Raw genomic sequence first — 288358 nt, 5'->3', positions numbered from 1 at the left:
TATAATATCTCTACTTCCTTCTTGTATGGAGCCTCATATCTTCCATCCTACAAAGGAACATCTAGGTCGCACTTTGGACCTGTCCATTCTTCCCCGTGCATACTTTGATGGGGCTGCCTCGAATGGTTTTTGTGCCTGTGGAGTTTACATTATTCCATGTGTGGATCAGTGTATCAAAATCTTTTGGAATGGTGGCAAGGGATCGAACAATAAAGCGGAAGTTATGGCATTAGTTGGTCTCCTTTGTTTTTGTGACTTCCTTGGTATTCCTAGACTGCATATATTTGGTGACTCCAAGCTGATCATTGATCACGTGAAATATGGCATGCACACCATGATTACTCCATTCAACACATTGGAAAGTCCCACAACATGGAAGCAGATGCTCTATCAAAAGTAGGTCTTTCCACTTCAAATCAATCCTGGAAAGTATTTATCACTGTTGGAGAAATTCAGCATAACATCATAGAGTTTCGTCTCCCTGGTACATAGCATACACATTTGTTTTCACAATTCTGGTACATTTCAAATGCACCTTTTTTCTCTATTAATATGAATCTCTATAGTACGTATGTAGTTGATCCTGTAAATATAATATCCTCATGCTTTCATCTTTCTACTATCATCTTCTCTGAATCTGAGGTTTATATGCAGTCATCCTTAAATATTTGTAATGTCAAGAGACGGTACGTGGTCATATACTGTCCAATGGGAGCTTTTCATCACATTGTCATACTTCAAGGATATTATAAGTCTTATCAGTAGTTTTCTTCACGATATATGGATTTCCATACTATTTGCCACATGACGTATATTCACAACTTATATGAATATAATGCAGCTTTTTTCTTACTGAAATATATATATATATATATATATATTAAAATAATTCATTAATTGACCCAATGAGGTGAAAATAGACTAACAACAATGAGTCACATCTGAATTTTTTCTATGATTGTATTTTTTGAATTAGAATCTAGAATATGAAATTTTAGAAATTTCTTAGGACATGACTACATAGATGTTCCTAACATATTGTATGTGTGTACGAATACTTCCATTACTTCTAGAAAATTCCAAATCTCAAATTTTACATTTGGATTACTTGCAACAAATGACTTCACTACCTGGACTCACGTGAGGGAGAAGAGGGTTTGTCTTTACTTTTCGATTGAAAGGTCTGAGAGTCACATATCTGTGTGTGAAGGGAGGATAGCAGTTCACATTTAAAAATGCTTTGTGGAGTTGCACTGAATTGCGTGATGGAGATAAGGATTTCTTATTTGCTTTCCGTGGTACAGAGATAAATCATGTCAAGGGAATATGTAATTTAAATTTTACTTGTCCTTATGTCTGGGATGAGCACCACCCATTTTGCTATCAAAGGTTGATACAAAAATGATGTTGACGATGACCATTCGATAGTGGCAGAGGAAATTCAACAAAAATATAGCAGATCAAAAAAAATATTCAAAACAGTAATATGATGTTGGAGGCAACTGTTTTGAATATGATATGTGGTGGAGTTAGTAGAGAAAACTTTATTTAATTATTAGCTGAATTTGAAAGATTGGATATTGATGTTGATGGGTTAGTCCATGAACAAATAATGGAGCCATTCACATGGTAAGCCAGAATTGTAAATAGACATAAGGGTATCAGCCTTCATCTGCTGTGTCGTGTTGTACTTGCATTCTAAGGAGCGACCGAGTGACTGTGTATTTAAAATGTTGGGGCCAATGGTGAGGTGAGCATTTTGGCTTCGGATGCTACAGAGTTCTATGATCAGTTCTCGGTAGAGTGGGGTGAGGATCTTGGGGAGCACTTGCACATTGGCTTCTACGACATCCTTTCTCCGCCCGACAATCTTCTCGATCACAAAGCCGCCACTATCAGATTGATCAAAGAGACTGTCAAATTTGCCGCTATTTCTGGTTATCGTTTGAGTGTGAGACCAAATAAATAAAATAAAGGCATAGCATAATATTTTGATTTCTCAAAAGTGTTAAGTGTGAAGCCAAATTCATGCAGGATTCTAGATCCATCTACATTGTCAGTAGTTTCTAGATCATTCCAGATCTCCATCTGAATCACATACAGGATTCTAGATCCTTCTTCTGCCTCTATAAATTTGTAATTTCTCTGGACAAGGAAAGCAAGCGAAGGCCCAAGCCTGTTATGTAATGCAAAGTGATTTTTGTTCTCTAGTGATTGTTTTTAACTATTCCACTGTTTCTTATTAAGTAATCTTGTTGTTTCTCCATTTGTCTGTCTCTGTGAATTATTCTCTACTATTTTCATCTAAGTCTTAGAGTATGAATCCACTGTGTGTTATGTATGCTCTGAACTAACAACTGGTATCGGAGCTAGGTTCAAATATCCACCGTGCAAGCCGCTTAGTGCCATCACCTTGCTTTGGTAGCATTCCTTAAAACTTTGGTTGCTACCCCTAGAGCTGTTGAAGGATCTGTTCAGGAAATAATTGAGGAACACTGGAACTAAAAGACAGTTGCTGCAACAAAAACAAGGTTGTGGACCTATGTTGAAATTGTGTTGCTGTAGTTTGAAACGTGGAGATATGTGGATATTGGAGTTGAAACGTGGTGTTCGTAAGTTTTTTTTCACATCAAGCTTGCACGTATATGTCAAGTTTTTCTCAAACCAACATATGTATGTGTGAAATGTGAAAAGGTTAAAACATTATATATGTTTTTATATTTATTATGAAACATATATAATTATATGTCGGAATTTTGAAAAGTATTTTAAAAAGGAGCAGGAATTTTGAAAAAGGGTATTTTAAAAGGAGGAAGGTCATTATTACTAATTTTAAAGAGTAATAATTAAAGTTTTATTTTTAAGTGGTTTTTTTGTGTTTTGGGGCATGAATTCGATTGAAAATGGAGACAACAGTTACAGATATGGAGAAGTTGAGCAAGGCTAATTTTGCCCTATGGAAATCACAGATGGAGGATATACTGATTATAAAGGATCAGTATTTGCCAATTGAGGGCACAACAAAGAAACCCTCATCGATGGCAAATGAAGACTGGAATAAGCTAGATAGAAAGGCGATTGCAACAATCCACTAATATTTAGCAAAGAATGCTTATTTCAATGTGTTCAGAGAAAAGATGGCTGAACGATTATGGAAGAAGCTCCATGATTTATATGAGAATAACACAGCATCAAACAAAGTGTTCTTGATGAAGAAGCTTTATAATCTCAAAATCAAGGAGGGTTCTTCAGTTGCTGAGCACTTGAATGCATTTAATACTAGTCAACTTGCCTATGTTAAAATCATTTTAGATGATGAAATTAGAGCTATTTTTCTAATGTGTTCTATGCCAGACAGCTGGGAAAATTTAACTGTAGCTATGAGCACTTCAACAACTACAAGGACCCTGAAGTTTGATGATGTCAGCAGTAGTTTAATGAATGAGGAGCTGCGACACAACAATTGCGGAAAACCAGGGAGGAGAGGCTCTAGCTCTAGCTAATCGTGGTAGGAGAATGGATCAAGGCCAGCAAGGATGATCAAGATCGAGAGGCCGATCAAAATCAATGGGAGGAAGGATCATCTGATTTCATTGTGGCAAACCTAGGCACATAAACAAAGAATGTCAATTCTGGCAGAAAGGACAAAAGGATCAGAGACCGTCTAGTACAAATCACAAGTCATCCAGCACAAATGAAGGTGAGACTACTGTTGTAGCCAAAGATGGTGATGTGTTGTTTACTGCTTCAATAGAGGATGCATGTGTGTATACATCTAGCAGTAGCTTTGATTGGATCCTTGAATCTGGGGCACCTCACCATGTAACCCCATGCAAAGATAGTTTTGTTTTATATAATCCCGGTGATTATGGTAGAGTGCATTTGGGGAATAATCATTTTTGCAGTATTGTTGGAGTGGGAGATGTCCAGATCAAGATGAAAGATGGAAAAGATATATTGTTTAAACAGGTCAGGCATGTACCAGAAATGCTCATGAGTTTAATCTCTATGGGATGGCTAGATGATGAAGGCTATTCGACAAGCTTTGGAAAAGGAGGCTGGAAAATTAGCAAAGGTGCATTGGTCGTGGCGAAAGGATCCAAGACAGGAACATTATACACATTGAAGACACTGATAGGAAAATCAAGTTTGGTTGCTGTCACAAAAGAAGGAAATTCAGCAGATCTATGGCATAAGCGTTTGGGTCACATGAGCGAGAAGGGCTTAAAAATCCTTGTTGGTAAAAATTTATTGCCAGCTTTGAAATCCTACAATCTTGATCTTTATGAGTATTGTATATATGGTAGAAAAAGAAGGGTTTCATTCCATAGAGGTGGCCATGACAAAAAGAAAAATGTGTTAGAATTGGTACACTCGGATGTGTTTGGGCCTGTTAACATCAAATCATTAGGAGGAACATCATATTTTGTAACATTTATAGATGATGCATCCAGGAAATTTTGGTCATATCCTATGAAAAATAAAAGTGAAGTGTTTGGAATATTTTAAAAATTCCATGTTGTTGTTGAAAGAGAGACTAACAAATTGCTGAAGTTTTTAAGAACAGATAATGGTGGAGAATATTGCTCAAATGCATTTAAGGAATATTGTAACAGGTTTGGCATAAAGCATGAGAAGACTGTGCCTAGTACTCCTCAACAAAATGGTGTCGCAAAAATGATGAATCACACCATTATGGAAAAGGTGCGAGATATGTTGTCCAATTCCTGTTTGGAGAAGAATTTTTGGGCTGAAGTAGTCAAGACCGCTTGCTACCTCATAAATAGATCTCCAACTACAGCCTTGGATTGTGGTATCCCTGAATAAGTTTGGACTGGTAAGAATTTGAATTACTCTCACTTGAAAATCTTTGGATGTGAGGCATTCGTACATATTCCCAAAGAAAATAGAACTAAGCTAGATGATAAATCTATGAAATGCAGTTTTTTTGGGATATGCGAATGAAGATCTTGGTTATCGTCTATGGGAGCCAGTCAAACATAAAATTATTAAAAGCGGGGATGTTATATTTAATGAGTTAGAAATTTTCAAGAGGACTGTAGGTGAGTTGGAGGTCAAGAAGGTTATTGACAGGTTTGAAGAGTAGCAGGAAAACATACCACCAATACAAGAAAATGAATAGAAAATTCAGGAGCATGAAGAAGAACAAGTGGAAAATAATGAACAACAAGAAGAAGGAATCTTGCAGGAACCTTTACAGGAGATTCAACCTGATAATGCACCACCACAGTTGGTTCGTAGATCTTCTAGTCCTCATAAGCCTTCACAAAGGTATCCTCCTTCAAACTATATTTTGTTGACTGATGAAGGTGAACCTAATTGTTTTCAAGAAGCTTGTAAAGTCAAGCACAGTGAAGAATGGAAGAACGAAATGGAAGAAGAAATGAACTCTTTGCAGGAAAATAAAACTTGGGAGTTGGTAAACCTCACAAAAGGTAGAAAGGCTCGACAAAACAAATGGGTGTACAAGATTAAGCATGAAGGTGACGAAAAGAAGGAGAGGTATAAAGCAAGACTGGTGGTAAAAGGTTTTGCCCAAAAAGAAGGTATTGACTTCACTGCAATTTTCTCACCTATTGTCAAAATGTTATCCATTAGAGTCATTCTTGGTCTAGTTGCTACTTTAGACCTAGAATGTGAACAGTTAGATGTAAAAACTACTTTCCTTCATGGTGAATTAGAGGAAGAAATTTATATGGTGCAGCCAGAAGGCTTCATAGAAAAAGGCAAAGAAGGCCTTGTTTGTAGGATGAAGAAGAGTCTCTATGGGTTGAAAGAGGCATCTCGACAATGGTACAATAAATTTCATTCATTCATGTTGGAACATGGTTTTCAGAGGTTGGAAGCTGACCATTGTGTCTATATCAAGAGGTATGATCAAGGAAAGTATATCATATTATTGTTATATGTGGATGACATGTTGATTTTTGGGCATGATAAGAATAAGATCAATAGGTTGAATAAAGATTTGTGTAGAAAATTTGCAATGAAGGATTTGGGACTAGCACAATAGATATTGGACATGAAGATTATGTGTGATAGGAAAAACGAAAGGCTGTGGCTGTCACAAGAAAAATATATCAAGAAGGTGCTTGACAGGTTTAATATGAAGGATTTGAAGCCAGTTGGTACACCCCTTGCAGCCCACTTCAAGCTGAGTACTGAATTATGTCCTAGTGATGACAAGGAGAAAGAAGAGATGAGTAAGATTCCTTATGCTTCCGCAGTTGGCAGCTTAATGTATGCCATGGTATGCACATGACCAGACATTGCATATTCAGTGGGAGTAGTGAGCATGTTCCTTACCAATCCAGGCAAACAACATTGGCAAGTAGTAAAATGGATTTTAAGGTATCTAAAGGGTATTAGTCATTATTGTTTATGTTTTGGTCATGATGAGACTATGCTTGAAGGATTTACAGATGTGGATATGGCTGGAGATATGGATACCAGAAAGTCCACTATAGGTTATTTGTATACATTTGCAGGTGCAGCAGTATCTTGGGTGTCAAGGCTACAAAGAATAGTAGCCCTCTCTACAACAGAAGAAGAGTACATAGCTGCAACAGAAGCTTGTAAAGAGATGTTGTGGATGTAGTGATTCCTAGGAGAGATAGGAATAAAGCAGGACAAGTATGTGTTATATTGTGATAGTCAAAGTTCCATTCACTTGGTGGAAAACCGATCATTTCATTCAAAAACCAAGCACATTGACTTAAGGTACCATTGGATCCGGCATGTGTTGGAGGAAGAATAGTTATCCTTGGAAAAGATCCATACTGATAGGAACCCTGCTGATATGCTCACTAAGATTCTACCATGAAATAAACATGAGTTATGTAGAGGCATGGTAGGACTCGGTGTGACTTGATCACTCTTATTTGGCTTTAGGTGGGAGAATGTTAAGTGTGAAGCCAAATTCATGCAAGATTCTAGATCCTTCTACACTACCAGTAGTTTCTAGAATCACATGTAGGATTCTAGATCCTCCTACACCGCCAGTTGTTTCTAGATCATTCTAGATCTCCATCTGAATCACATACAGGATTCTAAATCCTTCTTCTGCCTCTATAAATTTGTAATTTCTCTAGCCAAGGAAAGCAAGCCAAGGCCCAAGCCTGTTATAGTAATGGTATTTATGTAATGCATGTAGGAGAGAGAACATAATTGAAATGCTTACATTCAACAAAACATATAGTAAATTTTACAGACAAGTAATGCATGGTCTACTTATGTTACTATAACAAGGGGATACACAAACCCTTGAAATTGCTAAGAACAAACTTTTATGACAGCAGGTACAAAGTCTCAAATAGATAATAATCAGAAGAATATATGATTTATAGAAGGCAATCATTTCCGAAGAACTAGAAATCACTATCTATTCATTCAACTATTACCTTTAAAAGAAAAAGGGAAAAGAACCTTTACCAATCACTACCGAAGAAAAGGAGAAAACAATAAGGAATATACCATTATAGGTAAAATGCTTTCTTTATAAAAAAATGAAGGAATGAGCATAAATAGAGTTCTTCAAACTCAAAAGAGAGGACAGTAATTTTTATAAATTTAAACTAAGCCTATAGTGGCAGAATTGGCTCATCGGCCTGAAAATGTCGGAATCATTAAATAACCCAAACTCTTGGATCTAGAACTTCACGGAATCATTTATAAATGGATATCCACTGTTCAACATTTTCTTTCAGAGGAAAATACCCAGGTAAACCCTCAGCCGAAACTTATAACAAACAGTTCAAAACCCATTTTAACGTTGTGCGCAAAACATAACCAATGAGCATAGACATCCAAATAAAGGTCTGGCTCAACAAGATTCGGCGTAAAGCCTCTGTGTGGAAAACAATTCTTCCATAGTACAAATTATCATATGACTATTAAACATCTAATGAACCATAGAGGATTTTCTGACCTGTAAACATAAACGGAAGTCCATAAGATATTTAGAGAAATATAGATAATGTTGTCTTAACCACACAAATAGAAAAAAAACTGCAGTGTGATGCATATGATACTTGCAAACAAATGACAACAACCTCAGAACCTAGTTCAAGTCCAAACCTGCTATTAAACGAAGTTTCAAGGGATGCCGAGAAGGCAAGGTTCATACCTAAGACTGGAGAACTCTAGTAGATGATGAATCACCTTCAATTCCTATAAGATGGATTAGTTAGCCAAGCCGTGAAAAGGAATCCACAAGAAACCAATGGAGGTAAGTTAAGGAAGACACAAAAAAAAGCATGCTCACCTTCCAAAAATCAACTTTGGTTCCAACTACCTTCCACGGAATCCGAAATCCATTGAGCCATCCCTGGGAGTGAGAGCAGCTAGTTAGATACAGAACTAGATGAAACATTGAAGCAAGAATACAACCGCAACGGCTTAGAAAACTAGAGATGAATAGGGTCGAGGGGTTTAGGATACCTGCTAGTAAGAGTATGCTGGAACTCTCCATTGTACGCCGTAGAAATGGGCATGAATCGACCTGAAGGCACCAAGGGCTAACGTCGTTGCAAAGCTGCGACAACGAGAAGACCAACAAAAAATGAAACCACAGTCAGCTGGACGTGGGAGAATTGGGTAGATGGTAAAACCCTAACCCCTCCCCACTGTCAGATTGCCCTCCAAAAATCAACGAAAGCATATTGGGCCAATTGTCGTAGGTGAACCCAACCCTCTAATAGACACATGTAGTAGGATCTATCACTCATGCTGCATGTAACAGAGTATAGGTAACAATTAAGTGAGGTTCGGTCATGGACATCAATACCATTCGGAAGCCATGTGAGGAGTAATTTTTACTCAGCGTGAACCTTGTTTACCATATTGTATTCAATATAATCAATCACAACAAATAAGTCATCTGGGCGCCATTAACGATGACTCAACCATTGCTATGTTTAAATATTTTTTTTATTTATATAATTATTTCCACAAAATGTTTTTGTATTATTACATATGGTATCAGAACTCAGGTTTGTACACTGAGACTCTTTGGGGAATTACGTATATATGAAAATGTGACATTAATCAAAATAATTAAGTAAGTGTGCATGTGAACACAGAGATCCACATAAACACAAAAGAGGCTAGAATGTAGAGGAGCCCAAGACCACCAAACCCACCAGAAACAACTCATGTGAATGCCAACCCTAACATTTTGATACATCTAGGAGAGGAATCTCGTCAAGCTAATGTTGTTCTACTCCAAACCATTCAAAAATTGCATGCTAAGATGAAAAATTTAAGAACAGAAAATGAACGGCTACGACTAGAACATGAGAGAATTCTTAGAAGTCTATCAAATTGATAGAACCAACGAGATCCAGACCCAGTACTGAAGATAGAGAGAAAACCCCAATGGCTCAACATGGAGAAGAGAATGATGAGTCAACTAAAAAACATGGGGAAGGCAAAGAAGGGTGTTCAGGCAACGCCTCCGACCAGTGCAAGACAAAAAGATAGAAATCTGAGTTACAAGGAGAATTCAAAAATATTAAACCATCACTCTTTGAAGGGGAATATGAAGAGGCAGTGGAAGCTTGGTTAATTGACATGAGCAAAAAATTTCAGATTTATGATTACATCGATAAACTAACAGAACGTTTGGCAGTTTCTCAGTTAAGAGGTAAGGCTACCCTTTGGTGGGAAGAAATCAAAATGTTGAGGAAAATTGATGAAGAACAGGTTACGTGGAAAGAATTTCAAATTCATTTCAAGGATAAGTTTCTAACTGAACGTTATTATGATGAAAAAGCAAAGCAATTTCATGAGTTAAGATTGGGAACCTTAACCATGGATGAATATGTGAAACGATTCACCTCCTTACTGCGCTATGTGCCTTATATGCAAGAAGAAAAGGCCAAAATTCAGTGTTTCATTAGTAGCCTACCCAATTTTATGAAGGAGAATCTTGAGTTTGATTACCCAAGAACCACGAATGATGCGGTGTGAAAAACCCACATCTTCTACCAAAAAATGAAACAAAAGAATGAGGGACCTAAAGGAGGATTAAAGAGAAAGGGAAGGAACCTAATCCAAAATAGAGAAACAAAATTTACTAATGGCAGAAATATACAGTAAAAACCTCTCAGTAAATTTCCAGAAAGGAACTAGCCCAAAGCTACATATTTTGAAAATAGACAATCAGAAGGAGTTAATAAAGTTGTTAATGACCAGCAATCAAAACCACCTCTGCAATGTTGGGTATGTGGAGCACACCACTATTACAAAAGTTGTCTGGATAAAGCAAGGACAAAACACCTATCAAATATGCAAGAAGCTTCCACGATTGGAGAAGTGGTGAGGACCATGCCCAACATTAATGTTGCTCTAGACGACCATCAAGCAGAATACCAACCCACCATGATTCAATGTCAAGGTATGATTGCTAAGCAACCTGTCTTTGTTTTGTTTGATCCCGGTGCTAGCCTAAGCTATGTTAGTTTGAAGGTTGTAGAAAGTTGTCAACCACAGAGCAGTAAGTTTCCAAAACCATGGTTAGTCCAATTAGCCACCAGGGCAAAAAGAAGGGTAATTGCAAAAACAGAACGTTGTCCTATAACAATTTTAGGGCAACCCATTTACCTTGAGCTTAATATACTCCCTTTGGGTTTATGCAACATTTTAATAGGGATGGACTGGTTGGAAAAATGTTGGTCCCTAGTTGATTGCAAGCAGAAAACTATTAGTTTTATCACTGAGTCAGCCCGAAGGAAGGAACTTCAAGGAATCAAGACAAATACCAAGTTTCATACTATTACTACACGTTACCTAGGAAAATGTATTAGGAAAGGTTGTTAGATATATGCTATCGAAATGGGATTTACAAACTCCAAAAATAAAATGACCTCCTTGGAAAGTATTCTTGTTATTTAGGAATTTGCGGATGTATTCCCTAAATCCATCCGTGGATTACCACCCAAGCGTGATATTGATTTCACCATCGAACTAATTTTGGGTGCAGCCCCTATATCCAGGGCCCCTTATCACATGAGCATATCTGAGTTAATAGAACTAAAAATGCGGCTTCAATAACTTTTGGACAAAAAGTATATCTTCCCCAGTGTGTCCACTTGGGGAGTCCCCATACTGTTCGTATGTAAAAAAGATAGAACTTTGAGATTATGCATCGGTTATCATCAGTTAAATAAACTGACCATCAAAAATAAATATCCCTTGCCATGTATTGATGATCTATTTGATTAGGTGCAAGGAGACAAAGTATTCTTGACAATCGATTTAAGGTCCAGCTACCACCAAATAAGGATAAGGGAGGAAGACATTTGCAAAACTGCATTCTGAACTCATTATGGTCATTATGAGTTTGTGGTGTTGCCGTTTGGTCTCATCAATGCCCCAACAACTTTTATGAGTTTGATGCACAGTATTTTCCAACCTTATCTTGATAAATTTGTACTAATTTTTATTAACAACATTTAAATATACTCCAAGAATCAGGAGGAGCATGAACAACATACGAGGATAGTGTTACAAACTCTGTGGGAAAATTAGTTATATGGTAAATATAGCAAGTGTGAATTTTTCAAAAGTCAGATTCAGTACTTGGGTCATGTTATATCAGTAGAGAGAATAGCAGTGGAATCGGAGAAGATCAAAACCATTATGGAATGGACTGTCCCAAAGAATGTTGTTGATATTAGGTCATTCCTAGGTTTGGCCAGGTACTACCATCGGTTCATTGAAGGATTTTCAAAAATCACTTTCCCAATGACCTCATTACAGAAAAGGGACGCACTTTCTGATGGACATCGGAATGTTAGCAAAGCTTTGAAAGAATAAAACACCTACTTACCACTACACCCATGTTAAAGGAAGCAGATCCAGAAAAGTATTTCGTGGTTTGCACAGATGCTAGTAAAGAAGGTGTTGGCTGAGTGCTAAAACAGGAGGGAAAAGTTATTGCTTACGAATCACGGAAATTGAAGGAGTATGAGCAACGATATTATGCTTATGACCTTGAATTAATAGTAGTAGTGCATGCACTTAAAATGTGGTGACACTACCTGTTGGGGAAGAAATTTATGCTATTAACAGATCATAGCAGCCTTACAAATTTCTTTAACCAGTCTAGCTTAAATGCTCGGCAGGCCAGATGGACAATATTTTTAAGTGAGTTCGATTTCAAAATGAAACATCTTAAAGGGAAGGAAAATCGAGTGGCCAACGCATTGAGCAAGAAATTACATTGTATTTATGAGCTCCAAATGAGTCAGATACGTGTGTGGATTCTTCGGGTTGTACATGCATAAAATGTGTACGATCATATTGTTGACAACCTCTGTTTGGCGATCATTTTAAGGATGGAAAGTCATGGACTTAGTAATTTTTATATCCAACATTGACCAAAGACTTGACCAAAATGCACTCAGGAATCTGTTGTCCCGATTTGAGACAATGGACTCTGGGATCCCAAAGTGTACCCACACTCATTCAAGGAAGAGCTTAGCAGTGGCCTCTACTATGATACTCTTCTTGTAGTCCACCATAATGACCATATTAGAGAATCTATCGACGACCATGAAAATGAAATCGTTGCCATGTTTAGTAGAAGGAAGGCCCGACATGTAATGCATGGAGATAGATTCCCAAGGCTGGCTAGGAGTAGGCAGAGGAGTATACATGCCTTTCTTCTTGATGGTTGGTTTGGAAATGACGTAGGCGGTGCAAGATCTAATGTACTTCCCAACATCCTGACAAAGTTTCGGCCAATAAAAATACTTTTCCAATACCCCCACTATTTTCTCTACTCTCAAACGTTGAGCAACCCTACTGTGGTGCACCTCCAAAATAATCTTAGCACGCTTATTTGAAGGAAAAAAGTTGTGTCCTAGGTGGCATAACAGTGCATCCTAATGGTGAAAATTTGAAACTTGCATCCATTCCAGTAGTGCCTGGTATATGCTGTCAAATTCTAGATCGCTCTTATAAAGGTGCGGCCACTCTGATGTCTCGTGCCCAGAAGAGTCAAGCACAGTGATCAGAGCCATGACCGATAGTCGACTAAGGCAATCAAAGATGTTATTCGTGTTACCCTTCTTATACTTAATGTTCAAATGGAACTATTGTAGACAGGTGGACCATTTCTGATGGCGATCATTCTGCAACTTCCCTTGTGTTTGTATGAACTATACAGGTCAATGGTCTATGTGGATGACCGTTTCCATCCCCAAAATGTAATTCTTCCATTGACGGTGGACCTGCACAATGGAATACATTTCTTTTTCATAAGTGGGGTACTTCTGGACTGTGTCTGAAAGTGTCTCTCTATGGTAAGCCACTGGATGCCCATGCTGGGTAAGAACTACACAAATAGCATAGTCAGGGGCATCTGTCTCAATCCCAAATGGTTGTTGCAGGACTGGTAATGTGAGAATTATTGCAGAACATATGTGATTCTTCAACATAGAGAATGTTTTTTGTTGGGTTTCTTACCAAAAAAAAAACTATCTCCCTCCTCCCTTGCTGACTTGCCTTAAAAGCCAAGTGATATGAGAGAACCCCGACATGAACCTACAGTAGAAATTACCAAGACCTGGAAAGATGCAGAGCTCTATTAGAATGGTTGGAGCTGGCCAATCTCGAATGACTTATATATTGGATGGGTCTACATGTGCACCCTACTCATCAATGATGTATCCCAGATATTGAACCTGGGTCAGACCATAGGTGCATTTCTCCAAGTTAGCACACAAGTTGTGCTGTCCCAGGGTTTGAAGGACATGTCCAATATGCTGGAGATTCTCTTCCCAACTCTGGCTGAAGATCGATATGTCATATAAATACACCACAATGAATGAATTGGTGAAGGGTCACAAGATGTCATCCATCAGTTTCATGAATGTTGCGGGGGCATTCATTAATCCAAACGACATGACCAACCATTCAAAAATTCCCTCCTTCGATTTGAAGGCAGTCGTCCACACATCAAAGGGCTAGATAGGCACCTAGTGATAACCTGACATCAACTCAATCTTGCTGAAATATTTGGCCCCTTTCAGCTGGTCCAAAAGGTCATCAATCCGTAATATTAAGTACCTATTTCGGAAAGTGATCTTGTTCAGTGCCCGATAGTCAATACAAAGCCTCCAGGTTCCATCCTTCTTCTATACCAATACAATCCAGCTCCTACAAGGTGATGAGATTGGGCTGATGTTCCCTTTCTACAATAGTTCCTAAATCTGCCTCTTGATCTCATCGTTCTGTATAACAGAGTGTCGATAGATTGGTCCATTAGGTAGCGACACACCCGGGGTCAAATCGATGGAGTGCTTGACCTAAAAGTGCAGAGTTACCCTTGTGGGTGAGGTAAAAATATCCTTGTACTCCTCCATGACCTTGTCCATTTGTTTTTGCTATGAAGAGGAGTCGTGCCTAAAAATCGTGGCCACAACCTTCTTGTTTCCCTCGGGGTAAATCATAAGGAAAAAAATTCTTGGTCTGGGAAATGATCTTACTACATTACTTTGCACTGTTCAAATAGATGGTGGTAGGTAGGGCTACCTCCAGTATCTTGTACAACTTATTATCTAAAGTAATAATCATAGAGCGAGGTCTAGACTCATAAAAAACATGTTGCTTCCACAAGTATGCTTGTCCTGGGAATACATCATAAGCATCAAGAGGAGTAACATCACACAATACCTAATCCATGGAGGGCTTGATGCTGCATGAAAGGAGACACTGCTGTCAAACATGAAGATCGCATCCTTGGTGAAGCCACCTGATGGTGTACGGCTGTGGATGTGTTGTAGTCTTTAGGCCCAACCGCTTCATGACCTCTTCTGAAATCAGATTCTTTTGGCTCCTGCCATCGACAATGAACTACAATGGAGAACCCTTCACCCACATTTGTGAATGGAAGAGGCATTCCCCCTCCTCTGGATCTTCAATCTCAATCTTCTTGATCATGGTGGTGGCCGCAATGGCACTGGAATCCGCATCTATGATCTTCTTCCCATTGTCAATTCCCTTATCGGGTTCTGATTTAGAATCATAACCTGCGTCTAATTTGGAAGCCTTCAGCTCGGCCACCAGTGACTACTTGGCTCGACACTCATATTGTGAGTGGAGCTCTTATGGAACTCACACCATTTTCCCATGTCCTTATTTTCTTTGTGGTGTTGTTTTTTTCTTGCAGCTTCGAAAGGCTATCCTGGGTAGCCCCGCCTTAGCTTGTCCTTTGTTTTGCAGTTTGGGGGCGCCTTTTCCTTGCTTTGGATGTGTAGATCCAAAATACTTCTTTTTTTGTTTAAAATTCTACTTAATGTTGACAGTGTACCGTTATGTTGTGTTGAGTGAGGAAATGTCCCGGAACTCCATCTCATCCTGGATGCACTTGTGTAGATAGCAATGATACTTGAGTTCCAAATTCCACTCAGTATCCTTGATACCCAGTTTCGTGTGAAGGGTATGGAAAACATTTATGAACTATGGCACATCTTGGTCCCTTCTTTGCCGTAGCATGGTCCACTTCATGTATATTTATTCATAGATCCTAACAAGGTAATATTGTTTCTTGATGGCATCTCCAAAAGCATTCCAAGTGGGTGTAGCTGAAAACAGTGATTGTTCACTCTAGTCCTTTTGTTGATAGTAGGTTCTCCACCAGTCCTTGATGTGTGGGGTGACTTTCAGAAGTGAAAAAGTAATATTTTCCCGATTGGAAAAGTCATGAACTGAAAAATATCCTACCAACAGATTTAACCATCTACGACATCTGCATCTATCAGGCCTTTGAGTATGGGAACATCGAAGTTAACTTCTACATTAAAACAAGTGGTGCCTCCAGAGTGGCTACTGGATGAAGGCACATTTCTTGTGGGTAGACATCGAAGGATCTGGGCAAAGTTATCCATCATCGTGTCCCACTATCTCTAGAGGGCTTCCTCGAGCAACATTTTGAAAGGATCTCCTATCCCCTCATCTTTATTTTCTTTCGCCATGGGACGTCATTTGGTTTTGTAAGGCTGATCTTGCAATGGTTCAACCAGATCAAGCCCTAGCTCCTTATACCCTAACATCATTGGGGACATGCAAAGAAAATGAAAGAAAGAGAAGACGTCTTTGATACCACTAATTCGAACTTAAACATCAATGCAATAAATTACAGATATAATCATAAACACAGAGATGCAACAGAAAAACACTTCATTTCATTAATGGAAAAATAATGAAATATGCTTACAAATGGAATGGAAATAAGATAGCTTGGGTGATGGTAGCTTATCTCTCAGAAGAGATTTGGTAGCTACATGCCTCAATTACATTACAATGAGGCTCAAAGGCCTATTTATTATTGGAAAATATGAGAAAACCCTAAACAACCAAAACCCTAACCCTAGGAGGTGTAACACCAAGATTTTAGGGGCCCCATTGTGGTTAGTTGGGCAGTGAACTTCCCGGGGTCGTAACTTGGTCATATTATATCCATTTGGCATGTACGATACCTTTTTTGAAAGGTCTCGCGGAGTACTACAGGTTTCACTGCAGGTCCCTACCTATGGAAATGGGTCTACTACGAACCCAAAAGAAATGCCATTTAGGGGGGTCAAAACTTCTCTAGAAGTTAAGGACACGAAAAACTACTAGAAATTGTAAATGTTGAAATGAACAAGGAAATAGATGAAACTGACTGGAGGGTGTAGGTGGAATAGGTGGGTGGCCACACATATCCACCTGGATCGGATTTAATGTTTAAAAAGAAGTGTAAATAGGTGAATAACTTAGATTCACACAATGGTACACATAGCACCTAGAAAACTTCGAGTGTGTGGAATTGAGAATATTGTATTATAACTCATGTGTAGGAGATGTAGGTATTTGCATACGGATAGCTCAATTGAGTTTTAACATACAATGAGTTATTCATGCCCAACAAGGGGTTGGAAGATGTATAAAAAGAGCAACAGTAAATCTTATGACATGATTAGTTAAGCAAAGAGTAATTTGAAGTACCAAACAATCATTTTCTTAGTTAAAGATAAATTTATGGTTGTTATTAAACTTCAAATATAACATACTAACTATCATAGTCAATAGTATACTTTAGGATTAAGAGGAAGTCATATGCCACTATTGATAAAACATTACCTAAAGTTATTGGTATAACAAAGTCATACATCTATGCTACCATTTTGTTGAAATTATCCTGCAACCCCACAATACACGAAAAGGAGTAGGTAAATAAAAGAACTTGAATACTTGGACATAAGAAATATTTACATATGATCTGATTGCAGATATTGTACAGGTATTTGAAATATCTTATTCCCCCGTCAACTACCCAAGCACGGTTTAATTGGTTTTCCCTAAAGCTAGTATGAATAATTGAAGGATTTTTTGGCATAATACTAACATGGTTAGAAACATATGGAGGAAGTATAGGTCATGCAGGTAATGCTATGGACATTGGTATGGTGACAAAGTTGTACATGCGGTACTAGGTACAAGCAGTACATATGGTAGTGGTATGAAGGCATAACATGTATAGTTGTGCATGTGTAATGACTTGTGGAGGAGTGCATGAATACACTAGGGGATTGTCTATAAGTAAATTAAGGATAAGTATCCATATTTTGTTTTAGTCTTAATATACATAAGAAATATGGATCTTCTTTACGATGGTATGATTTTGATGGTTACATTGAGCTAACCTGATATGATATTTTATACATGTGATTAGTCCAATGTGCTTGTTGACTTGTTGTGACTAATGCAGGGAAACGGAAGGAAGCAAGTGTTTGGAAAGAACACAAAGGCTTTGGAATAATCCAGGGGAAGAACATAAATTTCCTCAATTACAAATAACATTTAGAAACAAATTTAAAATATAGACAGCATAACCCATAGTTACTCAAATATTAGTAATATATATCAAGTTATGATATTAATTGCGGTAAACAAAGTTGAGTTCTGCATCTAAAATCTCTCACAAAATTGTTTGAAACAAATGTTATAGGTAGCGATGGAAGGAGATGTGCTCGGATAACTCCTTTGTAACAAATATATATCGGAAGATCTACATCAAATGGCAAGGCCATGGGCGCCTGTAAATTTAGAAACAACTACGTGTGAACGAGGAAATAATATTGTAGGATGCAATAATACATCGAGGACAATGTAAATTTAAGGGGGGAAGTATGTAATGCCTGTCCATTGCATATAAAACTATGCTAACCTGAGCAAAGAAAAGCTAGGTCTGATGTGTAACAAAAAATATCAATACTTTATTATTACATAAATAAATAATTTAATCACTTGGAAAAGAGAGACACCAAGAGATGAGATTCTTGCCATGGGATAATTCTTTCATGATAAGGCTTAAAGATCTAATTCTAGATCAACTTGATTGATTTTAGATAATTATCCATTAATTTACTTAGCTGAAGAAAGGTGCTAAGTGTAATAAAAACATAAAATCCTTACAGGAGAGAAAGGCAAGGTTTTATGAGGAAAACCCTTGCAAGGGAGAAAGGAGAGCTTTTCTAAGAAAACCCTATGCCGAATGGATAAAAATTTCCATAAAAGTGGGACGCCGCTAATGGAAATAGTATCATGAAATAGGGTATTAAATACCCATGGAAGAGATCAACAGGAGGTAGTTGATCCATGGCAAGAACTGTTAGCATGGGGGTGAACTGAAGGAGTCACTTGTAGGTTGGGTGGTGGTGCTCAATTTTCCAAGTGGCGTTCTCCCTTCTAATCTAGTTGGATTTAATTGTTTGGGATGTTTTGAATGTGGTTCCTTACTGTTTATGTGTCGAATCTTTAAACTTAGAAGTATAATTGCATATTGTCATCTTATGGTTCATTACTTTTGATGTTGTTGAATGTTTAAGAGTATGAATAGAGTTGCATGAATAATATTTGTTCATGTAATGATGGAATAACTATACTTGTGACAATTATTGAATCTAACTTTAATTGAAGTTACATTGAGGAATGGGAGCATAGTATGTCACTGTAAAATTAGGCCATGGGGTATGTGACATTCATTATCCATCATACTAACAATAGCCAATATAAATCACAAATGTTTTAAGAACAACGAAGGGGTATTACATTGGCTTTGGCTCCCATCCATTTGAAAACTCTCAGCGTCCCCTCTCCTTTCACAATGGTTCTAATTAACAAGTGCCAAATTGAGTTCACATTCATGGGCATTTGTTTCAACATAGACAAATGTAATGGACAAGCACTCTAGCCACTACCAATGTTGGATTCTTCACTATTCATTGAATCTTTCCAATTTGTGCTTGTAGGTATCAAGGACTGTGTGTTGAAAAATGGTTTTGACCTTTACCCATTCTCTCAACTTGGGTTCTTTTTGTTCTTGGTTCCCTTGGAATTTTATTACAACTCCCTTGCCCTTTATTGCAATCAAAATCAAAAACACTTGTAGAATTGAATTTCCTATGCATTTGAGAGAGAATAGGAACATGGTCATTGTTAATACTCACCTGACTACTATTCCCACTATCCAGTTGATTTCTCTCAGTGAAACCATGTTTTATGGCTTCCGTTTGGGGATTTTTATCAACACCCATTTCAGCACCTTGGGCAGAGCTTCAAAGATCTGGGACTTGTATAGAGTTTTGCTGATATTTTCCTTTTAGATTGCCATCCTCCTCATTCTTCCCCACCTCAACTGTATCGAATACAAAATATATATAAGGAGTATATGCTGGTGGGTGTTGATGATTCAGGGGAACGAATGTTGGATGCAAATGAGAAGTGACCAAAACTAGAGAAACCACCTAAATAGGCTGCACATCCATGATAGATCCCTCGTATGGATATTGTGAAGGGTCCTCCTCGCTCACATCTCACAGTGTATCATGAGGCCGCAGTATCTGCAGAAGAACCAATGCCCAGGAGGACCCCTCCAATAAGTGCACCAGGGAAAAACCCAGACAACGCATTAGGGAAAGTTCCTCTAATCTGAAATCATGCAGAGTTGGAGAAGAAACAATGAAGAAGTCTGCCTAGAAAGAAGAATAAACCAGTCGCCTGTCAAATTTGAATAGGTCGGAGGAGGACAAAATTTAAGTTCATTGATTCGTTGTAGTGAACATTGTCTACATCGCGAAATCCCACAGAGGGAACACCTTTGGCGTAATTTATAGGTGAAAAATAATATATTGTTATATAATATTCTTACCATTAGTATCTGAAATTCCCTTCTGCGTGTATTGAATGAATGTGTCTTTCTTAATCCTAATGTGATGAAAATGTTCTTTTTTATGTAACGAGTTGTTTGTTCAATCTCTCTCTCTGCTAGAATGTTTCACTCGATAGTAGCCACAAGATAATTCCTTCTAGTTAAGGAACCTTATATTTATCATGGTCCCAAATTTCATAAGTAAATAGAATTTCACTCAAGATCCATCTTAAGATATTTTTTTACATCCGTAATGCTTTTTCATTTTGAACTTTCCTATTTCTTTTACGTTTTAAACTTCCTCCCTTAATTTAATTTAGTCCTCCTTTATTGGACTTTTATACATATGCCCAATATTTTAGTGGGCATACCATATTTATAGATTTTAGAACTTACCTTAACACAATATTTGCCCTAACTTATTCTCATTTTCTTTCTCAAACCAAAAATTATAAAATTCAAAACATTTTTGTTGTACATTTCATCTTAAATGAATTATCTCCAAAGAATTTAAAATAAAAATGTTATTTAACTTTATTCTAATTCTTTAATTATATTTCCCATTTTAAAATTTGTAAGTTATTAATCTCTTTTTCTTTTTCAAATTAGTTAAGAGTAGCACATCCATATAAATAAAATAGGTGGTGAACACCTATAGGTGTTAACTAACATCATAACACTTACTACATGATACATTTCACATCGTTAAAATTAAAAAAAAGTCATGAAAACTAACTAAAATACAATTTTACTCTATATTGTTATTATTATTATTAAAAGAATCAATATACAAGTTAAATATATAAACTTTTTGGAAAAAAACATTGAATGAGATTCTATTCTTAATCACGAGATTTACCCAACTTTGTCATGGGTATTCTTAATTTGTAAATAATATTTGTTACAATATCATGGGTTATCAATACGACATAAAGAGTGAAAAATTATGTTAGAGATAAATTTCAAGTCTTAATTTGTATATATTACTATGGATATGATATGGAGGTTAAGTCTCCACTATCCACCTAGTAATTATTGATAATTAAATTAAAATTTTGAAAACCTCATTTCAGACAATCTAGACTTAATTAAATTGTTATATAATTTTTATCTTAATTTGTTACCTTTATTTTTCTAAATTATTAATTTCTCTTAATAAATAAATTTTCTTTTTTCCAATCTTATTATATTATTATTTATTTTATTTTATTTTTCAATATAAACAAAATATCATTTTATATTTTATTAAAAATATTATAATTTAATACCCATTTTTAAACATTAACACATAATATAAAAGTAAAAGATTTTAAAATTTATTAAAATAGAAGTCCAGTGAAGATATAAGACCCTGTTAAGACAGTAGTCCAATCCACATATAAGACACCGTTAAATTAATTCATAACATAAAATTAAAGGAAAGATGAAACCAGCATCGTTTACTTTCATTATTAAATAATTAAAATTCAAGTCTGCTGATATACAACACCCTTATGTTAATAGCACAGTCTATTGTAGCGCTTAAGCAGTCCGCCAACACTTGCACGACATGCAACTTCTGATCTTGAGTTGTAATCGGTGAGTTTAAGTCAAGTCGATTGCAGATTTTTGAAACTTTTTAGGATTCGATGGATATGGGTGCGGTTAAAAAATTGACCACACTCATGTTTATCAAATCTCAGACTATTCTAAGAATCTGCAATCGATTTAAGGATTGCCGATTATAACTACTCTGTATACTTGGGATGCAAGGATTGGGATGCTCGTTGCTGATCAATTCTCAGGGAGCAACCATTTATGCTTTTTCCGAAAATAATAAAAAGAATGAACGACTCGGTGCTTTGAGCTGCGGAATTTGCCATTCACATTTACATTACATTAACTATAGTTTGAATATTCCCCTACAACCCTGATCTATATTTAAATCAATATTGGTTTGAATATTTCGCTAGAACCCAATTCTAATAGCCTGGGAAACAAAAAAATTGTAACAACAAATGATCTTGGTATCAACCCACTCTCTTTCCTTTGTTCGAATCTGGAGCCACCCAGAGCACCCTGATAGAGAATGGCAAGGCAACCCAGATCTGTATGAGCTTTGTAGAGAATCTATTCAGCAGATCCTGCTTCAACGTTTCAGTTACAATACGAATTCATCTCTAGAAACTTATGAAAGGGCGATGAGCCATTGTGCTTACCCACGTCCACACCCAAATTGTTCATACTGGTTTTCAACATTCTATGTGACAATGCACCATCTTGAATATCTCCTTTTGGATAGTCTCTCTGCAACACATGATAATGTCTTTTTTGAATAATCTCTCTGCAAGACATGATAAAAAAATATCAAGACATGGTAAAAAAATATCAAATACTTATTCTGGATGCGCATGAGTTCATAAGTATAGATTTTAATTTTTCATAACCATTTTGAGAAAAACATAAAGATACTGAGGTTTCTAGCCACAACTCGGAAGAAATGGCTTTTTCTGATGTTAGTGGGCACTTCAAACATGTCTCGTGAAATGGACTCAAGTATTCGAATAAGATTTGGGTTGACTCCATGGTTGACGGTACATGGTACGGAAAAAGCCCAGTTAGCTGCAAGCCTCTCTTAGCGTCTCGAGCTCCAGTTGTTCGAGTTGTTCATCGTTGCATCCTCCATATTTACTTAAAAGGAGGCGATTAAGAATGATCACTGGAAGATGTAGATAAAAGGATGCCATCACTGGATAGGGTTGCACGCCTCAGCTTTGAACGAAGCATACCTTCAGGAATTGAAAACTTGCCATGTAAAATGGATGTCTTGAATTCATTTCATGGAGAGTTGAGAGCAGGAAAGGGACAGGAAACATTAACTTGACCATTAATTCCACGTCCATCCACACCTACCCATCTGGCCATGATTTCAAAAAATATTTAGCCATATCTTTGGAATGAATTATAAATGGAGACCATGACGGAGATGGAGGGGCCAGTTAGCCACGTAGACGGGCTCCGGCAACCTGCAATCAGGATAACTTCGACGAATTTGGAGGAGCAACTGACTGGCTGTATTTAGAATGTCGGGGGCCAATGGTGAGCTGAGCATTTTGCGTTCCTCCTCCAGATGCTACGGAGTTCTACGATTAGTTCTCAGCGGAGTGGGAGGAGGATCGTGGGGAGCACTTGAAAGTCGTCTTCTATGTTGTCCCCTCTCCGCCCAAAAATCTTCACGATTACAAAGCTGACATTGTCAGATTTATCGAAGAGACTGTCAAATTTTTGGTTAGAAATAGCTATCCCAATTTTCATATCATCGTCCTTTACTTCAGTGCACAATTATTGGTTTGATTTCAAGTCGTTTGATTGAAAAATTTATATTGAGTGACAGAGAGATTGCTTGTTATTTTAACCATAATTACCAAGTTTGAATTGGTGATTGTTTACATACGGGAAAAACATCCAGTCTCTAAAATTTAATACTCGTAAAATTTTGGACCATACATCTTATATTTATTTAAATATATTATTTTTCAAACTTTTAAAAAATTAAATTAGAAAAAGAGAAAGGAAACAAAATATTCTTATTTATTCAGCGTTGACCCTCACTTTTAATTTTACAGACAGCTAATGTATAAGATGTTATAAGAATAATGAAAAGAAAAATGAATCAAAATTAAGCTAATGTATAAGATGTTATAAGAATAATGAAAAGAAAAATAATCAAAATTTTGGATATCACATAATAGTTAAAATGGTTAAAATGTAAAAGTAAAATCTTATAAGATTAATAACAAAATTTGAAAACTAGAGTGCGATTTTCCATATCAAAAATAAATTTCAGATAATCTTCACATAAGAAGAAATCTATCTCTCAATACTAAAAAAATATATAAAAGCTTATGTAATACTATAACTACTTATAAACATTGAAACCATCGACCGATCATGTTTTATTTTATTCAATAATAACCGGGATAGGAATCAGCAAACTGATAGTCACCTAAAGTGAATCTCACTAATCAAATCCCACACCAATGCTCTTCACTCAACCTTCGATAATGCATAAGCCATAAATGATTTAGGTTTTGCAAAATTTTTAAATCAAATATTGTCGTATCTTAGTGAAACCAACTAATTTGTTAACTATTAATTAGTTAACTATGTAATAAGATACCAGCTAATTTGTTAAATATGTTTATTTGGTTGAGTGGGGTAATTAATTAGTTAATTATGTTGAATTTAATTTAATTATAAATTTTAGGAATATTTCAGATTTTAAAATAATATAGAGGAGTAAAGTGGTTCAATTCTAAAATATTTTAGAATTTGCAATCATCATATTAGACAAAAGCAAAGTCATCTGTTTGACCTTACTCTTAGCTCGAGTGCAACTCAATTGATGATCGATTGATATAAAATATTATGTAAATAATGAGATTCAAGATTCAAAACAAAAAAATAAAATTGTTTAATGTCACTCCTCTCTCCATGTTATTTAAACCTATTTTTAAATCTACAATTCAAATACTAAGTGTCTATGTGATTTCAAAATATTATAAAATTTGCGAGTAGTAGATGGATTTTCATGACTTCCGTTCTTAAGTTAGATTGTGTTAAAGATTGAAAAATGTGGAGCACAACGCTCTTCTCAATATTCTAAAATAGCTAAATAGATTACATAGAAGACAACAATATTTAATAACCCAACTATAATTCATAATAGTAGTCTATGGATTTTCATGAGATGACTTTTCTTGAGTTAGATTGTGTCAAAGATTGAAAAATGTGGAGCACAATGCTCTTCTCAATATTCTCAAATAACTAAATAGATTACATAGAAGACACTCATATTTAATAACTCAACTATAACTCAGCCAAATAAAACTAAATTCAAAATGAGTATATTACCTAGTTTTATGATACTTAACAAGAAAATATAAATAATTAGAATTAATTTCTCCAACACTCTCTTTATTGTAAATATTAATATTAATATTAATATCCCTATCAATTATTATATCATATTAATATTAATTATTAAAAACATTCTAGAATTTAAAAAAAAATTGGTATGTATTGGAATTTTATTAGTTGGTATTTGTTATTTTTTTTGAATTAGAATTTTTGAAACTATCAATTGTTAATCTCAAAGACCACTTTATTAAATAATATTGGTTTTATCACTATTTTTTAATAAAATTATTTTTTGTAATTAAAAACTTTATTTGTATAATTAGTGTTGGATTGTAAATTTACATTAATTAATCATGTGTTTTAAAACTAATTTTAAAATTTAATAATAAAATTAAAATTTATATGAAGTTTAACTTTAATATATATTAGGTTTTACAGGTTTAATGTTTATATTGAACTGATCATTAATAATATCGTTATGGTAATATTTTAATATTAAATTTTGTTATTGTTAATATTAATTATTATAATATCACTATTAATATAAATATATAATATCACTATCAATTATTATATCATATTAATATTAATTATTAAAAATAATATAGAATTAAAAAAAAAAAAATTGGTATGTATTGGAATTTTATTAGTCGCTATTTGTCATTTTTTGTGAATTTGTCAATTGTTAGTGTTAAAGGCCGCTCTATTAAATAATATTGGTTTTATCACATTTTTTAATAAAAATATTTTTTTAATTAAAAAACTTTATTTGTATAATTAGTGTTGGATTATAAATGTACAACAAGTAATCATGTGGTTAACATGGTTTTAAAACCAATTTTAAAATGGTCATAATAGTTTTACTATATTCATTTAACCAATATTAACATAGTTTTGATTTCTACAAATGAACAAAAAGTTATGATACTAGTTTTACCTTTGAAGATATAATATTGTTTAACTTTTAATAGTGGTTTTAAGTATAATATATAACTTCCTAGGTTTCATTTGAAAATTCATTATAGGTTATAATATATAATATAAATTTACCTTTTAAGCTATTTGAATTTGAATTTTAATATTAATATGAATAAATAAAAGAAATTAAGCTTGATAGGGCTACATCTTCATCATGTCTCATATGTCACCTCAATCCGTGCATGAAATTGAACCAATGACTTCACATCTAGGAGTGCCTTCATAAAGCATCTTATTACCAACTATCTAAGAACTGTGGACAAAATTAATATTAATATTTCTTCCACTGTGACAGTCCAACAACACCCCTGCCAGCATATGCTTGACAATCCACCTCATCTTTACTGCTACCTTATAAACACTCTTAAATCTTGTGTCTCCAATATAAAAGAGGAAGAACCAGAAAGGGCCTTCTTGGCCCTCTTCACAACCCACAATATGTTTAGCTTCTCTCTTGTGCTTACACTCTACTCTTCTCGCAGCTTCAGAATGGTGAATCTTAAACACAATCTCATGATGTCCATTCAGGGAAGCATAATTCACCCTTTGTTTGAATCAACTTACCCCGCTAGCATTCCCTTTACCTTTAAATGCATGCATATATTTTCCTTCTAGATGACTGTTGAGGTTTCCCATCTCTATTTCGCCTCCCTCTCCTACCCTCATGAACCCGATAAGCTGAATTTAACCAATCTCAATGTATCTGAGATAAACAATCCATCCAACTGGGTAGATTGAGTTGAGACCCTTTTAGAAACTAAATCCATCCCTCCACAATGATATATCCCTCCCCAACGACATCGTCATTCTCTATTCGATATCTATCATTCCCACGATCACTATAAATTTCTGAGTACTTCACTTACATATTTGGTAACATCATCGTTCAGATCACTTATACTTTGTTGTTCTGTTTCTTGTGTTATGATTTCCTTTAATGGAAATATCTCCCTAGTAGGCACGGGTAACTAAATTCAAGTTCTTATTGAACTCTTGCATTAACATACTTAATTTTATTTTGACCTATTCGGTTTCAAATTCTTCTGTGGTTGGTTTACTGGTTGACTACTAGCATTCACCAAGTGGTTATTGATGATCATAGTTAGTCTAGAGTGAACGTTGGACTTTGCATTGAAAACCAAGACCCAAGAATAAGCACTTATCATGGAACATTTCAGAGCCCATACTAGTGGAAGGCCAATTTTGCAATGGGACTTTAGTCAAACTCAGTGATCATCTAGGTAATTAATCAATCAACCCAAAATATCTAGTGCACGGAGAATTCGAGTTACCCAAATATGGTGGAGATTCCAAGGCAATGTAACATCAATTGTAGACTAGCCTTGAGTGTATAGGTGTTAGATACCTTCCCCCTTTTCTTGCTTATTCATTCATTGCCAAACACTATACCACTAGTTCTAAGAATCTTGTGGATACTATCACCACAATAAATGTATATTTTATTTTATACGAGAGAAGAAATGTTTATTCACCTTTGGGACACTCCAAAAATATTTTGATGCACCTTTGTGACCTTTATGACTTTATGACCTTAATTCCCATTCCATGTTCATCCATGTGGATGCACTTTATGATGTTCTACGACAACCTAATGTCCTTGTCAACTTCCTCTCATCTTCCTTGTCATGTTTTCAAGACTTGTGTATCCAACAAGAAATTTCGGAGATGAATGGCATCAAGGTAGAAAATCAAGGGGGTTTCAAGTCATTTATTTAGGGTTCCCACTAGCATAGTCTCATGATATGATCCACCCAATCCTTAAATTGGGTTCTACTACTATTTCAATTAATTATTAGATTATCATGGTGGGCCATAATTCCAAGTTAAATATTATGACTCTTCATATGATATTGTTGGAGATACTTGAGGAGACATATTTTTGGCTAAAGGGTTAAGGGAGGATTTTGACTTCAATATTGACCCATATTCTAATTCTAGAGAGCCATATTGTAATAAGGTGAAAAGCTCCAATAATAACCGGAGATTTGTGGAGTTTTAAATGACAACTCGTTAAAATTCCATCAACTGACAAAGTCTATAGATAACTTTTAAGGAAACCCTTTGGAAGACCTTTATAATAAATGATCATTAGACCCACCTCTAATTAGGCCTCAATCCAACCTCAGAAAGAACTTTGAACAACCCTTTCAAGTGACATCACTCCAATATTCAATCCAACATAAGAGAACACATGGATGCCCCACTTTAGTGAGAAGAGGAATATTTAGTGAAGTACAAGACCCTCCCAAAAATATTTGAAACATAGGCTCAAGCTGCCTTAGAAGGTTTCAAATGAAACCACATTCCTACACTGATTAAGATGCCACTGAACAAATTTATAAGGAATGAAGTAGTTTTATATTAAATTCCACATAGGGTTGAATGAGACTCAAAACATAGCCACCTAATTTCTTGTGAAAGATCCTTAGCAAAGGCTTCTCTAGGCCTTAGAATAGTGTCTGACATAGGGCTTTGACTTGTGAGAATTAGGGCTTAGATTTCACCTACCAAAGAGGGTTTAAAAATATCTCTATTAATTCAATCAAAATGTATCTCTATCCTAGGGCCAAAAGATAAAAGCCAGGAAAACGAGCTTTATCCATCGAGATAGATTTGGATACAAGAATCAATGTTTTTGGGTCCAAGACCATCTTCAGTTGATTCTCCCCATTGTGTTGAGTCCAATGGTAGGTGGAATGCCACATAACTCCTCATGCTTGATGAGATATGATTGATCAAATTTAGTGCCTCAAAAGTATGGTAAATATCCCCAAAATGAGTTGATGAAGGCAACTTGATGTTGTGGTGAATTAATGGAACTTATTCTCAAATGGTTGATTACCATTAAAGGTATCTAATGGGTTTCCTTAAGAATTATATATAGGCACATTTAAGAATAAATTTGGTTATACACAAAATCAACAAATTAATAATATCTATCAACATTAAGTTATAGAAACGTTTTTCTCACTTATCTTTGGATTGATGGTTCATGGGTCCACTGTTAAGGCACCCCTTGAGTTAGGCCAAGAGTTAAAATCCCCCATCACTTCTAGCCTACAAAAAAAGGTTATATAAATGTTTTAGAAAATAGAGATCACAACTATATTATTGTCTTATCTCAGTGTAAACATAAATGGATGGATATAGTTGAACTATAGCATATGTAGATGGCTTAATCAAATAATTGATGCAATCAATTGTTGAATGTTGTTGTCATTTATCCCAACCTCAGTCTTTGAAACACTCTTAATATCCATCTATGGATTGCATTGATAGGAATACCCAATGGTCACGAAACCCTAAAAGGAAGAGAAGAAAGAAAGCAGTTGTAGTGTAGCCATGATACTCTGCATTTAGGAATTTGGATGCAAGAATAAATTTTTTTGGGTCCAAGACCATCTGCATTTGATTCTCCTCATTGTGTCGATTCCAACGGTAGGTGGAATGCCACATAACTCCACATGTTTGATGAGATATGCTTGATCAAATTTAGTGCCTCAAAAGTATGGTAAATATCCCCAAAATGAGTTGATGAAGGCAACTTGATGTTGTGGTGAATTAATGGAACTTATTCTCAAATGGTTGATTAACATTAATATTGGGATTATTAAGGATCATCCTAGTTAATTTTAACTTACAAAGAAAGACTTTGTAAAGGGATTATTGATTAAATACTTTGAATCCTGTGTTAGCCTTTAAGGATGATTTTTTTGGCTCCAAAATTTAAAAATTCAAGTTTCATTTTGTCTATGTCGGCGCCATCTGTTAGGATGATGTTCACCCCTCTAGAAGCTTTCTCCACTTTATATTTGAGCTTTAAATCTCCTTGGAGTGCATTGAAATTTTATCCAATCCTAGAATTATCTCTATTCTAGTAGGTGAGGAATAGTCACATTCACCTATGGATGAGGATGAATTTCATTGTGAGCTATTAAGATTGATCTAAGGCTATTGTGGATTTTCTAAGGAGTATGCTTGAGGTTTTTTGTGGATTTCTTTTTACCTATTTTGAGGCCTAATTTGAATCACCTCTATGGAATAATTTCAGATTCTATTGTGGTTGAACTCACTACCATAATCAAGGAATCTTCACTATTTTTCAAGGTAATTTCATTGGTAGTCCAAGGATATTTTTATATTAATATTGAGCCCTCTTCCAAGATTTCTCTAAGGAAACCTAGTTTTGTATTTCTGAGCACTAATTTGTGACTATTTAAAGAAATTTTTACAAAGCTCCAATTCTAACCGAACGAGTTTTGGAAGTGGTAGATATTGTAATAAAGATTCGCATTGTCTAATTCTATGGCTTCAATTGTAGGATTTCAGTGGCTTGCAACGATGGATATAGTTGTTTGAGTCAAAATGGAAGTTGAAGCACAACATGAGAACTCTGCTGCTCTATGCGAGGCCTTATGCCTTGAACCATCTCTCGGCGTCTGGCTTTGAATGCGGAATATCTCTTTGCATTTGTTTTATGGCTACGACCCATGTCTCTGCGCGTGGCATTCCATATATCCAGCTACCCTACGCATGTCTTTTGTTTTTCGGGTAAGATGTCTTCATGATTCATAACATCATTTTGGTCTAGTTAGTCTACCGTTAATGCTTCCTGTCTAGACGAGTGGATCTCAGTTTTTATCCTTGTAGCTGCGCGTGGCCATCTTTAGTCCGGTGTATGGCCTTTCCCTTTCTATTTTTCCTGGCACCTGGTATGATTCTAAATTGGTTAGATCTTTTTTGGTGCCTCACATACTAGTTATGGCCTGATAATTGCAGTACTTTCTCGCATTTTCATTTATTCATTGAACTTTCACCTTTTTCCTTACTCGCATCCATGACCATAGATTTGAGTCTCCATGATTATAGATGCCTACCTATTTTAATCCTATTCTCATAATCCTAAGTAAGTTTCTTTTCTCGTCCATGTTTAGCATGACTGAACCTTTTCTTTCTGTCTTACTCTTTGGAGTATATCAGGAGAAAGTATGGTTCTGGTCATCTTAATTCTACTTCAGATGGGTATTTGATAACCTTATTTCCCCATTTAAGTGAGTATCAGTCTTATTTCAGCTCTGAGATTTCCTGTTGAAGAGGAGCATTCTTCGTTGGGTCTGGATTTGCGGGCTATATTGATGGTTCAAGCTTCTCATTTTTGCAATGAAGGCCTCGTGCGGAGCACAGAGGTATGGTATCAGTTCTCCTTCCTGTATCTGATGAGTTATGCTACTATATTCCAGTTTTTTCCATATCCTCTCTGTGGTTTTTATTCAGTTTGAGTGGTTCCTTACTCCTTGCAACTGATATGGTAAAGCTGAAATGATTTTTGCTCGGTTAGAATTACTATTGCAGAGTTCTTACCTGATATTTCAGGAAGTCTTTGTTTTGAAATTCCCATGTATAATATTTACAAAACATTTCATTATTTCCTAGCCATGCACTGATGCTCGCTGTAGAATAGGGAATTCCTGGTGTATATGCTATAGTTGTATATGATGTTGTCCTGATTGTTCCTGATTTCCATGATACTATGGTATTTTTCTCCAGCATATTTCCTGCTACAGTCTAAGGCTTTTCCATTTTTGTTTCACTTGGACAACTCTTAGGTTCAGGGTTTTAGATGGGTCCTTAGGTTTGCATGTCTCCTGGTTTTTCTGGGGTTAATTTCCAGTAAGGTTTCAGTTTTCCGACTCCTTGCAAAGGAATTCTCTGGAATGGTATGGACTTGAGTTTTCATGTTTTGGTACTCATGGCACATGGGTTGGCACATTCTAGATGACTTTCTTAACCGTCATTTTGGCTATGACATGATCTCTTTCATCAACTAATTTTAAATTTTTAATTAGCTCTATCGGTTTTTATACCCTCGCACATATATATATCTCATCAGTGTGTAAGGTTGTACGTACTTCCCTAAAAATATTCAACTTTCAAAAATATCCACTTAACCGAATCTGATAGGATTTTCTCACTACCATTTCCATATCTATCCGTATATCTGATCCCTCTATATTTCTTGTAGCTTTTATTATCCTCCTAACTTTCTGAGCTACGTGTTTCATTCTTTTTTAGGATGAGCTATCTCCAGTACTTTCTTTGTCCCTCTTTGTAGTGCATATGGAAATCCCATTTGATGTGTCTTCTTTGTCAGCCTTGGTGCGAGCTGTTATAGAGGCCGAGAAAGCCTTTGGTAGAGGATCATTACGTAAAGATTGGCAATCTAAGGTGGCAAACACAATTATACCTCCTGTCCATATGACACGGAATAAGGAAGGTGGCGGGAATGATTTCCCACGATGTATAAAATATTAGCAGTTCACTAAGACTACTTTGCCACCCTCTGCATGCAAGTCTGTGCTTATGTGGAAGATTTTCTGAGTAGCACACCTTAACAATTATTCATTCTAATACTTCCTCCTCCACTTTTCATCTATTTCTTGTCATATTCATACTTGACTCTATGTATCGGACAACAATACTAAGATCACCACCTTTTATTATAAATACCAGAGGATCACGACATGTAATCCGAACACGACAACAATTGCAACAAAGGATTTTGAGTATATGAGGGGAGTAACAGAGAGGCTTGTGATTGAGGTAGTGAGTACATGTTTCATGGCAATCATGATGGTGGTGGCGTTAAATGTTGTCATAGGTGAAGCAGAAAGAGAGATAAAGCCTTTATCCTTTATATTCGGGGACTCTTTGTCAGATGCTGGAAACAACAATCACCTGCCACAGAGTCTAGCCAAGTCCAATTATCCATGGTATGGCATTGATTATGGTAACGGAATGCCTACCGGAAGATACACTAATGGCCGAACCATTTGCGATATAGTTGGTATTTCATACATCCCCCATCTTCCACAATTCAACTTGTTTCACCTTTTGAATATTTATTTGTATATTGGGCATTTTGGAGGTATTGATTTGATTTGGTGTTGCTAATATTGCAGCTGAGAAAATAGGTTTGCCAATCCTAACGCTGATCCTGGATACGTCCACTGATGACAGCACCATATTGACACAAGGTGTCAACTGTACTTCGGGTGGCGGAGGCATTCTAAACGATACAAGATATATTTTTGTAATAATTACTGAACATTACTCGCTCCTGTGGTTTTTTTTTGTTAATTTCATTTTCTCACCTATTGACTATATGCTCACGTAGATTCAGCGACACTGTTTGTGGAGCCAAATAGAGTTGTTTTAAGGGACCAAGATGTCCATTTCCAATAAAATCGGGCATGCCAAAGTGGAGAAATTATTTAGTGAATCCATTTATTTAATGTCCATCGGAAGAAATGACTACATCAACAATTATTTGCCCCCTGTGAAGGCTGATTCCTCGCAATACACTCTCGATGATTTCATGGACTATCTCATTTCAACATTGTGCCAACAACTCACGGTGAGTTTTCCTGAAGCTTAAATTTGAGACTATTTTTGGATATATGTTGTGCCCAAGTTTACTAATGTTCTTGATGTTCTAGGTTTCGAGTAGTGGTCTCATCACTCATCATGCACTCAAGTAAAGGGGCTCATGCTTTACTTGAGTTTATGATGAAGGGGCTCATATTTTACTTGAATCTCTCATAAAGGGTGGTGACACCATTAGTGTCATGTCTCTACTATATTAATTTACTATTTTCACCATCACATAATTTTTTTTTACTGTACAAGGCATAACTTGATTATCGGCACCTATTTCGACGTATGACGCTACTACAACTTTAATGGTTTTTGTTTCTACCATCTCGTCACACTTATTAAACAAATTAATGTTTGATGACTTGGCTATTTAGCTGGCTGGATTAATTGCAATGGTTTATGTTTTTTTTTAATGTTGGAATTCCACGCAGCTTGATGCACAACACCCGAGGGTGTTTCACGCTGTTTCCATCACATGGCCTTCCATGCTCGTAGCGATTGCCATTAACTCCTCTACTCCCGCCCTGTACGTGGCTTGAGCAGATTGTCTAGTCCCGTTCGCTTCTATTAGAATCTCTGCCTCATCAATGGTGTAGCACAGTCCTCGCGATCCTACGGTGGCACTACCCCGAGGTTCTACTCTTATCCGGAAAGTAATGGTATTTACGTCATTCTTCTGGTAGCTTCCCTGTGAAGCCTGCTTTGCTGTGGCCCTTACCTTAGCCCCCTATGCAACTAGACACACTCGGCACGGTGGAATTGGTGTCTTTTCAGTTTGAGCTCATTGTCCAGAGGTGGTCAAGACTGTTTTCAGGTAACCCTGTTATTTGCATTGTTGTTTTCCAGTTTCCTTACTCCTTTTATGTGGGATTATAACCTTGCAGGGTGTCTAATTACTATTCTGAGGCTCACACCTATACTAGTGGAGAAGGTGCTCCTCTAGTGTCAGGTTTCGACAGCGACTGGGTAAGAATAATTATGGTTGGGAAATTATGGCCCCTACCTGCCATCTAGTCTCAGCTCATCACAGTTTTTTTGGATTTTCTGTTAAAAGCATGCTAGCGTCGAAGGGTTAGGGTCTCTTAAGGAAGTTTTTCCTTTTTTAGTTGAAGAGTTCTGTCATGTCTCGAACAGTCTACCATAGTAATTTTTTTGTTTTTTTGTTAAGTCATCAACCCTCCTACCATCCTTACTACTACGGTCATTGGTGAAGTTTTCTGGCAACCGGATTGTTGGTTCATGGTGATGTTATCGACTTGGTACTATAGGACTAAGGTTCATTAACTCTATACATACCTTGGAAATCTCCCGCCTCCTTGCTGTCGATAAACTTGGCAGATATATGTTACACTTGGCAATTTCATTGAATATGCTCTGGTTATATTGTATTGTTTGGTTTAATGCTCTGGCTATTGGCGTTAATTCTCCTTGCTCTGCCCTCTACGTGGCACGAGCAGGCCCTTCTATCCATAATCATTTACCTCGACCATTTCACCAATTCAATGGAGGATGGGTTGGGTTATTATCCGATGGTTCAGCTCTTTCATGGTTTGGTTCATTCATCTCTCGGTTATCCGGTTGCATTATCGCTTCCACCACTTGGCTCCGGCTCTGTTTCTCCCCTTAGTTTTCCATGGGTCTGCTCTGTCTATCACCAGGCCTTGAAACAAGTTGGAAGGCCACCAGATGTGGGAATATGGTGACCCTATCACATGGAAGAATCTGTGTATGTTTTATTTTCTTTTATTTGACATTTTCATCTCTGGAATTTTATTTTCTGCTGAAAACTCCCACAACTCTCTGCTAACAAGGTTGTAATGGTACATTCTAGTTGTAGAGCTCGCCTCAAGAATCCGAGACTCTCAGGCGAGGCTGCGGGGTCGGCATCTCACCTGTCTTCCTTGCTCAAGAAGCCCAGGTAAGGAATTGCTTCCAGATAGTTGTTCTTTGATTGAGTTTGGCTCTTCAGATGATTTGAATCTGAGATGGTCAACTATGCTGGTTCTGTTGCATAGCCTTTCCAAGTTCCGAAAGTTTTGAAGGCTTATTGATTTAGTAGGGTAATTTTCTTGTACAGCCGAGAGCTGTAGGGGTTGAGACTTGTAACTTTTTGCTCGGGTAGAGGGTTTTGTTTTAGTTCTCTAGCTTCGAGTTGAATAGTGGTTATTCTGATGTAGCTATGTATATTTTTTTTTACCTGCCATGGTTTATCCCATGGCTTATTTGGTTGTAATATGTGAGCTTGCAATGTGCTATGAAGAAACTCTCACGAAAATCCTGGGTGAAGCTGCTTGAAGCGCCTTTGTTAAACTTATTCTCTTCTCCGAATGTGCATATGTATTCACATAACCTTTGTTACTGTTTTATAACCAACTGCTAAATAGAGGTTGTTCTCAAGCTATATACAGTTGTATGGTATAATGGTATTGTTTCCACACCTTATTTTTTGTTCAGTTGTTTAAATTTGTGAATGATAACGATCTCCATCTAGATTACCATTCGTCCTAATAATTGAACCGAAATTTAGATGAGTGTTTAGCACTGCCTGACGCTATTTCATTGCTCTATACTATAAGATTAGGTTCTTTACTAGTTCTCACTACTTCCATGTTTACTTTTGGTAGTTAAGTCTTATACGCAAGATTTCTTAGTTAATGATTTATTGTGAAACCCCACGCGTAAGGTTCTGGAAGTCCATGTGCAAGGTAACCCTTGACAGGCTCGTTTGCATGATACAAAGTTTTCTCTCTCCATAATTTTCTATGGTCCATCTTCGGTTACAACGTGAGGCAAAAAAGTTTCTACGTTTTGTATGCCATATATGTTTACAACTTATCTATGTTTCCAACATGTTAATTGTAAATGAGATGTATACATTTATATATAACCGACATTATTTCTCTAGACTATACCTCCATATAATACCCAATAAAATTTATGGACCTGCATCACTTTGGATTTTACCCTCATTATTCTGGTTACTATTAACAGGTAAAATTCAATTCCATATTTATTATTTGTTTTCCAAGCGTGAAATCTTTGATTACAGTCTTGATTTATATTTACCTTGCGAGGGTTTGGTTAGAAAATTGGTATTGTTTTGCTATGTTATATATCTACCATCCCTAGTGATGTGACCTAGCCCACGCTTCCACTTAGCCTCGCCTTTACACCCGTTATGGGTTTTATGACGTGGAATATCTGGTTATTTTTTTCGGCGGTTGCATGCAATATGGGTAGTAGATATTTTGGTTAGCGAATTGTGAGTGAGTTAATGCTTCATTCAATGGTCACCTACGATCCTCAGGCATGGTTCCCTCTGTTTGATCTTTGCCCAAAACATCTTGGCTTCCCGGTCATTCGCGATTGTTCGGTTCTGCTGTGCGGCTCTGCGAGGGTTTGTTGGTTACACTGTATGGTTCTTGTTCTGGCGAATATGGTAATCTCTGGTTTTCCTTTGGGTGTGGTTGTGAATGAATGTCAGCCTTCCAAACTTGATTATGCGGTTGCCTGTGGGTTTCTCCTGTGGCACGAGTCTGCCTTGGCTCTGGAGGTGCGCTTGCTCGAACTCTTTTCAAACAGTAAGTTCCCTGGTCTCGTTCTGTCGTTCTTTTGTGGTTTGGTTTTGGAATCTGGTCTCTCATCTGATAATTGCCCCTTTTTGTTGTTCTTATTGCCTTTGGTCTCTGCTCGATATGTAAAATGGTTTAACTACTAGTGCCCTTGAACTCAGGTAACAAGGTGATGGACTTCCACGGCTACAAACAGGTAAATGGTCCTCTCCTTGATTTAATTCGACCTTCTTCTGGCATAGACTCTGACCAGGCCTACTCCTTCTGTCTCAGGCTCTTTCGATTCATCAGTGGCTTTGTTTCACGAACTCCTTGGTCTGGTCACACTCAAGTAATTTATATAACCCTTCTGTTTCTATTTTGCTTCGATTTTTAGGTCTCACTATACTAACTAGTTTTCATGTGATAAATGTAATATGGCCTATTCATTAGCATAGGCACCAATAGTGGTTAAAATTTAGGTTTTATAAATGAATAATATTTGAGTCCTCCTTATTAAATTTATTAAGTATAGTGATTGTATTTGAGCATTAGTTCATTGGGAGTTTTCCCTTGAAGAGGAAAAGGAACAAGATTTTATCTTTCCATAAAATGATTACCATATCCTATTAACTTAACTTCATGGTTTTGGATTCAATGAAGTAAAATGAATTTTTATCATATTATTATAGACATTACCCTGCAGTGAATTCATGCAATGGAAACTTATGGAGACCTTTTCTAATCCTTACACCTGTCTCTATCTTGGGAGTTGGATCTCATCAATGGTCTAGGACGTGGATGCCCATCCGATGGTGAAGGTTTTCTTGAGATTGGTCATGGTAACTACCCACCCAATCCATGCTGTCTGAGGTTCATTCACGTTGTTTTTTGTAGGGTTTCCATACAACTTCTACCTTGCAGGTTCTAGATGTTTGGCAAGGTAATGGGATGAAGACTCTTTGCAAGACATTGGGAATGGTTTAGGCGAATTCATAAAAGTGACAGAGGAGACAAAGTTGGAGTGATACACCTCCTATGCACGGATCTGTGTATACATGCACCTCAGCAAATATCTCTCGGATGCGGTAAGCGTCTACCATGATGATTATGAATGGTTACAAATAATAGATTACAAGCATGTACCATTCCATTGTCGAAAATTCCATGCCCTGGGCCATTTATTCCGAGACTGTCCCTCCAATATGAAATCCACGACCACCCCTTCAATGGACAAATCTGACCCGGATGGGTTCACAAAAGTTCACAATCACAAAAAGACCCATAAAAAGCCCTCTACCTCAGTCAAAAAACCTGTCACCAGCACCTCCTTGCCTTTAACAAGCAACAACTTTGAAATTCTGCTCCAGCCGAAGGTTCATATTCTAGATAATCAGAACAACTTGAAGCCATTCCTAAGACTTCCGCCCATTCAGCTCCATCAAGCTCAAAGAAAGCCCTCACTTCTAAGAAACCCGCGGACACCAAAACGCCCTCTCCTAGTAACATGCAGAAAAGGACTGCTCAAGGTATGGAGGTAGATAGCACTCAGATGCAGCTCACGATTGTAGATGATATAGAGGTAGAGTAGGAAATAGTACAACACATGGAAGAGCAACCGAAGAGCTTCGACATTGGAGATCTAGATATACTGGGACTTGAACAGTCTTGTAAGAAACAGGAATATGACAAAATTCTTGAGCGACAGCTAGAGAACTTAGAAGTAATTATCTGAAGAGCACAACAGCAAAGATCATTAGGTGTCCAAACTGGTAGTCAGTGGGATGGAAGAAATATCTTCAAAGACAACAAGAAACGAGGATGGAAAACCGATATTCAGAGAACCATCCACATAGAGGAGATGCTAGTGGAATCTGGAAGATACTCTAAGCTCACCAAATACTATAATCCCCTACCCAATCATGAATCATGAAGCTCATCTCATGGAACATCAGAGGACTCAATAGCCCGTGAAGGGACAATTAATAAAGAACATGCTATAATAGGAAAAGCCTCAAATTCTCTTCTTGCAGGAGACCAAGTGTAATTCCACAACGTTGGATCAGATCCTTGCCAAATCGTGGCTAGGAAGCAAAGAAGTGGCGGTGGAAGCCATGGGAGCCTCAGGAGGGCTAGCCATCATTTGGGATGATAGAGCTATAACACTCACCAACATACATGCTAGTAAGCACTTTATTCAGGCCAAGTTTCATTTAATAGGGACAAATGTTCATGGACACTTAACTAATGTCTACTTCCCCCAGGAGGCAATAAACAAAGTAGACACACTAAACACCCTAACTCAGATCAACTCGGAAAGATCCCACCAACTTTTGATCACGGGAGGGTGAAAGCACGGACTTCAAAAACTACATTCATAACAACAGGCTTATAGATATGGAATTCAACAATGGAATTTATACCTGGAACAACAAGCATGCAGATGCCCACCAAATTACATCTCGGTTAGACAGATTCCTGATCTCTGATAATGCAATAGATTTTGGTGGGGATCTATTGGCCTCTATATTGCCACTCTCTGGCTCGGACTATTGGCCTATTAGGCTTCACTGGCAAACACTGGGAGACAATGTTCAGAGGCCCTTTTGCTTTGAATCCTTTTGGCAGAATCACCCCGCTTTTCATAACTTGATAACAAAGACATGGAGAAATTTCACACCACCAGAAGGCGCAAAAATGTACAAGCTACAATGTCGACCTTTTGATCATGCGCGAGATTTTGAACTGGAGCACCCGCGCCCCTGCAACCTTGCCTCCTGTAACCCTCTGTAGGCCTCCCACATGGCGGCCGCTGCTGCTGGACCTCCAGTCTTCCCCTCGGCACCCCCGCAGTTGGGCTCTACCCTCCTCCTCCAGCCAATGCTGCGACTGGCTCCCATCTGGCCTTTCCATGGCTGGGATTGACACCTCCCAGATGCAAGACAATGGAGACCAGGCTGCGATCTTCACCTCTCTCATTTCTGAAAATGCTACCATCCGAAACAAACCCAGAGCTTCAAAGTTCGTCAAGAAACTGGCTGACATCCCAGAAATCTCCCTTCCCCCTAGTCTCCCAAGGAAGGCAACAATCTCTCTAGCAGAGAGAGGTCTGGTTAGACAATTTACTAGCCTATGGCCCTCTCCCAGAGCTGTACAGAAATGGGTGGAGCACAACTGGAACGCGAACATCCAAGGACAAATCACAATAAGATTCTGTGGAAGGGGTTACTACATATTCCTCTTTGAAACAAAGAAGACCAGAATCTCATCTTCAAAAATGGTCCCTACTTCATGGATTCGAGAGGTCTCTATCTATATAGATGGTCCCCTGACTTCGACCCAGAAATAGATATACCTAATGCAGTCCTGGTTTGGGTTCGCTTGCACCATCTCCCACTTCATTGCCGAGGAGATGAATCGGTCAAAGCCATTGGGAACACTGTCACAAAATACATCGATAGATGTGAACCAAAGGACAACATGCACGCATGTGCAAGGATGTGTGTTGAAGTTGACGGAAACGGCCTTTCAGAAGCAATCAAGATCAAAGTGGACCAATGGACCCATATTCAGTAGCTGAAATACGAGCAATCTCGTTCAAATGTAAGGTATGCCATGAATATGGCCACTTTGCTAATAGGTGTAGTAAACTAAAAGAAAATGAAATGAATGAAAATTATGAAGCCAGTGAAGACAAATGGGAACAAGTCAAAAAAAAGAAAGCAAACCCCAAACAGTCTGGCCCAAAACCAAAGCTTCCCCCAAAAATCCAAGCTGCATCCTTCTCCTCCCCTCCCATCTTGACTCAACCATTACCCTCTACATCAAACCCCTTCGAATCTTTCGAGGAAGAAGACCCCTCATCCCCCCACTCTCCTCCTGATCCCCAGGAGCCCCCTCTCCCTGAAAGCCAATGCCAAGACACTATCAAATTGTCATTGCCTATTACTAATTCCTCTGAGCCTCTTCTTGATCCTCACCTCAACATAATCACCAAAAGATCATCTAAAGATCACGGGGGTTCTAGTGAACCCTCCAAGAAACCTAGCCCAGGTAGGAAATCTGCTAAGTAGCACAGGGATGAGAATGTGCAAAAGAAAATAGAAATGGGAACGCAAACACCCATAGAAACTTATATCCTAGGCCAGCATGACAAAAAAGCAATCAACAAGGAGCAAGGGGGGCGAGCACCTCCCCGCATACCGCATATCCAATGATGAAAATATTATCTTCGAACATCAAGGGACTTGGGCACCCCTCTAAGGTAGCAACCCTAAGGGATCTTATCATTTATGAGAAGACAAGAATTATTATATTACAAGAAACAAAACAAAACCACAAGGAAATGAATAAAGTCATTGAGCAGCAGAGACAGTATAGAGGAAGCATTAGTGAGGTAAGAAGAGCCTCAGGAGGAATAACAACAATTTGGAATCAAGTTATATGGAACTATATTTCGGAAACAATAAATCAACACTAGATCAAAACAAATCTGGAAAATAAAGCAGATCAGCAAGTGATTATCATCTACAACATTTATGTGCCGAATCACTGCAGAGATAAGGATAGTTGTTGGCATGACCTAAAAGACAGTTTGGACACAGAAGAGAACACTAACATTATTCTAGGAGGTGACTTTAATTTAATCCTCCATGCCAATGAGAAAAGGGGAGGTAGTTTTACGCATGATCCATATAGAATATCGTTGGAAAATATCATGCAGGAGCATGATCTTATGGATGTCCCTCCAAAAAACCATAGATACACTTGGAACAACCATAGGATGGGTGTTGGTAACATCATGGAGCGGTTGGACAAAATTCTCATCAATATTACACTTCTCTCCGCTTTCTCCATCGGATATGCTAACATTCTAACGTGCTCTACCTCCGACCACTTCCCAATAACTCTAACGCTGGAAAATCATAGGCCACTTGGGCCCATTCCATTCAGATACAATTTTCTCTAGAATCATATACTAGCAGTTGTAGGAATTGTTTACAGCTCTTGGATCCAACACGTGGAAGGCTCTCCCGGTTTCATTTGGGAAACAAAACTACGGAAAACAAAATAAGCCATCGAAGAATGGGCTAAAATAAAGTATCAACAACCAGAGAAGGTAAAAAAAGAAATTAAGAACAATCTGGAGAGTATCGAAAGAGCAATAGAGGATAATGGCCTTTCCCAAGAGAACAAACAACAGGAAAATGAACTCTACTTATAGCTATACCGAGTTAACAGAGAAGAGGAAACAAAATGGAGGCTCAAGTCGAGATAATTATGGTTACAAGGGGGTGACAAGAACTCAGTTTTTCACGAGAAAACGAAAGCTAGAAATATAAGGAATAATGTTAGCTCCATCCTAGATGCAAAAGGTTATAGAAAAAGCACTCAGGAAGCCATTCGAAGAGCTGCTACAGATCACTATCGGGCCCTGCTAACTGAAACAAAGGAAGCAGAGGATTATATAGATTTATTGCAGCATCTCCCAATAGGGATAAGCATTGAAATGAATGAAATTTTAAGTAAGGAGTTAGATGAGGAGGAAATTAGGAGACCAATCTCGACTCTTCAACCTGATAGAGCCCCGGGACTGGATGGCTTTCCCATATGCTTTTATCGAGCGTTCTGGGGAATTATTAAAAAGGAGTTGACAAAAATGCTCAATTGGATCCAACGAAAAGGCAAAATAGGAGGATATATCAATGCTACTCATCTACCACTCATCCCCAAAGAAAACAAGCGATCTTCCTTTGCTCATTTCAGTCCCATATCACTCTGTAACTCCTCCTATAAAATCTTGACAAAAATCATTGCTACCCGCCTAAAGCCTTTGCTCCCTTCTCTCATTTTTGACAATCAAGGGGGATTCTTAGCCAATAGACAAATAAATGATTCCATTCTACTTGTGCAAGAAGCCATCCATTCTAGTCAAACCAAAAATGAGAAAGGGTTTATCCTCAAGCTTGATCTGGCCAATGCATTTGACAGAGTGAGACACTCCTTCCTCTTGGCAGCTTTGAAGAAGATGGGATTTGATGACCTCTTTCTCAACCTCATTCGAGCCTGCATTTTGGGGCCATGGATCTCCCCTCTTGTAAATGGCAGACCTGGAGAATTTTCCAATCCTCCAGATGCCTCTGACAAGGTTACCACCTCTCACCTTATCTCTTCATTCTAATGGCTGAATCCTTTAGCAGAGCGTTGGACTTTAGCCAGAGGGTTGGCTTAATCACAGGAATAAAATTTGGGGACGGGGTCAAGAACATAAATCATTCACAATTTTCCAATGACACCCTGCTGATTAGAGGGGCCTCCACCACAATAGTCAAGCGCTTCAAATCTCTCCTTGACAAATACATGAGCTACTCTAGTGGAATGGTAAATAATTTGAAAATCTGCATATATGGCTAGAACACAATAGTATAGGTGCTTCACAGTATCGCCATCATCTTTGGAGTCACATGCAAGGATGATTGGACTCAGTTCTCTTACTTGGGCATGTTTGTAAGTGCTGGACCTTTGAGAGCAGAAGTCTGGGACACAGTAGTCGACAAAATGAAAAGAAAAGTGCAGCAGTGGGGATCTATTTGGCTCAATCCAGCTAGTCGCCTCACTCTTCTTAAGTCAGGTATATCTTCTCTCCCCCTATATCATTTTTCTCTTCTTCAAGCTCTGACCTCCTTCCACAACAAAATAGAAATTGTCCTTCGCCAATTCCTATGGCAGGGGGAGAAATGATAAAAAGAAATTCAACTTGATTAATTGGAAGAAGGTGATCCAGCCCCAAGACTGAGGAGGTATTGGAATTAGATCTCCTAAATTTCTCAATTTAGCCTTTGGAGGAAAAATTGTCTGGAGACTCATTATTGGACTCCCAGCATGGTGGAAAAAACTTCTGGAAATTCAATACCTCAATTTTCCTAGACAGCAGCTTCTTGATCGAGATATTCCCAACAAAGAATCCTCCAAAATTTGGAAATTATGCAAGAGAGAAATTCCACTAATTGCTCAAAATACTTCAAAAATCCCCAAGGGAGGTGCAAGCATCAATATTGGAGCAGACAGAATCATGGGTCAACAGCCAATAAAAATACATGGGGGATTCCACCCTATCCTTTCCTTTTTTGAAAGAACAAGCATTCATTACCTTGACCAAATCTCCCAATGGGATCCCCACACATTTCTTTGGTCAGGTTGGGCCTTCCCAGCCATACCTAATAGTCTTAATGCAAGTCTTTTTGTCCTTCAATCCCTTTTTCATAGTATAGCCCCTATCAAAAAGAACGACCTTGAAGTGTTTCGCTGGGACCCATCCGGATCCTCTTACACCATCCAAGCTGCTCAACATTATATTTGCAACATCAGCTAGCCCATGCCAAGTTGGCACCACTGGAAGGTGGTTTGGAAATCCGAGGCAATTCCAAAAATCAAGTTTTTTCTCTGGACCCTCCTCAAAGGGAAAACCCTCACAGCCGAAAATTTGCAAAAGAGGGGAATTAAAGGCCCCTCTCATTGTCCTAACTACTTAGCTGCTAAGGAATCAATGCATCATCTCTTTATTGAATCCCCTTTTGCCATCAACTGCTGGAGGAACTTGTGCCATAACAATCAAATCCCATGGAACACCCAAAACACCATAGGAGACATTCTTTACAAATGGAAAAAAAACTACCCCTGGCAGCACAGGAAAAATAACACAGTGAAGAGAGTCTGGGACATTCTTCCCCATAATATGCTATGGAATATTTGGCTGGCATGAAATCAGAAGGTTTCTAAGGATAAGGACTCGACTATTAGAAGCCTTTGCACCAAGGCAAGGAGTCTTTCCCTTGAGATCATCTCAGTTAAGAATCCAAGAAGTATAAATTTCAGTGAACTCGGCATAGAAGAACGCATTTTCTTATTGAAAGTATATAATTAGTCATAGGTAAAATACTTGATGGTTATCCATTGCATATCTTTAAATCATCATTTAAAACCAAAAAATTATATTATGTCACCTAAATATTTAGATTCATAATAATACAAAGTTCCATGAAAATTCAAAGATAATTTTTGACATTATCTACTATAATATTTGATACAAAATATAAATATATGACACCCTAAGAAGGAAAAATAGCATGCCACCAACATTTAGCTTTCAAATCCATACAATAAGAGAAAGGAATTAGGAAATAAATTATTCATTGATACATATACATACTATTCTAAATGATGGTTTACTAAAAAATCCAGTTACACTAAAATAATGTCACAACTTACAAGTTTCTAAATTCTATTGCTCCAATGATAATGAAAGCAATGAAATGCCTCTAGTTGCATGAAAGGTATGCATTAAAGCCAAAGAAAGTGGGGAATCAAATATTTGTGCAAAAGAATATCCTCATATTTAAATGCATCTTAAGAAGCATAAAGGGAGAAAAGCTATGCCATAGTACCAAAATGATTCAATCCAAATGCATCACATCTTTTACTACGTTTTCTAAAAGGTTGGTAAGATGTGGACATTTTTCAAACTTGATGTCATTTTTCATGTGTCATCAACCAATAATAATAGCACATGAAAAAACTTTCAAATGATATCTTCATTTTCTTCTTATAGTAGCCATCATCCATGTAATTATTCATGAATGTATTCCACCTTCCATCAATACAAAAAGAATATTAAAATTTCATATAAAAAATATACATATAGTAACGGACAAAAAAAGCCATATATATATATATATATATATATACATAAACTTTGTGCAAAGTAAAAAAAACATATAACTTAATAATCCTCACATGTCAAAAAGCCTTCTTTCCTTTGCGTCTTGCCAAATCTCATAAATTCCTTCCCATTTCACCTCTATTGTGTTAAAACCTATTAATGATATATGTATCAATGCATCAAGTTTGTTAATTGATAGTCTTATTATCCTTATATCTTTGATCATATTTTTCTTAGAGAACCCTCATTCACATGCGACGGTGCTCATTGGTATGACAAGCATTGCTTGCCATAATTTTAGCATATTTGGATAGCTAAAGTGCCAATCTTTGTTTGATAAAATACTTTCCATGCATCTTCCATTAAGAATCTTTCTTTATTCAAATAAACCACGTCAATAAATTGATATAATTATCTTTTACAAGTTGTAATATCAAACATTATTAGATTTTCACCTTCATTACATGTTTTATGTTGCAAATGTGAAAAAAGTATTTCAAGCCAATGCTTTACACTATTTTCTCTGACATAAATATCTGATGGGTAATGACAAGGAATAAACAAACTTGTTGGATTAAAAATATGAAGATTTGGAAATCTTGAATCGAAACTCTCAATCAATGCTTGGACATAATTTCTTGTAAGTTGTATGCAACTCTCAAGGGAGCCCTCAATGCAAGCTACCATTGGTTGTGACAATTGTTCATCATGGATTGAAATATACAAAAAATCATGTCTTAGGGTATTCCCCTCTTTGTGAACATTTTCAAGGAAACCATCTTTGGAGTCTTTCAAAAATTTAGTAAGATGTAAGGCACCATCTACAAAAGAATTTAGTATACAAAAATATATTTTAAGAGTATTTAGTGCATGGTTAATAGCTATTCCAAGAAATATGACATCCACATTATCTTCTTGAAATTTTTCGTTTAGATTATTCAACTCCTTCAAAACATCAGCAAGCATTTTTAAACAAAATTGAATTAAAAAATCCTTCCCTTATGATACAAATCCTTGCCTTATGATACAATGAATTCCTTCTTTCTCTCTTCTACACGCTCAAAATAGGGAGGCATAGAACCCATGGATTTGAGGAACATGCAAGGATTCTAATTCCATTATCTATAATAAGGAAATGAGCTTATTATTTCTCTTTGCTAAATTTCCAACCCATGAGTATACCTTGTTTGTTATTTTCTCAACATACAAATATTCAGTTATCTTTTTCAAAGCATATGATGCTACAAGTGCTTCAATATGTGAAATGCAATAACTGCCAATCAAATTTGCTAAATCATTCTTTAGCAGTGTGACAAATCCATTTTCACATCCAACCATAGATGAAGCACCATCAGTCGAAACCGCTATTAGTTTCTCATTTTCCAACTACCTTGTTTCCTTTAAATTAACGATGGTATCATATATAGTCTTTCCTTTTCCACTAGGAACAATAATCATTTTCATAAATTGTGTGACTGGAGGGCCCAAACCTTTTAAATCTAGATATGTAGAATACACAACAAGGTGTTGTTCCAAACCATTGTCTATACTTTCATTTAACATTATAGAGAAAAAGGGAATTTCTAACATTTTTGTAGTTTGCACCTCTTCAAGATAATTTGATATAGAGTGAATAAATTTAGTAGCTTCTTTTATATTTATGTAGGAAGAATACTCCACTCGAGAAGGCATATTAGGCATCTGTAGATGCATTTGAGTATGAAAAAGATCTTCATAAGTTAAAATTGAAATATATTTTTTTGCAATAAAATATGCTAACTAAATGGTAGTTCTGACCATTTCCTTATTAGCCTCACTTATAGCCACTATGTGTTCTTTAATGGGATTTTCAAACCTTTCACTGTCATACAAATTTCTTTCAGTTGATGTTTGATGAATAATGGATTTTTCATGAGTTCTCACAACATCATATTGAATCGTATCAAATCCATCTCCAATACCCCATGGACCTTGAGCCTTGTATTTCTCACAAATTTTACACTTCATATGAGTCTTGTGATATTCAACATTGATACTATACACCCAAGGATGTTTTATCATCCACTCTTCTCGGAATTCACGTTTTGAGAAGGCCTTCATCCTCGAACTACTAGATCCATCATCGTGTCCTTCCTTTTTATTGGCAAGAATTTCTATATCAACAAAATACTCTTCATTCATATCTTCATTAGCATCATCATTCAAATGAGCTATATATGGAATATCTTTAACATTATAAGTCTTTGATGTTTTAAAATATACATAAAAAAGATTTAGTTGATTGACCCTTCCTTTTTGGAGGAATTTCTATTTAAATAATTTACCTTCATGTAAAACAATTACAATACATCACAATAATCAAATAAAGAGTGAAGGATTGATAGTCATTACATAAGAAAAGATGTCAAGATAATAAGGTGTAATTACTAAAAAATAGCACATTCCACCTTGAAGTGTATATGAATGTGGAATGAATTTTTTTATCTATTTGTAATAGCAGAATTTTATTAGTCACTCAAATTACATTTTGGTAATTTATGATGATAAAATCCCTTCAATAAATATGATATTTATTATGGTTCATTAGATTTCTTTGTTTTGATGAATGTTCCTTAAAAAATTACTAGACACTACCTATAGTACAATGATTACTTACTAAAAAATAGATACACTACCTATAGTACAACAAGTAGATGAATAATAAGTCAATTCAAGAGAGCAACTTCAAACCTTATTTTTATGGAACCTTAACCTATGTAAAATAACATAACATTTTAAAATTCTTATGGAATTTAATATTCTTAAGCCTATAAGAAATCAAATTAAGTTAAATATATGTTTGTTATTAATAAATTTAACATAAAAGATTTAAATTAGAATATATTAAGTATTAAGATAAGTGAAAATAAACTAAATATATAAAGTTAAATATGTGCTAATTATGAATTATTATTATTAAATTGAGTGTAAATAGTAAAATAGATAGAGAATATATAAATATATAAAATTAGTGTAATTTCAATCATAGTTTTATTATTTTTAATGGTACAATAAAAACAATAAAAGTATTAATGTCACACATCTAACTAATAAGGTAACTTATAGTAAAATAAAATTTTTCTATATTAATAATAATCCATGAATTACCAATAGCATTATGGTTATTCACTTTCAAAAGAACATGGCGTAATTCGTTAATTTAAATTGCAATGAAATGTTGGACTATGGTTTTTCAGCACATATATAATTTACCATTATACATGATTGTAAGTTCCATCATCCGGCTGGCAACTTCACATTTATTGGTGTGATTTAACCTATAACTTGATATTTTATTAACCTTACTTAAATGTTTAAGTGTTATGGTAATTATGGCCATACCGCCTCCTTTCAACCTTACATCAGTACCATGGTTGTTGTATGCCTAGGGTTATGCATGGTTTGACTCCTAAGGAACCTCCAGTTGGTACCCTGGTTGTCATATGCCTAGGGTTATGCATGGTTCGACTGCCAAGGAGCCTCAAGTTGGAATCCTTCTATGGGAATATGCATCGGTTCTATGGTGTAGATGCCTCTTCCAAATCCAACGGTCGTGGTGTTAGATCCTGGTACATTGTGTGTTTTAAGGTGATCTCCCAAGGTTGTCGAGCCGCAAGTGTTAGTCTGTCGAGTCCTCAAATGGTTCACTTCTGTCTTTCTCTGTTATGGTTCTCTATCTGCTGCTTTACCTCGCCACAGTTTGCCTTTGATCAAGCTGCCCCCTTCTGGTTGCCTTCGAAATTGGTTCTTTTCGGTGGCATAACACGATGTGTGCTGAGACATAGTCTCTATTTTCAGAAAGGGTTTCCAGCTTGGATAGTCTCTTCAGGTAAGCGCATATTCATTTTAGGTGTTAAACTTAAATAGTTTCTGAGTTTTATAACTTTTCTCATGTTTTGTCATCACATACTCATCTTGTTTTCTACTTGAATGTGTAGCCTTGGTTGGCTATGGTGTAGGTCCTCGGAGTCATGCCGAATTGCAGTTGGGTGTACTAGTTTCTTGGCGCCCACTACTGGGTATGTGTTTGTTTGTCGAACTAGGCTAGGGATATTAGTTAACATCCTTCATCCGTGAACTGGACGGAATACTATCCCTGTAATGTATTTTTAAAAGGTTTCTCTGGCCTAAAGCTGAGGGTTTTCATATAATAACTCAGAGGGACTCGGCCGAACTCAGAGGAATAATTCCTCGTTTTTAGACTTTTGGTTTTGTTTGTGAAATTGCAGTCTTGTTGCCAAGAATGCGCTTGTGTTAAGTTATTGATCTATTAAAGCCATGAGACTAGGGTTTCTGTGATGGGCATTAAGGGCATGAGGCTCAAAAATAGCAGAGTACATACTCATTTATTTGTGGGTGGCGGGAGATAGATATTAAGACCCTCATTCTTATGAAAAGTGGGAGACATAGGCGGGAAATAGCAGGAAACAATGGGCTAGGCCATCTTAAAATGGAACCAAGACCGCAGAAACCACCAAAATTTTTTTGGTGTAGAGGCCGAAAATCTTTTTGGCGCTAAATTGTTTTAGTTTTTATATACTGGGGCTTTCACTGTTATTTTGCAAACGAACTCGAAGCTGAGCTAGAAGTTTCAAGGAAGACAGCAAAGGGTTTATTTTACACAGGTATTTTCCTTTCAATTTGATGTATTCCCCTTGCAAAGATGTTGGAATTGGTATTATTTTCCTTGCGTAGCTATATTCATTGGTATAGCTGTAGGAATTGGGATTATTTTGAACAGTCTCCTTACCTGTGACTGTTTTTTCAAGAACAGATTCATACATACTTGAACAAGGAACACATCATTACTGTTGGTAAGGTTGGGCTTATTTAATGGAGTATTGAAATCATTATAGCAAAGGGAACACATCATTAATATTAATACTAGGGGAGCTAGAACAGAGTCAAGGCACTCCCGAACTAGAGAACACATCAATACTCCCTTCAAAACTGTTTGAAGAATCAACAATTTCCTGAGTCGCATATAGTTTTGTTTCTTTATAATTACACGAAGAACTTAATTTCTGCTTTGAACTTTTGTGTGTAGACATGAATCCAATCAACCTTGTAATGAGATGACTCACCTGCATGTTGGGAAACACTAGGCATTGGCTCATACATACTAGAGACACTGTCCAGTTTCGAACCATGCAATTCATCAAGGCCATAAAACTGTTTGTCATTGTCTGGACTCAGAATAATGAAATTTGTCTTCATGAACTTCATCCTCAATAGCTGAGTTATGAGGTTGCAGACAAACATCTGAGACTCAAATATTCTCATAAGCTTCTTGAGGTTAATAGTATGATGAATGAATCAGTTGATGATCTCCAAATTTCAAAGAAACTGCATTAGACAACATGGGACAACCATCATTTTGGCTACTGTTATAATTCTTATGTGATTTTCGTTCTTCATCATCGTGAGTTTCACTTTTGTAAACCTGTTCAATTTGCTCTTATTTTTCAACTACATGATCTTGATATCTTTCAATTGCATCTGAATTCTTAAACCCATACTCGTGATTTTCATTATTAACAAGTGATATGGGATTTTTGGGATACCAAATTGATGAGTCTGGGAGAGAAAAATATTGTTGTTTTAATTATAGCAAGATTAACACTTAGTTTGAAATCGGGCAGTGAGCCTATTTTGGAAATACCTATATGTACTGAGAACATAATAGGAAAGCCAAACAGCTAACCTAGATTGTGAAGACTTCCAAAATAGGGCATACTAACAACACGATTAGGTATTGCCAATTTAATGGCTTTAATAGAAGCCAGTTTCCAAAACCAACATTATCAGAATGCCCATAACAGGGCAGAACTCTTACTATTTGCAGTTCATTTTAAGTAACTTAAACATAGTGGGGATTAATACGATTGTTTGGAAATCTATATATTCCTAAAAGATATTGGGCATTGATGGTGAACATGATTTCATACTAATTGAAACACGCAATCAAAATTCTGCTACGAAAATGAAAATATTGAGCAATGGAAGACATAGTATTCCACACTATTATTAATACAAACCAAATTGATAACTGGAGAAAATCCTCCACTGGGTAAAAAGACTCGATGGATGAGTTAATGGGGAGATTTGCACTCAGCTTACATGGCCAATTCCTTTATTTTATTTTTATTTACCTTTATTTAATTTACATAAAAAATTATCAGTTCACACACACATGCATATACATAAACTAAGAGTAGATATATCTGGTAGAATTTAGCAGTCAAATTGTTGTGTGCATGAGATCCCTTGTCTCACAAACAAGGGGGGCTCAAAATCCAATTTATTTTCCAGCTTGGCTGCTAATATATGGTTGAGCTGAGGTTGCTGCAAATATGCTCCATGGTCTAAGGTATGTGAGGTACTTAAAGGGCACACTAGCATAGTGCTTTGAGCTGCTGCATGCTTTAGTGGATTTTGACATTTCCAGAGATGTAGGTGGCAGGAAGAGTGATTTATGGTTTTGTTTCAGCTTGGGTTCAAATATAATATCTTGGTTAGGATGGGATACCATGTGTGCAAGTTGAAGAAGTCCCTTTCTGGGCTAAAGTAGCCTCTTGTGCTTGGTACTCATGGATTTATGAGTACTTACAGATTATGGGCATCACTAAGACCGTTGCAGGTCCTAAATTTTACTATTTGTTTGATTATGATAAATTTGATATTCTTATATTTGTGTTGTATGTAGATTACCTGGTCCTAACAGTTACTTTAAAAAACTCTATCCCATGGTGCAATAAAAAACTGGCAAGTGAAGTTGACATGTATTATTTCTTGGTCTTAGAGGTTTGGCTAAGTTGAGGTGAGCTGGTCCTCGAACACGGGTAAGTAAGCAACTAAGATTGTAAAGAAGTTTCAGATAATGGACAATAAACCCTAGGCTACTTTTATGATACATATTTTGAAGTTTTCAGTAGATTCAGATTCATATTTGGTTGATTCGTCAATGTACAAAAAGTAGATAGGTTCCCTAACATATATGGTAGACTTTAGCAGTCAAATTGCTATGTGGATGAGATCCAAATACACTGTCCTAGTCATCCCAGTTGTATAATGCACAGTTGTACCGTTGTAACACTAACATAGGCACCATAAGCTATGCTACTAAAAAGGATTAAAAGTAAAGTAGGATGCTAAGACCTTAATGTCTTTGCATGTCAAACACTATGCTGATACTTTAATTTCATTATTTAATTTTTAACCATCATATGCTGACCATTTTCGATGATGCTAAATTGAATGCTCTTTTTCCTGTTTCCTAGGGCATATTACCAGAGATCCTAGAAGAGTTACTGGCTACCAGGAAAAGAGCCAAGGCAGACCTGAAGGTGGTGAACTAAGTGCTTCCTATGTTCATGTTACATGCTTGTATTTTTTCCACTTAGCATCTCAGTTTTTAACTTCCTGTAATCTTGTTTAGGAGGCTAAAGATCCTTTTGAAAAGGCTGTCTTAGATGGCCGACAATTAGATTTGAAGGTAATTACAACTTTTTCAAGTCTGTATTAATTATGGCTTGGACATGGAATAAAATTAAAACTAGGTATGCTGGTGAAACGCATAAATTAGTTTTGACTGTGTGCACTTGCAGATCAAAGCGAATTTAGTTTATGGGTTTACTGGTGCCACTGTTGGGCAATTAGCCTGTTTGGAGATTTCATTGAGTGTGACGAGCTATGGTAATTTCACAGTTCTTCCATGGAAAAAAAAAACATTAAATTTATGAACACCTTGATTCTCACCTTGTTTTTTGTAGTTGTAATGTTATTGGTGCTTATTTTACTTACAAGATAGAGATGCTTGCAGTCCTCCCTTGTTCTATATATGCATTTATCAGCCATTCACATTGATTATTTTTGGGCATCAATTATATCCATGTAATTCTTTTCTTCCTCCTGGCATAATGTTTTGGGTATGAACTGTAATTGACAGTCTTGTACAAATAAGATCGAGTTCTTGAATTGCATTAATTAGTCATGTGTACTTGTACACCTAAGATGATATGGTTAGGCCCTCTTATTATATTTTGATTACAAGTCCAGTTTGATCTTTTCACACATTCTCTGTTCCATCAGACAATATCAATTTTATGTATTGTTTTAAAATTTCATATCATTAATCATCTCATTTTTCCCACTTGTCAGGCCGTCAAATGATAGAGCATACAAAGAAGCTAGTTGAAGAAAGGTTCACAATAGTTGGTGGTTACCAATACAATGCTGAGGTAGGCTATTATTTAGCAACTAAAGGCATTTGTAAGCTTTGAACTGGATCAGTAATGACAGGAAGTAAACTTGTTGTATTGGTGATAGTCCAAGTTCTTGAAATCATAATGGGTGATCTGATCCTAACCAAGATTTCTACTGTGAAGCTTGATATTATATTTTTATATTTGAATCTAGGTTGTATATGGAGATACAGATTCAGTTATGATACAATTTGGTGTACCAAATATAGAAGAGGCCATGACGCTAGGGAGGGAAGGCTCAGATTATATTAGTGGTACATTTACAAACGTACAGTGTCAAGAATTTTAAATATCCATGAAGCCTCTAGAGTTGTTAATGATGTTTTTGTAGGGATGAATGTTTTAATATCACCTTTCTTTTTAAAACCAATCTTCTTTTGACATTCCACTTCCATGAGATCTTTGTAAATATGCACAGGAAAAGATGATTAGTAATGCTTTTCTGTGGATTATCTGCATCTGTTTGGTGCATCTTTTCCATCTAATTATTGTGTTATTTAACATATGATTTTATGCAGCCTATTAAACTAGAATTTGAAAAAATATACTACCCATACTTGTTGATCAGCAAGAAAAGATATGCTGGGTTGTTGCAGACAAAGCCAGATGCTTATGACAAAATGGATACTAAAGGTGACAAACCTAATCTTTTTGTTTCAATGACAGGCCTTAGTGTTTGTGAAGGCTCAAAATGCTCTTAGAAAAATAATTTATCTGATGCCTTCTTAATTATTAAATATTCCCGATCTTTTAAATATTCCATATCAACAGGGATTGAAATGGTGTGAAGGGACAATTTCCTGTTGGTGAAGAACTTGGTTAAAGAGCGCCTTCACAAAATACTCATTGATCGTGACATACCTGGTGCAGTGCAGTATGTCAAGAACATTATTTCTAACTTGTTAATGAACATAATGGATTTGTCACTTTTGGTGATAACTAAGGTGAGAACAATCAATCATTCTGCATGTTGATGACAAAATTTGTTTGACCATTTGTTACTTTTGAAATGGAGAAAATATGATAGGGGGAAGAGGAGATTTACATTGCGAGCAAGTCACTTATTACATATTCCTAGTTTCAAGTGTTAGAAGTATATACTATATACCTAGTTGGGGCAGGCCATGGAAGTTTCCTTTTTAAGTCTGTCATGTTTCTTCTTCCTACATTCTGTACTTGGAAGGGATTCAGTCAATATTTACTGCTAGCAATGGGAGGAAGAAGTGTCAAGGGAGGCTCTTATACAATTGAAGAGAATCAAAACATGAAAATATATAATATATCTGCGTTTTTAATCTCATCTTGAGAAAAATTGATTACTATTTAGCTGCGGCAGAAACAAATGTTTGCAGGTCATATCCTTTATCAAGACTATTAACATATTCTTAAGGGCATTGTTGTTTGCCTGTGCTAGCAATCTCTTTATTGAGTCAGGTTTTGACAAAGACTGGAGATGACTATGCAGTCAAGGCGGCAAACGTGGAACTAGATGAGCGCATGCGGAAGGTAAATACTGGAAATAACTTCTCAGAACAAGTATAATGAATGGTGCAATACCTTATGGTTCCATTTCAATCCTATCTCTCTATTTTTATTACTGCAGTGCATCTAAATACTCTTGTAATATTTTTCTTTTTATTTACAATGAGTCCATTGTTGGATTTTTTAAATTGATGTCGTGTTTTAAAGCCAAGTTGCCCTTGGTTGATGAAGGGATGTTGCAACTGCTCCAACTGTAGGTGATCGTGTTCCATATGTCATCATAAAGGATGCAGAAGGTTCCAAGGTAATAGTTAACTCCTTCTGTGCTTAGCATAAGTCTTGATATTGCACTAGAAAATGGTTATTTTAATTATTTTGTTATGTTTTATTTGGAGGCATAATTTACAGAGGGATTATGGATATAATGACTAATGTGTTTACTTGGGCTCACGCATATGAGAAATCTGGGATCCAATTTACGTACTGGAGAATAACATCCCTATTGATCCACAATATTATCTGGAGAATCAACTGAGCAAGGTGAAAGACCAAAGGTGAAAGACCAAAGCATCATCACTTGCAGTTTATGCTCTTTTTGAAAATCACCAGTGTTTCAAATATATCTTGATAGGTAGTAATTATTTCCATTTAAGTGTTTTTTATTAGTTCATTTTTTTGCTCTATAGCCATTGTTGAGAATATTTGAGCCCATATTGAAGAATGCAAGCAAGGAGCTTCTTCATGGTAGTCACACACGAGTAGTTTCCATATCAACTCCTTCAAATAGTGGAATTATGAAATTTGCCAAGAAACAACTCAGTTGTATTGGTTGTAAAACACCTATCAGGGATTTAGCTAATATAAGTAGAGGGTGTCTTGCATGTAGTTTCCTTGCTTATAGTAGTGCACAATTGAGAGTAACTATTATTTCAGTTTGGCTCTTTAGAAAGCTACTAGGGTTCATCTTTTTTATGTGGAAAAATATATGAGGTTGCATGATTCCATGCCTGCTCTCCTTGTAAGAAACTGTCTAGCTTTCTTATAATAAGAATGTTTGGTTAGGTTGCTTCATACTGAAATTCATGATGTTACCTCATTACGTGTTGCCATTACCACAAAGAAGATCAGACACTTTGTTCACATTGCAAAGGAAGAGAAGCAGAATTGTATCAGAAAATAGTTGCAAATGGTAAGCCGGTATTCTAATACCATTACTCTTTATTTGGAGAATTTAAAGTAGGCCTTGTGTCTATTGTTCTCACCTAGATTTTCTATCATATGACACTAATATTTGATCAATGTCAGTGAGGGAATTAGAAATGGTCTTTGGTAAACAATGGACATAATGTCAGCGGTGCCAAGGCTCTCTGCACCAAGATGTTCTTTGCAAAAGGTTTTTGAATGCTATATTTCAAGTATTACATTTTCATAACATGATTTCAATTTACATTATGGATGTATTTTGTAACATTTGTGTGATCATGTATTTGTTTTTAATTAATATCATGTTTTTTTTTTTTTACAATTACTATCTCTTTTATACTTACAGTGATGTCCTATCCTTATTGCAGTCATGAATGCCCAATATTTTGTCATAGGAAGAAAGCTCAGAAAGACCTAACTGAAGTAAAGGTGCAACTATAGCGATGGTAGTTTTGAGGATGCTGCCTGTGTAGCTTGTAATTTTTTGTATTATTGAATATTTTTGTTTTCCTGAATTTTCTCTGGTGTATGTTTCTCTGATTTAATGGACCAGGGAATTTATTCAGTCCCTGAATCAGGATGAGCATGGTTTATTTATTGTACAGTAATTGTCAAGTCCTTGTTATTTAATGTTAACCAGTTCGATATATCTTTTCTCCTTGCAACTGAAATGGAGAAAAAGTCAAAATGGATACATACTTCCCAAGGAACACCGTATAAATGCAATGTGCACGCATATCCAAAATTTTAGGAGAGCACACACTATAAAACATAGATATGCAAGCTTACATATGTATAGCCAGACATGCATATAGTTGAATGGATGGATGGATGGATAGGTAGATAGAGATGTATACACAAATAGATTGGCAAGAGCAAATCGAAGCTAGAGAAGGACACAAAAGGATAGGCACTACGCATAAATAAGCCATCATATTTCTCCCTCTTTCAACAATTTATGCTAATTTGAAAACTTTACTGGTCATTGCATGATTGCACTCGTCAAATGAATAATCCGATGATGATTTGACAATTATACCACAAAATTAAAGGGTATATATTAGAAAGGCCCTTGGAACATTTATCCCCATCCTCAAAGAAAATTCAGAGTCCCGTATGTCATCTTCATGATACTAATTAGAACGCTTAGATGACCAGCCTTAGCAATCATGATTCACAATGATCATGAATATAACTGAACCAACCATCTACTGATTTGCATATCAATACTTTTCTGGCTGGTATATTGGATATAAAGTTCCTTGTGATGCTCTGCTCAACAAAAGTCATGCTACCACTCATATCTTTGGGCATTTTCTACTGAAGTGTGCTACTTGAAGCATACATTTTCTAACTTTCAACTTCTTGTGCACAAGAACATGGTCTTACCTATAGTGCCATTCTAACTTTTACAAAGCTGTCTATTCACATTTATTAGCGGGATTTTGGTTAATACCTTTAGGAGAAATCAAACTTGTTGAAATTTTTTACATAATGGCGTGCATAAATCAACAAGGGTTGTGTGAAATTATAAATATATTAACCTTAAGGTGAAAGAATTTTGTGGACCAAGAAAGGTTAGACTAATTGTTTTCAGTACAGATGATAAATTTTGCGTGATGGTGATATAGCCTTTAGGGTGTACTTTAGTCACACACATTTATAAAGTACGTGGTATCACAATGGTACTTTGCTACTATGTCCCAGTACCCTTTTGGAAGGAAAGACAGTAAGGAAGAAAGTAGGGTCATTGACAAGCAGCAACAGGAACCACCAGAAAGCTCTCGAATACGTAAACTTCATTCCAGAACTGTTCCGTCAGAAGAGTGAAGATAGAAAGACTAGCCAAGAAAACCAACCCTCAAGTCATTGCGTTGAAGAATGAGGAGATCTTCTCCTACAATTGGGCCAAAACAAGAGGCCTCGTGGTTATAGAGCAGAATACAAAACCGTGGTTGAAGAATTTTCTATTGAGGCTAAGAAAATTATTCTGATTGATAGACATAATGGAAGGCATGACCAGTAGACATTCAAAATGATTTTATTTATTTTGTTTAAAATAATTTTTTATATTGTCTCTAGAGAGACAATAGTTTGAATTATGGATTTTTTTTTTTTAATAATCTTTTATATTTTCTCTAGAGAGAAAATAGTTCGAATTATGGACATTTATTTTTTTTTAAATAATTTTTTTTATTGTCTCTAGAGAGAAAATAGTTTGAATGATGGACATTTATTTTTTCTTAAATTATTTTTTATATTGTCTCTAGAGAGAAAATATTTTGAATTATGGACATTTATTTTTTTTCAAATAATTTTTTATATTGTCTCTAGAGAGACAATAGTTTGAATTATAAACATTTATTTTTTTTTAAATAATTTTTTTTATTGTCTCTAGAGAGACAATAGTTTGGATTATGGACATTTATTTTTTTTTAAATAATTTGTTATATTGTCTCTAGAGAGACAATAGTTTGAATTATGGAATTGTCTCTAAAAAGACAAAAATGTAATTGTCTCTAAAGAGACACAAATGAAATTGTTTCTAGAGAGACAAATCAAATTGTCTTTATAGAGACAATAATAATATGTGTTCGATATTGTCTTTATAGAGACAAATTTTCGAGACATTATATTTTGAGACACCCGCTTAGAGACAATATTTAAAACAATACACAAGTTTCATTTTGTCTTAACTTAAGACAATTGACTCAAATATTGTCTTAAAACCCCCCTACATGTAGTAGTGTAAGTCTCCCTCACCACATAGGTTTTTCCTACGTTTCAAGCTCTTTTCTTCTATGGGTATTGACTATAGTCAAACTTTCCTTTATTTTCCACATGATGTATTTACATAAATTTCCCCACATAAAATGGGAATGGAATTTCTTATTAAAGACCCACACGCATTCTTTTTAATATATAAAATCATGACCTTATCTTTATCATCATTGGATAATAATCATTTTACAAATACGTTTCATATATGGCCCTTTCATAAACTAGCCAATCTAAGGAAAAGAAAAACATTATTTTGTTTTTTTTGTCATTTCATTTAGTGTCCGCTCAACATATTTGCAAATTATAAGAAATTATTCAACCATAAAAATTAAATAATTCACTAAGAATATGGAAAGTTCATTTGTACTTATCTAAATAGTTTTGGACAACCATGGAATTCCAGAGGAGAAAGACCACTACTCCTCACCAATGAGATCGGAAATCATGTCTAATACTCTTCTCGATCCTTTTCAATTTCCAGAACAAGAGAGTGGGCACTGAGCTAACAAGGTCTATTTTCTGGCATAAGACTACAAGTCTAGCCAAAAACTCACATGTCTGTCTTAGGGCTTCCATTGGTTCTCAATCCAACTCAAAAAGACCTTGTGGCAGTGTTTCAACAATGTCCTGTTGCACATTCATGATATTTCATCTTTGTTCTCCCGACTTGGACCTCCTCAATAGTCATGATATTTCATCCTTTTTCCCCCCACTTGGACTTCCTCCAACCATGTACAAAGTCTTGAAGGCTGCCTAATGCATTTTCTCCTCTTTCCCTCTTAGCTTCCTTATCCCAATTGAGACTATTTATCTGCAAAGAGGGAAATAACTGCCCTCTAAATGGTTGATAAGTGAAAATTTTCATCTAAAGCCTTTTCCAGTAAAAGCCAAGACTTGTTAGAACCTTTCTTTTATATAAAATTAAAATAACTTAAATATTAAAGTTTGTCGCTTAAGATTTTCCTCTTAACCCATGACTTACCAAGTATTTGTGGTAAAAGTAAGTTATATGCTTACTTTTCCCTAAGGTGTGTTACATATTACCCCTCAACTAAAACACTACCCTCCGTGTTTCCTGGACTTCAAACATGCTAGAATATGTCGTGCATATAAAATATTTATTTAATCTTTCAGGTAACCTTCCTTCGCTAAAATGCCTTTACAACATATTGGGAAACAACTTCCTTCCATATCATAATTTCTCTTTGATTATGAGTATGCACACGCTCCATCAGAATATTTCATGTGATTCATCCTACATTCACAATCATTGTCATTAGTTCCATCTATCATTATTTATGAAACACATACATACTCATTTGAACTTCATTACAGACATTATTAGTTTCCATTTATATATTTCAACAAGGGTAATCAATATGCATCATAACCCATTATATATTTCAACAAGGGTAGTCTATATGCATCATAACCCAACTAGGGTTAGCAATTTGCACTTAGTAAGGGTTAACATCATCATTAAAAGCTCATCAACATTAGAATTAAATCCTTCTTACTTACATGATAGCTAATTAAAATCATAATAATTGTTTCAAGTAAGAATTCCAGAACAAGGAAGTATCGATTCTATTGGGACTATATACTTAGTGGTGATAACATTCCAGAAACCTTTTTTTGTTATTTTCTTCTATGATAGATCGCAGTGAGTATATTATCATAATAGGTAGTATCACCATGATTTTATCTTAGTTTCAGGTGCTATACATGTAGTATTTATGCGCAAAGTATGCTTTAGGATAACTTTCTTTTATTCCCATGTTTAAGATGGTTACATGGCTGCTACTTGTTTAAGTAACCTTAGTTATGCCCATTTGAGCCATTGTTCTTGTGTAAAACCATGGGGTTCTTTATTTTTAAATTATTTACACATTGACTCAGCTTTCAAAACTTGGTGTGGAGATTTTCTTTTTCGTCTCTATAGATGCACCACCCATCCACAATATTTTACTTTTCACTAAATGGTTCCATGTCATAATTTCCTGCAATTCCGGCTGCATTTCTCTGGGGAGTCCCATTAATGTTCACCTACTTATATATAAAACATCAACTTAATCACTATTTAGTTAGTTGTCACAACCATTATACATCATACAAATTTCATGACTCTTGCTTTTTTTTTGTAATGGTATTCTTGCTCACAATGTCACATTCTCATAGTACAATACGCAATATACATGTACACATAAAAAACACATGAATATAGACACACTTCTCAATATTTTACACATCACCACCCATAGTTTTAGAGACCACACTAGCTCTATTTATACGAACCAGTTATATTACCTCTTCGGCTTGATGATCACACTATAAGAATCATGCTTAACATATATCTTCCTTTTCATTTATTTTATATATCTTCCTTTTCATTTATTTTCCATAATTTTGATGGGCCCGTACAACTTTCAATCTTAGCCCTAACCAATACCAAGTTACCTCTGTTTACACAAATTTTCATTTTACTAATTTTTTCCGTACTTTTTCTATGTGTCTTTGGCTTTATGATTCAGAATATCATTATCTCTATCACTTTTAATTTTGACAATCCAAAAATGTTTCATTCATTTTGGGATCTCAATAATTATTATAGTATCTATCCAGACTTACTCACACTTTGTGGGTTCTTGATAAAGGTTCCTTTTAAACTGACACTTCTTCTACACCACATTTACTTATTTTTACACTTTTTTTTTTTTTTAAGAATTGTTCTTTCGATGTTTATGCCATATTGTTTTAGTTTACTACAGTATGTGGAATTTAAGATTAAACTATGAATAAGTCAATTGTTGACCACTTATTTTGAAGAAGATAAAAAAATATTCCTTCCCTTTTATTACTTTCCTCAACATTGAAGGTCAAACCTGCTTAGGATAGGCATGGGATTTTAGGCAAAGTCATAAGTTAGAACACTTAAAATACCCATACTCATGTTATGTTGTGGTCTTTTATATATATATATTTTTCATACATATACTCTCTCTCTCTCTCTCTCTCTCTATATATATATATATATATATATATATATATATATATATCTATATATATATATATATATAGATATATATATATATATATATAGATATATAGATATATATATTTGATACATATATTCTATATCTCAAATTCAGTTATAACACATGATGTGTTATATTTTACTCTAAGTGACATATATTTTTCCAACATCAAAGCAACTTGCATCTATTTTATCATGTATTTTTACTTTGAGCTAGAGTGTTCTTAACTTAAGATTTATCCCTTTTACATTTGTAAGCTTATTGACTGAGTCTCACTCATTATGTTATTATGATATAATTCTTTCTTCCATACAAATTCACAACATATTACTCATTCCAATCCCAACAGGTTATTTTACTACCTTTAATGTGTAAGGTTATGCAGATACAATTTAATCCTATTTTTGAATATCTAATTTTATTACTATACCATTCACATCCTAAGTATACTTACTACATCATTTTTTTTTCTTTTTCAAGAAATATCTCGTAACCTTATCCCATGATGGCTCACAACCAATTATTTTCCCCTTAGGTGTCTTATAATTTCATGATGTCAATAAACCATGACTAAACATTGTCATTATTTCAACTCACCATTGGGAACACATGTGATTCTTATCCTTTGTTTAAGTGGACCTACTTCTTATCCATATTAATTATCCATGGGTGGTTTAATCTAATTGGTTTTCTTCATCTTTTCTTTTCCTCTTAATCCTTCTCGAGTAGGTCATTAAGGTTAAAAACACAAATTAATATCAAAAGAAGTCATTGTATCTATTCAAGGCACAACTTGGTGTAGTATGAGCATAGTTAAAATCAACTAAAAGATCATGGAGAATTTGCATTGCCAATTTTACAATAGTACTTCTTGACCATCTCACACATGAGTTTCCGTAACTATGTTCTTGAGTTTTACATCCCCTCCTATTCGACACATTATTTCTTTTGTTTTCTATATATATATATATATATATATTAAATTTAATTCTAAATTCCTTCTTTATTCTAGCTTTCCTTGCTTTACGACGAACTAGTATTTTTCACAACATACAAAAAAGGATTAGTATGACTCATAATTTTCATACTGTGCATCTATCATTGTTTATTTCAGAGTTTTTAATGCTTTCAAAACTATAGTAACTTTCGGTTCTTCAGAACCATAGGAATGAAATCACTAACTATTTATATGTATAATTTTATAATAGAAATTGTAATTTCCCAACTGTGTTAAATTTTTTTACCCTTTTTAACTTTTGACATAAGTATGCCATTTAGTTCATACGAGACCTCTTTTCCTCATTCTTACCCATGGTTTATCCACACCTTTTTGTTTCTCATGACTTGGTTATTTAGCTACATAGTTCATTTAGCAATTGTTATCAGGATTTGTTTTTTAATAACCTTTGAAATTCAATAGGGTACTATCCAATGTCCATAGTCCTTTCATGAGATTGATTCTCTACAAGGATGCTCTGTACTCCTATTGTCAGTTGTTTCCTTTTCCAAATTATGTAGATACAATGATTGATCTCTATATAACTGATAATATCAGTATTTCTTTCTCCATAATCTCAACAAAACCTTGAGTGTTTTGCTTAAATTTGTGCATGGGTCTCTAGTTAAATCAACCTTATAATTAGGTAGGTTTCCGGCTTGGTCTCTTTTGGATTTGCATTTAACTTTAGGTAAGAATTTCCGATCTACCAGAATAATATTGTTGTTACTAATATATTCAAGGCTTCGTCAAGGCTTACTATTGATTTATACACAAATCTATAAGAAAGCATAACTTGTTTCATCACCCTTTCTCCTTAACTATGAGTATAGTAATCAGTCATATTAGTTTTTTTAAGATTTTTTATTATCTATCAGCTTCATTGAGAGGCTACTCTATTTTCTGTTACGTCCAACAATTGTTCTATAACAGATGTTAGTGTCCCCATATATAGTCTCTCTCTTAACATCTGAAAAGTGTTTTTTCCTATACTATCGTCTTTATCTTTTTATGTAATATAGATGGTTATTTATTAAAATTTTCAACTCTAAGTTAACCCTTAGACTTCAGAGTTGAACATTAGGCTATGATACCACTTATAACACACACACAAAAAAATCGTTTCTTAACGTTACTATGATATGAGGAAGTAAATCATATTATACATTTCTTATTATCTGAAAGTTACCAAAGTTTGATTAAGTGCTAAAAACGGTAATAATTTGTTTTTATTTTTGAAACGTTTCTTTTTTATTTTTGAAATGTTTCATATAATATGGCTACTATACTATCGTCTTTATCTCTTTATGTAATATAGAAGATTATTTATTAAAATTTTCAACTCTAAGTTGACCCTTAGACTTCAGAGTTGAACCTTAGGCTATGATACCACTTGTAACACACACAAAAAAAATTGTTTCTTAACGTTACTATGATATGAGGAAGTAAATCATATTATACATCTCTTATTATCTGAAAGTTACCAAAGTTTTATTAAGTGCTAAAAACGGTAATAATTTGTTTTTATTTTTTAAATGTTTCATATGATATGGCTACTGCATGTGTCATTTTTGATTAAATTTCATTACCTTAAGTATGTTGTTAGTAATTCCACATTGCATAGTTCTGTTTGACTTAATGATTTTAACTTTTCTTGTGATATTGCCATGACAAGCCCGATGAGTCATGAGGTGGGCCCTCATTTCAAGGTGTACATATTCTTTTGAAGTTTCTCGAGCGTCGATATCTGGGTACTTGGCAGAGTATCAGTCATTGATGAGCAAGGGTACACATCCAACAGATTTGATGAGTTTGGGACAATTAAGGAAAAACCACCCATTTTTCCTCCTATCAGTCTAATTGATTTTGGCTCTGAGACCCTAGGGAAACCATATGTAGCTTCACCTTTCGTCATTACAGTTTTATGTTTGGTTGTTCTCAGGCGTAATATCGTAATTCAATTTTCTTCGCTCTTTAAAAATCCTTGTAAGTTTTCTTATAATTGACTAATTAGTTGGTTATAATATTTCTCTTTTTTCCTAGGGTTCCATGTTGAAAATTGAACAAGATTTCAAACTTGTAGAATGCTCTGGTTTCCAAGTTGAAGGATTTTTCGGCGACATTCAGATATTGACCTCTATGTACAAAATTTTTTATAGGGTTTCCTCTCTAGTACCTGTGATTTACACATCCCTGATAGTTCTTTTTGCCTGTTTAGTGGGTCTAGAGCCAAAAGCTTCTTTCAAAGTCGGCGAAATCATAGGTAAGTCACAATTTTGTCTCTCGTATTCACTTTTCTCTCGAACTTCAATACTTATACCATGTCTGACCTTAAACCATTTATTGTTAAGAAGTATGCTAGGTATTTCTGGTTATCAATTAACCCTACTTGTCGGTGAGGTAGAAATAATTACTTGCAATAAGTGGTATATATCGGGGGCACCCTTGGGTAGTAAGCGGATTTGGCTAAAGCCTAGTGATTCCATTCAGCGCCTGACGCGTGGTAGGCAGAGGAGAGAGAAAACTGCCTCTCATCACACGCTAACAGTCGAGCAAGTCAACTGAGCAAAATGTGAAAATTCTATTGGATATGGGGGCTCCAGATCTAACGGTTGATAACATGCCTGATGAAAGAACCGAATTTGACAGGGGACTAAGCCACGATCTATAAGGATTTGAGGTTTGATTTGACTGCTATGGTGGCAAATGAGTCATTTCCCGATGAAACCAAAGAACCGAACCGGCGAGGAAGAGCTGGCGCAATTCGCAAGAGGACAAATGACCACTCCCTGTGAGCCGTTGATGATGACGGTAAGATAGGGAACTCCAAGTGAGCAACAACAAGCGACCCTAAGGAGGAAGAAGAGGAATCAAACAGTCATGAGATCGACTGGCTTTAAAGCCATGAACAGACAATATAAAACACATCAAGAGAGGATGCCAAGAGGAAGAATTAGAGAGAAGAAGACAAAGACAAAGAAAAGAAGAGACAGTGAAGCAAAAAGCAAAATGACAGAGTGCCGAGCTGACCACAAGCAGCGTCGAGCACTAGAGAGCTTGACAGGTTCAAGCCACCCCTGCGGGGATCTTTCAGGAATCGAGTACCATATTGGGATCCTCCCCTTAAAGACTAGAAAGATCAAGAGTTGGTAAGGAAAAGAGTCAATGTACTCTAGTGGCTTTGGGAATCCAAGAACCACCCTACCAAGCAATTCTGTTTCAGGAGACTAAGATTGATCTCCTCATTGTATTTCTCTGCTTTAAACACACAATAAAAGAAGGCCACCACTGAGAGCTCGACCAAAGATGTAGCCCTGAAGGATCGAGTGAATTCCTTATTAATTGTTGTGTTCTTGTATTTGCTTACTGTGTTTCTCTGTTGTTTTCCATTTTTCAGTGTCTGTGTATTTTGAAATGTGATCGATCCGTTGCCTAAAATAACATAGACACCCACCAGCACATGAGTTTATAATACCATCATTTAATAATTAATTAACTGAGGTCACCCAAGGGTGATTTCCATATCAGTGAATCATTTTCATGATCACTCCCTACCCTTCACTATAGCACTCGTTCAAGGACCTTTACATTTTCCTAGCCAAAGTATTCTCATAGAAAGGATTAAATGAAAAATATCGTAGCTACAAAAATATTCTTATAGAAGAGGTTCATCTTCTAGAAACAACTAATACCACCACATAGAACGTCCATGAATAGGAATTAACAATACATTTTCATCGGCTCAGCTGCTATTATATCCAATCATTATTTTCTGAACATCAATAAAGCATGTATTCTATTACAACATCTAACTAATCAACTCTGGCATTTTAGTAAATTGAATTAACTCATATTCATAATACAAAAAGCGGCAATAAATATAACCTTCGTTACAACAAACAACAATTTTAATATATCTATAGTAAAATTCAATCAATCTAATTCATAACATGATTGTCAGCAAAATCATCACCTCTAACCCAAATTCTTAGTCTAGAAATCATGCTTGTGACATCACTTATTCACCCAACCCTGCATCAACCTTTGATCCTCCCCTAAGCTAGGATCTATTGCGAAGGAATCAAAAACTTCCTTTGATTCCCATAATGTGGTTTTAAGCTTATTTTCCAGCAGATTTTTCTTGGCGGCAACTTGCGTTTCAGGGATCTGCTCCACTTCAACCTAGGATTTTCTTTTATTTTTCCCGATAAAGCCTGATTTTCTCTCCCGTAATTATTTTATTAGTACTTATCTTCAACTGAGTATTTTATTAAGGGCATATATCTTATTCAACTCATTGGTATTCAGATTTGGAAAGCATCCTTTTACTTCAGTGTTTCTTTCCACACGATTTCGAGCTTTATTCATCAATTTTATTTATTTAAATTATATCAAACTTTCCTTCATAATTAGTTCATCATGGTTCATTGTAACACCCCTCCATTGTATTTAAAACTATGCTAACCTAAGAAAAGAAAAGATAGGTCTTATGTGTAACAAGATAAATCAATACTTTATTATTACATAAATAAATAATTTAATCACTTGGAAAAGAGAGACACCAAGAGATGAGATTCTTACCAAGGGACAATTCTTTCATGATAAGGCTTCTAGATCTAATTTTAGAAAATCTTGTTGGATTAGAGATAATTATCAATTAAGTTACTTAGTTGAAGAAAGATGCTAAGTGTAAGAAAAACATAAAAGCCTTTTGGGAGAGAAAGGCAAGGTTTTATGAGGAAAAACATCGCGGGAGAGAAAGACGATCATTCCTGAGAAAAGCCTAGGCAAATGAATAAAAGGATCCATAAAAGTTGGATGTCTCTAATAGAAACCATATCATGAAAGAGGGTATTAAATACCCATGGAAGAGATCAACAGGAGGCAGTTGATCCATGGAAAGAAATCTTGACTCGGGGGTTAAATGGAGGAGTCAATTCTAGGTTGGGTGGTAGTGCTTAGTTTTCCAAGTGGTGTTCTCTCGTTTAATGTAGTTGGATTCAAATTATTGGGATGTTCTCTATGTGGTTCCTTACACTTTATGTGTCACATCTTTAAACTTAGAGGTATAATTGCATAGTGTTGTCTTATGGTTCATTACTTTTGATGTTGTCGAATGTTTAGGAGTATGAGTAGAGCTGCATGAATAATATTTGTTCATGTAATGATGGAATAATTATAGTTGTGGCAACTATTAAATCTGACTTTAATTGAAGTTAAATTGAGGAATGGGAGCCTAGCAGGAAACTCTAAAATTATGCCATGGGGTATGTGACAAAGGGTTTCCGAGCTTAAGTTGAAACCTTTTGGCGTATGTGCCAATCCGCCTCTATAGGATATGAGTAAGCTTCAGGTCGTAAATTTGGCCTTACACTACTAAGAATTTTAATGGAGGGTTCAGGTTATAAGTGGAAAATATGCAAGAATCTATAATAGTGGAAATCAAATCCTAAAAAGATTATGGAGGCAGCATATTGTTGGAATAGAAATAGAATATAATGTGCTATATATTATATTGATTAATTAACGTCTCAACCAACATTATACATTTATAAATATCCACGAAAATGAATTAAAATATATTAAAACATTGCAAAAGGAATATTTAACAACATATGGGTTATATGGTCACGATCACATTTATAAAAAATCTGACAGAATTCAATATTCACCACATTATTGGCATTAATTGAGCAACTAGATTTTTTTCTCATAAATGCATGAGTGATCTAGTGCATTGATACGGACAACCAAATACCACAGATTGAATTATGTAGAGCTCGTCAAAACAATCAAGATCATAAGGTCTTTAATTTCTAATGGCTGACTATTGCAAAGGCGAGGTTGCGTTTATGACACACAGGGTTTAAGGATCAGAAAGGTTTTTGAAATTATCATTCAACGTTGCAAAAACAAAGGAAATGATACTCGAAGACAAGTCAATTCTCATTCAACGCTACAAAAATAGAGGAAATTCCATTTGAATCTGAGTCTTTTTCGTTTTCTCCATATAATTTTGATGTTAAAGTTTAAACTACATTATTCACAGAGCAACATTGCCCCTGCTTCAACTCAGGCGAATTGATTGACTTCATGGAAATCTCACGGAAAAATCGATCCCTTTCATGCTATATAAAAGGTCCCCATCGAGGACACCCCCTGTGGCAGAGCCAAGAATCTTCGGCTCATGGAGAAGGACCCGACTAGAAAGCTATTAATGCAGGAGACTGCATTGACAATGCATTGAAGGACAAGGCCCTCGTGATGAAGCAGCAGAACCGGTCACTGGAAGCCATAGACTCCATTAAGTCCTTCAGACATCTTTACGCACAACGATCGCAGGAGTCTCATGATCAATTGCTCATTGATCTCTACAAGAAATGAAAAATATTTTATGAATATATTAGCTGTTGAAGCATAAGCTCCGCTTAATTCATCAAGGAATTGGATGGAAAATCCACCAAGACTGCATGGTAATAAGGGAAGAGTGATATGTCATGAATTAGATTCTTGTTTTTTTTGAAAAAAAAAATCTCCAAACCATTGAGCTTTAAAGAAACCCGTGGATCGAGTCATTGGATCTAATTCGGTTCGATAGGCATCAAGATACTCAAATTGGATACGGGATGTTGCAGATTTTGTTTCGGTCAGAGAAAAAAATGGTAAAGATGATGGTTTCCTTTCAATCCAGAAAAGAAATTTTATGTGATTTCTTTATCTACTGAATAGAAAACATTTCCTTAGCAAGATAACGCTTATCCAATTTTATTGATTAGATCTTTGTTGAGGAAACACATATCATTAAGGAAATTCTCATTAAATAAGTAGGGATTTCCTTCGTTCTCTACATGGAGGTAGGAAGTTGGTCATCCAAGTGTAGGGATTGACATTCAGGAGGTACACCTATGCATATCTTCATTGTTCGTGCAGGTTTACATAGAACTTGACTCAAGGGAGTGTAGTTCTGATCTAGCCAGGCAAGTTGAGTTGGAAAGAAAGCCTTTCCAAAACCTCCTATTGTTTAAAATGGAGTTTCTCCGTAATATCCTTTCATAAATTTTTATTTCAAGTTTGATATTTATCTAATGCGTGGAAATCCTGTGCAGCTCAACATCATTTCACCGCAAACAATAATTGAAATACATAGTGATAATAGTAATTGGTTTTCTTTTATGGATGTTATTATATTCCTGGCCTTAGGCCTGAAGCCTAAATTCGGAGCCATAATTCCATGCCAACTATCGTTTTCCACCAAGACAACAGTAGTACTCATATAAGGCATCGAGAGGAGTAACTCTCAGGAGCCATGAACGTCAATGGTGGTTGGATGGGAGTATTTCTCATGTGTACAGTTTGCATCACGGGAAATCCGGGTAATACAACATCATATGACTTCTAGTTTTGCTTATAGTCGTTCATGTAGATTGCATGCATCTGATTTGTATGTTGACAGCATGCTTGCTAGATGCGAACCTCAAGTTTTCCTAGGGTTAAAGAGAATATTATGTACAGTAAAGATAGAAAATGAATTAAAAATGATGGGATAGGTGTGGGTAATTCTCCAATCTCATTGACCTAAATAGAAAATGAATGTAGTCCATCAAAGTTTAAATGGATATTTTAATTGATCTTCATTTAGAAGATATTACACAGTTATAATAATATAAATAACGACTTAATATGAATATGTGAATTTGAAACAGAAAGACAAGACTCAAGTTCACGTTAATTAATGATATTTTGGAGTAATTTATGTGTAAAATGTTTTGGAAGATTCTTCCCATATTTAATAATTATGAAAATATATATTAATCCATTAGATTATAATTGGAAAATTCTTATTGGATTTCTATATTTATGAATAAATGTATTTTATCAATTCATTAGCTCGAATATCAAAATTAAAAAAAAAAATGTCTATATGCATTCAGCTATATAAACGTCATTGAATTTCACATGGATCTATATAAAGAGCAGAGCTAGGGTAGTAATGTTTCAAGAAGGATCAAATATAGAATGGAGTGTAAAAGAAATATTAGTGAAAATTCAAGGATGCATTCTCAAGTTCACTCAAAGTCCAATATGAAATTGAAACGCAAAGAATACAACCTCAAACTTCACAACCTTGATGTGTATATCATCCATATATAAATGGGATTATGTTAATATCACACAAATAAGAACCTATGGCAGGAAGAAGATGCTTCGAGTAGAATGATTATAGAAGTTACAAATGTACTTCTTATTGGAACTATTAGGAAAAATATATATAAACAAAGTATCCCTATTTTATGAAATGACCAACATATCATATATGTTGGTGCTGGATGCTCTTGAATTAGAAGCAGAGCATTTCAGAGTAGCTGAATGACTAACCAGAAGTATACACTAGATCTGGAGCATGACTTGCCTGAATTAATAAAAAAAATTATATTAAACAAGAAGGCTTTGCACTAGCACAACTTATGATGATGAGCTAAGTAAAATAATACATGCATGAAGTAAAGTGTGACATATAAAAATGTTCTTAACAATGAAAAGAGGGAATAACAAACTATGCAACAACTCATTGTTGAATCATTATGATGCTTTAACAATATGGAATAATTAGGTGGTACTCGTAATCAGGATGGTTGTACACAAAGATACTGGGTATCTACAAAAATATTCCACAAATAGAAAACTATATATTAGGAAATGCATATTTTGTACCACTATCAATCAATCTTGAAGAATTCTACTAGTCATATTGCATTAAACGGGTTGGTTGGTTCTGAATAAGACAACATAACAAGTACTGCCTAAATAACACAAGAAATCATGTTAATGAATGTGATAATTGATAAACGAGTTATATTATTTTGTTACCAGGGGTGATTTTGATCTGAACATAAATAGGAATTAAACAACTTATAGATATAATGATAAACATAGAGATGCAGTAGAAAAGCACTCATTTCTTTAATAGAAAAATATTGAACTATGGTTACAAATAGAATGGAAATAAGATAGCTCGAGCAATGGTAGCTTATCTCTCAGAAGAGATGTGGTGGCTAGATGCCGCTGAACTATGTTAGAATGAGGCTCAACGACCTATTTGTTATTGGGAAACATGAGAAAAACATAAACAACCAAAACCCTAACACCAGGAGATGTAACACCAAGAGTTTGTGGGCCCCATTGGGGTTAGTTGGGCAGCCAACTTCCCGGGGTAGTAACTTGGTCATATTATCATTGTTTGGCATGTACGATACCTTGTTGGAAAGGTCTCGCTGAGGAATACAGGTTTCGCTGCAGGCCCTTTCCCATGACTATGGGCCTATTGTGGACCCCAAAAAAACATCGTTTAGGGGGTCAAAAATGCTCCAAAAGTTCAGGACCTAAAAAATTGCTAAAAATAGTAAATGGTAAAATGAACAAGGAAACTGATTAAACTGACTAGGGGGTCTATCTGGAATAGGTAGGTGGCCACCAATATCCACATAAATCATTCCTTCCCCCTTAAGAAGAAATGGTCCCCATTGTGTGTAGAGCCTCCATGAGGTGAGGAAATTTCTATTGAACCTGATCCATGGTGAAGGAATTGGCCTAGTTTGAAAACTCAATATAATTGTATCCTCTATTAGTGAGTGTTCTTGATCTATGTTTCCATGATCTATTAAGTTGTGGCCTATTCCATGCATTCTGGGTTGAGATCTATTGGTGTGAGCTATTCTGCAATGTCATATGTGTCCAGCAATTATGAAAATTATGGCCGAAGGTGATCTACATGGAACATTAGGTGTAGACCAAGGAATGGTGGGCTGCTGAGCTTAAAGGCATTGTCATCGATGACCTTGGTGATGGTGTATGGCCCATATCAGAGTGGGTGAATCTTGCACTGGGGTCTAGGAAGGTGCTCCTTCTACAAATGTATTCAAACTTTGTCGCCCACATGGAACTCGTGTGGCACTCGATGTTGTTCATGGCACTTCTTGTACTTAGCATTGGCTCTATCCAATATATCATGGACATGTTGGAAGATGTATTGAATGTGCTCAATGAAGTTGTTAGCCCGTTTAGCTTCGGGCTAAACTTGAGCCGAATTTACTTGAGTGGTTGCAAATGGTATGACGACATCAATGGGGCATAATCACTAAAACTCAACCCTACCTGAAATGGATTGTAGCTTATTGAGTTGTGGAGAGCTCTTTTGTAGCTGTGTTGGACATAGGGGAGACTTTCATTCCACATGTGTGGATTCTTCGAGTTGTACATGTGCAGAGTGTGTACAATCATCCTGTTGACAACCTCTGTTTGGCCATCAGTTTGGGGATGGAAAGTCGTGAACTTAGTAAGTTTTGTATCCAACACTAACAAGAGACTTGACCAAAATTCACTCAGGAATCTATTGTCCTGATCTGAGACAATGGACTGTGGGATTCCAAAGTGTACCCACACTCATTTAAAGAATAGCTTAGTAGTGGCCTCTACCGTGATACTCTTCTTACAGGCCACCATGATGGCCATATTAGAGAATCTGTTGACGACCATGAAAACACAATCATTGTTGTGCTTAGTAGAAGGAAGGGTCGAGATGTAATCCATGGATATAGATTCCCAAGGTCGGCTAGGACTATGTAGAGGAGTATACAAGCCTTACTTATTGATGGTTGGTTTGACAATGGCATAGGCGGTGTGGGATATAATGTAGTTCCCAACATCCTGATGAAGTTTTTGTCAATAAAAATACATCTGCAATACCACCACTATTTTCTCTACTCTAAAATGTCGATCGAACCGACTGTAGTGCGCCTCCCAAATCATCTTGGCACTCTCACTTAAAGGAACACAGATATGTCCCAGGTGGCATAATAGTGCATCCTAAAGGTGAAATTTTGGAGCTTGCTTCCATTCCATGAGTTTATGGTATATGCTGTCAAATTCCAGACTACTCTTGTCAAGTTGAGGCCACCCCGATGTCTCATGCTCATGGGAGTCGAGCACGATGATCAATGCCATGACCGGTGGTCAGTTGAGGCAATCAACGATGTTATTTGTGTTTCTCGTCTTATACTTAATGGTAAAATGGAACAGTCACAGATAGGTGAACCGTTTCTGATGGTGATCATTCTACAACTTCCCTTCTGTTTGTATGAACTGTAGAGGTCATTGTTCTATGTGGATGATTGTTTCCTTCCCCAAAATGTAATTCTTCCATTGACGGTGAACCTGCATAATGGAATACATTTCTTTGTCATAAGTGGGGTACTTTTGGACTGTCTCTAAAAGTGTCTCGCTGTGGTAAGCCACTAGATGCCCATGCTGAGTAAGAACTACACCAATAGCATAGTCAGAGGCATCTATCTCAATTTAAAATGGTTGTTGTATGTATGGTAATGTGAGCACTGGTGCAGAACATAGGTCATTCTTCAACTCGGAGAATTCTTTTTTTTGGGTTGCCGACCAAAAAAACTTTTATTTCTCTCCTCCCTTACTAACTTGAATTAAAGGCCAAGTGATATGAGAGAACCCCAACATGAACCTATGGTAGAAATTAGTAAGACCCAGAAAGATTCAGAGCTCTGTTAGAGTGGTTGGAGCTAAATAATCCCGAATGACTTGTATCTTGGATGGTTCCACATGTAAAGCCTTCTCATCAATGGTGTATCCCAAATCTTGAACTTGGGTCAGGCAAAAAGTGCATTTCTCAAAGGCAGCACACAACTTGTGTTGTCCCAAGGTTTGAAGGACATGTTGAATATGGTCGAGGTTCTCTTCACAACTCTGACTGGAGATCAATATGTCATCTAAATACACCATCACGAATGCATTGGTGAAGGCTCACAAGATGTCATCCATTAGTCTCATGAAGGTTACAGGGGCATTCTTCAATCTGAACGACATGACCAACCATTCGAAAAGGCCCTCCTTGGATTTGAAGGCAGTCTTCCACACATCAGAGGGTTCGATAGGCACCTGATGATAACTTGACATCAAGTCAATCTTGCTGAAATATTTGGCTCCTTTGAGCTTGTCTAGAAGGTCATCAATCTGTGGGATTGAGTACCTATTCTAGACAACAATCTTGTTGATTTCCCGATATTCAATACGGAACCTCCAGGTCGCATGGTTATTCTGTACCAGTACAATTGGGCTCCCACAAGGTGATGATATTGGCATGATGTGCTCTTTCTGTAATAGTTCCTGAATCTGCCTGTTGATCTCATCATTCTTAGAACATAGCGTCGATAGATCGGTCCATTGGGAAGCGACATGCCCAAGTTCAGATCGATGGAGTGCTTGACCTGACAATGTAGAGGTACCCCTATGGGTGAGGAGAAAATATCCCTATACTCCTCCATGACATTTTCCATCTGTTGTTGTTCAAGGAGCCATGCCTGGAAGCCGTGGCCACAACCTTCTTCTTTCCCTGGGGGTGAATCATATGGAAAAAAATTTCCTGGTCTAGAAAATGATCCTACTACATTGCTTTGCAGTGATGAAAGAGATGGCAGTAGGCGAGCCTACCTATGGTACCCTGTACAAATTATTAGCCAAAGTAATAATCACAGAGCGAGACCTAAACTCATATACAATATGTCACTTCCACATGTATGGTTGCCCTAACAATATATCACAAATTTCAAGAGGAGAAACATCACACAACACCTCATTCATGAAGGGCTTGATTCTATAGGAAAGGCGGCACTGCTGGATGACACAAAGATCACATCCTTGGTGAAGCCACTCGATGGTGTACAGTTGTGGATGTGTTGTAGTATTTAGGCCTAGCGCTTCGTGACCTCTGTTGAAATGAGGTTATTTTGCCTCCTGCTATCGACAATGAACTACAACAGAGAACCCTTCACCCACATCTGTGAGTGGAAGAGGTGTTCTCCCTCCTCTAGATCTTCATGCTCAATCTTATGGATCTTGGTGGTGGCCACAGTGGCATAAGGATCCACATCAATGATCTGCCTCCCTTTGTCAATTCCCTTATCAGGTTCTCAATTAGAGTTAGAACTTTCATTTGATTTGATAGCTTTCAGCTTGACCACCAGTGACTTCTTGGCCCGATACTCACTTGTACTGTGAGTCGAGCTCTTATGTAACTCACACCATTTTCCCGTGTACTTATTAGTCTTCATGGTGTTGTTATTTTCTTATGGCTTCGACAAGCTATCTTGTGTAGTCCTGCCTTAGCTTGTCCTTTGTTCTGTGGTTTGGGGGTGCCTTTTCCTTTCTTTGGATTTGTAGATCCAAAATCCTGCTTCTTCTATTTAAGCTTCTACTCAATCTTGACAATGTAGCGATATGCCTTGCTGAGTGAGGAAATGTCCAGGAACTCCATCTCATCTTGGATACACTTACTTAGATAGCAACAGTACTTGAGTGCCAAATGCCAGTTAGTATCCTTGATACCCAGCTTCGTGCAAAGTCTATCAAAAATATTTGTGAACTCTGGCACATCTTGGTCCCTTCCCTACCATAGCATGGTCCACTTTATATAGTTGTCTTCATAGCTCCCAACAGGGTAATATTGTTTCTTTATGGTGTCTCAAAACTAATTCCAAGCAGGTGCAACTAAAAATTGGGAGGGTTCACTCTTGTCCTTTTGTTCACAGTAGGTTTTCCAACAGTCCTTGACGTGTGGGGCAGCTTTGAGAAGTCAAAAAGTAATCTTTTCTTGATTGGAAAAGTCATGAACTGAAAAGTATCCTTCCAAGAAATTTAACCATTTATCTATGGTGTCTACATCTATCAGGCTTTCGAATATGGGAATATCAAAGTTAACTTGTACCTTAAACGGAGTGGCACCTCTACAATGGTTGTTGGATGAGGGTGCATCTCCTATGGGTAGACATCCAAGGATCTCGGAAAATCTATCCATCATCACGTCCCTCTATCACTTGAGGGCTTCCTCGAGAAACATTTTGAAAGAATCTTCTACCCCCTCATCTTTCTTTTCTTCCGCCATGGGAGGTTGTCTGGTTTCGCGAGGTTGATATTGCAATGGTTCAACCAGATCAAGCCCTAACTCCTTATAATGTGACCTCGTTGGGGACATGGAAAGAAAAACAAAGAAAGGGTAGACCTCTCTAATACCATTGATTCGAACATAAAAATGAACGCAATAAATTACAAATATAATCATAAACACATAGATGTAGCAAAAAAAAACTTCATTTCATTAATAGAAAAATACTAAAATATGCTTACAAACAGAATGGAAATAAGATAGTTCGGGTGATGGTAGCTTATCTCTGAGAAGAGATGTGGTGGTTACCTGCCTCCGAACTATGTTACAATGAGGCTCAAGGGCCTATTTATTATTGGAAAATATTCGAAAACCCTAATCAACAAAAACCCTAACTCCACGAGATGTAACACCAAGAGTTTGTGGGTGCCATTGGGGTTAGTTGGGCAGTCAACTTCGTGGAGTTGTAACTTGGTCATATTATCTTTGTTTGGCATGTCCGATACCTTGCTAGAAAGGTCTTGCTATGTACTACATGTTTTTCTACAAGCTCATGCCTACAATATTGGCCTACTGCGGACCCCAAAAAAAGGCCATTTAGGGGGGGTCAAAACTGCTCCAGAAGTTCACAACCCGAAAAACTGCTAAAAATTGTAAATGCTGAAATGAACAAGGAAACAGATGAAACTCACTAGGGGGTCGAGGTGGAATATGCAGGTGGCCACAAATATCCACCTAAATCAGATTTAATGTTTAAAAAGAAGTGTAAATAGGTAAATAACTTAGACTCACACCATAGTATACATAGTACCTAGAAAACTTGGAGGGTGTGTAATTGAGAATATTGTATTATAGCTCATGTATGGGAGACGAGGGTATTTTCATATCGGTTTTTAAGTTGAGTTTGAACATAAATTGAAGTATTCATGGCAAATAAGGGTTTTGAAGATGTATAAATAGAGCAACAATAAATCTTATGACATGATTAGGTAAGTATGGAGTACTTTTAAGTATTAAATGATCATTTTCTTGGTTAAAGACAAAGCTAAGGTTGTTATTAGAATTCAAATATAGCATACTAATTATCATAGTCAATAGCCTTCTTTAGGATTAAGAGGAGGTCATATTCCGCTATTTATAAAACGTTACCTAAAGTTATTGGTATAAAAAAGTCGTGCATCTATGCTACCATTTTGTTGAAATTATCCTACAACCCCACAATACATGAAAAGGAGTAGTTAAATAAAATCACATGAATACTTGGACATGAAAAATATTGACATATGATCTGATTGCAGATATTGACCAGGTCTATAAAATTCCTTATTCCCCAATCAACGAACCAAGCACACTTTGATTGGATTTCCCTAAAGCTAGTATGAATAATTAAAGAAATTTTTGGCATAATACTGACATGGTTAAAAACATATGGAGGAAGTATATGTAGTGCAGGTAATGATATGGACAATGGTATTGTATAAAAGTTGTACACATGGTACTAGGTACAAGTGGTACATATGGTACTGGTACAGAGGCATAACATGTATAGTTGTGCGTGTGTAATTACTTGTACAGGTGTGCATGAATACACTAGGGGATTGTCTGTAAGGAAGCTAAGGATAAGTATCCATATTTTGTTTCAATCTTAATACACATAAGACATATGAATTTGCTTTATGATGGTAAGATTTTGATGGTTATATTGAGCTAACCTGATATGATATTTTATACATGTGATTAGTCCAATTTGCTAGTTGACTTGTTGTTACTAATGTGGGGAAACTGCAGGAAGCAAGTGTTTGGAAGGAACACAAAGGCTTTGGAACAATTCAGGGGAAGAACATACATTTCCTCAATTACAAAGAACATGAGGAAACACATTTAAAAGATGTGAAACATAACCTGTAGTTACTCAAATAGTAGTACTATATATCAAGTTATGATATTAACTGTGGTAAACAAAGTTGAGTTCTACATCTAAAGTCTCTCACAAAATTGTTTGAAACAAATGTTACATGTAGAAATGGAAGGAGATGTGCTGGGATAACTCCTTTGTAGCTGAGATGTATTAGACGATCTACATCAGAAGGCAAGGCCATGGGAGTTTGTAAATTTATAAACAACTACCTGTGAATGTGGAAATAATATTGTGAGATGTAGTAATACACCGAGGACAGTGTAAATTTAAGGGGTGAAGTACATAACACCTCTCCATGGTATGTAAAACTATGATAACCTAAGAAAATAAAAGCTAGGTCTAATGTGTAACAAGAAAAATCAATAGTTTATTATTACATAAATAAATAATTTAATCCCTTGGAAAAGCGAGACACCAAGAGATAAGATTCTTGCCAAAGGATAATTCTTTCGTGATAAGGATTCTAGATCTAATTCTAGATAAGCTTGATGGAATGGAGATAATTATCCATTAAGCTACTTAGCTAAAGAAAGATGTTAAGTGTAAGAAAAACATAAAATCCTTATGGGAGAGAAAGGAAAGTTTTTATGATGAAAAGCCTTGAGGGAGAGAAAGGCGAGCCTTTATGAGAAAAGCTTAGGTTGAATGGATAAAAATATCCATAAAAGCGATACACCGCTAATGGAAACCATACCATGAAAGTGGTTATTAAATACCCATGGAAGAGAGCAACATGAGGCACTTGATCCTTGGCAAGAACTCTCGACTCGGGGGTGAACTGGAGGAGTTAGTTCTAGGTTTGGTGGTGGTGCTCAGTTTTCCAAGTGGCTTTATCTCTTCTAATCTAGTTGGATTCAATTGCTTGGGATGTTTTCTATGTGTCTCCTTAATCTTTATGTGTCACATCTTTAGACTTAGAAGTATAATTGCAGAGTGTTATTTTATGATTCATTACTTTTGATGTTGTTAAATGTTTAAGAGTATGAGTAGAGCTGCATGAATAATATTTGTTCATGTAATGATGGAATAATTATACTTGTGACGACTATTATATCTAACTTTAATCGAAGTTAAATTGAGGAATGGGAGCCTAGTAGGCAACCGTAAAATTAGGCTAGGAGGCATGTGACATTCATTATCCATCATACTAACAATAGCCAATACAAATCACAAATGTTTTCAAAAAAGTAGAGGGTTATTACATTGTCTTTGGCTCCCACCCATTTTAAAACTCTTTGCGCCCCTCTCCTTTCACAATGTTTCTAATTAATATGTGAAAAATTCGATTTCATATTCATGGGAATTTGTTTCCACATAGACAAATGTAATAGATAGGTGTTCTAGGCACTACCAATGTTGGATTCTTCACTATTCATTCAATCTTTCCAATTTGTGCTTGTAGATATGAAGGACTGTGTATTGAACAATGGTTTTGACCTTTACCCATTCTCCCAACTTAGGTTCTTTTTGTTCTTACTTTCCTTGGAATTTGATTACAAACCCCTTGTCCTTTATTGCAATCAAAATCAGAAACGCTTGTAGAATTGAATTTCCTATGAATTTGAGAGAGAATAGGAACATGGTCATTCTTACTACTCACTTTATTACTATTCCCACTGTTCAGTTGATTTCTCTCAGTGAAACCATGTTTTATGGCTTCAGTTTAGGGATGTTTATCAACACCCATTTCAACACTTTTGGCAAAGCTTCAAATATCTGGGACTTGTATAGAATTTTGTTGATTTTATCCTCTCACACTGCAATCCTCCTCATTCTTCCCTACCTCAACTGTATCGAATACTAAATATATATAAGGAGTATAGGCTAGCGGGTGACGATGATTCAGGGGAACGAATGCAGGTTGTAGATGAGAAGTGACCAAAACTGGAGAAAGCACACGAATAGGCTACACATCCAGGATAGAACCCCCCGTCTGGATATTGTGAAGGATCCTCTTCGCTCACATCTTGTAGTGTCTCATGAGGTTGTGGTATCTCCAGAAGAACCAAATTTGCCTAGGAGGACCCCTCCAATAAGCCCACTAGGGAAAAATCCAGAAAACCTGTCAGGGAAAGGCCCTTCAGTCTGGAATCATGCAGATCTGCAAAAGAAACAATGAAGAAGTCTGCCTAGGAAGAAGAAGAAACCAGTGACCTATCAAATTTGAATAGGTGGGAGGAGGACAAAATTTAAGTTCATTGATTCGATGTAGTGAACAATGTCTGCATAGAAAAATCCCACAGAGAGAACACCTTCGACGCAATTAATAGGTGCAAAATAATATATTGTTATATAATATTCTTAGCATTAATATCTGAAATTCCCTTCCATGTACATTGAACGAATGGGTCTTTCTTAATCCTAATGTGATGAAAATGTTCCTTTTTATGTAACAAGTTATTTGTTCAATCTCTGACTATGGTAGGATGTCTCACTTGATAGTGGCCACAAGATAAATCTTTCTAGCTCAAGAACCTTATATTTATCATGGTCCCAAATTGCATCACAGAATTTCACTCAAGATCCAACTTAAGATATGTTTTTATATCCCTAATTGTTTTTCATTTTGAACTTTCCTATTTCTTTTACCTTTTAAACTTCCTCCCTTAATTTAATTTAGTCTTCCTTGATTGGACTTTTAAAAATATGCCCAATATTTTAGTGAGCATGCCATATCTATAGATTTTAGAACTTACCTTAACACAATATTTGTGCTAACTTATTCTCATTTTCTCTTTCAAACCAAAAATTATAAAATTCAAAACATTTTTGTTGTACATTTCATCTTAAACGAATTATCTCCAAAATATTTAAAATAAAAATGTTATTTAACTTTATTCTAATTATTTAATTATATTTCCCATTTTAAAATTTATAAGTTATTAATCTCTTTTTATTTGTCAAATTAGTTAAGAGTAGCACCTCCATATAAATTAAATGGTTGGTAAACACCTATAGGTGCTGACTAGCATCATAACAATTACTACATGATACATTTGGCACCATTAAAATTAAAAAAAGTCATGAAAACTAACTAAATGACAATTTTACTTTATATTATTATTATTATTATTAAAAAATCAATATACAAGTTAAATATATAAACTTTTTGAAAAAATAAATTGAATGAGATTCTTAATCAGGAGATTTACCCAACTTTTTCATGGATGTTCTTAGTTCGTAAATTGGATTTGTAACAATACCATGGCTTATCAATACCACATAAAGAGTAAAAAATTATAATAGAGATAAATTTCAACTTTTAATTTGCATATCTATGGATATTATGTGGAGGTTAAGTCTCCACCATCCACCTAATAATTATTGATAATTAAATTAAAATTTTGGAAGCCTCATTTCAAGCAACCTCGACTTATTTAAATTGTTATTCTAATTTGTTAATTTTTTTCTAAATTATTAATTTCTCTTTTATAAATAAATTCTCTTTTTTCCAATCTTAATATTTTAATATTTATTTTATTTTATTTTTTAATATAAACTAAATATCAAATATCATTTTATATTTTATTAAAAAAATAATTAAATACCAATTTTTAAACATTAACCCATAATATAAAAGTAAAAGATTTTAAAATTTATTAAAATAAAAGTCCAAAGAAGATATAAGACACTGTTAAGGCAGTAGTCCAATTGAGATACAAGACACCGTTAAATTAATTCATAACATAAAATTAAAGGAAAGATGAAACCAACATCGTTTACTTTCATTATTAAATTGTTAAAGTAGAAATCCGCTGATATACAACACGCTTATGTTAATATCACAGTCGATTGAAACACTAACGCTTAAGCAGTTCACAATAAGCCATGGTCAACCAGCGATCCGTCAACACTTGCACGAGGTGCAACTTCAGATCTTGAGTTGTAACTACTCTGTATAGTTGTAACAATTTATAGACAGTTTGTTCCTTTTGTATCTGCTATGAACCACTAGGTGCTTTGAGCTGCGGCATCTGCCATTCACATTTACATTACCTATTGTTTGAATGTTGGACGCGGCTGTTTTGAATATGAAATGTGGTGGAGTTAGAAGAGAAAACTTTATTTGATTATTAGGTGAGTATCAAAGATTGGATATTGAAGTTGATGAATACGTCTACGAAGAAATAATCGAGACATGAATATTGTATGCCAGCACTATTCAGAATGTCGGAGACAAATGGTGAGGTGAGCGTTCTGCGTTCGGATGCTGCGGAGTTCTACGATCAGTTCTCGGCCGAGGAGCACTTGCACGTCGACGTCTACGACGTCCCTTCTCCGCCACTGTCAGATTGATCGAGAAGACTGTCAAATTTGCCGTTATTTCTGGTTACTGGTTACTGTTGAGTGTGAGACCAAATAAATAAAATACAAGTACAACGTAACATCATAAGTAAGTTTTTGAAATATTTGGAAGAAAGTTTACCACCATTGTTTTGGGTTTGTGGTTCTCGACCCATGGTTTTCATAATACACAATATTGTGTGAATAATATCTTTTTAATTATACATTAAATATGGGCATGAAAAGCAAGATGATTGGAGTTGAGTTAAGAGTTGTAAGTTTTTATTTAATAGAAAAGTAAGTTGTTATATATTTTTTTAATTACACATTAAATATTGCCATGGGAATGCAAGAAGATTGGAGCTGAGTTAAGAGTTGTAAGTTTTTATTTAATAGAAAGGTAAGTTGTTATATAATAAGAAAGTTACAACTATGGTTTTTGGTTTGTGGTTTTGGATCCATGGTTTTCATAACACAAGTGTTGCGTCAATAACATATTTTTAATTACACATTAAGTATTGGGATGAGAAGGCAAGAAGATGGGAGCTGAGTTAATGGTTATAAGTTTTTCTTTAATAGAAAAGTAAGTTTTTATGTAATAGGAACGTTAGGCATCTTTAGCGTAGATTTTTCCTGGTTGGATTTTCCAAGTAAATCAATTGTTTCTTTTGTTTTTGTGAATTATTTTTATATTATTCATAAATCTTATATTTCTGTTATAAATAGGCATCATTATACACGGATCTGATATTTACATTGATAAATAATTTATTATTTATATTCAAAAATAATTTGCTATTTATATTATATTGATAAATAACTTGCTGGATGTTTTAACAATTACAAGTAGGCATCCCAATTTTTGGTAGTTTGATGGATGGATTTATCTTGAGTGACAGTGAAATTGTGAGATTTTTTATCTACTGGATTGGGTTGAATTTAAGTGGATTATAGATTTTAGAAATATTTTAGATTTTAGAATTTAAATAATAGAACTAAATTGTTTCACCTTGTTTAATTTCAGATTATTTTGAAATCTTTGATCAATATTGTTTCACCAAATTTAGTTTGAAAATATTTTAAAATCTCTAATCAATATAATATTATATTTATTAACATAACCATAAAAAATACATATGCCTTTACCATTTAATTTATTTGATAAAAAATAATAGATTCATGAGTATAGTTAGACTTCTGTGATCTATAATGATTATAACAATCTCTTTTGGTAAAAATCACATAAGAGATATTTTGGTGGTTTTGAACCAGGTAGTGTGATTCATCTTCACTACAAGATAAACCACACCAACTAGTTTGAGATGTGTCAGTCAGAGGATCTCTTATGTAATTTTTAAGGAAAGAAGCTATAAATATCAACTCTAACCTTCATGTGATTTTGAAATATTCTTCAATTTTGAAATATTTAAAATTTTACAGTTAGCATAACAATATCATTTTAAATATTTTAGAGTTTTACAATTAACATAAAAATATTCTCTAATTCTAAAATTCATATCATTTTGAAATATTCTAGAATAAGAATATTCTCTAATTCTAAGATTCATGTCATTTTGAAATATTCTAGAATTTTGCTATTAACATAAGAATATTCTCTCGATGGACTTTTCCTGAGTGTTCGTTCAGACTGTTTGTTGTTTTAGGTTGTTGATTGATGGATTTGTCTGCTAGTGAGTTTGGTTGTTCAACTGCTTAAACAGCTACCTGCAAGTTGGTCGCAATTTAGTTTTGAGTGGATCAATTTTGTAATATGCATATTACACGCGAATGTTTTATACTTATCGTTCGTTGTGTTAAAAGATGACAAATCGAAGAGACCGAAGCGTGTGTTGGACGTGGATGTGGATTAGGAGGGAGCTCTAGGTAATTGAGTAACTGTAAGTATGGAGCCTGAAAACATGTCTGAATGAAAATCCTTTGTTAAGAGTTACAGGCAGAGTGATTAAACCCATTATGACCAGAACTAAATTTTACAAATATATGCATGGTTTGAGTTTAAATTTTGGAAGTAATTTTCCAAGTATAATCATTGATTATTCGCGAATGCAACTTTCCAAGTATATGCATGGCTTGATTTGTAATTTTGGGGATAATTTTCCAAGTGTATGCATGGTTTGACATGGAGATGATCTGCATTTCAAGTTTATTTGGAGAGTGGTGGTAATACACCTCAAGCCTATACAAAAGGAATGTAAAATGTGAATATTGAGTCAGTAAGTATTGATATGTAATGAAATTGGCACTGTAATTAACAAGGTTATAATAAATTTATTTCCTTGTATTAGAAAATTAGAGAGATGAACAAGATTGAAATCAAATTTCATTTATTAAACTATTTGGATAACCAATACATTATATAGGTACACATAGGCAGTTTCTAAGACAATGTAGATCCAAATAATTAGGATCAATCACTCACAACACAAACTATGAAGACCCAAATCATGACAAATAGACTCAACACTAAGACAACCAATACATTATATAGGCACACATAGATAGATTCTAGGACAATGTAGATCCAAATAATTCAGATCACCAACTCACAACACAAACTATGAAGACACAACTCATGACAAATAGACTCAATACTAACTACGAGAATACAACTCATCAACTCTACATTGACATATCATTTTTACATTATTCCAACATCCCCCGTTAATGGATAAATGGATTTTCAACAATGCCTAGTTGTGTCTACATATTTCAAAGTTCATATTTCCAAGAGGCTTGGTAAAGATGTCAGCTGCATTCTCACTTGTATTACAATAGACTAAATGAACTTGATTTGATTGTATCTCTTCTCTTACCAAATGATGTTGGACTTCAATATGTTTAGTCCTTATGTGATAAATTGGATTATTTTCCAACTTCATGAAACTCTGGTTGTCACATTGATGCCTATTGGTCCTTTTTGTTTTTCTCCAACATCTTCAAGAATCCTCTTTAACCAAATAGCTTCACAAGTTGCATTGGTCAAGGATTTGTATTCAACTTTTGTGGATGACAAATAAACAATTGGTTGTTCCTTGCTGCTCCATGATATGATCCCCGATCCTAAATTGAATGCATATCCAGAGGTTGATCTTCTATCATGAGGATTTCCAGCCCAATTTGAATAAGAAAAACCTGCCAAATCAACATCAGATTCATGATATAAAAGATACCAAAATAAAGTGTTCCCTTCATATATCAAAGGACTCTTTTTGCTACTCTCCAATGGATTTCACAAGGATTAGCCATAAACTGACTAAGAACACTGACAAAATATGCTATATCTAGCCTAGTAGTGATGCGGTAGTTAAAACTTCCCTCCAATTGACAATACAAAATTCTCTCCATTTTTTATATTGTTTAGCTTCTTCATAACTTGAGGGTTCTGTGACATTCATTACATGAGACATTAATGCAGACTATTTATACCTTATAGGTGGTTGAATTTGATGTTATGACCTCCTTAGAGTTTTACTGCTTTCATCCTTCTTCTTGCTTTGTGGAGTCTCTTGTTCTCTTCTTGGAGTGTCATGACTACTAGATGTTTCCTGCTCCTAAACTTGTACCTATTGTTGTACTTGTTCTTGTTCCTGTTCACAACATGCTTATATTTTGACATAATCATCAATATCATACACCTATGTTATTTATTTTATCACCTTCATCTACATTTTCATGAAACACCACATCCCTACTTGCTAGCAATCTATGTGAAGTACGATCAAACAACTTGTATTCCTTTCGATCATCACAATAACCAATAAATGTTCACTTAATTGATTTTGCATCAGGTTTTCTTCTTTCATCTTTTGGAATATGTGCAAATGCGTTGCATCCAAAACCTTAAATGGTTCACTTTTGGTTTATATCCATAAAATGTTTCAAAAGTTGTTTTTAGATCTAAAATTTTGGTTGGGCTCCTATTTTTCAAATAAATAGTTGCATTAATGGCTTCAGCCCAAAGACTATTAGATATAGTTTATCCTTGAAGCATGCTCCGTGCACATTCCACTAGTGTTCTATCTTTCCTCTCAACAACTCCATTTTGCTGAGGTGTATCGGGCACTGTAAATTGTTGTAGAATCCCAAGAATTTTCAATATTGATTAAAATCTCTTGATTTGTATTCTCCCCCATGATCAGATTTGAGAATTTTGATGTATTTCCCAATTTGTTTTTCCACCATGTTTTTGAATTCCTTAAAATATTCAGAAACATCACTTTTCTTTCTTATGAAATATACCCAAGTGTATCTAGATCTATCATCAACAAAAATAATAAAGTACAATGCTCCTCCAAGAGATCTAGTTTGCATAGGCCCACATATATCAGTACGAATTAGTTCAAGTATTTCTCTTAGAATTTTTTCTTCATGTATAGGAAATTCCTCGCTACGTTGCTTGCCAAGTGCACATGCTTCACATTGAACCTAATTATGCTTCATAACAGGAAGACCTTCAACCATTGTTTTTCTTTGAAGTAACATTAAATAATTGTGATTTAAATGCCCATACCTTTGATGCCATAACTTTTCTATTGACATTGTTGTAGATGCCAATGCTTGATGCCCTGCCCTAGTCACATTTAGCTTATACAAGCCTCCAACTATGGTATCTATGGCAATAACCTTATAGTGATTCTGGATATCTTTAACAACATACTGTGATTTGACAAATTCCACCTTTAGATCTTGATCCACAATAGTAGAGATATAAATCAAATTCTTTTTTATACCAGGAACATACATCACATCATGGATCTATCTCTCTTTTCCATTAGGTAGTATTACACCTATTACTCCATATCCTTGAACTTGAAGGGACCTATTATCTCCTAGATAAACACATGTTCAATCAATGTTCTCATGATATTCATCAAACCAATCGTGATTACAAGACATATGGAGTGATGCACCAAAATCAATGAACCAAGCATTCACATCATCAATCTCAACACACAATGCAGCATCAGAAACAAACAATTTGAGATTTTTAAATCCATCATTGATTGAGGTGTCTTTTTCCAAAACATTCCCATTATGCCTTCTGTTTCTTTGTTTAGACTCATTAAGTTTCCTTTTATAGCAATCTTTAGCATGATGTCCAGGTTTGCTACAATAATAAAAATCATCATTTTTATTATCATGAACTGGAAATTTAGATTGTGCCATACCTTTTTGCTTTGCTTGAAACTTTCTTCCTTTGTTTTTGTCCAATGGCTTGCCTTTGTATGGTTGCTTACCCTTGGCTACCAATGCGAAATCTGAATTTTTTAAGCCGAAATTGAAGTTCTTCATCCTCTCTTCCTCTTGTCGAAGAATACCTGCCAGTTCATCAAAAGTAGGAGGCTTCTGTCTACCTAAAATACTTGAAAAAAATTTGATAATCTTGCACTAAGCTATTTAATGTGATGGTGACCAAGTGAGTATTGGACACCTTTTCACCATTGTCTCCTAACTTATCACTTAGCACTTTGACATGAGAAATGAAATTGCTTATACTTTCATTGGCTTCCATTCTAATTGGCAAAAGCTTGGTCTTCAAGAACAAAATCTGGTTAGTATTATATGTTTCATAAAAACTTTTGAGAACATCCCATGTTTCTTTGGATGTTTTACAATCCCTAATATAAGGAATGATTTTGTCCTTAATTAACATTTGCAGTAACACCTTTGCTTTTGTTTCCCTTTTTTCCCAATCTGGAATAGATGCAACAAAAGTGGGCTTGGGCTCCACCCCACTCACTATGGGCCACAAATTATTTCCCTCTAAAACTATTAATACCTTGAATTTTCAATTTGTATAATTTCCGCCATCAAGCCTTGTGGACTTATTCAAATAAGTTTTAGCAGAAAATTTGACATAATGAAAAAAAAATTGTCCCCACTCAACAAAATGCACCCAAGTCCACCAGATCTACATCCAAATTCATAAGATCCAAAACCAAATGCACAAACTCTTAAAAGAAACAAGACTTAATCTTTCTTCCAATAAAAGACAAAGCCAACATTACTTTTTATTTCTCCTTTTTTTACCAAACCCTCTTTCCAAATCTGTAATTTCCTTTTTTAATCAAATACACCCAATTTTTAACTCTCACCCAAAAGAAAATATTTAACTCTTTATATACGGTAAATTATTTTTCACCATTAAAAAAAAAAGTTTTAATCCCTTATTTCTCCATTAAAAAACCTTCACGTTTACAAATAAAATTTCCTTATGAAAACTTTATACACAAAGTGACTTAAAGAAATAGTGCATTGGTTCAGTTGAAAATTGAACTCTTCAACCGCGGGAAACACTAGCTTTTCACAAAACAACAATTACTTTATGCATGCTTTGCTTTATTATTCCTCATTTCATCTAAAGAACAATGTTCAACGCTCTATTTTGATTGACCAACAAGTGCCCAAATGTGCCTACAGTCCATTTGCATGTAACCTGCCTGAAACCGAAATGTTATAGGGAACATGTGACAAGGCCTAAGAATACCTCCCACCTACAGATTTAGATTGCACATAACGGTTCCAGATAGCCAACAAGAACCGAAGCTTGATTGTACACAACGGCTCTAGACAACCAACACACCAATGATTTTTGTCAACCAAAAAACATAAAAAACTTGGGAACAACACCATAACAACAAGATCTCACAACCCTCATGGATTTGAGCCCTATTTCTCTCAAATCTTAAGTCTCACATGATCTCTCTCTCACTCTGATACCATATTAGAAAATCAAAGAGAGGTGCACAAGAATGAAATCAAATCTCATTTATCAAATTGCTTGGACAACTACAACATTATGTAGGTAGACATAGACAACTTCTAGGACAATCTAGATGTAAATAATTTAGATCACCAACTCACAACACAAACTATGAAAACATAACTCGTGACAAATAGAATTAACACTAACTACAAGAATACAACTCATTGACTCTATCTAAACATATAATTTCTACATTATTCCAACACAACATGCATCCTTGTGTCACATGGGTATTGTTATGTAATAAAATTAGCCAAAATGAAAATAACAAGGCTGTAATAATTGTGCTTCAGTATGCATCGTTGTGGAATAGGGAAAAATGGAATTCTAAAAGTTTGGTTCGTTTGACTCGAGAGTCTTAGTTTAAAAGGGTTAATAACTATCTAAAATCAAATGCGCCAAATTTAAATAAACCAAGTCTAGAAGAAGCATAAAGGGCCTGTGATTTTTTTGCGTTGAGAGAACGCTTTCTGGTGATGGCGTCCTCCTTTTTGGCACGAACCAAATTGTTCACAAATGGCCTTCTTTAGGTACTGGATACTTCTAAATTCTTCAATTGTTTCACCGCTTTATGTTCTTGGTTACACAATCGAGTTCTGATACCATAGCCTACAGCAAACATTGTAGGGTTGTTGGTATACTTGATTACCTAAGTATAGCTTGGATTAGCTTGGATTATTTTATTTCTTTGTAGCTGAATTAGATACTTTTAACGTTTAACAGGTAACAATTAGGTTTTAACTAGTTTAATTTCTTGTTGAATAGGTGTGTGCTTCCTCACTCCTCTAATGGCAACGACTGTTACACCAATGTTCTCTAACAATCACATTCTCTATTGTTTCCAAGTTTTACTTCTTCTCCTTCGAATGGTACAAAGGTTTATATCCTTTGCTTCTCGGTTGCCTGAAAGGGGTATTTTTACCCAATTATTACCTCGTCTTCTGAGTGTGCTTAGATTCTTCTAGGTTGGAAGAAAATTTCCCCATATGCATGTTTTCTAACCGTTTGAAATGCTGTTTCTTTGAAAGAGATTGTATATAATGAGCCTCAATAAAAGGTATAACCTTTAGTTTCTTTTCAATAGTATAGAGTTAAATCTTTGATTAAATTTTCATCTTGGTCATGAATCTATGTGTTGATATGTCTTTTCTTGTTAAAGGTTTGCTGGTTTATACATAGCTCTATATTTGTTTGGTTTTCACATAATATTGTTTTTACAAAGTTTATTTTGATAGAAAAAAGGGTGATTGCACTGGTGGAAATCAATTAATAAGGAAATTTCGTAGGCATTGAATCTCTATTTAAGTTCTTCTTCAGCCCACGAGGTTCTACACAGAATGCTGGGTAAAAGGGATTTTCAGTTCCTGAGGCTATGCTTCGGGTCGAACTAACCTAACCCTTCAGGCAAATATTTCCTAGTCTGTTTTGTTTACCATAATTCACTTTTTAAATTTTGGTACTATATATTACAACATCTATCATATAATTTACAGAAAATGAATATAACAGTCTTTTAAGAAAGTAAGAATAGGCATCACGCCCTTGCAATTTTACTAATGGAATTCCTTCATCTCGCACAAGTCTATTCAATTTTAAAAAATGGTTATCATCGTTTCTTTCATGACAAGAATTGGGTTATTTTTTTAAAGAAAGTTACATCAGATTTTAGTTACTTGCATAGTAAATTTACATAATTTTTTGCAATTTCCTCAGTCTTGAATCAGAAACTAGTTTATTATTTTTTCAAGGAAAAGAACACAGTTGATCCCTTATCTATTATGTTACCCTACTGATGTTGAGTGCCCACCCAGCCGTGACTCGACCTAGATTAACTAGGACCATTTCACTACCAAGGGGTATTCAATCTAGATTAACCAAGACCATTTCACTACCAAGGGGTATTTTCTAAGAGTTATGTTGGGTTAGTATTGCCTCTGCGGAAGTTTATGCTTGGAGTCCCATAAGCTTAACTGGAATCCCCCTGGTTCATTATAAGTCCTACAATATTTTTTCTTGTTTCAACCCTCACAACTTCAATTGATTTAGCCCAGAAATTTCTATTAAAGTTATATTATATAAGAGTCAAAGAACCCTTTAATGTAAAGAACACTTCATATGTCAAATACAATCATCTTCTATTCCCCTTTTTATTTTATAAACTAATTAAAAAAAAAATCAATGGAAAATAACATTAAAACCATTCTATTTTCACATACAAAATAGAAACACAAAAATCCCACTAGCAAATTTATTTATGTGTTCGAATAGGTTATAATAATTATCAACATGAAAGTCTTACTACCCAATTCAACACATAAGTAAATTATGCAATTGCTAGTCTCAAAATTGGGGGTAGTGAGACTTTCATGTTGATAATTATTATAACCTATTCGAACACATAAGTAAATTTTCTAGTGGGCTTTTTGTGTTTCTATTTTGTATAGAATGGTTTTAACGTTATTTTCCATTGATTTTTTTTTATCCCCTGTTTATTTCATAAACTAATTAAAAAAAAAATCAATGGAAAATGAATGGAAAATAAAGTTAAAACCATTCTATTTTCACATACAAAATAGAAACACAAAAAGCCCACTAGCAAATTTACTTATGTGTTCGAATAGGTTATAATAATTATCAACATGAAAGTCTCACTACCCAATTTTGAGACTAGCACACTACAACAAAACAAGCAATTTGCACTAGATTTAGCGCCAGATTTTAGTGCATTTTTTTCTCAATTGGGATGAGCATCCTCGCGCTAAATCTGGCTCTATTGTACAATTTTTAAAGCGTCCTTTTTTGCCCCAAATTTTGCATGTTTTTTACACCAAATTTTCCATCATTTTTTGCATCATATTTTGCACCAATATTTTCATTTGGTTTTACAGCAGGTTTTGCTTCTAGTTTTGTGCCATTTTTTGCATCTATTTTTGCATCATTGTTTGCTTCCTCTTTTGTGGCATTCTTTGCTTCTAGTTTTGTGTCATAATTTGCATCGATTTTTACACCATCTATGGCGTCTGATTTAGTGCCTTTTTTTACATCCAGTTTGTGCCAATTTTTTCATTTGGTCTTATGCCATTTTTTGCTTCTAATTTTGTACTTATTTTTACATATATTTTTGTGCCAGTTTTTCTGCCTTTGTTTACACCATTTTTTCCATCCAATTTTGCACCATATGTTGAATCTGATTTAGTGCCAAATTTTTCATGCATTTTTGCACCATTTTTTGCATCTACTTTTGCGTTTTATTTATCTCCCTTTTTTGCATCGTCTTTTGCACCATATTTTGCATTTAGTTTTGCATCATTCATTTCAACCAATTTAGCATAATTTTTAACACCATTTCTTGCATCCAATTTTGCATCCTTTTGAGCATCTAAATTTGAATCCTATGTTGAACCATATGTTGCATCGACCTTTGCATCCCATTTTGTGTCTATTGTTACGTTCAATTTTGAGCCATTTTTTTCGTCTACTTTTCCATTTGTTTTTGCACCACGTTTTGAATGATTTGTTGCACCTCATTTTACATCCAATGTTGCATCTCAATTTACATCCAAATTTGAGCCATTTTTATGCCCATTTTGCACCATTTTTCTTCTTTTGTGTCCAATTTTGCACCATTTTTTATGTCCAAATTTGCATCCTTTTTGGTATCTAATTTTTCATCCTTTTTGGCTTCCAAATTTGCATCCTTTTTTCTGCCACATTTTGTGTCCACATTTGCATCTCATTTTGCACCTAGATTTTACTTTGAATTTTCATCTAGTTATGCATCATTTTTGACATCCTTGGTTTCACCCTTTTTTAGTCCCATTTTCCATCTTGTTTTGTGTCTTTTCTTACATCCTTTTTTCATCCTAATTTTACACCATTCTTTAAATACTCATTTTGGTGTCCATTTTTCAATCCTTGTTTGTGCCCAATTCGGTATCCTTTCATATGCCCTATTTTGTTCCTTTCTTTGTGTCTAGTGTTGCACCATTTTTTAATTTTACTTTAAAACCCTTTTTGTGTCATTGTTTGCATCTTGTTTTGATGGCTAGTTTAACATCCAATTCTACTCCCAATTTTGCATCCATTGTTAAATCCACTTTTGGCTTCTTGTTTAGAGTTTTACTTTTATTTCCATTTATGACCCCCTCTATGGGTTCATTTTACTAAGTTCATTTACATAGTGAAATATATTAAAGTTTCTAAATATCATTTTACTGTAGAATTTAATGCACAGTTAGATGAAAATAAAACCCTCTCAGCTTATCCCAGAAACTTAGGACAAACCAATTAAGTGAAAGGTTGTTCTAAGGCTTAGGATTCTTAGTAGATCAAGATGTAGAGTATAGATTAAGAAAAAGAGAATGAATTCTTGTGAGTCCTCGCATGCATGTCTTCTTGGAGTTTTTAGTATAGCTAGGAAGTGCTCCTAGCTAGCTCCAAAGCTTTGTCCTACACAAGAGAGAGAGAATAAAGAAACCTTCACAGCATAATACCTTGATAATCGAAACTATCAAAAACATATAAATATTATTGAATAAATAAATACAAACCAAAATTCCATACATCCAGTAGTTAAATAGAAGAAGTAAAGAATGAATAGAAAGATATGGAAGGAAGAACAACTGATCTATATGAATAAAGGAGTTGGAGGAAAGTTACAAAAATCAGATGTAGTTGCAACAACACCTTCCCCAACTCATAACTCCAAAACTCTCCCTCTCAAATAGATCTCAGCAGCGTGACAATACAATAATTCCCATCATTTTTTCAATGGCCAAGCCTCCAATATATAGGAAAGTGAAGGCTATGAGGATTTCCCAAATTCCTCATTAGTTCAATTTGGGAAAAATATTTTGGGTGAATAATGTTCCCTCATATAAAAATGGCCTTTTCCACTTTTTAGATGCTTTTGTGCTTCGGAAAAAGCTTCCCGATGCTTTATGGCTATTTCTCGCTTTTGTATGCTTTTATTTTTTAGGAAAAAGCTAAAGATGAGGATAAAGAGATCACATTCCACCATATGAGTTTCCGAAAGTGAACAAGAGTGTCAAATTCAAATTCTAGTTTGCTTATGTTTTAGTTTTTTTTTTTAATATATATTTAGTTTTAGTATTTTTTTATTTTCTAAAAAAATATATTTAGTTTTTGGTATTTTTTTCTATAACAAAACTTATATTTTGTTTTTATAAAAATGGATTTTAAACATTCCATTCATGCTAAATTTGTGATTTTATGATAGGAGTTTAAATTATATACAAAAAAGTAACTCAATGCCATGTGTTGTGTCACTGAGATGGGTGTTATACATCTATTCCTTCCTAAGTTATAGAATGTGCTTGGGTTTTCTTAACGCAATAAAACTAATTATGTTCTTCATGATATCTTGAAATGTTCATCTTGACCCAGGCTAATAAAACAATAAAGTTAAAATAGGTTTGCCTTTGTCCTTTGTAGATCTTTGTCCCCATTAATCTTGATCTTAATAGATTAATTGTCTTATGGTGGCCTTGAGTGGTCACTTCCATTAGTTGCATGCTTTATATTTTTCTATTGGTGACATTTTTTAGGCTTGATAATATGCTATTTAATTTATCAAAATGTGTTATTGTCCATATTATTGTTAAATATGTTCATTTTTTAGCATGTTTTAGCAAAACGTTCCCAAAATGTTTATAGATTGTATTTTATAATGCAATGATTCATTGCTTGATGAAATTGTTTTGGATATTTTTTTTAATGATTCATTGATTGATGAAATTGTTATGGATATTTTTTTTAGTATATTAAATTGTATGTGATAAAGTCAAAATTCACCTCTTTTTTAGATTTTCATTGGTCAATTTCCCTTAAGGCCATCAAGTTCACCATTCGGTCCCAGTCTAAGGAAATATAGGAGTCATGAAGTGGAATTGTCCAAGCACTTAAATCTTGAGACATGTTTTCTTTAGTCACATTATACTTTCTTCATATGTAAATTATCAATGAAAATAGTCTCATGGAACATGAGGGGCCTCAATAGTAAAGGAAAACAAAGACTCCTAAAAGAAAAATGGTACACAAAGCACCCATCAATAATGTTGATATAAGAAGCAAAAATATTAAGTGAGGTTCTACCTCATATACTTAGAAAATGGGGGAGGAATTTCCAAGTAGTAGTGATTGATGCTTAGAGATACTTGGGTGGAATGGTTATTATTTGAAATGATCAAGAAATCAAGGTTACCAATATGTTTACCTCTTTTCGCATTATGACAATACAATTTTAGTTAATTGACATCGAGGACTACTACCATGTATCCAATGTCTATGACTCCAATATCACAAATGGAAAACCTCTACTTCTCAATTATATTTCTAGCACAAGTAATTTATACTCCCCATCTCCATGGATTATTGGGAGTGACTTCAATATTATCAAGTGTCTCAAGGAAAAGAAAGGATGAATCGCAATGTTTAACAAGATATTTTGTAAACTATACCATTAAAACCATAAAGTAGTCTCCATTAAAGTTGTCAAGCAATGAGTCTCCAACCCACACATGTGGATCAATGAGATGTAATACATGTGTGTGTGGTGACTAACTTAATACACCGCTCTAATAACTCCACAAACTTATGTATTTCACTCCGTCACATAAATTGACAATAGTGTGACATAAGTAAACCAAGAGTAGACATGAAAGCCTTAGGAAACAAACATTCCCTAGATCCTCAATTAGGTTCTTAAATGATAAAATGAAAATGCAAGGAGAAAAGAGGAATTCATGATTTAACCATCACAAACATATGATCAAGTGTGACTAGGAGTGTATATATTCATATATTTTCCAAAGAGGGAGTGAATACATGAGTTACCATTCATTGGCCCTTATTTTTCTTTCTTTTTCATTTTCTTAAATATAGGACTTAGGGAATAAGGTTTTCATAAGTTTAGCACAACTCATAGATATAAGATTCACATGAATTTTCACTTCAACCTTAGAGTTCAGACTTCGATAAATCAATATAGTGTATCTTTAATGATTTTGGCTTTCACTTTTTGATTTTATTTCATCACCAATGACAAAAGTGGAAATATTTTTCCACAAATATATGAATGCTTAATCATAAAGGCTTCATGTGATGAAAACAAATTAATGATGTTATTCTCTATGAAAATGATGGGTATTCTTGAGAAAATCTTATGCTTGTGGATGTCTCCTCTCTGGTTGAGAGAGAGTGAGGGTAGACACCATGTTATCCATGTGTCATGTACTATGGCCAGGACTAACAATCGTAAGCCTAGTAAAGACACTAGTAGGGAGAATGGTGTATTGGATAAACATCTGGGACCAATATTTGTGAGGCCAACCAATAAATCCTCAAAGCAAAAATGATTCATATGTATTATTCCTTCAGGTTGGTCTTTATTATATACATGAGGGAGACTACTCACTTCATCTCCCAATGACTGGTCATGTTTCTTATTATTTATTTACATTGATTTTATTTATTCAGCCGATCCTAATGATTAGGTTTCAACATTCTCCCCCTTAATCTGAAGGGATGTTGGTGAGTCCAAGCATCATTCTGAATCGTTCAAGCTTTTCTCTTCCAAGTGCTTTGGTGAAGATGTCGGCAATTTTTTCATTGGTCGAACAATGACAAAGATGGATTGTTTTGGCCTCAACATGATGTTGAATAAGATGATATTTGGTATTGATGTGCTTCGTTCGATCATGGAACTTTGGGTTCTTAGCCAACTTTATTACAGAGGTATTGTCAATCATGAGTGGAGTTGATTGTACTTGTTTCACCTACAAATATTCAAGAATTTTCTTGAGCCACACAATTTCTTTTGTTGCTTCAGCTGCTGCCACGTATTCTACTTCTGTTGTGGAATCTACTAGAACTGATTGTTTGTGTGATCTCCAAGAGACAGCTCCTGATCCAAGACCCATAGCATATCCTGAAGTAGATACCCCAGTTTCCTTGTCTCCATCGAAGTCTAAATCAAAGTATCCAATCAAGCTAAAGTGGTCCACTTGTGTATACTTGATTCCAAAGTCTTGAGTTCCCTTAAAGTACCTTAGAACTCTTTTTGCAGCAGACTAGTGTCCCTGACAAGGCTTTTGCATAAACCTGGAGAGGATTCCAACAACAAATGAAATGTCTGGTCTGGTAGTAGTTAGGTAGTTGATACTTCCTACAAGCTGTCTATACTTTGTTGCATCCTCAAATTCTTTTCCTTCAATAGATGTGAGCTTTAAGTTTTGTTCCATTGAAGTAGAAAGAGGATTGCATTCTGTCATGCCAAACCTGTTCAAATGATCTCCAATGTATTTCTTTTGAGAAAGAAATATGGACTTCAGATGTTGGGTTACTTCAATACCAAGATAGTAATGAACATAGCCCAAATCAGTCATTTCAAAACTTTTCCCCAATTCCTTCTTCATGGATGCAATGTAGCTTCCATTGTTCCCTGTCATCAAAAGTTCATATACATATACCACAAGATATTCAACTATTTTGACAACTTTCTTGACAAATAAATTTGCATCATCAAGATCATAATGTTTGAAATTGAGTTTTAGAAGATGCTCAGTTAGTTTTTCATACCAAGCTCGCGGTGTTTGTTTGAGGCCATACAAGGACTTCACAAGTTTACATACTTTATGTTCATGTCCTTTCACAAAAAATCCTTCAATCTGGGACATAAAAACATTCTCTTTTAGATCTCTCTTCAAGAAAATAGTTTTTACATCCATTTGATGGACTTTGCAACCGTTATGAGCTGCTATGGAAAAGAGTGTTCGGATGGTAGCCCATTTTGCTGCGGGGGAAAAATTATCCTCATAATCAACCCTTTCCTTCTGTGCAAAACCTTTTGCCACAAGCCTAGCTTTGTGCTTGTCAAGCGAGCCATCAGCTTTATACTTGTTCTTGTAGACCCACTTGCAGCCAATTGGTTTGGTTCCTAATGGAGGATCAACCAGCTTCCAAGTGCCATTCTTTATGAGGGCATCATACTCCTTTTTCATCGCTTCTTTCCATTCATCATGAGAAGCAGCTTCTTTGAAGGAAGTTGGTTCAAAATCTGTAGACAATTTCAATTCACAATCATAAGAAACATCCATATCAACAGGTGAATTAGAGTCATCTACATCACCTCGATTTTGCTAGTTTGAATTTCTAGTTCCTGCCTTTCCAACCTCATCAGGATGAACACTTTCAAGTGTCTTTGTTAACCACTTTGGTGAACCTTTCTCAGATGGTCCAGGCTGCTCCATTGATTGAGTTGGGACTGAATCAAGATTGAGTCTTCCAATTCTATCAATCACATCACTTAAAGCATCATCCATTGTTGGAGTTTCATGCGGGGGAGAGTGTTCTTCAGAAGAAGATTCCACATGTTGATCTAGTATAGGAATCCCCCCTTCAAGATGTGGAATCTGATTATCAAATTCTTGAAATGATTTTTCTTTTGCGAATCTATCCAAGCGATCAAGTTGCTGCTCAACAACATTGTCAATTTTGGATGATTCAAGAAAAATTATATCTCTAGATACAACAAACTTTTTATTTACTTCATCATATAGACGGTATGATTTGGAGGTGTTTGAATACCCCAGAAAGATACACTTACAACTTCTTGCACCAAGTTTGTTTCTATGTACCTTTGGTATCAACGCATAACAGGTGGAACCAAAGACCTTGAGATGCTTTACCGAAGGAACATGTCCATACCACATTTCATATGGAGTATTGTTTCTAATAGCATTAGATCGACATCTATTCTTTATATATGCATCACATAGAAAAGCATCAACCCAAAACATTATCTTTACATTTTTGAAGAAGAGCATGGATCGTACCATATTTAATATTGTCCTATTCATTCTTTCAGCTACACCATTCTGTTGGGGATTATAAGGCGCAGTTGTTTGATGTTTGATCCCATGTTGGCGAAGATAGTTTTCAAATTCATTTGATGTGTATTCTTTTCCATTATTAGTGAGAATAGACCCAATATGAGATTGTGCATCATTTTAAATCCATTTATGAAAGTTATTGAATGTTTGAAAAGCATCAGATTTGTTCTTCAATAAATAAACCCAACACATTCTAGTGGAGTCATCAATAAATGTCATCATATATTTATTTCCATTTGCAGAAGGAACAGGAACTGGACCACATAAATCTAAATGAATGAGTTCAAGTTTTCTATGTGCTCTTGAATGTGAATCATGAAAAGACTGTCTGCTATGCTTTCCTAGAATGCAAGCATCACATTGCTTAAGTTTCCTAGGAATTGTAGGCAAACCAACAACACCATTTTTATTCAACAAGCAGAGGTTGTCATAGTTCAAATCTCCAAATCTAGCATGCCATAATAAACTTGATGGAAGTGTACCTTCTTCATAATGAGAATTGTATGAGAAATTTTTTGCATGAGCATAGGTTCCTTGCAGCTTGAGAAGTCTTTCTTCTTCTATTCCTCTCATGACAAGTGGGTGGTCAAATGCTTTTCTTACCTCAAGCTTGCCATCAAACATATGAATGGAATGACCTTGCTGGCAGATGTGAACCAAGGACAACAAGTTTCTCTTGAGCTATGGAAGACAGAGAACATGATGCAGAAGAAAGTTTGGAAGACCAGGCAATTGAAGCCTGATTGTGCCAAGCCCTGATGGCTTGATTTTTTATTGGTTTGCAAAGTATACTGCTCCATCAACATTGTTAGTAAATTCTTCAAAAAAATATTTTCTATGAGTCATGTGGCAAGTTGCTCCTGAATCAAGTAACCAATAATTTTTCCAAGAAGCAAGTGAAGTATTAAATAAATCTTCATTTACTCCAATATTACATTGTGCCACAACATAGTGAGCGGATTCAGGTGCTTTACCTTTCTCTATATCATCAGTTTTACCTTTTTGTTGGTTTCTTTGTTGCTCAATTTTGTCCCATGGTAGCTTACATGTAGAGGCATCATGTGATCCTTTTGCAGTGTATGCAGTGGAAATCTGCCTTTTCTCCTTGATAGTGTCTGCGCCCCTGCCTCTGAAATATATTCCTCTTCCTCTTCGACCACCTCTTCCTCTTGAAGAATCTTGAGCTGGATGCTTTTCTTTATGAGCAAGGCACACAACATCTTTAGAAGATTCAGGGGTTGTCTTCTTTGCAAAAGCTTTCTCTCTTTCAGCAAACTTTTTCACAATAGAGTCAAAGGTGATATCTTTGAGATTCCATTTTCTTGCAATGACTCAAGATAATTGGAGTAAGTAGGATAAATTGCCTTGAGAAAAGCGATAAGAGGAATATCCAATTCAACCTTAGTTGATTTGATATCATGCATTATATACTTTATTTCAGATGCAAGAGTAAGAGGATCATTATTTTACAGTTCAAGAGTGAAGAGTTTAATCATGAGTTGAACAACTTCAAGTGCAGAATGTGAGTCATAGAGTTATTTTAGCTTTTGTAAGGCTTCAAAAGCAGATGAAAATGGCGAAATATGGCGACTCACCTCTTCATTTACAGATGTTGCGATTAATGTGTAAGCTTTGTTGTTCTTGTTTTCCCAAATGACGAGCTCTTTTTCTACTGCGCAGTCTGTTCAGTGAGTTTCCTGCCTATATTTTGCTTGGTTGCTTGAAACTTGCTCTAGGTAATGTTGTTAGAAAATTATATATTACGAAGCAATGGAACACATAAAATATTGCAGAAATATAAACACAGAAAATGCACAAAACAAGAGAGACACAGATATACGTGGTTCACCCAGTTTGGGCTACGTCCACCCCGAACAACCAGTCCTTCCTTTCTATTATCCAGAAAAATGAAGAGACACAACCTACAGCAAATCCGCTGTAATATCCTCTGTTTTCTCTCACAGCCTCACCTCTCTGTTTCTCACTCACCCAATACACATCTATCACACAACCTCAAATACAATACCCTCATCCAAAGAGAGGGGTTGCCTTCTAGGGCAATAAAACCCTAAACTAAACATAATCTCTACCGTCAGATCATCTGCCTAATGAACGGCCCAGATTGACTAGAAATCACTATACTTTTACAAGGCAATTTTACAGCTGTTTTTAGCTTCGGGGGCGCTGCCCCCCAAACCCCCCGCCAGGGGGGGCTCCCAAAGGTCGCAGCCACCCCCCCCGGACCCCCCCTGCATCTTCCATAGCGAGAAGTTTTGGCCGTTAAATTTCTCGACCCTAAACTTACCATCTTCCGCCATTGCTCCCACTCGAACCAGGAACCCTTCTTTCCTACGACTTTATCAGCCAAATAGACCTTCGACTCTGATACCAGTTGTTAGAAAATTATATATTACGAAGCAATGGAACACATAAAATATTGCAGAAATATAAACACAGAAAACACACAAAACAAGAGAGACACAGATATACGTGGTTCACCCAGTTTGGGCTACGTAAACCCCGAACAGCTAGTCCTTCCTTTCTATTATCCAGCAAAATGAAGAGACACAACCTACAGAAAATCCGCTGTAATATCCTCTGTTTTCTCTCACAGCCTCACCTCTCTGTTTCTCACTCACCCAATACACATCTATCACACAGCCTCAAATACAATACCCTCATCCAAAGAGAGGGGTTGCCTTCTAGGGCAAAAAAACCATAAACTAAACATAATCTCTACCGCCAGATCATCCGCCTAATGAACGGCCTAGATTGAATAGAAATTACTATACTTTTACAAGGCAATTTTATAGCTGTTTTTAGCTTCGAGGGCGCTGCCCCCGAAACCCCCCGCCAGGGTGGGGCTCCCAAAGGTCACAGCCACCCCCCCCGGACCCCCCCTGCATCTTCCACAGCGAGAAGTTTTGGCCGTTAAATTTCTCGACCCTAATCTTACCATCTTCCGCCATTGCTCCCACTCGAACTAGGAACCCTTCTTTCTTGCGAGTTTATCAGCCAAATAGACCTTCGGCTCTGATACCAGTTGTTAGAAAACTATATATTACGAAGCAATGGAAAACATAAAATATTGCAGAAATATAAACACAGAAAACGCACAAAACAAGAGAGACACAGATATACGTGGTTCACCCAGTATGGGCTACGTCCACCCCGAACAGCCAGTCCTTCCTTTCTATTATCCAGTAAAATGAAGAGACACAACCTACAGCAGATACGCTGTAATATCCTCTGTTTTCTCTCACAGCCTCACCTCTCTGTTTCTCACTCACCCAATACACATCTATCACACAGCCTCAAATACAATACCCACATCCAAAGAGAGGGGTTGCCTTCTAGGGCAAAAAAACCCTAAACTAAACATAATCTCTACCGTTAGATCATCCACTTAATGAACAGCCCAAATTGACTAGAAATTACTATACTTTTACAAGGCAATTTTACAGTTGTTTTTAGCTTCGGGGGCGCTGCCCCCGAAAGCCCCCGCCAGGGGGGGGGCTCCCAAAGGTCACAGCCACCCCCCCTGGACCCCCCCTACATCTTCCACAACGAGAAGTTTTGGCCGTTAAATTTCTCGACCCTAAACTTACCATCTTTCGCCATTGCTCCCACTCGAACCAGGAACCCTTCTTTCCTGCGAGTTTATCAGCCAAATAGACCTTCGGCTCTGATACCAGTTGTTATAAAATTATATATTACGAAGCAATGGAACACATAAAATATTGCAGAAATATAAACACAGAAAATGCACAAAACAAGAGAGACATAGATATACGTGGTTCACCCAGTTTGGGCTACGTCCACCCCGAACAACCATTCCTTCCTTTCTATTATCCAGCAAAATGAAGAGACACAACCTACAGCAAATCTGCTGTAATATCCTCTGTTTTCTCTCACAGCCTCACCTCTCTATTTCTCACTCACCCAATACACATCTATCACACAGCCTCACATACAATACCCTCATCCAAAGAGAGGGGTTGCCTTCTAGGGCAAAAAATCCCTAAACTAAACATAATCTCTACCATCAGATCATCCGCCTAATAAACGGCCCAGGTTGACTAGAAATTACTATACTTTTACAAGGCAATTTTACAGCTATTTTTAGCTTCGGGGGCGCTGCCCCTGAAACCCCCCGCCAGGGGGGGGCTCCCAAAGGTCGCAGCCACCCCCCCTGGACCCCCCTACATCTTCCACAGCGAGAAGTTTTGGCCGTTAAATTTCTCGACCCTAAACTTACCATCTTCCGCCATTGCTCCCACTCGAACCAGGAACCCTTCTTTCCTGCGAGTTTATCAGCCAAATAGACCTTCGGCTCTGATACCAGTTGTTAGAAAATTATATATTACGAAGCAATGGAACACATAAAATATTGCAGAAATATAAACACAGAAAACACACAAAACAAGAGAGACACAGATATACGTGGTTCACCCAGTTTGGGCTACGTCCACCCCGAATAGCTAGTCCTTCCTTTCTATTATCTAGCAAAATGAAGAGACACAACCTACAGCAAATCCGCTGTAATATCCTCTGTTTTCTCTCACAGCCTCACCTCTCTGTTTCTCACTCACCCAATACATATCTATCACACAGCCTCAAATACAATACCCTCATCCAAAGAGAGGGGTTGCCTTCTAGGGAAAAAAAACCCTAAACTAAACATAATCTCTACCGTCAGATCATCCGCCTAATGAACGGCCCAGATTGAATAGAAATTACTATAATTTTACAAGGCAATTTTACAGTTGTTTTTAGCTTTGGGGGCACTGCCCCTGAAACCCCCCGCAAGGGGGGGGCTCCCAAACGTCGCAGCCACCCCCCCTGGACCCCCCTGCATCTTCCACAGCGAGAAGTTTTGGCCGTTAAATTTCTCAACACTAAACTTACCATCTTCCGCCATTGCTCCCACCCGAACCAGGTACCCGTCTTTCTTGCGAGTTTATCAGCCAAATAGACCTTCGGCTCTGATACCAGTTGTTAGAAAATTATATATTACGAAGCAATGGAACACATAAAATATTGCAGAAATATAAACACAGAAAATGCACAAAACAAGAGAGACACAGATATACGTGGTTCACCCAGTTTGGGCTACGTCCACCCCGAACAGCCAGTCCTTCCTTTCTATTATCCAGAAAAATGAAGAGACACAACCTACAGCAAATCCGCTGTAATATCCTCTGTTTTCTCTCACAGCCTCACCTCTCTGTTTCTCACTCACCCAATACACATCTATCACACAGCCTCAAATACAATACTCTCATCCAAAGAGAGGGGTTGCCTTCTAAGGAAAAAAACCCTAAACTAAACATAATCTCTACCGTCAGATCATCCGCCTAATGAACGGCCCAGATTGACTAGAAATTACTATACTTTTACAAGGTAATTTTACAGTTGCTTTTAGCTTTGGGGGCGCTGCCCCCGAAACCCCGTGCCAGGGGGGGGCTCCCAAAGGCCGCAGCCGTCCCCCCTGGACCCCCCCTGCAGCGAATATTTTACGGGCGCGTTGTCGCCCCCATTTCGAACTGGGGTCCTATGTCGCGATACCTTTGAATATAGAAGATAATCAGGCTCCACACCCAACTATCATATACGTTTTTGATATTGTATGCATTTTTTTCAATTCATTGACTCGCTGTCATATGTGTTTTTCACATCTCCACCCTCTATCCCTCTGTCAAGAGACATGGTCTGACTTGGTGTGAACGTTGGTGTGTGAACGCTGAACGCTGGTGCTCTTCATTTTTATTTTTTGATGTAGAAAAGCATAACCGCAACTGGCAGTCCAAGTTTATGGTGAACCGCCGAAAGTTTCTTCTCACGTCCTACAAAATCTTGCACTTTCTGGGTGTCACCTAAGTCTACCACGTCTATGGTATCACACCTTCTAGAATCACACCTTTGTAAAATATTTTTAAGTACGTAGTCCGTTGGGTTGTCCATACTCAAGCGTTACAGCATACCACGCATCATCCAGGAAATCTGGAAACTTTCCTGAGAAGAAACTACTTATGGTATTTCGCACCCTCGGCTTCTCACGCTGTATTGGAGACCTGAGCTCGCGTGCATCGGAGAAATAAGTGGTCGGTGAATTGTTGACAGTGTCCATCCTGGTTGATTGGCGAAAGGATCATGAATATCTGAGTTAAGTAATGATGCACATGAGGTATATGAATAGTAATGCACGCCTAAGTCTGTTGCGTGAATGATGCTGGTATATATGTTGAAGTTTTTTGGCATACATGTTGAAGTTTTTGGCATATAACGTTGGCATATACTTTGAAGTTTTTGGTATATACGTTGAAGTCTTTTTGGCATATAAAATGTGTTAAAAGCCATGCATTGAATGTACTATTGAACGTTGTTTAACACATGGCATTATATTGAGCCATTTTTTGGTACGCTGTACGTGATGGGCGTTGAATATTGAACTGTTTTGGTACACGATGCCACTCTAATGAAGCATTGTCCTATAATGTATATGTGAGTTGAGCCCTGATGTTGTGCATGTTTTAAAATCGCCTTTGTGTGTTAAAATTTTTTTGAAGGGCTGCACCGGGTGATCAATGTAAAAAAGAAAAAGCTGATATATAGTTTGAATAGTGCCGATATATATGTCTTCGGTATTGACATTTGATGTCAGTTGAGTTTGTTTTCCAATCATATCAAAACTAGGTTTTTTCCGATTAAGAGTAAAAGTTTTGCAGCAGAAGTTTTTTTTGTTACAATATGCATTCAATCATATCCATCGTGGGAATAGTTCTCACTGGCAAGGAGAACTATCTTGAGTGGTCCCGGATGATAAAACACACTCTCATTTTCAATGAGTTGTGGAAAGGAGTGTGTGTTGGAGATGGAGACAAAGAGCCAGAACAACCTACCTTAGACAAAGAGCTCATCATTTGGGAAAACAAGAACAAAAAAGCTTACACATTAATTGCCAACATTTGTAAATGAAGAGGTGAGTCACCTTATTTCGCCATTTTCAACTACTTTTGAAGCCTTACAAAAGCTCAAAGAACTCTCTGACTCACATTCTGCAATTGAAGTTGTTCAAATCATGATTAGGTGTCAACAATATTCTTTGGGAATTTGGAATATTGTTGACACCCAATCTTGATGATTAGGTGTCAACAATATTCTTTGAGAATTTGGACTTTGACTAGGACTAATCACCATAAGTCAAGTACATTAATCCAAGATAAGAATAGTCATGAGGATTGACATTTCTTAGTGTCAAATATTATGATAGTCGATTAGGAAATGATCATGTGAGGACATACCTGGTGAACATCCTGGTGGGGTAAGTGCCTAGAGAGGCAGTGGTGTCCAAATTTGTGCCACCCAACATTGTGCTCTAATCTAATGGAGAGATAAACTTGTTAGTCAAGGCCTTACTATTTTGACAATGTTGGCTATGATGATGTAAATCATCATTGATGCTTATCAATCCAAATCCCTTCTTATATGAATATTTCAACTTGACAGTACCTTTTTGTCTCATTGTGAGTACCTCCCTAGTTTAGAGGGAGTGTCATCATCTTCATTATCGCCATCATCACCACCATCAATGTCATCATTATAATCACCATTCATGTCTTCATCATCATCATCATCATGACTATGGATATTGTCATCAATTGTTCATAATTATAGGCATCATAATAAATATCATCAACCTAAAAAATGTTACAAGTGCTCGAAAAGGGTTGTTAGGACACATGATATATGCAAGAAAAATAACAACTTTATTTTTTAGAGATGATTGATGATCATCATCATTACTACCATTATCATCGTCATTATAATTTTCGTCATCCCCATCATCATAACTAATATAGTTTTTATCATAAGTGTTTTCATCTTCATCATGAACATCATAATCATAATTCATGCCATTATTGTTCTTGATGATGACCAAGATGAAAATAATGATAATGATGATCCGATGATGATGACTTGGAAGATGATGCCAAAGATAATTATTATGATTTTGACCATGACAACATTTAAAAATTGGGAAGAATGGCGAAGGTCATTAGCATCATCATCATCATTGTCATTGTAAATCCCATCGTCTTTGTCATCATTTTCATTATCATAACAATCACAATTCATGTCATCGTCATCATCTTCATTATCATCATCGTTATAATTATTGACATTGTCATCAGTTGTTCATAATTTTCAATGTCATAAGAAATATCATCAATGCAAAAAATATGATGTGTTGGAAAAAGGATGCAAAAGTGAAGAAAAAAATGGGGGTAAAAATAGACGTAAATTTGGATGAAGAGTGGACACAACATAAGTAGATGCAGAACAAGACAAAAAAATTGACACAAAAGTGGATGAAAAATTATATGCAATATTTGATGCAAACTTGAACACAAAATAGGATTCAAACATGGATGAAAAAGTGGAAGAAAACATGGGCACAATAGTAGGCATAAAACTTAGCATGAATTGTGGTGAAACAAATGTGGATACTACAATGAATGTAAAAAAAAAAGACACAAACTTGAATGCAAAAAGGAGGAAAAATTGGATGAAAAAAGGGATGTAAACATGGGCCAAACATGGGTGCAATAGTGAACACAAAATTAGTTGCAAAATTGGACGAATCAAAAGTGGATGTAAAAGTAAATTCAAAATGGGATGCAAAAAACATAAACAATATTTGATGCAAACTTGGACACAAAAGAGGATGCAAATGTGGATGCAATAGTGGAAGAAAATGTGGGTTGCAATGATAGGCATAAGATATGGCACAAATCATAGCACAAAAAAAGTGGATGAGAAAGTGGATGTAATAATAGACAACAAAAAAAAGATGCAAACTTAGATGCAAGACAAGATGCTATAAGGGATGTAAAAGTGGATGCAAATACGGGTGCAACATGAGAAACAAAATTGGATGCAAAATATGGATGCAATGGAATTACATGAAAAAGAAGATACAAAATGAGATGAAAAACCCAACACAAAAGTGGATGCAAAAATAGATGCAATGTTTTATGCAAAAGATGATGTGAAGAAGGATGCAAAATTAGAAGAAAACATGGGTACAATAGTAAGTACAAAACATGGCACAAATTGTGTCATAACAAAAGTGGATGTAATAATAGATGCTAAAAAACAAGAAAATGAAGATGAAAAATAGGATGCAAAAAGGGATGTAAAAGTGGGCGTAAACATGGGTGCAACAATGGATGTAAGATGTGATGCAAAAGTTGATGCAACAAAATTATATGAAAAAGTAGATGCAATACGAGACACAAAACCTGATGCAAATCTTGACACAAAAGTGGATATAAAAAGAGATTAGAAATAGATGTAAAAGTCTATGAAAACCTAGATGTATATGAGGATGCAATCATGGATACAAACTTAGAAACAAAAAATGGTGCAAAGGGAGGTGTCAAACTAGGTGCAAATTGTGGCAAAAGAAAAATGGATGCAATAGTGGACACAATAACAGATGAAAAAGAGGATGTAAATATGGATTCAAAACAAGATGTAAAAGTCAATGCAACAAAAGTAGATGCAAAATTAGATGCAAAAACTAGACACAAACCTTGATGCAAAACTTGGAACAAAGGGGATGCAAAAAATATGCAAAAAAGGATGCAAAAAATGATTTAAAAAATGATGCAAAAGAAGATTCAGGAAATGAAGCAAAAGTTGATGCAAGTGTAGGCACAAAAAGTGGATGCAATAGAGGATGAAAAAGATGGTGAAACAAAATTAGGTGTCAAACTTGGTGGAAAACATGGTGCAAAGAATGGCACAAAACTTGGCATAAAACGTGGCGTAAAACTTGGTGTAAAATTTGGTACAAAACCTATTACAATACCTGGTGCTAAACTTGATGTAAGACTTGGTGCAAAACTCGGTGAAAACTTTGCATCAAGTTTTGCACCATATTTGATAAATGGACACAAATAGCGCCAAAAATGGTCTATAGATGCAAAAAAGGAAGCAAAAAGGGATGCTAATCACAGGGTTTTGTTGTAGTGGCAATTGCATCCATCCTTTCTCCAGAGCCTTTTCCACTCCTAAAAATTTGGAATCTCAAATTCCAATTTTTGAGGTAGCCTGTACCTGGGAATCAAGATTACTCGAGTGTAGTGCAGTACAATAGGCTCATGAATCTTATCCCACTGACTCTAGGTTCAACTCAAGAATACCTCCATCCACCAACATTCTTTGCCACCACCATTTTCGTGTGACAAGTTGACTTCTCCTTTCCACATATCCTCTGTAGCTATCCTTGGATATTTTCAACTAAGCTCTAGGGTTTTTGGTGTCCCTCTAGGAGAAATGAAAAGATTAATAATTGATTATAACTTTCCAGCAATTCAAGATTTAATTTCCTTTTATTAGATATTATTGGTTCACAACTAGAACCTTCAACACATCATATCTTTGTATTATTTAATTTTCATCCACATGTAATTTTTTCTCATTATAAATCACTAAAGCAAAAGTAATTAATTGTGAACAACTATTCATAATATCACGGTGTTATAGTAAACTTTGATTAAAGTTTAATTTAAAACATATATAAATATAAAATATAAAATGTAAAATATAATTTTAAATGTTAACATGATGATGATGATGATGTTAGTTAACATCCATTGAGACGAAACTTTGGTCTATTGGACCTAAAGAAATGAATTATTTAGTTTGATTTAAGATTGTATTCCTATGCTAAAAAAGATTGGAGAGAAGCCTCCGGAGCTCACTATAATTTTGCCATCCTAAAAGGCTAGGAAGGTCATTATTGCAACAAAGATTATGAAACTGAGATCTAATGTGGTTGTACGGGGTGCACTCTAAGAGGAAGTGATTTTCATCCTCGAAGTTGATATTCTCAGAGAGATGGCAAATCCTTTCCATCCATGGTGTTTTAGGCACTGCCCAACGACCCATTTCACTATGGAGCTCATGAGAGTTCGTTCTAATCTTGGCTATATTAATTTTTTCTTTGATCTAGTTAAAACAAGGAGATACTTTTGATCTTCTATGGTGGGGTTGATGACCTCCTTATAATATATTAATTTTCTTTTAGCTGCTAAATCTTTCTCACACCACATTTTTTCTTTGTACTTAGAAGTAACAATTTTTTTAATGTTATTAATGTTTTGCAATGCAACATTCTCCTCCATCGCCCCAATGGTTTAACCAAAACTTGGTGTCTTGATACCAACCGGTAGCTTAGGAAATCTATGGTCTCCTATAGAAGCAAAACAAAAATAAATATATGTTTTAATTAGTATCAAATTAAAACATATATAAATATATTTTCAAACATAATGATTTTTTTTATTATTATTAAATTAAATTTTAAATTTTAAAATATTAAAAAACTAATTAATTTAATTATTTGAATTAATTCATATAAATCAAATTTCCAATTTTCAAAATATCTTTAAATTAAGTTATACTCTCATCTAATATGTAGGGACTGTAAAGTTGGATGAATATGTAATTGTGTACCATAAAAGAATTAACCCTGCATAAATATCAAGAGTTTGTGCTAAATTTAATTTAAAATGATTGATTAATTGACCAAAGGAGGCAAAAATACACTAACGACAATAAGTCACATCTACATCTTTTCTATGATTATATTTTTTGAACAAGAATCTAGAATATGAAATTTTAGAAATTTCTTAGGACATGACTACATAGATGTCCCTAACATATTGTATGCGAATACTTCCATTACTTCCACTGAGGCCTGGGGCCTTTGGTCCCCCTCTAGGAAAAGAGGAAAGACTAATAACTGATTTTAATTGACCAAGAATTTAAAATTTAATTTCTTTTTATTAACTATTCTTGGTTCACAACCCAGACCTTCTACACATCATATCTTTATATTATTTAAGTTTCATCTACCTATCGTGTTTTATCAGCCATTATAAATAACTCAGTTATTCAAAGCAAAAAATAATTACGAAATAGTATGAGGTTGTTACAATATAAATTCAATTTAAAAATATATATATAAATATAAAATATAAAATATAATTGTAAATGTTTAGCATAAAAGGAAAAAAAATAATAAATATGTATTTTAATTAATATTCAAACTAAAACATATATAAATATATTTTCGAACTGATTTTTTATTTATTTGTTTTTATTAATTTAATTATAAATCTTAAAATATTATAAAAAAATTTTAAATATTTTAAAAAGTAATTATTTGAATTAATTCATATAAATCAAATTTCCAATTTTCATAATATTTTAAAATTAAGTTACGTTCTCCTTTAATATGTAAGGACTTTAAGGTTGGATGAATATGTAATTGTGTAGGATTAAAGAGTTAACCCTGCATAAATATCAAGACTTTGAGCTGAATTTAATTTTAAATGATTCATTAATTAACCAAATGAGGTAAAAATAGACTAACTACAATAGGTCACATATGCATTTTTTTTTTATTATTCTATTTTTTTAATTAGAATCTAGAATATGAAATTTTAGAAATTTCCTAGGACGTGACTATACAGATGTCCCTAACATATTGTATGTGTGTACGAATACTTCGATTACTTCTAGAAAATTCCAAATCTCAAATTTCAGATTTGGATTACTTGCCAACAAATGACTTCACTACATCATAGTTACCAAATTCGAATTCGGATTTGAATTCGAATTCGATACGATACGAAAAAAATTCGACACTATACATATTACAAGTACTTATATATATATATATATATATATATATATATTTAAATAACAATTATTATATTCAAAATTTTAACAAAATATAAAAGTTGTATAAGTTGATTTTTTTCCAAAATATATACAAGTTATTGATTTGCAACCAATTTGCTATTTTATAATTTCTTGTAAGATAAGAATTATCTTTTTCTTAATTGCAATTTGTCATTTTATAAAATTTTCTAATATAGAAATTACTATTTTTTTATTTTTCTATAAAAATTATATATATTTTTTATTTTTTTCCAATAAGAATTATTAATTTGTTAAAATAGAAAAAGTTGGTATTTTCTGTATTCAAGCTTCTGTAATCACATAATGAATTAAGCAAGTTGATATTTTTTATTGGAAAAAAAATTATTTTTATAGGAAAAAAAATATATATATATTCTTATAAGAAAATTTATAAAAGGTAATTGATCTGAGCATTAGCTTTGCCTTTCTCTACATTATTTCAATTTTCCACTAAGGTTGCCTAGTTCCAAACTTGTTTTGCCCTTGTATTGTTTTCACCAACATTGTGCAGATCAGAACTTGTATTTTTCCAATGGATCAACAAAGCAAAGCTGGAATTAAAAGTTTACCTTGCCGATTCCTATTCAACAATTAAAAAGTAAGTTCAATGACCTATTTCCACTAATTTAACCATTAAAAAATAAATTTTTAATTTAATAAAATAAATGTAAATTTTATTTTTTAATAAAATAAATAAAAAATGAGTAAATCAATACTTTTAAATTTACATACATACAACACGATGTTATGAATTTATAAAATATATTTAAACAAAATTAGAAAATCCCTTAATTTCAAAAATTCATATTTATTTAATCAACCATGTGGATAGATATATATCAAACTTCCAAATCAATTTACCATATACATTGGGTATGGCCATAGTCAGGTGTCCGTGTAACGAAACACAGGTCATTCTTTGGTGCAACGAAACATGTGAAGTATTCATGTTCGTTTGAACACATTCAAGTCAAGGGACAAAGCAGGAGATAGCGAGCTGGCGCAGGGGATTTGACAAAAATATTTCACCGAACCGAATTGGAATTAACCGAGTTAACCGCCGTACCGAATCGAACTGACGAATTAACGTATTTTCTTCGCCAATACGGACGAACTTGGTAACTATGCACTACATTGACTCATGTGAGGGAGAAGAGAGTTTGTCTTTGCTTTCCGATTGACTCATGTGAGGGAGAAGAGAGTTTGTCTTTGCTTTCCGATTGAAAGATGTGAGAGTCGCATAGCTGTGTGTGTGAAGGGAGGATAGAGGTTCACATTAAAAAATGCTTTGTGGAGTTGCTCTGAATTGCGTGAGAGAGATAAGGATTTCTTATTTGCTTTCCGTGGTAGAGTGAGATAATTATGTTAAGGGAATATGTAATTTAGATTTTACTTGTCCTTGTTGTGTCTGCCACGAGCATAGGATGATAAAAAATAATGTTGACGATGACCATTCGATAGTGGCGGAGGACGTTCAGCAGAAATACAGCAGATCACAAAAAATCTTGAAAACAGTAATGTGATGTTGGAGGCAGCTGTTTTGAATATGAAATGTGGCGGAGTTAGTAGAGAACAATTTATTTAATTATTAGCTGAATATGAAAGATTGGATATTGATGTTGATGACTCAGACTAAGAACAAATAATGGAGCCTTTCACATCGTAAGCCAACATCGTAAATAGACATGTTGTATCAGCCTTCGTCTGATGTGTCGTGTTGTACTTGCATTCTGAGGAGCGACTCAGTGTACTCAGAATGTCAGGGGCCAATGGTGAAGTGAGCGTTCTGGCTACGGAGTTCTACGACCAGTTCTCGGCGGAGTTGGGGGAGGATCGTGGGGAGCGATTGCACGTCGGTTGCTACGACGTCCTTTCTCCACACGACAATCTTCTCGATCACAGAGCGGCCACTGTCAGATTGATCGAAGAGACTGTCAACTTTGCCGCTATTTCTGGTCACCTTTTCAGTGTGAGACCAAATAAATAAAATAAAAGCATAGCGTAATATTTCGATTTCTGGAATGATGTATACAGCCGTGGTTTTGGGTTTTGGGTTTGTGGTTTTGGAGTAATGTTGGTTTGTGGTTTTGGAATTACGATTTTGGTTTTGGATTTATGCTTTTTATAATGATATCGTGTTAATAATATAGTTTTAGTTAGACATAAAGTATTGGGTGAGAAGATAAGAAGATTGAAATTGAGTGAATGGTTATAAGTTTTTATTTGTTTGTGAGAGATTTTTTGGCAAAAATCACATGGAATACCATTTGTCGATGTGTTTCGAACCAACTAGTGTGGTTCATCGTCAGGACAAGTTGAAGAAACAGATCCAGCCTAACAAGTTAAATAGTCTGAGCAGAGCCTCCAACTGCTAACTTGACCAACCGCTAGTTTGACTCTAGGACGGGGGTCAAAATTATCTTATTAATTTAATTAGTCATCTTAGGCATCAATATATAAATATATAAAATTTTCTATGGGTATTAGTTCAAAAAATATTATAAAAATAATAAGTTAATTAGTATTTAAAGGAATACTAGGACCTTATAATATATGAATAAATTGAATAAATATATAAATTAATTTTATTTCAAAAGAATTATTAAAAAATTATAAGTTAATTAGTTACATAAAGGGCATTATAATATCAGAATAAAATAAAGTAATATCAAAAGGATGTTAGGTTAGTTAGAAAATTATTTAAAAAGTATAAGTTGATTAGAAATTAATTGGAAAATTAGTTATGTAAAGGACCTAATAATAAATTATATGCATAAAATATAAAAATATAACTGAAAAGGGTGAAGATTTAGAGGAATTATTAAAATTAAAAGAAAATGAGTACCAAAAGACCTAATAAGTTATAAGAAATGAGAGAAAAATAAATAAATTAATTAAAATTAAAATTAAAATTAAAAAAAAAAAATTAATAATAATAATAAATTAATTAATTAAAAAAAATAAAAAATTAATAAAAAATAAAAAATAAAAATAAAAATAAAAATAAAAATAAAAACTATATATAAATAAATAAATAAATAATAATAATAATAATAATAATAATATAAATAAATAAATAAATAAGTAAGTTAAAAAAATAAAAAATAAATAAAAAATAATTAAAATAAAATAAAATAAAATAAAATTAATAAATAAATAAATACAAACAAAAATAAAATAAAATAAAATACAGATATATATTACCAAAAAAAAAAAATAACACACCTAAGGAGGAGGGCAGAAAAAAGACTAGGAAGGGAGTGTTGGGACCCAACACCCACTGATTTTCCATCCATCCTCCCTATTGAGATTGCTTGGCCTCTTTTCAATCTCAAGCGCTTCCCTAAATTTACGATGATGGAAATGCGAAACCAAATAAAACTAGCCTCCTCAATACAAACATGATGGTTGGTTTTCTCAGCATGTTCAGCTAAGGTGGAAGACTTAGCTCTCTTATGCTTAAGGTCCGCTGCATGCTCGCTAATCCTTTGATTAATGGAGCGACCAGTCTCCCCAATATAGGGGGTCCCACAGGAACAACGGATCATATAAACACCTTTCATATCCTTAGGGTCGATAGGATCCTTCACCGATCTGAGGGACATACGAATGGTGTTCAAGGGCCTAAAAGTCACAGGGATACTATGCTTCTTGAGAATCCTTCCAATTCTATCAATGGCCCCCTCAACATACGGAAGATGGACACCTGGAATTCGTTCCTTCGATTCCGTGGAGGTCCTACTTACCTTCTGGCGAAGTTCCTTAAGAAAATCAATCATCATGTTTGTATTGAGGAGGCTAGTGTTATTGCTAGGGTTTCACATTTCCATCATCGTAAATTTAGGGAAGCGCTTGAGATTGAAAAGAGGCCAAGCAATCTCAATAGGGAGGATGGATAGAAAATCAGTAGGTGTTGGGTCCCAGCACTCCCTTCTTAGTCGTTTTTCGGCCCTCCTCCTTAGGTGTGTTTTTTTTTTTAATATATATCTGTATTTTATTTTATTTTTGTTTGTATTTATTTATTTATTAATTTTATTTTATTTTATTATTATTATTATTATTTTACTTATTTATTTATATTATTATTATTATTATTTATTTATTTATTTATACTTTTTATTTTTATTTTTATTTTTATTTTTTTTATTTCTTATAACTTATTAGGTCCTTTGGTACTAATTTTCTTTTAATTTTAATAATTCCTCTAAATATTCACCCTTTTCAGTTATATTTTTATATTTTATGCATATAATTTATTATTAGGTCTTTTACATAACTAATTTTCCAATTAATTTCTAATCAACTTATACTTTTTAAATAATTTTCTAACTAACCTAACATCTTTTTGATATTACTTTATTTTATTCTGATATTATAATGCCCTTTATGTAACTAATTAACTTATAATTTTTAATAATTCTTTTGAAATAAAATTAATTTATATATTTATTCAATTTATTCATATATTATAAGCTCCTAGTTTTCGTTTAAATACTAATTAATTTATTATTTTTATAATATTTTTTGAACTAATACCCATAGAAAATTTTATATATTTATATATTGATCCTTGAGATGACTAATTAAATTAATAAAATAATTTTGACCCTGGTCTTAAAGTCAAACTAGCCGTTGGTCAAGTTAGCCGTTGAAGGCTCTATTCAGACTATTTAACTTGCTAGGCTGGATATGTTTCTTCAACTTGTCATGAGGATGAACCACACTAGTTGGTTCGAAATGCGTCGACAAATGGTATTCCATGTGATTTTCGCCGAAAAATCTCTCACAAACTTGATATGAATCACAGAAGTCTAAACTCTATAAATTTTTACTTAATAATACTAGTGTGTAAATTTGGTTGTGCTTCAATGTGTATTGCTGTGGAGTTGCATTGCTGTGGAGTAGGGTAAAATGGCACCCAAAATTTTCGTTCCTTTGACGGGAGAGTCTTGGTTTAAAAGGTTTAATAAAGTATCTAAAATAAAATTCGCCATATTTAAATAAACCGCGGCTGGGAGAAGCGGAGAGGGTTTTCCAAAATTCCTAAACTTGTGTTTATTTTTGCGTTGAGAGTTGTAATTTAAACTTTAAAGTGGTCAATAAAGTATATAAGCCAAAATATGTTTTAGGTGCTGCTTTTTATATTGATTCGCTAAAACTAAAAAATTATGAAAAGTATTTGGTTCCCGGCATTCATTGGAAAAACGTTAATAAAAGATGTAAACCAAATTACAGATTTTCGTCAATCTTACAAGCTTATTTTAAAATTTATTCAGTTCTTCCTATTAAAATACATTTTAAATTTATATTTTTATATATATAACAACTTTTGGTTTATTAGCACCGGTAGATTAGGTAACCACTTTTCAAGATTTTAATATGTTAGAGTTTATAGAAAGGAAAATGTTAATTCATTTTTTTTTTTTAATATATATATATATATATATATATATATAATTTTAATAAAGAAATTTTTGGTTTATTAGCCCTCGTAGATTAGATAATTATTTTTCAAAATATTATTATATTAGAGTTTATGTGTAAGAATATACTAGTCTATTGTTTTTAATTTAAACTTTTTCAGCGAGAAAATTTTAACAATGAAAATTTATTTTAAAATATAAAAATAAAGTTGGTGAATATTAGTAGTTTTTAATATGAAAATTGTAAATTTTTTTTTTTTTTTTTTATAGTATTTATAGAATTTTGGTAATTACTAAGGTAAAACAATTTTGTACTATAAAATTTGAGCAAACCACTTTTACAAAAAATGGAGATTTAATATTTTTTTGGTTGGGAAAAAGCATGAAAAATTATCCCATTTACAAATATTAGACCCTAAAATATTTCGTACAATCAAATAGAATGTTAATTGTATTTATTTTTTACTATATATTAAGATAATTTAAAGTTATATGTCCACACGGAATTTAAAATTATATGTCGACGTGGTCTTGGAAAGAGGACCATAGGGTGCGGTGTTAAGGAACACCTTGATGTGAAGTAACAGGTTCAATTCCCCACCTCGAAAGGTGTAATATATTGGACATGATGAAGATGTAGTCTTGCCAAATTTATATATAGATATAGATATATATATATATATATATATATATATATATATATATATATATATAATCATTATATTTTCATTAATTTATTTTGTTTTAAAAAACTATTAAAATAAAATATAAAAACAAGTTGGCTTGTGAAACCACTAATAGGGATTATCAAAATAGCAACCGAACGAGTTGGCTTGTAGCCATGCTAAGGGTCAATGGAAGAAACTACTTAAAGCTGTTATGAAAGGATGTGAAGTTGAAGGAGAACCACTAAGAGCTTCTATAAACAAAAGTGCAAATGATGATGATGGTGATCCCGTGACGGTTGCATGGCAAGACTTACGTGGTAGCTGGCCTGTCTTTGGTCCTTCTCACACTAGTAGACACTGAGGTTTGGTGAGGATTTATGGTGACTTCAATGCGTATCCGGCCCGAGGTTGGTCTCATTTTTTGTGAACATGGTGTCTATGGTATGGCTTGACTTGGGCTCATTTGCGTTGTTCTTCATTTGAGTTATGCTTCCGTTGCTTTGTGGGTCGTCTGGTTCGGCTCTAGAAGAAGATGGGTCTCTGTTGACTGCTATCCTCTTGGTTATCCTCTAGTTTCAGTCCTATATAGTTTGCTAGTTATATGAATTTTTTCATTGGACCTGGTTGCTACTGTACACCTATTTTTCCGTGGAGGTCTCAGGTTTGGTTTGTCATTTTGAGTATACCTTATTTCGACTGTCTGTGAACAATTCTTTTACAACTTGTAGGTGATGTTTTCTGAATGGGTTTTCATCTCATTTCACAGGCCCTCCGCCTGTAAATCTCGTCGATGGCTTGGCTGCTTATTTGACAGGTAAAAGCCCTGTTCCAATTCCACTGTTTCACCTTCATGTAGCTTTTATTAACGGCCTTGCTCCTGGTGAGCAGGCTATGGTATCATGGCACTTCAGCCATTGGTTGCACTCACGCTGGGGTTTCAACTCGTGGCTCGGTCGTGCAGTCTAGCCTCCCCTTTTAGGTATTCTTCGTGGGTCAAGTTCCTTGTTTTTTCTCTGGTGTTGTTGTGTGCTATATAGCTATGCTTCCTCTTTGACAATCTTCTTGTCACTCTGCAGGTATCCCTCTCCTCTTTGTTGTGGCTACAAGGGGCTGGCTCTAGGGGATGAAACGTCTTGGTCTCGTCCTTGAAGATTTGGGTCCGATGTGCTTAAATCAGGTAGGGTCCTTCCTTGACTACGCTATGCGGTTGCATTCTGGTTTCGGGCAATAGTTGTTTAACCCTTGGGGTTTCAGTTTGTTGGTCTATCGATACTTGGTTGCCTCCTGTGCAACGAGCCCATCCTGTCAATTTTGCTTTCTATTCTGGGAATGTGTTTCGGCCTTCTGTTGTTAGTTGTCATTTCTGTTGTTTCGTCTATGTAATTCTTGGTCTATCTGGTTTGTGGAAACCCTCCTCGGTCTATCTCATTTATATGAAGGACTGTTGGTTATTTTTTTGAGGGCTCTGTGTCTTGAGGCGTGTAGAATCTGGAAGTTCTATCCTATACTTATGTGGACCTGATAAATATATATATGTACTGTAAATTTCTAATTTAAATAAAATAGTATGTATTTGGTAATGTACCTAGATGGTTTGGCTCTGTCGTATTTGATCCTTTCAGTCTCGGTGCGTAGTTTGAATGTTAATCACACAATTTGTTGTGTAATTGCTATGCACAGTAATTTATACTTGTTGTTTCTTGAACAGTGAATACTTATAAGCTTTCTTTAAATTCATTAAAAAAAATTGTTTAGATTTATGCTTTCTTTCCTTTTTTTCATCTAGATGGCAGCAACCACACTTTTGATTTTGGGTTTCTTATTTATGCTTGTTGGCAGCCTAATACTGTTGAGGAACCACCCTCAGTTACATTATATTTATTTTCTAGTTTCATTCAGTTCATTCTAACTTATTTTAAACAAATCCTATTCTAACTACTGTTCAGTTTATAAGTAAAAACATTGGGTGTATCAGCCTTCATTTAAAAATAAAAATAAAACTAACTAAAAGTGAACTTAATCAAAATAGCTTGTTGAGCTATCACCTCCCTAGTCGGATGCTCCTGCATCAAATGGGGACAATATCATAAAAGAGAAGGGATGACATTCCACTATGATGTTATTCATAAAGACCAGTTGAACAATCCAAGATTTGAGGAACACTGCACAACAGAAAGCCACCGGAAGGTTCAAGGAGATAAAATGTAGAAAGTAAAGACAACGTTGATAAAATTCAATGAAGAGAAGGAACCTACATTTAAAATAGTGAAATTGTTTGTTCTTCCATTCAATTATGTGGTTTCAAATGAGATAAGCCAAAGAATGTCTCCTAATGATTAGGTTTTATTTCAAGAACAAGAGAAGCTTAAATAAACTAGAGGGCCTAAAGCTCCTAGCTATTCTGGTAATTATTAGTAATTATGGATTTAATGGCTGCTAAGAATGCAATAAAAGAATATGAATTGTTGTTAGAAGAAGGAACAAAGAAGAAGCATGAGAATGAAGTTTCATTTTCAGCAAAGGTATGGTTTAGGGAAATATCCACAAGCCTACAAATAAGCCAAAGAATGTCTCCTAATGATGAGGTTTTATTTCAAGAAGAAGAGAAGCTTAAATAAACTAGAAGGCCTAAAGCTCCTAGCTATTCAATGGAAAATAAAATAAGCCAAAGAATGTCTAAGAATGTCTCCTAATGATGAGGTTTTATTTCAAGAACAAGAGACGCTTAGATAAACTAGATGGTGTAAAGCTCCTAGCTATTCTAGAAATTTTTATTAACTATGGATGTAATGACTGATAAGAATGCAATAAAAGAATATGAAATGTTGTTAGAAGAAGGAAGAAAGGAAGAGCATGAGAATGAAATTTCATTTTCAGCAAAATTATGATATAGGGAAATAACCACAAGCCTACAAATAATATAATTGCATATTTTGTTGAGGGTTATCATATTAATTTCATTTCTTGTGAAAACATTGGGAGTACATCATTCATGAATAAGTTATGGGGGGACTTAAAAATAGAGAATGGGAGCAGCAAGACTATTGTGGTAAAGAAGTGACAATTAAATCCATGGAGCTTTTGAGGTTACTATTGCAACTAATTAGTGTTTGTATTTTGACCTAGTGAGAGAATAAGTTGGCCATTGCTAAAAATTATTGGATGCTAATGAAGCAACCACCCAAGAAATGGTTCAGTGAAGAGGAGGAAGCGATGAATTAGAAAGAAAACATCGTAAAGCCACGTGGGAGGTAGTATCAAGACAAAATATGGGATCCTGGAGGAGAAAGACAACAACATGGAACAATGAATGATAAAAAAAACCACAAAATATGAGATCCTCGAGGATTCGACAATCAAGTAGATGACTAGGAGGTCATGCGAATTTTCAACCTAGGGAGTCTGATGCAGGAGCATCAACCCTAGTCAACATTTTTATTAGGCCCCAAGGTTGTCATGAAACCTTTAAAGGGAAATACATTTCCCCAATATAATTTTTTGTAAAATTATGTAAATTGATGTTAATTTAGGTTTCCAAATTCTAGAAAAATCTTGGCGGTTATTTTATTTCATTGAGTTGGTGTTTTTATCGATGATAATTATTTCACCATTGCATTTTCTTCCAACTTCTCCACTGTTTTCCACCGCCTCACCGCACATCAACTCAGATTGAGAAAATTCAAAAGAACAACACCACCTTATCTTATTCAAATGTGAAGGGGAAACACCTCTTTCCAGAATAAATATTTTAATTGATGAAACCTGCCCATGTTTTTGCATAAATAGAGATGCTCAGTGAGAGGCAAAGATATGAAGGGGAAACACCTCTTGCTAGAATAAATATTTTAATTGATGAAACCTACCCATGTCTTTGCATAAATAGAGATGCTCAGTGAGAGGCAGATATCTCACTCTCAACTTTCATATTTATGCGTAATTTAGCAGTTATAATCGTTGTTTATTATATTGTTCTTGTGATCAGTTTCTTTCAATTGGTATCAGAGCTGAGGCTAAGAGAATTTGAGAAGTCGTTGTTATGTGAGAAAGAAAATAGTTGTTGTGCAGAGTGCATGTGATTGGATTGCATTAAATTTTGTTGAAGAATTGTTGAGTGCCATGGAGCTATAGTGGGTTGACCATTAAAGTTAAGTCAACTTAAAGATTTTTATGCAGCTATATGTTTGTGTTAAGCATCGACTTCCCATCTTCATGTTTTAATTGGACATAGAAACTTGTGAACCCTAAGTTTTTGGATTTATTTAATGTTGCAAGAATCATCACCAAGTTGTGAGACGTTGTTGGCTTATCAAATTGCTGGACTGAAACGTGTATGTATTTTAGTGTTGTAGGTTATAAGTATGTTTCGACTTTTCCGGTTAAGGATAGTGTGTAATTTAGAGTTAAAGAAATATTGCTGCAAAATTTTCTCTGTGGAAGTTAAGGGGTCTAGTGTATGTAGGAGAAGGAATATATAAAGTGTAAAAGTTATTTTAACTCTCCTTTGAAGATTTTAGTTATCTGTGAGAGATGGTAACAAATACCAATGTTATTCAATCACTGGTTTGAATGAAAAAAATGATGGTTCCTCGTCTAATTGAATGAGAAAATTGTTGCATTCTCATGATCTCTAGGGATTCATTACTGATGGCTATCTAGAGTTGGTTGATCATGCACTAGAGATGGCTCTTACCAATGTTGAGCAAGAATTATTGAGGGAGAATAAAAGGAAGGATAACAAATCTCTTGGCCTTATTCAACAAGGCTTAGATGATGTGATATTTTCAAAGGTATCAAGTTTAAAGTCTTAGAAGAAGGCGTAGGACACTCTTTATTTTTGTTATCAAGGTGTATCCAAAGTGAAGAGTTTCAAGTTGTAGAACTTGAGAAGAGATTTTGAGAATCTAAAAATGAAAGATAGTGAAATTGTGGATGGTTTTATGACTCAAGTCATGAGTATTCTTAATCAATTGTGATAGTATGGTGAAGGCCTATAAAATAAGAGAGTGATCAAGAATTTTTTTGAATTTTTCAAAAGATATTTGAAGCTGTGCTTGTATCCATAGAAGAATTTAAGAACACAAGTCAAATGATATTGAAAATAGAAATTAACTCAGACAAATAGATAAAGCACACATACACAAAATATTGGAGGAAAAAGGCTTCCACCTCAGGTATTCTCTCTCATTCTCATTCATTAAAAAAAATTGAATATAGTGTTACAAATAAATAGATGAGAGATAGTGTTCTCAAGATAGTGCATGCTATCTTAGACACTTTTGGTTGAGATAATTTCTCCTTTGGTTGAGATAATTTCTCACCAGACACACACCAATATAGGAGTTACCTAAACTAACTCCTATCTTAGAGGAACAACCCAAGAGTTAGGCACAAATTCCTAACTTGGAATATTTAATTAATTTATTTATTTTTGGATTTATTATTGTTTTATGAGAAAGGCTAACATTCCCCCCTTCAATGGTAAATCCAAAAAAAGAATAAGGAACCATCTTCCAAGTTCTCATGTTGATCCTCAAAAACGTTGCCTGGAAAAAACCGCGAAAACTGGATGCTGGAAAAAACTCAAATCTGAAGAGAACATGAATCAGTTGCATGCCTGATTCATCTCTGAATGTTGCTTGACAACTTCATCACGTGCCAAGTCGCAAAAGGATCCAACTGGCCTTTGTCTGAAAACAGCATCCGGTGTCCACTGACACAATTTGATGAACGCCCAATGGCGTATTTGCTGATGAAAAATGCCCACTGGCTGATGAAGATGCGCACTGGCTACTTCGCTGATGTTGTCGAGACTTTCAGTTTAACAACCACTTGTCAATTTCTTTGACATTTTCCCCCCTTTGTCAGCTGAAAGGAGAGACAATCTTCTCCAAAATATATTTGAACTCCCCCCTTTAGGTGTAGGAGAGTTTCACTGTCGTACTCCCTCATTCAACTGCATGAGAGTACCATCATCGGTTCACTGCTGGCTGCACTATGTGTGATTGTAGTCGGTTGTAGAACTGAGATAACCGTTTGACTATGGATGATCATTCCCAAGGATCAATCCATTCATAATGTATCTTCAATCTGGCTAATTTTTGTTGGTTGCTACATTTTTCTGAGGAATGATTGGGCTTGCCACAATGGAAACAAGGATGGAGATCAAAACACTGATCTTTCATATGACCGGTTCTTTGACAATGAGAACATTTCAGGTGGAAATCAACTTCAGGTTGCATGCAATTTTGTTTGTCTGAAACCTTCTCAGAACCTACTGAGGTGAGTTGTTCAAGAAATCATGCACTCACAAACTTAATTGGCTTGGAATAATCTGGGATATGTAAGTTGCTGTCATCAGAGACATATCCTAAGCCTCGTTGATTCTTGTTATTTTGAATTTCTTCCCAGGGCTTGATGATGGGTTTGGAAGAAATTTGAACTGGAACAACTTCGACACTTGAAGTTGTTGGGATGAATGATTTGGAATCAACATCTTTATCTTCATCTGTATGGTTGAATGACTTGGAAGAAGCACTCTTTTGTTGTAGCTCATCTCTTTGTAGTTGTGACTCTAGTTGAAGGAACTCAATGGTTTCATGTGTTTGTTGTAGATGATGTGAAAGATCAGCAAGAGTTTCTTTGCTGATGTGCACCATGTCTTCATCATTGGAGATGATCAAACTGTGAAGAATGTTTAACCACTGAATGTGTTGCGCCATCTGAACTTGCTCACTTGAAGTCAGAATCTCTTGTCATAGATGTCGTGCTTTGAACTGTTTCACTTGATTTTTTTACTTGAATGACAGGCTCGCTTGCTATGGGACTTGAATGGCACGCTCACTTGATTTTTTGCTTATTGCACTTGCTAGGAAAACTTGCTAGAGTTGTAGAACTTTCTTACTTAGACTCTGGAATTCACGCTCTCGTGATGACGATCGCGTTTGTATGAATGCTCACTTGCCTTACTTGATGACTTCACGCTCGCTTGATGTCGATCTCAACTTGCTTGATTGGTGATAGAGTGGAACTTGCTTAGTTGCTTTGATCGTTGCTGTAATGAACTTCACTCTGGCTCGCTTGAAGGTTTGAACTTTGTAGTATTTTGACGCAAATTTCTTGAATGAATACTCACGCTCGCTTGCAAGAGATGTGAACTTGTTGCTTGTTTGCGTTAGAGTTAAAATTCATTCATTCACATGATTCTGCTTAAAGGAAGGGTGTCGAACACTGTCGAAAATGCACCCAAAAAACGCTTAATGATTTTAATGACTCACTACAATGAATTCAATTTGACTCAATTCAAGGCTTGGGTGTCGGTTTCAACCGAGAATGCACCCTTACAATTCAATGTAATTTGAGTTTGATTACAAGTTCAATAATGTTGATGTAGACTGTGCTTTGAAACGTTGAAGTTTACAGATTCATTAACCTGATTGTAGTGATGTAGACATTGCTTTGAAATGCTGGAGTCTGCAGATTCATGAACTTGATTGTATTGAGTTAAATTGTTTTTTGAGGTAGAATGCCAATGTTGAAAACTTTGATTATTTTTTGTAGTGACGCAAATGCATGTGTTGAGCTTAATTATCCTTCCTTGAAACTATTTCTTTATAGGTGTTGTGCTTGCTGGCATTGTATTTTATGTGTGCATGAAATGAGATCATTTATGTGTCAAAACTAGACACAAATCATAAGCAAAAAACATGAAGCATGCACCATCATCAACACACTCTTCGTGTACCTAAGATCCCCTTATTCAATTTCGGGTGGATCTAGGACACAATCACCACAAAAATGATATCTTTATTAAACTTTGGAGTACATAATCGCTCAGCTTCACAACATCTTCATGGAATCAGAGTTCTAGAACTTTTGAAAGAAAAATGTCTTCAAAACACTGACTCAACCTTCTAGAAATAAAATATTCACTTATCTCTCCAAACACTTATCACTCTAAAATTACAAAAAAAAAATCACCTTATCACTCCACACCATCACTTCAAAATGCTCACCATTCACTTATCACTCCAAAAAAAAAAATTACATTAAAAAACTCATCTCCCCAAAATATATTAAAGAACTTTTACATACCACCCTTTTAAAACTTTCCATAATATATTTTTTTTACACTATTTTTAAAATATTCGTTTACACCTTTTTTTTAAAGCATAAACTAATATATTCTAAAAATGTGCCCACTTAAATCTTCAAACCATTCGTTTATACCTTTTTTCTTTCAAGCATATTCTAATATAAAAATGTGCCACTTAAATCTTCAAACCGTAAACTTCAAGCCTAGAAAACAAAACGACATATGCAATTTTTTGCCTTTGACTTCCACGCAGGTAAGTATTCCACGCTGTAGAGTTTTACGGTGAAAGCTCTGCCACGGTGGCTATACGATGGCTCTTCCGCACGGTTGGCTTGCGCCTCGACTTGACTCGGCCTCCTCTCTGAAAAAGAATGCGACTTATTTGCATTGCCCAGCACCTCGATCACCTATTCCTAGAAATGAATATTCATACCAAATACTCCAACTACAACAATGGCACAGTTGAGAAAAAAAATCTCCGGAAGACCTCTACCATTCACATGCGTTTGATTCTGATTCTCTGGGAAATGGATGTGCTATTAAATTAGCGTTGTTGGTTGTTTCCATATCAGGATCTCTGGTTCCACTTTCCCATTGCAACAACATGCAACAACCGACAGGCAACCGATGCTAAAAGGTAAACTGCGAAAGGAGCGATGACAGGATCCTTTGAATTCAACAACACTTTATCTGAAGTAATAATGGCCTTTATATGCTCTATATTTATGACAATGGCGCGCTCTCGCCCGAGAATTGTAGAAGGACAGGAAAGCACAGGATTAAGAATGTGTAAATCTCGAGCAGGTTCTGGATTTCATGTTGGTTCCTAGCAGATTTGAGCCTTGCGGTCTCATCCAGTGATACACCATGCGATATGGCACGGTACTTATAGTTGCATCTACAAGTGGATTAGTGGATACAGTGCAAGAGGGAATGTAAAGTTGCAAGCAAAACATCAATTGTGTAGATTTATAGTTGTCGCACTGTTGTTTGTGAACAAGAGATTGAAATTGTTTTCACTGCACATCCAACACAAATAAATAGACAGACATTGCAATACAAGCACCTGCAAAATGCACATCTGTTGGAATATAATGATCAAGTAGACCTGGGCCATGAAGAGCCGGAATTTGAACAGATGCAGTGATGAGTTGGCAAAATTCTCATATGAAATATTAGAAGCTAGAAAATCAATATGAGGAGCGGCATCAGGAAAATGGGTTTCGAATTCGCAACCGACTGCAACCAGACCCAGACAATTTTCACCAACTCTGGCGAGCCCGGAGGGCGTAAACAGAAAAATTCCCTTTAATGTTAGTTCTTTGAGAAACTTACAGTTTGAGAGCGCGTCGAGGGACTCGTCCGTCAAATTTCTGCAACTTTGACAGACTCTTCTCGTCAGATCCTGTTCTCTGCTTCCTCTCTTGTTCCGCAGGCTTTCGGATAACAAGTTCTTGAATTTTTGTCCCTGTCTTGATCAACGATGCCCCTTTTCTTTGAGGAAGAATATAGATTAATATATAAACTCTACAGTTCCGATATGCTCACTTTCCTTTGTTGTACAGATTTATAGTCTCTCCACCATGGCTCTGATACCACATATTGAAAATAGAAATTAACTCAGACAAATAGATAAAGCACACATACACAAAATATTGGCAGAAAAAGGCTTCCGCCTCAGGTATTATCTCTCATTCTCATTCATTAAAAAAATTGAATATAGTGTTACAAATAAATAGATGAGAGATAGTGTTCTCAAGATAGTGCGTGCTATCTTAGACACTTTTGGTTGAGATAATTTCTCACCAGACACACACCAATATAGGAGTTACCTAAACTAACTCCTATCTTAGAGGAACAACCCAAGAGTTAGGCACAAATTCCTAACTTGGAATATTTAATTAATTTATTTATTTTTGGATTTATTATTGTTTTATGAGAAAGGCTAACAAATGAAAGTTCATGAGTTGACTAGTTCATTGATTTCACATGAATCCAAGATGTCAAGATATGATAATAGTACATTGGATAATACCTTAAAAAATAATCTATAATTTAATATATGAAGAGGCAGAAGAAGGTCGAGTAATTGAGGAAGAGGCGATAGAGTAGATGATCAAATACATTTGCAATATAATTTTGAGAATGAGGAGAAATTATAGCGGCACCCGGGGGAGTAACAATAGAACTTGAAATCAAGGAAATAAAAGGTATGATATGTCAAATGTTCTATGCTATTATTGCAAAATATATGGCCATTGTTCTAACAAGTGTTTGAAGAGGCAAACAAATTCTAGTAAGTAATTTGCGCACATCTCAGAAGAGTCTGAAGATAATCAGAAGCTAGTGTTTTTGACTTGTAACGTGACTCAAGAATGTTGGAATGATATTTGGTTTTTGGAGAGTGATTGTAGTAATCACATGACTTGAAACATATATCTGTTTGGTAGTATAAACACTAGTATTCACTCTGAAGTCGAATTGGGTAGCAATAATAAGGTATATGTTAAAGGTAAAGGTGTGATTGTTGTTTATATTAGAAATGGTGAAAGAATAATTATTAATGATGTGTATTAAGCACCTAGCTTAAAATGCAACTTGTTGAGCATTGGACAATAATCGTGGTGATGACATTTAAGGTACGGTCATTTATATTTTGCTGGACTAGATTTTCCACAAAAGAAATAGATGGTGAAATGGTTACCTAATATTCAACAACCCACAAGCTCATGTGAAAGTTGTATACTTGTAAAACATAAAAAAAAAATGCATCTAGAGTTTTGTGTAGGTTGAGATCTCCACTAGAGATTGCACACACAAATTTGTGTGGACAAATGCAAATGCCTTCATTGGATGGTAATGTTTAATTTTTAACTTTTATTGATGACTACAATTCAAAAACATGGGTTTATCTTTTGAAATATAAATTTGAAGCATTTTATATACCTAAAGGAGTTAAAGATATTGTTGAAAAGGAAAGTTGAAAGAATATTAAAATTTTTAGATGAGATAGAGATAATGAATATATGATAAATGATTTCATTGAATTCTGTCAATTTAATGGAATCAAGAGATAATTTACTGCATGTTATACTCAACAAAATGGAATAGATGAAAGAAAAAATCAAACTACTATGAATATGGCTCGAAGTATGCTGAAGGAAAAACATCTAGCAAATGAATACTAGGGGAGAAGTAGTAGCTTGTGCTATTTATATTCTTAACTGAAGTATGACTAAGAGCATGAAGGAATTAGTTCAAGAAGAATCTTGGAGTGGTAAGAGTTGTAATATATCTCATTTAAGAATTTTTGGATGCTTTGATTATGCACATGTACCTAATGGATTCAGAAAGAAGTTAGATGAAAGAAGTGAGAAATCTATATTCATTGGATATAGTAAGGAGTTAAAATCATATAGACTCTATAATCCCATCACCAAGAAGTATCTTATCAGTGGATATGTTGAATTCATGCAAGAAGAAGCTTGGGATGGAAGCATAGATAAATTTGTTGTAGAGGGAGTTGTATTATCTCATGGAGATGATGATGAAGATGAGAAAAAAGTACAAGGTGGATATTCGATTCCATATACACCTACTTCAAGCACTTCAACAAACAAATCACTAAGAATCAGCTCATTACATCTCAAAACACTGAGAACTCAAGAACATCGTAAACCATCAAGTTATGGTGGCAAAAAAAACCACATGATTAAAGATGAGTAATGAATCTAATCCTACGTTAGCCACATTAAGGAAAATAATTAAAGGTCATAATACTATATGTTTAAAATAATTGTATGAGTAGAATGAAGAAATAGATCAAGTTTCAAATTTTACATTAATTGTAAATGATCTTGTAAATTTTGAAGAAACTATTAAAGGATAAGTTTGGATAAAATCTATGGATGAAGAAATTTATGCTATAGAAATAAATAATACTTGGGAGATTGTATATTTTCTAGAAGGTAAAAATACTATAGGTGTTTAATGGATTTTCAAAAATAAAATTAATGCTAAAGGTGAAATTGGAAAACATAAACCAAGATTTGTAGCTCAAGGGTCCAGTTAGCAACCTAGTATTGATTATAATGAAACTTTTGCACTTGTAGCCAAACTTGATATAGTGAGGATTGAATTAGCTATTGTTGCAAAAAATAAGTGGAAGATATTTCAGGTGGATGCTAAGTTTTCATTCTTGAGTGGTTTTCTAGAAAAAGAGGTTTATGTGAAACAACCTCAAGGATATGAAATTGATGGAAAAGATGATAAAGTTTACAAATTAAAGAAATCATTATATCAATTGAAACGAACACCCCAAGTATGGAGTAGTAGAATTGATGAATATTTGAATAATAATGGATTCATCAAGAGTCAAAGTGAGCCAACTCTGTATACAAAGGTAAAATAGGAAGGTTAAATTTGATTATGTGCCTCTATGTTGATGATTTGATCTTCCCTGGATATTTTTCAATAGATGAATTTAAAACAGCATGAAAATAGAAGTTGAGATGACTAATTTAGGCCTAATGAAATATTTCCTTGGTATTGAAGTAACTCAATCTGGAGATGGTATTTTCATTTGTTAATCTAATTAAGTAAAGGATATATTGAAAAGGTTTAAAATGGAAAATTGTAAGCCAGTTGTAATCCCAATTGCAATTTGTACAAAACTCAATAAGAATGATCAACGTTCAATTGTTGATCCACTATTGTATAGGAAATTGGTTGGAAGTCTTATGTATTTCACTGCAAAGAAGTCTGATATTATGTTTTATGTGAGTTTAATTTCGAGATTCATGGAGTCTCACAAGAGTACCCATTGGTTAGTTGGAAAAAGGATTTTAAGATATTATGGTGGAAGAAGAAATTATCGTATCATGTATGCATCATATTTGGAGTTTAAACTAATTGGATATATAGATTTTGATTTTGAAGGAAATATTGATGATAGGAAGAGAACATTTGGGCATGTGTTCAATTTTAGACCAGGTGCAGTAACATGGGGATCAAATGAGTAATCCATTTTGAATGTATCATCTGTTGAGGCAAAGTATGTTGCAGTGAAAAAAGAAATATTTCACATTGTGTGGATGAGAAGAATTTTGATTGAGTTATGGCCTGAACAAACAGAACCAACTCAAATTTTATGTGACAACAAATATGGTAATATATTATCAAGAAATAATGTTTTCCATAAGAAAAGTAAGCATATTGATACGAGGTATCACTTCATTTGAGAATAAGGAAGTCTGAACTATCTCACCACTACCAGGCCGGATATAGCATATTCTGTCAGTATACATAGTCAATTCATTGATAAGCCTTGTGAAAGCCACTGGAAAGAAGCAAAGAAGGTCCTTCGATATCTGAAAGGAACACTTAATTTTGGTATTATGTATACTGATTAATTTGATGTTGAGTTGGCAGATTATTCTGATTCTGACTGGGCTGGAAATCTAGATGACAGGAAATCTATTACTAGGTACGTGTTCAATATTGATTCGGGACCAATATCATGGAGCAGTAAGAAACAACAAATTGTTTCCTTGTCATCCATCGAAGCTGGGTATAAAACTTTATGCAGTGCTACCTGTGAAGCAATATGGCTTAGAAGGATACTTGAAGATGTTGGAGAAACACAACAAGCACCTACAATAATCAGATATGACAATCAAAGGCTATCAAATTGGCAAACAATCCTATATATCATTCAAGGACAAAACTCATTGACACACAACATCATTTTGTAAGAGAAAAAATGCAATCAAAAGAAATTGACTTATCATATTGTAATAGAAATGAAAATGTGGTTGACATATTTACCAAGCCACTTGGAAGGCTAAATTTGAAATGTGTAGAAGCAAGTTGTGCATTGTAGAAAATCCAAATTATGTTGTAAGCCTAGCTGAGACTTAGACCAACAAGTAAGTTAACATGTAGGTCGTGATTAAGGGGAGGTGTTAGGATACTAATCATGAATGGCATCGCTCACTATTTAGATGGCGCCAATCACTGTTTAACAGTCAACATAGTCAGCTAATATTAGCAGATAATAAATATCATTCGGCACAATTATTGTTCATCTGTAGCTGGAAATGTGTATAAATTTTGATGTTTGGTAATGAATGTGGCAAGATTTAAGTGTCGACTCTATTGTCTGTTAATGTTGGGCAAAAGGGTTGTTAGGTCCCTCAAGCTATGCTTGGGGTCGAACTAACCTAACCCTTCACACCAATATTTCTTAGTCTGTTTTGTTTACCATAATTCACTTTTTAGAGTTTTCTACTATATATTACAACATCTATCATATAATTTACAAAAAATGAATATAACATAGTCTCTTAAGAAATTAAAAATAGAATCACATCCTTGTAATTTTACTAATGGCATTCCTTCATCATGCATAAGTTTTTTCAATTTTAAAGAATGGTTATCACTATTTCTTTGATGATAAGAATTGGGTTATTTTTTTTTAAAGAAAGTTACATCATTCAAATTTTAGTTAGTTGCATAGTAAATTTACATAATCTCTCATAATTTACAGGGTTTTGAATTAGAAACTAGTTTATTATTATTATTTTGAAAGGAAGAAACACAATCGATCCCTTATCTATTAGGTTACCCTAGTGATATTGGGTATCGGGTGCACACCTGACAGTAACTCAACCTAGATTAACTAGGACCAGTTCACTACCAAGGGGTGTTTTCTAACAGTTATGTTGGGTTCGGAATGCTTCTTAGCAAGTCCCATAAGCTTAACTGGAATCCCACTTGTCCGTTTTAAGTCCTACAACATTTTTTACTGTTTCAACCCTCACAGCTTAAATTGATTTCACCCAGAAATTTCTATTAAAGTTATATTATATAGGAGTCCAATCATGATACCCCTTTAAAGGAAACACCACTTCATAGGTCAAATACATCAATTTTTATTCCCTATTTATTAAAAAAAAACACAAAACCCTCTCTTCTTGAAAATAATGTTAAAACTATTTTATTTTTACATACAAAAAAGAAACACATAAAGCCTCTTTTTCTTCTAGTATAGGAGAAAAGAGAGTAAATAGCTTTCAAAATACTAGCAAATTTACTTACATGTTCGAATAGGTTATAATAATTATCAGGAAAGTCTCACCACCCAACCTTGAGACTGGCAATTGCGTCCAGCCTTTTCCACACCTGACAATTTGGAATCTCAAATTCCAATTTTTGATGTAGCATGTACTTGGCCTCAAGAGTACTCCAGTCCCGTCCAATATCGTACTCTCATGAATCAATCTAAGTATTCCACTGACTCTAGGTTCAACTCAAAAATACTTCCATCCAGCAACATTCTACTCTAGGTTCAACTAAAGAATACTTACATCCAACAACATTCTGCTTTGTCACCAGTGTTTTCCTGTGACAAGTTGAATTTTCCTTTCCACATATTACCTACCCTTGGATATTTTCCACTGAGGTCTCGAATCTTTGGTCCCCCTCTAGGAAAAGAAGAAAGATTAATAAGTGATTCTAGCAGTCCAAGAATTCAAGATTTAATTTCCTTTTATTAACTATTCTTGGTTCACAACCGGAACCTTCCACACATCATATCTTTGTATTATTTAATTTTCATCTACTTATCATAATGTAAAGTTTTGTTATCATGCATTATTAGCAATTATAAATAACTCGGTTATTTAAATCAGAAGTAATTAACTGTGAACAACTATTACAGTATACTTTGATTAGAATTAAATTTAAAAAATATGTAAATATAAAATATAAAATGCAAAATATAATTTTAAAGGTTAACATAAAAAAACAAAATAAATATATATTTTATTTAATATTCAAATTAAAACATATATAAATGTATTTTCAAACCTATAATAATAGATGATGATTTTATTTTTTTATTAAAATTAATTATAAATTTTAAAATATTACAAAAATATTTTAAAAATTAATTAATTTAATTATTTGAATTAATTCATATAAATCAAATTTCGAATTTTCAAAATATTTTAAAATTAAGTTACACTCTCATTTAATATGCATGGACTTTAAAGATGAATGAATATGTAATTATGTACGATTAAAGAGTTAACCCCATAAATATCAAGACTACAAGAACATTTATGAGCCAATGAGAAGAATTTGAACGCGAAACTCATTCATGGGTGAGGGAGGGTGAGGTAATCTTTCGTCGATTTTGTGCTAAGGTTCCTGGTTGCTCAGGCAAGGTAACTGCAGGCAAGTATATATAAAGGAAGGATGGCTTACCTGAAGTATGAAGGTAAGGAAGGTCTCGGAGGGGCTTGCGTTTTCTAGTGTAAGGATTCGACAGGGGGCTCCACTGATAAGGAGAGGAGTTTTTGTCTCGTAAAAGCGTGTCTACTCCGAAGACCGGGCACCGATACTCCTCCATTAGCAGATAGAGGTACACAAATGTGCTAAATTTAATTTAAAATGGTACATAAATTGAACAAATGAGGTAAAAATACACTAACGACAATAAGTCACATCTGCATCTTTTCTATGATAGTATTTTTTGAATTAGAATATAGAATATGAAACTTTATAAATTTCCTAGGACGTGACTACATAGATGTCCCAAACATATTGTATGTGTGTACGAATACTTCTAGAAAATTCCAAATCTCAAATTTCAGATTTGGATTACTTGCCAACAAAAGACCTCACTACCTTGACTCGTGTGAGGAAGAAGAGGGTTTGTCTTTGCTTTCCGATTGAAAGATGTGAGAGTCGCATATCTGTGTGTGAAGGGAGGGTAGCAGTTCACATTTAAAAATGCTTTGTGGAGTTGCTCTGAATGAATTGCGTGATGGAGTTAAGGATTTCTTCTTTGCTTTCCGAGGTAGAGTGAGATAAGTGAGATAATTATGTTAAGGGAATATGTAATTTAGATTTTACTTGTCCTTGTGTCTGCTACAAGCACCACCCATTTCGCTATCATAGGATAATACAAAAATAATGTTGATGATGACCTTTCGATAGTGGCGGAGAACGTTCAGCAGAAATCGCAGATCACAAAAAATCTTGAAAACAGTAATATGATGTTGGAGGCAGCTGTTTTGAATATGAAATGTGGTGGAGTTAGTAGAGAACAATTTATTTAACTATTCGCTGAATATGAAAGATTGGATATTGATGTTGGTGAGTCAGTCTAAGAACAAATAATGGAGCCATTCACATGGTAAGCCAACATTGTAAATAGACATGAGGGTATCAGCCTTCGTCTGCTGTGTCGTGTTGTCTTGGGGAGCACTTGCACGTCGGCTTCTACGACGTCCTTTCTCCGCCCGACAATCTTCTCGATCACAAAGCTGCCACTGTCAGATTGAGCGAGCAGACTGTCAAACTTGCGGCTATTTCTGGTTATCGTTTGAGTGTGAGACCAAATAAATAAAGTAAAAGCATAGCGTAATATTTTGATTTCTCGAAAGAAGTATACAGCCGTGGTTTTGGAGTAAGGTTGGTTTGTGGTTTTGGATTTATGGTTTTCATAATAATATTGCGTTAATAATATTGTTGTGGTTAGATATGAAGTATTGGGGTGAGAAGGTAAGAAGCAGAGTGAATGGTTGTAAATCTTTATTTAATAAAAATAGGAAAGTTATAGGTTTTTATCCGAGGTTTTATGTAAAACTATTGTTTTTTTCGTTTTGCCAAATTTTTTTATATTATTTTCTCAGATTTGAGATTTAAATTAATATATTGTTATTTATTTATTACATTATTCATAATAGATCTACAACCTTATACATAGATATGATATTTATATTGATAAATAATTTATGGACCTTTTTAATAGTTAGAAATAGCCATTCCAATTTTAAGTAGTTTGATAGATGTATTTCTCTTGAGTGACAATGAGATTGTGAGTTCTATATCCAGTTGATTGTGTTGAATTTAAGTGAACGATAGATTTTAAAAATATTTTGGATTTTAAAAATATTATTAATAGAAGTAAATTCTTTCACTTTGTTTAATTTCAAAATATTTTGAAATTTCTGAAAATATTGTTTCACCTTTGTTTAATTTTATAATATTTTGAAATCTCTAATTAATATAATATTATATATACTAACCTGACCATATAAAAAGAAGTTAACTCACATGTGATTTTGAAATATTCTAAATTTTGGTAATTAAACTAAGAATATTCAATTACTTTAATATTAATGTTGGCAAATATTCATGAATTTTGCAATTAACATAAGAATATTTTCTTGATGGACTTTTCCTGAGTGTTCGCGCAGACTTGTTTAATTTCATAATATTTTGGAATCTCTAATCAATATAATATTATATATACTAACCTGACCATATAAAAAGAAGTCAACTGGCATGTGATTTTGAAATATTCAAGAATTTTGCAATTAACATAAGAATGTTTTCTTGATGGACTTTTCCTGAGTGTTCGTTCAGACTGTTTGTTATTTAAGGTTGTTGGTTGATCGATTTGTCTGCTAGTGAGTTTGGCTGTTCGACTCCTTAAACAACTACTTGCGAGTTGGTCACAATTTACTTTTAAGTGGATCAGTTTTGTAATATGCATATCCCAGAATTGGGTGGTTCGGAGCGACATTTGATTGCTATTATACGACAATGTTTTATACTTATCGTTCGTTGTGTTAAAGATGAGGAATCGAAGAGACCGAGGCATGTGGTGGACGTGGGATGTAGATTACGAGGGAGCTCTAGGTATTTGATTAAAAAGTATGGATCCTGAAAACATGTGTGAATGGAAATCCTTTGTTGAGAGTTACACATGCAGAGTGATTAAACCCATTATGACTCGAATTAAATTTTACAAGTATATGCATGGTTTGAATTAGAATTTTGGAAGCTATTTTCCACGTATAATCATGGTTCGTTAAAAATATTATTGGTGAATGTAATTTTCCAGGTATATGCATGGTTTGTTTTGTAGTTTTGAGAAGGTTTTACAAGTGTATGCATGGTTCACAAGGACTGATCTGTATTTCAAGTTTATTTCGGGAGTGGTTGCCATACGCCCCTATGCCTATATAGAATAGAATGTGAAATAGAATGTGAAATGTGAATATTGGGTCACATGGGTATTTTTATGTAATGAAATTGGCAGGCTATAATGGTAACACCTCAGGTTGCATACACAATTATTGTGGTTACTAAGTTTTATTTTACCTTTTACTGTATTAATTTTCTTACTTTATGTTGTTCAAATGATAAATGACTCAGGTTTGAAAGCTAGGATATACTCTGTTAAGTAATTAATGGATAATTAGGAGTTAGGTATTTTAACAAAACTCATTTGCTCATCGGGGAATATAGATGGGGAAGGAGTCCAAACAATGGTACATCCTTGAGTAAGGTGAAATAGACCAGTGGGAAAAATACTCAATGATAGTCTGCAATGTATAGGACTTGAAGCTGCTGAGGCCTAAGGTACCCAATTGTAGCTAGACTCATTTCAACTATGACGAGAAGGAAATGCTCGGGGAGAGTCTAAACGTAGTTGCCAGACTCGTGGCTGGGTGGCAAGACTTTCCAGGATCAGAGTTGCATCATTAAAGTCTTTTAACACATAAGTAATTCAAATCTATATTTAGGAAATTCTGGTTGAATATAAATAAATACTAATTCAGTGATAGAATTAATTAAAGAAGAAAATTGCATAGAAGTGCATGTAGGAGAACATAATTGAAATGCTTACATTCAACAGAATATATAGTAAAATTTACAAATAAATAATTCATGGTCTAGTTATATTTCTATAACAAGGAGATACACAAACCCTTGAAATTGTTAAGAACAAACTTTTATGGCAGTAGGTACAGAATCTCGAATAGATAATAATCAGAAGAAGAAATGAGTTATAGAAGGCAATCATTTCTGAAGAACAAGAAATCATTATCTATTCATTCAGTTATTACCTTTAAAAGAAAAATGGAAAAGGACCTTTACCAATCACTACCAAGGACAAGGAGAAAATAGTAAGGAATATACCATTACATGGAAAATTCTTTCTTTATAAAAAATTGAAGGACTGAGCTTATATAGAGTTCTTAAAACTCAAAAGAGAGAACTATAATTTTTATAAATTTAAACTAAGCCCATAGTGGCATAATTGACTGATCGGCCTGAAAATGTCACAATCATTAAATAACCCAAACTCTTGGATCTAGAACTTGACAGAATCATTTATAAATGGATATCCACTGTTCAACATTTTCTTTTAGAGAAAAATACATAGGTAAACCCTCAGCCGAAACTTATAACAAATAGTTCAAAACCCATGTTAAAGTCATGTGCAAAACATAACCAATGAACATAGGCATCAAAATAAAGGTCTGGCTCAGCAAGATTCGGCGTAAATCCTCTGCCCAGAAAATAATTCTTCCACAGTACAAATTATCATATGACTATTAAACATCTAATGTACCATAGAGGATTTTGAGACCCGTAAACATGAACATAAGTCCATAAGATTTTAAAGGAAATATGAATAATGTTGTCTTAACCACACAAATAGAAAAGAAGCCGCAGTGTGATGCGTATGATACCTGCAAACAAGTGACAGCAACCCCATAATCCAGTTCGAGTCCAAACCTGCTATTAAACCAAGTCTCAAGGGATGTTGAGAAGGTGAGGTTCATACCTAAGACTCAAGAACTCCGATAGATGATGACTCACCTTAAATTCTTGTAATATGAACTAGTTAGCCAAGCCGGGAATAAGAATCTACAAGAAACCAATGGAGGTAAGTTAAGGAAGACACAAAAAATAACATTCTCACCTTCTAGAAATCGACTTTGGTTCTGGTTACCTTCCACGGAATCCGAAATCCATTGAGCTATCCCTGGACAGTGGGAGCAACCAATTAGACACCGAACCAGATGAATCACTGAGGCAAGAATACAACCACAATGGCTTAGAAAACTAGAGTTGAATAGGGTCGAGTGGTTTAGGATACGTGTTGGTAAGGGTATGCTGGAACTCTCCATTGCACGCAGTAGAAATGGGCATGAATTGACCTGAAGGCACCAAGGGCTAACTTTGTTGCAGAGCTGCGACAACGAGAAGACCAACAGAAAATGAAACCACAGTCAGCTAGACGTGGGAGAATTGCGTAGATGGTAAAACCCTAACCCGTCCCCACCCTCAGATTGCCCTCCAAAAATTAATGGAAGAAGATTGGGCCAATTGTCGTAGGTGAACCCAACCTTCTAATGGACACATGCGACAGAATCTACCATGCTCATGCCACATGTAACAGAGTACAGGTAACAATTAAGTGAGGTCTAGTCAAGGACATCACTACCATTCAGAAGCCATGTGAAGAGTAATTGTGACCCGATGTGAACCTTGTTTACCGTATTGTATTAAATATAATCAATCACAACAAATAACTCATTAGGGCGCCATTAACGATGGCTCAACCATTGCTATGTTTACATTTTTTATTTATTTATATAATTATTTCCTTAAACTGTTTTTGTATTGTTACATATGGTATCAGAAGTCAGGTTGCACTGAGACTCTTTGGGGAATTACATATATATGAATAAATGTGACACTAATCAAAATAACTAAGTGTGCATGTGAACATAGAGACCTGCATCAACACAAAAGGGGTCAGAATGCAGAGGAGCCCAAGACCACAAAACCCACCAGAGATAACTCATGTGAATGCCAACCCTGAAATTTTGATATTGTTAGGAGAGGAATCTCGTCAAGGTAATGTTGTTCTACTCGAAACTGTTCAAAAATTGCATGTTGAGGTGAAAAATTTAAGAATAGATAATGAACAGTTACGACTAGAAAATGGGAGAATTCTTAGAAGTCTATCCAATCAATAGAACCAACAAGATCGAGACCCAGTGCTAAAGATAGAGAGAAAAACCCAATGGCTTAGCATGGAGAAGAGAATGCTGAGTCAACTGAAAAACATGGGGAAGATGAAGAAGGGCGTTCGAGCAACGTCTCTGACCAACACAAGACAAAAAGACAGAAATCTGAGTTACAAGGAGAATTCAAAAATATTAAACCGTCACTCTTTAAAGGGGAATCTGAAGAGGAAATGGAAGCTTGGTTAATTAATATGAGCAAATACTTTCATATTTATGATTACATCAATAAACTAAAAGAACATTTGGCAGTTTCTTATTTAAGAGGTAACACTACCGTTTGGTGGAAAGAAATCAAAATGGTGAGGAAAATCCATGAACAAGTTACGTGGAAAGAATTTCAAAAGCATTTCAAGGATAAGTCTCTATCTAAACTTTATTATGACAAAAAAGAAAAGGAATTTCACGACTTAATATGAGAACCTTAACCATGGACAAATATGTGAAACGGTTCACCCTGTTACTGTGCTATGTGCCTTATATGTAAGAAGAAAAGTCCAAAATTCAACGTTTCATTAGTAGCCTACCAAATTTTATGAAGGTGAAGCTTGAGTTTGATTACCCAAGAACCATGGATGATGCGGTGCGAAAAACCTGCATCCACTACCAGTAAATATAACAGAAAAATGAGGGACCTAAAGGATGATTGAATAGCAAGGGAAGGAATCTGATCCGAAACAAACAAACAAAATTTATTAATGGTCGAAATATATAGTAAAAACCTCTTAGTAAATTTCCAGCAACCAATCCAAAACTACATATTCTGAAAATAGATAGTCAGAAGGAGTTAATAAATTTGTTAATGACCAGCATCCAAAACTACCTCTGCAATGATGGGGATGCGAAGAACCCCGCTATTACAAAAATTTTCTGCATAAAGACGAAACACCTATCAAATATGAAAGAGGCTTCCACGATTGGAGAAGTGGCAAGGAGCATGCCCAAAATTAATATTATTCTAGACAACCATCAAACAAAATACCAACCCACCATGAATGAATGTCAAGGTATGATTGCTAAGAAACCTGTCTTTGTTTCGTTTGATCCTGGTGCTAGCCTAAGCTATGTTATTCCTAAGGTTGTAGAAAGTTGTCAACCGCAAAGCAGTAAGTTCCCAAAACCATGGTTACTTCAATTAGCCACCAGGGAAAAAAGAAGGTTAATTGCAAAAATAGAACATTGTCTTATAACAATTTCAGAACAACCCATTTACGTTGACCATAATACACTCCCTTTGGGTTCATACGACATTCTAATAGGGATGGATTGGTTGGAAAAATGTCGGTCCCTAGTTTATTGCAAGCAGAAAACTGTGAGTTTTATCACTGAGTCAGCGCAAAGGAAGGAACTTCAAGAAATCAAGACAAATACCAAGTTGTGTACTATTATTGCTAGTTAGCTAGGAAAGTGTATTAGGAAATGCTGTCAGATATATGTTATCGAGATGGGATTTACAAAATCCAAAATTAAAATGACCTCCTTGGAAAATATTCTTGTTATTCAGGAATTTGCTGATGTATTCCCTGAATCCATTCATGGATTACCACCCAAGCGTGATATTGATTTCACCATCGAACTAATTCTGGGTGCAACCCCTATATCCAAGGTCCCTTATCGCATGAGAATACATGAGTTAATAGAACTCAAAATGCGGCTTCAATAACTTTTGGACAAAAAGTATATCCGCCCCAGTGTGTCCACTTGGGGAGCCCCCACATTGTTCGTATGGAAGAAAGATGGAACTTTGAGATTATGCATCGATTATTATCAGTTAAATAAACTGACCATCAAAAATAAATATCCCTTGCCACGTATTGATGATCTATTTGATCAGGTGCAAGGAGCCAAAATATCCTCAAAAATTGATTTAAGGTTCGGCACCACCAAATAAGGATAAAGGAGGAAGACATTTGCAAAACTGCATTCTTAACTCGTTATGGTCATTATGAGTTCGCGGTGTTTTCATTTGGCCTCATCAACACACCAACAACTTTTATGAGTTTGATGCATGGTATTTTCCAAACTTATCTTGATAAATTTGTACTGATTTTTATTAATGACATTTAAATATACTCCAAGAATCAGGACGAGCATGAACAACATCTGAGGATTGTGTTACAAACTCTGCAGGAAAATCAATTATATGCTAAATATAGCAAGTGTGAATTTTTCAAAAGTCAGATTCACTACTTGGTTCACATTATATCAGTAGAGGGAATAGTAGTGGACCTGAAAAAGATCAAAACCATTATGGAATGGACTGTCCCAAAGAATGTTGTTGATATTAAGTCATTCCTGGGTTTGGCTAGGTACTATTGTCGGTTCATCAAAGGATTTTCAAAAATCGCTTTCCCAATGACCTCATTACAGAAAAAGGGGCGCACTTTTCGATGGACATCAGAATGTCAGCAAAGCTTTGAAAGACTAAAACACCTACCTACCACTGCACCTGTGTTAAAGATAGTAGATCCAGAAAACTATTTTGTGGTTTGCACAGATGCTAGTAAAGAAGTTGTTGGTGGAGTGCTGACACGGGAGGGAAAAGTTATTACTTACGAATCACAGAAATGGAAGGAGTATGAGCAACGACATTCTTCTTACGACCTTGAATTAACAGTAGTAGTGCATGCACTTAAAATATGGCGACACTACCTGTTGGGGAAGAAAATTATGCTATTAACATATCATAGTAGTGCTACAAATTTCTTTAACCAGTGTAGCTTAGATGCTCGGCAGGCCAAATGGACAACACTTTTGAGTGAGTTCAGTTTCGAAGTGAAAAATATTGAAGGGAAGGAAAATTGAGTGGCCAACGCATTGAGAAGGAAATTACATTGTATTTATGAGGTCCAAATGAGTCAAGTACGCTCAAACATCCCTGAAATCATAAAGGAAACCTCCCTCAAGGATCCAGAGTACACTTTTCTTTTGAAATAGGCAAAGGAAGCTCAGTTGAAAGGGTAAATATCAGATTTTGAATTAAATTCAAATAATATCCTCACCTTAAAAAACATAATATATGTTCCTAACCAAAAATCTGTTAAACAATTGATATTGGATGTGTTTCACAGGAAACCATGTGCTGGTGACCTAGGGTACCAAAAGCTATTTTTAGCCATTAGGAGAGGGTTTTTTTTTGTCCTGGGTTAAGGAAATATGTCACCCAGTACTTTTCCAAATGCTTGGAATGTCAGTTGGTGAAGGTAGAACATCAACATCCCCCTAGTTAGTTACAACCATTGCCCATCCTGGAGTGGAAGTGGGAGACCATATCTCTAGACTTCATTACTGACTTACCTCACACCAAGAATCAACAGGACTCAATTATGGTGGTGGTGGACAAATTGAGAAAAATCGCTCACTTTATACTTGTGAAATCCACTTACAAAACTATGGAAATGGAAGACATATTTATGAGGGAAATTTTTCATCTGCACAGAATACCCAAGGTGGTAATTTATGATAGGGATGTAAATTTTAGATCCACATTCTAGAAAACCCTCTTTTTAACAGTGGGTACCTAGATCCAATTTAGTACGACTTATCATCCTCAAACAAAAAAAAACCGAACAAGTGAATCAAGTGTTGAAGGACATGTTATGTATGTTTGTGATGCAACAACCACATAAGTGGGAAGACTATCTCCACCTAGTGGAATTTGCTATAATAATGGGCATCATGAGTCACTAGGTATGAGCCCCTTTGAGATGTTATATGGGAGAAGGTGCAAGTTGCCCATAGATTGGAATAGTCCAATCAATAAACTAGCCTTGGGTCCTAACATGTTAGAAGAAATGAAAGAGACGGTTAAGAAGGTTCAGCAAAATGTAAAGGTTGCCCAAGACAGGCAGAAGATGTACGCAGATAAAAAGAGGACATACAAAGAATTTCATCTAGGGCATCATATATACCTAATATTAAAGCCCCAAAAAAGTTCCTTACAATGGAGGGGTTGTGCCAAGTTAGAACCCTGGTACTAGGGACCCTTTCAAGTCTTGCAACTGATCGGACCTGTAGCATATAAGCTTGCATTACCAAACCATATCAGGGTCCACAATGTTTTCCATGTTTCCTTGCTAAAAAATATGTTTACAACTCTCAGCATATAATTAGATGGGAAAATATTCAAGTAATTAGTTAAATATAATACATACGTTTTGGATAAACTGTTTTGAGAAAGTTGTGACTATGAATTATTTATGTGCAGGTTGAACCAGAAGGAGAATTTGTAGCAAAACCTCTTCATATTATTGATCGGAGAGAAACCACCTTACAGAAGAAAGCCATCACCCGTGTTAAAGTGAAGTGGAAGAACTTTGGCACAGATGAAGCCACATGGGAAGAAGAGGAATTTATGTAGGAAGCCTATCCGACGTTATTTTCTTAAATCATAAAGAACACCAAGGACGGTGTTCCTCATATGGAGGGGGAGATGTAACACCCCAAGCTGCATAAACAATTACTGTGGTTACTAAGTTTTATTTTACCTTTTACTACATTAATTTTCTTACTTTATGTTGTTAAAATGATAAATGACTGAGGCTGGAAGGCCAGGATATATTTTGTTACCTAATTAATGGATAATTAGGAGTTAAGGTATTTTAACAAAAACTGTTTGAAAATATTTTAAATAAATAGTTAAACCGAAATAGTTACTCATCTGCTCCTCGGGGGAGAATATACATGGGGAAGGAGTCTAGACAGGGGTACATCCTTGAGTTCGGTGAAATAGACCAGTGGGAAAAATACTCAATGATAGTTTGCAAGGTACAGGACTTGAGGCTAGACAATGAGTCTGGAGGCCCAACGTACTCGACCCTAGTTAGACTCATTTCAACTGTGATGAGAAGGAAGTGCTTGGGGGAGAGTCTGGACATAACTTCCAGACTTGTGGTTGGGTGGCGAGACTTTCCAGACAGGATCACAGTTGCATGATTACAAGTATTTTAACAGATAAGTAATTCAAATCTATATTTAGGAAATGTTGGTTGAATATAAAGAAATACTAATTGACTGACAGAATTAATTAAAGAAGAAAATTGCATAGAAGTGCATGTAGGATAAAGAACATAATTGAAATGCTTACATTTGATAGAATAGATAGTAAATTTTACAGACAAGTAATGCATGGTCTAGTTATGTTACTGTAACAAGTAGATACACAAACCCTTGGAATTGTTAAGAACAAACTTTTATAACAGCAGGTACAAAATCTCGAGTAGATAATAATTAGAAGAGGAAATGAGTTAAAGAAGGCAATCATTTTTGAAGAACTAGAAATCACTATCTATTCACTCAGCTATTAGCTTTAAAAAAAAAGAAGGAAAAGAGCATTTACCAATTATTACCGAATACAATGAGAAAACAATAAGAAATATACCATTACAGTGGAAATGTTTTCCTTATAAAAAAACAAAGGACTTAGCTTAAATAGTGTTCTTCAAACTCAAAAGAGAACACTGTAATTTTTTTAAATTTAAACTAAGCCCATAGTGGCAGAATTGGCTCATTGGCTTGAAAATTTCATAATCATTAAATAATCCAAACTCTCAGATCTAGAACTTCATAGAACCATTTATAAATGGATATCCATTGTTCAAAATTTTCTTTCAGAGAAAAATACCCTGGTAAACCCTCAACCGAAACTCATAACAAACATCTCAAAACCCATGTTAATGTCGTGCGTAAAACATAACCAATGAACATAGACATCTAAATAAAGGTCTAGCTCAGCATGACTCGGCGTAAAGCCTCTGCCTGGAAAACAATTATTCCACAGTACAAATTATCATATGACCATTAAACATCTAATGAAGCAGAGATGATTTTCTACCGTGTAAACATAAACGGAAGTCCATAAACACTTAAAGGAAATATGAATAACATTGTCTTAACCATGCAAATAGCAAACTAGTTGTAGCATGATGCATATGATATATGCAAATACATGATAGCAACATCAAAACACAGTTCAAGTCCAAACCTGCTATTAAATAAAGTCTCAAAGGATGCCCAGAAGGAAGGGTTTATACCTAAGACTAGAGAACTCTGGTAGATGATGGCCCACCTTCAATTCCTGCAAGATGAATTAGTTAGCTAAGTCGGGAATAAGAATCTGCAATAAACCAATGGAAGTAAGTTAAGGAAGACAAATAAATAGCATTCTCACCTTCTAGAAGTCGACTTTGGTTCTAGCTACCTTCCACGGAATCCAAAACCCATTGAGGCGTCCCTGGATGGTGGAAGCATCCAGCTGGACATCAAACCGGATGAAACGCTGAAGCAAAAGTACAACCATAACGGCTTAGAAAACTAGAGTTGAATAGGGTCGAGGGGTTTAGGATAGCTGCTGGTAAGGGTATGCCAGAACTCTCCATTGTAAGCAGCAAAAATGGGCATGAACCAACCTAAAGCTGCCAAGGGCCAATGTTGTTGCAGAGATACGACAACGAGAAGCCCAACAACAAATGAAACCACAGTCGACCAGACACGGGAGAATTGGGTAGATGGTAAAACCCTAACCCCTCCCCACCGTCAGATCGCCCTCCAAAAATCAACGAAAGCAGATCGGTCCAACTATCACAGGTGAACCCAACCCTCTGACAGACACATGCAACGGGATCTGTCATGCTCATGCTGCATGTAGTAGAGTACAGGTAACAATTAACTGAGCTTTGGTCATAGACATCAATACCATTCGGAACCCATGTGAAGACTAATTGCAACCCGACGTGAAATTCGTTTACGATATTATATTAAATATAATCAATCACAATAAATAAGTCATAAAGGCGCCATTAACGATGACTCAACCATTGCTATATATATATATATATATATATATATATATATATATATATATATATATATATATATATATATATATATATAATTGTTTCCATAAACTGTTTTTGTATTGTTACAATGATAAATGTGCTTCAATGTGCGTCCCTATATCACATGGGTATTGTAATGTAATATAATTGGCCAAATTGTCATTAACAAGGCTTTAATAATTGTGCTTCAGTGTGCATCGCTTTGGAGTAGGGTAAGATGGCTTTCCAAAATTTTCGTTCTTTGAACTGGAGAATCTTGGTTTAAAAGGGTTAATAAAGTATCTAAAATAAAATTCACCATATTTAAATAAACCGAGGCTGGAAGAAGCAGAGAGGGATTTCCAAAATTCCTACATTGTTATATAGCAAAATTATTACTAATATGACTATCAATCAACTGTGAAACAAATCTACTGACACTACCAATCTTCTGAAAGCTAATTTTGAGCATTGACCACCCTAATAATTTGTTACCCTAATTTTGCACAGAGAACGAGAATATGTTGACTAATTTGTGAGAAATTTAAATAACAATATTAAGCATTATTTCCAACACTCCTCCTTAATGATTAATGAGGGTTTACTATCTTATCTCACTGTGCCAAAAACTGAGCTTTTACAATTCCTTTGGTGAAGATATCTGCTAGCTGATCCTGAGTATTTATATGCTTCAATTCAATATCCTTCTTCTGCACCAAATCATGAATGAGGTGATATTTCATGTCAAAAAGCTTTGTCCTTCTGTGATGAACCGAATTCTTTGCTAACTTTATGACACTTGCACTATCACAATAAGTCACTGTAGGCTGAATTTGTTTTTCTCCATTTTTTTCCAAAATTTTTCTAAGCCAAAGAGCTTATGTACCTGCTGAGGTAACTGCAACATACTCTGCTTCTCTGGATGAAAGGGCAACAATGCTTTGTTTTTTTGAGCTCCATGTAATCAAACCAGAACCAAAAGAGAAACAATTCCCAGATGTGGACTTATGGTCATCAATACTACCTCCCCAATCTAAATCACTAAATCCAACAAGATTGAACTTTTCAGAAGAGTAGTAATGAATACCAAAATTTATAGTGCCTTTCACATACCTCAAAACCCTCTTAGTTGCCTTCATATGTATTTCAGATGGATTTGTCATATACCTTGAAACAAGTGAAGCTGAAGATGTAAAGCAGACCTTGTGTGGGTTAGAAATATCAACCCCGCCACAATACTTCTGTAAGTTTTCTCATCAACTAAATCAACACCATCATCTCCACATAAGACATCTCCATGAGCACTTGCAGTAGGTGATGGATTACAATCAAGCATATCAAATTTTTTCAACATATCTTATGCATACTTTGTCTGACAAATGAAAATCTCATCCTTACATTGATAAACCTCCATTACTAGACAATATTTCATGATGCCTAGATCTTTCATCTCAAATTCATTCATCATAGCAAATTTGAATTTATTATTCATCTTAGAACTGCTACCCATATATAATAGATCATAAACATACAAACTTATGATTATAATATCAATACCTTCTTGTTTGTAGTAAAGGGTAGGATCACTCGTACTTCTCTAGAAGCCATTTTCATAAAAGTATCCATCAATCCTAGCATACCATGCTCTGGGTGCTTGCTTGAGACCATACAAAGCCTTATTCAACTTGTCGACATTATTCTCCTTTCCTTCCGCTTCAAAACCTTGTGGCTACTCGACATATACTTCCTCTTCTAAGTACCCATTCAAGAAGGAACTTTTCATGTCCATATGATGTATGGTCAACGTTCTATGAGCTGCTAACGAAATCAACATTGTAATGGTCTCTTGTCTTGCTAGTGGTGCAAATTTCTCTTCATAATCAATTCCATGCTTCTGTTTGAATCCTTTAGCAACTAATCTTTCTTTGTGTCTTTCAACACTCCCATCACTGTTAAATTTAGTCTTATAGACCCATTTGGTGTCAATCTTTTTCTTGTCATGTGGAAGCTCTGTCAACTTCCAAGTGTCATTCCTTTGAATGGAATCCATCTCTTCTTGCATGGCTTACATCCAAACATCATTAGTACATGCATCTTCAAAACATGATGGATTAAAATAAGCCTTGGCTAATAAACCAAAATTGACTATCTCACCTATTGGGCTTTCTTCATGTGCTTGGTTTTCACCCCTCTCATAAATATCACTCAATCTTCTTACCTTCATTGTAGAACTTGTAGAAGAAGTTGGACTTGAACTTGATATTGAAGAAATTGATGAAGGATTGCTTGGTGGAGTTAACCCACTAGTTACGAAAACATTAGTTCGTTGCTCATGATCAATATCAACAATTATATCATCATTCAAAACAAATTTTTTCTTCTCAACATGGCCTTTTTGATGACCATAAACTCCCCCTTCATAAAAAATTACATCTCTTGAGACAATAAGCTTGTTAGTTAGAGGATTATACAATTTATAATCCTTGCTTGTCTCACTATACCCAATAAAAATACATAACTCACTCTTTGCATCCAACTTTTTTCTATTTTGATCGGATACATGCACATAAGCCAAACAACCAAAAACTTTGAAATGATTAACATTAGGCCTTCTTCCATACCAATGTTCATGAGGAGTCATCTTTCCGAGTGCATTGGTGGGGCTACAGTTGAGGATGTACATTGTTGTAGCAACTTCATCTCCCGAATGAGAATTGCTCAATCCCTTAGTTTGTAACATGCACCTTGCCATTTCAACCACAGTACAATTCTTCCTTTCAGCTATGCCATTCTGTTGCGTTGTGTATGTTGTAGTATGCTACCTCTTGATGCCATTCATATCACAATAACTTTGGAAAGCTTTTGAGCAAAATTCTCCTCCACGGTCAGTCTACAAACATTTGATCTTGCACCCTTTCTCATTTTCAATGAGGGCTTTGAACTTCTTGAATATATCCAAGGCCTCACTTTTTGCCTTCAAAAAATATACCCAACAATTTCATGAGTAATCATCAATAAAGGTGATGAAATATGATGACTTACCCAAACATTTAGTCTGCATAGGACCACGTATGTCTGAATGAACAAGTTGAAGAGGGTGATGATCCCTCCATGCGGTGCCCTTTGGAAGCCTTTCCCTTGCATGATTTCCTTTAGTACATCCTTCACAAACCTCCTTATGCTCCTCTACCTTGGGCAAACTAGAAACTAATGCATGTGAGGATAGAAAATTCAAGCTGTGAAAACTTAAATGTCCATACCTGAGATGCCATAACCAACTTGAATCCTCATAAGATGTATTTGCAAGATTGATGTTATGTTCATCAAACCTCATGGGAAGCATCCTATTTCTTGTCATAGGCACAACAATGATCACCCTATTTCCCTTATTCTTATCATAGATAGTACATGTCTTATTTTCAAAGACTAATTTATAATTTTTCTCACATAGCTGCCCAAAATTCAACAAATTATGCTTCAATTGTGGAGTATAATAAATGTCATGAATACTCTTTATACCTTATTTTGTTTGGACCTCCATAGATCCTTTGGCAGAAACCTCGGATGGTTTATCATCACCAAGCTGGAGTTTGGATTTGAAACTTCCATCCTTTGCTAAAAGAAAATTCTCATTCCCTGTCATATGGTTAGAGCATCCAGAATCTAGGTACCAAACATCTTTACTAGTATTTTCACCTTTGGCATAAGATAAAAATAAGTGATCTGGAGTATACTCACCACTTTCTTGAGCATAGTTAACAATTTTACCTTCTTTCAATCTGCATTCTCTTTCAAAGTGGCCATACCTATTGCAATAGTAACATTGAACACTTCTCTTATCAAATCTACCTCTACCTCTTCCTTTGAAACTATCTCTACCTCTTGATCCACTTCTTCCTCTACCTCTTGAAGAATTTTGTCTTTGCCATTTACCTTGATCTTTATTTATTTTGGCACTATTGTTTCTTGCATCTTCATTCTTTGTAATTTGTAATTTAGAGGAAAAATCTTTCTCTACACCTTCAACAATGTCCTTCAATCTTTCTTCATGAGACATCAAGGATCCAAGAAATTGATCAAAGTATAGTTTTGTCAAATCCTTACTTTATTCCATGATTTGGAAACATGATTCCATCTATGTGTTAAATATTTCAATACCTTTTTAATTAAAACTTCATTACTTACAGTTTCTCCAAGTGTAATCATTTTATTGACCACATCTTTGACTCTCACACAATACTTACTAACACTTTCAGCTTCTTGCATCTTCAAATTCTCAAACTCTCTCTTAAATGTATGAAGCTTGATCACCTTAACTTGATCACTGCCTTGGTAAGCTTCTTGTAGAGTCTCCTAGGAATCTTTGCCAGTTTTTGCTCTTGATATTCTTGGAAATAATATCTTATCAAGAGCTATCTGAATGTGAAACAAATATTGAGAATTTTTCTTCCCTGCTTCCTTTCTCGTTGTTCTTTCATTGGCTATAAGGGCATTCGAATTAGATCACTCCTCATAACGTGATTCAACAATCTCCCATGATTCTTTTCTAATAAAAGAGGTTAGCATCTTAATGCACCAATAACCATAATCATTCCCATCAAATTCTAGAATGGGCATGTGGTCAGAATTCGACATGATTAACTTTGGTGAAATTCCAACAATAAAAATTTAACCCAAAACAATGTTACCAGACAGGATTAACTTTGGTGAAATTCCAACAATAAAAAATTAACCCGGAACAATTTTGCCTTCTCTGAGACCACTTGTAGAATATGAAATGGCTTCTTTAAGCCAACTGATAAGAAAACATAAATATGAAGAAAAAAACATATTAAAAAAACAATGAACAGATAAAACACACTCACTGTGTGAGTTCAAACCTGCTGTAAATCTCATATTGAATTAAACCATTAACTACATTGCTATATATTAAAAATATTACTAATATGATTATCAATCAGCTATGAAACAAATCTACTGACACTACCAATCTTCTGAAAGCTAATTTTGACCACTAACCACCCTACTAATTTGCAGCCCTAATTTTGCACAGAGAACACAAAATTTGCTAACTAATTTGTCAGCAATTTACATAACAAGATTAAGCAATATTCCCAGCAAAGCCACCAGAGGGATCAAGGAGATAAAATGTAGCAATTAAAGACAACATTGATAAAATTCATTGAAGAGAAGGAACCTACATCTAAAGTAGTGAAATTGTTTGTTCTTCAATTCAATTATTTGATTGCACATGAGATAAGCCAAAGAATGTCTCCCAATGATGAGGTTTTATTTAAAGGGTTTATTTCAAGAAGAAGAGAAACTTAAATAAAGTAGAGGGCCTAAAGCTCCTATCTATTCTGGTAATTTTTATTAACTATGGATGTAATGACTGCTAGGAATGCAAGAAAATAATATGAAATGTTGTTAGAAGAAGGAAGAAAGGAGGAACATGAGAATCAAATTTCATTTTCAGCAACAGTATGATTTATCGAAATAACCACTAGCCTAAGAATAATTAAACTGCATATTTTGTTGAGGGTTATCATAATTAGCTCATTTATTTTGAAAAAATGGGAGTACATCATTCATGAATAAGTTATGGGGGACACCTAAAAATAGAGAGTGGGAGCAACAAGACTATCGTAGTAAAAAAGTGGCAATTAAATCCATGGAATTTTTGAGGTTACTATTGCAAGTAATTAGTGTTTGTATTTTGACCCAGTGAGAGAATAAGTTGGCCATTGAATTTAAAAATGATTGGATGTTAATGAATCAACCACCCAAGAAATGGTTCTATGAAGAGGAGGAAGCGGTGAATTACAAAGACAACATTGTAAAGCCACATGAGAGGTAGTAGCAAGACAAAATATGGGATCCTGGAAGAGAAAGACAACAACATGGAATGATGAATCGTAAACAAACAACAAAATATGAGATCCAGGAGGATTCGACAACCAAGCAGATGACTAGGAGGTCATGCGAAATTTCAACCTAGGGAGTCTGATGCAGGAGCATCAACTCTTGTCAACATTTTTACGGGGACCCAAGGTTGTCATGAAACCTTTAAATGGAAATACATTTCCCAAATATAATTTTGTGTAAAATTATGTAAATTGATATAAAATTTAGGTTTCCAAATTCTAGAAGAATCTTGGGGTTATTTTGTTTTATTGAGTTGGTGTTTTTATCAGAGATAATTATTTCACCATTGCATTGTCTTCCACCATCTTGGACAGTGTTCTGCATTGCCTTATAGCACATCAACTCAGATTGAGAAAATTCGAAAGAACAGTACCGCATTATCTTATTCAAATGTGAAGGGGAAAAACCTCTTTGCCAGAATAAATATTTTAATTCATGAAACCTACCCATGTTTTTGCATAAATAGATATACTCAACGAGAGGCAGATATCCCACTCTCGACTTTTGTATTTGTGCTTAATTTAGTAGTTGTAACTATTGTTTATTATATTCTTCTTGTGATCAGTTTCTTTCAATTGGTATCAAAGCTGAGGCTGAGAGAATTTGAGAAATGCTTGTTATGTGAGGAAGAATATAGTTGTTGCATAGAGTGAATGTGATTGGATTGCATTTAATTTTGTTGAATAATTGTTGAGTGGCATGGAGCTATAATGGGTTGACCACTGAAGTTAAGTTAACTTAAAATCTTGTATGTGACTATATGTTTGTGCTTAAGCATTGAATTCCCATCTTCATGTTTTAATTGGACTGTGAAACTTGTGAACCATAAGTTTTTGGAGTTATTTAATGTTGTAAGAATCATCGCCAAGTTGTGAGACGTTGTTGTCTTATCAAATTGCTGGACTGAAACCGCATATGTACTTTAGTGTGGTATGTTATACATATGTTTGAACTTTTCCATTTAAGGACATTTGTGTAATTTGGAATTAAATAAATATTGCTGCAAAATTTTATTTGTGGAAGTTAAGGAGTCTAGTGTATGTAGGAGAAGGAATATATAAATTGTAAAAGTTATTTTAACTTTCATTTGAATATTTCAGTTATCTGCGAGAGATGGTAACAAATACCAATGTCACTCAATCACCGCTTTTTACTATGAATGAAAAAAATGATGGTTCCTAGTCTAATCAAATGAGAACATTGTTGCATTCTCATGATGTTTGGTGATTCATTACTGATGGCTATTTAGAGTTGGTTGCCCATGCAGAAGAGATGGCTCTTACCAATGTTGAACAAGAATTGTTGAGGGAGAATATAAAGAAGGATAAAAAATATCTTGACCTTATTCAACAAGGCTTAGATGATGTGATATTTTCAAAGGTACCAAGTTCAAAGTCTTAGAAGAAGGTGCAGGATACTCTTGAATCTTGTTATCAAGGTGTATCCGAAGTGAATAATGTCAAGTTCTAGACCTTGAGAAGAGATGTTGAGAATCTAAAAATGAAATATAGTGAAATCGTGTATGGTTTTATGACTCAAGTCATGAGTATTCGTAATCAACTATGACAGTATGGTGAAGACCTATAAAATAATAGAGTGATCAAGATTTTTTTTCGAAGTTTTCCAAAGATATTTAAAGTCGTGCTTGTGCCCATATAAGAATTTAAGAACACAAGTCAAATGAAAATTCATGAGTTTACTCATTGATTGATTACACATGAATCCAAGATGTCAAGATATAATGATGGTACAATGGAGAATACCTTCAAAAATAATCTGCAATTTAATAGACGAAGAGGCATAAGAAGGTCTAGTAATTGAGGAAGAGGTGATAGAGTAGATGATCAAAGACATTTGCAATATAATTTTGAGAATGAGGAGAAATTATAGTGACACCCTTTTAATTTAAGTAGGAGTAACAATAGAGCTTCAAATAAAGGAAATAAAAGGTATGATATGTTTAATGTTAAATTCTATTATTGAAAAATATATGGCCATTTTTCTAACAAGTGTTTGAAGAGGCAGGCAGATTCTAGTAAGCAATCTGCACACATCTCTGAAGAGTATGAAGATAATCAGAAGCTAGTGTTTTTAACTTGTAATGTGACTCAAGAATGTTGGAATGATATTTGGTTTTTGGACAATGATTGCAGTAATCACATGACTCGGAACATATATTTGTTTGGTAGTATAAACACTAGTATTCAGTCTGAAGTCAAATTGGGTAGTGATAATAAGGTATGTGTTAAAGGTAAAGCGGTGATTTTTGTTTATATTAGGAATGGTGAAAGAAAAACAATTGATGATGTGTATTATGTACCGAGTTTAAAATTCAATTTGTTGAACATTGGACGATAATTGTGTTTATGAGATTTAAGATATGGTCATTTAGATTTTGCTGGTCTAGATTTGTCACAAAAGAAATAGATGGTGAAAGGGTTACTTGATATTCAACAACCAACAAGCTCGTGTGAAAGTTGTATAATTGTAAAACATCACAAAAAAAAATGTATCTAGAGTTTTGTATAGGTTGAAATCTCCACTGGAGATTGTACACACAAATTTGTGTGGACAGATGTAAATGTCCTCATTGGCTGGTAATGTTTAATTTTTAACTTTTATTGATGACTACGTTTGAAAAACATGGGTTTATCTTCTAAAATAGAAATTTGAAGCATTTTATGTATTTAATGGAGTTAAAGGTATTCTTGAAAAGGAAAGTTGAAAGAATATTAAAAGTTTGAGATGAAATGGAGGTGGTAAATATATGATAAATGATTTAATTGAGTTCTATCAGTTTCATGGAATCAAGAGACAATTTACTGTATGTTATACTCAATAAAATGGAATAGCAAAAGGAAAAAATCAAACTATTATGACTATGGCTCAAAGTATGTTGAAGGAAAAACATCTACCAAATGAATATGGGGGGAGAAGTAGTAGCTTGTGCTATTTATATTCTTGAGTGATGTATGACTAAGAGCATGAAGGAATGAGTTCCCAAAGAATCTTGGAGTGGTAAGAGTTGTAATATATCTCATTTAATAATTTTTGGATTCATTGCTTATGCACATGCACCTAATGCATTGAGAAAGAAGTTAGATGAAAGAAGTGAGAAATCTATATTTATTGGATACAATAAGGAGTTAAAATCATATAAACTCTATATTCCCATCACCAAGTAGTATCTTATCAGTGGAGATGTTGAATTTAGGGAAGAAGAAGCCTGGGATGGAAGCATAGATAAGTTTGTCATAGAGGGAGTTGTATTATTTGATGTAGATGATGATGAACATGAGAAAGAAGTACAAGGTGGATAGTCGATTCCATATGCACCTACTTCAAGCACTTCAATAAGCCAATCACTAAGAGTCAGCACATTACATTTCAAAACACTGAAAACTCAAGAACATGGAAAACCATCAAGCTATGGTGGACAAAAAAACCACAATATTAGAGATGAGTAATGAACCTAATCATACGTTATCCACATTAAGGAAAAAATTAAGGTCATAATACTAGAATTTTAAAAGAATTGTATGAGTATAATGATGAAATAGATCAAGTTTCAATTTTTACATTAATTGTGAATGATCTTGTAAATTTTGAAGAAACTATTGAAGAAGAAGTTTGGATAAAAGCTATGGATGAATAAATCAATGCTATAGAAATAAATAATACTTGGGAGATTGTAGATTTTCCTGAAGGTAAAAATACTAGAGGTGTTAAATGGATTTACAAAACTAAAATGAATGCTAGAGATGAAATTGAAAAACATAAATCAATATTTGTAGCTCAGGGGTCCAATTAGTAACCTAGTATTGATTATAATGAAACTTTTTCACTTGTAGCCAAATTTGACACAGTAAATATTGTATTAGCTATTGTTGCAAAAAATAAATGGAAAATATTTCAGGGGGATGTTAAGATTTCATTCTTGAATGGTTTTTTGGAAGAAGAGGTTTATTTGAAACAACTTGAAGGATATGAAATTAGTGGACAAAAAGATAAAGTTTACAAATTTAAGAAATCATTATATGCATTGAAACAAACACCCCGAGTATGGTGTAGTAGAATTGATGAATATTTGAATGATAATGGATTCATGAGGAGTCAAAGTTAGCCAACTCTGTATACAAAGGTGAAATAGGAAGGTTAAATTTTGATTGTGTGCCTGTATGTTCACGATTTTATTTTCCAAGGAGATTTTTCAATAGATGATTTTAAGACAAGCATGAAAATAGACTTTGAGATGAATAATTTAGGCCTAATGAAATATTTCCTTGCTATTGAAGTAACACAATATAGAGATGGTATTTTCATTTGTCAATCTAATTAGGTAAACGATATATTGAAAAGGTTTAAAATGGAAAATTGTAAGCTAGTTGTATCCCCAATAACAATTGGTACAAAACTCAGTAAGAATGATCAAGTTTCAAAGGTTTAATCCAATATTGTATAAGAAATTGGTTGGAAGTCTTATGTATTTGATTGCAAAGAGGTCTAGTATTATGTTTTATGTGAGTTTAATTTCAAAATTCATGCAGTCTCAGAAGAGTACCCATTGGTTAGTTGGAAAAAGGATTTTAAGATATTATGATGGAAGAAGAAATTATTGTATCATGTATGCATCATATCTAGAGTTTAAACTAATTGGATATATAGATAGTGATTTTGGAGGAAATATTGATGATAGGAAGAGAACATTCGGGCATGTGTTCAATTTTAGATCAGGTGCAGTAACATGGGGATCAAAGAAGTAATCCATTATGAATGTATCATCTGTTGAGGTAAAGTATGTTGCAGCGACAAAAGAAGCATGTCGAATTGTGTGGATGTGAAGAATTTTGATTGAGTTATGACATGAACAAAGAGAACCAACTCAAATTTTCTATGACAACAAATATGGTAATACACTATCAAGAAATCATGTTTTCCATAAGAAAGGTAAGCATATTGATACGAGGTATTAGTTCATTTGATAATTAGCAAGAAATAATGAAATATTTATGGATTTTTGCATTAATTAGTGAACCATATTTACTAAGGTTGTTGAATATGTTAAGTTTTAATATCAAGGATTTAATGTTGAGTTTCAATTCTAGGTTTTAATATTGGGCTTTAATATTTTGCTTTTAATATGTTAATATTAACCATGTTGATATTGGAGGACATTTCTTTTAATCTCTTGGTTTTAATGTTAAATTACATTGCAATATATCCAACATTACAAAATTAGTCAATCACATTTACTAAGGTTTTTGACTACGTTTGGTTGTAATAATGAGTTTTAATATATTTGTTTTATTATGATAATATAAACCATGTTGATGTTGGATAACCTTGGTTTTAATGTTATATTACATTGCAATTTATCCAATGTCAAAATGTGACAATAAAAAGTTAGTGAACCCCATTTATTGATGTTGTTGACTATGTTTGTTTTTAATATCGGGGTTATACTGTTCGGTTTTAATATTGACTTTTAATATTAGGGTTAATATTGACTTTTAATATTAGGGTTTTAATATGTTAATATTAAAACACTAATATCTTGGATGACCTCAGTTTAAATATTTGGGTTTTAATGCTTCATTGAATTGCAGTTTATCCAACATTGCACTGTGACATTACAAAATTAGTCAACCACATTTAGTAACGACGTTGACTATATTTTCTTTTAATATTTGGGTTTTAATATTCTAGTTTTAATATTGGGTTTTAAAACATATTATAGTTTTAAGGTTGTTGGTTATGCTTGATTTTAGTATTGGGTTTTATTTTTATGGTTTTAATATTGAGTTTTAATGTTACATTGCAATGTAATTTAGTATTAGTGAGGCACATTTATTAAGGTTGTTGACTATGTTCAGTTTTAATATTGTGTTTTATTATTCAGGTTTAATGTAGGGTTTAATATTGGATTTTGATGTTAGGTTTAATATTATAGTTTAATATTAGGGTTTATAATATTTGGTTTATAATATATGGTGTTTAATATATAGGGTTTATAATGTTAGGGTTTAATATTGGGTTCAATATTAGAGTTAATAATATTGGGTTTATAATATAAGGTATTACATTGTTAAGGTTTATAATATTTGTTTTAATGCTAGAGTTGAATATTTTGTTGTTTGAATGATATAGAAATCTATCCAACGTCACGTTATGACAAACAACGTCACAATGTGACAATCAATCTAACAATGATTATCATGATGTTACATTACATTAAAATTTCTTCAATGTCACATTGCAACATCACAAAATTAGGGTTTAATGTTAGGTTTTATAATATTGGGTTTATAACATTGAGATATAATATTGGGTTTATAATATTAGGATGTAATACTAAGGTTTTTAATATTGAGTTTAATAATAGGGTTTATAATGTTGGGTTTAATATTGGGCTTTAAATGTTGGGTTTAATATTGGGTTTTAAATGTTGGGTTTAATACTAGGGTTTAATATTTGGTTTAATATTAGGGTTTATAATATTGTGTTTAATATTAGGGTTTAATAATTTGTTTAATGTTATAGTTTAATAGTAGGGTTTATAATTTAGGGTGTTAAGTATATAGGGTTGATGATATTGGGGTTTAATATTAAGTTTTATAATATTTTATTTATATTGGGTTCAATATCAAGGTTGTTAATATTGGGTTTATAATATTAGGTATTATAATGTTAAAGTTTACAATATTTGGTTTAATGTTATGGTTTAATATTGCGACATTGGAAAGGTACTTACCTATCCAACATTGTCATGATGTGACAATAATTTTGACAATCATGATGATAATGTTACATTACATTACAATTTATTCAACATCACATTGCAACATTCCAAAATTAAGGTTTATAGTATTGGGTTTATAACATTTGGTTTAATGTTTGTTTTATAGTATTAGGATTTGTAATATTGGGTTTAAATTGTTGGGTTTAATATTACGTTTTATAATATTTGGTTTGTAGTATTTGGTTTTATAATATTGGGTTTAATGTTACAGTTTATAATATTGGCATTTATAATATTTGGGTTTCTAATATTGGGTTCATAATATTGAGTTCATAATATTGGCTTTTATATTAGGGTTTATAATATTTGGTTTAATGTTGGGTTTAATATTAGGGTTTATGGTTTCAATACTAATGAAAACTAACTCACTTAATTGAATACTTAGCTTATTTTTACTTTTATTAAAACCCTAATATTAAAATCGAATACTAAAGCCTAATACTTATACAGCTTGAGTGGGCCTAATGGTTAAGAGCATGTGTTTCCTCCTAAGAGGTCATAGGTTCAAAACCAGAGGGGGGTAGAGTATGTATGCCTTCGTAGACTTAGTAGACAAATTACTGCGCGGAAGTAAGTCCATTGTCCCACAAACAATGGGGTCTCATACACCAATTTGGTGTCTGGCTTTGCTGTGACCTTAAAAATGGATATTATTATTACTATTATTATATATTAATTAATTTTAATATTATAATGATAATGTAATAAACTAAAACTAACTATTATAACATATATTAATTAATATTAATATTAAATCCAATACACATAATTATTAATGTGGTTGATATATGCTTATTGGCATATATCAACCACATTTACTAATGTGGTTGTGCATGTGGTTGTTATATTCCTATGGATACACATCAACCACATTTATTAACGTGGTTGTGCTGGTATATGTTATTGTGTGAGTTGTGTTAATTAAGTTTATTAATATTTGATGGTAACTGGAATTAGATATATTATTTTGGGAGTTGTCTTAAATAAGAAGATCTTTATGGTATGGTGATATTGTGGAAATTTTGTTTTTATGTGGTTCATGGACACTGAGGATTGATGACTGTTATGTCATCAAAATATTTGTACAAGGAAAATCCACCCAAAGTGATCACTTTCTATTGGCTCAACCATGAAGCCTAATCCTGAGAGTTTCAAGAGAATTGAAATTGTTCCCTCTCATTAGAAAATGTATTAATTAAGAAGGTGTTTATGGAATGGCGTATCGTGTTTTTTATTTCTTTTATAAGCATATAGTAGAATCATGTTGGGCCTAATCAACTCAATATGTGAATTCATAGTTGTTAGAATTGACTATTCTAGGAAATATGAGAATGCAAGGGACCAAATAAGAGAGAGTTTAATAGATTGATGAACCACGTAGATGAAAAGAATTCCTTGAGAACTAGGGAGTACAATTGATTTTAATTATGTTTCTTAGTAGAAGGATTTCTTTCTGTACAAACATCAATTATCAACAAGTTCTACATAGGGACAAAAAGAAAGAAGTAGGAAGGTTATGTATGCATATTAGAAAATGAATAAGAAAACCCGTAATGAATAAAGGACAAGTGAAGACATATATGTCAATGTAGCATGAAAGAACAACTAATGTTAGTGCTTGTGGCAAGAATGAAGATGAAAAGAAAGATATTGGTTATGGCAGCAATTGGTATTAGATGGTCAAAATGAAGAAAAAATTGTACAAGTCAAAGTTTGTGAGTGTATCAGAATAGAGTCAAGAACATATAATTATTTGAATCACATATTGTGATTGTAAGCAAGTCTATAGTGTCATGTTTGAGTTGATGTAGTGGTTCTGTAGAATGTTTAAGTATAAACATGGTATCTAAATTAGTGGATCTTATAATAGTATTTACATGAATCTATGATGATGTAAGTGTGATAAGGCAATCTGTATTCCTTTGTAGTTCGTGGTAATCTTGAAACCACGTGTTATGGGGGTTTGTGGTAATCCAAAACCACTTATATGTGAAGTTTGTGGTCTGCTAAAACCCACTTAGTGTGATAGTTTGTGGTCATCAAAAATCACTTGATGTGTTGTTTGCGGTAATAACACCTGAGGATGTGTTGTTCCTTAGGAGTTTGAGGAAGGAGCACTAGGAGCATGGTTGAGGGTAAGCCCACAAACCCTAGAGCATGATTATGGATAAGGAAAGAAAACTTGGGATGATATTGATAGTGACGTAGGGTACAAGTATGAAGATATGATAATTGAACAAACCATGTACATGAAGGACATCCCAGTAAACTATTAATTGTAGTAGCTAGTTTCCCATGCATTGCAATAGATAGTTATTCCATTATACGGACATCAACATTTTAATAATGTTTGTAAATGTTAAATAGAATTTTCTCCTTAAGGAAGTAATTTAGTTCATAGGGGATTATGTGTTACACAAAACATATTGGCGGAAACGTTAGTAATTTGGATTAAAACAAGTAGTAATTAAGGGAACTATTGGAGTATATAACTCTTATGTGTTTTATATATCATATATAGAAAATTTAATCTTATTTTCAGTAGTTGGCTAGACCTAATTAGATAAAAAAATATTCTCCAATTAAATAACTTCGTATATTAATGTGGTTGAGAAATTTAAGATAATTTCTTTATTTTAATTTTTTTTCATTTATATTCTTATAATGAAAAAATGATTTTATAAAAGTAAAATTACTTTTAATTTCAAAAATATTTATTGTGAATATAAAAATTTCAAAACCCAATCAAATGTTCACACATTTTGGAAACGCTCGTCAATTATACTTTGACCAATTTAATTATGTAACCATAGCCGTGGACGTCAATATTGACAGTTTACATTCTGTTTAGGCCAGGCGTATTGCCACCACTCCCAATCAACTTGAAATACAATCACTCCCTTCACTCCATCACCCCAAATCAACTGAAATACAGATTACTCCCTTTACTAAGAGAATTATAAGTCAAACCATGAATATACCTGGAAAATTACTTCTAGTAATTACGTTTCTAATCACCCCCCCTGGAACTTTCACCAAAGGGTTTTCGTACAATCAAACAGAAAGCTGGAATAACTTTATTTTTCTTTCATGCATATTATTAAGCAGTAATAACTATCTAGATGTACTTTGGAATTGCTTCATGCAGGTTTCTGAGCAGTAATCACTGCATATTTTAGCAGATCTTGCTTCAAGCCGTCCACCCATAGTTGGAGAGGAGATACACCTTTCATAGCCTTCATTGCTGTCCAGGAAGCCAAACCAAATTGGAGGACCATGGTCAAGAAATCCAACAACCAATAGAAAAGTGTTCCAAACTTCGATTATTGAGTAAGTATATCAACCAACATGAACCTGAGTTCTTCAGATAACTAAATCCTTCTTCTGATTATTTGTAGACATGAATGAGATTATCTTCTTATCTTGAATTATATACTAGCAAATAAGACATACTGATAAACCAATAAAAAAGAGGACCACCAATCAGAGGAGGTTGGAGTAAATGAAACCTTACCAGATTCGTGGAGAACGGCACTGTGCTTTTTAGCTGTTGATTCCCAAAATGGAGCTGTATTTTTTGACCAGTCTGCAGTGTTGATATTCTGTTGGAAAAGGCTGCAATCAGTCAGAGCTGTAATGAATGCAGTCTATTTCACTGTTAACTGTATTACTTTATTTGGTTCATAGTAAAACTAATGCTTCACCTGCAGCGACAAATCTTGTGCCATCCTCACATACTCAGCAGTGGAGCACCAAGCAGGAAAGCAGCATATACGACTAATGTTGTCCAAGAGCTCCTGATATCCATTCAAATATTGCAATGTCAGAGTGCATAGCTCTCCCTGCAATGGAAAATATTATGCACCATTCCCGAGATGCACATTTAATGATGACGTGCATCTTTCCTAAATTATGGGTGGGTGCTTTTCAACAGATTTGCATCCAGTGCAGACCCCATAATATCTGCTGGATCTTCATATTCACATGGGTATTAATTAATGCCTAGACCGAAGTAAACCCATAGCCTAGTTGCAGTCCAAATGGCTTAGATGGCACCATGTTTGTTGTAACTAAACTAAAGAACCCTTCCCCTAAGTGGCCTTGTAACATTTTGAATGATTTAATTATGGTAAAAGAATTTGCAATATTGCCTTAAGTCCTAATGCAATTCACAGTTGCTTATTCATATACCTGCTCACGAGGCTGAAGAGAGGTCTCCCCTTTCAAAAGGTCTCTGTGGCAGCAGGTAGTTATTATTATCAAACCACCAGGAGCGGCTACTCGGACCAACTCTTGCATAAACTGTCAAACAAATTAAGACATATACATCACTTCCTTGATCTTCAATTGTATAATAAGTAATACAGCATATGATTGAAATACTGTGTTTAAAATCAGTCTTATGTTAACTAAAAGAGAAAAGGAAAAGAAACAATCAAATCTTAGCCCACCTTTTCTTTATCTGCCATGTGCTCGGCACTCTCCATTGCCCATACCAGATCAAAGTGTCCATCAGGAAAAGGCTGATCTAATGCGTCTGCCACTTGAAAAGCAACCTGTGCAAAAATGCGCAAATTAAACTCCAGTTTCTGTGTATAAAACTGAAAATAATGTAACCAAGATAAATCAATTCCAATCTAAATTGAAATATCCCATCTGAGGTTATCTCGTTCCCTTACTAGCGATGGTAATTAGGTCTAGGTGGAAAATATCATATACCTTATCGCTAAATTATATCTAGGTGAAAAATACCATATACCTTATCACTGAGACCTTCGGCGGCAGTAAGGGTGGTGGCCCTTTCAGCCTGCCACGTGCTGAGGGTGATGCCCTCAACATGGGCTCCATACCTCTTGGCCAAATACCTCGAGCTTCCTCCCAGTCCACATCCCACATCCACCACACGCCTTGGCCATTTCGATTCCTCATCTTCAACGCAAAAAAGAAAACATTCATTGTCAATAAGAGTCGAAATGTCACTCTGAATAGCTCACTTATCGTATGTCAACATTACAAAACTGATCCACTTAAAAATAAAATTGTAACCAACTCCCAAGCGGCTGTTTAAGGAGTGGACAAGCCTATCTAAGTGGCACTCAAAAGACAAATCCATTAATCAACCACTTAAAATAACAAACAAACCAACTATTCCCGAAGACAAATCCATCGATCAAACTATTTAAAATCACATTGCTTAATAAATCAAAAGTACTGAGGATTAGTTTAGTTTAAGCTTAATTGATCTGGTCCTTGTCATTATATCTCTTTTACTATTAAGAGATCGCAAACACTTTCAACATCAAGAAAAAAATAATTAGATAAATTAACGATAACATGAAAATTGTTATGGCTACTTCTAGCCGGAAATTGCAGCAAATTTAATTGTCTTTTCGACGATTCTGACAGTGGCCAGGGCACATTCTGATACACAAGTTCTTAACACAGTAAACAAAACACTGAATCTGACTAAAAGACCATAGCCCTGACGATTAGCTCAGTTGAACTGTACTTCTAATCACAAATTGCAGAAAATTTAATAGCTTCTTTGACCATTTTGATAGTGGTCACTTTTTGATCGAGAAGATCTTCAACACAACAAACAACTTTTTGAGCGAGAATATCTTCAACGCAACAAACAAAACAAGAAATCTGGTTAAAAGATGAGAATTCTGAGGGTTAGATTAGTTGATGTAGTTTTCGAACCTAAGAAAAAACTAAAAAATAATAGAATTAAAAATGATAACTTTGAAAGTGAGCTCAGTTGATCTAATTCTCAAATATGACCCGAAAGTCAGCTCAGTTCATCTAGTTCTCAAATATGAAGATAAACTACTAAAAAACATTAGAGCTACTTCTAAGAAGTACCAGAAATGGCAGCAAATTTAATAGCCTCTTCCACCATTCTGACAGTGGCGACTTTCTGATCGAGACGATTTTCGGGTGGAGCAGGGACATCGTAGAAGCCGATATGTAAGTGCTCGCCCCAGTCCCCCTCCCACCCGGCCGATAACTGATCGTAGAAATCCCCAACAGCCGAGGACGTGTTCTCGACTGTCACCTCACCATTGTCCCCGGCCATTCTGAATACAGTCATTGAGTCGGTCCTCAGAATTCAAACACAACACAGCACAGCAGACTGAATTCCACACCACATCAAAAGGCTTATACATTCATCTCTATTTATGATGCTGGATTCCTATTCTATTGCCTCGATTCTTTGTTCGTAGACTTAGTCAATATCAATCTCCAATCTTTCCTCTTCAGCTAATAATTAAATATATTTTTTCTTACTAAGTCCACCGCATTTATATTTTTCTTCATCACCCAATCAAAGCTCCTCCACAAAACAATTATAAATATATGAACTGGTATACTTCGTGCTCGCACAAGTCTGTCACCGTCCACTCATTCAATCGGAGAGCAAGGAAAAGGCCTTCTAAGTCAAGGTAGTGAAGTCATTTCTTGGCATTTTCCGTAAGGAATCCCAATGTAAAATCTAATTTTTTAATCAGAGAAACATTCATATCTATTATTACTCATCCTGTCAATCGGGAAATCATTTTAAATTAAATCTAGTGGAAATATCTGTACTCTATTACATAAAAAAGTTAGCATAAAATTTGGTGGGGTTCCATTCTTCATATCGACCTCTTCTTGTGGTTAGGTGTAAAGAGTTTTGTTACACCCATAAATTCATTAAACCAACTTGTGGAATTAAAAAATTCAGACGTTCCTTTCATCACCCCGAATCGTTTAGGAGGCTAGCTTAGGCAATCTTTTTAGGTTTCACTTTACCTGCTCCAAAATCGCAGTGATCATCAAATATCCCGATCATTAATTAAGTACGTTTAGGTTGTGATTCTTTCATTATTATTCCTTGTGGGTTGTTGGTGTGCAGTAATCTTATTATTAAATTTTATGAAGTTTAAGAATATGTATGAGATTTAAATTTATATATATATATATATATATATATCTTTTGGCCGTATTGTTTATATATATATTTTCTTTGCTTGATTTAAGCAGGGTATTGTTTCTATTATGTTTCATGTTTAAATATTATAAAAGGGTTGAAAATAGAAGTCATTTTATGAAAAATAAATTTATTCCAAAGAGTTTTTAAATTCTATCAAGATTCTAGTGGAGATGTTTCTTGGTTGGAGATGTTTGCTTAAGTATTGATGTTTCCTCAATTGCATGGATGTTTCCATAGACATTGATATTTTCACACAGTTCTCTAGATTCACTACTATAGCTCATTAGTTCATGCATGTAGAGTATATTATATAAGTTTTTTTACTCATTGTAATTAATTTTTGATTCTCTCAAGCTTGTCTGTGTGCTTTCTTTTTCTCTTGCAAGCTTTCTGTGTTTTTTCTATTAGCTAGGTTGACTTTGAAACTTTTACATGGTATCAAAGCCTAGACCCAAGTTTGATTCTCCTAAGCTACATCTAGGAGGGGTGTTGGAATAATCACCACACCTCTATGGAATCCATAATTGGTGCCTTGGAGGTTGATTCCGGTATAGAAATGACAAACCTCTTCATGTTTTTTTCCCATGATGTTTTCCCTTTTTCCTCTTGTTTAGTTGTTCTATGTTATTTAGCTGCATTGTAAAATGGGTACCTAACATGCCTTCTTGCCAAAACCCAGTCCTTGTGTTCTCCCTAGTAGTACTCCAAGGGTATTGGAGGTGTTTCCTCCTTATCGAAGATGTTTCCTCAATTGCATTGATGTTTCCTCAATTGCATAGATGTTTCCATAAACATGGTTATTTCCATACATCTCTCTAGATACACTACTATGGCTCATTAGTTCAGCCATATAGAGTATATTATGTAATGTTTTTTTACTCATTCTAATTAATTTTTTATTCTCTCTCAAACTTGTTTTCGTACTCTTTTTCGCTTGCAAGCTTTTTTTGATTTTTCTGTTAGCTAAGTTCACTATGAAACTTCTACATATTCACGGAGTCCTAACTAGCCCTAACATAAGCTCAACCTAGTTTAAAATAACATTAACCACTTTTTGTGTATCACATGATAGAGCACAAATTTCTCTTTATACTTAATTCTAGCAAAGACATTGTATAAGTGAAAAGGGTCTTCGTCCAATCCCTTCTTCAGTTTATTATCCCCAAACACACATACCTATTCATGCATGCTTCAAATCTTGCAATTGGAAAATCTAGTTACCATTTTCAGTGACCATATTCCAAGTTGAAAGATCATGTCAAAAAATTACTATTTAGTCTCAAAATCTCAAATGAAAATGTCAATACATTGTGAATAACAATTTTCAGAAAGAAAAAAAAAAAAAACAGACAAGCAAAAAAACAAAAAAAAACCAAAACAACTCTGTTAATAATCTTTAAAACTTTCCACATTTCAAATCAACCTTTCACCTAAAAACTAGTGCTTCTTAAAATCCATACATTATCTATATAAATCCATCAATTTAGACTGGTCACCCTTTGAAATAATAATGCTTAGAGAAAATTACAATGCGTTACCAATCTATCTATCATTCAATATTTACAACAAGTAGATTGGAAGTTAAGATTTAATATTCACTTAATAAAGAAATTATAATAAATCGCGTTCAAAGCTCCCTTTACCCATCATTAGGAAATGGGATGAAACAATGTGGTCAAAGTCTGATCAATGAGGTTGCTATGAGATTTTAAAAACTTTTAGGAGTTGATTAAAATCAAGAGCGCAATTTTACTAATTATTAATAGAAATACGATTAGAATTAGTGTAGATATAAATTAAATTTAACAAACATTGATACGCATCAAAATAATTACTTATTAATACATTGTTGTAAAAATATTAAAAATACACAAAAATATAAAATATAGTTGAATATATATCTATCTATATATATATATATATTTATTGGAGATTTATTTTTATTTTATTACAGAGATTTTTAATTTATAAATAGATTTCATAACAATATTATTGGGAATATCATGACTTACCAATATCATATTTAAAAAAGCCTAACTTATTTTAGTGTCAAAATATTTTAAATATACTTTATTTTTACTTAATTTTATAACTTTTTTTATTAAAACTAAATCTTTATCATTTAATTATTAATTATTAATAATTAAATTAAAATCATAAAACTTTATTCCAAAATAAACTTATTAACACAAAAATATTGTAATATACAACCCAAAAAATTATTAACATCAATTTTTTTATTAAAAAATATAAATATTTTAAATACTTCTTATTCGATAACACTTAGAATGGATCTCCCGGCGTTGAATCGTGAGACCAAGGAACAAGTTTACCTTATTCTATGTCTGATTTGAATTATATTTAGGATTAGTTTAGTAAATCTCTTTGGCTATGTGGGCCTATTTTCATATTTTCTAAATTAAATCAATGGGTGTTTTATTTTTAGTGTAATTATTTTAATTAGTTAACTTTCTAACTTTAAAATATTAGGATGAATTTATTAATTTATATGAAATTTGAATTAATAATGGTTTTAAAGAAGTGTTTTCATAATATATTTATTCACTTGTCTATTTAAAGAATGGTAAATATTATAATTTTGTAGGATTTTATAGGGTAACTTTTTTTACATAAAATATCAAAGGACACCGCTCATAAATATATCACAGATGAGTACACCAGTATTCTTGATGTGGTTAAAACTTTTAAAGAGAGAAACAATCCACGACCTGAGCCAACATGACCACTTCAAGCAATTTATTAATGTAAAAGAAAGAAAAAATACATAAGCTTCTCTCAGGAACGGTCACCTTACAAATGACCCTCCATGCTCTTTAAATAGAGATTATTGACCAATCAGGTGTTAAACCACAAATCAAGTGTCAGCAATACCAAGGAGAGAATGAACCGTAAAATCACTTCATGTCTAAAACATATCGTGACCGTTGGATTGTAAGTTACAAAAAGTACATACTAAAGAAACACACTTTACCTAACTATACACTTGACCAAGTTATACTTAATTATTTCTTGTGTGTTGGAATATCCTAACATTCCCCCATAAGAACAACTTGGGATATGATTGAAGGATGTACAAAGATCACACAATAGGAGAAGGAAGGAGGCATTAGAGCCTATCCCTCCTTAGTGACAACTTCCTGAACTTCAACAATAAATCAAAGTTTAGTAAACTTTACCTCTATGACAAGTTTTGTAAAGATTTATGCAATTTGATCATCGGTTAAACAATAATGCACTTCAAAAACATGGTCGTGAATGAGCTTTCAAATGAAGTGCATGTGTAATTCAATATGTTTTTTGCGCTGATGTTGAACCAGATCATTACATAGTTGAATTACACTTTGATTATCACACCAAAATGTAGTGAGATATTGCTATTGAAAACTAATATATTTTATATATTTAATTTTTTTTCCATTTAATTTTTTATATTTTATATATAATTAAAAGAATAATATATTAAAAAATATTATCTTTCGTCGAACCTAAAAATAACCAGGACAAGATTGGGGTGATACTAGTATTGGATGTGTGAACCACTTTGATAGTGAATGGAAACTGATGCATAATCATTACAAATTGCATAAGGTATATCCTATAAAATAGTTTTCTTAAATTCAATATAAATAAAATGCGTAAAGAAAGTTTGACATAATAACGTTATCAAGAGAATATTCATTTGAATGGGCTTATATAAATTAGTTTTAAAATTTATATTAAATAAACTTTTAATAAATATAATTGTAAATATAGTAATTTATTTTTTTAATATTTTTTCAATTATATATATATTTTGGGTTAAAATCATAATTTGATTAAAATTTATATTATAAAATTAAAAAAACAAAATATATAATAAACTAAAACATATTTTTAAAGCGAAAATATAATTAATTAATATTTAAAGGATAATAACCAAAATTATTTATTTAATTGTTAAAAATTTATGATTTTATTTTCAAATGAGCCACAAAAAACCTTGGTGTTGGGTTTTAAGCCTGGAATTAGTGGGAAAGGGAAAAGGTGTTGGATTGCGAGGGTGGTGGAAATATTGGCTAAGTTTCTTGAATACTTCATCCTAGCTTTTGCCTATGGAAGCTTGGAAGGTTGCTCGACTAGCATCTTCCTCATTCGCCACATCCTTCATGGTTTCTCATGTTGTTTCTTTTTATTGTCTATTTTTCTTGTTTGTCTTGTTTCCTAGTAGTATCGAGTCTGGTTTGGAGGCTTCAGAGTTTGTGTTGTTGGGTCTAAACTATCAGTTGAATGCAGTGCTTCAGAGTTCGATTAGATTATTTCTTTGCATGCATCCCTTGTTATTGAGTCACGAGTTTTTTTAAAACTCTGGGCAATTGATCATTAGTTGGTTTGAAGTTTTAGGGCATTGATATGATATTTTTGTGGCGAAGTTGAAACGAACACATGGGTGGATGTTTAGTAGTTTCTTCTATAGGAATAGTTTCTGTGGTTGGTGCTTATTGTTGAGTATTTCTCTATCCTTAATGGTATCAGGGTTTGACCTTTATATAGAGGTGGCCAAGCTTAATGTTTCTCTTGATAGGGTCAGTGTCGAGTCTAGAGTTTATGCTTTTTAGCTATGGAGATGATATTGTAGGGTGGCATCTTGTTCTTGTCACTATTTGGTCTTATTTATTTTCTCGTTATCTTGAAGGGAGAGGAATTTATAGAATTTGTTCAAGGTATGACCATAGGGCTTCATCCATGCCACTAATGCAGAGAATGAGATGTCATTGGGGAGGAGGTAAAAACACTTCTTGGGGCCAACAAGGAGCATGCCTCTTTGTTCATGACTTGGTAACCACCTATTTCAATGCAGTCTTGCCTGAGACTAGGAAAGAAAATAAAAAGATTGAGACCCAACTAAGGATTCAAAGGAAAATCCCATTCGAACTCTGAGATAATGGAAGACATGTTGGCATGGCTTCTTGGCCCTAGGCAAGCCAAGGGTATGAAGAAACAACATTTAAATTTAGTGGCTTTGCATTGGCATTGGGGTTGACGTTAAAATACAAACAAGTAGAAAGGCACAATGTCTTCGCCTCTTTGGAAGACATCAAAAGGATGCTTCAAAACAAATGTTTTATTCCATATATAATTGATCCTCACCTGGTGCATGTGGAAGGACACATCACCTATGATTCTGATGAAGGTGGCTTGGTAGATCCTCTGAGTTCTAGCACGAGCATCTTTGTAGTGATATCTTCCTCAGAAAACTATCAGTGACCAAGTATGATGCCTCTGAATGTGGTACTCTGTGTTATAGTCTTAGGCTTATGCTTCTGGGCATTTTCATATTTTTTACGTTATGGAGCTCTGAATGTTTTTTTTTACCCCACGTGGTGCAAGCACATGTTTAACTGTAAGTGTTTTTAGTTTACTGCTATTATGGTTTGTCCCAGTATATGTCGTGGTGTCAGTTTTTGGGGTACCAATTATTTTTATGTTGGTTACTAATGCTCCCAATCATGGTGAGCTCATGGGTTAGTAGAAAAATTATGTGACTTGGGGTATCATAATGTATGATGGTTATTTTCATATTTCATGTTCTAGTTACTACTGCTCCCAATCATGGTGAGCTCATGGGTCAGTAGAAAAATTATGTGACTCAGGGTATCGTAATGTATGATGGTTATTTTCATATTTCGCTGTTGTGAGTGTTCGTTGTTTTGTATTAATAAATTGTCGGCTACGAGCCTATCTAAGTATGTTATGTCTCCTATGGTGAATGGTAATGTAATGGAATGTAGGGATAAGTGTCTTTCGTTGGCTTGGGCACAAATCTATGCTGACTTTTTGGTTAGTGCTTATATGAAGGCTTATTAGACTGAACGTTGTTTATAGATGTGTGGAAAAAAAATATACTCCTAAAAAGATATCTAGAAAATCGAAATATATATATATATATATATATATATATATATATAATATTTTATTATTATTATTATTATTATTTTAATTTTTTTTTTTTTTTCTGAATAATATAAAAGCCTCAATTTATTTTTATTCTTACATGTTTTCATAATTTTTTATTTAATAACCACACACTGAAAATGAATGCAGCTAAATATTGACCTCCCCATCAATATTTAAGAGTATTTTATTTTTTAATGTATACGAGAAAGTGTTTTTCTTTGTATAGACAATTACCATGTAGAAAAGTGTTCTAAATTAATTTTCTGAACATTTTCATATATTTGATTGTTTATGTATTTGATTGATTGTTTGATAATGTTTAATATAACTTTGTTAATTTAGAAGGTTAAAATTTTTAATAGTGAGATAAATATTTTGTAAATTAAATTAAATATAAATATAATTTAGATATATTTATAACAAATAAATTATCATATTATATATATATATATATATATATATATATATATATATATATATTGAATTATTGAAAATAAAATTTAATAAAAATAAACTTGTTCAGATCTAAAAAGCCTAACAAAGAAAATAATTCACTACATCTTTAAAAAAATATTAACAGTGAAGATAAGTAATTGAAGAGAATGGAGATTGATTTATTGTTATTATTAATTGCAAAAAGTGTCAACCAACATTCTTATTCATGGTATATTGTGTTAGCCAACCTATAAAATTGTAGACGGTGTTTATCAACGTATAAAAATCTGTTTTTAATTCCAATTTTAATAAGAAGTGTCAAAAAAGACTACATCAATAATGTGGGTATCAAATTTAAATGGGATAATATATTATTTATTTTGATATATTAAAAAGTAATGTTTCACTATTTTCTTATAAAATTGAAATTTAAAAAAATGGATATTAATAAAATTATTTAGAAAAATAAAAAATTAATATCAATTTAAAATTTAATAATATAGAAATAGTGTAGATTTATGATAATTTAACCTTTTTTTCCAAAGATTAGTATATGTATGTACCATATTCATGATAAATATTATTAGAAAGTACATGACTTTATGATTAAACAATAACCAAGAGTATTATATTAGAAAGTACATGACTTTATGATTAATTAAAAACCAAGGGTATTATATGGTCTCATGTTATAACTTTATTAGGAGTAACAGAGCAATATATGGCCTTATGTCATGACTCCATTAGGGGTAGCATTCTTTTTAATTATAACTAGGAGATTCTATATTAATAAAAAATTACTATATGATAGGTATAGTGTAATTAATTTAAACTTGGTTTTGAAGTTTTTATTCAATAACAAAGCACCATAAAATATACTATTATATAAAAAATATTACTTATATTTAATTGGAAAATTACTCCACATTTACTAATGGTATAGCTCATAATTTCAAAACCCCATGTGACTAGCTAATATATATATATAGATATATATATAAGAGCAGTATATAATCTACAAAATAAACCTAAAATACTAAGGACTTCTTAAAACACAAAAAATTTATAAAACTACATCTTAACTAGCCCCCTCTTTCATTGCTACATTGGCTAGGTTCAAGTCAAATTTTCCAATTTTCATGTCTTCAATGAGATGATGCACTATCTCTTATTCCTTTGGTCTTACACAGTTTTGAATTTAAAAATTTCACTTGAATTGAGTTCCTAAATATTTCTCCCTTACTCAAATTAATAATTATGTTTTGAGGCATATTACACATAGCCTCAGGGACAACTATTTTAAAGCTTTGGTTGGAAAAATATGCCCACGATTGTCGCTACCTAAGTGACTAAATATTTTTATTTTAATGATCCTTTATATATACATGTGTGTGTAAATATAAATGTTTTATGAGCCTAAATGGACTCTTCATGATTTATTAACACATGTTTGATCCCCCTTCAATTCCTAGTAATCCATGATAAGTCTATGGAAATAAAGATTCAAAACTACATAGAGATTCTCTATTCTTTGTGCTTACTAAAGACTAATTTTCACTTGTAGGATCCTACATGCTAAATGAAAAATCAAATAGGGTATAAATACACCCGTTAAACAGACAAGAAAATTCACTAGATGTAGAAAGTGAAAACCTCTCCTAGAAAAAGGAACAAAGAGACAAACAATGTCCATAGAACACAAAGTGTACTCTGAAAACCAACTTTTCCAGCCCTTGAAAACCTAAGGAGTGTTGTTCCCTTTCTATAGGAAGATAGTTCTCACTAAAAAAAATTGTGAGCCTCATAACGAAATCATCCACAATTGTATTGCATACACATAGGCCACAATTCCACGATGCGAAAAGAATAAATATGCCATGATTTCATAATAATTTGAATTCATGTGTTTGGGAATATGAAGGGAAGACACAGGTCTCTTCTCATAACTCACCTTGATGTAAGATCAAGTATCCATGCATTGTGTCATGTGATGTCTTAATCTCCTACTACATTGCTTGGCCCTCATCTTGAAATGATTATGGAATGGCTAGCCTATAAACATTAGCATTGATGCTCATGACCCCATATTTTCAAAGGTAGATTGATTACCATATTCACTTGATACTTAATAATTTTTCTAATGCACTTGAAATAACCCACCACTATTAGTGATTGAATACTAGGTTCAACAACAAATTTCATTCCCTATAATAAAACATAGGCTTATATTGAGTTATTCGAAAAAATTCCAAGATCCTATGCATATGATGGTTTTATTATTCCTCTAAGGATTATAACTACCCTCCTACACCTACTACTCCGAAGCTTAGTGGAGGTATTTGATCACAAGATATATTAGCTTTCTTCTGCTCCTAGAGGACAATATAAAACTTCTTCCAATTAATTAAATGTGTGTATTCCTTGAATGGAAAGACATGGTTAATAATCCAAAATCCGGAGGTATCTATTAGGAGATAAATCCTTCCTTGTTATTAACCTATAGTGGGGAATTTTAGGTGGCATGGGTTTCCTTGAATAATGGTGATGATTTAGTCTACATTTGTAGACAACAACCCATCATGGTTATTCTCACTATTGGTTGACTACAAATAGAATAACCTAGTTTTGATCCCCGTATATATATATATATATATATATATATATATATATATATATATATATATATATATATATATATATATATATATATATATATATATATATATATATATCGAGAGAGAGAGAGAGAGAGAGAGAGTCCCATGATGCCATAATGACTATCCTCACTATTGGTTTACTACTAACGTAATCCTCTCTCTCTCTCTCTATGTGTGTGTCTGTGTAGCAATGGGAGAAGAAATGTAATATTTAAACCTTGAATATGAAAAATAATGAGATGAAATACATTATTAGATACAATATGGATATGAGTAGATTCATAGGAGGCTATCATTCGACAATCAAGGGCAAATGGAAGGGTATTCCAAGAAAAAGTTAATATAATCCCATTTCATATTCCTAAATTATTCTTCATGACAATGTAATCCCAATGTTACTTATTAAAGATAATGATGTAATGCATCTATAAGGTTTGTATAAGACTCAAATAAGCTAGTTATTAAAACATGGGGGTAAGCACACTCTTGTAAGAAGTGGTGAGAGAGTCAAATCATTTAGCTATGGAAATATGGGTTCAAAGAAATAATTTTTGGAAAGAGTGAGAGCCAATTAAAAATGGGAAAAGAAGGAAAAATGTAATTTGAGTAGAAAAGAAAAAATATTTCAAAAAAGTTATGTAGACAATAAGAAATGAAAAAGTATATAATTTTGCGTTTATACAAAATTTTGTAACCATATTCTACATTGAAAACTAGATTTTGGAGACAGATTTTATTCTAAGAACTAGGATGCTATGCCTCCAAGGAATTTTTGTTGATAATTACGCAAAATAAAATGTAAAGGTTAGTATGAGCACCATTTAATAGCTAAATGTTTTAGAGCCCTTACCTAAGAAATTCCTTTTTAGTTTTTGTTAAAGCCCTGTGATAGATAGATAATGCGCAAAGAAATAAATATCACCCCTTGTATTGTGTAGATTGATGGGGCATAAAGTTGAGAGTTTGGAATTGATTTAAGAGTAAACCCAATATGTTTTCATTGTGTATTAGACAATGTGAATGGATAGTAAACACCTATAGGATCCATTTATTCTTATAAACTCATAGATTTAGTTTATGGGTGGATTCTTCTAGATAAAATTAGTGTAAAACCACCTATGGTTTGGTAGAACGTACAACATCCATAGCTAGTTGTGTATGTTGGAATGTGTCACTTCAAAAGTTGATAATGTTTAGTGTCATATCAAAAGAAATTGTAACTTTATATAAAAGAGTTACCCCACATTCATCACAAAGTAAAATAACCTTGTTATCATTTATTATATAAAGAGGTGATTTACTTATATCCACATGTATTTTCGGAATTGAATTCATCCTTATATCTTGAAATATAATAGAGGAAAGAGAGTCCCATGAAACATACAAGAGAGACATAAATATGAAAGTATTATCTTTGTAAAAGGGTAACGCATTTGTGAAGATGTTGTCAAGTGTAAGATTCAAGATTTCTAGATAATAATAAAGACATTACCTTCCCGTAGACGTTTCCCCATATTGGGGGTTTACCAAATGTATCCAATGCACTCTTCTCTTTGTCTCTTGACTTTTTCTTACATTGATTAAATGTTGTTATGTGAACAAGATGATATATTAGTAAAGCTCTGGTGCTTTATATTATTCTATGTTTATTCATATGTCTCAATATTTTAACATGGTATTAGAGTTGATTACTATGCTCTACCTCCTTTAGTAATTTTTCTACACAACAAGTTAGAATTGTTTTAAGCACTTATTATTTTTTAGTTTTCCCATCAAATATAGTAGCCATTAAGACTTCTCTTTATGTATTGACATTTAGCTACAAGATTGATTCTTTGTTATGAAATACCAATGTCAATATTGTCTCCATGACATAACTAAGGCAAGATTCCCTATTTGTCTATTAAAATTAGTTTTTGTTTGCTTAGATTTGAACTAATTCTCCCATCCTAGCTGAGGAGATTTATTTTTTTTATAAATTGACGTTTTTTTTGGAAATATTTAGGTTTTTTGGGTACCAAGCCTATTTTTTCTTATCAAACCTAGAATTCTTTTGCAAAGATAATATTTTTTCATTCAAGAGTTTATAATCTATGAATTTTTTTTGGTGGGTTTATTTTTTTGAGATCTAGTTGTTTGGTCCCTTCTCTCTATTTTTAAAGCACCATATGGACTTGTACAAAATCCATATGGATGGGTTTACCTAAATTTGTTTTTGCTACAATCAAAATTCTCAAGGTTGATTTCTATACATGTTTATTGAACACCAATTTTTGGCAGGATGATTTGTTAAACTTGGTTTTACTTGCATCTAAAGTATGGTCTCTAAAGTGTGGTTTACTTTTTTTACCAATTACCAATCGAAAAACTCCATGAGATATCTTTCACATTTCTTTTACGATCTAAATCCATTAAAACCTTACTTATCTTTTAGAATCTTTATTATTGTAGACAATAGGTTGTTTACAAAAATATGATGTGAAGCTCAACAATGTGATAGTTCCATTGCCTTAAGTTTAATGGATAATGTGTGAGGTTATACAATTCATACACATTAAATAATGTCACTCAAGATATAGGTTGTTGCACATCATGTCACATATCTTCTGTTCAAAATGCAGCAAGAAAATCTCAGTTTGACTTTGCCGTGGTCAAACCAGAGAAAAATCGAATTTATGTTTCAGCAAAAATATTGAAGATAGTTAGCTGAGGTGAAATGGAACTTGTCACTCTGTTAACTCATTTAATTTGAGTTGGGGAAGCTTGATTTTAGTTTACCGTGACTGATTGTTGATTTGTAGCAATCTATTTCAGTTAATTTGAGCTATTGTTCGTTAAACTAGTTCTAACCATCAGAAGAAATAATGAAGGTAAAGTTGTGGAACTGGAACTTGAACCACACTCGGTGATCAACCACTTAACTAATCAATCAACCTAAAATAATTTTTTCATGCAAATAATTTGAGTTACCTAGTTGAGATGGATATTCCAAAGCAGTGTATTGTTAGTTGTAGCATATTCCCATGTGTACAGGTGGTGCATGCAATCAGAGGAAGGACCTAGAGGAATTGTGCAATTCAATAGTGGTAAATTACTAAATAATAGGGGTGAATTTACTGGAGGGATAACAAAAGGAAAGAAGATATTGGAGGGCTTGAAAATTGACTAAGTGTTGGCCAAAGTCAGACAGACAGGCAAAGGGATGGACTAGACACTTGTAGTGTGTGCTCAAGCTTGAGCAAGAATATCTATTTCATCTCTATTCTTAGATTAATGCAATATATATAGGAAGGGGTTTTGAGAAGTTTCTTTCCCATCGATAAATGTTTTTCCATGTGTGATGTTTTTTGCATGTCTATGATTTGTGTTCTAAATGGTGAATTAACTTCCACAAACCAGCAAAGTACCTTCAAGTCCTGTGATTTAGTATATTTCATGAGAATATTTTAATATACAAAATAATCTATACGTATTCGCTATATTTTTACATATGGGGTTGGTAAAATAGGTCTAGTATCACCCACACAAACAAGAGATGGTGGCTATAGGAAGCCACAAGCTTCATGCCATGGTTCGGGCTAGGAATTGAGCTTTGAAATCATGACCCAAGGTTTATATTTTCACACGAGCAACCAAAAAGAGATTTTATTCATAGTACTTTTAGGATTCCTTAATGGCCACCTATGAGGGGTATCACACACTGTGCTTAATGGATTTTTGTTAGGTTTATACTCTGTTGCTACATGCCACTTAATTCAAACAACTAATTTTCATAATAGTGGATGCCATCAAGTATATGATATTGCTACTTTTAATTTGATAAGAACAAATGCTCAAAATATTCATTTTTCATAGTTGTTTCTCTCGTCTAGTGAAAAATGCATAAAAAAAGTGAAGACAATAGTTTCACCCTCACATGAAATATGCAATTTTCAACGTGCTCTTTTCACTCAAGAATGACTATGGAAAATTGAAAGTAAGGAAATTTAGTTCCAAGTAAGAAAATTTTAGTTTATTCATCTTTTCTTCTATTCATAAGCTTTTGGTCTTTGTTTCCTTATCATTCAGTATCTTGTTTATTCATCATAATCACTTCATCATTAGCTTTTGTTCCCAAGTTAGTTGGCTCTAACTATCTTCCATGCAATATAAATATGATTGATATTCATAGGAGTAAGAATATATGTTTGTTCGTTAATGGTGAATGTTACACAATATTTTGTCACGCCTCGTGCACTTCCATGTGACATACCCTAAAATTCCCGAAAAATGGTTATTATTTAGTATACTCATCCATGTATACAACTCAGATCCCTATAACTTTGCATGGGACATGTCTTGAGCTTTCCTTGAAGAAATAACTTTTGAAACCCTAAAATGAGGGTCTTTGCTCTTATGAAGATGAAAATTGTAATTGTCGCCTATTGCACCGTGTTTGACCTGTGATGGCATTTCTTTGTTCCCTCTCATACCCACGATGATCAAAAAAGGAATTTTTCCCAAAGAAGATGAGAAGATTGGTGATCTAGAAGCTTCCATAGCGGCGAGCTGGAGGTGGTTTCAGATAGATGAGGTCAAATCCCCCTAATTTGACCTCTTGGTCTCATCCCTATGAGCTACCTCCTTGAGATCTGGGCCTAATCCTTTCGTTGGAGGAGTCCTAACTCCCTCTCCCAGCCTATAAATTCCTCCTCTCCCATTCCCAAATGGTTGGTCTATGTCCATTTGCACCCCTATGTTGAGCTTCTGCCTAGAGGCTATTCATTAAACTTGGAGAAGGAGTGTTTGGAGAGTTTCTTGGCTTGGACTTGAATTACCACTTAAGGAGAGCCTTTCAACATCAAGGCTATGGCTGTAAGCTTCCCTTTATTCTCTAAATAATATACAATTGTTGGTTCATCTTCCCAAAATATATATCTTCATGTATGTATTAGCTTGGCATTCCTTGATAAGCTAAGTAGGTTATTATTGGATTTTGTATTGGTTCTAGCATGCTTTGTTGTCACTTGATTACTTGTTCTGGTACATAAGTGCTGAGAGAAGTAGGAACAAGTCCATGACACAAGCAGTTCAAGGATCTCAACAAAGGGAATCATAAAAGCATCAGAACGAGGTAGGTCATCTCTCTCGTTATACTTTTCAATTATAATCTAGGAAGATGTCTAGTCGATTGTCACTTCAGTTGCTAGACCCACTCATTGCGCTAGAGGGATCATATCCACCCATAAAGAGGACTAATATTGTAAAAAAAAATGGTGACTCCACTGGAGAGCCCATGACCCTTTCCTTCTATTCCTTCATCTTGTCTTTTGGCAAGTTTGATCAACCACTCATTTTTAGACTTCATTGCTTGTTTGTAGCTAGTGTCACTCTTTGGTAGATGTCTGGAGGTTATTAATTTGAACTGTTCTTGAATATTTTGAGTTTATTTCTTGTTTTCCTTGACCATCACGGGTTTGACCCAAACATTCGCGATGATATCATGGGTTTTCTAGTTATAGTAGCAATTATCGCTAGTTTCCTCCTGACAGGTGCGATGACTACAGAGAATTAAGAAATTTAGGGTTTTTCTTCTCATTGTCAGTTTTGTGTACCTTCTCCCAGTGATTTCCCAGTGTGATCTTCATTGAATCTTTTGTTTTCTGATTGAAATTTTCTTTTAACGTGACTTGAGTGTCCTTAAGGTTTGATTAGCCTTTTAGGGTTTCTAGGTCTTCTAGGTCAACCCTCATCCACTTGTTGGTCTTCCCATAGGAGATCATAGATCAATAGCCTATGCTAAAGAGACTTTGTGTGTTTAGACATAATTTTCATATCACTTTTTGGTTCTTGCGTCTTAAGTTGTCTTCATTAGTGGATATTGTGAAAGTCACTTAAGCTTCATTTGACGAATGATAGATTACAAATTGATTGTCTCATTGGAATCAAAAGGAAGCGTTTTCTTTGAAGTTTTTTGTGTTTCGAAAAGTGAAAATAAAAATGCTATTCTTCTCATAGTTTTCGAAGAATTTTGAGTTGCATTCAAATCATTGATGTGAAAGACATTTTCATGTGTGTCTCCTTTCTTGCATTCTCTTTTGCTTTGCACTAGATTATGTTAGTTGCATTTTGAAAAAGAGAAAAAATCATCATTTTATATTAAGCAATTTTTTCTTTAATATTTGTTTTGGCATTGTATTTGCTTAGCATATGAAAGATTATATTTCATATTTTTATTTTAGCTTTTGAAGATTGTCATGGATGAACTTTTTCATTTGGTTTGATGCATGATTTGAGTGATTTTCTTCCCTACATAAAGAGATTTCATCGAAATTAAAGATTTCATTTCATCATATTGCTTGCATTTTAGGAACAGGTAACATCGTAAAAGCCTCGAAATTGAAGCATAATTCTAAGATCAACTTTAAAATCTATCAATTAATCTAAGGAGCATTTGAAACATTAACATTCTTATTTAATGGTCTAGATTAGAGACGTGTTTTGGCATCTTCTAAACTTAGCAGCTATCATTTGCTTTGGCATTAGATAGTGCTAGCATGGACTTGTGCTCCCCATACCATTGTGTATATAAAGGGATACCCTCATAGGTTTCAAACCTTTATCTATATGAAGTTGAGTCTTCCGCCCTATAAATTTGATACACCAAACACATCATTCGAGGAGATTTCCTGCACGTACGTCAAGTCCTTCGTAAATTAATTTGCTGAGGTGTATATTGCAGTTCATGGTTACTTTGTACTACTTATACCTAGATTCACATGAGAAGTCATTTTGATCTTTCATGACTCTTTAAATTTGAAAATATCATCAAGTAACTTGTCCTTTGAGGCTCTCTAAATCATTAAAAGTGACTAGAGTCGCCGTTTTTCCATTTTCTTGACTCTTAAAAGATGAAAAGGAAAAGTTTTTGTTTCTAAAAGTAACTGCCTGTGATAAACATGTCGAACCCAAGCAATTGCTTCTCAGACCAAAATTGTGTAATTCCCTGTTAATTTAAAGATTGTTAAAATCCCTAAACGAAACTCTTTTCGTTTTTGCGTTTGAGAGGAAGCCATCATGGACGAACCATTGAGTTCTTTTCATATTTCCCCTTCCTTGTATGATACTAAAGGGTCCTCCGAAGGAGTTCATTTGGAACTTCCTCAATCACTTGAGGATCAAGGTTTTGAACTTCGAATTATTCTGAGCATCCAACCTTTGCCTTCTCGTCCACCTCCATCAGATTCCTGGTCATCTCAAGAATCTGATTTTGGTACCTCTGATAATCCTATTCAAACCCCTGAGAGTCTGAAGGGTCTAGTTGTTTATTCGTCGAATCCATTGTTTGATCCTGTTGTGATATCTCCTCAACGCCCTTATAGTTCGTACAATTGGCCTAGTATTCCTTTGGAGTTATTTTCTTGTACATCTCAGGTTCATCGTCACCAATTGTTTCCATATATGGAGTGAGAATGTGAAATTCCAGTCCCTTCTCTAGGTCATTTAGAAGTTTCTTCTACCCACACTCCTCACATCGATGATGAGCAAGGGTATGAATTTCCTTCAAAAGGCTTTCCTTATACAGGGAGAGTCTCGTCTCTCACATATCCTAAAACTAGTGAACCAATGTTGCCACATGGCTATACCACTCTAGCTCAGTTAGTTTTGGGCACTCTTAGTGCCTCATCATTGTATCAGAACCCCATATGGTTTTCCAGTGCTATACCTACATCAGGTCGATTCATTTCAAACATGACCTCTCGAACTACTGTAAAAACTGTAGTCACTTGAGTTCATGTTCACCTACCAATTCATTACACGCTGTTTCGTCGTTTCAACCCACCCTTCTGATTCAATCGACTATCTTAGGTTAGGTCTTGATAAGTTCTTATACCCCTCCATCTAGTGGAAAGAATGTGCCACCACCTAGGGGGCAAGATTCGAATACTCCTCTTGTGTCAAGCGAAACCAGTATTAGTGGATTACAAACACATGTGGTTGGAGTTAATCAACATTATTATGGTGTTATTCCTAACCCTGTTAGTCCATCTGGGTTAGCTAACATCTAATATCAGTAGCCGTATATGGTGCAAGTTCCACTCCACTTGGCTTATGTCCCACATGGTTCGCAAGCCTTGGTTATTCCGCCTTATATTCCTCAAGGTGGAACTTATGTCCAGCCTTGTCAATCCACTACTCCTGGTGGATATGGCCATATTTAATTCGGGAACTATCAATACCCTCAGGGTATAACCCAAGGACCTATTCAACTACCCTTGCAGCCACAAGGAAAACCTATGTAGTAGAAAGGGCAACCTTTGCAACAATAAGGGAAATCTTTGCAGAAATAAAGGTAAGAATTACAACAACAAGGGAAACTGCTACAGCAACAAGGGTTACCTTTGCCTTAGCTGCAATAACCTTTGCAGCCACAAACTCAGTTTTTCAGCAGTCTTCCCATCCTTTGTCCTCCCAAGGTCAATCGTTGCAGCAGAAAGGTCAACCTTTGTAGTAGAAAAATCAACATTTGCAACAACAAGGTCAACCTTGGTAGAAGGGCGCCTTATATATGTATCAGCAAGGTTGACCATTGCAAGGCCAAGGTCAACCCCTGCTTCAACAGGGTCAATCTCCTTACATCCAGGGTCAACTGGTTCAACAACCTTATAACCCATATGCCACATACAATGCTTATTAGCGGCTTATGGTAGGAAAACATCAAGCCTACCCTAGAATAAATCCACCTTATGGTCAAGGGAACCTTCATTGGGAATAGAATCAGGTTCCATATGGAAAAAATCCTCCACTATTGGGGCAAAATCCTTACCAACAGGTATGGACTCCACAGTGTGGGTCTCCTTAAAGGCCCTATATGTTGTTTAAAATAGAATTTCCTTTCTTTTATATCTTGAAACTACTTGATGTCTCGAGGCTCAAGAATGATTCCATTCTTCATTGGCCTTAGTAGCCTCCAGTTCGAATGAAAGTTTTAAGCGATTGCCCCAAATTTGAGGGAGAAGCGAATGAGTATCCACAAACTCACATGATGACATATCACCTCTAATGCTCCTCCAATTCATATGTCGATGATTCTATCTATCTTTGACTCTTTCATAGAAATATCACAGGCACTGCCGTTAAATGGCACATCAAATTGCCTCAAGTTACCTATGGTGACTTCAACTCTCTCGCTATGGATTTCCTCACTCATTTCCTATTGCCAGTTCAATATGAAACTGGAACTCATTTGCTTACATCCCTTAAGCAAGACACTGCGACTCACATTTCCAATCATATCTATGGATGGAGACGTCGTTGTTGCCTCATCAAGTTTAATACTACTGATGAGTTGTTCAAAGAATGGTTCAAAAAATCATTTGTCCACAAAATTGCTAAGGACATAACTATGGGTGGATGTGTTACTGAAGAGAAATCTATCGCTCGTGCCTAGTATTTAGACCTGGTGTATTCGGAATCTGGCACATTGTATGAGATGTTACATGATGCTCTGAGATCATCATCAGATCTGACAGCATCAAAGTCTCCAAATACACCACCTATTGACGGTGTAACTAGTTCCGTGTCTTAGATTTCCATGAAAGCTTCCTGGAAGCATAAATCAATGTTGAACACTGGTTCCAATAATCCCTCAAAAAATTCATCCAATCCTGGTAAAATTTCTAAGGTAAATGGTGTCTAATCTACTACAATAGATAAGGCCTCTAAAGGTAAAAATAAGGGCAAAGGTAAGGCCAATGCCGATGCCCCAAAACAGGACCCTCCTAAATCATCTGTTGATGATGCTTCTAGAGGAAAGACAAAATATCCTTGCCTCATATGTGAGGACGATCATTACACTAAGGATTGTCCCCAATGATCTAAAGTTAGTCGCTTGCTAAAAGGGATTTTGGTTGTCTTAAAAGAACCCTTTCCATCACAACAGACATAATTGGTAGACCAACCTTAGTTTCCTACTTCCTCAGGTTCCAAAGTGTTCATGATGCAAGGTTCATCACCTATCTTGATCGCTACTTGAACTAAGGACTATCAGTCCATGCCTAAGCTGACAATGGAGAAATAAGATACTAATGTTCCTTCCACTTCTACCTAGTCTAATTCTAGTCTGCTCCATATTGAGCACCCTAAGAGTGAATCCGTCGTCTGACCACCTCCCAAATGTGTTCTTCGGAAGTCATCTTTTAATCTGAATGCTAGAGCTAGGAATAATTGCAATATTGTTGAGGATTTATCTCTAGAACCTTCAATGTTGTTTAGCTTGGAGGCTCTCCAATCCTGTCCAACACAATGGAAGTCATTGTTGTCTACCATAGGTGCTATCAATCCTTCTAATTTGAGTATGATTACTTTTGATCTACAAAATCATGTACCTCATCTTCCTCACTAGATTTCATTTCTGATATAGGTTCTTATAAGAGGAAAGATGATTCATTGAATGGTTATTGATGAAGGTGCCTCTACCTACATCATGTTAGTTTCGTGTTGGAAAGCCATTCACTCTCCTTCTCTTAACTAGTCTCTAAACACCTTGGAAGCATTTGACGATAGAGGTTCATGTCCATATGATATTCTCACGAACTTGACGATTACATTAAAAGGAAAGATTGTTAAATTAGAAGTAGAAGTTGTAGATGCAAATCTCAACTACAACCCTCTTCTCGGCCAAATCTAGACCCACACCAAGTTTTGTGTGGTGTCTTATTTGTTCTATGTACTTTGTTTTCCTCATGAAGGAAGAATTGTCATGGTTGATCAACTATCCTTCTTTTCTTCTCGTTCAACAAACAGAAATCTTCCTTGCATGGGAAATATTGAGATTCCTTCTGAGAAAATGGGGGTAGGTCTCTTTAAAGACTGCTTTAATGGGTACTTTTACCCTCCCACCTCCAAATTTTTATTTAGTCAATATGATCTTGGACTCTATGGATCCTTGGATTATCTGTACCATAGATCAGCTTGATTCATTTGGCAATGCTATGCATTTAAGTCCAATGGAGATAAATTATCAAGAAATTGTGTTAGCTTCGATGGTCACTTAATAATGTCATACTCTCTTCAATATGAACCTATACACTTACACGCCATATCCTTGGCCTGGTTCTTGCGATTCTCCAGATCCTTTAAATGAGATGTTCCCCAACGATGAGAGTATCATTGAGGTCATGTTTTCGGTTGAAATTCCATGGAACGGTCTACATCATCATTCTTCTTTTCTTCCTAGCCTCAATGAGATGCCTTCCTATCTTGAAGCGTATGTTTCTCATTATCCTATACCTCCACTTCAGACACCTATCATATTGCATGAAGTCTTTTCAAAGGGCAATATGGGAAACATCAACATCACTGCTACAATGCCTCTTGACATTTTCGTTAAACTAGGAACTATTGAGAACATTCATATTGGGGTTTCCTGTTCTCCAGATGAGATCAAGATTTATACTCATCTTTTTAAATAATTTAGAGACATTTTCTCTTGGTCTTATGAGGAAATGCATAGTATCGATCCAGCAATAGTGGTGCATGAGATTCCAACTCATCCTGGTGCTAAGCCTGTTCAACAACGATTTCACCCTGTGCACCCTAAAAAGGCTGCTGCTATCAAAGAAGAAGTAGAGAAAATTTTGAAAGTGGGTTTCATTTATCATATTCAATTGACACATTGGGTATTTGGTATTTTCCATGTTTCCACGAAGAAAGGAACTATACATGTTTGTGCTGATTACCGAAATATCAATCACGCTTGTCCTAAGGACAATTATCCCACTCCATTTATTGATCAAACTATCGAAGAATGTGTTGGTAGTGAGATTTTTTCATTCATGGATGTTTTTTCTAGCTATGACTAGATTAAGATTTCACCCACCAATCGACAGAAAACAACCTTTATCTGTCCCTTGGGTGCTTTCGTTTACAAAAAAATTCCTTTTGATTTCAATAATGCTGGCACAACCTTCCAATGAGAAATGTCTTATGCATTCAATGACATTCAACACAGTGTTCACCCCTACCTCGATGACTTACTAGCTCATTTATCTAAGTATTGTGACCATGAGGATCACTTAAGGGTCATATTTTTATGATGTCGACATTACCATATCCATCTCATTCCACACAAGTGTGTGTTTTGCATCGAATCTGGTTGGCTCTTAGGTTTTGTGGTGTCTTGTGAAGGTATCAATATTGATCCTTTGAAAATTGAGGCCATTGTCAATTTACCCCCCCCCCACACACATATCATTACTACAATTGCAGAGCGTGTAGGGAAAAGCTATTTTTCTTTGTCAATTTGTCCCTAATTACACAAAACTTGCCAAGGATTTTACTCATTTACTTAAGGAGGGGATCCCTTTTATTTGGGGTGAAGTTTCCCATAAATCATTCGATCCTTTAAAGAACACACTGATTAGTGATCATTTCCTGCACCCCCCCTGATTACTTCCTTTATTTGGCTGCAACTGATACCACTATTGCTATGGTGTTAGTTTAAGACCACAATGATAGTAACGAGCATGTGGTTTATTATTTAATCCATAATCTTCTTGATGCTAAGTCTCAATATGCTCATGTCGAGAAGCTTGCCTTGGTCAAAGTTCATGTCGTCCAAAGATTTCAACGCTATATCCTTTTGCAGAAAACCATCGTGATTTCTAATTGTAACCACATTGACATATACACTGACTCATCAATTACTTGGGGGGGAATACTCCAAATGGATTGTAATCTTGTAGGAGTTTGATTTGGAATTTATTGCTGCCAAATCAAAGAAATCGCTCGTCTTTGGTGAGTTAATATGTGCTCTTCCGTCTGCAAGCACCCAAACTAATTTTACTGAGCAACTACTTGATGAAAATATGTTTTTGATCAACACTCTTGACCCATGGTATGAAAATATTATTGTCTATCTCCAAACCCAAACTTTCCAATTTTAGTTGTCCTGATCTAATTGACGTTGCATTTGACATCATTCGCAACCCTACCGGATCCTTAGCGATACATTGTATCGGGTTGGTGTGGACTTTGTCCTTTGCAGGTGTCTCACACTAGAAGAGGCTGAGCGGTTCTTAAATGATTTCCACTATGGTGCCTGTGGTGGTCATATGTCTAGATATGCCACTACTCAGAAAATCCTCCATGCTAGTTATTTTTGGCCTTTTATCTTCAAATATTTCATTCTAGCTATCTAAAAATGCCATGAATGCCAGATTTTCAATCGTAAGTAGCACCCCGCACCCACACCCCTACACCTAGTAATTATCATTGGCCCATTTTCCAAATGGGGCATTGATTTCATGACATGTAACCCTCAATTGGCTAGGGGCCATGGTTATATAATCGTCGTCGTCGACTCTTTTACTAAATGGGCCGAGGTGATTCCTACATATAATGTTGACAGTATTATTGCTGCTCAATTATTTTTTAACCACGTCATAACATTTTTTGGTGTCCCTCAAGCTATCGTGACTGACCATGGATCAGACTTTCATAAACACATGATGGCAAAGCTAACTGCTCAGTTGGGCCTTCGACATGATTGCTCAACTCCTTAATATCCACAGGCCAATGGCTAGGTTGAAGTAGTTAATAAATTTTTTATTACTATGCTTTAGCGTACCATTGGGAGGCACAGAGAGGATTGGTATTTAATTCTATTCTCATATCTCTGGGCTTATAGAACTTCTAGTAAGATGGCCACCGGATTCACTCCATTCCAATTGGTATATGGTCTAGAGGCAACTCTTCCAATCGAATGCAAAATCCCTTTGCTTAAACTAGCCATCGAACTTCTTCCGAATACCTTGCCTGAAGAGGAGGGGCTTCTGTATCTTGAGAGGCTTGACGAGACTTGTCACATTGCTGCGATGGTCATTGAAGCTCAAAAGAAGTGAGTCAAAGCTCATTTAAACAAAATCGTTTCTCCTCGCACTTTTGCTGAAGGTGACTTGGTCCTTCTTTATAATCAAGCCAATGATAAATTGCGGGCATGCAAGTTCGAACCCATGTGGCATGGGCCCTACATTGTCAAGCGTGTCTTAGAAAAAGGTGCCTATGAGCTATGTGATTATGAGGGAAATGCATTTTCACAACCCCATAATGGGTTATCTCTCAAGAAGTATTATACGTGAAATTTGTGTAATAAATTTTGTACATTAGTGTGGCTTTTTTTAGTTTTGGTGTGTTTGTTTTCTTTGTAGACATGTGCTTATTTTCTTACCCTGTGCTCCACTCGGTTTTTAGATGTCGTCATGCCATTACGTTAGTTTTGCTGATCGTTCTTGTCGTACAACATGGAATTTGTCTTCCGCATCATCGGTACTCTATGACCTTTATGGCGAGCTGATTAACTTACAAGGTATCTACCTTGGTTGAAAAACCAATAATATTGTTGAATAAAGTGCAGATATTGAACTCTTGTTAGAGGCAATTTCTCTTGGCATTAGGGATTTAGTTGTTAAGTTGGATTCGTAGCTTGTTGTGTTACAATTAAACAATCATTACTCAGCGAGAAATCCACAAATATTTCATATGTATCTTCATGTTAGATTGCTAGAAATAAATTTTGGTTACATTACATATCAACATATTCCACGTAATCTAAATACATTAATAGATGCATTAGCAAATTTTTTTCTTGATAGGGATTTCCATCATTTTTAAAATTGAATCATGATATGAACACATAAGTAGAAATAAAGCATGCTATATATATATATATATATATATATATATATATATATATATATATATATATATATATATATATATATATATATATATATATATATATATATATATATATATATATATATATATATATATATATATATATATATATATATATATATATCTAGATATATATATATATATATATATATATATATATATATATATATATATATATATATATATAGATATATTGCATCTATCAGAGTGTTTACATCAAAATGTCAAAAAATACAGTGTTCTAGAGCACTTGGCTTTCAAAGCCTACAAAATGTTTAAAAGACTAGATAAAATATCAGACTGCACAATGCTCATGATAGCACGAGACCGCCCTAATCACTCAACCTAGAAACCAACGCAGTCTCGTAGAAACTCCCATAGAGTGTCTCTACCAATGTAGTGGAACATCTTCAATAATGACATAATCTAGAACTCCTGGAGTTATTGCCTCCAGATTGTGCTCCATCTTGGCTAAAGGGTTAGCCCCTTATTCGTAGTCTGCACCCACTATCGAATGAGCAACTCGTCATGTTATTGGAGACATGCCTGGTGGTCTCTCTAGTCCCACATGTTCACATTTATCACAATTTGAGTCTCATCTTACACTTTTAAAAAAAATCATAAAACTTGAAAAATCCTAAAAACTTGAAAAAATCCAAAAAAAAAATAATTTACCTGTGTTGGTCAACTGTTCGCCTAGTGGCAGAGGTAGATCTGGATCCCACCTGAAATGTATACTAGCATAAGCATAGTCATACACCATGAGTAGTTGGCATTCTAGCCAAGAAAATAATTGTGGTGGGTAATGCATGTGCTGACCTATTCCTCCTTCAGGCATAAGTTAACTCCATTACACAAGTATCAGATCTCGGGGGGTAGGATCTAGTACCTCTAGCCACTGATACCAGAATAGGAACACTCACTCCAAAAACAAGGTCACCAATATGGAACCAAACCTGAATTGATTCAGGTGTCCATGCGTCCCTTTGGTTAGTTTTCATTTCATGTTTGCCAAGGGGCCACCACACCAATTGAAGACGGTGGGGGTCAAACATGTGATAGCATATTGGAACTCGGATTTTGAAGCCTAACATAAGGCGTGCATGCTGGATACATGTGCCATAGTAAACAAAATCATTCTAAAAATGAGGTTGTTGGTGATTGTCGCTATCTTCACCTTACATCCATTGGTTATTTCAACACAAGGACAATACCTATGGACTAAACCCCTGGTACTCTCACCTACTTGGCGAGATCCATAGAGTTGAACTGCTTCCCCTCTCCAGGACAATCCTGGATGAAGTATATATCTATCTCCTCTAGTTCTAGTTCTTGGCCTATTATGATGAATATCTATCAATTGACATCCTAGAGACTGATCATATAGGGAAACAACTCCATTTGAGCCCTTAACCCTGTGGTCCTTAAGAATTTTAGCAGCCTGCAATTCCTTAGAGTGTTTATGCATTTAGGATCTTGAGCTGCTTGAAATTCTTCGGCCTCATGGCCTCTTTCTTTCCACTCCAAGAAAATATTCTCCTATAAAACAACGTTTAACACTTATCAATACCTTTTTCATGGATCAAAAACATCAATTTTTTATTAAAAGAAAGTATTATTTCTCAAAAAACCACCCTCGGTGCCATCACACCTATTTTTACAAGTAGTGTGATGGCATCACGCAAGCTTGTAGGCTCAAGCACGACCATTGTGGGTTTGGTGACCATAATCACGATGGTATCAGGTGTCGTAAATTTTTTAAATCCTACTTTCTAGCATCAAAATTACCATTTAAAAAGCATAACAAAGTGATAAAATGGAAGAGCATGGATGAGGCACTTACTTGTCGCACACGGTTCGTGAAATAGTACCCTCAATCTCCCATAGCAGTCACTAGAAAATCAAGAGAATTAGGGCACAAAATGCACTTTCAGATCTCATTTTGGTAAAATGGTAAAAAATAAAATTACTTTTTCCTATTTATATGTTTTGCAAGTCATTTTTGTCGATATTTTCGTAATATTTTAATCTTTTCTCTCGATATCAGTGATGGGTGTGTTTCTTGTGCAGTTATAGGTAATTTCAAAGTGAGAAGTGATCATTATTGACCAATTCTTGCGAGTTTTATTTTCTCTTTTTCAAACTCATTAAATAAACGAAAAAGGAACCCCCCTGGAGTCATCTTTCAGCTCTTTTCTGACTCTGGAAAACTGAAAATATTTGTGAGTACTTGTCATTTTGAACTTGTCAAAGTAAATGAATCGACGTCACCTTAATATACATTTACCCCTTTTTTAGGCCGAGATTGACTATTTACAAAAAGGTACACGTTGGTTGACATGGTTAAGAGGTTCCCTTAGATATTGTTTTCTACCTTTTCATGTTTGAGAGACAAATTACAAAAAGGGACAAGATGGAGTTTTCTTTTTTGTTTCTTTCTCAAACTCTCTAAATATGAAAAGTACACCAAGTTATTATTACTTCAAACTTGTTAAAACTTTACAATGAAAGACCTGTCACCATGATGAGACCGATCTTCTCCTTCCTAGCACTCGTGAAGCTTACTAGGACAAATTCATTCAAAGGATAAACTTACATGACAAGCATATGATATCCCCTTCAAGCTTGTGATAAAAATAATTAGGGTACTTGCTAGAAATAGCAAGGGGAGGAATGAGGATGAGACATCCTCTCTATAGTCAACATGTTGCTCTTGAACATGACACTCTTCTACTCTCGTGTCAGGTTTAGGATATCCTTACTCAATCACTTGTCCTCCCGGGTATGGGTGATCCATTCTGCCTCTCATTTGACTATTCCATATTGTCATCATGACCATTAGTCCTATGTCAAGTCAAACGTTTCCACACTCTGGAGTGATGTTGTTAATATGTTCAAGAGATGTCCAATCTGCAATTATTTATCTATACATTGTTTGAGTCATTGCTATGGTCGTGAATGTTATTCCACTTTATTCCTTGTTTCGTGTCGATGATTGGGGATTCATCATTGCCCTCCTTTGATAGGTCACTTCCTGTCGACGTCAGCTCATTATCTAATAAGATGACTTAGGAATTCCATTTCAATACCTTAGACCTGGCAAGCGCTAATGGTCAGTTCTTTGCATCCAACGATAGGTCTTCATTATTGGCTTTCGATTGGGTGATTCCATGGGTGTTTGACCTCAGCTTCATTATCAAAATCACGGATTGTTCTATTGTACCCTGAGATTTGTTTTCATTATTGGTGGTTTATCTTGTACTTGTTAATGGTTCACATCATTGGCCGATAATTAGGTAGTTTTCTAGCATGTTCGACTTCAACACGTTTATTTGCATGTTAGGGTTCATACATTAATGGGGTTGGGATGGAGCGCAAGACCCTGAGTCTTGTCTGTTATGGCTTAGGATGCATGGAGTTATATTTAATTCATGATTGTACACATGTTTCTACTATACGGATGGATGTGACCATACTGTGAGACTTTATATTTATAATGATCCTTGTTATCTGGATGGTTGCGCACATACCATGGATCTTTTATTTAGTCTTCATAATCTACATGGTTGCGTCCATGCCTTGGATTCATGTATTGATCTTAGATATGTGTATTTATATGCATGCTTGAGTTGTAAGCCTCCTGACTATGTTTGTCCTCATCCTTGCCAAAATCTCGTAAAGCATCTCAATCATCACTCCTCGTTCTACCTTCATGCTTTAGGGGGCATCTATTACACAGTATTTTGTCACACCTCCTACACTTTCATGTGACATACCCTAAAGTGCCCAGAACATGATCATTATACAGTATACTCATCCATGTATACAACTCAGATCCCTCCTTTAACTTTGCATGGAAAATGTCTTGATCTTTCCCTAAAGAAATAACTCTTGAAACCCTAAAATGAGGGTCATCACTCTTATGAAGCTCAAAACCGTGATTGTCACCTGTTGCACCATGTTTGACCCATGATGGCATCGTTTTTTTCCATGTCATACCCGTGATGATCCTAAAAAGGAATTTTTCCCAAAAAATATGAGAGGCTTCGTGATCTAGAAGCTTCTAGAGTGGCGAGCTAGAGGTGGTTTCACATAGATGAGGTCAAATCCCCCTAATTTGACCTCTTGGTCTCATCCCTATGAGCTACCTCCTTAATATGTGGGCCTAATTCTATCTTTGGAGGAGTCCTAACTCCCTCTCCTAGCCTGTAAATTCCTACTCTCTCATTCCCAAATGCTTGGTCTATGTTCATTTGCACCCCTATGTTGAGCTTGTGCCTAGAGACTATTCATTAGACATGGAGAGGGAGTGTTTGGAAATTTTCTTGTCATGGAATTGGATTACCACTCAAGGAGAGCCTTTCAACATCAATTATATGGTTGTAAGCTTCCATTTATTCTCTAAATAATATACAATTATTGGTTCATCTTCCCAAAATATATATTTTCATGTATGTATTAGCTTGGCATTCCTTTGTGAGCTAAGTAGGTTATTATTGTATTTACTATTGGTTTTGGCATGCTTTGTTGTCTCTTGATTACTTATGCTGGTACATAAGTGCTGAGAGAAGCAGGAACAAGTCCATGACACAATAAGTTTGAGGATCTCAACAAAGGAAATCGAAATAACATCAGAACAAGGTAGGTCATCTCTTTCGTTCTAATTCTCAATTATAATATAGGAAGATGTCTAGTTGATTGTCACCTCAGTTTCTGGGCACTCATTGGGCTAGAGGGATCATTGTTCTCCACAGAGAGGATTAACCTTGTCAACAGTCACCATAAGAAATCTATCAATGCTAAAAAATTGGTTGTATGGGAAGAACAATTTGATCAAGTAAGGGAACTCATTGGTCATATAGTTTCAGAGAGTCTTTAGCTACATATTGAGGATGATGATATCCCAGTTTGGGTGTGGAAAACTTTAGTTTCTCTATTTGGTAAATTTGATGATGTATCTACTTTCTTCCTTGAAAATAAAATCTATGTGTTAAATGCTAATGATTTGATAGGATAGAATTAATTCCTGCTAAACAAAAAAACCTAATTGAAAAAATATATAATTTTGGTAAATATTACAAGAAAACCAATATATAGTTAGTGATTCTTATAGACTACATATTTTCATCTTCTTTTCATATCTTCATCCAAACTAGGAATAAAGAAGTTGAAAATTCTAAGGGATCTATGACACCTACCTTTGAAGATTTTGTAAAGGTTTGATTAATGAGGAAGAAAGGTTGGCTACTCCAGGATAGTGAAATACCGATAAAGATATAATGTCATATAATAAAAAGAATCGCAATAAATTTTTCAATAAAAATCCTAAATCACATACTAAAGGATTCATATAACACTCTTCTAATGATGCTTGTATAGATGTTAGTAAAAATTTAATGTTTAATCCTTGTAAATATGGTGGCCAGATCGATCAGCGTTAAACATTTTATTTAAATGAAAATGTGAATTATAGTGCAAAAAAAAAGTTATTTTTGTGTAAAATCCCGCTTTTTGGGTTTAAAATTCCAAAATTTTCAATCCGTGACATTAAAAACCAAAACCACAAATATAAAAAACCTCAAAATTCCAGCAATGTTCAATCATAAAATTGAAGACCAAATATCATGACTAGGAAAAGCTTTAAAATTTCATCATTTTTAACCATGGCATTAAATCCAAATATCATGAATGAGAAAAGACTTAAAATTTAAACATCTTCCAACCATGGCATTATTAAAAAACACCATGAGTAAAAGAACCTTAAAAATCAACATCTAAATTAGATTCATTCTACTAAGAGGAATTTATTTCGTCAAGTTTAGAATTATAGCTCTTTTGAAATCCTAGCTTAAAACAACTTAACTCCCTTTTCAACAGGGCATTGCAATTGTAATATTTTTTTAAATATTGTTTTGTAGATGGGTTAGAATGAACCACCAACCACTATGGGGTCTCCCGGGTATGGAGTCCCAATTATACTTCACACTATTTGGGATAGGAGCCCCATCTAGTATGTGGGCCCAGATGCCACCATGGATGTTTCTTTCTCTTCGTTTTCAAATGAAAAGGTGTCAGGGTGAGGCAAAGAATGAAATTACCAGACAATGAAACAAAATCAAATCAAGATTGAAAAACTACATAAAGAGGTACAAGCAAGTCATAACAATAATAAGAAAGAGTATGCCATGAGAAGGATCATTGAGCCAAAACCCAATCAAGCATACATGAACAAGAACATGCCAGAGGTTAATTGAAATTTAGTACACAATAGATCACTGGCATGGCGAGAAATAGGCAACCAAAGATTTGAAAGCAAACATACATGCAACAATTATGAATCAGTCCATAACATATTGTGTATATGAAAGCATACACACAAATACAGTGAAATTGTCAGACAACCAATACAACTACCATGAGTAAGCATGGAAATCTATGTCATACATGAAGAACATCTTATTAATTCCGCTGCAAACTCAACTACATATCTTGCAATCTGTCAAAGCCCAACATTGGAACATAGGTTGCTCATACTATTTCCCAATGCAAAACCATAGGCTCATTGCATCTCACTCTACAAGCTGCCAAGAGCTAAGTGACTCTAGCTCTCAAGCACAAATAAGCTATCTAATCATGTCCTAAGCTCAAGTACTAAATTTCCCCCCTTTACCAATGAGGCATGAGGGCACATTTATAGAGATTAGGTGATTGTTCACCTACCGCGACCCTTAACCTTCCATCATGACTCCTGAACTTCCTCATTGTTCTGTCATGCCTACTTCCTTGCACATTCTCAATTGATCTTACCATAATTACTGAGCCCATGATTAGAACATTTACATCTTGATAGAAGAGAAAATATGAGGAGAATAAAGAATTTTTTAGAAACCCAAGGGTTCTTGTTGCCAATATTACCATGAAACCATGGAGACCTGCATGAACTATTGAACTACCTACTATTGTTCCTTGCTTTCATCCAATTAATTAATTGAACTAATTAATTTTTTATTCTTTCTCTCAAACTTGTTTTTGTACTCTTTTTATCTTGCAAGCTTTCTATGATTTTTTCTATTAGCTAGGTTAACTGTGAAACTTCTACATATTCACACACTCTTAACTAGCCCTAACATAAGTTCAACCTAATTTAAGTTAGCATTAGCTCATTTTTGTGTACCACATGAATAAGCACAAATTTCTCTTTGTAATAAATTTTAGCAAAGACATTGCATAAGTGAAAAATGTCTATGTCAAATTTGCTCTTCAGTTCATTATCCCCAAACACACATACATATTCATGCATGTTTAAGAGCGTGTAATCAGAAAATATGGTTGTCATCCTCAATAATCATATTCTAATTCAAAATATTACATAAGAAAAAAACTCTATTTAGTTGCAAACTTTCGAATTAAAATACAATTGCATTATAAATTACAAGTTTCTAGAAAAAATGTGTTAATAATCTTTAAAACATCCAATAAACCTTCACCCATTATAATAGACACGAAACAAGAGAAAAAATAAAAACATATGGACATAGACATAAAGCAAGAGAAAAAATAAAAACAAATAGAGACCAAACCCTTTTAAGAGCCATAACATAGGTCCATCAATTTGAACTTGTCCTCCATTCAAATAATAATGATCACATAAAATTATAATGCGTTACCGAACTATCCATCCTTCAATATTTACAACAAGTAGATTGGAAGTTAAGATTTAATATTCACTTAATAAAGAAATTATAAACCGTGTCTCATAAATTGCGTTCAATACCCCTATTACCCATCATTAGGAAATGGGATGAAACAATGTGGTCAATGTAATCAATCAGGTTGCTATGAGATTTTAAAAACTGATTTTAAAAACTTCTCAAGCAGTTAAAACAATTAAGACCGGATTAAAATGAAGAATTTAATTTTACTAATTATGAATATACATGTGATCATAATTAGGGTAGATATAAATAAATAAAAAATATGAAGGATAACTAAATTATAATTATTTTATTATTATTATTAATTATAAAAAGATTGATATATGGATTAAAAGAAAATTGTATATAAATTCTTAATTATGGAGACTTATTATTATTTTATTATGGAGATTCTTAATTTATAAATAATCTTTGTAACAATATTATGGTGAATCTCATGGCTTATTAATATCACATTCCTAAAATTCCAAAATTTATTCTGGTGTCAAAATATCTTAAATATATTTTACTTTAATGTACAACTTGAGTGGGCCTAATGGTTAAGAGCATGTGTTTCGTCCTAAAAGGTTCAAAACCAAAGGGAGGTAGAGTATGTCTTCCTTCGTAGTCTTAGCAGTGAAATCGTTGCACCAAGATATGTCTCTTGCCCCATAGACAAGGGGTCTCATACACCAATTTGGTGTCCAGATTAATCGTGACCTTCAACAAGAACAAGAACAAGAAAAAACCAAAATATCATAACTATTGTTTAAATAAATCTGAATCCTAAAAATATTCCATAAATATTCTATTAAAATTAAATATTTATCATTTAATTATTAACTATTAATAATTAAATTAAAATCGTAAAATCTTATTCCGAAATAGACTTATTATCATAAAAATATTATAATATACCACACAAAAAGTTTATAAACTGTATTATTTTGATAAAAAAGATATAAATATTTTAAATACTTCTCATTCGAGAACACTTATAATGGATCTCTCCTCTTTGAATCGTGAGAACAAGGAACAAGTTTACCTTATTTTAAGTCTGATTTGAATTACGGTAAAGATTAGATTAGTAAATGTCTTTCGCGATGTTTCCTTATTTTCATATTTTCTAAATTAAATTTCTTTTCATTATTTTCATGTAACATATAATATCTTCTCTCAATCTAGAGATGTAATGTGTGTTTTATTTTTTAATGTAATTATTTTTATAAATTTGAAATATTATGATTTTTATATAATTTACCATATATAATCTAAGATGTTTTCTTTATCTACAAATGCAATGTGTGTTTTATTTCTTGATGTAATTATTTTAAGTTATTAATTCTGATAAATTTAAAATATTAGGATGAATTTATTAATTTTTTTAATGTAATTATTTTTATAAATTTGAAATATTATGATTTTTAATTTGAATTTATTAATTTAAAAGAAATTTGAATTAATAATTATTTTAAAGAAAAGTTTTAACAATATATTTATTCAGTATCCATTCTAAAATTTGTAAATATTATAATTTAAATTATTACACTATTAAATATATATTTTTATACATTTAAATTTTATATAATTACTTTAGAATATATATATATATATATATATATATATATATATATAAATAAAGGCTTTAGTCGAACGTAAAAATAACAAGGACAATATTCGGCTTGGAGTATGCCGTAAAACTGCTTCTGCTTGGCTAAGAGCTCGTCTTCCTCGGACGTAAGGAAACAGGTTAACGGCCCAAGACCCAAAGGCATCTGGCAGGAGTGATGAGCCTGCTCCCTTACGGACCACCAGCGGGTTATTTCAGGTGGCGTGGTTTTCCTATCTAACTGTGATGAGTCAAACCGACATTCGCGGATAGCAGCCAGAGATGGCTGTCCTCACTGTTGGTTTTGACACCTGACTTGATAGGTTTTTCCACCTAGGTGAAAAAAAACAAGGACAATATTGAGGAGATCCTATTATTTGATGTGTGAAACATTTTGAAAGTGAATGGGAATTGAGGCATAATCATTAAAAATTGCATAAGGCTTTATATTCAATGCGAATACAAAGTGTAAATAAAGTTTTATATAATAATGTTATCGAGAAAATATTAATTTCAATCGGATTATATAAATTATTTTTCAAGTTTATATTAAATATTTTTTTAATAATGTAATTGTAATATAGTAATTTTTTTTCTTCCTATTTTTAGTTTATATAATTAAAAAACCAAAATATATAATAAATTAAAAACATGTTTTTAAAATGAAAATATAATAAATTAAAAACATGTTTTTAAAATGAAAATATAATTAATTGATATTTTAAAAATATTAAATAAAATTATTTATTTAACTCATAAACATTTATAGTTTTTCTTTTTGATTAAGTTATAGAAGACTTTAGTGTTGAGTTTCAAACATGGAACTAGAGCGGCAAGGGGTGAAGGTATTGGATTACGACAAGTTTCTTGAATACTTCAACCTAGTTTTTGCCTATTGAAGCTTGGAAGGTTGGCTGATTGGGGTCCTCCTCGATTGCCACATTCTTCGTGGTTTCTCAATTTGTTTCTTTTTATTGGCTAGTTTTCTTGTTTCTCTTGTTTCCTAGGGATATCGGGTCTGGTTCTAAGGCTTCAGAGTTTGTGTCACTGGGTCTGGACTCTCAGTTGCAAACAATGTTTCATAGTTGGGGTGGATTGTTTCTTTTCATACGTCCCCTATTACTGAGTCACAAGATTTTTTTTTTTTAAATCTAGGCATTTGATCATCGGTTGGTTTGAATTTTTGGGTCATTGACACACTAGTTTTGTGGCAAAGATGAAATGGCCATAGAAGTGGATGTTTAGGAGTTGATTCCATATGATTAGTGTTTATGGTTGGTGTTAGAGCCTAGATTTGCCTCAGGCTGAAAAGACAAGGTTCTAGGTCCACAACAAACCACGCTCAGCCTCGTAGCTAGCCCTACGAGGACAGGAAAGGGCTCTCTCCGGGTCAATCTCAACAAAAGATAATATATGGGGCTTGAGGTGACTAAGTAACAAACTAATTTTAGGCTAGGTATGAAGTACAAAGGATTTTATTTGAGTTTTTGGGGGTTTTTGTTGGAAAAAGGGAAAGGCAAATTTGGGTCCACGGATGAGGCACCGTTTTTGCAGAGTTTTGATTAGGGCAAGAAAGGCAATCTTTTTGATGCTTTAAATGGAGTGAAATGGATAGATTAGGTTGGTGAGGAGCTAAGGAGAGTAAGAGAGTCTCAATAATTCTCCTTAAACAGATGAAAACATGGAAATTTAAACAAATTCAAAGGCAGAGCATAGCAGTTAATGGATTCTACCTTAATCACTCATTTCTTCAAATTCAGAAGAAGAGACAGGAAAATGATACGCATAACAATAATGAACTTACAATTACTTAGAGAAGAACACCATCAAAACATAAAGCCACATGGATCCTAAACAGTGCTGCAAAACCATGGTCTTTCCTTAGCCAAAAATGCAGAGATAGAATGTATAATGATATGCCAAAGCAATCCCTAGTGGCCAACCCTGAAAATGACTTAGAAATTACATAATATAGACAATCCAAACCTATTCCCTTGCCTCTAGGGGTCGAGCTCATAATTCTAGGAGTTGTTTGAACCAATTCGAAACAAGGAACTGAAAACTAGGTAGTCAAACAACTTACCCCTATATGCTAAGAAACTGATTCATTCACTCACATTTCACCTTTTGGTGAATGAGTCTTCTGGAACAAGTAAAAATGTGCCAATATTACATCATGGTCGTCAAATTACATCATGAAAATTCAAGAATAAATTCAAGAAGCAAAAATGGTCAAAACTTGGTGAATTGCTGAGCTGAACAGTGAAAAACAAGCCAAAATTCTCTACGCGTCACACTAAAATCTATATGCATCGCGCCACTTTCAAGCTGATTTGGAGGCACTTCTTGATGTGAAAATTGAGCCCATGTGTGCTTGTTGGAAGGCCCTGCCTATCTACCTTCCAACCCAAGTGGAATTTCTAAATTTTACCTTCATTTTCCCTTCCAAAATTCAATTCTCCAAAGACTGCTTCCTGTGTGTGAAAATAGGGGCAGTGACGTCATTTTTTGAGTGTTTTTGACCTCCTGAGGACTCAAAACTTGCCCAAATTTCTTGGCCATGCACCAGCAGACATGATTTTGCATGCAAAATCTATAAGTATAAAATTTTTGTGATTTGGAGCTCCCTAGCAAAAGCGCACGCCACATGGCGCGACACATAGGGAGAAAAACCCTGTTTTTTGTACCAAAATTTGTCAAAATGCCAAAAATGCCCCAAATTTCTTGAAATTTGGGTTGGAGATTCTTCATCAAACGGCATGCTGGGCTAGAGAGGCTTCAACCAAGATTCGAAGATGATCATGCGTTTTATGATGTTTCAGTGTTCTCCTGGTGCATGCAGTGTCAATTGTAAAGTCACTATCTTGGTCATATAATATATCGGTGTGGACAGTGGGGTCTTCATGGCGTTTCAAAGTCTGTTTGGCTTTCAATGAGATGAAGAATGAGAATTTGGTGCAATTGCCAAATGTAGGAGGGACTGTGGGAAATAGGGCAGTGTGGACAGTGGGGTCTTGTCAAGTGATGTTTTGCCCTTTGGAATTTTGACAAATATATGAAAAATGGACAGTTACTTGACTCTATGGAAAACTTGAGGTATTGGAAATTTTACAAATGGGATGGGGAAATAGGAATAAGATGGAATGATGTGTCTTAGGGATAGGAAAATCAAGGGAAAATGGAGTAGGGAGCGATTGAGGTGAGGGGGTAACTTGGCAACCAAATAATAAACACAAAACCCTGATACTATTTTCTTTGGTAGATTTTGATGATAAAAACACCATAAGACAACCACGAGCACTAACCGTGGATGAAAAGAAATGATGGAAGCCCATCTTACTTGTACAAGTGAAGGCACACGCATTTTCAGCGATTTGGAGCAAGTTTTTGAAGTTTTTGTGGCGCAGCACATTGGGAAACTGGCGCAGCGCATAGGGAAGGTGCGACGCATTGGGGTGCATTTCTCAGTGCAAAAATACAGTGGCATGGCTCATAGGGAAGGTGCGACGCATTGGGCTTGAGGCGCAGTGCATAGAGCTTGTGCGTAATGCTTTTTGCAGGAGAATTTTTGACACCTTCCCGCTGTCCAAATTAGGTGCACAATAGTTCGTTGGAAAGGCCTTTGAATCTAATTTCTGACCCAATTGGAATTTTTTAATTTGGAGTTCATTTGACTTTCCGAAAAGCAAATCTCCCAAGACTGGTCAAAATGTGCCCAATGAGGCCACCTAAAGGCATAGTTTTGTTGCAGTCAACTTTTGAAGGTCTTCCTCAACTCCAAATTGAGCCCATGATAGCTCATTGGACATATCTTTGTGTCTAATTATCATTTGGCTCATCAAAAAAGTCATTTGGCCAACCAAGCTAGGAGAAAACTTGATTTTCCCAAGGTCACTTCATAGGTGCATCAATTCTCGTGAGGCAATTGTATTTTTTACATTTATTTAAAACCATGACACCTGTGTAAAAAGTGAAGGAGATTTTTATTACTTGGCCTGTTGTGGAGAAAAACCTCTCTCAGTTTTCCCAAATTCATCTTTTATTGCTTAGAAACATCATTGGAGTAAAACCTATCCCGACGTGTGGAACAAGGGATTTGTCGAAATGAAGCGAAGTGAAGGGGATAAGGAGCTTCTAATTTTTTGAGAAAATTTTGGGAAGTAGGGGAAAGTGGAATCTCAGAAATTGAGTGAGGGGAAGGGGTCCAAAAAGGCAAAACACAGGCCTAGCCTAGAAAATTGCCAAGTTGGAGCAAGAAACTAGGGTTTCTGCGAAAATGAGGAATTTGAGGGATATCAGTGATGGGAACTATTTAATAGGGTACATTAAGGATAGGGGAAGGTGTATGAATATCAGGATACAAGTTTTTCTGATGATTTGACCATCCAAAAGAAATTGCCTTCAAAACCCTAGGAGAGGGAAATGAACCTTACCTAGGCACAACTGAAGCATGAACAAGGTGTAATATGACCCAGTGGAACTTGACATGATCATGACAACCCTCTGAGTGATGGTACAGTCAGCTAAATGGTGACATGGACCAACATTTGGACAACTTTGATAGGAGTAAAAGCAAACCCTAGACCTAATGCCTAGTGACCAAATTTTGCTTGAAGACTCACTGAAATGACAAAATTTGACCTTGACACCTTAAAATCACTTTGTAAGAGCATATTTGATCACTGGAGGAAGGCTGCAAAGACTGACACTAACAGTTGGTACTTATTGTTGATTTTTTCTCTATGCTTAATCATATCAGGGTTCCCCTACGTAGATGCAATCGAGCCTTCTGTTTCTCTTCATAGGGTTTGTTTCGTGTCTAGAGTTTATTATTTTAGCTATGGTGATGATATTGTAGGGTGGAATCCTGGTCCTGTTATTATTGGATCTGGTTTATTTTCTTGTTATTTTGCTAGGAGATGAATTTATAACATTTGTTCGAGGCGCGTCCCCAAGGCCTCATCCGTGCCAGTAATGCCAAGAATGAGATGACATTAGGGAGGAGGTGGTAGTGCTTCTTAGGGCCAAAGAGGAGCATGTCTCATTGTTCACGACTTGACAAAATCCTATTTCAATGTAGTCTTGCCCGAGACTAGGAAAGAAATTAGAAATATGGAAACCCAAGCAGGAATGGAAACACAAATGTCATTCAAACTTTGAGATCATGGAGGACATGTCGACATGGGTCCTTGACCCTAGGCATGCTGAGGGTAGGAAGAAACAATACTTAAATTTGGTGGCTTTGCATTGGCATTGGGTTTGGTATTGGAAAACAAGCAAGTAGAGAGGTACATTGTCTTTTCCTTTTTGGAAGACATCAAAAGGATGCATTGAAACCAACATTTTTGTCTAGATAGAATTTATTCTCACTTGGTGTATGTGGAAGGACACATCGCCTGTGATTCTGATGATGGCGACTCGCTGGACTCTCCATGATCTAGTGTGAGGGTCCCTGTAATTATATCTTCCTAGGAGAATGATTAGTGACCAAGCAAAATGACTCTTAATTTGGTAGTTAATGCTATAGTCGTAGGAATATGCTTCAAGATATTTTCATATTTTCAAGGTATGGAGCTTTGGATGTGTTTTCTGACCCATCATGGCAGAATCACATGTTAAATTAGAAGTTACTTTAATTGTTTGGCATTATGGCTTGTCCCATTATATGTCGTGGTGTCAGGTTTTGGGGTACCAATTATTTTTGTGATCTAGTTACTATTGTTGTCAATCATTGCAAGGTCATGAGTCAATTAGGTAATTATGTGATTGGGGGTAGTAATGTATGATGGTTATTTGCATATTTCACTTTCCTGAGCATTCTTTGTTTTGTATTAATGAAGTTCCGACTACGAGCCTATTTGGGTATGCTACTTCTCCTATGGTGAATGGTAATTTAATGGAGTGCAAGGTTAAGATTCTTTCGTCGGCTTGAGCGCAAAGTTATTTGAGATTTTTGTATTAGGACTTACATGAGGGCTTCTAAGTCTGAACTTTGTTTGTAGATATGTAGCAAAGAGAAACATACTTCTAAGGAGGATATCTAAAAAGCCTATATATTTTTGTTTTTTTGAGTAATATAAAAGCTTCCATTTACAAAAAAAAATAATAAAAATAAAATAAAATTAGAAATTTTCATTATTTTTTATATAATAACCACAAACTTAAAATGAATGCAGCGAAATATTAACCTCCACTTATATTTTTAAGAGTTTTTGTAATTTTTGATGTATACGAGAGAGTGTTTTCCTTTCTATAGATGAATTACCATGTAGAAATGTGTTTTAAATTAAATTTTTAAATATTTTCATATATTGGAGTGTTTATGTGGTAATGTTTAATATAATTTTGTTAATTTAAAATTTGAAAAAATAGTAAGATAAATATTTTATAAATTAAATTAAACTTAAATATAATTTAAATATTTATAATAAATACATTATCATAATTTTTTAGTATATTAAAATTAATATATATTTGTTTTTATTTTTATTTTTTTAATTTATAAAAAAATAATGTAATAAAGATAATATTGAGTTGGTCCAACCTAAAAAAGCTTAACCGAAAAAATATTAATTCACCACATCTCTTAAAATAAAAAATAAAAATAATAGTGAAGATAAGTAATTGAAGAGTTTTTTTTATTTGTGAACCACCTTCGAAAGTCAATGGAGATTGATTTATTGTTATTATTAATTGCATAAAACGTCGACCAACATTCTTATTAATGGTATATAGTGTTAGTCAACATATAAAATTGTATACGGAGTTTATCAACATATAAAATTCTGTTTTTAATTCAAATATTAATAGGAAGCGTCAAAAAAGTCTAGATGAATAATGTGGGTATCAAATTTAAAAGGGATAATATATTATATTATCCATTTTAATGTATTAAAAATTACTGTTTTATTGTTTTTTTAATAAAATTGAAAATTATTGTTCTATTGTTTTTTTATAAAATTGAAATTAAAACAAATGTATATTAATATTATTATTTAGAAAAATAAAAGATTAATATTGAGTTTAAATATAATAATATAGAAATATAGTTGATTTATCATAATCTAACTTTTTCTCCGAAGATTACTATCTTATCTTATGTATTGTATTTACGTTCAATATTGTTGGAAAGTGCATGAATTTATCATTGAGCAATAACTAAGACTAATATATGGTATTATGTCACGATTCCATTAGAGGTAGCGGAATAATATATGGTTTCATGTCATGATTCCATTAAAGGTAGCATTATTTTTAATTATAACTAAGAGATTCTATATTAATAAAAAATTACTATACGATGGTTATAGAGTAATTATATCGAGGTCGGTTTTGAAGTTTTTATGAAATAACAACGCACTATAAAATATAGTATTGTATACAAAATATTAGTTATATGTAATGGGAAAATAAACCAACATTAATATATAGCCCACAATTTCAAATCCTTATGTGTCTATAATATATATAGATACATATATTTTGAGCGAATATAATTTACAAAACAAACCTAAAATTTTAAGGACCTCTTATAACATAAATTTTTTTAAGAAAAATATACGTTGATTAGCTACCTCTTCCATTACTACGTTCCAATTTTCATATTTTCAATGAGATGATGCACATAGTTTTTAATTTGTAAATTGCACTTTATTTGAGGTCGTATATTTGTCTCTCTTATTCAAACTATAATCCTGTTTTGAAGCATATTTCACTTAGCTTAAAGGACAATTTTTTTAAAGATTTGGTTGACAAAATGTGCCCATGGTTGTCACTGCCTGAGTGACTACATATTGTTATTTTAATGATCCTTTATATATCTCTATGTGTGTAAATATGGATGTTTTATTAGCCTAAATGGACTTTTCGTCATTTCTTAACACATGTTTAATCACCTTCAATTCCTAGTGATCCATGATAAGTCTACGAAATAAAGAATTGAAACCACATAGAGATTCTCTATTCATTGTGTTTACTAATGACTAATTTTCACTTGTAGGCGCCTAGATGATAAATGAGAAATAAAATAAGGTACAATTACACCCAATAAAAGAGATGAGAAAATTCAGTAGGAGTAGAAAGAGAAAACCCGTCCTAGAATAAAGAACAAAGAAACAAACAAAGTCCCTAAAACCTAAAGTGTACAACAAAAATCAACCTTTTTCAGCCCTAGAAAACACGAGTGTTGTTCCCTTTATCTAGGATGATAATTCTCACTAGAATTTTATGTAAGCCTCATAACCAAATCATCCACAATCATATTGCATACCCATAAGCCACAATTCCACTATGACAAGAGAAGAAATCTCTCATGAGTTCATAATCATGTGAATTCATGTGTTTGGGAATGTGAAGGGAAGACATAGGCCTCTTCTCATAACTCTCCTTGATGTAAGAGTAAGTATCCATGCATTGTGTCATGTGATTTCTTAATCACCTACTACATTGCTTGGTCCTCATGTTGAAATGATTATGGAATGTGTAGCCTATGAACATTAGCATTGATGCTTATAACCCCATATTTTACAAGGTAGCTTCATTACCATATTCACTTGATAGTTAGTTATTTTCCTAATGCACTTGAAATAACTTGATACAAGTGAATTTGAGTGTTTTTTGTTTTCCAATCTAACACTAAGGTTAGAATATTTTCAATTGTTATTGCATTTGGGAGTACTTTTCCAATTATAATCTTTGAATAACCAACCAATATTAGTGATTGAATACTAGGTTCAACAACAATTTTCATTCCCTATAAAAAAATAGGTTTATATTGATTTATTGGAAGAATTTCCAAGATCCTATGCATATCATGATTTTATTATTCCTCTAGGGATTATAACATACCCTTATACACCTACCGCACCTAAGCCTAGTGGAGGTACTTGACCATGAGAGATATTAACTTTCGTGTGGTCCTAGAGGAAGATCTAAAACTTCTTCTAATTAATTAAAGGCATGTATTCCTTGAATGAAAAGAAAAGGTTAACAATTACAAATGAAGAGGTATCTATTAGGAGAGAAATTCTACCTTGTTATTGACCTATAGTGGGGAATTTTAGGTGGAAATGTTTTCCTTGAATAATGGTGATGATTCAGTCTACGTTTGTAGACAACAACCAATGATGATTATTCTAACTATTGGTTGACTAATAATGGAACACCCTCTTTTGGATCCCCATATATATATATATATATATATATATATATATATATATATATATATATATATATATATATATATATATATATATATATATATATATATATAAAGAGAATCACATGATGCCAAAATGACTATCCTCCCTATTGGTTGAATACGAATGTAACCCTCTCTCTCTCTCTATATATGTGTGTGTATGGCTATGAGAGAAGCAATGTAATATGTAAACATTGAATATTAAAAATAATGAAACGAAATATATTAATAACTGTAAGATGGATATCGGTAGAGTTATAGGAGGTTGTCATTCGAGAATCGAGGGCAAACGGAATGAGATTCCAAGGGAAAATTATCATGCCTATAATCCCATGTCATACTCCTAAATTATTTTTCATTAAAATGTAACCTCAATGTCACTTATTAAAACCAATGATTTAATGCATGTGTAAGGTTTGTATAAGACATTCTTTAGCTATTTATTAAAGCATGGGGGTAAGCACACTCATTTAAGATGTAGAGAGAGTCAGATCATTTAGCTATGGAAATATGAGTTGAGAAAAATAGTATTTGGAAATATTGAGAGCCAAGTAACCATGGGAAAATAAGGTAAAAGGAAATTTGATTAGGAAAGGAAAATGTTTTCAAAATAGTTATGTAGACAATAATAATTGAAGAATATAGAATTTCTGGGTGCTACAAAATTTTGCGACCATATTCTACATTGACAACCAGATTTTGGAGACAGAGTTTATGCTAAGGACTAGGATGGTATGTCTCCAAGGATTTTTTGTTGATAATTACATAAAATAAATGGTAAATTTTAGTATTAGCACCATTTAATAGCTATATTCTTAGAACCCCTAGCTAATAAATTCCTGGTTAGTTTTTTGTTAAATCCCTATGATAGATGGATAATGTGCAGAGAAATAAATATCACCCCTTGGGTTTTGTAGACTGATGAGGAAAAAAGTTGATAGGTTGGAATTGTTTTAGGAGTAACATCAATATGCTTTTACTAGGTTTTAGATAATGTGCATAGATAGTAGACATCTATAAGATCCATTTATCCTTCTCAACTCAAAATTAGTTTATGGGTGGATTGTTCTAGAGAAAATTGGTGCAAAAACATCTATGGTTTGGTAGAACATACAACATCCATAGCTGGTTCTGTATGTTGGAATGTGTCACTTTGAAAGTTGATAGTGTTTAGTGTCATGTCAAAATAAATTGTAACTTTATATAAAATAGATGGCCCACATTAAACACAAAGTAAAATAACCTTGTTATCATTTATTATATAAAGAGGTGATTTACATTTATGCACCTGTACTTTTGGGATTCAATTCCCCCATATCTCTTAGAATATAATAGAGGATAGAGAGTCCCATCAAACATACAAGAGAGACATAAATATGAAAGTATTATATTTGTAAGAGGGTAAAGCATTTGTGAAGATGATTTCAACTGTAAGATCCAAGATTTATAAAGACTAATAAAGACATTACCTTCCCATAGATGTTTCCCCATATTATGGTTTTACCACATATATATATTGTACTCTTATCTTTGTCTCTTCTCTCTTTCTTACATTGATTAAATGTTGTTATGTGGACAAGATGATATATTCGTAAAGTTATGGTGTTTTATATTGTTGTATGTTTATTCATATATCTAAATGTTTTAACATGGTATTAGAGTTGATTACTATGCTCTACATCCTTTAGTAAATTTTTTAAATAACAACTTCAAATTGTTTTAAGCACTTATTATTTTGCAGTTTTCTCATTGAATATAGTAGCCCTTAAGACTTCGCGTTATATATGGACATTTAGCTACAAGACCGAGGTTTGGTTATGAAATACCAATCTCAATATTGCCTCCATGACATAGATATAAGGAAATATTTCCTATTTGTCTATTAAATTTAGATTTTGTTTTCTTAGATTTTAATTAATTTTCCCATCCTAGTTGAGGAATTTAAAATTTTTATAACTTAATTCTTTTATATAACTATTTAGATTTGTTTGATACAAATCCTACTTTTTTAACCAAATCTAGTGCTCTATAGCAAAGACAATATCTTTTGGTCCAAGAGTCTACAATCTATGATTTTTTTTTGGTGGGTTCATTTTTATGAGATCCATTTGTTTGGCCCCTTCTCTCTATTGTTAAAGAACCATATGGACTTGTATAGAATCCATATGGATGGGTTTAGGTAAATTTGGTTTTTTTGCAATCAATTTTCTCAAGGTCGATTTCATATCTAGGGTAAAACTCTGCACGTTTATTGAAGAAAATTTTTTGGTAGGATGATTTGTTACACTTGGGTTTTACTCTCTTCCAAAGTCTGGTCTCTAGAGATTGGTTTGCATTTTTTACCAATTACCAATAGTATAATTCTATGAGAGATCCTGCAAAAAAAATATTACGATCCAAATCCATTAAAACCTTAGTTATCTTTTAGCATCTCTATTATTCTAGACAACTGGTTCTTTACAAAAATATAATGTGAAGCTCAAAAATGTGATAGTTCCATAGCCTTAAGTTTAAGGGATACTGTGTGAGGTTATAGAATTGATACACATTAAATAATGTCACTCAAGCTATAGGTTTTTGCACATCTTGTTGCATATGTTAGCTAATAATTTTTACATAGGCAGTTGGTAAAATGGGTCTAGTATCACCCACAAAAAGATGTTTTGGTGGCCATAGGAAGCCACAAACTTGGTGCCATGGCTCAAGCTAGGAATCATGTCATAAATCATGGCCCAAGGTTTATATTTTATCATCGGAGACCATGACTAAATTTTCTTCATAGGAATTGTGGGATGCCTTGATGGCCACCTATGAGTGGTCACCCACACTGCAAAATAGAGTTTTAGTAGGCTCATACTCTGTTGCTACATGCAACTTAATTCAAACAACTAATCTGCATAACAGTGGATGGAACCAAGTATACGATATTTCTAATTTGAATTTCCTAAGAATAAAGGCTCAACATAATCATTTTTCATAGTTGTTTCCCTTTTCTAGGGACAAATGTACAAAAAGGTGAAAACCATAGTTTCACTCTCGCATGAAATAGGCAATTTTCAATGTGATCTTTTCACTCAAGAATCACTATCGAAAATTGAAAGTAAGGACAGTTACTTCCAAGTAAGAAAATTTTAGCTTATTCATATTTTATTATATTCATAAGCTTCTGGTCTTTGTTTCCTTAACATTTACTTTCTTTTTATTCGTCATAATCACTTCATAAGTAGCTTTTGTTCCCAAGTTGGTGCACTCTAACTATCTTCCATGCAACATAAAGATGATTTATCTTCATAGGAGTGAGAATATATGGTTGTTAGTTAAAGGTGAACATAAGAAACCTACCAAAGCTAAACAAATGGTTATATGGGAAGAACAATTTGATCAAGTAAATGAACTCAATGGTCAAATTGTTTTAGAGAGTTTTTAGGTACATTTTGAGGACGAATATATCCCAGTTCAGGTGTGGAACACTCTATCTTCTCTATTTCGTAAATTTGACGATGTATCTAATTACTTCCATGAGAACAAAATCTATGTGTTAAATCCTAATTATTTTGATAGGATAGAATTATTTCCTACTAAATAGAAAAGAATAAATGGAAAAATGTATAATTTTCATAAATATTAGAAGAAAACATATATATACTTAGTAATTCTTATAGACTGCATATTTTCATATTCTTTTGATGTCTTCATCCAAACTAGGAATAAAGCAATTAAAATGTCTAAATGATATATGAAACCTACGTTTAAATATTTTGTAAAAGGTTTGATTAATCAACAAGAAAGGCTGGCCACTCTGAGATAGTGAAATTTGAATAAAGATCTAATATCATATAATAAAAAGAATCCCAACAAAAATTTCAACAAACTTCCTAAATCACATACTAAAGGATATTCCCAATGCTCTTCTAATGATGCATGTAATGATGTTAGTAAAAATATAATATTTAATCCTTGTAAGTGTTTGTCCAAATCAACCATCCTAAGAACATTTGATTTAAACAAAAATGTGAACTATAGAGCAAGAGAACCTTATTTTCATGCAAGAGACCCATTTTTTAGGGTTAAAATTCCAATATTTTTTAGCCATGGCATTAAAAACCAAAACCATGATTATAGAAAACCTAAAAATTCCAACAATTTTCAATCATGACATTAAATACAAAATACCATGACTATGAAAAGCTTTAAAAAATCCATGGTATTAAATCCAAATATCATGAGTGTGATAAAACTTAAAATTTCAACATTTTTCAACCATGGTGTTGTAATGAAATACAATGGATAAAGAACCTTAAAAATCTAAATCTAAATTAGAGAGTCATTCTACCAAGAGAAACTTATTTCTTTAAGGTTAGAATTATAGTTCTCTTGAAACCCTAGCGTAAGATAACTTGACTCACTTTTTAACAAGGCACTAAACTTGCAAAAAATTTTATTATTGTTTATAAGATCATCATTAATGTAAACAAAATTGTAAACAATATCCCTAATAAAATAAAATAAAATAAAATAAAATCAACATAATGTAAATATTTTTTTTTAATTAAGAAAACGGAAATTTTACTTTATTTAAAGAAAAATCAAATAAATAATTAAAAACAACATTAAATAAAATTATTAAACAATAAAATAGCCAAATATTTTTAAATTAAAAAGAATTCATTAAATTTTTAAAAATAAAATAAAATGAAAGTTAAAGAAATTGATTAAAAAAACCTTTAAAAAAATTAAAAATAAAATTTAAAAAATTGTGTTTTGAGAAATTTAAAAATATATTGTTTAAAAAATATAGATATTAAAAAAAACAAAAACAAAAATACATTAAATGTTAAAAAATTATATTAAATTAAAGTTACACAAATTGATTAAAAAAAACACTTATTTTTTTTAAATAAAGGAAAAAAATTATGTTTTAAGAAATTTGGAATTTTATAAGAATATATTGTTAAAAAAAAAAACATAAAAAAAGCAAAAACAAAAAACAAAACAATTAAAAATAAGTAAATAAATGTTTGTGTGTGTTAGCACAATTGGAAAACAGCGTGTTGGAAAGCCCTTGTATAACCAAGCGATTGGAAGTTCAATTTCCCTAGACATGCCTTGCCAGCTGAACTTAAAAAAAAAAAAAAGAATAAAAATAATTAAAGAAGAAAATAGAAAATTAGGATTAAAATTTAAATTTAAATTAAAAAAATAATAAAAATAATAAAAATGAAAATTGGAAAAAAAAAACATATTTCAATGAAGGGTGTTGGTGTAGGTGTCATGTTAGGCATTGCATTGTTGTCAATATGTCACTGTTTTCTCCACCCAATGGGTTAGGAGACAATGCGATCATGCCCACACTAGCACCCCCATTGGAATACTTTTTGTTAATTTTTAATTTTATTTTCATTTTTTTATCTACCTTTTCATTTTATTTTTTTCTAATAATTTTTTTTTTTAATTTTTTATATATATATTTGTCTGTTTTTTTCTTAATTTTTTAGTTTTTTTTTGAACTTTCGACAAAAGCCTATAATTCATCAAAATTTTGCAAAGCACATAGTACTAGTGCTTAGTTGCACAGGTGTTTGGTTTTAACTCTTGGGAACTTATCGACTGCTAAGAGATTTTGAAATAATAATGAAACCTATGATATCCTAATACTATGGTGCCTAAGTCCATTATATGATGGGAAATCTATCAACAAGAGACATAAACATTTGTCATTTAGGCCCTAGAAGTTCTTTTTTAAGAGAATTTTTTGTTTTTTTTTTTTTTTTTTAAGTGATTTTCCAATATTTTGATATAAAGTGAAATTTTGGTTTTGACATCCGTAACAACCTCTTTCGCAACATTTGAAATTTTTTTACTTATAATTTACTTATATTGCATTGGAAATTTTCATACCAAGAATTTTATGATGTGAGTTACTTTCCAACCCTCTAGTATTTGATATCCCAGTGGACCTTTATTTTAGCTGTCAAATAAATCGAAGATAACTGACAAAAATATTTCCCAACTGAAAGAGTAAAGTGAGGGTGATTTTGTGGTTATTTTCTTTATTAATGATTTTTAGCATCTATACTAATATCTCGATATTATGGTATGTACTAGGACAAAGCTTTGAGTTATAGGTGGGACTATAACATATCATTGATTGTACTCTATTGAAAATATGCACTTAGCATTTTGAGCCCCAAATTCTAAAATATGTATTGAAGGAAGCATCGAGGTGTAAATGTTTCATGGTGGTAAAGCATGGTTCTAAAATTTTGATTGAAGGAAGTTCCAAACCATATTGTTGCATTGGTAAAGAATAGTTTTTTAATTGATAAGTGACTAAACAAATTCATATAATAGAACATGAATATTTACAGGTTGGAATTGTAGTGTATGGTTAAAAACAGCAAAGCATGACATGACTACATAAATTCAGAAAATTGGAGTGAACCAAGTAGTAGAACTAATTACAAAGTGGATTTTAGAGGGGAATGGTGTCTTGTGTAGGTTGGTGCTTAGAATTTATGTAATAGTGGGTTGGTTCCCATGAAATTTGTATACGTAGTTGTTTCTTACATATATTTGCATAAATAATTTTTGTGCTTTTCTCTAGAAATGGTATATCTCGTTATTCAAATTCTACTTATGAGATTGATGTCTTGTGGTGCTTGAATTCTTAAATATGTAATAAATATTATTATATCAGTTTTGTCCCCCACACCTTCAGTATAAGTGTGAATCCAATAATTGGCATCAAATCAAGATTCCTTCAAAAACAACCTAACCACTAGAAGGAAGAACTGAAAAGCACTGTGGTAATTCAAAATGATTATTTTGCAAATAGAGAACCATTGTTTGGTTGAACAAATTATTTCTTTTGAAGGTAAGTACAATAGCTCAGGTAATGTATCTTAGCCTTGAAATTTGGTTATCCATAGTTGATGGCTATAAGGTTATAGAAAATCCTACATCTGACCAACATGGTAAGAAGGCCTTTGTGAATAACGCAAAAACAAGGAATGCCACCTTGTTTGGCTTATCAAAATAATAATTCTATGAGCTAATGTAGCATGAGTATATAGTATACATATGGGACAAGCTTCAAAATAAATATGAGGGAGATGAAAAGGTAAATAGGGAAAATCTTCAAACTAATAGAAAATAACTTGAGATTTTGAAGATGGATGAAGAAGAAAATATTCTAGCCTTATTTATTCATGTTGATGAGATTGTCAATACTATCATATGTGTTGGTGAAAAGTTTGAAGAATCAGTGATTGTGCATAAGGTATTGAGATTTTCGTCATTGAGATTTAATGTAAATGTCTCAGTCATTAAAGAAATGAATGATCTAAAAAATACGAATATGGATGAAATATATGGAATACTCATTGCATGTGAAATAAGAATAAAAAAGAGAATTTAGGATTAAACAAATTAACCTTCAAAGCATAAAATAAAAATAAAAAACGACACTAGGCCCATGGCTATTCCAACTATGTATTAGATGCAGAAGAAGATCAATTTATGAAAATTATGAAAAGAGAATTTCACAAATACAAACATAAGATACCATTAAAATATTTTAATTATGGTATTATAGGTTATTTTTCTTCTAATTGTCCATATGCAAAGAATGAAGTACCATGATGAGGAAAAAAGACATAAAAGTAGACTCAAATATCATAATTATGAAAAGAGAATATCTCTAAAGAAGGAAGCATTTAATTCCAAAGTACATAGTAGTTCATTAGAAGAGAGTGATGGATATGCATTTGATAATGGAAAAGAATAATTATTGTTCATAACCATCGATGCTTAGAATGTTGATCAAGAAAATAAGTGCAACTAGAAAGAGAAAATAAATTCAAACACAGAAGATATTGAGGGGGAAGTAAATCATGAATATGCACTTGTTGGTTACATATGATAAATATATAGACTTAGAAGAGAGATTAGAAAGTAGAAGGAAATATTGCAGAAATTTGAAAAGAGAGGCCACGACATTAATGAAGTAACAATCATCCTCCTAAAGACACAACCATAAGAGACAATGAGCATAGAGAAAATATTGATAAATTATCTAAAAGAAAAGGAAGGATATTGTTGTAAGCTACAAGTAGAGGTCATTTCCTTGAGAAACTAAATAGAGAAAGAAAACTATTAGTTGAACCAAAATTTAAATTTTGTAAAAGGGATTGAAATATTAGATAACATTCTCAAATGTCAAAGGTATCATTTTATCAAATATGGTATTAAATATAAATAAAACTCATGAAACATTAAAGGGAGAATCAAGAACAAAGAAATCGGAAAAGGAATACAAAGAAGAACCTAAAATTTATGCTAATGTGCTCAAAAGTTCTATCAACAATGAAAGTGACAACAGGAAAGAAGGCAAGGTCCAACAAAGACATGACTTTCCCAAAGTCTCTATTATCAATGTAAGCAACACCATAAAAGCAAGTGAGGGATAATAGAAACATGAATTTTCCATAAGTTCTTTCATAAATACAAAAAGCACCATAAATGGAGTTAAGGAAAAACATAAACCTAATATTTCTTACAAAGCAATAAAGAATGGTCGATAAGAACTATTTCCTTGAGGATCCATTTCACATCCACATATCAAATTCACTTCTTGGGATATTTTTTTCTTGTAATGATTTTGATCATAAGGAAATGAATTGTAGATCTTGTGCAAGAAAGGATTATATGAGAGATAAAAGTAGAAAATCCTATAATATTTCAATGAATGGTTATGTGAACAACAAACCTAGGAGTTTCAATGAGCGTGTTTCTAGAAATTACAATTCATTTTCTCCCTTATTAGATCATGCTAAATTCTATAAGTTTAATTATTGGCATAAGTCCTATGACTATAAAAATAACCCAATAATGGTTCTTCAATAAAATAAGACATAAGGATGGACAAAGGCTTGGAAAAGGAAGTAAGAAAAATAATAAGAACTTGGATTTGATCTATATGCTCAAAACAAAGGAGGTCAATGATATATTGATAGTGAGTGTTCAAAAAATTTGACAGGAGATAAGAGAAGAAATTTCTCTCTAAAGGAAGATAAAGGAAGATGTGCCACTTTTGTAAATAATGCACTAGCTAGAATAATGGGAAAGAGACAATTAGCCTTGATAATTTTAAGATTAAAACTCAAAATTTTTTGTATGTTGATGGTCTAAAACATAATCTTTTAACTGTTAGTAAAATGTGTAATAAAAAATATGATCTCACATTTTGTTCTAAAGGATGTGAAATAAGGAAAGAAGTATAAAAGATATTGGTGGTAAATGCAATTAGGACCTCAAGAATTGTATATATCCTAGATGATGTTAAACAAGAATTTCAGGTGGGGAAATTGGATGAAATTTATTTATGGAATAGAAGGATGGGTCATATTAGTTTTTATAATTTAGTAAAAATATGCAAAATAGAAGCAATTAGAGACATTCCCAATATTTCAAAGGAAAGTGATACTATTTGCAAGCCATATCAACATGGGAAGCATACTAGGGTCAACTTCATACTCATCAACCAAGCCATTGGAACAATTTCATACAAACCTCTACGAGCTTATGCAAATAAAAGAATTTAAAGGTGAGAGATAGTTTGTGCTTCTAATGATGACTATATAAGAATGACATGGGTTACTTTCCTTAGAGAGCATTTTGAAGCATTTGACAAGTTCAAAACCTTCAAAACCTTGGTCAATAATGAAATTGATCTAAATACCAAGTGTTTGACATATGATAGAGGACGAGAGTTCACTTCTAATGAATTCAATTTATTTTGTGAAAAACATTGAATCAGAAAGAACTTTTCAATAACAAGGACTTATAAAAATGTTATTGTTGAAAACAATAATAGAATTGTGCAAGAGGTGCAAAGAACAATGCTTAATGAAGGAAACCCTCTATAGACCTTTTGTGGAAAAGCAATTACTACAAACATTTACATCCTAATTAGAGATCAAATTAGAGTAAAAAAAAGTAAGACTCCTTATGAAATATGAAAAGGAATACCTACTTTAGTCAAACATTTCAAATTATTTGGAAGCAGGTTCTACATCGTGATAAATGAAGACAATTTTAGTGAAGTTTGATTTTAGAATAGAATAAGGAATATTTCTTGGTTCTTCATCTAGAGAAAAGGGATATAGATGAAAAAAATATGCAAGATAGTAGAAGGAATTAATGTAAGAGAAAATGAAGCAATAATTCAAAAGGAACAAAAATAAAGAGGAAGAGAAGGATGAAATAGAACTAAAACATCTAAAGACTCCTTCCATATATGTTAAGAAGAATCACCTAGAAAATCAAATATTTGGAAATACATATTTAGGCTTTCAAACCAAAAGGATATTGACGAGCACATCAAAGCATGAAAAATTTGCCTTTCTATCCAAAGTAGTACCCAATAATGTTTCTCAAACCAGTGAAAATGAATGTTGGGTTAATGTTATGGAAGAAGAGATAATAAAAATGAGATATAATAACCTGTTCCTAGACAAAAAGATAAGAATGTTATTGGAACCAAATGGGGATTGAGGAAGAATTTTAAGGAGGATGGAAAAGTAGTGATAAATGAGGCTCTAAACTGGTTTGTAAAGGATATACACAAGTTAAATGTGTTGAATTATAAGAAAAAATGTCCCCATTCTCCAAACTAGAAGAAATCAAAATGTTCTTGGAATTTGCATGTTTTATAAAGTTCAAGGTTTATCAAATGGATGTTACGTTAGATTTCCTAAACGAAACTTAGAAAAAGAGGTATGTCAAAAAACTAGAGATCAGGGAAAATTTTAAGAACCCCCCCAAATTTACATTTATAATAAATGGGCGAATCTCCATGGTATATAGGAAAAATGGAAGGCGATTTTATCAATAATATGATATGTATATATAATTTTTTGGCGAATCTCTCACCAGGCATGGCGAATATGTTAATCAATTATAAAATCTTCTGTTTATTGAATACACAAATGAAATCATTGCATTTCTTTAAAATATCTTTTGAAATCAAAATTACCGAAATTACATATCGATAACCTAGTAGGTGTAGGATAAAATTCACCCATGGCATTCACATAAAGCATGAGAAAAAACCTAATACTATATATAAAACCAAGAGAAATTCAAATTCATCACTTCTAGGGAACTCATAACCACCTTGCCAATACACAAGTATGTTCCAGTTTGCAATTAGAAAAATTACCCAAATTACAATCTGTTTACTCCAGCATATGTTGGAAAGTTATAGAAGGATGACTAGTGTAATCAATCCATTCCTTTTAGCTCTGTATTTGTTTCAGTTTAAAATAGAAGTATACAAATATACTTGTCCAATGTCTATGCTTTAACCATTCACCTTAAGATGTTTTTACAATATAATTTCCTAAGTCTATTTGTTATCTTCATTATCATAAAAACCAACCTATATCCATCTTAACTCCACATCTACCACTCTTAGGGGGATGAAATCTATTTATCCCTCTCAGCACTTGGTAGACCCAGAAATAAGATGGATCTAAGATGATAGAATTTCCCCTTTAAATAGTCTATGCTCACATGAATACCATGGTATTACCATGGGTCAATACCATGGGTTATCATAAACCTGGAGCTTAAAAATTACTATTAGTAATTTATAAAAATTAATAAAATTAATAGTTGATTTTTATTTTATTTTTTATCTTAACCAAGCTAAAATGTCTAACATACATTAAATTACAACATCCATTTTTACTCTTGATCGGATCAAATATTTTTTCACTCTATGCTAGTTTACATATCACGATATTTGATACCTCTCGGGGGTTAGTAGATCCGGAGCAAAGATGGATCTATGCTGGTTTAATTCCCCCATTTAAATAGGCTACATTCCAGGTGAATACCATGGGTTAATACCATGTGCCATTTTGGTGAATACCATGGGTCAATACCATGTGCCATTTTTATTTTTATTAATACTAATATTAGGGATAATAATGTTTTTTTGCATGGTATTAATAACAATCTAGTCCATGGTATTTGTCCAATAGTATTTTGCCCATAGGTTTCACCTAAATATAACGCATTTTTTGAGCATTCGTAAATATAAGGTGACTTATGGAGTAAATATAAAAAAATGTTTTATTTGTTTACACCCTTGCATGTATATAAGGTGACTTATGGAGTAAATATAAAAAATGTTTTATTTATTTACCATACTTCTCATTTATTTATATTTTTATTAATTTACCATACCTCGTTTATAAATATGGTATTTGGGCCTATGGCCCATAGGATTCACTTAAATAAAACCTATTCTTGAAAATGGGCGAATGGATTCACTTAAATAAAACATATTCTTGAAAATGGGTGAATGGAAGGTTGTAACTCCTAATTTCAAGGGCTAAATTTACCTTTTTTACCCTCTCCCTTAAAAGAAGGGTGGCTATTTGAGGTGATTTGTAAAAATGTACTATGATACAAAATAATCGCCCACTAAAAATTTAAAACCCCTTAATTTCGCAAAAGGGCAAACATTCGCCCCTAAAATCACCCGTACTAGAGATCTATCAAAAGTTAGAAAACCCCTACTAGAGATCTATCAAAAGTTAGAAAATGAAGATTACGTAAGAAGTTTGAAGAAAGAAATATATGGAATAATGCAAGCTCTCAGGCCTTGGTACTCGAGACTCGAAAAATATTGACAATAAATAGGGTTCAAAAGAGGATAAAAAAATAGAAACCTTTACAACAAAAAAGATAATGGAATTTTGCTGATAATTGTTATCTATCTATATGATATCATATTTGGAAGTGATGTTAACACAATGAATAAAAGGCTTGCAATAGAAATGCAAAAAGCATTTGAAATGTCCATGTTGGACACTGATCATTATTACTAGGACTGTAGGTTTATCAATCAATTAAAAGCATATTCATTTGCTAAACCAAATATGTCAAGGAAATGTTGAAGAAATTTTGAATGGAAAATTGTGCACATATCAACACTCTTATGGTAACATGATGCAAATTAAGAAAATATGATAAATATCTAGATGCAAATAAAAATTTATACATCTAAATGATTGGTTGCTTATTATATTTGGCAACATCAAGACCTCATATCCTAGAAGTTATAGGATTGGTTGCAAGGTTTCAATATAAGCCAAAAGATATTGTGCAAATAGTGAAAATAAATTTCAAATATTTTAAAGGACTATGGTCTTTGTCTTATAGTACTCAATAAACAAATATTTCACTTTAAAATCATATACATATGTCGATTTGGTAGGAAGTGTTGATGACAAGAAAATAAGTAGCGAAGGAGCATTTTTCTTGGGAAATTGTCTAGTATAATGGTTGAGAAAGAAATATAATTCAACCTATATATCCACAACTGAATCAGGACACATTGTAGTAGAAACTTGTTGCACTTAGTTTTTGTAGATGATGAAAAATCTAAAATATATCATGATAGACCATAGTCAACCATTATCAATTATATATGACAATAAAAATGCAATAAATATCTTAAAGAACCATATTATGCATTCAAAGACAAAATATATTCCTAACAATTTTTTTTGAGAGAACAAGTAGCTGACCAAAATGTCAAGTTGGAATAAATTTCTACTACATAATAAATTGTAGATAATTTTATGAAACCCATTCCTAGAGAGAAATTTGAATATTACTACAAAAAATAGAAGTGATATCTCTTGTATCTCCTAAATAAAAGGAAAGTATAAGGAGAAGAGAGAGATTGTGTACTTAACCCATATCAAATCACGAATATGGAAGATTTAGAGAGTGAGATACATAATAATAATGATGAAATAGAAAGTTTCTAGGAGAGAAATAGTAATTGATGTTTAAATAGCATGGAGTGGATGATGAACTACAATCGAAAAGAAAAGGATCTACTAACAATTGCTTGAATCATAAATGAAGGACAAAGAGAAACTAAAAATGGTTTTAAATGATTAGAAATAATTTAAACTGGTTTAATTGCATGAGAAACCAAACAAAAATTTGTTCATTCAAAGGCATCATCAAAATAAATTTCTTGAAGATAGGTAGAAAAAGAATTGGATATACAAAGTCTTAATGCATAAGCTTAGGGGAAGTAATATCTTACTCTTGATATTTGAAAATAAAGAGATTTATAGATGAGAAAAAGCATCAATTTAGGGGGAGCAACCATTTTTTCATTAAAAAGGGAGAAATTGCAAAAAATTAGAGCTTGTAGACAAGGATAGAATTTGTAAAAAAAGAGAAGTTGTAGGTAGGGGTAGTTAAGTTGCAGACAAAGGAGAATTTGTAGATAAAGTATCCCTTTTTTATGTCACAAGAGAAAAATTTAAGAGAAATGAAAAATTATAGACATAAGAATTATCACACTTAAAAGGACTAACATCTTTCCATGGATGTCAAAGGGGGAGAAATTGCAAACATGGGGAGACTTATAAAATTATTGCACAAATGTTTGGTGTTTCCATTAATGACAAAGGGGAATATTTTTGAACAATATGTTTTCATTGATACCAAAGCTAGGGGGACAATCAATATGGATTGATGTGAAATTCATGGGTGACCCAAAGGTATGGGGAGACCCTTTCTATAGGTTGGTCCCATCAATATTACTAGTTGGCCTAGAAAAAGCAAGGGACGTGTGAGTTAAGTCAATATAATGTATGATTTTCCTCTAATGTGTATAAATAAGAACATTTACTAGAGCATCATGGCATGGAAATGATTTTATATAATGTGATCTAAGGTGCAAGCAGTGAAGCAGCAAGAGAAAATTAGTATGGAGGAGTAAGGTTGTGAAGAAATGATATACAGTAAGAAAAAAAGGGCCAACGAAACTAGAGGCATGATTGTGGTGCTAAAGGTGGTTCATCACGCAAAATAAACAATAATTTAAAAATTTGGAAAAATGTCAAATTTATACTATAATGTGAAAAGGCTTGCAAATCCAAAGTTATTGATACATTTCCATTAGTTAAAAAACGAAAAATTTATCATTAGTAGACAATCTGTTTATTGTACTCACGATGTATTAAAGTTTCTACATAAGGTAGAGTTTGTAAATTCATTAATTTTCTAATATCATTTAATTCTTGGTCACAACTCTTAGTCATAAGGGTGCTAAGTTGTAGCACATGAGGGATAGGAGCCCTTCACATATTACCATATTGGTTTTTTATCAAATAGAAAAAATTTAAATTACACTAATATCTTGGTACATGGAAGCCCTTGGTCATAGCCCTGTCCATGAGGGTGCTAAGTTGTAGCACTGAGGGCAAAGTTCCCTTAACATATATCCATATTGGAATTTTGATGAAGGTCAATAATTCTTTAATATATGGTAAAGCATTTGGTCCTGGTGCTTGTTTGCACATGCATTTCATTTTAACTCTTGGGGACTTAAAGTCCTCAATATATTAGCTAGAAAGAGATTTTGAAATACATTGCAACCTATGATATCCCAGTAACCCAATGCCTTGGCCTATCAACTAATAAGAAATATATAAAAAATGGATAGAAACATTTATCGTAATCTAAGACCCATAAAGTTCTTGTTTTGTGAGCATTTTTATTTTTAAATATTTTCAAGTAATTTTCCAATATCTTGAGATAAAGTGAAATTTGGGGTTTGGGATCCCCAACGCCCTGTGTCATGACATTTAATAGATAATTTACTCATAGATGTAAGTTTGTCACCCTAGTACCTTTCATACTAGTAGTTTTATAATGTGAATTACATGACAACCCTTCAATATTCAATATCCTAGTAAACCTTATGGTCAAATGTTAGAGAAAACGTACAAAAATGAAAGAAAATATTCCCATCTCAAGGATCAAAGGGAAGATGTTTTTACAAGTTTTTTCTTTGATAATTATTAAGTACCTTTATCAATATCCCAGTATTATCGTATGCTCTACGGCATACAATTAAGTTATAGATGGAACTATATTGTATCATTGATTTCACATTGTTGATATTTAGTATTTAGTATTATGAGCACAAAATTCTGAAATTTGGGTTGAAGGAAGTGTTGAATTATAAATGTGTCACATTAGAAAAACATTGTTATACAACGGTTGAATAAATTTGCAAATAATAAATTGATACACTAGTAAAGCATAGTTCTTAAATGAGAAGTGGCTCAATAAAGTTAGATAATACAACATGCAATTTCACAAGTTGAAATTTAAGTAAGCACCTAATTAAAAGTAATAGAGTGTGACATGAACACACAAATTTAGAAAAGTAGAGTGGACCTTATTAGAACATATTACAGAGAAAAGTTCACAGGGGATTGGTGTCTAATATAGGTTGGTGCACACAAAATATGTAATAGTAGGTTGGTTCATACAAAATGTGTAAGTAGCTTGCTGCCTACAAAAAATTGCATAAACAAGTTTTGTAGTTTTCTCTGGAAGGGTTTCCATGTATATCTTTTGTTTCATGTTTTCTTATGAAATTGATGTTTTATGGTTCTTCAACATTTAGATAAGAAATGAATTTCATTATACAAATTCACCTCACCCCCCTCATCGCCCCCCTTTTAGTATAAGCGTGAATCTAATATCAACAAGTTGGAATGATTCAATTGATATCCTAGACAATTCTATTCAAAGTCTAAGCTAAGAAACATTGAAACTAAGGTATCCCTAAATGGGATGACCTAGGTGGAAAATAAAGGGTGAGAGCATGTTTCCACCACCCCACCATCCCACAAACAAGCAAGATGTGGAAAGATTCCCTTCACTCAGGAGAATTTTAAATGATATATAACAAGACAACCATTGTTGCAAGGTGCCACTCAATGATTCTAATCAACATTCAATTCCATAGCTATCCACCTATGTAAACATTCATTTAGGGAGATCTAAGCAAAGTAATTGATGCTAGTACCATTCTCACACATAGGTTAGCCCACTCCAATCCTATCAATTCTTTCACATTTAATGATGAACTATTGATAGTTGTTGCATTGGATTATACACAACCTATAACTTTCTTCAATGATTCTAGAGATGAAGCTCCTTATCTTGGGGTTATCTTGGTACTTTCTCTCCTTATAAGGTCTTCCCTAACACTTCAGTGGTTGTAGCCATATGCCAAGTTCAATTTCCATGACATGAAGACCATATTTTTCCATGACTCTAGTATGTGTCCAACTTTGAGTCTTGGATGAGAATGAAATCATAGGCTTACTATTTCCTCTTCACATATTAGTAATGGCACTATACTACATGGCACATTAATTTTCTTGAGCTTCACTCTGGGGTCAATTTCATCAATTTTCAATGCGACAAACCATTTTTTTCTGGAAGAGAAATGACGCCCTCTTGGTGTGCCCCCTCTAGAGCCAGGAAATTGGCACAAGTTTCAATATATTTAGTTTTTTTAAGTTTATAGTTTAAATAGTCGCCTTTAGCTTTGTTTTAGCTATTTCTCTACATATGGATTTTCTCACACTCATAATCAATTTGTAGTGGATGCAATTAGCAATCTAAGCCATATTCTGATCATGAATACCCAAGTCATTGTTGAAGTGACATCTCTCCCTCTATTGTTTCACTCACTTGCAAGCATGGCTAGCTAGTGGGCTAGATCATAGGTGGTGTTACTTATTATTAGGAGCAAGGAATTTCTAAAGCCTAGAATATGGTTGAGATTCAGCAAAAGACTGTAGGGAATTGATACCCCAACATATGGAGGAAGAGATCACTTAGGTCGAATAAGATATCCTTAATGAGAGACACAACCTCACATACACTAAGGTGCTTGATGAGGTTTCCACTTGGGTACCCAATGTTGGGCATACAAGGGGCAGACATAATCAATACATGTATACAATGGTTATCTACTGACGTATCAATTTCCTTCTCGGAAAAGTCTTGGTAGACCACAATTAGCTCAAGAATGATGTCATTACGTCTCTGAATCAAATGCAACATTTCCAGATGGTGATGGACCATAGGCTTGAAAGAATTGAATAAGAATTGGACCTCCTCCTAATCCTGGCTATTCTCTTGGAAATACAAAGAAGCCCATACATGTCGAAACCACGAACTCTAAAAAATAGATATGCATTTGAAATTATCTTCGTAAATTTTATTTTATTTTGTGTTCTCTTGTCTTAACATCAGACTAAAGAAATGTTGCAATGGACACATAGACTGTCCATATAATTTTCATTTTGTAGTTAAAAATTTTCTTCTACCTTTTGCAATTTTGGAACAATTGAACTTATGCTTACGGTTTGTTTCCCTAGTGACAATCCAATGTATACTTCTTAATTCCAAGACGTAACTCTATGATTTCAAGCAATACAAATCTTTACTTCACAAAAAGAATAAAAAAATACTTTGAACCAAAATGGTTCAATGTCAATTGACTTAGCCCTGTAGATGCATTTAGTTAGCATCAATGTCCAAGCTTTAGATGTCTAGTCAAACAAAAACTCCTACAATTATGTTAAAAAAATTATTTTAGTTAATTTACATTGTGGGTCAGACACATTTTTGGTATTTTGTGATTCACAATCTAGAATATTAAGGCTTTGGTAGGAAATAAAAAATTTATCCACTTATTTTATATTTTGACATTTCATACACTAAATTGAACTTTTAATGTTTTTGTATTTAAGATATGTTGATCACATATATGAATCTAATCCATACAATCTGACCATTGTATTAATTCATATTTAATTTTTTTGTTAGTTAGAAAACTTCAATATAAGAGTTCCTCACCCTACACGCTCCAACTAAAGTCGCATACATATAAGAAGTCTTCCCATAATTCCTACCATCGTCATTGTTTAAATTTTTCCTTTTTTTATTATTTTTAATATTGTGATAATGATCAATAATAATAATAATAATAATAATAATAATAAATAATAATAATAATATATTATTATTATTATTATTATTATTATTATTATTTAAAGATACATAAAACTAATAAAAAAATATAATTTTATCATTTATAGTAAACCTTCAATAAATTTTATTTTTACTTTAATTAATAATAAAAAAATTAAATAAATCAAATATATAACCACTTATCACACTTTATGCTTCTGTAATTCATGATATGTTGTTCATATCTTCCAGAAAAATCACATTGAGAACAAAAGGTCGACGTGTTTCGAACTTAAATCTAGCTTCATCATCAGGCCAAAGATGAGGGGAAGATTAACTGACATAAATTTATAGATCATAGAGATGAAACGGTAAATTCCAATAGTTAAATAAAAAATTCCAAAGGTTAAATAAAAATATGAACGTTACAAGATCAAAGTCAAATTAGATAATATTTTATTTTATTTTATTTTAAATTTTCAAATTTAAAAGTAGAGAACAAAGAGAAGGGATCGACGACTTGTTTAACTTCCATCCATCATCCCTATTAAGAGTTTTTTTCCCTCTTTTCAATTTCAATGGCTTCTCTTAATTTTTGGAGATGGAAATAATCAGCCCTCGCGAGGACCTTAGAATCCTCTAAAGCAAATATGGTTCTTTGTTAATTCATCATGTTCGGCTAGAGCAGATGAGCGGGTCCTACGATGCTTAAGGTTCGTCAAATGCTCCTGAATCCTTTGTGAAATGGAATGACTAGTCTCACCTATACAGGGGGTTCCACATGAGCATGGGACTAAATAAACACCTTTCACATATTTGTGATCAATAGGGTCCTTGACACATCTTAAAGAGCTACAAATGGTTTTAAAAGGTCTAAAGGTGTAGCCAATATTTTACTTTTTAAGAATTCTAGAAATTTTGTCAGTCGTCCTTTGGATAAAGGGAAACTGTACATTAGAGTCCACCCTAACCTCTTCTTTAGAATTAGGTCCACGACTAGCTTTTAAAAAGGCTCTGAAACCTTGCAACCTACTATAACCATTCTTCTTGAAGACATTGCAGAGATGGTTTTTATCATCCATCAGATGGTTTTCATCTAAAACCCGAATAACCCTTGTAACTAGAGTATTGAGAACACCTAGTTTATGGGCTGGAAAGTGATGAGAATTAGCATGAATATGCTGCTCACTGTGGGTTTTCTTATGAATCACCTGGTTGGACAAAGAACCATCATCCTTTCTTGAAATGAGAATATCAAGAGAGGGTAAGCTTCCATTAACCCCACATTCCATGGTGAATTTAACAGAATTAGACTAGTTATTAAGATCAAAGAAAGAAGCTAGCTTTTCCCTACCACTGGGCCATAAGTTGAAGGTATCATCAAAAAATATTTTCAACCATTTTTGTTTAAAGTGAGCAGAAGCTAAAGATCTAGATTCAAAGTCTTCCATAAAGGGGTTGGCAACCACAAGAGAGATGGGAGAACCCATCGCTACTCCACACATTTTCTCATAGAACTCACCATTGAAACTAAAAAAGGTCAAGGTAAGGCAAATCTTAACATGCTTAGCAGGATCTGGATCCGTAATGTGATTAATAACTTCAATAGCTTCTTTAGTCGGGATGTTCGTGTAAGGAGAAACTATATCAAAACTTACCATAAAATCATCAGGATCAAATTCAATTTCTTTCAACTCATTAACAAAAGAGAAAGATTCTTTAACAAAGGAAGTAGACTTACTTACTAAGGGTTTAAGCTTCTTAGCTAAATACTTACTGAGGAGATAAGTAGGCCCACCTATGGTATTGACAATAGGTCTAAGAGGGTCCCCTTCCTTATGAATCTTAGGAAGCCCATAGATCCTAGGTGTGAGAGGGTTATTTTATATAAGCTTGTGATTAATTGAGCTTACAGAATTACTAGATTTAATAGCCTCCACAACAGCCTTAGAAACCTTTTTAATGGGTTTCTTATTAATTTTTTTGTATATTCCATTGTTGCAAAGGTGATCTAACATTTTTTTCTTGTAATCATCTTTGTCCAAGATCACCACCCCTCCACCTTTATCAGCCTTAAGAACAACAACCTCAGGGTTATTGTTTAAAGATTTCAGGGCTTTGAAGTCGGCCTTGCTAATTATATTACCACTTATTGTAAATTAACATTTCCTTAATAAAATACACTAAATCAAATCTTCAGCCTCCAAAAAAAATTGATAAACCAGTTACCAATTTCCCATTCTTCGAAAAGTAGTGCCTTATCTATTAAGTACCTTAGTTACAAGCCACAAATATTACGATTAAAATAATAATGTCTATTTTAATTGAGAATAGATATAATATTTATTAAAATACATAATATTTATAGCCTAAGTTTTTAATGTTCTATATATACATATATATATATATATATATATATATATATATATATATATATATATATATATATATATATATATATAATTTGGTTTACACCTTTTATTAACCTTTATAAATTAAAAATAGCCTTGCAAAGAACTGAAAGATTTTTGGGTTTTATAGTCTTGCCGAATAAATATAAAAAATCGATTCCAACTCACTAGTTTAGATCATTTGTTAATCACTTTTTAATTAAAACTCTTATCAAAATGGATTAGAATTTAAAGATTTTTGAAAAAAATAGTTTAAACTTTTTTCTAACAACGTCTTTTGGAAAAAATCACATGACAGATAATCTTGTCGATGCGTTTTGAACCAGTCAGTGTGGTTCATCTTCATGACAAGATGAGGAACTAGATCCAAGAAATGTAATAAATAGATGTAGAGAGCTGCTAACTAGTCGTTATCGAGTAACAACTAGTTTGACTAAGGGTAGAAATAAGTCAGGGATTTGACCAAAAGAGATAAATTATTTTTTTTTGATAAAATAATATTATAATATGTTGAATTAATAAATAAATAAATTTTTATTAAAACATTTTATAACCCCTTAACACCCTATTATTATATATAATATTTCAAAGATATTAAAATCAATGGATTGAACCTATTCATATCCCCAAATATTAAAAAGAAGAAGAAGAATATATATATATATATATATATATATATATATATATATAATTGTAGAGTCATAAAATAAATAATAGGTGGATAATAATATTATAAAAATAAAAATAATATTAAAAAGTAAAAATGAAATGTTTAGGGGAATAACAATATTAAAAATAATAATAAAAAAAAAGGAATAAAGTGCAATAATCGTGCATATTTTGATACTCCGACCATCATCCCTATTTAAATTAATAGGTTTATTTTCAATTTCTAAGGCCTCCCTAAATTTATGATGATGAAAATGGTCGATCCTTGCAATGACCCTAGCCTGTTTAATGCAGATGTGATGATTGGTTTTTTCTGCATGCTCTGCCAAAGTGGAGGATAGAGACCTACCATGCTTGATGTCAACAACATGTTCACAAATCCTTTGGTTTATTGTTTGACTGGTCTCCCCAATATAATTAGTTGTACAAGAACAGGGAATGATGTAAATACCCTTCCCATCGTTAGGGTTAATTAGGTCCTTAACAGAATGAAGAGAACTCCATATAGTATAAAAGAAGAATTAATCTCATGTTTCTTCAAGACCCTAGTGATTTTATCCGTGGTCCCTTGAATAAAAGGAAGATGAACTCTAGAAGACCAATCCTTGGGATCAATCTTACTCTTAAGACCCTTTTTATCATTTAGAAAAGTGTTAAGACCTTGATACCTACTATAACCATTCTTATTAAAAGCTTTAAGGAGGTGGGTTTTCTCATCTTAAAGCTGATGAGAAAATCCCCTTGAAGATGAGAAAACCAACCTCCTTAAGGTTTTTAATAAGAAGGGTTATAGTAGGTCTCAAGGGCTTAGGACTTTTCTAAATGCTGAAAAAGGTCCTAGGAGTAAGATCGATCACAACGATTGTTCTTTTGGAGTTCATGTTTCTTTTATTCAAGGGATCACGGGTAAAATCACTAGGGTCTTGAAGAAACATAAGATTGATTCTTCTTTTAGACCCCTTAACACTATTTGGAGTTTCCTTCGTTCTATTGCAGACCTAGTTAACCCTAAGGATGCGAAGGGTGTTTACATCATTTTGTGTTCTTGTGGAACTCCTTATATTGGGGAGACCGGTCGGTCAATAAACCAAAAGATTTGTGAACAGGCTATTGGCATCAAGCATGGTAGGTCTCGCTCCTCCACTTTGGCAGAGCATGCAGAAAAAACCCATCATCTCATCTACATCGAAGAGGCTAGGGTCGTTGCGAGGATCAGCCATTTTCATCATCGTAAATTTAGGGAGGCCTTCGAAATTGAAAATAGACCTATTAATTTAAATAGGGATCATGGTTGGAGTATCAACAGATGTTGGATTCCTGTGCTTTCTTCCTATATATATATATATATATATATATATATATATATATAGATCATTATTCCCCTAAACATTTGATCTCTACTTTTTAATATTAGTTTTATTTTTATAATATTATTATCTACCTATTATTTATTTTATGGCTTTCTAAAATTATATATATATATATATAATTTGTGGATATGAATAGGTTTATTCCATTGATTTTAATATTTTGGGAATATTGTATATAATAATAGGGTGTTACGGGGTTATAAAATGTTTTAATAAAAATTAATTAATTTATTAAATCAACATATTATAATAGTATTTTATAAAAAAAATTGGTCAAATCCCTGACTTATTTCTGCCCTTAGTAAAACTAGTTGTTACTCAATAACAACTAGTTAGCAGCTCTCTACATCTATTTATTACATTGCCTGGATTTGGTTCCTCATATTTTCCTAAAGATGAACCACACTGGCTGGTTTGGAACGTGTCGACGAGAATATCTCTTATGTCATTTTTTCTTAAAGATGTTAAAATTATTATGGATCACATAACTCTTAAATCAAAAAGTTTAAACCTTTTTTCTAATTATATTTTTATGGATTTTACACAAAATATAATTAAAAGTTTAAATAATAATTTTGAGCTATTAAATATAACCATGGTTAATTAAACTTAGCTAGTTTTATTTTAGGTATTTTATCAACCTTGGTAAATGTTGTAGTTTAATTGATATAAGTTTTGAAGCTTTTTGGATATATTGTGTAGTTAAATTTGTTACAAATTATGGATTTATTGTTATCACGAGTTTGAACTATGAATTTTACATAATTTTATTGTCTTAAAAAATATTTGAAGTGTGAGATAGAGTATAAAAAATCGAAAATTGAGTCCAACCTAACCAAGATAAACTCTATTAGATTATCCCTCAAAAAATGTGATTTGAAAAACCATTTAATTAAAAAAAAAATGAAGTTCAAGCTCAGATACAAAAAAAAATTCTGAGCTCAGGTACAAAACAAATGACATTGTCATCTGCAGTAAAATTACATGGAGATTGTATTAGACGAGAAGCGCTCCTTGAATAGAAGTAAGATTCTCAATGGACCTTGAAATTTTTGTTTATGGAATTAGAATATTCACGTAACCACAACATTGGCTCCACCAAAGAAAAATATGTAGGGAACAACGAAAAACTGTTAATAGAGAATAACTATAGCTAAACAACTAAGAGCTATAGTTGCGTTGTGACTTTGTATGTGCACAAATCTTAATGGATGTTGATCTTCTTGTTTATGGAATTAGAATATTCACGTCGCCACAACACTAGCTCCACTAAAGAAAAACATGTAGGGAATAACAAACAACTGCTAATAGAGAATAACTATAACTAAACAATTAATTGCTATAGTTGTGTTGCGACTTTTTCTATGCATATTTCTTTTGTGCTTGTCACAACTCCCTATCATAACCAAAATTTTTCTTTTAATTGTGTATAAGAGTAGTACTATTTCCTTGCCATATTTTGTGGCAATTATTACAATGAATTGCACTATGATCATGGACTTCCTTTCAAGTTCAAACATATGAGTTCCTCTATATATCTATAACTGCACATGTACTCCATGTGTCTCATACAAGGTATATATGGTTTCCTATGCCCTTGAAAAAATACTTAATCTCACTTTGCCCTCAGGGAATGGAGGTTAATTCTTAGGTTACATAACAACGCATATGTAAGCGGAATATATTTTTCACATCAACGCTATATGCTATGAGATGGCAATCGATTTCATTTTTTTCTCATTTATTATACTTGGGTTGTGTGAGTTACTTGCTCAGTGATAGTTCAATATCGATAAGGATTTATTTCCTTGTGCTTGAGAGAACTATTCGAATTGAATGGGAGAAAATGATTATTTGTTTCTTGTCTTTATCTTAAATATCTTGGTTTATCATTACATCTACCATTACTCTTTCTTCTAAATGGTATCCACGTTATTACATAAATCGTTTGATTCTCATTACCAATAACTAATCCATTGTCAATTTTGATCTCCATTATAGGTAATAACTTTATGGTTATGTTAGGTAATATGGCTGCTACGTGGGTATTGTATTGACGTCACCACTTTTGTTATCAAAAAGTAATTTTTGATATAGGTGCCCATAACAACGTATTAATTTTCTGTACACCGATTTATTTTTTCGATTAATTTTATGTGAGTTGAAGTAGGCTTACATTGAATATTTAAATTTTTAGAGGAACCAAACCATTGATTGTTTTCCATGATAGCACAACCATTTGACTATCCTAGGTATTGCAACAATAATGCTGCAACTCCGAGAGATATCAACTTTACTTATCAACCCGAGTTTCGTACAAACTTGGAGGTGACAGTTATATATGCACAAGTAGAGGTGAAGGTCCTGCCTATTGTCAATGTTTGTCTGGCAAGAGACCCCATGGTTTCCAGGCCAAACTTCTATAGGGTGAGAATAAGCTTAATTCTTTGATGGAAGGAGAGAAAACCTATTCTAAGAGAGGGATACTCTACTGGTGTAATGAAGAAAACAACATGAAATGCTAAACTTACACCATAACCTAACTAACCAATTAAACAACTATGCTAAGAAGAATTGCTAAATTAACACTAACCTAATGCTAATTATTTAAGTTGTAGAAGTAAAGAGAATCAAAACTAGACTAAGGTGTAACAAAGAAAGTTAGGCTAAATCGGGTTTCAAGTGGAAAAAGCAATCAGAGGTTGAAATCAGTAAAAGGAGGATGTGAGGGAGCAACAGTGCATAAGAACCGTTGGATCAGTCGGGTGAAAGGAAAATGAATTGCAAAGATTGGATCGCAGGAGGTTACGTAGACAGATGGGTGAACAGGGTTAATTAACAGGATGAACAGTGGAGATCGTGCCGTGAGGGATTAGGTGAGTAGATGGATGAACGAGGTTAATAGGAGATGAACGGTTGAGATCTAATCACGTGGGTGAACTCAGGAGATGGAAAGACGAGGCTAACGAAAGCGATGAATGGCTAAGATCTTATCGTTCGGTGAAGTCAAGAGATGGATGATGGAGATCATATCGCAGAGAAAAGAAACATGCGGAAATGAGGGAATAGGTTTCTAAGGTGGTAACTAGTTTCTTGCTTGCCCTTCAGGCTGTAAGCAGTATTTGGAAATTTCACACGATTAGCCTTACTGTGTGGCATGTAGCACGAGAAAACCATTTTTATTGCGTGCTCTTGGGCGGATAATATTCGTGCACTAATCCACGTGATAGTCATTGGATCAGGCAAGGCTGATTAATGGTGAATATCGACAAAGCTAGTTGGCGATTAGGTGAAGTGACAGCTGTCACATCAGGCAAAGCATATCGATGCTGGGGTTTAAAGCACCTAAAGTGATCAGGTGACGCGATAGCCATTATATCAAGTGAGGTAGATCAATGATGCAAACTTAAAGTTTATAAATTAAGTGGTGGACTCCACGCGAGGTAGTAGTTGGAGAAAATAGTGAATTCGATAGTGATTTTGAAGGTTTGCTGGGGATCGAATGGTGAGGAAGCGATGAATGAGGAATGTGTTGGAGGTGGTGTCAAATAAAAATGACAGAGAAATCCAGTGTGGGTGAAATGATAACTACATTAAACAACGAACTCCCTAGCTCATGTGAGAACCAGAAACCTATGTTTCTGGGGCTGCTGAAGGGCCCCTTCCTCAAGTCATGGTCCTGGATGGAGGAGATGAGGCCGAGACACTTGCGCACAACCTGATAGTGATCTTTTTTGCCTAGCTAACCTGTAACTGAAAAAAATCACAAATAGAAGTAAACTACAGCACAAGCAATCTACTCTATGCTACTGTAATGAAGATGCAACTAACTAAGCGAATAACCAGAAAACCCATGAATCCTACTTAAGAAAATGAAAAGAACCAGAAAGCTATTTAAACAAATAAACAGAACCAGGAAGCTATTTAAGCAAATGAACAATGAAAACTAGGAAGCTATGCTAGCATACATGTACAACAAAGAGGAGCTTTGTTTGCTTGGGTCGGGCCCTAAGCCAATAGCCTCAGCCCTCCAAGTTAAACCAGAGCTGGCTTAAAAAAAACTCATTCTTACTATAAAAACCATGGATTACAGAGCAAATTGTCACAAGTCTCTTGCATCTCGAAAATAAAATAGAGTTTTACAATAGAAGTCTTTATCCTACTGAGGTCCTAAGCCTCTTTATTTATACATTTGATGTCTCAAACGACTTCCTTCCTATTAGGGAGGCTTCACCTCTAACTCAAGAAAAAATTGTTTTTGTCCTTTTCACTTGCTTGGTTGTCTTCTAGTCTTCAAAGTGATTGTTGTTTGCACTCCGAGCTTGTCGAGGAATATTTGAATGGAGGGGTAGTAAATGAGGAGGATTTAACTCCTATAATTACTCTCCCTTGTCCCATTCTAGTTTTACCAAGTTCATTGCCATAGTTCCTTGCTTTTATCCTTTATTCTTACATCTCATGCACATTAGACCACAAAGCAACATATCCAACTCTAACTCATTTCATAAACAAAATATAATCAAAAGTATGCAATAAGTTGTGAGAATAGTTGGTTTGACTAAGCTAGGAGGTGAATTAAAGCAAATTAATGCCCATATAATTACTCAATTATGATGCTCATCATCACCCCCTGATGAAAGTGTTGCTCATCCTCTGAGCAACTTAGTCATTGACCATGTCCTTCATGCCTCTGGTAGCCTCTCTGACATCCCATGCTTCTTTTGTGGTCTCTTCTTCTTATTTATAGAAGTCTGATTTCCTTTCTACTTCTTCCCACTACCTCTTTTGCTCTTCTAATTTTCTCCCTTCTAGCATCCCTAGGAGTAGTGGTGGACTGAGTTTTAGGCCTATCCAATTGACCTTCAACCTTTGCATTGATTGCTTATACATAGGTTTCTTGTTGAGTGTCTCTTTCAACCTTTGTGGGGAGTTATATTCTCTGATATTCAAGCTGTGTGGCAGTGTGTTCCATCTCCTTTAGCACGCATGTATATTATCATCTCTTAGTAGCCTAAACATATCCTCAAAATGCGAAATTTCTTGCTCTTGGGTAGAAAGATATCTAAGTGCCAGCTAAGGATAATTTTCAATTAGATTATGGGTGTTTATTGGGGCCATGCGATTTGATTGCTCAGCTCTGATCAAAAGAGGTTCATTTTTCTCTCTGGTCAATATCATTTTCATCTCTGCATCCCTTGGCTTCTCATGATTCATTAATGATGCCAAAGCCATTAATTATAGATCTCATAGCTCTGCATTAGGATCCCATATATTCATGTTTGTGAGGTCCATGTTGTGCAAGTAAAACTCAGCCATTTTGGCCCTATCCTCTAGTGCACTTCGATCACAAAGATCAGTAAACTATCTGCAGTCCGGAAATGGCATGGTGCCCCTTTATGCTAGTGTTTTAATCTAAAATTGCAGCCATTATTCTTTGAGGTAAAGAGTGTAGGATTTAGCTGGCATCTTACACTGGATGGCCTCCAAGGATAGGCTGACCATATATGCTAGTCGTTCTTTCTTTTCCTGCAGTTTTCCTATCTCTTTTTCTTATCTTCTTCCTTTTGTTTTTCTTTCACATCTCCATTAGTTTCTTATTTTCTTTCCTCCTCTTGTTTCAACCCCATCCTCCGTGTCCTCTTTCAGCATGTTCCTCTGTATTAGTTTCTTCTTCACACATATCATCCCCATCTAGCTCTATATCTTCTTCTTCTTGTTTTATCTCCTCCTTACTGACAGAAGGATTAACATCATAGGTGAGGGTTTTGATTTCATCCTCTGCTGGTAAGCTTATGAAGATTGGCCATGTTATGGGGATCCTAAGGCTTTGGAGGTCATCCTTAATGAGGAGCTTGATCAACCCATGGTGAACTAACTACTCGGAATTTCCTTCCTTTACTTTGCTGCTGGAGTCTATCAATGATTGCATCAAGAAATAGGGTATGCTGAGTCTTTAGTGAACTAGTGTTTCTACCCAAATCTTAATTCTTCAAGCATTCTAAAATGGTTTCCATAACAATACTATATCTATGGACTCTTGCATTCTCTTTTGACCTATTAAAGGATTTCCTTTTTTCCACCTTTTCATTTATAAACCAAATACCTCCTAACCTTTACAACTTTTGATCAAATGATGCATATGAGTGAGTGAGTGGGATACTTACCTATGGTCTTGATGCCATGATGTAGTTGTCAAAGATAAGATGTGCTACTGATGGTCATTCTTTTTCCTCCTCTATTTTCTGCTGATGGTTTCTTGGCTTTTGGAGGTGTCTGTGACTGGAGATCTGATTCTAGTGTTGTTGTGGAGCTCTTGGATTTGATGTTGCTGCTACTGTGGAGCTCCTCAGTTACCACTTGGCAATATTGGGTGCCCCCCTTAGAGTTTCTTGATCATGTTTCTTGCTGGTACTGTCAGGATGCTGTAATGAATGGACAGAGGGAGTAGGAGTGTATGTGGATGTAGGGATGATGGTAATGGTTGAGATGATTTTGTAGAAAACAAAATATTCACTTGAATTGAAGCAATGAACTGAAAAACAATGTGTTTGATGGAGGGATGCATGGTAAGGAGTGGAGGAGATGAATATATGAGAGTCAGGGTTCCCTTTAGATGTTTTCTTTTCTCCTTGCTTGTCTTTCTCACCCACCTGCAAATAAGAATTATGTTTTTTCCTTTATTATTATATATAATTTTTTATTTTTTTTTAAACACCTAGGCTGCCTTAGAGAGGTTTTCACCCTAAATATCTACCCTCAGAACCTCAAGGAAGGTTTTCACCCAGTGATCTTCTTTTTTCTTCATTTTTTTCATCCTTGGGCAACCTCACAAGGTTTTCAACCAAAAGATGGGACTCAGGCACCTCATGGAGGTTTTCATGTGATTCCTTAATTTTTTTTTTTTAGTGTCCTAATGAGGGAGGAGCTAGAACTTTCTCCACCATCTCTATCTTATTGATATTGTCTATGAACTCTTGTTTTTATAAAGGCCTCTTGTACATTTTCAATCAGTTTCCATTAACTAGCAATGGAATGGCTTCTTCATCAACAATTTTGATTGCACTAAATCATTGTCATGGCATCCTTCCACCACATAGGGTCCAAGTCATCTTGTCCTTAGCTTTCCCTTGAGGTCTTTATACCTTGAATCATATAACAATGCCCAATATCCTTCTTGAAATTACTTCTCCTTGATGTGCTTTTCATGCCATATCTTCATCTAAAGCTTAACTATGTCTGTATGTAGGAGGTCCTGCATTCTAAATTCATCCAAGCCATTCAAATGTAACAACCTTTCTTTATATGCATGTATAAGATCCAAATCTAGTTGGGTTTCCATCCTCAATGTGTTATATTCAAACTAAATTGACAAAAAAGCCTTTTTCCCATAGACCAGCTCATAGGGTGTAAATCCAATGGTGGTCTTCCATGTTGTATTATAGACCCAGGTGGCCTCAACTAGTCTCTCTACCCAATCCTTCCTGCCGCTGCTCACTACCTCGGTTATGATGTTCTCCAATGTTGTGTTGGTCACCTCCACTTGCCCATTAGCTTGTGGATGATAAGGACTGAAGGTCCTATGCTTGATTTTGTTATGGTTGTACAGTTCTTCAATCATGCTAGAGGTAATTTTCCTGCCTTGATCTGTGACTAGCTCTCTAGGGTACCAAAATTTGTAGAATATAATCTCCCTTAGGAACTCAGCCAGCTTCTCTTCCGTTGCTACCTTAATTGCCTTAGTCTCAGCCACATAGTCAAATAATCAGTGCACACAATGATGTGTTGTTTTTGCTTTGAAGGAGGGTTTATAGGCCCAATGAAGTCCAAGCCCCACTTGTCAAATGGCTAGAAAGTCACTTGAGGTTGTAGGGGAATTTCATCTCTTGGAGGAGGCTTTCCCATCCTCTAGCATCGAGCACATTGACTAATATACTTTTTCGCATCCTGATGAAGACTAGGTCAATAATAGCCGAGTTGCAACACTTTGAATGTTGTCCTCTTTGCTGCAAAGTGACCTCCATAAGGCCCATCATGATAGGTCAGAAGTATGTCAAAGACTTCCTCTTCCCTTACACACCTTCTTAAGATTTGATATGGGCCAATTTTGAACAAATTGCCCCCAATCCAAGTGAAGGGGGTGCTCTTTCTGACTATCTCGCTCTTTTCTTTGGAGGGAAAGTTTGGTGGGAATTGTGCTAATATCAGATAGTTTTCTATATCAGAAAACCATGGGAAAATAACTAAAATAGCAAAGAAATTCTCATCTGGTAACTCGTCATCCACTATTCCTTCTTCACCTACAGGCAGATTCATCCTAGATAGAAAGTCAGCAACAACATTTTCCTTACCAAGTTTATCAACAATAGTTAGATCAAACTGCCATAATAAAGGCAACCATATTATGAATCTAGCATTCACATCTGGTTTATTCATTAAATATTTGATTGTAGCATGATCAATATGCACAAAGGTTTGATAGCCTATAATGTAATACCTAATTTTGTTCAATGAATGCACAATAGCTAGGAGTTCCTTTTCAGTCACAGTATAGTTTAGCTCAGCCTTTGATAGGTTCTTACTGATAAAATAGATGGCATAGGGAAATTTCTCCTCTTCCCGAACTAAGGCAACTCCTATTGATTTGTGTGAGGCGTCGGCATGAATATGAACAAGGAGGGCCCAGTTTGGGCCTTTAAGGATTGGTGTAGTGGTTAACTTACCCTTTAGAATGTCTAAGGCCTTTTGACAGCTCTTTGACCATATAAACTCAGAATATTTGGCCAAAAACCCAAACAAAGGAGATGCCAACTTACAAAAGTCCTTTATGAGCCTTCGATAGTATCCAACTAACCCTAAGAAACTCCTTACATCTCTCTTCTTTTGTGGAGGTGGGACCCTTTGGATGATTGCTATTTTTTTTGGGGCCACCTGTAGTCCTTGCTGAGATATTGAATGACCTAATACAGTCCCTCCAGTCATTAAGAATTAACATTTTTCTAGACTAAGAGACAAGTTCATTTCAATGCATTTGTGCAATACTTTGCCTAGGTTAGTCAGGGCATCTTGGAAATCATAACCATAAGGTGTAAAATCATTCATATAGATTTCTACTGCATCATGTACTAATTTAGCAAAAATACTGAATACTTCTCGCTGGAAAGTGGAAGGACCCTATAGGAAAAAGTACCCCAAGGACAGGTGAATGTGGTCTTATCCTGGTCTTCTAGGTAGATTTGGATTTGGTTGTACCCATTGAATCCATCTAGGAAAGAAAAGAAATTCTTCCCGGCCAGGCCATCTAGCACTTAGTCAATGAAGGGTAGGGGAAAATGATCCTTCTTTCTGGCTTTGTTCAATTCCCTATAATCAACACAAATCCTCCACTTACCATTTTTGTTGGGAACTAACTCTAAAGGAGAGACCCACTCACTATCTGAGATAGGGTAAATGGATCCTAAATTTGGTATTTTTGCAGCTCTTCTTTGACTATGTCTTTAAGAGCTAGATTCATCTTACTTTATGGTTGCCTGACTAGCTTGTAACATTTTTTGATGTATATGTGGTGAGTACACATTGAGGGGTGTACTCCCTTCATTTCCTTATCACTCCAAGCGAAGGTTTCTAAGTGTTCTCTCAACATGTTGCGTAGCTTTTCCTCTTATAAAGCAGAAAGAGATGAGTTAATTTTCAAAGTCTCTCTAGGCCAAATTCTACGGTTTTGACATGGAGTGCATTGGAATTGGCTAAGCATAAGTCAATTGGATGATTGCTCTGAGTTTCTCTTACTTCCTTTTCTAATTAGAATGAACTAGGAGTTGGGTTTTGGAGCAGGTGTTCAATTAAGTCATACTCATCATGTTGTCCTCCTCCTATGGTTGCTTCTGAAGCATAAAGTTGGGTAGAATAAACCTCATCTTCTTCCTCCTCCTCTAACCATAAAGGAAAATCATGCTCTAAGGTAGGTTGAGCAGGAGGGTATAAGACTAATTGTTTGGACATATGCCCATTATTTATGGTCATATTCCTAGCTCTTCAACTACTGTAAGCATCAGTTGTGGCCAACCATGGCCTCCGAAGGATGAGAGGGTAACTAGTAAGCTTAGCCTTAGACTCAAGAACTAGGAAATCTATAGGGTACTCCAAGGTGTCAATGGGGATGATCACATCCTCCACAAATCCCCTCAGGGGTGACTGTGGAACGGTCTGCAAGTTGCAGAACTGTTGTGGTATTTCTCAATGACCCTTGGAGGTTGAGCTTGAGCATGGTGTCCTTAGTCATCACATTAATTGGAACCCCAAGATAAATCAGAGTGTGTGGGACACTAGTGCCATTAATGTGAAAATCTACAATAGGGCTTCCGTGATCCAAATATTTTGGACATATTACCTGCCCAAACATTAAGTTAGACAACTACCCAATGACATTAATGGTAGGGGCATCCCTTTTTCTTCTTCCTGGATGCTTGAAGCACTTCACACATAGATTTTTCATTTCTCCTAGAAGTTCAATTTCTTCTGGGGTAGGCTGGAGTGGTTGGGATAATCTCTCAGGAAAGGGTGGATTTACTTTAAGGTTGCTTTCCTCTCTTTCTTCCTCAACCTCCCTATGTGGAGAGGGAGGTTGGTTGTCTAGCAGAATTCAGCAAGATCTTAGCTTGATCTCTTAGATTTCTACAACATAACCTGGGTATGATGTCTCTCCATTGTAAACTTATCGAGCCTGCCTATTGTTTGGCTTTGGATTTGGCTGGGAAAGCATCTGGGGTTGCATGGGTAGAGCAGAGTGCAGGGGTTGTGGATGGGTAGGTGGTGGAGGCAATAGGGCTATAACATTGTTGAAGTGGAGCCTCCACCCCTGGTGTGGGATATTCCACTAATGTTGTGCCTGAACATAAGATTGAAATGACTAGTTGGATGGTTGGGATTGATACTTTGATGCATAGGACCATGGAGGGGGTGTACACCAGGAAGGATGATCAGGAGGTCCCCAAGAAGGTATAGTTGTGGTTTATTTGGGGTTGTAATATGCATGGGATGACCCTCGCATACCCTGTTCGTAGGTCTAGGCCTAGGAGGTCTCCTTTGGTTGATGTAGAAAAGATGCTCAATGACCCCTTCAGCTCCTTGATATACAACTTTGAGTCTAGGTAAATAAGGGCATTTGTCTATGGAGTGGCTTTCTTCACAGACTGAGAAAATCTTAATACAGTTCAATGGACATTCATTCCTAGGATGCCACCTGGTGCATCCAGGACAAAAGATGGCCAAGGATCTCTCTGCTTCCTCTTGCTTCATTTTTATGTTCATGATGTCTGATTGAATGTCAAGGGTTTGCAGTATCACTTTTGAAATATTCCAGCATATTTCCAATTTCACCCTTGATGGATAAGTTAGAGGATGATGTACTAGCCATAGGTCGACTACCCCTATACCCTTTTTCCTAGCCGCCCTAGAATGGTTTCTAAAGACAATATTAATATCCTCATATGGCAATTGGTAGGCATCTCCTCCTGCTATCATATGTAAGATATCTAGGATATCCTCCCTTATTCCTCTAAGCAGGGCCAACTTTAGTGACTCAGGGTCAAGTGTGCACCTGGCCCTTTTGTAGCTGAGATGCAATATTTCTTCATAGTCTTCTAAGGATTCAACCGGGTCTATGGTCATCCGGAAAATATCTTCTTTAATATCATTTGACCTACAGTAGTCCCTATATTTTTTGTTAAAGTTTTGTTGCATCTGAGCCCATGTTGTGATGCTATCTCTAGGTAAACCCATGAACCAGAGCAATGTTGCATCCTTGAGGGTAGATTGAAATAGTTTTAACTTTTTCTCATCATCAGTATAGTCATAGGTACGACTTATAACAACAAACTCAAAGAGGAAGGTGTCAAGGTCCTCTGTGGTCAGGCCATGGAAATGAGGTAGAGTAGAGGGGCTTATATTCTTCATCTTAGTGTCCCCATTAGTTTCCCTGATGGGGAAGTCACACTCAATTCTCTCTCTATTTCCTCTGTCATTTTAGTTTTCAGCCATTGGTTTAGTAGGAATGGTTTCTTCCTCTATAGGTTCCTCAAATAGGTAAGGTTTCTCACCTAAAAGGTCTTCCAATTGACTAACACTGAAGAAGAAAGAAGGTTGGATGTTAGATGCAGTGGGGGTATTTGACAAGAATTTCCCCGAATTGTCCCTATTCCTATGAGGCATGAAAGGAAATTTTTTTGTGTTGGTTTTTGTAATATTTTGTCAACGCTAGAAAGTACTTGCAGAATGGAAAGGAAAGAAGATAATGAAAACTAAGAAGAAAGAAACTAGATTTCTTTTGTAGAAATAAACTAATGGAAGAAAACTGAGGATAAGAAGTATAAGAAAAGTAGTAATTACTTCTACTTAGAGACCTCCCCAGAAACTGCACCAAAAAGTGATGAGCCTAGGTATTGCAACAATAATGATGCAACTCCCAGCACTACCAGCTTTACTTATCAACCCGAGGTTCGTACAAACTTGGAGGTGAGAGTGCCATATTCATAAGGGAAGTGAAGGTCCTGCCTGTTGTCATTGTTTGTCTAGAAAGAGACCCCAGGGGTTCTACGCAAAACTTCTATAGGGTCAGAAGAAGCTTAATTCTTTGATGGAAGGAGAGAAAACATATTCTAAGAGAGAACTACTATACTGTAGTAATGAAGGAAACAACATGAAATACTATACTTACACCATAACTGAACTAACCAATTAAACAACTATGCTAAGTAGAGTTGCTAAATTAACACTAACCTAATGCTAATTATCTAAGTTGCAAAAGTAAAGAGCATAAAAACTAGACTAAGGTGTAACAAAGAAACTTAGGCTAAATCGGGTTTCAAGTGGAAAAAGAAATCGGAGGTCAAAATCGGTGAAAGGAGTTCATGAGGGAGCAATAATGCATAGGAACCGTTGGATCAGTCGGGTGAAAGGAAAATGGATGGCAGAGATTGGATCGCAGGAGGTTACGTAGATAGATGGGTCAACAGGGTTAACTAACAGGATGAACAGTGGAGATTGTGTCGCGAGGGATTAGGTGAGTCGATGGACGAATGAGGTTAACAGGAGATGAATGGTTGCGATCTAATCGCATGGGTGAAGTCAAGAGATGGACAGACGAGGAACGGATAAGATCTTATCACATGGGTGAATTCAAGAGATGGATGGTGGACGTCATATCACGGTGAAAAGAAACATGCGGAATTGAGGGAGCGACTTTGTAAGGCAGTAAGTAGTTTCTCATGCGCCCTTCAGGCTAGATGCAATATTTGGAAATTTCATGTGATTAGCCTTACTACATGACACATAGCACAAGAAAACCACTTTTCTCACATGCTCTCGAGCAGGTAATGTTCATGCACTAATCTGTGTGAGATTGTGTGATAGTCGTTGGATCAGGCGGGGCTGATAAATGGTGGAGATTAACTGAGCTAGTTGGCGATTGGTTGAAGCGAAAACCGTCATATCTGGCAAGGTAGATCGACGGTGGAGGTTTAAAGTGTCTAAAGTGATCGGGGAACGCGATAGTCGACGGATTAGGTGAGGCAGATCGATGGTGGGGAATTAAAGTTCATAAAGTAAGTGGTGGACTCCACGCGAGGCTAGAGATGGAGAAAATAGTGAATTAGATGGTTATTGTGAAGTTTTGTTGGTGATCAGACGATGAGGTAGTGATGCATGAGGAACGTGGTGGAGGCAGTTTCAAATGAAAATGATAGAGAAAACTAGTGTTGGTGAAGAAATAACTACATTAACCAACGAACTCCCTAGCTCATGCGAGAACTAGAAACCTGTGTTTTTAAGGCTGTTGAAGGGTCCCTTCCTCAAGTCCTTGTCCTGAAGGGAGGAGATGAGGCTGAGACACCTGCGCACAACCTAATAGTGATCTTTTTTGCCTAGCTAACATGTAACTAAAAAATAGCACAAATGGAGGCAAACTACAACACAACCGATCTACTCTATGCTACTGTAATGAAAATGAAGCTATCTAAGGAAATAACCAGAAAAACCATGAATCCTACATAAGAAAATCAATAGAACCATAAAGATATTTAAAAAAATAAATAGAACTCGGAAGCTATTTAGGCAAATGAACAATGAAAACCAGGAAACTATGATAGCAGACATGTACAGTAAAGAGGAGCTTTAGCAACATGGGTAGAGCCCTAACCGAAGAGCTTTAGCCCTCGGAGTTAACTCAGAGCTGGCTTAAATAGAACGAATTCTTATTATAAAAACCATGGATTACAGAGAAAATTGTCACAAGTCTCTTGTAGCTCGGAAATAAAACAGAGTTTTACAATAGAAATCCGAAACGTACTAAGGTCCTAAGCCTCTCTATTTATACATTTGAAGTCTCTAACGACATCCTTCCCACTAGGAAGGCTTTGACTCTAACTCAAGAAAAATTGGTTTTTGTCCTTTTCACTTGCTCGACTATCTTATAGTCTTCAATGTGATGGTTATTTGCACTCCGAGTTGGTGGAGGAATATTTGAATGGAGGGATAGTAAATGAGGAGGATTTACCTCCTATACTTACTCTCCCTTGTCCCATTCTAGTTTTACCAAGTTCTTTTCCATATTTTCTTTATTTTATCCTTTATACCTCCATTTTCCTTGCTTTTATCCTTTTATTCCTACATTTCATGGACATTACACCACAAAGAAGCATATCCAACTCTAACTCATTTCATAAACAAAATATAATCAAAAGAATGCAAGAAGTTGTGAGAATAGTTGGTTTGACTAAGCTAGGAGGTGAATTAAGGCCAATTAAGGCCCATATAATTAATCAATGATGAGGCTCATCACTGAACTGTTGATTGTTTGCCACAATAGCCCAACCATTTGACTATCCCATGGATTGTCAGTCCCACTCATATGAACAACATGGCATTATTTTCGAAATTTAATGCTACCTTAGGATTCACCAAACCCTAGTATTCCATTCTCTACTTGGTAGTTTCCCCCTTTCATTTTGATTCTTCTTCTTGGTTTCACCACATGTGCATTGAGAATATCAGTTGATATGAAGCCACTATTTCACACATTGTATCTTCTTCAACATCGACACACCATCCGACCCACACACTAGAGGTAATATCTACTAGCGCAACAGATTGTATTTTGATTTTAGTTCATCCTCATGACTCAATTATGTCCTTTTATACTTTGGGGTAAGCCAATGAATCTTAAGGTGCTAATACTTTTCAATTGTTTTTTTTACTAAGGGACTTTGCAGCTTTCTTCGCGCTAATCCTACCATGGGTGGAGATTTTGAGACACCGTTGAAAATTTATTGGGTTTTAGATGGAGAACACCAACCATTCTCAGTGACCCACAATGTTTGGAGTCGACGATTATGACCTATGTCACATATCTCCTTGACACAATACTAACAACCACCTACTATGTTATTATCAGTAAAAATTAACTTTGTCTTAAATTTATATTCAGTAGTTTTCACATACATAAGTATTTAATCATGTTATAGGAAATCAGATCACATGCAAATATATTCATATGCTAAAATCTTCAACAACATAAAGTGTAATGGACAAAAACATCCAAAACATGCTATGAAATTAAATGAAACCAGATTAGTTGGAAGAGTATCACTTGGAAAATCAAGCACCGCCACCCAACCTACTGGCTTCCTTCAGTTCAACCCCAAGGCGAGAGTTCTTTCCCTTTGGTGAACTTCCTCTTGTTTATCCCTTCAATGAATATTTAATTCCCTCTTTCATGATATGGTTTCCTTAAGCGACGTCCCACTTTTGTGGATCTTTTTATCCACTTGCCTAGGCTTTTCCCATAAAAGCTCATCTTTCTCTCCCATGAGGCTTTTATGTTTTTCCTAAGCTTAGCATATTTATTGAGCTAATAAACTTAATGGATATTTATCTCCCATCCATTAAGATTGTATATAATTTTATGTAGAATTATTATCATGAAAGAATTATTCATTCTCATTTTCCAATGGGATTTCATTTGGTAATAATCTGATCTTTAGGTGTCTCATTTTCCAAGTGTTTAAATTATCTTTATTTATTTGGTAATAAAGTGTTTTTTCACATTTTTTCCCACATTTTTACCCCTAAGACTTAGCTTTTCTATTACAACTCAGTCTAGCGTTGGTCTAGCACGAAAACAACGGAGTGGTGTTACATACTCTCCCCCCCTTAAATTCACATTTTCCAGGGTGTATTTATGTATCTTACAATTTATTTCCTCATTCCCAGGTATTTGTTTCTAAATTTACAGACTCCCATGGCCTTGCCATGTGAATCAAATCTCTTGCAATATAGATTAGAAAGCAGTTCTACCATCAACTCTCCTTCAATTTCTACATAATAGGAATAATTTTTTGTTCTTCCAATGCATTTGTATTCTTGTCGAACACTTGCTTCCTGCATTAGTCACATTATCAACAATGTTTTCAAATGATGTTAGTATTATTAACATTACATCAAGTCAACGACAAAAGTTCCTTCAATTTTTTATTCACAACTACATTTTGTCAAGTCCAATCAAACCAAGCTCGATTTGTCTATTGGAGATTAGAGAATTAATGGACTTGTTTAAAATTTGTAGCTAGAGCATAACTGAAGAAATTCATGTCAGAGTATTTATGTGCTTCTATTGAGCTAATCATGTTCATATATATTGTGCTTGTAGAAAAATTTAACACAATGACAGAAACTGATAACATAGATGTAATCATGCATAATACAACTTACAATACCAATAAATTTAGGTTTTGTTATCGAATCTGTCACCAGACAAGGTCTTAATGACACAAGAACCATGACCAGGGAATATTTTAAGGATGGAAATTTATCGTAAAGTTTAGAAGCATTGGGGAATCTTACTCGTCCCCAATATGAAGATTCCAAAATGTTTGGGGATTTTTTTTGTAAAAATATTGATATCTATAATAACTTGATAATATTCTATATAAATTTTTGGTGATTTTTTAGCTAAAATAATTTTATATTATAAAATTTGGGCGAATAACTTTTAGAAAAAAGTTGAAATTGGTGATTTTTTTTTTTGGAAAAACCATGGAAAATTAGCCCACTTGTGAATACTAGCCCATAAAAGTTTCCTTGACCATGACCTTCATCCAATCATAAAGTAGGCTATTGTCACTAATAGTTAATCTCACTTGGGTTCTGATCTTATATTTGAAGTTTGATGACAACATTAACCTTGTCCTTAGCCATGAAACTAATTAATTTTTACTCAAAAGTACCTCACCCATAGTCGCGTTATGTGAGATGATTTCATCCCCTTGCAATGGTATTTTCATGAATTCATGGTTTGTCTTTCTAACACTACTCCAACGCCTGATTAGGCAATGAACAAATTAAAAAATAAGTGTGCATATACATACACCTCCTATACATGAATCATAAGAAAAGGTTACAATGTTCTCAACTCCATAACCTCTTAATTTTCAGGGCACTATGGGTACTAGGGTTTAAACCTAGGTTATCAACATGTTGACCCCCCACCCTAAATATTAGATCACAACCTGGTGGACAAAAGAATATGATCAATTTTAATTTTCAATAAAATAGATGCTAGAATATTTGATGCATCAATTTTTATGTTGCCATACTAAAAGCGTGACAATAATATTAATGCAATCTGATAGGGAAACTTATCCAATATTGCTTGGTAGGAAATAGTTGTATGAAATAGGCATCCTAGATTATACAATCAATTGAAATAGATTTCTAGATATCATTTTATTGAAACAAATTTCCCTTGCGCACAACAATCCCCATCCCAAGTACCTACTTACACCTCCAAACTCATTGTATGGCTTGTTATTCTCTCTCTACTTACTTTATGCTTGTTCATTATTACACAAGTTTGAATTGGTGAAAGTTTATATATATATCTATATATATATATATATATATATATATATATATATATATATATATATATATATATATATATGTACATATGTGTATATGTATATATGTATATATGTGTGTGTGTGTGTGTATACATCTATACATATATATATATATATATATATATATATATATATATATATATATATATATATATATATAGATATATAGATATATAGATATATATATATATATCTATATATATATATATATATATATATATAGAGAGAGAGAGAGAGAGAGAGAGAGAGAGGTAAACTCCATTAGTTTTATGCATTTTTAAAACACAACTAGGCATGATATCCATATCAGGAAATCATTTATACCACTTTTCATGTCCCTCCAAGTCCACTCATTTCAAAAAAAAAAGAAATCATGCGTAGCCAATGGTGACAATGTATGTACTCAACTGAGTTAATATTAGTTCTTTGTGCGAATAATCAAGAGTTATTATAATAATACATTGTAATTATTCTCTTCACATGAATTAACCTTTGTCATCTGTTAATCCCTTCTGAATTAAAGACTTTCAATAAGTGTCCTACATTATGGAGTATAATCAATATAGTGTTATGATATTCCTAATTGAATTGATAAACGAACATACCAAGCATAAACGATCTATTAATCTGTTTCTGTTGAAGTGTCACGACTCTCGTTCCAGACACATATTTTTCAATTTTTCTCAAATATGTTGATCATATAATTCTTGTATCTATGTGTTGGTCATTCATTTTATATCTTCTCCATTGTACATCTAACATGCTGGCTATTTTCTCCATCCTATGTCTCAATGCCTCCCTAAATCATTCTTTGTGTTTTGTGAATTTGTATTATTTATTTCAATCTTGCCAAGGATGGAACTCAAATGTAACTCCATTCCCATGCTGCAACCATCTCCTAAACATAGCTTGAAAATTCCCCACTGATTTCTTATGAATTCTCAATCATTGTGATCTATCATCTTGCAATTTTCTTCATAGCAATTCCAGTAACCTGAGACACTCTTCAAATCATCTTTCCCCAAAGGATCTAGCATAATTTCTTGAAAAAAGGGCGACTAGATGTTAAGAGCTCATTAGTCAGTGGTGAACCTCTATATTCCCTATAGATATGTGAAATTTGGCCCAGTAGTGAGATATCGTAATAACCAAGGTCATATAATTATAAATGTCCACCCTAATATGCACTACCACCTGCTAATGTTAAACATCCAAACAATACATAGGATAACTTCGTTGCCACAACATCTTAAGTTCATAACAAAGCTTAACAAGCAAATTCCCTACATGCATTTATCTAAAAATATGCGAAATCCAACTTCCTAGTTACGCTTTTTGCACCTTTCCTTAATTGTCAATGTTTGGCATGGAAAACATCGTGGGAGTTTTATTTTTCCTACAAATGTCTAAGGGGGGAAGACTCGCAGATGGAGTAATTGCATAGCTATTAAGAAATTCCAGCGATATGATGAGCACTGACAATCCTGTGGTGAAAGTATTATAATGGACTTATGTATTGGAATTATAGAATACGGATCGGTGATTGCCAACATTAGGTTTTGAAGTTTATGCATCAAAATTTGAGAGAAACATATCGTTAAATAGCAAAGCATGATGGACATGGGCGTGGTATTCTTCAGGAAGACTAGCTATTTCAACATTTTTTGTTTCATACATACCGCTGTATTCGGTATCCATACCACCCAAATTTCATCAGTTAAATATTTTTTTCCAAGAAAAGGCACTAACATCAATAAGAAGAAACTTATGTTGCTCCCAGTGTCAAAAGTTATGGCCAATATTTTCCTCAAATGACATGGAGACAAATAGAGGTAATTGGTAGGAGGATGTTGATGGCGATAAGGCCATATAATTCCTTTACTACCCATCTTAATATCCTCAATCAATACTCAGATGTCCTACCCTCATTAGAATTTGGAAAACTGGTAGGGTTCCACAACGAAACTGGTAGAATATTTGGGTTAACCTAGAGTACCCATACCCATTCAAGTCTAGAGAGTCGGTAGCTCTTCGTAGGAAATAAAAACGCTATGTATAATTATAGGTTTTGAGATCTCGCATACATGAGCACAGTAAAGATTAAAGACCTTGTTATGAAACCAACTCAAGAAAAGATAGAAAAGATAGATCAACGCCTTAGAATTCAGCCTCTTCGAGGAGGCAACCTCCTTGACATTACATAAATGAACAATTCTTCGATGATACAAATGAAAATACCTCCTTTCTATATATAGGAGTCTAAGGGGTCATAACATAATCAGAGCCGACATAACAATAATATTTGAAGGTCACAATAATAACAATAGTGGGCTTCTATGGGGCATAAGAGTAACAATATGGGCACTACATGGGTACATCAATATAATAAGTGGGTTGTACTAATAACAATAAGGGGTTACACTAGTAGTATAGGGGCCTAACATTCCCCTCTCCTTCAAAAAGCGTTGTCCTCAACGCTAGAGTAGTTCTTGATGTTTCTGTATAAAATCCTTGTCCTCCCATGTGGAATCTTCAGCAGGTAAGTTCTTCCACTTGATCAGATACTCTGAAATTGATAGATTTCATAGCTATCGGGTTCTTGTTTCTGTGACTACTCCAGGTTCCAACATGATTTTTCCTTCCTCCTCCATTTATGGTAATATTGTTTGAATTGGGATCTTTTGTAACTTTTGAATAAGTGGCCATACTTCTTTGTCCTTCTTCCATTCATCCCTTGCTTCGTTTATCCAATCTAGTTCGATAATAGAAATAGAACAAAACAATGGTTCCACATCCTCATCCTTGAAGAGTCTTCCCATTCGGTAAGGTCACCATTTTTTAAGTGCATGTAGTATTGCCAACATTTCCTTCTCATAAATAGCTTGCTTTAGATGTAGTAGTAAAAATACCCAATCACCTACATCAAATTTTTTTTCACTATGATGTTGACCTACCTGTTGTTTCATTTGATTTTGCACCGAAGTGGCGTTATCCTTTAAAAGTTGGAGAACTTGTTGTTGATGCTCGACGTGATCTTTCACTGCTTGAACCTTTTTCTTCTTGATATGTCCTTCTATCTTTAAAGTTTGAGGAGTGGTAATTTCTTCCAATCCTTTACAAGATATGGTCAGATTCATTTCTTGACGCTCGATGTGATCTTTCACTTCTCGAACATTTTTCTTCTTGATATGTCCTTCTATCTTGATAGTTTGAGGAGTGGTAATTCTGACCAATGAATTAAAAGATATGGTTGGATTCATTTCTTCTTTCTTGATGTGATATTTCACTTCTTGCACCTTTTTCTTCTTGATATGTGCTTCTATCTTGAGATTTTGAGGAGTGGTCATTCTTGCCAATAGTTTACAAGATATGGTTTGATTCATTTCTTCTTTCTCTGGGGTTGGGTCCCGGCATATATCCTTTTCTTTTGATGTTTCTTGATCCTTTTCTTCCTCCTCTTCTTACTCTATGTAAAATAATTTCTTCTCAGAACACTTATGACCTTTTGTGCATTTGCTGTCACGATTGTAACAAAGCCCTTTTTCTCTTTTTTCTTCCAATTGTTGTGGTGTAAACCTTGTAGGTTGGGGAAGGCTAGGAGAAAAAACACTTCCATTTTTATAGTTACAAGCGGTATACTTCCTTGTTGCCATAATTTTACTTTCCAATATGTCACAAAGCCCTTTTACTCTTCCCAATTGTTGTGGTGTTGCTCCAAAAAAGGTGTTGCTAATTGTATCCTCATAATGTGCTATCATTTCCTCCGTGAGAATTGACCACATAACAAGTTGTTTACAAGAACAAAGCCCTTTATACCATAAAAATTGATCCGGTTCTAAATATGAAGAAGCAATACATACCTTTTTTAACAGTGGTACACCATGTAGATCAAAATATTTCTCCATCTGAAGTATCCAATTTACCAGATCCCTGCCATCAAACTTCCTCATCTTGCTTTTTCTTGATTTTAGGGCCTCGATCTTGAAACGACTATAACCCTATACTTTCAGATATTTAAGTTCTAAAATTGCTACCAGTAGTAGCCCTCTGTGTCCTCTTTCCAATGCCACTAGTCTGATCCAAATTGGATTCTCCAAGAAAAATTTATGCACAATCTCCCAAGATGACCTGATTATATACCTTTCCAGAAGAGCAAATTGTAGGAAGTGCCACGTCTCAACTTTTTGACCTTTGGCTTTGAAAAAGCTATACCAGAAGCTACCATCCGTCCTCTTTCTGTACCTTCTTACAAAATTTCAATCCGATCCCCAGAGAGAAAGTTATGACGATTTTCCCCAGGTCACCTGTTTGGAATGTAATTTAGGAGTCTACAAAAAGACCGACTTCCTCAGATCATATCTCCGAAAATATAGTGCGAAAAGCTTTGAAATTCAGATCTGAGGTTCAGCAATATTTCTTCTCAATTGGGTTTTTTTGCAACATCTGAAACGTCGCATAAAAAAGTTATAGCGAAAATTCCACGATGACCTGTTTGGAGCAGCGAAACCCTAGAATCCAGAGCTCTGATACCAAATGTTATGAAACCAGCTCAAGAAAAGATATAAAAGATAGATCAACATCTTAGAATTCAACCTCTGCGAGGAGGCAACCTCCTTTACATTACATAAATGAACAATTCTTCGATGATACAAATGAAAATACCTCCTTTCTATATATAGGAGTCTAAGGGGTCATAACATAATTAGAGCCGACATAACAATAATAATGTAAGGGCACAATAATAACAATAGTGGGCTTCTATGGGGCATAAGAGTAACAATATGGGCATGACATGGGTACATCAATATAATAAGTGGGTTGTACTAATAACAATAAGGGGTTACACTAGTAGTATAGGGGCCTAACGCACCCGACTATGGCTGAGTAGAAGAACTCAATGAGAGATGTCAGGTGATCCAAAGACAAATGGGAAAATTCAGCCTCATATAAATATGGAAGTGAAGATGGTAATTTGTATTTTAAAAGCTACCCTTTTTACTGTTTAGCTACATCCTTCCATTAATTTATGCATGAATTTTCCTTTGCACAAAACAATGTCATCGCTAGTTCACTGACCCACTACACATTATAGTTTACATAATCAAACTTTCTATTATATATCCCAACATGAAAATTATAACAAAAATCAATAAATAACATACATAATCTTACAAATTGAATCATTTTGAGAACAATTTTAACCTGCCACTAAATCGTTGGAAACAACTACCAGAGGACCCAAAATGATCCGTGCTTCATTATACTGAACCAGATTAGTGAGTTAGATTCATTTGTCAACCAATGCATTCAATCCACATGCGACGGCTAGTTGTAGTTAAAATTTGTCAAAGGAATGTATTAATTCTCCTATTTTAAAAGGGGTTTTAATAAAAAAGGATTAATCCTATGATAGTATTGTCATTTTTTAACCAAAGCCTTACCACCACTTATGCATGGCCTTGCATCGCCACTGAATAAAGGCATTTAGTTTAAGGAATCTATCATCATCACCAACCTTTCCTCCATCACTGGAGTATCCACACGCATGCGCACACACACACATATACTAATTTTTCCAGAAGGATCCTCGTCCATGAAATCAGAACTGATGGGAATCTCAATAATAATTGCAAAACTATCATCAATTAAATCAAGAAAACCAATCGCTAAAACTAAATGATTGTCAACCACACCATAGGGTTGCAGTTCTTCAGCCTCGCAGTTACCCCCAATGTCAGAAAATAAGATCTCCCTCTTATCATGAATAACCCATTTCCTGTGAGTGTCATAATCCCACTAAGTACACACAACTGATATGTCTTGGTTATCTATTGTCCTTGTTAAAATGATTGCAGGAGGACCAAATTCACGGGGAAAACTCCCAAATCAAACTCAAACTTTAAAATAACAATTTCCAAGCACACACAAGTTGGCTCTTTAATGCGGTTCATCCCACATTTTCTTTCTTTAGGTTGTTATTATACTTTAAATGGGGAAATACTGGAATCCATTCCACTTATACATGTGACATCGTAAACTCGAAGATAATTGTCACAAACTTAACCTTTGACATTGATATAAACACTTTGATTCCATCCTCAATGGAATTCGTCACAACAAGGATGATAGAAATAACTAAAATGTCTACAAAGTCTACTGATATTATAGATAATTAGCCTCTCACAGATCTAACCCACAAAAGTGGTATTTAGTTAAGGCTATTATTGATCAGAAGAGTTGTCTAAGAAAGAAACCAAAAGAATTCAATGTGCCATTTTCTTCCATTTTGATCCTACTTGTCTCGTCTGAATCTATTATCCGCCTCACTCTCTCTGAGCCCGTCTATGTGCAAAAAGAGGAAAATATATTGTGATAGAGAATTTGGAGAAGGTGGGTATTTAAACTAGGATCACGGATTTGCGCATGATTAAAGTAGAGGAATACATGTAAATGGAGCCGAGTTACACTATTTCAAATCTCTGTGATCCAAGTTGACTCAACTCCCAGATTTAACCAAGATCTTTTACTTCCATGATGTTGTTAGAACTGCATTTAAAAGAGCATAAATGAACATATATGCATGTTGCAAAGAAGAAGGAACATGAAAATAACCAACAACATAGAACAAAAGACGTTGATAATGAAGTTCATCTAGTGTGGACTATGTCTGCAGGCCTCAGTGTCAAGATGGTGTAGGTCACTACATTAAGTGTTGGAAAAATTTATGATGTACATGCATGTGCTTTATCTATCATACAAGGAATATGCCCTCATGCAGGAGTGGCTCCAAGAGATGTTCTGCTGCATGAAATCTCATTCAAAAAAGGACTCCTATTAGATGACATAATTTCACGTATGTTAATGATAAGCATACCACCAACATGGCATCAAAGGGATCTCAATTCTAACATACATGGAGACACATGAGTATCTTTTCAACATGCCGACAAAGGGATCTCAATCAAAACATGACAATAAGTACATCTCACATCAAGAACAAAACAAGATCCCACATCAAACATCAAATAGAGATCTAAACAACATAATGCATCTCAAGAAAAGAGACAAATAAGTACATGATCAAACTTCATATACCTCACATCAAGGAGTTATCTGAAGAAGAGGATGATAAACTATTGGATCTAGCTGCACCATCAATCTCGTGGCATCGAATCCCATGGAAATGGTTTCTTACAAATTAAATGCTAACACCTCCACTCCACTTTGAAAAGTGTCTGAAACATAAGATTATCAAATGGAAAATATGATTGCACCATCAAATTCGTGGTATCGAATAGTGTAAAATCGACTTCCAAATTTCTGAATTCTGACAAAGTGAACATCTGGGGTTACAAGAATCTCTTGGGGCCACCATCCTTGCCACCCTCCGAACAACCATACATTATTAATCGAAATCATTTATGGGGGCTAGAGAGAGTTGAACCCACCTAGCTCATGTGGGTTGTCCCCCAACAGGCAGTCCTGTAATATGTGCCTGACCACAACTAACATCGTTGTTTAAACATTAAAATTAACGCCACAAAACATATTTAAAATTTATGTTCTCATTTGCACAGGGAAGAAGCGAGCAACAAACAGAGTCAAAAAAGAGGCCAAGATAGAGCATGGAGATCGAGACAATATTTTTTAATTAATCGCAGGTAGAACCATGAGTGTGGAGTAGAGGTAGGTGGAACCATGATTGAACCCAATTTTCATGAGGGGCGAAATTTTTTTAGTGTCCAAATTGGACAAACTTTATCTTGATCCTACACCTATCAGTGACACGAACCTAATGGCACAGACAAAATTTTGATCTGATCAGTAGATCTTCAGATGACTCGGAGGATGGAATCTTTGAGGAATCTAGGGGGCATCTAAAAGATTCCTATAGCCCCAGATTTTCACTTTGTCAGAATTTAGAAATTTGACAGTCGATTTTACACTATTTGACGTGACGAATCTAATGGTGCAATCAGATTTTCCATTTGATCATCCTATTTTTTGGCCACTTTTCAAAGCGGAGTGCAGGTGTCAGCATTCAATGTGTGAGCAATCATTTACATGTGATTCAATGCCACGAGATTGATGGTGCAGCTAGATCCAACAGTTTTTCATCCCCTTCTTTAGATAACTTCTTGATGTGAGGTATATGCAGTGTGATCATGTACTTCTTTGTCTCTTTGCTTGAGGTGCATTGTGTTGTTTACATTCCTATTTGATGTCGATGTGGGATCTTGTTTTGTTCTTGATGTGAGATCTACTTATTGTCATGTTTTGATTGAGATCCCTTTTTCACCACATTGATGGGATACTCATGTTTCGCCATGTATGTTTTAATTGAGATCCCTTTGATGCCATGTTGGCGGGATGCTTGTCATTAACATACATGAAATTATGTCATGGTGATAAGAGTCCTTTTTTGAATGAGAGTTCCTACAACATAACATCTCTTGGAGCCACTCCTGCGTGAGGGCATATTCCTTGTATGATAGAGAGACCACATGCATGTACACCATCACTCTTTCCATCACTTAATTTAGTAGCCTACACCATCATGACACCGGGACCCGAAGACGTAGTCAACACTAGTTGAACTCCATTATCAACCTCATGTGTTTTATGTTGTTGATTCTTGTCATGTTCCTTCTTCTTTACAATGTGCATATATGTTCCTTTATGCACATTTAAATGCAATTCTAGCAACATCACGGAAGTAAAAGATCTTGATTAAATCCATGAGTTGAGTCAACTCAGATCAAGTTTTTTATCAGAGCAGTCTTTGCATGGATGTGAATTTAAAGCATGAAAAATGGAACATGCAGTGATGGAGGATGACGAAGTGATGTACAAGAACATGCTCAGAGTGTCTAAATAGGTGGAAATAATGTATGAAGCTCTACAAAAAGAGACAAAGGAAAAGTAGTGATTACAGCTTTAGTTGCAAGCCAAGGAAGAGTCCTTGGAAGAACTGAAGCAAAGTAGCTACAGTCTTCAAGTAGAGAACCCTGAATTGAGGATTCTTATACCTAAAGAGAAAGAGGAGAAACATAGGTTTCTATGACAACTACAAGCTAAGGACGAGGCTTTGGAAAAGCTGCAGTGTAACCCATGTGAGGTAAAAAGTAGTTCTTCGAATTCATGTATGTTTCCTCATGATTATTTCGTTGTTTTTGAAAATCATACCATGGGAATTGGCTCCAAAATGTTGAAGAAAATGGTGCATGAAGGAAAAGATTGGGTATTAATGGCCAAGGCATTGTTAACCCCATCAAAGTAGAGGAATTACCCCATCAGGTAGGACTTGGGTATGTTAGGAAAGAAGTTGGGGAATGTGCCATGACAACAAGCGAACCACCAGCAACAGAGGATGAGAAGCCCTCATCAATTCTTTCCAGCTCGACAGTGAAGGTAAAAGATGTTGACATCCCTTTAGATTCATCTTCACATAGTATAATTTCTGTTGGAAATGTGGAGATACCAATTACAGGGACAAACATGAGGCTCCTTACCAGGATGAGGTACAAGAAAGAAGAAGAACTTGGTGTTGATGGCCGAGGCATTACTCAACCACTGGAGGTTGTGTAGAAACCTTGATTTGTAGGCTTGGGATACAATGAAGGAGAATGCTCAACGGTGTCATATGCTTCCAATACATCATCGAAATTGTCGAGGAAAGAGAATGATGGGAACTCATCACCATCATCCCATGGTAGTGCCCATTGCAGGGAAAGAGCTGAGGCAAGCTCTCATCACCATAATGACCCCAGATACGACAAGGAAAGGTATAACCAGTTTCGATATTCAAATGTTCATTTTGATTATAATCATGTTGTTAATGATGAACATAAAACACGACATTGAGAAACATGTACCTTTTGTCGATTACATAACCATACATTTGTTAAAGTGTTGGAAAAGAATAACAACACAAAAAAGGATGAGGCATGAAAGACCCTCTCAACAATAGGCAAAGAAGAAGGTAAATTAGATCTGGAGGAAAAAGACTTATTGCAGTCATTGCAATAGAGGTGGCCATCAAACAGCGACATGTTGGAGGCTCCATCCAGAGCAACACCTTAAAGACAAAGCATCCTTACATTAACTAGGTGAAACAATTGTTCGACAAGCAAAACCAACATAGGGGGATGACCCTTTCACATAAATGAGTGAAAAATGGTTTTTAGATATGTTATCTTGTCATGGTGATGCTTTTGTAAATCATTTGTTACATTTTAAAATGTAAAAGTAATGATGTGTTTTCCATCACTTCTTAAGCAACAATGATGTCTTGTCTTATTTTGTGATGCATTTTAAACTGTGAAAGTGATGTTGTGTTTCCATCACTTGTCAAGGAAACAATAATGTTTCACCATATTTTTGTAAATAATGTGTTGCAATGATGATGTGTTTTCCATCACTTATTGAAGCAATAATGATATTGTGGCCTTGTTTTCATAGCTAGGGCATTTGTTTCCATTTTGATGTAAACTTCACCATCAAGTATGTGTTATAAACTCATGGCAAGTATGGGATTCTTGGGTCATTAGCTGGTCATGTAATTCAAGCATGCAATTTGAAAAAAAATGTACTACAAGTTTGTAGAGGTTGCATGTGTTGGCTCATTGTTTATGGCTCCAAAGGACAAAGATGAAGGAGAAGGAATGGTGACATCTTAGATAATTGTAAGTGCAGAGAAGGTACAGAGAAGTTGAAAATTATTTTTTCATGCTTTTGGAGGACCAAAAGCTCCTCAGTGGGATGGATTGATCCAGGTGGCTCCAGAAACAGGCAGAAGTCCTAGAGGAATTAGAAAGGGTGAAAATTCAAAGTGGTTAGAACACTTTCGAAAGAGCACCAGATCGAAGTTCTCGTCACCCTAATTCCAATGGTGTGAACAACATTCAAATCTGAGCTCGAACAATGGAGATAGAGCCAATCAAAGTTTAGGGTTGACTTTGCCAAGTGGAAGGGTTAATGGACCTACAAATTGCACTAACAGTGGTCATCAGAATCCAGTCACTGGCAGTGGGAGAAATCGTTGCCTCTTTAATTTGCCTAATAACCTCCACGTTCGATAATTTTCAAAAACAACATTTTGTTATATAAAAAAACAAAAAATATATATTTTATATGGTGGCAGGTCACCAACCCTGCCACCCCCCAATGACCATAAGCTATTAATCAAAAGAATTAATGGGTTCCAGTGGGAGTTGAGCCCACCTAGCCCATGTGGGCCGACCCCCAATGGGCAGCCCAATAATATGTGCCAAACCCCAAAACATATTTACAACTTATGTTCTCATTTGCACGAGGAAGAAGCGAGCACCGAACGGTGTCGAAATGGAGGCCAAGGTAGGGCATGGAGTTAGAGATAGTATTTTTTAATTAATTTCAGGTGGAACCATGAGCGTGGAGCAGAGGTAGGTAGAGCCATTATTGAGCCCAATTTTTAGGAGGGGCGAAATTTTTCCAGTGTCCAAATTGGACAAACTTTATGTCGATTCTACACCTCTCAGTGACATGAACCTGATGACTCAAACATAATTTTGATATGAGAAATAGATCTTTATATGACCCGAAGGAAAGAATATTTTAGGAATCTAGGGGGAATCTAAAACATCTTGTAGTCCTAGATTTCCACTTTGTAAAAAAATTATAAATTTGACAGTGAATTTTACACTATTCAACGCCACAAATCCGATGGTGCAATCAGATTTTCCATTTGATCATCCTATTTTTTTTCCACCTTTCAAAGTTGAGTGCAGGTGTCAGCATTTAATGTGCGAGTAGTTATTTCCATGAGATTCGACACCATGAGATTGATGGTGAAACTAGATCCATAAGTTTATTATCCTCTTCTTTATATAACTTATTGATGTGAGATATATGTAGTGTGATCATGTACTTCTTTGTCTCTTTGCTTTAGATGCATTGTGTTGTTTAGATCCCTGTTTGAGTTTTGATGTGGGATCTTGTTTTGTTCTTGATGTGAGATGTACTTATTGTCATGTTTTGTTTGAGATCCCTTTGTCACCATCTTGGCGGGATACTCATGTGTCACCATGTATGTTTCAATTGAGATTCCTATTATGCCATGGTTGCGGGATGCTCATCATTACCATACGTGAAATTATGTCATGCTCATAGGAGTCCTTTTTTGAATGAGAGTTCCTATAGCGGGACATCTCTTGGAGCCACTCTTGCGTGAGGGCATATTCCTTGTATGATAGAGAAAACACATGCATGTACATCATCACTCTTTCTAGCACTTAATGCAATGGCCTACACCATCTTGACATCGAGGCCCAGAGTTGTAGTCCACACTGAACGAAATTTGTTATCAACGTCTTGTGTTTTATGTTTCTGATTCTTTTCATGTTCCTTATTCTTTACAACATGCATATATGTTCCTTTATTCTATTTTAGATGCAATTCTAACAACATCACAGAATCAAAAGATCTTGGTTAAATCTGGGAGTTGAGTAAACTCGGATCACTCTGTGATCTCCTTCTACTGGGTTTATCGACAATCACGCTCTCATGCTCTTTGTAGATAGAAGTTGAAGGGCCAATCATAGTTTTGGCTTTCAACACTTTAATTGTTGGAGACGAAATCAGTGAAGGTGGCATTCATCTTCGTAATTGGGAATACATGATTATAGGTGTGAATGGAAGACCCATATGGAAATACACTCACAATGCAGTAATGGCGATTTCAATCTCAATACTTCAATATCCTCGCTCTTGATACAATTGCCTATTGTATGGCTCAGGATTTTCACTCTTGATAATTGGGAATAAGGGATTAAAGCTACAAATGCAAGACTCATGTGCACATAAATTACATGACTTACTCGAATATCACTCATGGTTACAATGATCTGACATATGATTCATAGTAGCTACTTTCAAATGATCTCACTAACAACCTTCAGGGGAATCTTACAGTGATCTAATTTCCATATGGACTCCATCTCCTAAGATCAACATGGCCACAATGACTCTCAGCAGTAAGATATACTTCTAGATCTTGACTATGGTATGTGTAAGTGATTCTAAACATAGTGATCTATCCATCAATTATATAATCATTTAGAGCAGCAAAACCCAAAAACTATACTCACCAGAAAATGATTACAGAATATGCATGCAAGATAAATTAATAACATTCGAAGTCCATTGACATCAGGCCTCATTGCCTAGTTCACACGAGTTAAAATGGTTACAATAATAATATGTAACAAAACAAAACCATTATTCAGATGTGTCAACATAATTTAGAATTAATCACAAAAGAAGTTAGGAACAAATTTTCTGAGCAGACACCACGATACCATATAGGACTTGATGAGCACACCTATTATATAACACCTCCTTGTTTCTCGGTGACCTATTCATCGTTCGATTTTTAGAAACATCTTTACAATAGGGAAAATTTAAGTGAATTTAAATCTCCATATTTTATTATGATTCTAATTCCTTGAATTCACTCAAAAGATTGATTTTTATTATAAAATACTATTTTCCTCAATCAAGATTGGTTTTGTGAATATGATCATTTTGGAAACGATATTTTTTATCAAAAAAATTACAAATTTCCCTAGTCACTCAATGTTTTAACTGTTATGATTTTGGGAAAGGACTTTTTCTCAAATCCCTATCTTTAAAGATTTAGCATCCTCAGCGATTTTAAATCCATCGTTAACGTAACTTTCTAAAATTTCGTATATGTTTCTATAAACACAAGAAAATTATCTGATTTCAATGAAAGATCAAAATCTTTTTTAGCTAATCTATCACCAACTGAAATAAAAATAATCACTTTTGTTGCCCATCCAATTTTCAACTATAGTAGCTATGTGGAGTATTGAGAGACATCCTTATTTGATCTACCAACATATGAAATTTATTGCATTGTAACATACAACATATGGATATTTCATGTTTATTTTGTATTTTATTGCAATTAAATCTATGTTTAATTTAGTTTTCTTGAAAAGAACTCAGTATAGGTATGTAAACTACTAAATAATAACTTCTAAACTTTATTCTACCCTTCTATCTTCGATATTTACGAGTCCATAGCATAAGTAATCCAATATATAAATTTGATCTCTCTAAGCTTTTGGTAGATTTGTTGTTAGGATATATATATATATATATATATATATATAGATATATATACAGGGTAGAGCCACTTATGCCTTCGTAGCTTTGGAGCTTCTTTTCTTGAGCTCATCATTGAGAAGAATCACAAAACACCATTGTACTAATTCATGGTTTAACTATATGGTTGTGAATTAATGCACTTATAACCATGACTTTAAGCTGCTCAACACAATATAACTCTTATTATGAATTTGTAATCGTTGATTGGGTTTCATATCTGAATTAATACTTCTATGATTGGGTCACTTAGTTTACAACATATTGGCATTAATTTCTTCCTAATTAACTGCCTGAGGGAATATTTTTCCTTTTGAATTAAGTCATGGAATTTCCTGGTCCAAATCAAGGTTTCTGACTAATCCTATCGTTAAGTGATCCCTTGTGCAACTGAAAACATGAATAATTACATGATTGTCAAGAAATATAGATATTTCACTCTTCACAATAAAATATCAAAACATAGCTATTTTAGAATCCATAAATCAAACAACCTCAATTCAAAATTACCTTCAGCTTCAAAGTACTCCTCCAATAATCATTTTAATATTTAGTTTAAACCTTTATGGATTCTAATGCCTTATGGCATTACTCTAAAACTCATTGGAATATTTTTCTTATAGCAAATTTATGACTGAAACTTTCAGTGAAATACCTTATTTGTTTTTTTTGTTTTTCTTCCATTGTGGTTTTCCCTTAGGTCTAGTTTAGAACCTACAACTCATTCATATTTTACAGATGTGGGTTGGCCCATAGGCCTCAATATTTTAACTTATGCTTTGATACCATTTGTCACATACCTCCTTGACACAATACTAACAACCACTTACTATGTTGTTACCAGTAAAAATTAACTTCGCCTTAAATTTATATTCAGTAGTTGTCACATACATAAGAATTTAATCATCTTATAGGCAATTAGATCACATGAAAATATATTAAATTCTAAAATCATGAACAACATCTAGAACATCCTATGCACTTAGATCAAACCAGATTAGTTGGAAGAATATCAGTTGGAAAATCAAGCACCACTACCCAACCTAGAATTGGCTTCCTCTAGTTCACCGCTGAGACGAGAGTTCTTTCCCATTGATTGATTACATCTTCTTCATCTCTTCATTGAATATTCAATATCCTCTTTCATGATATGGTTTCCTTTAGCGGCGTCCCTCTTTTGTGGATCCTTTTATCCACTTGCTTAGGATTTTCCCATAAAAGCTCGCCTTTCTCTCCTGTGAGGGTTTTATGTTTTTCCTAAACTTAACATATTTCTCTACCTAAGAAACTTAATGGATATTTATCTCCTATCCATTAATCTTATCTATAATTTGATCTAGAATTCTTATCATGAAATAATTATGCATTCCCATTCACCAATGGGATTTAATTTGGAAATAATCTCATCTCTAGGTGTCTCATTTTCCAAGCATTTAAATTATCTTTATTTATTTGGTAATAAAGTATTTTGTCACATTTTTACCCCTCAGGCCTAGCTTTTCTATTACAACTCAGTCTGGCTTTGGTCTGGCATGATAGCAACGGAGGGGTGTTACAACGAGGTAAGATTTGAGTTTCTCCTTTTGAAATTGTTAAGATTAAAATTGGTCTTACTTTTTCCTTTTCTGATTATATGTGAATTACTTGGCCTTGCACTAATTCTCTACCACGAGGTGGGGATTTTCCAACTCTCTCATGGGTGCCTAGGTTCAGTAATTTATAATTTCTCTTTACTGATCCATGGTTGAAAAAAATAATCCTAGATTAACCTTAGCACTCACCTTAGTGCCTGTTACTTTTCTAGCTAGAGCGTAGCCATGAGAGGCGCACCCAAGATCACACACCCTCTCCTTTAGCCAGAGTATCTTAAATTGGTAAGGGCTTAAGGATTTTATACATTTTACATGGGTTCTTCTTGAATTTTAATTCAAATATTTTGTCATTCAACCACTTGTATTGACCTTAGTGCTCACCCCTATACCTAATGCTTGTGAGGGTTCGACCATGAAATACATATATAAGGCTTCACACCTTCTTCTATGGTTTGTTCATCATACACATGTAAAAAGGTTAATGTACATCATGTTCTATTTCATTTTTATTTTGTATCTTATCGCGTTCTACAAAGTTACGAGTTTTGTTTATGAAATGTAATGTTCAGTTTTTTGTTTCAGGTGCTTACAATCCGTTTCGTTAGCCTCTAAGAGGACCTATCATTAGTTCAAGAATTTTGGTAGTCTTCTAGGTTCGTTCACCTTTATTCGCTATGTATTGAACGCTACAACTCACTTTTCCCCTTTCTCGGCAGTGATGTTAGATTTTTCATCCCATATATATATATATATATATATATATATATATATATATATGAACTTTGTTGGGTTGTTACCATGTTGGTGTTCAGTCACTCTTTTGCTAATATATGCTGGTCCATTATATTTATCCCAACTTTTGATATTATGTCCAAGATCAACTGAGGGTGTTCCTCATGGCCTTGGAATAAACATTTTTACTTTACTTTTTTTCCATTGTGGTTCTCATATTATGACTGTTATGGAATCGGGAATATGGTTAATTCACTCCAAAAAATGAATTATTTTAATGAACTAGACTCTAACTATAGCCTGCTCTAGGCAGTTTTAAATGTAATCCTAGCCTTGGAAGTTGTATAAATATATTTATATATTTAGATAGTGTAAATGTATCTTCTAGGTTAGGTAGATCATATTCCTATTGTTGTGTTTATGACACCTGCTAGTGATATTGTTTGAATTACCACATGCATTTCTATGTAATGGTGCATTTATTTTCTTTATTGAGTTGCCACCATAGTATCTGTATTGGCATATTTTTTTATTTTAACTAAATTAGTTAAAAACAATGCACTCCTCCCATATCCTGCTTATTTTCTCATAAAATTTCTCAATTCCAATATATTTATGCCAACCCTTCTACTCTATTTTCCACAACAAATTCTTATTTAGTGCCTTAGTCCCTTGCGAGACCAACCACTTTCTGTTTAACCAACTCCATACTGAAAGGAGGAATACAACTCATGTAGGTAGAAATATTACAGTTATGCTAACTAGCTTTTGTTCATTTTTTTATGTTTATTTTCACACTCTCTACCCTTAATAAATTCCATCCTCAAATCATACATAATACCCTCATGTGAATTTAACATTCCTTACTACAAGCCCCAAGAGTTAGCTCAATCAGTCAAATCAGTGCCTCGCCAAACGGGAGGTGACAGGGTCAATTCCCGAAAGCTCTTGGGGTCAGGTCAGTAAATAGGCTGAGGGGTGTTGATCCCTTTCAGGTGGGGTCCACTCAGTGTTGAACAACCCTGGACATAGCAGCTACCCACTGACAAAGATATTCATGAACCTGAAGTGAAAAAAAAAAGAAGCATTCCTTACTACATTCTGTATTTGTATATATCCAATTTCTTTAGATTATAATACATAAATATATATAAATATTCCCTTAATACTCACCTACATTTGTCCTCATGCATTAAAGGAAAAAAAACATAATTCAAAAGCACTAAGATCAAATCACATGTAAACAGACAAAGGTCTGTCTACATGTGATTTACCCCGAAGTTCTTCTTACAATCACTTGTAGAGTCCATACATCCAACCTAGCTATTCATTTTGAAAATCTACAGTCCTCGAAGTTCATAGAAAAATTTGTATGTGTTAAAGTAATGGAAAGATTAATATACTTCAGAAGTAATGACATGATTCAGAGGTACACAAATAATATTAGAATTAATAACAGGAATAATACTATACCAAATCGTACTTGATGAGCACCCACTTGCCGCGCAACCATGAACTATACCACTAGTTCCCCCAAGCTGAGAATTATTGCCAAAGGATCTTTTTAGTTTTTGTTTTGAAGCCTTCAACAGGTATTTAATACCTTTCTTTCATGACAAAGTTCCTTTTAGCGATGTTTGCTTTTGCGGATCCTTTTATCCACCTTCCTAGGCTTTTCCATAAAATCCTATCTTTCTCTCCCGTGATGATTTTATGCTTATTCACGATTAGCATCTTTCTCGAGCTAAGAAACTTAATGGATTTCTCTCTCCCATCCATTAAGCTTATCTAGAATTCCATTTAGAATTCTTATTATGAAAGAATTTCTTAGCCTTATTCACCAATAATGTTTTATTTGGAAAGAGTCTCATCTAGGTGTCTCATTCCCAAGTACATTCATCCCATTTATTTATTTATTACTAATTATTTGTTTACATACTTATTCCAATATTTTACAAGAATTCTCAGCCATTCTATCCAATGTACTTATTCTGACCATAACAATATTATAGCGATGGAGGGATATTACATTCTCCTCCCCTTTTATTAACACCATCCTTGGTGTTCGTTATCTAGTTTCTTTTCCCTGAAACCTTGCTAGATAACTTTTCTTCCTTTCATATTCTTGTTCTCACATTATTTCATCATAGGTCAACATATTCATTACGCTTTTATCTCAAGGGAAGACTCGATTCGAGAGTTGGATCTCTTTCTGGTCTAAGTTGCACAGGGTTCTGCCAGAAGTTTTACCAAAAAATTCACTATAGCAGTTTCGAATCAATTAGATGAAAGCTATTATATACCTATTTCCTATGTACGATATATGAAAAACATTACAATTTTTTTTTCTTAAACAGGAAATTACTAATTGTTGTGCTATAGTCCCAATTGTGTTGGTTTAGTGGAGCTATAATATGGTACAAAACCCTTCATATTGTCTAGAAATTTAATCTTTTCTTACGACCAAGGGGTAGATGCTTCTTGTCTTTCACGCTTATATATGTCATCCTTTTATCCAATTTGGTATGATGGCTCATGCAGAGGCACACATACTCTTGCACTTTTTTCTTTTTTTAACACATTTTTATGTTGAATATATGCTTTGTCATTTCCACCTGCATTGAACATCTTATGCACATGTGATCTACGAAGGTCAGCATCATTAACATATCATTAAAGCAGACCATGTGGCTAGGCCTACCAATATGTTCATTGAATTTTTGACCGGAGAACCCACAGTATTGGAATTTTTACACCAACGTTTCGAATCCCAAATGGGATCCATCATCAGGGTAAGAGAAAGAGGATCGAATATGATAAAAAGAAGAGCCATCATCATATTCGATCCTCTTTCTCTTACCCTGATGATGGATCCCATTTGGGATTCGAAACGTTGGTGTAAAAATTCCAATATTGTGGGTTCTCCGGTCAAAAATTCAAAAAACTCAAACCACAGATCTCTGAAATCCAATATGTTCATTGTTTATTTATAAACTTCAACGTATGAAGTTGTAAATGGCTTTCTCACATTTCTCTTATAGAAATAAAAAATTCAAGGGATTGTTCATAGCATTCTATTTTATACTACAAATTTGGATACCATATATTAGTTTATCCATCCTCGTAGTTGCTAAGTTATATTTAACACAACCTTGATGTGCACTTAGCCATATATTTTTGTGATTATTTTCTTATCTATTCACAACCACTGATAGAAGTTCACAATTTTTTCATGGATGAACCAGTGGAAGGTACTTCACAATGTGTTACATCATTATTTCAATCCTTTGAGTTTTTTTCTTCATTGTTATCCTCCTTTTGGTTTCATCAATACATGTTTCCACTCTTAATCTTTTCAGAGAGACTTCATTATTAATTCATAGTTTCTTAACTACTTTTTGGGAGCTAAAATAATATGTAATTATTAATTTGGTATCCTTATATTCACTATGTAGATATCTTACATATTCAGTTGTAGAACATCCCACTCATGGTTTTTGTATATTGTTGACTTTGTCCCATGGTGGAGTTAATTAAGTCCATTTTTATAGTGTTTCCATGTGATTGCTTGTGTAATTTTCCTTTTGATACACTTTGTACTTTTATTATCGTGGGTATTCGAACATAGCAATTTATAATGTTCCTTCACACAAAATTGTTCTCTAACTTTCCAATTGAGGAAATCATCCTATTTCAACTATATGCTTTCTTAGTATCATGTTCCATTTTATTAGAATCTTTATTAGTTGTTCAAAACAATAATATTCGAACATCCTTGGAAGTTTAATTTTTAATCTTAAAGCTGTAATATTTATAATTCTTATGCTTTTAGCCATTGTTTTCCTCATTAGAAATATTTTTATTGTATCCATACGAATACTATCTAAGCTCAAGAAGCTTTGTTTTCTATTTATGTTTATATACATTATCACGACTTTGTATTTTATCACTACATTTTCTTCTCCTTTCTCTCTTACAAAATTTGTTCAGTGAAATACTATGTACTCTCCACTTCTAAATTAAATTCTTGCTTTATTTCACTCTAAGAACCTATAGTGGATTTCTTGTGTTACCCATAATCATGTGAAAGTGATAATATACGCGTATTACTTTTCATTGCAATTAATTATCTTGCCTTAGGTTCCTAGTATTGAATACTATAGTTCTTATCTTCCTCTTCTCATAATTAATGATGTGTTCATATATCTGGTAGAATTATTATGCATCAAGAGCATATTCCAACCGTCATTTATTCTGCAAAATTGTATCCAATACACTTTTCTCTTTCAAAATACAATTTCCCCATAGCACGGGTTGCTGGTTTGAGTGACTCTCTCCACTCTTCAACATTGTGTGCCTTATATTACCTGTCCCAAACTGATAATCTTTGCACTACTAAAGACTGTAGGTGTTAGCACATTTACTGTGGTGCATACACTTTTGGTCAATTTAGATCAAAATCCAACAATTTAGAGTTACATAGATATACTTTGAACAGTGACACACAAATCCCTTAACCTTAGTACCTGGTAATAATGTTTCCGTCATCACCAGATCACCCTTATTCACATGAGAAGTAGACCATATTATCATATTAGATACATCATTAGTCATGTCGGAAAGATTAATGGTTATCACATTTGGGTTTTGTATAAGAAAATCAAGAAGTTATCATCACGCCTCCCCAACTACTTCTATCGCTTTATCACATGTGTGAATCAATTTTCTCTCAAGTCCATCATGTATCCCCCTTTTGATTGTAATTATATTAATATACTATCAAATTTATCACTATGAATCTCGTTAAAGATTCCATCTATGGATTTTCATCCAACTTTTGAGATAACCCAACTTATTCCCTATAATATTTCTGGAACCTTAGTTACCATTTCCTTTTAATAATGACATGTAATGGTCAATATGTAGTGAAAATGTCAATACATTGTGCAGATCTAGATGATTGATTTGTACTTCTTGTACTAATTGTAACCATGTGGGCATAAGAACAGTGTAGGTGATACTAGACAAATGAGAAGAGTGGTTTGGAAATCAACATTATCCAGGCTCATTTGTTTTGACAATTTCCATTTTCCACTTCAATCTTTCTATAAAATTTTGAATAATTACACAAAGGAGAGCTAATAATCTTGTAGGTTTTCATATCCGCCTCTACAGTTGGGTCAACCAAGTCAACATAGGGGATTCTTCCACCTACCACATAAAGGTGGGATGGCACACCCAGTCAGAAAAACAAAAGGACTATATATTTCTACACAATAGTCATTTTGACTCAAATTTGAATAATCAATTGCAAACATTTAGAATGACTTGTGTGCTCTTTAAGAATTTATTTCATAATAAAGTGATTCCCCTACATTTATAATTCCTCGGTAAAATATGACACCTTTTATGTTCTCAATACCCACAGATAAAAATTTCCATCAGTAATTATATTGCCTAGGTATCCATGACATCTTTAACCTTTAATATAATATTATGCATATATATAAAATAATTGTGTATTTTCCACTACCTTCGTCATATGCACCTTGAACATTTTCATTTTAGATATTTCAGTTGTAACCGTTTTTTTTCTTCCATGAATGGTTCCTGATATTAAATTTCTATGCTAATTTTAACTTTATTATTTTTTTGTATATAATACTAGACTGTCCTGTCTAGCATGTTGTTGTGTTAATTGCCAATAAAATTTCCTTGTGTTTATTTATCCTTGAATTTGATAGTTTGGTTATGTAACCACTAGTATAAGCTAACTTGATTTAGCGCAATCATTGTAATACATCTTACTCTTTCCAGGTGTGTTCCATGCACCTAAATTAATAATCTTATTTTGAGTTGCACTAACTGAAGTATGTTCTCCTACAGTAACCAATCTTTATTGCTGGTGAATTGATAAACTCTACATGTCTCATTTTTGCTGACATATACTCACCCTCTTTTCTTCTCACTAAGTCTGAGATTTCAACCTTTCACGAACCTAATTTATTAGGCTTATATTGATTTCACAGCGAGTCCAAAAGTATTTCCTCTTACAATAAGCCATCCATTATTGTTGTTAAATTTATGGAATGATAAATATCTCATTCCTATGAAATTTGATCACACCATGTTTTTCAAGCCCATCTGGTCCTAGATTTGAACCTAGGCTTTGATACCATTTGTCACAACTCCCGATCATAACCCAAATTATCTTTTTTTTAATGGTTTGCAGTAGCAGTACTATTTCCTTGTCATATATTCTAGCATTATTATAATGAATTGCACTATGATCATGGACTTCCTTGCCAGTTCAAACATATGAGTTCATCTACATATCTATAAGTACACTTTTATTCCATGTGCCTCATACAAGGGATATATGGTTTCCTATGTCGTTGAAAATTTCCTTACTCTCACTTCTCCCTTAGGGAATGGAGCTTAATTCTTTGCTTACATAACAATGCATATGTAAGAGGATTATATTTTTCACATCAAAACTATATGGTATAGGATGGTAATTGGTTACATTTTTTTTCATTTATTATACTTGGGTTTTGTGAATTACTTGCTCGATGGTAGTTCAATATTGATAAGGATTTATTTGCTTGTGCTTGAGAGCAGTACTCGAATTGAATGGGAAAAATGGATTATTTATTTCTTATCCTTATCTTAAATAACTTGGTTTATCTTTACATATACAATTACTATTTATTCTAAGTGATATCCAAGTTATTACATAAATCGTTTGATTCTCTTTACCGTTAACAACTCGAACATCAATTTTGATCTCCCTTATATGTAATAACTTTATGGCTATGTGATCATCTATGTAGCATATTTCTCCTACGTGGGTATCATATTGATGCGGCCACTTCCATTATCATAAAGTATTTTGTGATATAGGTTCCAAGCACAACATATTAATTCTCTGTACACATATTTATTTTCTCTGATACATCCTATTTAATTTTTTGTGACGTGAAGTAGGCGTACATTGAACATTTAAATTTTCGGAGGAACTGAATCATTGTTTGTTTGCCATGATAGGCCAACCATGTGACTATCCCGTGGATTTTCAGTCCCACTCATATGAACAACATGGAATTATTTTTTATATTTGACACCCACCCGGGGATTCAGCAAACCCTAGTATTACATTCTCTACTTGGAAGCTTCCCCTTCTATTTTGTTTCTCTTTCCTAGTTCCACCACAAGTGTATTGACCATATTAGATGGCACAAAGCCATAGTTCCACAAACTGTATCTTCTTCAACATCGACACACCATCTGGGCTGCTCTCTAGAAGTAATCTCTACTAGCAAAATAGATTGTATTTTGATCCTAGCTCATCCTCATTACTCGATTATTTCCCTGTATACTTTGGGGTAAGATGATGACTCTTAAGGTAATAATACTCTTCAATTGTTGTTTTGAATCAGGGACTTTGCAACTTGCTTCACACCAATCCTACCATGGGTGGAGATTCTGAGACACGATTGAAAGTTTTTTGGGTTTTAGGTGGGGAACACCAACTCCTGTAAGTGACCCACAATGTCTAGAGTTGACGATTGCGACCAGGTAAGATTCAAGCTTCTCCTTTTGAAATTGTTAAGGTTAAAATTTTTCTTACTGTTCCCTTTTATGATTATGTGTGAATTACTTGGCCTTACAATAATTCTCTATCACGAGGTGGGGATTGTCCAACTATCTCGTGGGTGCCTGGGTTTGGTAGTTCATAATTTCTCTTTACTAATCCCTGGTTGAAAAAAAGAATGATGGATTAAACGTAGTGATCACCTTGGCATATATTAAGTTTCCATCCAGATTGTAGCCATGAGAGTCGCACCCAAGAGCACACACCCTCTCCTATCACCATACCAACTTAAACTGGTAAGGATTTAGGGATTTCATACAACTTTCATTCGTTTTTCTCGAATTTAATTTAGATCTTTTGTTTTTGAACCAATTATATTGACGTTAGCGCTCTCCCCCATACCTTATGCTTGCATGGATTCGACCATGAAAGGCATATATAAGGTTTCAAGCATTCTTCTATGGTTCGTCCATCATACAGAAGTAAAAAGATAAATATACGCCTTTTTCTCTTTCATTTTTATTTTGTATCTTAACTCGTTCTACGGAGTTACAAGTTTTGGTTATGAAATTTAATTTTCAAGTTTTTGTTTTAGGTGCTTACATCCCTTTTCATTAGCCTCTAAGAGGACCCATCATCGGTTCAGACATTTTTCTAGTTTTCCAGGTTCATTCACCTATCTTCCCTATGCATTGAATGCTACATCTCACTTTGCCCCTTTCTGGGCAGCGATTTTAGATTTTGCATCCCATTTAGGAGTATTATTTATATATATATGAAGTTTATTGGGTTGTTACTTTGTTGGCGTTCAGTCACTCCTTAGCTAATATTTGTCGTTCTATTATATTTTTCTTCGCTTTTGACTTGTCTCCAATCTCAACTGAGGGGGCTCCTCATGGCCTTGGTGTAACCTTGTTTACTTTTGTTTCCAACATGGTTCTCATATTATGACTCTTATGAAATCAAGAATAGGAGTAGTTCACTCCCCTAGTATTTGTAGAAAAATTAATTGTATTAATGAACTAGGCTCTAACTATAGCTTACTTCAGGCAATTTGAAATCTAGTCCAATTCTTGGAAGTTGTATCAACACATTTATATATTTAGATAGTGTAAATTTATCCTCTATGTTAGGTAATTCAGATTCCTATTGTGTTTATGACACCTGCCAACTATATTGCTTGAATTACCACACCCATTTATGTGTAATGGTATTTTTATTTCCTTTAAGCTGCCAACATATTATATGTGTTGGCATATTTTTTTTATTTTAACTTGGCTACTTGGAAACAATACACTCCTCTGATATCCTGTTTATTTTCTCATAGAATCTCCCAAATCCAATATATGTATGTCAACCATTATACTATATTTTCCATAACAAGTTCTTATTTAGTGCTTTAGTCCCTTGAGAGACCAACCATTTTCTATTCAACCTACTCCATATAAAAAGGAGGAATAAAGTTCCTGTGGGTACAAATATTTCAATTATGCTAACTAACTTTTGTTCTTTTTTCTTATGTTTATGTTTGCATTATCTACCCATAATAAATTCCATCCTCAAATCATACATAATACCCTAATGTGAATGTAACATTCCTTACTACATTTTGTATTCGTATATATCCAATTTCTTTAGATTATAATATATAAATATTCCCTTAATACTCACCTACAATCGTCCTCATGTGTTAAAGGCTAAGAAACCCAGAATTCAAAAGTACTAAAATCACTTGTAGGGTCCATATATCTAATCTACATGTTAATTCGAAAATCTACAATCCTCAAAGTTCATAAAAAAGTTTCTATGTATTAAAGTAATGACCAGATTAATATAGTTCAGAACAAACGACATGATTTAGAGGTACAAAAATAATTTCATAATTAATTACAGGAATAATACCATACCAAATCGTACTTGATGAGCACCCACTCGTTGCCCAACCATGAAATATATCACTATTTCCTCAAGGTGAGAGTTCTTGTCAAAGGATTTATGTATTTAATTTTGTTGATCTCTTCAATGGGTATTTAATACCTTTCTTCGGTGTCCCACTTTTGTGGATCGTTTTATCCACTTGCCTAAGATTTTCCCTAAAATCCCTCCTCTCTCTCTCTTGCATCGCTTTTATGCTTATTCAACCTCAAAATCTTTTTCTAGCTAAGAAACTTAATGGATTTTTCTCTCCCAACCATTAAGCTCATCTTTAATTCCATCTATATTTCTTATCATGAAATAAATTCTCAATGTTATTTACCAATAAGACTTTATTTGGCAAGAGTCTCATTTCTAGGTGTCTCATTCCCAAGTACATGTATCTCATATATTTATTTATTACTAATTATTCATTTACATACTTATTCTAATATTTTTCATGGATTTTCAACCATTCTATCCCATTTACTTATTCTCACCATAACAATATTATAGTGATGAAGGGTTATTACAGTACTAATCATCCATATTTATAAAAAAATTTAAGTCAATTAATCAAATTAAAAAATTATATTTGCCTCTTCATATTTCAATGAGTTGTGGACATGTTGTCATTTTTAAGTTAGATGGGTTGAGGTGGTGGAGGTGGTGTTTCCTCTTCTACCATGAAATGATTAGTATCTCTGACATTCTCCCGCTTAATTATTTCATAAGAAAAAAAATACAAAAAAAAATTGTTGTTACAGCAAAATATTGTTACACTCAAAATTTCTATAATATTGAAGTGTTGTTATCACATACATACTCGTACAATTCCTTGTGAGTTTCAAACAATTTTTTTCTAAGGATCTTCTAAATATGTCTACAAATAGCTCTTCTGATTCGCAGAACTCAATACAAATTTTATTATTGTTTACTAATTCTCAGATGGAGTGATACCTTATATCAATATTCTTACTCTTTTTATGGAAAACATGGTTACTTGATAATGCAATAGCATATTTTTTGTCCCAAAAAATCTGAGTTGGTTCTTTCTGTTCACGCAACAACTCAGCCAAAACTATTTTCATCCATATTGTTTGAGATTTTGTTGTTATTACTACAACATATTCTACCTCAGCATATGATAAAGTCATCATGGATTACTTCTTTGATGCCCATGCTATTACACCTAATCCAAAACTGAATACATACCTAGATATCTTCTTCTGGTCATCAGTATTTCTTGCAAAATTAGTATTAGTATATCTAATTAATTTAAAATCTAAATCTAATGTATATAGGATATCATAATTTGTTCATCCAACAATATATCTCAAGGTCCTTTTTCTAGCTAGCCAATGGGTACTCTTTAGAGACTCCATGAATCTAGAAATTAAACTTACAACAAACATTATATCAGGCCTTGTTGTAGTCAAATACATGAAACTTGCAACCAATTTCTTATATAAGGTCAAATCAACATTTGAACTTTGATCCTTCTTACTAATTTTTTCATCATTTCAATTTTTATTATAACTAGATTACGATTCTCCATCCTAAATCTCTTCAATATACCCTTTGCATACGTAGATTGAGAAATAGAAATACCATATTTAGATTGAGTTACTCTAATACCAAGAAAATATTTTGTTAACCCTAATTCAATCATCTTAAACTCTATTTTAAAGTTTTTCTTAAAATCATCTATTGAGAGATCTATAGTGAAAATCAAGTATCAACACACAAGCAAACAATCAAAAATTTGCCTTCCTAGTTTAACTCTGTATACAAAGTTGTCTCACTTTGGCCCCAATTGAATACTTTTTTATTTATATATTCATTAATTCTACTATATTATACTTGGTGTTATTGTTTCAATCCATATAATTATTTCTTTAAATTGTAAACTTTGTCTTCAGGTCCATCAATTCCAAATCCTTGAAGTTGTTTCACATAAACCTCTTATTTCAAAATTCCATTAAAAAATGCGGACTTAACATCCATATAATGCATTTTCCATTTTTTTTTTTACAGCAATAGCAAAAGTTTCATTATAATCAATACCGGGTTGCTAACTGAACCCCTAAGCTACAAGTCTTGCATTATGTTTCTCAATTTCACCTTTAGCATTTAACTTAGCTTTGTAAACCAATTTAACACCTATACAATTTTTTCCTTAAATTAAATCTACAAGATCCCAAGTATTATTTCGTTCTATAGGATCAATCTCTTCATCCATAGATTTTATCCAAACATTTTCATTAATAGATTTTTCAAGATTTAAAGGATCATATGAAATTAATGCAAAATTTGAAACTTGATCTATTTCATCATTATTCTCATACAATTCTTTTAAACTTCTATTCTTATGACTTTTGATTATGTTCATTAATGTGGCTAATGTAGGATTAGATTCATTACTTACCTCTAATCTTGTTGATTTTTGTCCACCATAACTTGATGGTTTTCCATGTTCTTGAACTCTTGATGTTCTCAATTGTAATGGGTTGACTCATGGTCATTGCCTTCCTAAAGTTATTGTAGCGGGTGTATATGAAATCAATTTTCCGCCTTGTACTTCTTACTCATCTCCATCACCCTCTCCATTAGATAATATAGTTCCCTTTGCAACAGATTTAGCTATGTATCCATCCCAAGATTTTTCTTCCTTGAACTAAACATCTATATTAATAATATACTTCTTGGTGATGGTATTATAGAGACTATTTTCTTAGAGTCCTCATTGTATCCAATAAACATACAATTCTCACTTCTGTTGTCTAACTTATTTCTGAACTCGCTAGGTACATGTGCATAAGAAGCACACCCAAAAATTATTAAATGAGATGTATTGAAACTCTTACCACTCTAAGTTTCTTTGGGAACTCAGTCCTTTACACTCTTAGTCAGACTTCTATTAAGAATATAAAAATCAGAAGTTACCACTTCTCCCCAATATTCATTTGGTAGATGCTTTTCCTTCAGCATGGCTCAATCCATATTCATAATAGTTCATTTTTTCCTTTCAGCCACCCCATTTTTCTATGGAGTATAACATGTAGTAAATTGTATCTTGATTCTATGAGACTAAAAAATCTCAATAAAAAAATTAAACATATATTCACCAGTTCTACATCTTAAATTTTTAATATATTTTTCACATTCCTTTTCAACCATAACTTTAAAAATTTTAAATATAGTAAAAATTTGAAATTTTTGTTTCAAAAGATAAACCCAAGGTTTTTTTAATCAATAAAATTTTAAAAGTAAACATTACCATCTAATGAGGGTGTTTGCATTGGTCCAAACAAATCTATATGTACAATATCTAGTGGAGCTTTCATTGAAGTATCTAGGGAAATCAAGGTTAATAAGATTCTTCTTGGCATGATAACTATTTGTGAGGTGTTTTTAATTTTTCTTATTAGCGCAATCTTTAATATTAGAGTGTGTCTTCTTAGATCATCAAATATCTACCAAAAAGAGAGAGACTAGGACACAAGAGTTGGCTTTCTACTAGGTCCATAACCTCTCACTCCTTAAGAAAAAAACCCACACAAAATTCTTCTTATAAAGATTCCAATTGAAGAATACCGAGACCATGACCCTTGACCTACTAGGCCACTCCAAGACCAAGACATCAATGCTCTTCTTTGTAAATTCTAAGATCATCTTCATCACTATTGCTTCACCGAGGTCATTATTATTGCATTACAGTTGTACCATTGTTGTACCTTCACCTAGATCATTGTTGCACCCTCAGTGAGATCATCACCATGTCAAAAAGGTATCTATGTGTATGAGAGTTGCACTGAGATCTACATCTAGATCACGACCTTGTCACTATGTCCTCATCATGACTATCATTATGCCAAGATCATGACCATGTTTAGAGTGGATGCCGAGACAGAGTGTGTTACTATGTGATCGTCACAACTATGCTAAGACCATGTTGTTCTTCCTGCACCAAGGTATTCTTCATCATAAGTATGTCAAGACTATTATTGTATTTTATCCATCATTAATTATGATGAGAGTGTAATACTGAGAGATATTTATCACACATATGTTGAGACTGGGTCTGCATCTTAGTATGCTAAGATAGTACTCACTAAGACTATGATACATCATTGACAAACATAGAGATCCTTCTCCCTCTACAACAATGAACTACTATACTCATCCAAGATTTCTGAGCTAATGTACTCGTCTTAGATTTCAGAGGATCCGAGTTCATTCTCTTCCTATAATGCAGATTCTTTCCACGCCTATATATAGTAGTTAGCCTTGACTATAAGTCGACATGACAATAAACCATTTTTCTACTTACTTGAGCCAACATGACTGCCTTTTTATTCATTTTGCAGGCCAACAAAGGATTGTGCCTTGTCATTTGGAGGGATTCTTGACATTTATATTGACTTGTATACATTAAGCATAGGCTCAATAAGAGATTCTTCATAAATGACATTGACTCTTTGACTTAAAAGTAAATCCTAAGGCTCTCAATGGGAGCCACTAACAAATAAACCTCTTGCTCATGAAACCCATGCAGCAAGGCATACAAAAGTTATTTTTATTTATTTTATTTCATTATTTACAAAGATCATGTCATTATCAAGACCAAACCTGGTTACCCTTTCTTCAATGCTAACTTGGGAGGTATTCATAATGGTACATGGTCATTCTCAATCTAAGGAATTTCTTATAAGAAGAATCAGATTGATAATCCCATTTGTATAGCATCATATCAACCATCATTGTCACCGTGCAAGGAATCTACTTACAACTCCATCTCTCCACAAGACCATGAGCTACAATGCTGATGAGACCAATGACTATAGACACCTTCATTATTGTCTCTCAAGGTACATACACACCCGGGTGTTCACTAAGTATGACCTTCTAGGACTATTCTTATATTGGGTTCCCAACCCTCAAATAATATTGGTGATCTTGCCTATTCTTATCTTGGATGCCCTACACATAATTAAAGAGCATTGGATGCCATATGATTACATAATCCTCCATTATTTCTTCCCAAATGAATATAATAATATTGTGTCTATCTCTCCCTCCCAACTAGGAAGGATACATCCATCATCTGTCTACGTTTCTCTTCATGTAATTCACTACAACTTATGATTGTTAGTCCTAGTCTGGTGCATGACACATGATATAGAAAAACACAACTGTCACTCCTTCTTAATTAGGGGTGACCCAATCAAGGCTCCCTCTTGATTGGGGATTCGTCATAGCTCCCTTTTAACAAGGGACTCTCTTTTTCATCAGCAGCTTCTTCTTCATGGGTCCTTCAGCTGCATGATTAACTTCTTTTCTTGATGTCATGAAATTCAGTTGAGCTTCTTCTTTGTAGGGCATTAGCCTTCCATCACTTTCCTTCTTGGTTCATAATGTCATTCCTTTCTTCATGGAAATTGGCCTTATTGATACATATCTAGAACCTTCATCATATGGCTACTTCTTCCTCATCATGTTTCTTTCAGGAATTTCCATCCACCACATGAATGCTAGTTGTATGTGTACTTATAATGCTTGTTCTAGTAGCCCTGCATGAACTCATCTAGATATTATTCAAGAAATCAAAACATAACATTAATTGAAATTGTACCTTTCGATGTGGCTCTTCATTATGACATCTTCCTGTAGGTATCATCATCCTACATACATGTTGACACATCTCCCAAAGATATCCATTGTCAAGGGTCTTAATCTTTTTAAGACTTCCATTAGAGTCTTCATATCTTTCTGGGAGATTTCCTAGTCAAATCTTATTGGTCCTTTGAATGTTGATTTCCTTCATCATGGTTGCATATATCATGATATCTTCCTTCCTCACACATTCCATTCATAGGAGCGTTTAATCAAAGTTTCTTAATTGTATTCGACCACCTCATACTTCACCTGCGTACATATTATGTCGATTTCATCTAGTGTGGCTTATGCCTTCCTACACCATTTCAAAGGAAGATATCCTTTTTTTCTTGAGCATGCTTCTCAAGACATAAGGAATGATCTATGTTACCTGAAACCATATGAAATTAAATTATAATATTAAATACAATCATACATACCTCATTTTACCTTTAGGTAATCTAGGCTTCTTCCAGAACGTTCCTTGATTGACAAGATCTTCAATCCTTTGACCTAATTCATCATACCATCATCCCATGAATTCCATAAGTTGGAGTCCCTGATGAAACATTTTCTTCCTCTCTAAATTAGTGAACCCTCCAATGAGGATTCCATGAGAGAATATTAAGGATCTTGCATATCCCCATTAGGCGGATTTTTACCCTTTTTGACTTGATGTATGATGAGCCTTGTCCTGGATGACTTATTCCTTTCATGCAATGTCCAATGAGGTTCACATGAGCTATATCCTTCATGTTTGAATACCGTGGATTTTTTCCTTCATGATTCCCATGGTGATGTTACGATATCTTGTGTCTACTTCTTCCATGATGCCAAGATGCATTTGATTATCATGGTAATATCCATAACACAATATTTAGGAGCTTATGATAGGACCCTTTTGTGAGGGATACCATCTAAATCATTGTAGGGACCTATTACTCCCTCTTTCCTTGGACATTTTCTTTATCGTCCTCCATATTTCTAGTGATATGAGCTTGTTTTCATAATCTTTCCATAACTTTGAATCTTACCTATACTAATATGTCTTGTTTGAGGACCAAATTTTCCTCTTCTTTCTCGACCTGTTTGAGTCCTTTAACCTTCAACACTTTTTCCCTCAACTTGTGTTTTCTAACTGACATAGACACCACAAGTTTTTGAATAATGTAACCTTCTTGTTCATTGGCATTTGTTACCTTGATTATTAGTTAATACATTTTAGAATAATGATGATATCTTCTTATCACCTTTCTCAGATGTCCCAATTGAGATCTCATGAAGATATCCCTTCATTCTTTGATACCTTCAATTAGGTCTAAGTGATATGACCTTCTTCACTGCATTAACATTTCATATATCTCTTCTATGTCTCCTCTCCAAATGCATAGGGATGAGAGGACCTTTGGGTGATTTCATAAGAACCCTATGAGCCCCTTGATCCTTTTTCCATGCATTCAAATAATTCTTGACCTTCAAAGATTTTTTTCCATAGATATCAATGACTTCTCTTCTAGGGAATATACCTATCATCCTTTCTTATGCAAGGAATCTTGATGAGCCAACCAATTTATCGATCTGCTTGCAAACATGAAGTCATTCAACCAGACTTTATTATAAAATGAAAGATAATTATTTGGAAAGAGAAGATAGAATATTAACGTTGATCACATTGAATATGCACTAATTCTTCCTCTGGATGATATTCTCCAAGGGTAACGATGAGATCCTTACCACAATGTAGAAATGTTATAGGATCTTCAAGTTATTTCTTTATTGTAATGCCTATTCAACACTTTATAAGAAACTCGAGCACTATGGTTATTTGTAGCACTGATATTGAACCTGCATTGTGATTACTTGGATCACTATGACCACCGAGACTATGAAATAAATGTCATATGATTGTGTATATCCAAACTGAACTGTTGTATGATCTCTCGTAACCGAGTCTTACTCCTATGATCATTTGCATCTTTTGTACGAGCTTCTTGAGGCTAAGAATGTGGGACAAATCTGAGTATATGCCCTCAATTTGTGGGATACTGTAATCCAAAATTCTGACTGTGGTCCAAGTTTCAAAAGAGATTTGAGTTTATCTTATGAAAAAAATCAAGGGAATGTTTTGATGTAAACTATATCCTTTATTATATAGACAAAATTTCCTTCTCATTGTATATTTATTTTGTAGACTGATCCTTGAATGTCTCTTTGCTGACCTTCCTTTGACTTCAAAACCTTAACTCTGAAACCATATTGAAGAATCTAAGGAAATTAAGGTTAATAAGATTCTTCTTGACATGATAACTATTTTTGAGGTGGTTTTAATATTTATTATTAGCACAATATTTAATATTAGAGTGTGTCTTCTTAGGTCATCAAATATCTACCAAAACAAAAGATACAAGGACATAAGATGTTAGCTTCTGCTAGGGCCAAAACCTCTGGCTCTTTGAGAGGAAAACCCACACAAAATTCTTCTGATAGAGATTTTGATTGATGAATACCAAGACCATGACCCTTGACCTATTAGGCCACTCGAAGACCAAGACGTCAATCCTCTTATTTGTCACTACTGAGATAATATTCATCATTGTTGCTTCATCGAGGTAATGATTATTTCATTACAGTTGTACCATTATTGTACCTTCACCTAGATCATTGTTTAACTCTCATTGAGATTATCACCATGTCAACGAGGTCTCTATATATATGGGAGATGCATCGAGATATACATCTAGATCATGACCTTGTCACTATGTCTTCATCATGATTATCATTATGTCGAGATCATGACTATGTTTAGAGTGGATTCCAAGATAGAGTGTGTTACTATGGGATCATAACAACTATGCTCAGACTATTTTTTTCTTCCTGCACTGAGCTCTTCTTGATCATCGGTATGTCAAGATTGTTATTGTATTTTCTCCATCATTAATTATGCCAAGAGTGCAATAATGAGAGATATTTATCGCACATATGTTGAGACTAGGACTACATCTTAGTATGTCAAGACAATGATCATTAAGACTATGAGACATTACCGAAAAACATAGAGATCCTTCTCCCCCCGCAACGCTGAACTTATGTACTCATCCAAGATTTCTGAGCCACTATACTTTTCCGAGATTTTAGAGGATCTGAGTTCCTGTTCTACTTGTAATGCAGATTCTCTGCACACCTATATATATTGGTTAGCCTTGAATATAAGCCAACATGACAGTGAACCATTGTTTCTCCTTACTTGGGCTGACCTGACTACCTTTTTATTCATTTTGCAGGCGGACATGATGAAGAGGATTGTGCTTGTCATTTGCAGGGCTTATTGACATCTCTGTAGACTTGCATACATTAAACATAGGCTCAGGAAGAGCTCCTTCGTACATGACATTAACTCTTTGACTTAATAATAAATCCCAAGGCTCTCAATGGGAACCATTAACAAATAAACCTCTTGCTCATGAAACCCATGAAACAAGGCATACAAAAGACAATTTTCTTTCTTTTATTTCATCATTTACACAGATCATGTCATTATGAACACCGAACCTAGTTACCCTTTCTTCAACAACTTTCTCCCTATAAGAAACTCCATATACAAATTTATCTCTGTGATTCTTTGCAAGTATACAACTCTCATAAGAGCTTGTTGGTTGTTGAATATTAGGTAACATTTTACCATTTGTTTCTTCTACAACAAATCTATACCCCTAAAGTATGGATGACCATATCTTAAATTCCCTAACCAAGTTTCATCCAGATCCTTAGTTTTATAAGAATTCAAAAAGGGAGATAATTCATTTCTCATTATAAGAAGAAACATCATATTATTTGTCATCTCCACTCTTGTTATCAGATGCTTACTTGGATATTTACCATGATTGTACAAAATCTATTCTTAAATAACACTTTGTACCTTTTCTCTATCAATTATCCAATGCTTAAAAAATTGCATTTTAAACTAGGTACATAATACACATCATTAATTTTTCTTCTTTCACCATTTTTAGTGTAAACAACAACCACTACTTTACCTTTAATGCATATCTTATTATCATTGCCTAGCTTGACCTTATATTGAATACTAGCATCTAGACTAACAAACAAATCTTTGTTTCTAGTAATGTGATTGCAACAACCGATGTCCAAAAAAAAAACAACATTTGAACATTCTTGAGTTGCATCATAGGTCAAAAGTATTACCTTTTGATTATTTTGAGACTCTTATGTGATGTGTGCACACTTCCTACTAGCATCTTCTTGCTTCTTCCAACACTTGTTAGAAAAATGATGATATTTTTTTCAATAATAAAATTGAACCTTAGACTTGTTGTACCTTTGGTTTGCTTGTTGTTAGGTTCTACTATTACTCCCCCTTCAATTAGAAGGGAATTGTTGAGATTTATCTTCATGCTCAGAATTATCTTGTGTATTTCTTTGAACAACTACTTTGCCACCTCTTCCTTTATTACTCTAGCTTCTTCTGCCTCCTCCTTCAGTAAATTACAGCTAATTTTGAAGGTGTTCTAATGCACCATCATCATTTCTAGTCATCTTCAATTCATGTGAAATTGGTATGCCAGTCAACTCATCAATTTGCATTTCACTCATCTATTTAAACTCTTCTATGTATACAACCACAACTTTAAATTTCTTTGGAAAACTACAAAGGACTTTCTCAATCACTCTCTTATTTGAAAGGTATTCTCCATATTATCTGAATTGATTAACAATACTCATGACCTAGTCTAGAAACTATTCATGATTTGACTATCTTTCATTTTCAGATTCATGAAATCTCTTCTTAAATTTTGTAACTTGGCATTCTTCACTTTTGATACACCCTGGCAATAGGATTCGAGAGTGTCTCGTGCCTTCTTTTAAGACTCTACACTCACCACCTTTGAAAATGTCACATCGGCTAAGCCTTATTGAATAAGGCTAAGAGATTTTCTATCCTTCTTTATGTTCTCCCTCAACAACATTTGATTAGCATTGTTAGATCCATCTTTTTTGCCTAATTAGAAATCTTTGGATACCCATCAATAACGTATCTCGAAAGATCATGGGAACATAACAATGTTCTCATTCTAATATACTAGGAATCATAAATTTTCTCAGTCATAATAGGAACCTATGATTGAGAAATATTATTACTCGATGTCATCTCTCATAGTCAACCTAAATCTCCATATGGAGGGTAAGAGCACTTTCACACTCTAATAAGGTTAGTTCCTCCAATACACAGGGACTCTTCCTTGGCTCAATCTATGGTGACAGAGGATATGC

At 34.3% G+C, this 288358-nt stretch overlaps 1 protein-coding gene across 1 annotated transcript; it reads right to left on the bottom strand.

The window, feature by feature from the left end:
- Positions 1–163652: 163652 nt before the first annotated feature.
- On the bottom strand, positions 163653–167055 carry LOC149148700 (gamma-tocopherol methyltransferase, chloroplastic-like). The gene is made up of 7 exons (XM_089438072.1): positions 166750–167055; positions 165644–165813; positions 165336–165440; positions 165076–165186; positions 164589–164681; positions 164399–164486; positions 163653–164128 (listed from the first exon to the last, which is right to left on the bottom strand). Exons 1-7 carry the CDS (start codon positions 166976–166978, stop codon positions 164025–164027), a joined length of 900 nt encoding a protein of 299 aa, XP_089294198.1. The 5' UTR covers positions 166979–167055; the 3' UTR covers positions 163653–164024.
- Between the last annotated feature and the right edge of the window lie 121303 nt (positions 167056–288358).

The sequence above is a fragment of the Pinus tabuliformis genome, chromosome 9 (genome assembly GCF_031772625.1).
Source record: "Pinus tabuliformis cultivar Carrire ecotype Pingquan chromosome 9, CPIR1, whole genome shotgun sequence".
Lineage (NCBI taxonomy): Eukaryota > Viridiplantae > Streptophyta > Pinopsida > Pinales > Pinaceae > Pinus > Pinus tabuliformis.
The sequence above is the reverse complement of the archived record's forward strand: the minus strand, read 5'-3'. Positions and strand labels throughout refer to the sequence as shown.

Coding starts and splice junctions, on each gene's coding strand:
- LOC149148700 (XM_089438072.1), bottom strand. CDS start 166,978: ATGACTGTATTCAGAATGGCCGGGGACAATGGTGAGGTGACAGTCGAG. Junction 165,814..166,749: donor TAAATTTGCTGCCATTTCTG/GTACTTCTTAGA, acceptor TTTGCGTTGAAG/ATGAGGAATCGAAATGGCCA. Junction 164,682..165,075: donor CTCTTCAGCCTCGTGAGCAG/GTATATGAATAA, acceptor AATGGATATCAG/GAGCTCTTGGACAACATTAG.